The following is a 263,820-nucleotide window of genomic DNA, read 5'->3' as shown; positions in this document are numbered from 1 at the left end:
CCAGAATGTATGATAAACAGAGTAGCAGCAGCGTATATGATGATTGTATGTGAGTTTGTGTGTGCGTGTGTCTAGAGTCAGTATGAATGTGTGTGCGTGGTATGTGTGTGTGAGCAAATGGTGTGTGTGTGTTTGTGTGTGTTGGAGTGTCAGTGTGTAGAATGTGCATAGAGTCAGTGCAAAAATATCAATAAAATAGAAGGGTCAATGCAGATAGTCCGTGTAACCATTTCGTTAGCTATTTAGCACTTATGGCTTGGGGGTAGAAGCTGTTCAGGAGCGTGTTGGTGTCAGACTTGACGCTCCGGCACTGCTTGCCGTGCGGAAGCAGAGAGAACAGTATATTGCTTGGGTGGGTGGAGTCTTTAACGATTTTCCGGGCCTTCCTTTCACACTGCCTGATATAGAAGTCCTGGATGGCAGGGAGCTCAGGCCCAGTGATGTACTGAGCTATTCGCACCACCCTCTGTAGCGCCCTCCGATCAAGAGCGGTGCAGTTTCCATACCAAGCATTGATGCAGCCAGTCAAGGTGCTCTCAATGGTGTAGCTGTAGAACTTTTGAGGATTTGAGGGTCCATGCCAAATCTTTTCAACCTCCGTAGGGGGAAGAGGTACTGTCGCGATAAAGATGAACGCCAGAAGAATCACATAATAGCCAAGTTGGTTCGGAACTCCTTATAATCAACTGAAACTATTTGAAAATATTAGACTACCGTGGCATAACTTTATATAAATATTTGGACACCCCCAAAATGTTCAAGACAACATTGGTCCTCAAATGGCTCTCAAACAAATGACAATGAGGGAGTTTGATAAAGTGAACCGGGCTATGGCCGGTTATGTGAATGGGCAAAAGTGGTGAGGGAGGATCACCCTTCTCAAATCGAACGATAATCTGCGCCGCTCGGTCATGTTGTCAACAATGCAGCATGATGCATCGTTTAGATACACACATCTCTTTTTCATAAAATATACACTACTGTTCAAAAGTTTGGGATCACTTGGAAATGTCCTTGTTTTTGAAAATCTCAACGTCAACAGTGAAGAGGCGACTCCCGGATGCTGGTCTTCTAGGCAGCGTTGCAAAGAAAAAGCCATATCTCAGACTGGCCAATAAAAATAAAAGATGGGCAAAAGAACACAGACACTGGACAGAGATAACGCTTTGTCTTTGCAACTCTGCCTAGAAGGCCAGCATCCCGGAGTCGCCTCTTCACTGTTGACGTTGAGACTGGTGTTTTGCGGGTACTATTTAATGAAGATGTCAGTTGAGGACATGTGAAGCGTCTGTTTCTCAAACTAGACACTCTAATGTACTTGTCCTCTTGTTCAGTGCACCGGGGCCTCCCACTCCTCATCCTATTCTGGTTAGAGCCAGTTTGCGCTGTTCTGTGAAGGGAGTAGTACACAGCGTTGTATGAGATCCTCAATTTCTTGGCAATTTCTCACATTGAATAGCCTTCATTTCTCAGAACAAGAATAGACTGACAAATTTCAGAAGAAATGTATTTGTTTCTGGCCATGTTGAGCCTGTAATTGAACCCACAAATGCTGATGCTCCAGATACTCAACTAGTCTAAAGAAGGCCAGTTTTATTGCTTCTTTAATCAGAACAACAGTTTTCAGCTGTGCTAACATAATTGCAAAAGGGTTTTCTAATGATCAGTTAGCCTTTTAAAATGATAAACTTGGATTAGCTAACACAACATGCCATTGGAACACAGGAGTGATGGTTGCTGATAATGGGCCTCTGTACATCTACGTAGATATTCCATTAAAAATCAGCCGTTTCCAGCTACTTCTGATCAATTTGATGTTATTTTAATGGACAAAAAATAATTTTCTTTCAAAAACAAGGACATTTCTAAGTGACCTCAAACTTTTGAATGGTAGTGTATGTTTGAATTTTCAAAATAGTTATTTTGGGAAGGCAGATAAAGCCTTTTAATCAAAAACAATTACTTTTGCATGTGAAGCAGAGAATCCGACTCATTACCCCACGTGCTTAACCTACATCACTTCGGACAAAACAGGGCGCCAAGCTCATGCCCGGGAGGCAGCCCGGTTCCAAAACGAATGCAATCAACACAGGCCCGGGGCATTACTTGAATCCCCTCACTGGACAGTCTATATGACCACACAGGACCTTCCATTACAACACTCTCATCTGCATACTGGATTTAGGGGTGGTTTTATACCATTACATGTTCCCCACTAATTATGATTCTCTGTGAAGCACTGACCAAAACTATGGTTCCTACCTTGTTACAGTAATATAAAAGCAACTCTGCCCTATTGTATCACAGCAAACAGTGTAGAAATGTACTTATCAGTACACTTGTATAAATGCATAATATAAATGCCACAATTAATCGAAAAATAAACCTAGATATTTGATTTTTTTAAATCACAGAAACAACTTCTACATAACAGTCAGAATATTTAGCTTTCTTTGATAGTCTTTGTTGCCCTCTACCGGTTTTGAAGGATATTCCCTCTAAAGGCACTGAAGAACGCACAGCTGATGACGCATGACGCAAAATGAGGAAGTGAACTTTGTAGTAGGTGTTAGCAAATGTTGTTAGCGTATAAGTTTTGTATGTATTTATTTTTTTACCGTGGAGGCACCTCGTGTAATAATACAGGTAATAATACGGGTTTCGAGTACACTTTTATCAATGGCCTTTTCAAGTATCTAACGTTACATGCAACAACAATGTATGTGAAATATTTAGTCAATGTAGGTTAGATACCATCCTCTGTAGGAACTAAAGATAGCTTAAAGATAGCTTAAAAAACTAACGTTAAACTGTTGTTGCACAATGCCTGTTACGTAGTTGGCTTATCTTGTTTTGCGTTACTGGGAGGGGTGTATGAGTAAATCCAAGACTGGGCGCTTAGCTAGGTAATTCATGTTTAGCTGTCAGCATTCTGTCAACTGAAAGTGAAACAACTTCTCCATGTTAGACTTAGAAAGTGGAACCAAAGATACTGAACCAAAGATGACTGAACCTTCACGTGCGAGCTCAAGTTTCACGACCTGGTATGAAAAGCCTGCACGCTGTCTTTGATTGATTGACTGACTTAGTTGTCTAGACAAGATCACTATAGTAGCTTTATATTATTCTTGTTGTAGCTGTGCACAGACTAATAACTTGTGGCAGCCTTCAGTTGTGGATGTTTTCGGAGTGAGGTGAGGCAGGCGAGAAGTTTCCATGCCTTTCTTGGTCAATCCTCTTATAATGTTGTAAGGTCAGTCAGTCCCTGCTGATGTCTCAGCTAAGCTTCTTCTTCCTGACTAATAGGAGTTTACCTTGACAGCAGCATGCCTAGCTGGAACAGAACGTTTTAGTAATGTTTTACAACGTAGTTTTTTTTGCCAGCTGAATGATCTCACATCCAGACTCTTCTATTTACAAATAGAAGGCTCTGCTCAGATGTTGTTTTCAACTACATGCAGCTGATTCTATTCTAATCAACTGTCCTAACATCCACAACGTGCAATATTACTATTTACTACACTAAAACAACATTTTTGTAAAAGCGGTAGAATATTTGTAAGGTTATGTATTAGATTAGACTTCAACTCTTCAGTGAAAGGTATCAACAGTGCATTCTGAAAGTATTCAGACCCCTTCGCTTTTCCACATTTTGTTACGTTATAGCCTTGTTCTAAAATTGATTAAATAAAACAATCTCATCAATCTACACACAGTACCCCATAATGACAAAGCAAAAACAGTTGTTTTTTAAATAAATGTCTGCAAATCTATTTAGTTTTATAACAGGAATAACTTATTTATGTAAGTGTTCAGACCCTTTGCTTTGAGAATTGTAATTGAGCTCAGGTGCATCCTGTTTCAGTTTGATCATCCTTGAGATGTTTCTACAACTTGATTGGTGTCCATCTGTGGTAAATTCAATTGATTGGACATGATTTGGAAAGGCACACACCTGTCTGTATAAGGTCACACAGTTGTCAGAGCAAAAACCAAGCCATGATGACGAAGGAATTGTCTGTAGAGCTCCGAGACAGAAGGAATTGTCCGTAGAGCTCCGAGACAAGATTGTGTCGAGGCACAGTTCTAGGGAAGGGTACCAAAACATTTCTGCAGCATTGAAAGTCCCCAAGAACACAGTGGCCTCCATCATTCTGAAATAGAATAAGTTTGGAACCACCAAGACTCTTCCTAGAGCTGGCTGCCCGGCCAAACTGAGCAATCGGGGGAGAAGGGCCTTGGTCAGGGAGGTGACCAAGAACCCAATGGTCACTCTGACAGAGCTCCAGAGTTCCTCGGTGGAGATGGGAGAACCTTCCAGAAGGACAACTATCTCTGCAGCACTCTACCAATCAGGTCTTCATAGTAGAGTGGCCAGACGGAAGCCACTCTTTAGTAAAAGGCACACAACAGCCCGCTTGGAGTTTACCAAAAGGCACCTAAAGAACTCTCAGACCATGAGAAACAAGATTCTCTGGTCTGATGAAACCAAGATTGAACTCTGGCCTGAATGCCAAGCGGCAATTCTGGAGGAAACCTGGCACCATCCCTATGTTGAAGCATGGTGGTGGCAGCATCATTCTGCGGGGATGTTTTTCAGCGGCATGGACTGAGAGACTAGTCAGAATCGAGGGAAAGATGATCGGAGTAAAGTACAAAGAGATCCTTGATGAAAACCTGCTCAGGACCTCAGACTGGGTTGAAGGTCTCTGAATGTCCTTGAGTGGCCCAGCCAGAGCCCAGACTTGAACCCGATCAAACCTGAGCCTGGACTTGAACCCGATCGAACTGAAAATAGCTGTGCAGCGACGCTCCCCATCCAACTTGACAGAGCTTGAGAGGATCTGCAGAGAAGAATGGGAGAAACTCCCCAAATACAGGTGTGCCAAGCTTGTAGCGTCATACCCAAGAAGATTTGAGGCTGTAATCGCTGCCAATGGTGCTTCAATAAAGTACTGAGTGAAGGGTCTGAATACCTATGTAAATTTGATATTTCCTTTTTTTTTTTTTTTACGTATATATATATATATATATATATATATATGCAAAAATGTATAAAAACCTGGTTTTGATTTGTCATTATGGGGTATTGTGTGTAAATTGATTAGGGGGAAAAACGATTTAATGCATTTTAGAATAAGGCTATAACATAACAAAATGTGGAAAAAGTCAAGGGGTCTGAATACTTTACGAATGCACTGTAAGCTTGATTATTATTTAATTAATCCATCCTCTGTCCAACATTGTGCATGCCAATCCTTTAAAAACAAATGGTTTATTCTTCCTCTTCTTCCCAGGATGGCACAGTTGGGTGCCATTGCCTCAATAATCTGTGCGATTGGAGGCGCAGCTCTCTTCGCCTCTGTTCACAAGATTGAGGAGGGACACACTGGAGTTTACTACAGGTCAGATTTATGTTATGTCTTCATTTAAATGTATATTTTTATTTAGCACAGACATGTCGCTTCGACATGCATGCAGAGTAAGGAATCATATCATCTCTATTTGTGGCAGATCTATCTGTTATGTTGCTCCCTCCTCAACGTGTCCTTGACTTGTGTGTTCCACAGGGGAGGAGCTCTCCTGACCACCACCAGTAACCCTGGGTTCCACCTCATGATGCCTTTCATCACTAACTTCAAGTCTGTGCAGGTAAGACTGGTGTCTTAGGCCCTGGGCATGACTGGTCTGACTGGGGTTTAGGCTGAAATAGAGTTGAACAAAGAGAGGAACTGAAACCTGACTGGTTTCTGAGGTGAAATGTACTAGGGCAAAGGCTGAGGCTGGACTTCATTCAAACAGGAAAGTTTAGGCAGTTTCTTTGTTTACAAAAGTCACCCTGTGCTTGCACACTTCTTATTCTGAAAAGTGACAGCAAATCTATGATGGGAGTCTACCAGGAGTGTATTCACTAGGAACCAAACGGAACGAAGCGGGGAGGAACCTGCCTATATTTGTCTAATAGGAAATCTAGGTTACGGTTTCTGTTACAGAACATTTAGCTACGAGTGTGCTACTAATGAATACACCCCTGGTAGGTTTGCAGGTTTTCATACAGTGGTATTGTCACATACACCGGATAAGTGCAGTGAAATGTGTTGTTTTACAGGGTCAGCCATAGTAGTACGGCACCCCTGGGGCAGATTAGGGTTATGTGCCTTGCTCCGATTTTTCACCTCGTCGGCTCGTGTATTCGAACCAGCTATCTTTCGGTTACTGGCCCAACGCTCTAACCGCTAGGCTACCTGCCGCCCAAAGACCTGTCAGAAGAGTTTTTGGACCATGGGGAAAAGAACTACTGTGTAAATACTACAATGTAGGTTTTATTGAATTGAGCCCTGCAGAAATGATGGATTTGTGGAGTGTTTAACACCTTCTCTTTCTGTTCTTTGTAGACCACTCTACAAACAGATGAAGTGAAGAATGTACCATGTGGCACAAGGTAGGATTGTCTGTCGCCACTGCCCGAAATAAACTTCATGGATGGAAAGATTACCAGCTACTTTTATCTCCATTCTTGAAAATGTATTGCATGTATGTCTAGTTACTTTCTGTTTTATTTGTTCAGTGGGGGAGTGATGATTTACTTTGACCGGATAGAAGTGGTGAACTACCTGGTACCCTCAGCAGGTAAAGTCATAAGCCAAAGCATCAAACATTGGAGCAATTTTGACAAGGGGCTCAAGTTTTGTCTCTCTCAAGACAAAACTAAAACTGATCTTACTCGTGACATAAAATGTCTGATGTTCAAATCCCTCTTTAGTATATACGCTATATTGTTTCAAAACCAGTGAAACCCATGTATTGTAACAGTGTGTTGTCTGCTGCATCATCATTCCAAAGGGAGGCTACTCCATGTTCTCTCAAAGTGTGCTCCGAGTCTCTTTTGTTATGACAAATGTAAGGGGTGGGTGGAACGAGGGGATGGTTGTGTACTTAGCAGTGTTGTAGTAATTGAGACCTGTCTCTTTTTTTTCACCATTCTGAATTTCTAAAGAATCGGTATGTTGTTGTAAAATACGAACACAGATATACTGGACATTTTGAACTCTTATGCTGGCAATTTGACACAATTTACTATCCCCCTCCAGTCTTGATCTTGACTCTGACTCTATTTGCTCCGGTCTTGAATCAGTCTCGCTTCAGGTGGTCTCGAACACAACACTAGTACTTGGCAACCATTTTGAACACGGCTTACTGTAACCCTGCGATAGACTAGCTTCCGGTCCAAGGGGTGTTACTTGTACATCAAGCTGCCTGATGCTAAGAAACAGGAGACAGGAGGCTTCTGCCCTATGGACCGTTCTGGCTCGGACCAAGCTCCGTATTTACTGTAGCAGCTACTACTTACTTACTTTATACTGCTTTCACATAGGATTTACGGTACTGTATCAAAAAATAAATAAAACAAATGGAATATTGAATACCTTTCAGATATAAAGAAAAGGCGGGAAAAAAGTTGGCGGTATGGTAAAGTTGGTGTAAAAACTTCTTGGTGTGAAAGGGATATTACTGTAGCGGGGAGAACGGCTCATAATAATGGCCGGAACGGAGCAAATGGAATGGCATCAAACACCTGGAAACTGTGTTTGATACCATTCCACCAATTCCGTTCCAGTCATTGCCACGAGCCCGTTCTCTCCAATTAAGGTGCCACCAACCTCCTGTGCTGTAGTCATTCTTCTTTGTCCTTTCTCTGTAGTGTATGATATAGTGAGGAACTTCACAGCGGATTACGACAAGGCCCTGATATTCAACAAGGTTCACCATGAGCTCAACCAGTTCTGCAGCGTCCACTCTCTACAGGAGGTCTACATCGGCTTGTTCGGTAACTAATCAATATTCAAAGGGTTTCAAAGGCCTAGTGTTGTCTCTGGGTGGTCCCAAATGGCATCCAATTCCCTACATAGTGCACTACATACTGCAAAACGACTATACTGTATAGTGAATAGGGTGGTGTGTGGGATGCAGCCTCTGTCTCCATTGTGTGCGTTTGTGCGTGTGTGTGTTGGTTTCCCTCAGACCAGATAGATGAAAACCTGAAGCTGACCCTACAGGAGGATCTGACCTGCATGGCTCCTGGACTCATTATACAGGTACTGAGACTGGGAAGGAGACATGGAAGGAGGAAGAGACAGCAAACCATCTTAGAGAATCCTTGCATACCAGTATAAATATGTTTTTATTGAAGGTTTATATGCAAGGAATCCCGATGATTGATTTGATTTACTCGATACTCCACTTATCCTTGTGTGATCCAGGTAGAGCCACACGCACACAGGGGGTTGAATGGCAGACAGGAAACAGGGTTAAGTTGAAAGTATTGTGTAAGGTTAAAGTAGAATACTGTACTTCAACTTTATGAGGCTCCATATTGTGATAATGAATGCCAGGTGATGAGTGGGCTGCTAAGCGGCCTGGATGGACTTCAGTTACCAGCTAGAACTTAATGAAAGACGATAAACAGAACAGATCCCATGTTGCAATATCTGGACTGGAAAACGATGAGAGATTCTGTCAGACTCAAAAATGAGAGAGCGAGATGGAGGGAGAGAAATAATCATTTCCTCCCCGACCCCACCTCTGCTCATTCCTTTCCAGTTTTAAGGCCCCTCTGGGTTTAAACACTTAGCTTTTTGTCCTCATTAATCCTCTAGAAGAAACTACAATAACAGCTGTAGGTTCTGCCAGGAACGAATAACACTACAGCACAGTTCACTTCAGAGAGAGTTTGGGGAGGAGTAAGATTGCATTTGTTCTTTTGTGCTCCCAAATTGAACTAGGTCTGTGCCCCAAAAGGCACCCTTCCCATGACCAGAGCACTATGGGGCTGGGTCAGAGGTAGTGCACTACAAAGGGAATAGTTTGTCGTTTGGCATTTGGCCTAGATGATTCCCTGGTGATGGAATGCCTCTTATTGCCATGTAATGACTTGCAGTTCCACAGTAAAACAAATGTTCAATATGATCTCAATCATCTCTCCGTCACCCCTCTTTTTCACGGTTGTGGTTCGGCAATCTTGACCACAGGCGGTCCGAGTCACGAAGCCCAACATCCCTGAGAGCATTCGGAGGAACTACGAGATGATGTGAGTAGAACAGTTGGCTGTGTAACACTGAAACATTCTAGAACACTGCAACACTCCATATTCCCAACTCCCTTACGTCCTGTATTCGTATTCTCCTCAAACTCGGATGTATCCCAAATGGCACCCTATTCCCTCTATAGTGCATGATCTTTGACAAGTGCACTACATAGGGAATAGTATGCTATTTGGGACACTCACTGCATGCTGTGGGACTAGAGAAAGATATTAACCAACTTTTAGCATGCACCTTTAATCTCTCTGTGTGTGTGTTTAGGGAGGCTGAGAAGACAAAGCTTCTGATTTCTGCTCAGACTCAGAAGGTGGTGGAGAAGGAGGCGGAGACAGAGCGGAAGAGGGCTGTGATCGGTCAGTCATGTGATTGGTCAGACACTAACGCACTATGACCTTTACATTTTCACAGAAAAAAAAATATTAAACTGACATTTTATAATAATACATTACATTTATAAACAAATGACTGTAAGTCTGTTTTGTTGAACTCATTTTTAAGAGGAATTCTGCCCGTTTTCTCATTTAATCCCAGAATGTAAGGCTCATTTCCTGTCTCCTCCATGTGCTGCTCTACAGAGGCAGAGAAGTTGGCTCAAGTGGCTGAAATCAAGTTTAGCCAGAAAGTCATGGAGAAAGAAACAGAGAAAAGGATCTCTGAAATTGAAGGTGTGTATGTGTGTTTGGCAAAACAATAAGACTGTATATTTAAGCAATAAGGCCAGAGGGGGTGCGGTATATGGCCGATATACCACGGCTAAGGGCTGTTCTTTGCAACACGGAGTGCCTGGATACAGAGCCGTGGTATATTGGCAATATACCGCAAACCCCATGGGTGCCTTATTGCTATTATAAACTGGTTACCAACGTAATTAGAGCAGTAAAAATACATGCTTTTGTCATACCCGTGGTATACGGTCTGATATATCACGGCTTTCAGCCAATCAGCATTCAGGGCTCCAGCCACCCAGTTTATAATTGTCATTAGGCCACTGGTCAGTGAAATGGCATGCTAGCATAACAGGGCTTTTAAGATGCTCTACATTTTTGTCCTTTTCCCTGTGGGTCATGATGATAGACAGAGGAGTCTCCTGAAGATTGACTATGGGAGCTCAAAGCTTAGTGCAATACATTTAGACATACCCCGTCACTGCTCCCTCCTGTCTTCAGAAACGCAGCACCTGTTTCCACGATGGTGTCGTAGCCTATTCCCTTATCATAACCTTTCTTTTTGTTTCTCCGGCTAGGCCTACGTTACACATTTTCGCATGTGCTAGGCTATCCATGGAAAGTAAACTTGTCGTATTCTCACGTGGGGAGAGGGAACATAAGCTCTGGCATAGACAAATTGGAACGTTTTAGCACAACACAAATAAGGGACAGTTCCCGGCTCGACACACTCAGTGCGTGGCTGGTAGCCTTATGTCTGCCTCGCCACTCACAGAATGGAATTCGTAACACAACAAGCTCCTGGGTTTTTAAAAGTATTATCTTGATTTTTAAATGTTTCCGACCCACAATGTAATTCTGAACCGCGAGCCAACCCACCGGTTGAAATAATGTTTTCATTCCACCCGCCAGCTGATTATTTTTGCGAATCACCCGCCGGGAACCGTGGATATCTGACCCGATGCAGAACTATACTAACGATTGGCCCAATAGGGTAAATGCAGATGGGCAACCCTATGCTTCAGCCTATTTATGTATAGCCACTATGCTGCATCAGTTGGGCTACAGGTATTAATGCTAATAGCATACCTGATAATATGGACCATACATAGGTTATAGGCATGGTCCAATATGTTAAAATGATTTTACTAGGAGGTGGAAATAATATTATAGATGGCGTCAACACAATTTGACGTCTAACCCCTGGGTTGCAGACGGAGCATTCTTGGCTAAGATGAAGGCCAGGGCCGATGCAGAGTTCTACACAGCAGAGAGAGCGGCCGAGGCCAATAAGGTGAGAGGAACATACTGTGAGGAACAGCTGGTCCTCCTTGGCCCTAACCCTTCCACATTTGCAGATCTGAAGGATCTGTAAAATCAGGGTGGTGAAAGATCTCTCAGCTCCCTCCATGTTGCTTCCTCCATGCAGATCTACAAATATCCAAGGCTTAGAGCCAAGGGGAGGTGGTAGGGAGTGAATTCAGACTGGCTGGAACAGTGAGAGAGAGAACACACTGCCCCTCAGGCTACAATCTAACAGCATCACAGGACAACCATCACTGGCTTCTGCCTTCTCTCTCTCTCCTCTCTCCCTCCATCTCCACCCTCACTTTCTTTCTCTCCCCCCTCTCTCTCTCCACTCCCAGTTGAAGCTGACGCCAGAGTATCTGCAGCTTATGAAGTTCCAGGCCATAGCAGCTAACAGTAAGATCTACTTTGGGAGTAAGATCCCCCAGATGTTTGTTGACTCTGGCCCCTCCACTAAGGCCTCTGATGCCATGGACGTCCTAACTGAACAGATCCTGGACCTAGACTGATGGAGGGATGGAAAGGAGAAGAGACCCATCCCAGGACTGGAGCTGTGGAGCTAGGCCCATGCCAGCCACAAGGTGGGGTGAAAGATGAGCCTTGGGTACGTGTCCCAAATGGAACCCTATTCCCTATATAGTGCACTACTATTTTTTGAAGTATCTGGCCAGTGAAAATCTTAGTTTAAAAATTGATATTCTGTTAACTCATACCAAAATGTTTTTGACTTGTCTTATTCATATTTGTGGCCAAAGACCTTTACATTTTTAGGGAAAAAACACTTCAAAAACCCCACCTCAAACAGTCCGTTAAAAAAAAAAATGTTATGCTTGCTATTTCCTCATAAAACATGTCACGTTGTCTGAGCTGGCCAATGAGCGGTCTACTAGCATGAATATTTTTAATGACCAGTATACGGCCACACCATTCTGTTGTTGGGTTACGCCCATAACATTCAAACACAGGAAAGCTGCTTTTTAACATACTTAATTGCCAGTTTTTTTGGAAGGAAAACTATTTCACTCATATGTTATTAATTATAGGTCATATTTCATAGAAGTCTGGTACACAGATACTTTAAAGAGGCAATCAGCAATTGCTACGTTCACGCTTGTTTTACTCCAGTGTTTGTTCACAAAGTAAATGTAAACAAACACTATATAGCCTCAACATGACCCATAGCTGTTTATTAATTTTAGTGGTTACATTCTTCCAGCCCCATCCCTCATCTTTTTACCAAACATTTAAAAATATATATACGGTACTGCTGATTGCCTTTTGAAAGCGCAACTGAAGGCAAACAACTTCTCTGATAGAAAATGGCATGTGTGGCATCTATATTAGTCAAACATTTATTCTAGTGTCAAAATTTACTACAAAGTGTAAATAGGATAATTTTGTACATAAAGTCAGTCTTGTCCAAAACTGAGTTTTGTAAGTGAGTTCTTCATGACTTACTTGAGGGTTGGGTTTTGATTTCAACAATGCTCACTTGCCCACTAACACAGGGTTACACAGCTGTGGTGATTGCCTCTATCCAATCCTACTGCAGAACACACAGACAGTGAGACATACCTGCCCATTAGCAGGTAACCCGGGACCGGTTTAAAAAATGAATGGAAGTATGGAGGTGGTTTTGTGCCTACAAAAAAAGGGGTTAAATATGTGTCCAAAAAAACTAAATATTTCCTGAACTTTCTTATATCTCCTAGATATAGGACAGACACTTCAAAACCTTATTCCTTATGATTTCCTGTCTTTTTTCCCATTTATGAATGTGTTATTCAGTGCATTTCTAAAGCCCAAATTAAATTTTTAATCACATTTTTGTATAGATTTTTTTGATACCTGCATGGGCCTAAAATTCCAAATCAAATAGCTAACTGATCCATGGTTTGACCAATTCCATGTCAGCTTAGTAGAACCCCTACCCATAAGTGCACTACTACCCATAAGGCTCTGGTCAAAAATAGTACACTATATAGGGAATAGGGTGCCTTTTGGGATGCTACCCTGGACCGGAGGTTTTACTAGCCCTACAACAGACTATTCTAAGACTGTAGGCGAAACAATGATATATTGAATGTAACAGTGTGGTTTGGGATATTTTAAACATGAATTGAACTTTTGCAAGTGTATGATGTATGTTTTGTAACTTGATTTAATTGGTAGTGCTTTCATGTATTTTCTATGTGTTGCATAGCTCATAATACTGTAAGTGTATGAGATATATGTGCAGAGATATAGTTGTGTATGATTAACTACATTATTAATGATTCATTTACTTAATCATACACAATACATTGTTTGGAATACCTAGTTTCTTCATACAGATCCCTCTCCCATATGAATTGGCTGACTGTCTATCTTATCTCACCAGGATCTTATCATAATAGCAGATGTAACAGATCTTGACTAGCCCACTGAATGAACATTACTTGACCTCTGTTTCAGAGAGTGAGCATTGATATTCAATTGTTTTTTGACTCAAGAAAAGTCCAGGTTGACTTGTTTTTCTCTCAATTATCTAGAGTTATGCTGGACAAAAGGCCATTGTTATATTCATGTCTGCTCTTGAGAGAGTGTCCTAGACACAACAGAGAGTATCTGTTAGACTTGAGATATTGAGAAACAAGCTTCTCCTTGAGTGTGAACATTGTCCCATGCTGGAACAGAGAGAACAATGGCTTCTCTGTCAGTAGTAGTCATAGTATGAGGGATACAGATGAACACATTGACAAACCACCCTCCACTCAAAGCACTTTCTACTGGTGGTGTTTGACGGTTGGTCTCATGCTTTGCCACTCATTTTAAACCATCCCATTTTATTTTCTGGTATTGACTACAAATGTTGTAGGAATGGCACTGAACTACACAGATGGAAACCTTTTCTGAAACTGAGGCAGACTTTGGGCTGAAACTCTCCTGGTTTTGCTTGGGAAGGGAAGGGGGGTGACATTAAAAAAAGGGTTTGGGACTCAATATAAAAGTATAAATTATCTTCCGCATCAAATCTTCCTGGGAATTTTGGATCTGTGACATTATCTAATTGTACATTATACAAAAAGTTCTACATACAATACAAGCCTCACACTCATTGATGAACCATCTTAACTCTGCTATTGCCTATCCCCATGATTTGGTGAAGGGGTGATACCAACCAAATCCAATTTGATTGGTAACACACACATATTTAGCAGATGTTATTGCGGGTGTAGTGAAATGCTTGTGTTCCTAGCTCCAACAGTGCAGTAGTATCTTAACAATTCACAACAATACACACAAATCTAAAAGTAAAAGAATGGAATTAAGAAATAAATAAATATTAGGATGACCAGTGTCGGAGTGGCATTGACTAAAATACAGTATGAAATTAGTAAAGCAGTATGTAAACATTATTAAAGTGACTAGTGTTCCATTATTAAAGTGACCAGTGACTCCATGTCTATGTACATAGGGCAGCAGCCTCGTACGGTGCAGGGTTGAGTAACCGGGTGACAGCCGGCTAGAGAGCGCTATTTAACAGTCTGATGGCCTGTCCAACCACTCCCAGTTCAGTATTCGAGAAAAAAATTAAAATAGCAACTTTTGTCGTTATCTGCTAGGCATTTCATACAGGCTCTACATGAAGAAGAAAAAAAATTCTCCTGACATTGGATATTAAGAGCATTACAGGTGCGTGCTTTAACAGTACATTTTATTCTGATTAGTCCTTTCTCGTCTGCGGTTCATGACAGACCATGTCCATAGATGTTAATCTCGTCAGTGTGACGCATGTTTGTTGAAGATTGGACCAGACCTCGTTATTTTCGAAATAAATCTAGTCATCTTACATGGAAAGGAATGGTGGAAAGAAAAAAACAATAGTGTGTTTTTTTTCTTGTTATTAGCTGACCATATGTTAGTCATTCATATTGGAAGGATGAGTCAATGGTATAAACATCTAATGGGGTTTTCATGAAAGATGCAACAGCAGCTTTTTGACTCTTTCACACACTGGTGCCCTCAGTGTAGTGTTTGACTGAGTTCATTTGGGGTGAATCATTTGTATGTTTTTCACCAACGCTTTGACTAAAGCAATGACAACTTGTTTGAGAGGCACTTGTGTTGTATCCATTAAACTGTTCTCTCAATGTAACACTGGTTTGTTCTGGCTGAGTTAGCTTCGTTAGCCGTGTGAGTGACAACCTGTATAAACTGTTTGTTAAACTCTCTCAGGTTGACTTGACTGATTATGACTTGAAGGAGACTCTTTTTGCACTCGCTCACTGATGTTAAATTGTGAATCAGAAATCCATAATTTTGTAATGTACACAATAAAATGTGTTTTTCTTTGACGACGAGGTACTTAGTCTTGAAATGTAGTCTGTTTTTATTGCCTTTTTCTTACATTGCCCTTTCACATCTGTCAAACAAGAAAGACTGATGAATCTTGATTTTGCAATTTAGGAGGGGTAGACAGTTACATACCACAGCCTATTAGAAAAATTATATTTATCTGCTTATGTTATTTAAACTATGATATCTTCACTGACATTCAGACTATTGCACACCATATGGACTGGATTTCAGAAGTTATGGAGAAGAGAAGTTACCCAATTTCAGGTGCAGGTGAAATGTTTAATAAAACAACAAAACCAGTAATGAGACAATTCCATAAGGCTACACGCCAGTAAACAAGAACAATACCACCTGGTGAGAAAACGTAAGGGAGTGACATATAAAGGGGAGGAAATGATGAAGTCCAGGAGAAGATGTCAGTAACATTCCAAATGTAAGTATAGTATTTCATAATGTAGCACGATTTTTTTTAACTAGGCAAGTCAGTAAGAACACATTCCTATTTACAATGACGGCCTAGGAACAGTGGGTTAACTGCCTTGTTCAGAGGCAGAGCGACAGATTTTTACCTTGTCAGCTCGGAGATTCGATCTAGCAACACTTTTGGTTACTGGCCCAATGCGCTAACCACTAGTCTACCTGCCGCCTCAAGATGACTTGATAACCTGATGTACATTGTCAAGTGCTGACAGTTCAATCACCTGTTATCTCCTGTGAGAAACCCCCTAGATTCCCAATCCGGTATGCCGGATGTGTAATCAGAAGACTGCGTAGGCAGGACCCAAGGTGCCAATATCCCTGCTTCAGATTCAGGCTTGTAGAGGTAATTTCAAGCATGAGACATGTCTAGGATTGCAAAGGGAGGGTATATTACTGGTAACTTCCGAAGCTACCGGTAAACTACCAGAACTTGGTAACTTTCAAGTTTAAAAAAAATTCGATCACATGACATCTAGTGGCCTTATTGGGTACATCAGATTATCACAGGTGTCTGTAATTATCTCTGGCCCTCCATGTGGTCATATAAAATAAGATGATTTTAAAATAAACAATATAATGACAAAGCTAATATCTTTATCTGAAGTCGGGTCTATGACATGAATTGCTTTAATCCCATAAAATTATCACAGGCTTTTAGTTTGAATGGAACACATTGAGAACACATTGATTAAGACTCAGATATCCCTGTTCCAGAGAGGGGCCCCACGCAAGATGTTTATGTGAAACCATCTGACTCCAGCATGGTATCATACACTAGACGTAACATAGTAAATGAAAATACAGGACACTGAAATTAGTATATGTTACGTTTGGTAGGGTTACATAAGACAGAAGGTTTACTTAAGGCAAACACTAAAGGAGGGTAGTTGGTCAGGGTGGATGAGTGGGCGGGTAACGTGAACGTCTAGCAACCCAACAGTTGCATGTTTGAATCTCGTCACGGACCACATTAGCATTTTTATTCATTAGCAACTACTTACTACTGTTTAGCTACTTTGCAACTACTTAGCATGTTAGCTAACCTTAACCCCTAGCCTAGCTAATGTTAGCCACCTAGCTAACGTTAGCCATAAAAAAATGGAATTTGTAACATATCATAAAAAATGGAGGGAGGCAGATTTACTATGTTACCTACCCCTAACTATCATACAAAATGGATGATGGACATCCACAAATTAATGCATGCCATACGAAATGTAACATACTGTATCATACTAAATTGAGGGAGACAGATTTACTATGTTACCTATAGTCTATGAGACCAGGCTGTGCTGCTGACTTGTATAAATTGGAATGTGATTTTTTTAAAACATTTATTGCTTCTTTGGATCTATTACCCTCCCACCAAACGACAGACAAGCGTGTTCTGTCAACCATTGTGGAAGAGAAAATAAGTATTCACTCGAGCAACTAAATGCGTACCTTCAGCTGGAGACAGTGAATTGAAGAAACTACATCATGGACTACGTTATTACAAAGTAGTAGCCAACACACTTGGATAAATGCTGAGAACACTTCATGATGGTCATTTTTGGTTTGATTAAAAAATAACCCTTCGTTTGCTGTTATTATGAATATTAGTACTTTTCTAAAACATGGGAACCCAGATGGACTGCTGCTCCAGGCGCTGTGGGATGATCTGCGAGCACAACGGGAGTTCCTCACGTCACCTTTCCTGCCCGCATGCCTCGCTTTCCTCATCCACCTTCTCCTCTGCGCACCTTTTCTAGCCTTTGAAGTGCTGGGATGTTTCTGGCCACGGATAAATCTCTACAGGATCTCGAGGACCGCTGAACCGTTGCTGTTGTGTTTGCAGCGATGGGTTGACTGCTGTTGGAGGATTTTTCTGAAATACCTGACAACTGTTCTCCCAGGCACAGCGCTTTATCAAAGAGTAAGGATTCCAAGATTTCCCGAACTCGCGCCATCATGCAGCCTGCTCATTGGGGAGGTTATCGCGTGCCTACTTTTATTTGATGCGCTGTTCTTTTTATGGCATTATTCCATGCATCGGTAAGCTTTAACCAGAATCTGGGTTTACAGCACAGGAGGTTGGTGGCACATTCATTTGGGAGGACTGGCTCCTGGTAATGGCTGGAGTGGAATAAATGGAATGGTATTAAACACATGGTTTCCAGCTTTCTGAAACGTTTATGTCAAGTAACTTGGATGCAGTGAGCAGTGTTGCATTAAAATCATCTCAAGCAAATTTGGTAATACACAAATCAAGTAAAACATTAAAATTGCATTACTAACCACGTTTCCATCAACAGTTTTATGCAAGTAAAGTTATACCGTATATAAAAAATAAAAATCACGACAGCTGTGATAGAAACGGGTAGTTTCAGTACAATTTTGTAAATGCCGACAGATCATTTGTTCGTTCGACATGGTGGGATCTTTTTGTGTCTGTAAAATTAATAATGCGAGAAATGGTGGTGGCAACACCTTTATGCACAAATATTGATATAATAACCATCATATCGAAGTAAACTTGGAGTCGCATGATTATATAATGTGTGGTCCTCCCACTATGATTTCGGGATAACATGCAGTTTATTAGGCTACAGATGAAATAAGTTATGATGAACTTCACAGGGTGGTGAAAGTGCATGGGGATCTTGATGCTCCTTTCCAATAAAAATCGAATTTTATTAGTCACATGTGCCGAATACAACAGGTAGACCTTACAGTGAAATGCTTACTTATGAGCCCCTAACCAACAGTGCAGTTTAAAAAAATATGGATAAGAATAAGAGATAAAAGTAACAAGTAATTAAAGAGCAGCAGTAAAAAATAACAATATATACAGGGGGGTGCCGGTACAGAGTCAATGTGCGGGGGCACCGGTTAGTTGAGGTAGTATGTACAGTTGAAGTCAGAAGTTTACATAAACCTTAGCCAAATACATTTAAACTCAGTTTTTCAATTTTCCTGACATTTAATCCTAGTAAAAGGTCCCTGTCTTAGGTCAGTTAGGATCAACACTTTACTTTAAGAATGTGAAATGTCAGAATAATAGTTGAGAGAATAATTTATTTCAGCTTTTATATCTTTCGTCACATTCCCAGTGGGTCAGAAGTTTAGATAAACTCAATTAGTATTTGGTAGCATTGCCTTTAAATTGTTTAACTTGGGTCAAACGTTTTGGGTAGCCTTCCACAAGCTTCCCACAATAAGTTGGGTGAATTTTGGCCCATTCCTCCTGACAGAGCTGGTGTAACTGAGTTAGGTTTGTAGGCCTCCTTGCTCGCACATGCGTTTTCAGTTCTGCCCACACATTTCCTATAAGATTGAGGTCAGGGCTTTGTGATGGCCACTCCAATACCTTGACTTTGTTGTCCTTAAGCCATTTTGCCACAACTTTGGAAGTATGCTTGGGGTCATTGTCCATTTGGAAGACCCATTTGCGACCAAGCTTTAACTTCCTGACTGATGTCTTGAGATGTTGCTTCAATATATGAACATAATTTTCTTTCCTCATGATGCCATCTATTATGTGAAGTGCACCAGTCCCTCCTGCAGCAAAGCACCCCCACAACATAATGCTGCCACCCCCGTGCTTCACGGTTTGGATGGTGTTCTTCGGCTTGCAAGCCTCCCCCTTTTTCCTCCAAACATAACGATGGTCATTATGGCCAAACAGTTCTATTTTTGTTTCATCAGACCAGAGGACACTTCTCAAAAAAGTACGATCTTTGTCCCCAGTTGCAAACCGTAGTCTGGTTTTTTTATGGCGGTTTTGGAGCAGTGGCTTCTTCCTTGCTGAGCGGCCTTTAAGGTTATGTCGATATAGGACTCGTTTTACTGTGGATATAGATACTTTTGTACCCGTTTCCTCCAGCATCTTCACAAGGTCCTTTGCTGTTGTTCTGGGATTGATTGCACTTTCGCACCAAAGTATGTTCATCTCTAGGAGACAGAACGCGTCTCCTTCCTGAGCGGTATGACGGCTGCGTGGTCCCATGGTGTTTATACTTGCGTACTATTGTTTGTACAGATGAACGTGGTACCTTCAGGCGTTTGGAATGTGTGTAGACTTGCGTACTATTGTTTGTACAGATGAACATGGTACCTTCAGGCGTTTGGAATTTGTGTAGAAGCTAGACTTGGCGCTCCGGTACCGCTTGCCGTGCAGTAGCAGAGAGAACAGTCTATGACTAGGGTGGCGGTCTTTGACAAATTTTAGGGCCTTCCTCTGACACCGTCTGGTATCGAGGGTCCTTTTCTGGTGACATGATGACCGATGCTTGACTGCAGTTTGACAAATAAAAATATTCTCTTATCTATAATAATCTCATCATGTAGACTAGTCTACCAGCATAGCGTACCCGCACTGTATCGGTGACCAGAATAGGCAAATTCAATAGGCTATTCAACGAAACAGTTTTTGTGACACAACTATCGGTGGAGTTGAAAATGCAATGGAAACACACTGAACTTTTAGATTTTTATTAAGTACAATGAAAACTTAAGCGAAAATAAAATGTTGTGTGCACTACCTCATCACGCACTGATTTTTATCTGCAGTCAGTTGGGTGGAAACACACCAAGTTTCTCAAAAACAAATTAAATCGTACTGTTCTATAACATGCTATTTACATGAAAAATATAGATTTAATTGTAAAAAAGCTAAATTCTCCTTTAACTCGGACGACCCTCATGTAGAGTCTAGAAGGAGCACATAAGGTTTGTCCCTGGCTGCCTACCAAACACAAAAGTTCTGTCTGTATGGTCCCCAGGGTTCCCTGGCTGTATCGGAGGGTCCACCAGAATCATCACCAGAACCGGATCACCTTCGCCCTGGCTGCCCAGGACGCCAGCCCGGCTGAGCTACTCTCCCTGCAGATGCTGGCCCTGAGCAGTGCCTGGGTGGTGGGCTGCCACCCTCTGAGTGAGGCCCTGTTCCACCTGCTCAACACCTGGCTGGCCATAGAGGACCACTGTGGCTACGACCTGCCCTGGGCCATCCATAGACTACTGCCCTGCTTCGGAGGGGCCCCCTTCCACCAGGCACACCACCACATCTACAGGGGGAACTATGCCCCCTACTTCAGGCACTGGGACTGGCTCTGTGGGACCTACCTGGGCGTAAGGGAGGAGGCTGGGAGTAAACATGGAGGGAGGACAATGAAGAGACATTAATTTGGCGTCATGGAACCGCCCCTTCTTCCACAGAGTATAAAACCCACTTCCTACAAAATCTACATTAAGTCAGAGAACGCCGGGACAGAGTCCTCACGTTGGAATGGCTACAATTCTATAGATCATTAGACCATACAGCTGTAGTTTTGGCTACACGATTAGAAATGGTTAAAATCTGAGACTATCAATCACTACAGAATAAGAGCAAATCTTAGACATAAGATAAATATATATATTGCAATTATTCTCAAATGAGCGGCCGTTCATGTGCAAAGGATTAGAATTTCAATGATTATAATTATCCACTGTGTATAGTGAATCCATTTTGTCTTTCCTGCTCTTTCTCAGTCCCCACACCTTTCCTTTGTCATTTAGCCCACTACGGACTTTTCTATCATTGTTAGTAACCAATATCTACTGTTTGTTTGTTATTTATTTCTTTGATTATTTAGTTAGTTAGTAAATAAATAATGAACACAATTTGTATATTGTTGATTCATTATGGAAACTAGGGTTCATGCAGATATCCAAGGGTTTGCGACGTTCAGTAATGAGAAATGATGAGGTAATAATAATAGATTAATGAGAATGACTGTAATTGATCAGATATTAAAATATCTGAAGAGTTATATTCAGAAAATTATAACTCTAAATCGGAACCTTTTCCGCTGTGCCCCGACGTCTTAGTTAATTCATGTTTAAATGATTAGTTTAAATCACATAATAATGAAACCTAGAGAACTGATTTGATATAAATAAGTCTTCACATTTAATGATAGTCCAGACACGACACAGGTGTGCGTAATGAAGGGCACCCTGGCGCCCTTGAGCTCCAGAGAGAGAGAGCGGGAGCAGGCGTGACAGTAATCTACAAGTATGAAAATTATATTGGGGAACTAATATCAGCCTGCTCATGAGGGCCTCTCATTCATGAGGGCCTCTCAGCTTGAATTCCAGCCGTTGCCAACTCACACTTCATGAAGGGTAAACAATATTGAGGTTTTAAGTTAATCAAGCTTCCTCAAATTACTAAAATGTAAGTATAATGTAAATAAGAGGATGGTTGGACTCGAGTCTAACTCCAGTCACAAATTCGATGACTTGAGACTCAACTTGATTGAAAATAAAATAACTTGAGACTTGACTTGGAGCCTCAAGACTCGGAACTCGACTTTGACTTTTAGGAATGTTTTGTCATTTATTCTGTGGTTCAGAGTCTCTGTGGATTACTCTCCACACAGCCAGAGAGAGTATTGCACTTGCAAAAAAAAACTGATTGGCTAGTAAAAAGCCCATTCAGCACTCTGATTAGACCAGCAAACTGTCAATCAACACAGGTCAGTCGGCAAGAGCTAGAGCAGTGAGAATGTTTTGTGGGGTTGACAGTAGGCCTATATTATTTTCATACATATTTTTCTAGACTACATAGAGTACATATACCAGTACGCTAGCCTAACATTTGTATTTTACATTTATACCTTTACTTATTTTTTTTATTATTTTATTTTATTTTTTGAACTCTTTTTTCTCCCCAATTTCATGGTATCCAATTGGTAGTTACAGTCTTGTCTCATCGCTGCAACTCCCGTACGGACTCCGAAACACAACCAAACCAAGCTGCACTGCTTCTTGACACAATGCCCACTTAACCTGGAAGCCAGCCGTACCAATGTGTCGGAGGAAACACCGTACACCTGGCAACCGTTTCAGTGTGCACTGCGCCCAGCCCGCCACAGGAGTCGCTAGTGCGCGATGGGACAAGGACATCCCTGTCGGCAAAACCCTCCAAAAACCCGGACGACGCTTGGCCAATTGTGCGCCCCCCCATGGGTCTCCCGGTTGCGGCTGGCTGCGACAGAGCCTGGACTCAAACCCAGAATCTCTAGAGGCACAGCTAGCACTGCGATGCAGTGCCTTAGACCACTGTGCCACTCGGGAGGCCATACCTTTCCTTATTCAATCTGGTTACCATAGGCCTACGGCATTACAAAACCTTTTTTTTGCCAGAAACATCTAATCTGTGCTTCAGAAACAAAAAGTTGGGCATCTTGACTGTTGACCAATGACCAGTCATCAGCAATGCAATGCGGATGCACATATTGTAACGGCTGTCGGTGGAAGAAGGTGAGGACCAAAGCGCAGCGTGGTACGTGTTCATGTTTGTTTATTTACACTGAACACTAAATACAAAAATAACAAAAGGGAAAAACCGAAACAGTCCTGAAAGGTGAAAAACACTAAACAGAAAACAACTACCCACAAACACAGGTGGGAACAGGCTACCTAAGTATGGTTCTCAATCAGAGACAACGATTGACAGCTGCCTCTGATTGGGAACCATACCAGGCCAAACACATAGAAGTACAAAACATAGAACAAAACATAGAATGAACATAGAATGCCCACCCCAACTCACGCCCTGACCAAACCAAAATAGAGACATCAAAAAGGAACAAAGGTCAGGACGTGACACATATTCAGATTATTGACCAGAAAGCGCCTAGCAGAAACAGAGTAACCTACCTACCAGTGGCGGTCGGTGCCGTTTAAGATGAAAACGATTTTTTTTTTTATGAGCATGACAGTCTGGGCATCTTTCTTTAGGTGTTTTTCAGAGTCAGTAGAAAGGCCTCTTTAGTGTCCTAATTTTTCAGAACTGTGACCTTAATTGCCTACCGTCTGTAAGCTGTTAGTGTCTTAATGACCGTTCCACAGGTGCATGTTCATTAATTGTTTATGGCATGGGAAACAGGGTTTAAACCCTTTACAATGAAGATCTGTGAAGTTATTTGGATTTTAACGAATTATCTTTGAAAGACAGGGTCCTGAAAAGGGACATTTCTTTTTTTGCTGAGTTTAATTGTCACCATATTAGCTAATGTCATAGTCAACATAAACCCTCTACAATCATGCAGTACAGTGTACAGTCAGCAAGCAGTTTAGCAGTTACAGTTACCCAGTGGCAATAAATTAATAAAACCAAAAGCTTACCTTGACTTGGCAAACATGGCATCCCTCTCTGTTTGAGTCGGATGTTTGAGTAGGCTAAACTATCTAGATGCATTTGCTAGCTAAGTAATTGAAAGTGAAAAAAAAGTACAATGAAATATAGCTAGCTTTCTCTCTCTCGCTTCTCCTTTATTTTTGAAGAAATGAATTTGTTCAACTATTGTCTTTCTCTCTTTTTGTGTCAACTACTCACCACATTGTATGCAGTGATAGCTAACTGTAGCTTATGCTTTCAGTACTACATTAATTCTCTCATCCTTTGATTTGGTGGACAACATGTCAGTTCATGCTGCAAAAGCTCTGATAGGTTGGAGGACATCCTCTGGAAGTTGTCATGATTACTGTGTAAGTCTATGGAAGGGGTGAGAACCATGAGCCTCACCAACACCATGGTGCTACCCTACAGAGTGCTGTTGAGGCTACTGTAGACCTTCATAACAAAACAGTGTGTTTTAATAAATTATTTGGTGACGTGAATATATTTTGTATAGTTTTATCTATAAAGGCTACGTTTTTTAATGTTTCACTATTTTAAAAAAAATGAAATTTACTGAGGATGGTCCTCCACTTCCTCCTCTGAGGATCCTCCACTGCTACATTAATATTATCCATATTAAGTAGGCTACCATTTTAGCAATCTGCTATGGACTCATCTTTGCAACAACAATAGGCTATCTAACTGGTGATTTCATTGATAATTTTCATGTTTCAGATAGGCCTAGTTTGGGTGGGTTATAATGAATAAACCTCAGTGGTGGTACTGGCTATATGTCTAAAGATAGCTGTGACATCTCACTATCTTCTATACTTATGGGATGAAGTTGTAACATATTCCAGAGAAATCACAATGTGACAAATCCCTATTTGATATTGACTTTCAGCTCAAAATGTAGGTATAAAACGCAGTTTATTTCTGTATCTTACATTTTGAAAATGCATCATCATTTACGGCTGTAATGACAGGCTACATTTGCGCAGCAATTGTGCACACGTGTTTGCATGCGCACACATGGTCGCATAAATGAATATGCAGCTCCAAAACAACGTTGGTGATCAATAATAGGAACCGTTTACTTTTCAAGCTCACCAGCAATTGGGCATCAACTAGCATAGGCCTACTGGTCTTTTGGTATGTTAAAATTAGTTAAGGTCACCAACGCTCCGGAAAACATGAAAACAGCAAGTTCTCTCATTTGTGTCGAAGTAGCTAGCCAACTAGTTAGCTTGGGTGCCGCTGTGAGGTCCTATTCCTCGGTCAGAGCGTCCAGTGTGCGTTCTGAACGCTCTGAGAACGAAACTGTCTGAATTTACTAATGGACAATCTGACAATGCTCTGAATTTCTGAACATTTACAAAGCACTCCAGAGTGACTTTACGAACGAACACACCATATGAAAGTATTTTGCGATAGATTTGAGATGTAGGTACATCTCCTAAAAATTTAAACCAACACTTTTTCAAACAAATCACATATTTTTGGTCACGTACACATAGAGTTGAAGTCGGAAGTTTACATACACCTTAGCCAAATACATTTAAATTCAGTTTTTCACAATTCCTGACATTTAATCCCAGTAAAAATTCCCTGTCTTAGGTCAGTTAAGATCACCACTTTATTTTAAGAATGTGAAATGTCAAAATAATAGAGAGAATTATTTATTTGCAACTTTTATTTATTTTGTCACATTCCCAGTGGGTCAGAAGTTTACATACACTCAATTAGTATTTGGTATCATTGCCTAAATTGTTTAACTTGCGTTTTGGGTAGCCTTCCACAAGCTTCCCACAAGTCGGGTGAATTTTGGCCCATTGCTCCTGACAGAGCTGGTGTAACTGAGTCAGGTTTCTAGGCCTCCTTGCTCGAACTGCTTTTTCAGTTCTGCCCACAAATTTTCTATAGGATTGAGGTCAGGGCTTTGTGATGGCCACTCCAATACCTTGACTTTGTTGTCCTTATTAAGCCATTTTGCCACAACTTTGGAAGTATGCTTGCGGTCATTGTCCATTTGGAAGACCCATTTGTGACCAAGCTTTAACTTCCTGACTGATGTCTTGAGATGTTGCTTCAGATGTTGCTTTTCCTGCAGAAAAGCACCCCCACAACATCATGCTGCCACCCCTGTGCTTCACGGTTGGGATGGTGTTCTTCGGCTTGCAAGCCTCCCCCTTTTTCCTCCAAACATAACAATGGTCATTATGGCCAAACAGTTCTATTTTTGTTTCATCAGACCAGAGGACATTTCTCCAAAAAGTATGATCTTTGTTCCCATGTGCAGTTGCAAACCGTAGTCTGGCTTTTTTACGGAGATTTTGGAGCAGTGGCTTCTTCCTTGCTGAGTGGCCTTTCAGGTTATGTCGATATAGGACTCGTTTTACTGTGGATATAGATACTTTTGTACCTGTTTCCTCCAGCATCTTCACAAGGTCCTTTGCTGTTGTTCTGGTATTGATTTGCACTTTTCGCACCAAAGTATGTTCATCTCTAGGAGACAGAATGCGTCTCCTTCCTGAGCGGTATGACGGCTGCGTGGTCCCATGGTGTTTATACTTGCGTACTATTGTTTGTACAGATGAACGTGGTACCTTCAGGCGTTTGGAAATGTCTCCCAAGGATGAACCAGACTTGTGGAGGTCTACAATGTTTTTTGTGAGGTCTTGGCTGATTTCTTTTGATTTTCCCATGATGTCAAGCAAAAAGGCACTGAGTTTGAAGGTAGGCCTTGAAATACATCCACAGGTACACCTCCAATTGACTCAAATTAAGTCAATTAGACTATCAGAAGCTTCTAAAGCCATGACATCATTTTCTGGAATTTTCCAAGCTGTTTAAAGGCACAGTCAACTTAGTGTATGTAAACTTCCGACCCACTGGAATTGTGATACAGTGAATTATATGTGAAATAATCTGTAAACAATTGTTGGAATAATTACTTGTGTCATGCACAAAGTAGATGTCCTAACCGACTTGCCAAAACTATAGTTTGTTAACAAGAAATTTGTGGAGTGGTTGAAAAACTAGTTTTAATGATTCCAACCTAAGTGTATGTAAATTTCCGAATTCAACTGTATTTAGCAGATGTTATTGGGGGGTGTAACGAAATGCTTGTGCTCCTAGCTCCAACAGCGCAACACTTTTTAAAACAAGAATTACTCAGGAGGAAGAACTGTTGACTTAATGAATGTGGGTTTGGTTTTCTGTAGGTCCCAGGTGAATACCACCAATATATTAATCTTGACAAATAATGGCTGTGGAGGTTTTAGTTGAGGTCAAGGTCATGTTTCTTTTTTCTCTCAGGGATTGGAGGTGGTTTAGCGACTACATTTCACGCTATTCCAACTCAATCACAGATCATTTTCACTGGCATACTACTCGGCTTTCATAACAATGTCATAATGGCAACTCCGTTTGTAAAGTAACTCCCCGATAATAACAAAATGACCAGTTCCAAACAAGCGTCTACTGTATTTAACTTGTATGTCCTCATTTGCTATTATATACTACATCTGTACAAAGCTAAACCAAATATACCTATGTTTTCCTAGTACATTAGGTTTACAGTACATAATCGAACTATCACTGTTTTCAAACTGAAGCGAGACTCAAAATGTCGGACTGCATAATGTTGTAAGAAAGGTAAGGCAAACTGGGGAAACTTCGTCTAGTCAATCATAGGCAAACACCACCCCATTGTAGAAACACACAGATCTGCAGTTAACTACTGTAACTGTAGCTACATTATATAAGTAAACAAGACAGACAGTTATGTAATACTATGACAGTGGATACAATGCATTGTGGTCCTGGAAAGGACATGTTTATAAATCCATAAATCCGTGTGTAAGTCCATAAATACCCTGGAAGGCCACAAGATGTCTTCATTGAGTCAATATTATAAGTTTGACTGGTTGTGGCAAAAGGGCCTCAAGTCAATGAATTGCAACATGTAGGCTACTCAGTCGTCTCAGTGGTTGGGGAAAACAGATAGTACACTGAGATATAAACCATGAATCATAGACACAGGAAATACGTTTCCCAGCACAATAGTCTAGTGTGTGAGTGTTGAGGCTACCAATGACAACAATTTGGTACATTGTCCCCCCAAAAAAGGTCGTCAAACCCCCTACAGCCCACCCCCATTTCTCCCATATCATTGATAGTCAGTTTAACACTGATGGAGGAGATGAACGTTAATAATAGTCCAAGAGCAAAGCCCTGGCCAGCATAGAACACAGCTGGAATACCATGTCTCTGTGCAGAAAGTTCCAGACTTCATTACACTCGACAGAAGTGCATCCACCAGAGCTCCTGATTGAGCTCCTGATCAAGCAGCTGCTTGCAGTACAGTACAGAACAGTAGTGTTTATTTCTGCTGAGGTGTGGCTCACCCCAGCTGTAATGAACACGGGTGGGAGTAGAAGGGGGAAGAAAAGGTCGGGGGCCATCCCTGGGGGATGCAGACACACACGTAGCTCCTTGCCACACAGCTAGTCCACATGGTAGTGTGACTTCAGCACAGCTTCCTCAGGACAATTGGACTCTGGGGCTCTACCCAAAAGCGTGCCAGCTATCTCCATGATCAGCACGGGCTGTGGGGCAGAGATCTGGCTGGATGGAGGGCAGCGTCCTTGACCCTACGCCACACCTTCCCCTGTCCCCATTACAGGCAATTAGTACATTTCCTCCCATGTAAATACCCACGTTTGATGGTTCCTTACATCTCACAGCTCCCTCCCTCTTTCTCTTCTGCTCTGTCTCTCTCTCTAACCATCTCTCTCCATTTTGCTCTCTTTCGCGCGTTCTGCCACGCTCTCTTGTATGAAACATATCTGTTCTTCTTTATCTGTGAATCTAGCATTTCTTCTCTTGTGCTTTGCCTATGAACATGGATAGATAATTACACAAAATGACAGCTGGAAAGAACACCCACAAACCCACACATGGCCTGATATGGGCCTGAGGGATTCAGAGGGAAGGATATGATGGGAGCTATCCCACGTCAGAGCAAAGGCAGGGCAGGATGACACATCGAAGCACCCTTTCCAGCATGATCTCAAACTCATCTGTAATGTCTAACCTATGCATAACAATTTCTCAGTTATGACTAAGTATGTACCACATCCAGAAAAAAAAGTGTTGCCACAAACTCTGGCATGAGCATACACAATGGGTAAAATACGTATTTTTATAATAGTCTTGACAAGGCAATCGATGCGTAATTACAATGCATGTTTTGAGAACCGTGTCATTTTGTAATGTGAGAAGTAGCCAGAGAAAGCACAGATTTTTCCACATTCATGTCCTATCATCAGCACAAACACTAAAGACTTCCTATTTCAACATGCTTCTTAGAGTTTGGCATTAGTTGACAGTGGCCAGACTCATATTTTCAGCGGTTTCTGTAAATATTCAATTAGTGAGCTCCCACACTGAGGCTTGAATGCCAGCCTGTTGATGTCCAGTCGTCTAGTAATTGGTTAGGGTCCTTGCCTTCTGGTCTGAGACTATTTATAGATGACCTCTGATCTCATCTAACACGAGATGACAGAGGTCACTGATCTCATAGTTTACTTCCCAAAACATTGCGGTGCATTTGCCATTAGTATGGTAATGCCAAATAGCTGTGTATATGGTCGTGAATAACTTAAGACACATGCACTTAGTTATATGGTATAGGACTCTTCAAGAAAAGTGGGTCGATGTGATTTAACTTTTCATATTTTGCAATTAATGAGTTTTTGACATCAAGGTCAAACTGGTGGTGCTTATATTTGTCCTCTATCACACATGTACAAGTGTGCGGTGAGAAAACTAAATGTGTTTTTTGCATATCTCACTCCCCCTTGCCCTCAGAGACTGGGGTCATGGCCAGGGATCCACCATTATTGACAGCAACCTTGGAGCGATTAGGATTAAGTGGCTTTTTCAAGGGCAGATCGACAGATTTTTCAACTAGTAAACTCGGGGATTGAAACTAGAAACCTTTCAGTTACTGGTTCAACACGCTAACCACTAGGTTACTTGTCTTTGATTAATGGTTTTGTCAAATCCAAGTTTTATGTGTATTGGTGAACTAATCCTTGTGTAAATATTTCATTTTGTGTAATTATCTATCTCATAGGAAAAGCACAAGTTAGCAGCAGAGAGAGAATAAATATTAGATGCATAGATAAAGAAAAACAGAGAGGTTTTGTAAAAGAGAGAGAGAGAGAGCGAGGTGGAGCAAGAGAGAGAGTAGGGCCATGTCCTTTTATACAGTGGTGTAAAGTACTTAAATAAAAATGCTTTAAAGTTTTTTGGATAACTGTACTTTACTATTTACTGTATATTTTTGACAACTTTTACTTTCTACTCCATAGGTTTTCTCTGATACCCAAAAGTACTCGTAACATTTTAAATGCTTAACAGGACAGGAAAATCGTCCAATTCACAAACTTATCAAGAGAACATCCCTGGTCATCCCTACTGCCTCTGATCTGGCGGACACATTAAACAAAAGTGCTTCGTTTGTAAATTATGTCGGAGTGTTGTAGTGTGCCCCAGGCTATTCGGAAAGGAATTTAAAAAAAGAAAATTGTGCTGTCTGGTTTGCTTAATATAAGTAATGTGAAATTATTTATACTTTTACGTTTGATACTTAAGTTTAGTTTAGCAATTACCTTTACTTTTGATACTTAAGTATATTTAAAACCAAATACTTTTATTATTTTACTTAAGTAGTATTTTACTGGGTGACTTAAATTTTTACGTGAGACATTTTCTGTTAAGGTATCTTTACTTTTACTCAAGTATGACAATTGGGTACTTTTCCACCACTGCTTTTATACTCTGTGTTATGAATTTCTTTTATCACAGGGTTTAAACTGGTAGTATGCTTGTCTCCTGGCAGTTTAAGGCATGTGGCATGCTGCTTGGGAAAGCCAACAGCTCCTCCATGTTTCTACTTATCTGTGTGTGTCCCTCCTCAGTGTGTTGACATGGGTGACACTAGCCCTCTCAGAGAGTGAGACACCATGCCAACACAGCCTGGCATACAGTCAACTGGCCCTTGCACTGTGTCAGTGTTCTGGGTACTTTTTAGCTGGGTACGGTAGGCCTACTACTACAGCCTACTACAGTACATAGCTACTGGATCCTCAAAAATGTCTACAGCTGCACCATCGAGAGCATCCTGACTGGTTGCATCACCGCCTGGTATTGCAACTGCTCAGCATCTGACCGTAAGGCGCTACAGCACATCAATGGGGCCAAGCTTCCTGACATCCAGGACCTCTATACACGGCTGTGTAAGAGGAAGGCCCAAAAAATTGTCAAAGACTCCAGTCACCCAAGTCATAGACTGTTCTCTCTGCTACCGCACAGCAAGCGGTACCGGAGCACCAAGTCTAGGATCAAAAGCCCCCCCCCCTTTGTTTTTACACTGCTGCTACTCTCTGTTTATTATCTATGCATAGTCACTTTACAAATGACTTCATCGAACCTGTACCCCCGCACATTGACTCGGTACCGGCAAGAAGAAGTATGTGAACCCTTTGGAATTACCTGGATTTATGCATATATTTGTCATAAAATTTGATCTTTGTCTAAGTCACAACCATAGCTAAACACATTGTGCTTAAACTAATACACAAATTATTGTATTTTTCTTGTCTATGTTGAATACATAATTTACAGGTACAGGACGGCAGGCAGGCTCAGAGTCAGGTCAGGCAAAGGTACCGGACGGCCGGCAGGCTCAGAGTCAGGTCAGGCAAAGGTACCGGACGGCCGGCAGGCTCAGAGTCAGGTCAGGCAAAGGTACAGGACGGCCGGCAGGCTCAAGGTCAGGGCGGGCAGAAAATGTCAAAACAGGGAGAAACAGGAACAATCAAGAGACAGGAACAGAGGGAAAACCGCTGGTAGGCTTGACGAAACGAAACGAACTGGACACAGACAGCACAGGTATAAATACACAGGGGATAATGGGGAAGATGGGTGACACCTGGAAGGGGGTGGAAACAGGAAACAAAGGGCTGTGAGACATGGGTTTACATAAAATAGGAAGTATATGGAGGGTACGGGGCAACAGAGGACGAAGAGCAGAGGTGCTAATGATCTTGGAGCAGAGAGAATGGTCTTGGCTTCCGGAGGTGTAGCCGCGGGGCTATAGCGGCGTGCCATTCAGGCTTGACATTCTTGGGTACCGGTCGGTGTTGCAGAAGCGAAGTGGCCTGGGCCTTACTGAACCCCTCCCGGAGGTCCTGGTACTCCGCTGGAATGGCGGAGAGGTCCGGGGCAATTTCCAAGCCCCCAGGAAGACGTCCTGGGGCAGGCAGAGCTGACTTCAGGCAATGAGTGTGGCAGAACGGGCTCCAGCCCACAATGGCACCAGTAGACCAGTCAATTCAGGGATTGTGTCGCTGGAGCCAAGAGAATCCCAATACCACGGGAACCTGCAGAGACTCAATTAGCAGGAATTGGATCATCTGCTGTGGTTCCCGTCACTCGTAGGTTGATGGGGGTGGTATGGTTGGTGACCCGGCCTATAGAGCGCCCGTCCAGCGCTCTAACATCCATGGGAATGGAGAGGGGTTGAGTGGGGATGCCCAGCTCGGACGCCAGGGTAATGTCCATAAGACTCATATTGGTCCACGAGTCGATGAGTATCTGGAGAGACTTGGACTGGTCGCCCCACAGCAGGGTGGCATGCAGAGGGGGGTGAGGAAGGGGAGAAGCAAAATTATCCTTAAGACCCACCAGAGTACTCATTCCCACAAATGAGCTAGGTCTCTTGAAGGGACAGGTAGACACATAATGACCGGCAGTACCGCAATACAGACAACTCTGGGTGTTAAGTCTGAGTACGTGTTCGGCTGGAGACAGCCTAGCCCTGCCGAGCTGCATCGGCTCGGGAAGAGGCAAATCGGCAGTCTTCGGAAGCTCTTGGAGGAACTCGGGTAAGCTCGGATCCTCTCGGGGACGTAGACGCCGGGGACTTCCGGAGTTCATCAGATCCAAGGTGGGATCCTTGAGTGAGTGATTGGGACCGCAATCAGACCTCTTCTCCCTCTTACGTTCCCGTAGCCATCCATTGATCCGGATGGTTAAGACGAGGAGTGAGTCGAGATTCGTCGGTAGTTCCCGGACTGCAATCTCGTCCTTTACTTCCTCAGATAATCCGCGCAGGAACGTGTCGAACAGTGCTTCCGGGTTCCAGGCACCCTCCTCTGCTAGCGTGTGGAAATCCACCGCACTGAGGGAGTCCTGCCGAAGCTGGAGTAGCGTCCGGCAGCCTCTCTCCCGGATACCGGTGCCTCAAACTTTTTTCATTTCTGCCACCAATCCCTCCAGACTGAAGCATACGGCCGACTGTTGTTCCCAAACGGCCGTAGCCCAGGCGAGGGCCCTCCCGGACATCAGCGTGATGAGGTACGCTATCTTAGAGCGGTCCGAGGGGAAGGAGGAAGGCTGCAGTTCCATGACAAGGGAACACTGAGCGAGAAAGCCCGACAGGTGCGGGGTTCCCGGGAAACCAGGGTGACGGCGCTGCTACCAGCCGGGTTACTGAGGGGCTGGGAGGTTACCGTCGTGGTATGCTGACTAGGAGACAACCCACGGAATTGCTCCCGCAATGTTTCCAATGCTAGGTCGTGCCATTCGGCCACGACCTGGAACCCTTCCATCAGACCGCAAAGCAACTCCTCGTGCCTACCAATGGTGGCTCCTTGGGAGATGGCGTTGCGGAGCTGGTCCAAGTCTGCTGGGTCAGGGACGACCAGCAGAAGCCTTACTAAAGCTTCCACCTGACTGAAGAGACCTCACCTCTGGCACCATTTCCCAAATAATGCTAGCAACATCTGAGCTTGTTTGATATGTGTAATTAGCCCCAAACATGGCCAGCTGCACCTGCAGTAGTCTTGAATTCAATTCAGGATACAAGTCTACCACCTTGTCCAGGTCTCCGCGTAGCAGCACATTTTCAAGCTGCTACAGCTTGTGGAATTTGATAGGGTTTGACTAAGTAAGACATTCACATTTGGATGATTCGGGCGAGGTCCAAGCTCCTCACCTCCCTCTCCTGCACCTTCATCTTCGCCTGCCTGTCTGCTCTCTCTCTCTGTCTGTCATTGTCTCAAACTCACTCTCCCTGCTTGATTGTATTATCTGAAATACACACGAGAAGGCATACTTAAAGGAATATCTCAGCTTATATGAACATTAGGACTAGACTGTTGTGATGTCATTATTCGGTCTAAACCATCAATATGTGCTCCTTCTCTCACTCACCTCCATGTCACCTGCTCTCCCTGTCCTGTCGGCATCCTCGTGCTCTCTCTCCCTCTCTCTCTTTACTCTGAACGCACCAGAGTGAACATGAAAGAAATATTATCAGTAAACAAGTGGTGTTTCTTGCCATGATGTTCCGGAATGGATTACTAACCATTTCTGATCTGAATGGCAATGATTATTATATCAAGAAACATTGACTCATCTCTTGTACTACTGTATACTTCAACCATCTGACTGGTACTCATTTTCTCACTGCTCTCAATTTACTTTTCTTCTTTTCTGAGGTTGCCCAAAAAACTGACGACTGTCACTGCCCCCCTTCCTCTAGCTCATGATGACACTCACTGTGAATGAAAGCGGACTGTAATAAAACTGCTTGCACTTTAATCAAACAAACACTAATAATGCTATTTATCATAATCAAGTACAGCTATAGAGTATACTATACGAATATGCAATAAATGAAAGCTACTACTGTCTACATAAATTACACATGCAGCGCAACATAAATGATTGACACTTTACTCAGACTTCACCTGGGCTTTCTGACAAATATAACGTGATTAAGACATTAACGTTAGTTGAATACGCCGGTGAGCACCATTGATGGTCGCTGGGTGAATGTGTGGCTAATGAACTTTCCAGGTAACTTAACTATGATAGCTAACGTTAATGATTGATTAGCACTCGCAAATCGGCCCGTTTTCACCAAAAACTTTGTTTCCACTACATGCATTTACTGACACTTTTTAGCAAAATATTATTTATTTCCACAATTACAGTTCCGGCGCAAAATGGCGTGTTGACGTGAAAAGTATCACAATCGACAGTGATATAGCCTACGTAACACTCATATTACATTCGAGTTTTCCTCTTTTTAATACATTTGAAATTAATGCAATAGAGAGACAGTACAGTGTTTGACACTGATTGTACCTACCCACAGCAGTCGAGCAACGGCTTCTGCTGGGGTATGGCAACTTCACTTGGACAAACCACACGCAGAACTGCAGTACACCGTAATACTAGAACCGGTAGTAATAATAATGGCAATTTTTTAAGTTTAGTTATGATTATGAACATTTGATCATGATTATTTCAGGCGGCGGTGAGTGGTTGCCTGTCGTAGCATAGGAAAAAATATATAGATTTCTATTTTTTATATGAATATATTGTGTGGGACATTTATAGCATATTTTAATATTGGGCTGTAGTAATATATATTATAATTACGTCCCTGTTTCACAGTAAGGCTGTTGTATTCAGTGCATGTGACAAATAACATTTGATTTGATTTGATTGACTCTTATAGCATACTACTACAGCCTACTACTACATCCTACTACTACATCCTACTACTGCATCCTACTACTACAGCCTACTACCACGTCCTACTACTACATCCTACTACTACAGCCTACTACTACAGCCTACTACCACGTCCTACTACTACATCCTACTACTGCATCCTACTACTACATCCTATTACTATGTCCTACTACTACAGCCTACTACCACGTCCTACTACTACATCCTACTACTGCATCCTACTACTACATCCTATTACTATGTCCTACTACTACAGCCTACTACCACGTCCTACTACTACATCCTACTACTGCATCCTACTACTACATCCTACTACTACAGCCTACTACTACAGCCTACTACTATGTCCTACTACTACATCCTACTACTGTATCCTACTACTACATCCTATTACTATGTCCTACTACTACAGCCTACTACCACATCCTACTACTACATCCTACTACTGCATCCTACTACTACATCCTACTACTACAGCCTACTACTACAGCCTACTACTATGTCCTACTACTACATCCTACTACTGCATCCTACTACTACATCCTACTACTGCATCCTACTACTACATCCTATTACTACATCCTACTACTACAGCCTACTACCACGTCCTACTACTGCATCCTACTACTACATCCTACTACTACATCCTACTACTACATCCTACTACTACATCCTACTACTATGTCCTACTACTACAGCCTACTACCACGTCCTACTACTACATCCTACTACTGCATCCTACTACTACATCCTATTACTATGTCCTACTACTACAGCCTACTACCACGTCCTACTACTACATCCTACTACTACATCCTACTACTACATCCTACTACTACATCCTACTACTACATCCTATTACTATGTCCTACTACTACAGCCTACTACCACGTCCTACTACTACATCCTACTACTGCATCCTACTACTACATCCTACTACTACAGCCTACTACTACAGCCTACTACTATGTCCTACTACTACATCCTACTACTGCATCCTACTACTACATCCTACTACTGCATCCTACTACTACATCCTATTACTACATCCTACTACTACAGCCTACTACCACGTCCTACTACTGCATCCTACTACTACATCCTACTACTACATCCTACTACTACATCCTACTACTACAGCCTACTACTATGTCCTACTACTACAGCCTACTACCACGTCATACTACTACATCCTACTACTGCATCCTACTACTACATCCTATTACTATGTCCTACTACTACAGCCTACTACCACGTCCTACTACTACATCCTACTACTACATCCTACTACTACATCCTACTACTACATCCTACTACTGCATCCTACTACTACATCCTACTACTACAGCCTACTACTACAGCCTACTACCACGTCCTACTACTACATCCTACTACTGCATCCTACTACTACATCCTATTACTATGTCCTACTACTACAGCCTACTACTACAGCCTACTACTACATCATACTACTACATCCCACTACTGTATCCCACTGCTGCATCCTACTACTACAGCCTACTACTACAGCCTACTACCACATCCTACTACTACATCCTATTACTATGTCCTACTACTACAGGCTACTACTAAATCCCACTACTGCATCCTACTACTACATCCTACTACTACATCCTATTACTATGTCCTACTACTACAGCCTACTACTACAGACTACTACTACATCCTACTGCTGCATCCTACTACTACATCCTATTACTATGTCCTACTACTACAGCCTACTACTACAGCCTACTACTACAGCCTACTACTACATCCTACTACTGCATCCTACTACTACATCCTATTACTATGTCCTACTACTACAGCCTACTACCACGTCCTACTACTACATCCTACTACTACATCCTACTACTACATCCTACTACTGCATCCTACTACTACATCCTATTACTATGTCCTACTACTACAGCCTACTACCACGTCCTACTACTACATCCTACTACTGCATCCTACTACTACAACCTACTACTACAGCCTACTACTACAGCCTACTACTATGTCCTACTACTACATCCTACTACTGCATCCTACTACTACATCCTACTACTGCATCCTACTACTACATCCTATTACTACATCCTACTACTACAGCCTACTACCACGTCCTACTACTGCATCCTACTACTACATCCTACTACTACATCCTACTACTACAGCCTACTACTATGTCCTACTACTACAGCCTACTACCACGTCATACTACTACATCCTACTACTGCATCCTACTACTACATCCTATTACTATGTCCTACTACTACAGCCTACTACCACGTCCTACTACTACATTCTACTACTACATCCTACTACTACATCCTACTACTACATCCTACTACTGCATCCTACTACTACATCCTACTACTACAGCCTACTACTACAGCCTACTACCACGTCCTACTACTACATCCTACTACTGCATCCTACTACTACATCCTATTACTATGTCCTACTACTACAGCCTACTACTACAGCCTACTACTACATCATACTACTACATCCCACTACTGTATCCCACTGCTGCATCCTACTACTACAGCCTACTACTACAGCCTACTACCACGTCCTACTACTACATCCTATTACTATGTCCTACTACTACAGGCTACTACTACATCCTACTACTGCATCCTACTACTACATCCTACTACTACATCCTACTACTACATCCTACTACTACATCCTATTACTATGTCCTACTACTACAGCCTACTACTACAGACTACTACTACATCCTACTGCTGCATCCTACTACTACATCCTATTACTATGTCCTACTACTACAGCCTACTACTACAGCCTACTACTACAGCCTACTACTACAGCCTACTACTACATCCTACTGCTGCATCCTACTACTACATCCTATTACTATGTCATACTACTACAGCCTACTACTACAGCCTACTACTACATCATACTACTACATCCCACTACTGTATCCCACTGCTGCATCCTACTTCTACATCCTGCTACTACTACAGCCTACTACTACAGTCTACCAAGTAAAAGTCATGCATCTTTACACAGTGTTTTGGATCACATACTTTTTATTTACATTCACTATGTGTAGTGTCAACATTCCTTGGCACTGCTGCTGTTGTTGATATAAGTCCATCAGGCATGTTTTTGGAAGAGCATTGGAAGCGAAGGAAACATGTTTATAGTTCATTTTTCTCTCTTTTTTTAAGCGCTCAAAAAAAGGTAAAGAACAGGTTTTCCATCCAAGGCAGCTGTCTGCATCTGCAGTTTGTTATAGCGAGCGGCAGGCAGATCATCAGGAAGACCATCCATTGTGTTCATTAGCTGGGCTTCCAGTCAGTTTCCCACTGTGTTTGTGTGACGTGTGTAAACTATGGCCTGTGAGCTGATACTATGGTACACAACAGTCCCAACCTGAGAGTTATGCATCCTAGTCATACCCCCAGCCCTGAAAGCCCCCCAGATAGCACATAACGTTCTGAGAACCATATGTTTCTTAAAGCCTGGTGAGAGCGTGGTTGTCCTATGGTTATTTTGCATACAACCTTCCCACAACTTTCTGAGAATGGTGCAGGATAATTAATTGGCTTTAGCACATTCTCAGCACATATAAGGAACTTAACATTAAAAAAAACGTTTTTTTTCTTGGTATTTCAATAGAACGTTTCCTAAAAGTTCAAACATGGAATGCTAGCTCCAGCCTGGTGCCGCAGCGGACTTCATAATTCCATGGATAGAGATCAGAAGATTATAGGTTTGAATCGCACTGATGACGTGTCACAATTAAAATATAAATGTGTTTGTATGATTAATACCTCAGGAAATTAATTTCCATGTGTCCTATCTGTGCTTGGAGTTCTAAAAAGTTAACCCAAAATAAGTTACCAGTGTTATTAAAAGTGAGAAACGTTAAGGAAATTATTCAAAAGTCTCCGAATAACCTATAATTTCCGTTCTCAGAACGCTAATAAAATCTCCCAGGAAAACGTTCAAATAACCAGAGTAAAATATTATCAGAACCTCCCTGCAACATAAAAATAAAAGTTCCCAGAACAGGCAAAATGTTCACTTCTGTTCTCAGAACGTTTAAAAATCTTTCAGTTTTACTGGTCAGGAAACCAAAAACATACATTCCCCCAACTTACAAGGAACCAAATGTGCTAACTGGGCTCTTTTCTAAAGATAATTAGGCTTAGTAGGGAGGTTCAGTTTTGCAACCTGTTTATAGTTGTCGGGCCAGGAGAGAAATGGATTATGGTTTCTGATACAGATGTTATTATGATAATATATATATGTACAATAGTCCTTTTTTTAAAGTATTCATTGTTTGAAAATAATGATTTGTGTAGCCTTTTATGCACACTATGTTTAAGTTTCGCTGCTTCAGTATTTTACAAAAGGATTCACAAAGGAACCACAACAACAGGTAACAAAATATAATATTCATAAAATATTTATAAATTAAAGACATATTCTACAATATGGTCAGGGTATGTACTGTATGTTCACCCTCTGTATGCATATCCATGTTGTACAATTTTACATAATCACCTACTTGTCATAGTAAAATCAATAAATTAATCAATAAATAGGCTTTCACGTTACCCAAGCAGCAGAGAACTGTATTACATTTGTATTACAAGAACACAGAACAACAAGAAAGGACTCCACACAGGACTCTCAGAGGAGGGGAGGAGAGACATGAAGTGCCATACTCTCCCCTCATCTTCTCAGCCTGTCCATGATAACAGGCCAAATATATGGAAATCTTTTCCTTAAACGTGACGGATTTCAGGGCCAGGGGGAGAGGGATGTATGGAAGGTAAAGAAACAAAGGGAGGGAGAGGAGGTTGGAGGGGGCACATGATGGGGGTCGGTCAGTGAGTTGAGCCAGTAGAATCTGTTTCTATTAGTACTGGAATCTTGACAGGCCACCCCCCTCTCCTCCCCCCTCCGCTCCCCCAGCACCTCCAGCCCTGAGTGGTGGAGCACATGTTTCTCACCGCCAACACCTCCTTATCGGCGCGGTGCGGAGGAGTGGGAGAAAGCGGCTCGCACGGCATGTGACTGACTCTGAGGCCGATGTGGGAAGGTGGGTGAGGGCTCGAGGGAGATAACCCAGCCCACCCTAACTGCTGCCCTGACCTCAGCCCACTGTCCTAAATGCCAGGGGGAGGTGGTGGGGATGAGGATGAGGGCAGGCCCCTACCAGAAGTCCAGTCCAGTCAGGTTTGTGTTTCCCTTGGGAGGCCTGTTGCTGTTAGGGAGACATGCTAAATGAGGTGTGGATTAGTGTTAGCGTCCAGGGAGGGGGAAAACAGAGATAAGTGGAGAGGAAGACATGAGATCAATGTCAGTGGAGAGCTAACTGTGGAGAACCCTATGTGGTCCCACCAGCTAGGCCTATTGGACATCACTGTATGGCTGGTTGCTGTATTGCCGGAACCCTTTGAGAGACCTAAGGATAGTTTATTTTTAAAGGTCCAAACTTTTTTCCTCATTTTTTTTTGCAAATTCCAAATGTGTTATTTAGCTTCAAATGGCATCCAACTGCTTCTATTACAGAATTATGAATTGGTATCATAGATATTTTACTGTACAAAATAAAATATAAATTTTCCTGAAATACAAAATATACATACACAATGTACAAACTGTTTAGTTTAGATCCATCTTATATACACATACATGTCATAGCTGTTTTTCTTGTCAACTGTTCTCAACTGTGATTCTAGATTCATTTCAGAGTCCATCTACTCTAAAACCAATCCTGCTTGAAAAAAAAAATGTAGTCTTTGCTTTGTTCCATCCGCACCCTGTCATTTCTCTTCACGAATGTCTCTCTCCATGTCTATATGACCAGCAGGGTGGACTAGCTATCTGCAGCCACACTCTGCCACCACCATGCCCTCAAACTTATACTTGTACGTGACTACTCCGGTGTCATCCATGTAAAGCAGGGAGATGGGATCCAGCTTGGTGGGCACGCAGCAGGCCCGCGTCACCTTCTGTGGGCTCTTCATGCTCACCAGTGTCTGGACGATTGCGTGCTTGGTGGGCGTCACGTGTTTGGTCAGCGGGTATGTGCAGATGCCACTGCACTCAAAGGCCTCGTACCCGGCAGGCGCTAGGATCCAGCTGTCCCAGCCGATGTCTTTAAACTCCACGTACAGCGACTGCTTCTTACACTGGTTGACCTTGGCGTTGCGGCGGATTCGGGAGGCCGTGTCATAGATCAGATTGGAGCGCATCTGGAGCAGGGCCTCTTCGTCCTGCTCCTCCTCCTCTTCCTCATCTTCCTCACCCCCCACCCGGCCCAGCTCCCCCCACAGCCTATTCAGCTCCAAGTCACCCTGAAGCACCGCTTCCGAGGTCTCGTGTCCAATCATCTCGTTCAGCTCCCGCTTGTCATCGCGGTGATCACCACTCTGATCGTCGGAGAAGATAATCATCAGGGGTTTGTGTTTGTCATCTGCGCTGCTGTCTATCTCCATGTCTCCCCTGAATATCCTCCTCCCCTCTCCTTCTCTCTCACCGTCTGCTAGTGTCTGCCCTCTTTCCCCCTCGGAGGCCAGGCTTGCTATGTGGACCTCCAGCCTGTGGGTGGTGCTGTACTCTGACTTGCGCCAGTGTTGGACGGCAGCAGTTAGGTCAAAGGCCTCCCAGGCGTTATCAGTACCATAGACCTGCCGTGATGCCAGCTCTACTAACTCCTCCCGTCCTCCACCTCTTCCTCCTGCTCCTCCTCTATCGGTGTCCTTCGCTGTTCTGTTATCCTCTCCTGTTCCGTCCTGCTGCTCCAGCTCGTAGATGGTCACCTTGCGGTCGACCCCAGCGTAGAGGTTGCGATCAGTCTGGACCAAAGTATAGAGACGCAGCTCTGCGGTTGTGATACGCTCATTGTGGGGTATGGATACGTTGAAGAGCAGAGGGTGTTGTCTCACCCCTCTACTGCCCAAACTGCAGGGAGACGAGTCTGGGGGAGAGGAATACACAGAGATAAAGGCTGTTAATTAATCAGTAGTTCTCCATGTTGATGTTTTGAATAGATTGCCAGTGTACTACACTGCAGAATTGATAGTACAGCAAAAGCCAAGATTTTGTCCAAAACACTTCCGAGGCAATTGTAGCATCACAATTAACATTAAACTAGATCAAGTTGAATGAATATATCATTGTAAAAAATCTAAATGAATAATGAGAAATTCACAGTTTCATATTCTCGTCCAAATAAATAAATAAAACTTTTTTTTTATTTGCACAGTGCAGACTCAAAAATGTAAGGTGCTACAGTATTTGTAAGATGAAAAACAAACGTAAATGAAAATGCATAAATTATACTTCATTGTTTTTACACTATGCATGTTGACCTTCTACAGGTACATTTTGATACGTAATACATTTCTGATGAACAGTTCTGATATTAATACTCTCATTACACAGGGATAAAGGGCTTACGGTACATTAATTAAAAAAATTCCAAAGCAAAGAACACCACAGCATAATGTGAAGCTAGTACGGCATAAGGACACAGAGTACAGTATAGTGGCTCTCTACCTTCGTTCTTGAAGCTGCGGATGATGTTGGCGGTGGGCATGGCGGTGTGGTCGTTGGCAAAGCGGTTGTACAGCTCCATCATGTACTCGGGCGGCTCCACACGGACACTGCCAGGTGCCTGGGCAGGTGGGCCCAGGCCAGACAAGTTGAAGGTCCGGAGGCTCTCCAGCAGGCTCTGCATGTCCACATCCCTGTCCTGCTCCAACAGAGATGGGTCTATGACGCCCCCGTGGCCGTCCCCCAGACCTGGAGCAGGGCGATGTCTCTCTGGGGCCAGGGAGATGGGGCTGCCCTGCCCAGACAGGGGCCACATCAGGAGCAGCAAGGGGAGCAGGGGGAAGGGAGTCCTGGTGATAGAGGTAGCCTCTAACCTGGAGAGCCCATTGTCCGCCATGGAGAGGAGTGCTACTGTTCTTGTGTTGTATGGTATATCCACAGGGACTATCCAATGTTGAGATTGAACAGAATTATATCTATCAAATGTGTTAATCCAACGGTCCACTGGAGGTTGGATTCAGCTTGATGAAGGGTGAGAAACAACAACCGTGTTTTTCTCTCGCTGATCCGGTTGGTTGTCGGTTCTCTGGTGACTCAAAAGGTTCTGTTGACCCTTGGAGTTGACCAGTGAGGAGGTCTGTGTTCTGTAGCTCTCCCTGTGTGTTCCTCTTGCTGTGTGTGGAACCCTGATAAACGACTCTCATTCCAGATCTCATGCCATTTATCCTAATGCACACCTTTTGATGTTGTTTTCTAAAGAGTTGGAGTTCCGGCTAGAGGGTGGCTTTGCTGTGTCCAAAGGAGGCATCCCTTGTGTTTTTTCTCTCAGTTTCTCCCTCTGTTCTCTCTCTTCTCTCTCTCTCTCTCTCTCTCTCTCTCTCTCTCTCTCTCTCTCTCTCTCTCTCTCTCTCTCTCTCTAGCTCTCTTTCTTTCTGTCTGTTATCTATGATATGGTAAGCTCTGCATTTCTCAGTGTTTGTGTCCCTGTGTTTGTGTGTCCCTGTGTGCGTGTGAGTGTGTGTGTGTGTGTGTGTCTGTCTGTGTGTGTTATCTCACCACTTCCTTAATGAGGACTTTGTAAACATTGTCCTGTAGCCTGTTCCTTGTAAAAGGGATATTTTGTTTTGTGTCGGAGCACCAGGCAAGGATGAGATTGTTCATGTGTTTATTTGTTTGGTAAATGGGGGAGCTGCAGAAACAGGAATTTGCTCCATTGACCATTTATTTTTGACAAATCCATAAAGGGTCTATTGATGTTGCATGCTACATGATATGTCTGTTGGACAGTGCCTTCCCAAATGAAATTGAAATGTAATGAGGTGTGAGATGTAATGGGCAGCGATGAGAAATGATGGACTTCTGCAAGTCTGAAGAACACATAACAAACCGATTGAGATCAGCTGATGAGAACAGCACTGCGCAGATGACCGTGCATTTCATTAGTATTTTATGACATAAGTTGTAATGTTTAAAAATAAAAACTTGAAAAGCATATATTTCAGTTGGAGAAAGAAAGTTGTTTCTTCTTCTGTTGTGGAAACAAAGTCGACAACACGACACAACTTTTCCATAATCTACTTATTACCCACTTGTGTTTCAAAGTTTGCAGCACTTAAGTGCACTTCCTCTTTAAGTTGGCGAACACGTTGTAGATGTCACTGGAGTGTTGGAAATCGGTTATCTCTGTCTGAATGTCTGACTAAGAGGCCCAACTGCCTATTGAATGCACAGGAGTCAAGACGTACAGTTTCCAGTGTGCTCTGCGCTGTGCCCTCACATGTCCGTCAGACATCAGTACAGTGGTTCTGAGGTCAGCTTTAGTCCAGATTCCACAGCCCAGAATGGAGTGCAGGAGGGAGAGGGCTTTGCAAGGGCAGACTCCATGCTTTGTAAGGGCAGACTAGTCTCCTTGCATTCCACTGTGATTAGGGAGACAGCATGGAGTCAAAGGTGACAATGGAACTAGAACCTGGATGGCTCAAGCTAGAACACATCTCCACTGACCAATGACCAGAGGAGTAATCTACACTAACCTCCCCTTTAAAGTCACGTGCCCACTCTCTTTTTTTCTCTCTTTTTAAGATGAACGCAGGAAACGGTATTTTAATGAGTGATTCCAAAACCTGAGCATCCCCTCAATACCTCATCATAACACCTCGTCATCTCAGATTTGCCTTTAAAGACGGACTCCGCTAGATTAATTAATGTTACCGGTTCCAGATTCTCAATTTGGACGTATAATTTAACTGCACTTTTAGAATCTGTATGGCTGCTAGTGTTTGTTTCCACATTCATTCAGGGGTCCTCATTCCTGAGTCTCTGACAGTGACCTGCAAAGAGGCATTCTTGACCGTGAGGAGGAGATGACATGGGAAGGAACAGGATCTTCCTCCCCCCCGTTACTCATCCTCCAGGGTGACAGTTGACAGACGTGCTGTTATCTCCCCTGCGGTCCCTTTTACGCAATGCCTCCTTTGTGCACTGCCAGTCCCCATCTCTCTTCAATCTTCCTGCAATGCTGAAGAATGCTTGATAACACCAGTGTCCCACTTTCACTCGCTCCCTGTTTTTCTCACAAGCACAGACATGCCCGAACAAACGTGCTCCCACACACACACGAATGCACAAACAGACTTGCACACACACGCACGCACATACGCACACATTCCAGCCATTTCCCCCCTGGCCTTACACTATCTTTCTTCTGACCACTTCAGTGTGTGACGACATTCTCTTTGGCCCTGATCTCATTCATTCTTTCTGTCTCTCTCACTCTCTCTCACGTGCATATTACACATATCACATGCAATCCCTCTTAAAAGGTTGTAGTTCAACCCTAATAATGACAAACTGTGCAGATTGTTGGTCAGTCAACTTAATCTATTCTTCTTTATTCATTTGCTGATCAAACAAATATAAACATGATTTGAACCTTAACAATTGAGCCGACATGCGCAGCGTTTTACCATGAATGTGATCTCCGCGAACGTTGGCAAAATGCCTTTAAAAGCCATATTGTTGGCTGTCCAGCGCGCTGCGCTATGAATTGAATCACAGCCAAAATACTAATACAGTCCATTATAGTCCAAGTGTCCTGGACATGATCTTAACCTGGACACTATGCACCAATAGCTATTGCATTTACATGCTGTAAGTTATCCAACAATAGAAATGTAACAGCCCCTGCATGGTCAGCAACCATCAGCATTTTATAGGATAATACACACATCACATCCATGATCAGCTACACCAAGCAAAGGCCATTCACATACAGTTGCAGCATTCCTCATTTTATGCCTATGCATGTGAATTGTAGTCAACATCTGCTTTAGATAAAGAGTTTATACATGGGTTTTCCCACCAAACAAACTGACAAGCTAGCAACATTTTTCAGGTCCCAGCCAGGGTTACAGCTCTGGCCAAGACACTGACTCTCTACCTCTCTCTCCCTTGTTCGGGGATCTCTATGTTAAATATCCATCTACTGCATTGAGGGATCTCTTTGGGATCTCTTTGGGATCTCTTAGGGATCTCTTTGGGATCTCTTTAAAGCTAAAGGCAGTTCTAGGTTCTAGGTTGGCCCTCGTGGTTCTCTGGTGGGGAACTACTGGATCTAGGTTGGCCCCCTTGTGGTTCTAAGTTGGCCTTTGTGGTTTTCTGGTGAGGAACTGCTTTATCTCCTGGTCCAGCTCCTGGTTGCGTCTCTGGGCCTCGTCGCGGCTGCGTTCTGCGTTCCTCAGCCGGATCTCCAGAGCAGACACACAGCGCTTCTCTGTATCCAGGGCTGACTGCAGCTCCGCTACTGTGGCACTCAGCTCTCTGTTCCTCTGCTGCAGGCTGCATGGGAGGGGAGAGGGAGAGAGATTGCATTTATGAATGCAGAGTACAGTACACTAGTGTTGACGTCGTGTCCTTTCCAATAAAATAGTATTCCGCATCCTAAATGACACCCTATTCCCTATAGCCCTAGTCAAGGTAGTGCACTATTAGGGAATAGGGTGTCATTTGGGACAGAGACAGTATTCCATAATATAGACCTGGTAACGAGGTGCTCTGTGTCTCCCCGTCTGTCCTCCTGCTGTTCAACCTTACTGTCTGGTTGCTGGGCTGAAGATGAAACCCCAGCTCTACTGGCCTCTGTCTTCTTCTCAGGGGTCGCTGGCTGAGACTTCTGCTGGGGGTCCCTGCTGGGTTTGGAAGAGGTGGCTGTGATGTCATCATAGGTGACTGTGATGTCACTTTCTCTCCTGGCCGTCCCTCTGTCCTCCCAGTCCTTCTTCTGGACCTCTCCGAACAGAGAGGTACTCTGTAGGTCCAGGATCTTAAAGATGTCCTCTGAGAGAGTCTTCTCCCCCTTCTCCCCTTTCTCCTCGCTGCACTCATTGATGCGGCTCCAGCACTTTATGGCCTTCAGCTTGCCGGCCATCCCGGGGACTGGGCAGTTCAGGGTGGGCAGGGTCTGGGTGCGTTTGCGGGGGCTCCCGGACCAGGGGTCCATGGCTGAGGATGAGGAGGGGGCGTGGGGCTGCTGGGGCCCTGCCTGGGGGATGGAGATGGTCACTGGATCTGGCCCCAGAGTGTCTGTGTCCTCTTCCTCCTCTGGAGACTCGGACAGAGACCCCTCACACTGCAGGGACAGACAGAATGTGGATTTAGACCACAGAACTAAAATGAGAGAGAGATATCAATTTCTTCTCCAAAACATTCTGAAATCGAATCAAGCTTTGCTTAAAGTGTTCTTACAAACTGCAACACACATGAACATTTACAGAAGTGTAGCTATGCAATGCTTACTGATATAATAATGTATCATAATATACACTGAGTATACAAAACATGACTAACAAGTTGAATCCAGGTGAAAGCTATGATCTCTTATTGGTGTCACTTGTTAAATCCACTTCAATCAGTGTAGATGAAGGGGAGGAGACGGGTTAAAGAAGGATTTTTAAGCCGTGAGACAATTGAGACATGGATTGTGTATGTGGGCCATTCAGAGTGTGAATGGGCAAGACACAAGATCTAAGTGCCTTTGAGCACAGCATGGTAGTAGGATCTCAGATGCACCAGTTTGTGTCAAGAACTGCAACGCTGATGGGTTTCTCACGCTCAAATTTCCCCGTGTGCATCAAGAAGGTGTTCCTAATGTTCGGTGTACTCAATGTATTACTCCTTTAATTGTGCATGTGTTATACCACGTTCACGGTATGAAATAAGAGAAGAACCTCTTTAAGGTTGTGTCCCAAATACTACCCTATTCCCTTTATAGTGCACTGCTTTTGACCAGAGCCCTATGGGCTGCGTTGAAAATAACTGTGTGATGTTGTTACCTCAGCAGACTCCCAGCCCACAAAGCTGCGTGGAGCGCTGCTCTTCTTGTTGTCACTCTTCTCGGTGGGGGGTGAAGGAGCCACGTCTTTAGCCGGAGGAAACAGAGCCTTATGCTGTCTGATCATCACTGTCATCAGCTTCTGGATCTGAGGAGTATCTGTGAGGAGAGACACAGCCAAGCGCACAGTCTGTTCATACAAAAGACAGATCTGGAAGGGAATGAGGATACAGAAACAATTTGTCGACATAAATGGTACTGCATCTATGCATCTTAATTTCATAAATAATCTAACTGTACAGTAAGGTCAGTTTGTCATTGCATCAAGCAGCAGCAGTATGTCAAAATAAAGGTATGACTTTCAAAGTAAAAGCATAGGCCTACTGCTGATAATGACAATTACACCCCGTTACAGCATGCACTAAAGGCCTTTTCGCACCAGGGTTGGGGTCAAAACCATTTGAATTCCAGTCAATTCAGGAAGTCCACTGAAATTCAAATTCTTTCCAATGTTTTTCAACGAGGAAATGCTGGAATTGGAATTTGGTTTACTTTCTGAATTGACTGGAATTGAAATGGACTTAACGTCAACCCGGTTTCACACTGCAATTTCTTAGCCCAGGGCTATCCTTAACATGGCTTAAGATGATCCTGACAGGCAGTGGTCTGGTCTCACCCTTCATCATAGTGATGGGGTCCTCAATCTGGGACTTGAGCAGGTTGATCCCAATGACCGTGGCCAGGTTTTCAACACTCATCTTGTTCACCTTGGAGTTCTGCTGCACTTCAAATAAGAACCTTCACAGAGAGAACGTTTAGACAGCAAAGTCACACAGGGCGAGTACCAAATTATACCTTATAATGTGCCCTATTTATAGGACTTAGAATCACTCACCATGCAGATTATTATTATTTTTTTAATTATCAAACACAAAATGCTGTATGGGCAAGCTGTAGACTAATCATCACAGGGTTAGTAATCAAATTGCTTGTCAAATGTTTCAATAGAAGCTCGTTCGTCAATGGGTTCTATGATATGTCATTCAATTGAATATTCCCTACCCTGATCTGTGCTTGTGTAAGTGTCAGCTCACCTGCATATGTAGCTGAGGAGGTTGTAGTTGGTTCTAGGAAGGATGCTGATCTGCTTCTCCAGACTCTCACGACCCTGGGTGGAAAGTGAGTTGGAATATACAAAGTTCAACTAACGCACTCTTACTCAGCAGGCCTGCATCTAGTCATTTTGGCACAGGTGATAGAAATAAAGCTAAATTACAAATGATTGTGAAGAAGAAAAAAAAAAAATGCCCATGAACATTTGGCTATGGTCATCATTAAAGGAAGTGACAACACTTTGATTCAGTACATACTCATTTTGGCACAGTTGACCGATGTAGAGCTAAATCACAAATTGTAGCCTAGACGACATGTTTATTTATAAGAATATTTGGCTAACTTCTTCACTGAAGTAAATATTAGTTCCTACTGCAGCACTGTTGGGGTCCAGCATGGGGCTGCAGTCCAGGAAGTCTTGGTACTGTGTCCAAGGAACCACCGGCTCAGGCAGCTCCCGCAGGTACAGCTTGAGCAACGACGCCACTGTGTGGACATCTGTGTCACTGCAGGGCACAAAGCAGTCAGAAACAGTGCACGAGCACACCCACGCACAGTTGCACGCGCACACACATGCATGCACACATGCATACACATACACACACACACAAACAAAAACATACAGTTGTGCTGAGTGTATTTCGATTTTGTGTTGAATCCAGCTACAAATCAGTTTGTCCCCCTTTTCAACAAATTTGTCACATTAGAGAGTTCAGCGTGGGCAGAAGGTTCTTATAAAACTGTCTTTCTCTGTCTACTAGGACAGGATGTGGTGTAAGCCACAGAGCACTAACAGCAGAAAAGTGTATCAGGCATCTCTGTACTATCATCCTCACTGCATCTCTCTCATCTTACTATGCAACCTTTAGAAAAGAAGCCAACGGGATTTCAGTTTGTATAAAAAGGGCGTAATAATTGTCTGTTTGTACGTTGGCGCCCTTGAACGTTCCTTCAAACGCTCTTATGTAAGTTAGCTTAGCTTAGTTTAGCGCTGAGGCGTCTCACATTGGGAAGGAAGGTCTCTCTCCGGCGTTGAACGCGTCCCTAAACTGTTTGACTGTGTTGTCTTGTCCCGGCAGTCTGAAGATGCCTTCCTCGCTTAGTCCGTGTTCTCTGATGAACTCTGCACACTTCTGCACCAGGATGGGCACCATGTGGGAGCCGAACCGCTGCTCGTGGGTTACCGTGTCACCCAGGCTCTTGCCAAATATCGCTGAGAGGGAAGGAGAGCGGTTAGAGTAAGTCACAGCCCATACTGGAGAATCAGAGACAGGGTTTTTCAAGTTTGTGGCTAGTTCCTCATGGGTTGCGGCTTTATGTCATGGGCCCGAAGACAATTCCAAAAAGAGTCCTTGAACCAAAGTCAAGAAAATAAGTTCAGATGACTAGAGACCCGCTTTTTCCTGACCATGTGACCTGACCAGGAAAAACATATTCTGGGTCCTAGTTATATGTTTTTTTCCTGGTCAGGTCCCTTGGTCAGGGAAAACTCTTGTCCTTTAATGTCAGCAGACTATCTGTACCTCCACTAGAGGGTGATCCAACCACCCTGCGCAGCGTGCGGACCCACTCCTCCATCTCACTGTGGGAGTTGGCCATGAGGACGTACGGGTACCGCTCCCGATCACCACTGCTGCCTGGAGTACAGAGAGGGTATGACTCTCCAACATACTGGGATACATCATACATAGATTGAAAGGTATATCTTTAATTCCTCTCTCAACAGAGAGACAAGAGAGAGACATGGTGAGATGGAGGGCAAGAGAGAGACATGGTGAGATGGAGGCTGAGAGAGACATGATGAGATGGAGGCTGAGAGAGACATGATGAGATGGAGGGCAAGAGAGAGACATGGTGAGATTGAGGGCGAGAGAGAGACATGGTGAGATGGAGGGCGAGATAGAGACATGGTGAGATGGAGGACAAGAGAGAGACATGGTGAGATGGAGGGCAAGAGAGAGACATGGTGAGATGGAGGACAAGAGAGAGACATGGTGAGATTGAGGGCGAGAGAGAGACATGGTGAGATGGAGGACAAGAGAGAGACATGGTGAGATGGAGGGCAAGAGAGAGACATGGTGAGATGGAGGGCAAGAGAGAGACATGGTGAGATGGAGGACAAGAGAGAGACATGGTGAGATTGAGGGCGAGAGAGAGACATGGTGAGATGGAGGACAAGAGAGAGACATGGTGAGATGGAGGGCAAGAGAGAGACATGGTGAGATGGAGAGCAAGAGAGAGACATGGTGAGATGGAGGGCAAGAGAGAGACATGGTGAGATGGAGGACGAGAGAGAGACATGGTGAGATGGAGGACGAGAGAGAGACATGGTGAGATGGAGGGCAAGAGAGAGACATGGTGAGATGGAGGACGAGAGAGAGACATGGTGAGATGAAGGACAAGAGAGAGACATGGTGAGATGGAGGGCAAGAGAGAGACATGGTGAGATGGAGGACGAGAGAGAGACATGGTGAGATGGAGGACGAGAGAGAGACATGGTGAGATGGAGGACGAGAGAGAGACATGGTGAGATGGAGGGCAAGAGAGAGACATGGTGAGATGGAGGGCGAGAGAGAGACATGGTGAGATGGAGGACGAGAGAGAGACATGGTGAGATGGAGGACAAGAGAGAGACATGGTGAGATGGAGGGCGAGAGAGAGACATGGTGAGATGGAGGACTAGAGAGAGACATGGTGAGATGGAGGACAAGAGAGAGACATGGTGAGATGGAGGGCAAGAGAGAGACATGGTGAGATGGAGGACGAGAGAGAGACATGGTGAGATGGAGGACGAGAGAGAGACATGGTGAGATGGAGGGCAAGAGAGAGACATGGTGAGATGGAGGACAAGAGAGAGACATGGTGAGATGGAGGGCAAGAGAGAGACATGGTGAGATGGAGGCTGAGAGAGACATGATGAGATGGAGGCTGAGAGAGACATGATGAGATGGAGGGCAAGAGAGAGACATGGTGAGATTGAGGGCGAGAGAGAGACATGGTGAGATGGAGGGCGAGATAGAGACATGGTGAGATGGAGGACAAGAGAGAGACATGGTGAGATGGAGGGCAAGAGAGAGACATGGTGAGATGGAGGACAAGAGAGAGACATGGTGAGATGGAGGACAAGAGAGAGACATGGTGAGATGGAGGGCAAGAGAGAGACATGGTGAGATGGAGGACAAGAGAGAGACATGGTGAGATGGAGGGCGAGAGAGAGACATGGTGAGATGGAGGACAAGAGAGAGACAAGGTGAGATGGAGGGCAAGAGAGAGACATGGTGAGATGGAGGACAAGAGAGAGACATGGTGAGATGGAGGGCAAGAGAGAGACATGGTGAGATGGAGGACGAGAGAGAGACATGGTGAGATGGAGGACGAGAGAGAGACATGGTGAGATGGAGGGCAAGAGAGAGACATGGTGAGATGGAGGACGAGAGAGAGACATGGTGAGATGGAGGACAAGAGAGAGACATGGTGAGATGGAGGGCAAGAGAGAGACATGGTGAGATGGAGGACGAGAGAGAGACATGGTGAGATGGAGGACGAGAGAGAGACATGGTGAGATGGAGGACAAGAGAGAGACCTGGTGAGATGCAGGGCGAGAGAGAGACATGGTGAGATGGAGGACTAGAGAGAGACATGGTGAGATGGAGGACAAGAGAGAGACATGGTGAGATGGAGGGCAAGAGAGAGACATGGTGAGATGGAGGGCAAGAGAGAGACATGGTGAGATGGAGGCTGAGAGAGACATGGTGAGATGGAGGACAAGAGAGAGACATGGTGAGATGGAGGGCAAGAGAGAGACATGGTGAGATGGAGGACGAGAGAGAGACATGGTGAGATGGAGGACAAGAGAGAGACCTGGTGAGATGCAGGGCGAGAGAGAGACATGGTGAGATGGAGGACTAGAGAGAGACATGGTGAGATGGAGGACAAGAGAGAGACATGGTGAGATGGAGGGCAAGAGAGAGACATGGTGAGATGGAGGGCAAGAGAGAGACATGGTGAGATGGAGGCTGAGAGAGACATGGTGAGATGGAGGACAAGAGAGAGACATGGTGAGATGGAGGGCAAGAGAGAGACATGGTGAGATGGAGGACGAGAGAGAGACATGGTGAGATGGAGGACGAGAGAGAGACATGGTGAGATGGAGGGCAAGAGAGAGACATGGTGAGATGGAGGACGAGAGAGAGACATGGTGAGATGGAGGACAAGAGAGAGACATGGTGAGATGGAGGGCAAGAGAGAGACATGGTGAGATGGAGGACAAGAGAGAGACATGGTGAGATGGAGGGCAAGAGAGAGACATGGTGAGATGAAGGACGAGAGAGAGACATGGTGAGATGGAGGACGAGAGAGAGACATGGTGAGATGGAGGGCAAGAGAGAGACATGGTGAGATGGAGGGCAAGAGAGAGACATGGTGAGATGGAGAGCAAGAGAGAGACATGGTGAGATGGAGGACAAGAGAGAGACATGGTGAGATGGAGGACAAGAGAGAGACATGGTGAGATGGAGGGCGAGAGAGAGACATGGTGAGATGGAGGACAAGAGAGAGACATGGTGAGATGGAGGGCTAGAGAGAGACATGGTGAGATGGAGGACAAGAGAGAGACATGGTGAGATGGAGGGCAAGAGAGAGACATGGTGAGATGGAGGACAAGAGAGAGACATGGTGAGATGGAGGACAAGAGAGAGACATGGTGAGATGGAGGACAAGAGAGAGACATGGTGAGATGGAGGGCAAGAGAGAGACATGGTGAGATGGAGGCTGAGAGAGACATGGTGAGATGGAGGACAAGAGAGAGACATGGTGAGATGGAGGGCAAGAGAGAGACATGGTGAGATGGAGGACGAGAGAGAGACATGGTGAGATGGAGGACGAGAGAGAGACATGGTGAGATGGAGGGCAAGAGAGAGACATGGTGAGATGGAGGACGAGAGAGAGACATGGTGAGATGGAGGACAAGAGAGAGACATGGTGAGATGGAGGGCAAGAGAGAGACATGGTGAGATGGAGGACAAGAGAGAGACATGGTGAGATGGAGGGCAAGAGAGAGACATGGTGAGATGGAGGACGAGAGAGAGACATGGTGAGATGGAGGACGAGAGAGAGACATGGTGAGATGGAGGGCAAGAGAGAGACATGGTGAGATGGAGGGCAAGAGAGAGACATGGTGAGATGGAGAGCAAGAGAGAGACATGGTGAGATGGAGGACAAGAGAGAGACATGGTGAGATGGAGGACAAGAGAGAGACATGGTGAGATGGAGGGCGAGAGAGAGACATGGTGAGATGGAGGACAAGAGAGAGACATGGTGAGATGGAGGGCTAGAGAGAGACATGGTGAGATGGAGGACAAGAGAGAGACATGGTGAGATGGAGGGCAAGAGAGAGACATGGTGAGATGGAGGACAAGAGAGAGACATGGTGAGATGGAGGACAAGAGAGAGACATGGTGAGATGGAGGACAAGAGAGAGACATGGTGAGATGGAGGGCAAGAGAGAGACATGGTGAGATGAGGCCAAGAGAGAGACATGGTGTGATGGAGGGAACGAGAGAGAGAGAGGGGGAGAGAACACAGAGAGAGAGAGAGATACAGAGAGAGAGAGAATGAGAGAGAGAGAGAGAGAGAGAGCAAGCGAGACAGAGACAGAGACAGAGACAGAGACAGAGACAGAGACAGAGTCAGAGACAAACTGAGACTGTCTTCTGCTTACGTGGTATAATCTCAAAGAGGAATTTTCCTGGATCATCTTGATTCTGTGGGAGTTCGTTGACTTTACTGAACCTCAGCTGAATTACACCCTGGGGACAGAGAGACAAGCTGTCACTGACATCTTAGTAAACAACACATACATGTCTAGGCTACAGGAAACACAGGGAAGGACTTCAATAAAGACGGAAACATGAATAACTGAATATTGACAGCAGTAGTGTTGTTTGGATGCTTATTAAAGGTTTTCCTAACCACATGACCAGATCAGGAAAAAGCCAAAGTTAAAGGCTATAACTAGAGCCCAGACCTATCTGCCTTCTTCTCTACCCCATCTCTCACCTGGACAGTCCCTTCCTTTTCGTCTTTATGGTAGGTCAGTGTGCTTCCTCTCAGCACAAAGTAGCGCAGCTGCCAGTTCTTTACGATGGACCTCTGCTTCTTCAGCCAGCCAGCCTTCAGAGGCCTCTCCATGGACCTCCTGGTGGAGCCGGGCGAGCCTAACCCAGGGCTGCCCTCTCCAGGCATCACACTCTTAGACCGTGCTGCCGCAGAGCGGAAACAAACAGAACAGCCGTACTGTTAAAAAGAGCCTTGTTAAGAGACACTTCACTAAACACAGCCAGGATGTCAACAAGGCTCTCAACATCCGTCAAGTCAGGTCTTCCTCTTTTATTCATCTGAACATGCATCAATCTGACTTGCAGCAGATAGAAGTGGCGGCCTGGCAGGAAACAGGCCGCCTCTGTCTGACCTGCCACGCTTCCTGTTTAAGGTGCATGCTTCTCGATTCTAGTCGTGATTGTTCAATGGCAGGAACATAGTGACCTACAAATACACTGTGCCTTCAACAATCATGCACAATAGACTACAGGGAAGGGCAACACAGGAACAATAATACAGTACATGGTCTCAACTAGGCCTAAATGTAGATAAGGTTGAGTCATTTGTCCTTTACTAACAGGCCAGCCATTGCTCAACAACATGATGACTTACTGTCTAAGTTGTCTGTGGAGGATCTCAGAAGAGAGCATGAGAGAGATAAACGGAAGAGTATGAAGAAAGGATGGAGATGGGGGTAGAGTTGTAGGCTACGTGGCACACGACAGAGAGAGAAAATCACGCATGGATTGGCACGCAGGGTGGTACTGTAGCTTGCCGGACAGATGGTGTGATTGTGATTGAGAGCGTTCGCTCACTTGTTGTGTAATTCACCGTGACCTCCCAGGCCAGATGAAAGAAGAGAAGAAGATGAGCCTGGCTATATAAACAGGAAGTGACTGCATCGACGGGAGAAACACTTTGAAGGCCCCCCCCCCCCCCCCCCACCTAAAACGCAGACCCTTTGGTCTGTTTCAATAGCGTCATCCCTTGAAGAGGGCCATGTCAAAGGACTCTGGACGAACGTCTGGCCCACACACAGTGAAGTATGAGACGCCACGGAAAGAAGGAAAGACGGACACAGACCCTTGAGGAACTTTTCAACTGGACGCAGGACCTCCTAGACCCAGGAGTCCCAATGGAAGCATGAATACAATGTTCAACTTCTCAACCAAACGGAGCTTGTTGCTAGAACGGCAGCTCTTCCACGTCAGTGGGAATAGTGAGGGGTTGAAAGTGCGCGGCCGTGGCACAATCCTATTGAGTGTACAAAGAGCTGGCAGAAATAGATGTTGTTCCAAATAAGGATCTCAGTTACGTGAATATTTAACCCCTAGAGACCAGTCTTATTAAATGGCACCCTATTCCCTATGTAGTACACTACTTTTGACCAGAGCTTTATGGAGCCTGGTCAAAAGTAGGGTACTAAATAGGGAATAGTATTCTAACTTCAGCAGTTGAACTGACAGAACACGCTGGCCCCATTCAGTTGCGTGACTATACATATTCATTCTGTGTACATATTTCTTATCCCTATATAATGCCATTGACATGTATGGCTTTTGATCCTCTGATGAATCGAGGGTAGCCGTAGATAAAAATGTGTGTACAGTGTACTGGTGTAAGGGAAATTATAGGAGTCATCAGGCCTTCTCGCACAGTCGCTCTCACACACAAACACACGAGTCTGCAGAGTCACAGCTACTGTTCTGACATTTCATCAACTTCCTGCTGAAAGTACCCAAAGGGCACAGAGAAAATGAGAAACGCCTTGCTGCCTGAAACTATAGCACTACATTTTCTTGAGATGAGGACTGGGGTTAAGTTCTCAGGGTTGTGAGTAACTGACTGGTAAAGTATACTGTGTGATAAATGAAACAATCATGGAAGTCAATCAATCAATCAAATGTATTTATAAAGCCCCTCTTACATCAGCTGATATATCATAGTGCTGTACAGAAACCCAGCCAAAAACCCCAAACAGCAAGTAATGCAGGTGTAGAAGCACGGTGGCTCGGAAAAACTCCCTAGAAAGGCCGGAAAGCTAGGAAGAAACCTAGAGAGGAACCAGGCTGTCGTAGCATAAGAAGTCACTTCTTTTCATAGAAATAATAAGAAACTTGTTTCCCAGCAATGCTGATGTGTACCCACTAAACTACATAAACCTGTTCATCATAAATAGGAGCAGTATCCACACTGTTTTACCTGACAGGTTGATGACAGCTGCAACATTCCACTAATAGTTGTGTGAAGTCATGACATTGCCATATAAGGCTATGTCGGCTATATATGTATTCACCTGCACTCATGCACTGTTTTGTTAAGTTATAGGTGCACCACACCTGCTGTAATCAGGTGCATGATCCTTCTGTAAGCCATGGCCCTGGACAACAAACACAGCTTAACACAGAAATATAACCAAGTATAAGAACAACAGTCTAAATAAAACACTCTCAGTATGCCGCTGGCACACACAGTGCCACAGTCAACCTCATGTCTAGGGATGGCTGGGTTACTTTGTAAATGTAATCCGTTATAGTTACTAGTTAGTTAGCTGTCCAAAATTGTAATCAGTGACGTAACTTTTGGATTACCCAAACTCAGTAACGTAATCGGATTACTTTCAGTTATTTTGGGTTACTTTCCTTTTAAGAAGCATTGGAAGAAAACAGAAAGGATCCACCAAATGCATTTGGTGTGTCCTCATAGTAGTCTCTGACTTGTGGTCATACCCACTCAGATGGAACAAGTTTAAAGTACCAATGCAGCCGTTTTTATCTCAATATCAAATCATTTCTGGCTAACAATTAAGTACCTTAATGTGATTGTTTTAAATTAAACTTGTCAAAAAGAAACAAAAGTAGCTTCTTAGGAAAGAGCAATTTCTCAAGCAAGAATTTTGCACGGACTCTGGGAGTGGTCTGAGTGGGGAGGGGAAAACTGAACATTTGCTGTTATTGGCAGAGAGGTTTAGAACTCTGGTCTAGTAGCTAATGTACTGCCTGGTGATGTCACCAGGCAAGCCAAAACTCCATCCCACCAAAACAGGCTGAAATTTTAAGCATTTTTTTCTACATTCTCACAATTTCACAGCAGTTGTTATTATTCCAACCACAAAGTGTGGAAATATAACTTTAGAAAATCCTATTTTTGACTGCACTGGGCCGTTAAACCCACAGGTCCAGTCTCTATACCTCTTCAGAGACGCATGTAACACACATGCACTAGTGTACAATGCAACTGATGATACAACAACACATTTTCCTATTTACGCAAATGCAATGACTCCCAAGAATAGCTTCATGTTTAGGATAACATCCAGTAACTTACCTATTCTAGATGTTTCAGCTTTAAGGGTACTGAAGTCCCAGTTCCGAGGTAGCTTGAGCGACATGATTCCTCCTTCATAGAAAAGATCAGTATCTCACTTCACAACACACTCACACACTCACGCGCACACACACACTCACATATATACACACAGCACACACACATGTATGAGGGGTTTTGCTGTAGATCTCCAGTCTGTCTGTCACACTAAAACCTTTCTGTATCTGACTTCCTACTTCCTGTATAGCTACTAATCTATCTTTTCATTTTTTTTTCAACATGTCAAAACACGTTCTTTCATGTTCCCTCTACTTCCCTCTAGATACATGTTCTGCTATTCTAATACTTCACCGCACTGTAAATACTTCCCTCTCCAGGTAGGTATATCATAGCAAGTGCTCTACGATAGAAGGTTTCAAATGACGAACCATTCACTAGTGTCACTTAACCACTGGTCTCCCTTTATTCTCTCTCAGGAGGAAGTGGGTTTTGTTTCTGGGTTGCAGTCTCTTCAAGCTGTGGCAATGTCGCTTACCGGCAACATGCAGCCTACGGTATGTGTTCACAGTCATACATTTCAACTAGATTTTTTAAGTCTAAAATTGTAACATTGTGGCTTGCTGGTACAGCATTGGTGATTTATTTTAAAATTTGTGCACTGATTAATATGTTACAAAACTGCCCTAATGAGAACCACAGCACAACACACTCTGAGGAAAACTATAGTCAGGGGTGAAAGTAGGCTATAGTGTTCCTGCCTCATTCAAAGGTACAGTATTCATTCTTAAAAGTCTAAGCTGTTGCGGGGGGTTCCTAGCTGACATATAGAATTGTTTTATGATGGTCATACTATAAATCATTTAGCTATTTGATTTGACATTTTAGGACCCATTTATGTATAAAAAAATATATATAAAAGGATTTGATAAAATATTGATTTGGCCTTTACTACTGTAGCCCAGAGAAACTCATTGAATAACATATTCATTAATGGCAAAAGACAGTCAAAAAATACATAATAAGAAACACGTTTTTTAAGTTTTTGTCCTATATCTAGGAGATATAAGAAAGCTCAGAAAAAAAAAAATATATATCCACAGTACCAGTCAAAAGTTTGGACGCACCTACTCATTCAAGGGTTTTTCTTTATTTTTACTATTTTCTACATTGTAGAATAATAGTGAAGACATCAAAACTGTGAAATAACACATATGGAATCATGTAGTAATCAAAGAAGTGTTAAGCAAATCAAAATATATTTTAGATTTTAGATTCTTCAAAGTAGCCAACCTTTGCCTTGATGACAGCTTTGCACACTCTTGGCATTCTCTCAACCAGCTTCACCTGGAATGCTATTCCAACAGTCTTGAAGGAGTTCCCACATATGCTAAGTACTTGTTCGCATACCGCCCCAACAGATCCACAGATGACGCAATCTCAATCACACCACACCACACCGCCCTTTCTCACCTGGACAAAAGGAACACCTATGTGTGAATGCTGTTCATCGACTACAGCTCAGTGTTCAACACCATAGTGCCCAAGAAGCTCATCACTAAGCTAAGGACTCTGGGACTAAACACCTCCCTCTACAACTGGATCCTGGACTTCCTGACGTGCCGACCCCCAGGTGGTAAGAGTAGGCAAAGATACGTCTGCCACGCTGATCCTTAACACTGGGGCCCCTCAGGGGTGTGTACTTAGTCCCCTCCTGTATTCTCTGTTCACCCACGACTGCGTGGTCAAACACGACTCTAACACCATCATTAAGTTTGGGGCCAAGCTTCCTGCCATCCAGGACCTATATATTAGGCAGTGTCATAAGAAAGCCCATAAAATTGTCAGAGACTCTAGTCACTGACTGTTTTCTCTGCTACCCCACGGCAAGCGGTACCGGAGCGCCAAGTCTTGGACCAAAAGGCTCCTCAACAGCTTCTACCCCCAAGCCATTAGACTACTGAACAACTCATAAAAACCGCCACTGGACAATTTACATTGACCCCCCGTACACTGCTGCTACTCGCTGTTTGTTTGTTACCTATGCATAGTCACTTCGCCCCCACCTACATGTACAGATTACCTCAACTAGCCTGTACCCTTGCACACTGACTCGGTACCGGTGCCCCCTGTATATAGCCTCGTTATTGTTATTCTTATTGTGTTAATTTTTATTATTACTTTTTATTTTAGCCTACTTGGTAAATATTTTCTTCTTCTTGAACTGCACTGTTGGTTAAGGGCTTGTAAGTAAGCATTTCACAGTAAAGTCTACACTTGTTGTATTCGGCGCATGTGGCAAATCAAGTTTGATTTGATTTGATGGCTGCTCTTCCATCCCTCTGCGGTCCAACTCATCCAAAACCATCTCAATTGGGTTGAGGTTGGGTGATTGTAGATGCCAGGTCATCTGATACAGCACTCCATCACTCTCCTTCTTGGTCAAATAGCCCTTACACAGCCTGGAGGTGTGCTGGGTCATTGTTCTGTTGAAAAACAAATGATAGTCCCACTAAGCGCAAACCAGATAGGATGGCGTATTGCTCCAGAATGCTGTGGTAGACATGCTGGTTAAGTGTGCCTTGAATTCTGAATAAATCACAGACAATCTCACCAGCAGAGCACCCCCACACTATCACACCTCCTCCTACATGCTTCACAGTGGGAACCACACATGCGGAGATCATCCGTTCACATACTCTGCATCTCACAAAGACAGGGCGGTTGGAACCAAAAATCTCTAATTTGGACTCATCAGACCAAAGGACAGATTTCCACTAGTCTAATGTCCATTGCTCGTGTTTCTTGGCCCAAGCAAGTCTCTTCTTCTTATTGGTGTCCTTTAGTAGTGGTTTCTTTGCAACAATTCGACCATGAAAGCCTGATTCACGCAGTCTCCTCTGAACAGTTGATGTTGAGATGTGTCTGGTACTTGAACTCTGTGAAGCATTTATTTGCACTGCAATTTTTAAGCCTGGTAACTCTAATGAACTTATCCTCTGCAGCAGAGGTAACTCTGGGTCTTTGTTTCTTGTGGTGGTCCTCATGAGAGCCAGTTTCATAGCGCTTGATGATTTTTGCGACTGCACTTGAAGAACATTTTTCGCATTGACTGATCTTCATGTCTTAAAGTAATGTTGACCTATCGTTTCTCTTTGCTTATTTGAGCTGTTCTTGCCATAATATAGACTTGGTCTTGTACCAAAGAGGGCTATCTTCTGTATACCACCCCTACCTTGTCACATCACAACTGATTGGCTCAAACGCATTAAGGAAAGAAATTCCACAAATTACATTTTAACAAGGCACACCTGTTAATTGAAATGCATTCCAGGTCACTATCTCATGAAGCTGGTTGAGAAAATGTCAAGAGTGTGCAAAGCTGTCATCAAGGCAAAGGGTGGCTACTTTGAAGAATCTCAAATCTCAAATATATTTTGATTTGTTTAACACTTTTTTGGTTACTACATGATTCAATATGTTTTATTTCATAGTTTTGATGTCTTCACTATGTAGAAACAATTTCTACAATGTAGAAAATAGTAAAACATTAAGAAAAACCCTTGAATGAGTATGTTGGTCCAAACTTTTTACTGGTACTGTATATATATCATTTTTTAACAAATATTTAACCCCTTTTTTGGGTAGGCACAAAACTACCTTCATACTTCCATCATGTTTTTAACTGGTACCAGTTACCTTCAGAAGAGTCCCGTGACACCTGTCACCGTGTTCGTGAGAGTTTCCCCTTTCCATAGAGTGGTCATAATAGTAGTAGATAATAATATATTTTTCGGGATGTCTCATGGTCTGACAAACACTGCTCTAGCTCTGCCTCCTTTCATCACTGATGCGGAAGTGCGACATCGGTGGATGCAGTGGATTGAGACGCATCCAACGGGAAAACCCCCCCAGATATCTCTAGCATAAACTGACGGATTTTGATGGGGAGATTATTTTATTATGTTACTTAGATTGATGCACCGATGCGTCAATCGACTCTAGAGGGCTAATAATAACTGGAACTGTTAGCAGATAAGAAAACAGGGAAGTTCAGAGGTACAGGGAAGAACACACGCACACAGATCATGCCATCTAACATGAACAGGGTATTTACTGAAAGGCAAAGCACATTTTCTGGCATTATCAAGAATGTACAACTTCAAACGATTTCCTAAATCAAATACAATTTAACACAAATCATTGCACAATATACAATAATAACAAAATCATAAAATATCAATATCTAAAAGCGAAACAATACCCACAGGAGGGGTATATGCGACGTGTGAACAGCAAAACATAGCAGGTACAGTTGAAGTCGGAAGTTTACATACACTTAGGTTGGAGTCATTAAAACTCGTTCTTCAACCACTCCACAAATTTCTTGTTAACAAACTATAGTTTTGGCAAGTCGGTTAGGACATCTACTTTGTGCATGACACAAGTCATTTTTCCAATAATTGTTTACAGACAGATTATTTCACTTATAATTCACTGTATCACAATTCCAGTGGGTCAGAAGTTTACATACACTAAGTTGACTGTGCCTTTAAACAGCTTGGAAAATTCCAGAAAATTATGTCATGGCTTTAGAAGCTTCTGATAGGCTAATTGACATAATTTGAGTCAATTGGAGGTGTACCTGTGGATGTATTTCAAGGCCTACCTTCAAACTCAGTGCCTTTTTGCTTGACATCATGGGAAAATCAAAAGAAATCAGTCAGGACCTCAGAAAAAACAAAGTCTGGTTCATTCTTGGGAGCAATTTCCAAATGCCTGAAGGTGCCACCTTCATCTGTACAAACAATAGTACGCAAGTATAAACACCACGAGACCACGCAACCGTCATACCGCTCAGGAAGGAGACGCGTTCTGTCTCCTAGAGATGAACGTACTTTGGTGCAAAAAGTGCAAATAAATCCCAGAACAACAGCAAATGACCTTGTGAAGATGCTGGAGGAAACAGGTACAAAAGTATTATATCCACAGTAAAAGTCCTATATCGACATAACCTGAAAGGCCGCTCAGCAAGGAAGAAGCCACTGCTCCAAAACCACCATAAAAAAGCCAGACTACGATTTGCAACTGCACATGGGGACAAAGATCATGCTTTTTGGAGAAATGTCCTCTGGTCTGATGAAACAAAAATAGAACTGTTTGGCCATAATGACCATCGTTATGTTTTGGAGGAAAAAGGGGGAAGCTTGCAAGCCGAAGAACACCATCCAAAACGTGAAGCACGGGGGTGGCAGCATCATGTTGTGGGGGTGCTTTGCTGCAGGAGGCACTTCACAAAATAGATGGCCTCATGAGGGAGGAAAATTATGTGGATATATTGAAGCAACATCTCAAGACATCAGTCAGGAAGTTAAAGCTTGGTTGCAAATGGGTCTTCCAAATGGGCAATGAACCCAAGCATACTTCCAAAGTTGTGGCAAAATGGCTTAAGGACAGCAAAGTCAAGGTATTGGAGTGGCCATCACAAAGCCCTGACCTCAATCTTATAGGAAATGTGTGGGCAGAACTGTGCGTGTGCGAGCAAGGAGGCCTACAAACCTGACTCAGTTACACCAGCTCTGTCAGGAGGAATGGGCCAAAATTCACCCAACTTATTGTGGGAAGCTTGTGGAAGGCTACCTGAAATGTTTGACTCAAATTAAACAATTTAAAGGCAATGCTACCAAATACTAATTGAGTGTATGTAAACTTCTGACCAACTGGGAATGTGATGAAATAAATAAATAATTCACTCTACTATTATTCTGACACTTCACATTCTTAAAATAAAGTGGTGATCCTAACTGACCTAAGATAGGGAATTTTTACTAGGATTACATGTCAGGAATTGTGAAAAACTGAGTTTAAATGTATTTGGCTGAGGTGTATGTAAACTTCCGACTTCAACTGTATCCATACATTTCATAATGTCCTGGCTAGCTTGGTAAGAGTCATACACTACTAAAATAGAACTGTGTGATAGGGAATTGCACAATGATAGCCAATTACATGAGCTGCAGAAAATAGGTATGCTCAATATTATGATTAACCTATTGCTGAGGGAAATTCTCATTTATGTAAGAGCAAGTCGCTAAGGAGGAATAATGATGCCCATTTCCCCCTATAAGTAGTTTCCTTTCAACCTTCAGGAGATGGAATGCATCGAACAGCAGTGATGCAGATGGAATAATAACCTTGCTGCTTTTAAGTGCAATACTGGCAGAGGCTCAAAAAATAGATCAAGGAGGACTCTCAATTAGGAAAAGCTAGTTTAGCCTTTAGCTCACTCTAGTGGCAGCTATCTGTAATACAGACATGGTACTGGCCCAGTACTGTTTGTACCACCAATGAAGTCCAAGGGAAATGTACCCCCTTCTCACTGGTTGGCTTCCGACTTTACTTCTATTAATACCTCCCTTAACTACACATCATGAGACATCGCAATAGGTTCCCTCTCTTGAGCGCATCACACAGATAACACATGCTCAGTAAGAGCTTCTATAGACAGACAACAGACAATATCAGAAAATACAAGACTAGCTAATGCACCAGATACCACAGCAATAAGAGAGAAAATAGCGACATGCGTATTTGAACAAAGTCTCTCCTCTAGTCCTATATTACCTGAATATTTCTCTGAACATTAGCTAAATGTGTGAGTTATGTAAATGTACAAAACAGAAGAATATAGATAATATAATTTATAAACAGCTGGATTTGGATGATATAATAATAATATAGAAAAACAAAGGTAAGTTTAATACCAGTACACTACAGTATACAATTCACAGAATAACAATAACAGGAAAGGTAGAGAAGACTGACATAACATCAAATAATTATCACAAAAATGTATAGGAAAAAAATCATATAACATATAACATGTTTAAAGTAGGCATTTCTAGGAGTAGAGCTGCATGGTTTTTGGAGTGTATAGAGGCCCCCCATGTCGAGCGGCGTTCCATATCAGTGGAGACAGATGGGATGGAAGGTGAGGATGTGAAGCACAGAGACATAATGGCAGCGGAGGTGTAGAGTAATGCAGACGATTGCCCAATCCGAAACATACCTCTATGGCTTTTTAGTCACCGGATTCCCTGTTATCCCTCCTTCCTGTAAGTATAGGATCCTACACGGACATTTCACAGCCTACATTTATACTTGATATTGCTTTCCTGTTACATTCACGGAATAAAATGTGCTACTTATGACTCAATCCTACATAAAACATTTTACTGACAGAAACGGAGGTACCTTTTCAATATCTTTGTAGCTAGTGATTGTTCAAGTTCAAGATGCATGAGGCGTGGCTTGATAAAATTCGACCTAGGCTACCCAAAAAATAATGTGTCAGTCTACAACATGGGCCCCATCCCGAGTTACTGTACACATATGGAATCAATTAATGATCGACCAATTATACAGTAAGTCAGCATTGGGCCCTATGTGATCAGTCAGAGTCAAAGGTAATCTGTATGTGGGTCAATCACAGCCTGCAACACACCCATCTATTTAATTAAACACATCAACCCCTAATATTCTTATAGATGAGCCTCGGGCCGTATTCGTAAAGCATCTCAGAGTCGGAGTGGGATCTGTCCTCGCTGTTCATATAATGTTATCCACTATGATCTTAAAGGCTAGAAATAGCTTAGATAGAACATATCTACCGCTTCTTAGACTTACTTTCAATGAGAATTACAGACCTATAACTCACATTTCGATGTGAATATGGTTAGGTCACCCAAAAAGTTACATATTGTAGCTTTAAAGAATACAGGCCCTGGTTTCCCCACTAACACCATTCATGTCATGTCACACTCAGATTGGTCTATAGACTGGTCCTTGTAAATGAACACTTGACACCGGGTACAACCAAGGAGAAGAGTTTAACCATTTATGTTGATGTGACCACAAAAGTCCCTCGGTGATGATCTCACAATGGCATCAAGGAGGACATACATCAACAGCATCTGTAGCTTTACTGTAGCTTTACAAAATCTATTCTTAGTTCACCTGGTGAGATTGATTATGAAATAGGTGTTATTACTGTTCTCGACCCACAGGAGGGGTGTGTAACCATGAGCACTATCTGTGAGCCTGTGTGTGTGTGTGTGTGTGTGCACCCCATTCCCTTTATAGTGCACTACTTTTGACCAGGGCCCATAGTGCTCTGGTCAAAAGCAGTACAGTATAAAGGGAATAGGCTGCCATTTGGGACACACTGCCAGTGTTTGTACTATCAGGCTGTGGTAGTGTGGTCTGAGAGGGAGCAGACTTGGCAGTGCAAAAATCATTAGCATGAAATGCTAGCAGAGTGATTATGTGACTCCATTACTGTCCCATAGCTTTGGAAACTGTACACAGCATGATCCATTCACTCCACCATCCTGGCACTTCCTATACAACACTCTATAACAGCTGAAAACAAGTGTGTGTCTGCCTCTTAGAAGATTAAAACAATTTCTTTTTTAAGTATGGTGGTCATTTGTAACTATTCTTCAATTACAAAAGCTAATGTAAAACATGGACGGTGTCCCATCTCACTCATTCCTATGAGAACCTCAACAGTGGCCATCGGAGCCAGAAATACATGGAGCACATAGAGAGAAAGAGACACAGTATATATACACTGAACAAAAACGCAACGTGTAAAGTGTTGGTCCCATTTTTCATGAGCTGAAATAAAAGATATCAGACATGTTCCATACGCACAAAAAGCTTATTTCTCTCAAACTTTGTGCACAAATGTGTTCACATCCCTGTTAGTGATCATTTATCCACCTGACAGGTGTGGGATATCAAGAAGCTGATTAAACAGCCTGATCATTACACAGGAGCACCTTATACTGGGGACAATAAAAGGCCACTAAAATGTGGTTTTGTCAAACAACACAATGCCACAGATGTCTCAAGTTTTGAAGGAGTGTGCAATTGGCATGCTGACTGCAGGAATGTCCAACAGAGCAGTTGGCAGAGAATTGACGGTTCATTTCTGTACCATAAGCCACCTCCAACATCGTTTTAGATCATTTGGCAGTACATCCAACCGGCCTCACAACCACGTGTAACCTCGCCAGCCCAGGACCTCCACCTGTGGGATCGTCTTTGTGTGGAAAAACACATTCTGATTGGCTAGGCCTGGCTCTGGCTCCCCAGTGGGTGGGTCCTACAGTATGCCCTCCCATGGCTGCGACCCAGCCCCAGTCATGCGGAACCCATAGACTATGGCCTAATGAATTTATTTAAATTGACTGATTTCCTTCTATGAACTGTAACTCAGTAAAATCTTTGAAATTGTTGCACTTATATTTTAGTTCAAAACACCTCTGGTGGCTGTCATCCACCATGAACTGATCTCTGATAACGGAACTTGATTGGCAAATAAATAACCATCGCTAAAACCCCAACATATCAGTCCCGCACCAAAAGGAGAACCGTTTTACATAAAACTTCTTACATTAAGGCAGACAACTGTGTAGTAAACTATCAGAAATGGCAAACAACTATATTGTGAAATACCAACTAGTCTTCCTATACTATTCCCTTGTCATTTTACAACGTGTATTCCATCCATTGCTGTGCAGGAAACAGTTTGACGCTTGACCTCCATTCCGTAACACTAATGACATACTCAATAATCCGGTCAAATCCCTAGTGGTGTTTTGTTCCTAATTTAGACAGTCCACTTCCTCTAATGGTTCTACCCCCACATGACACCACATACACCATTTGGCTGGGTGTGAACAAAACTGCAGGTGAAGCATGAGTGGCTACAATGACACCCTTTATAGTGCACTACTTTTGACCAGGGGGGCCAATAGGGCTCTGCTCAAAAGTAGTGTAGTGTATAGGGAATAGAGTGCCATTTGGGAACCAGAGAGAAACACACATATGCAGCATGACATGTGCCAATAGCAGAGTGAATCTCTGCGGGGTAAAATGCACATAGACAAAACACAGATTTAATGGAAGATGCCAATGTAAAAACTCAACCACCAATACTATAAATACAAACAATTATTACAATGAATGAAGCAAATAAAACAGGCATGGTGACAGGATGAGGACAATACAGTGTGAGTATGTTGAGCAGTGCATTAAAACACAAAAAATATATATGTATCAAGAAATATTCACACACACTAAAGGTATAGAATATCCTGTATACATGTGGAAATGTACATTTGACCTCATTGTGGTACACAAAGTGGCATCACTCTGTTGTAGATAATATGGCTGACATGACTAAATAAACAGGTACAGTAACTCACAGACAACCTGAAACACTGGAGGAAAACAGCTGAGGACACACTGTCATAATGTACACACACACACAAAATGGAATGACCCAAAGGCTGGAGTTATTTTCTCCCACAAGCACCACACCTCCAGGGCTTTCTGGTGCCAGGGGGCTGCCCCCCTGGCCCCAGTAGGGTGACCCAGCCCTGGGCCTGACCGTGGGGGCACTAGGCTTCCTCCTCCAGCAGACCCCTCTCTGTCAGGTGGGTCTTAAGGGAGTTGAAGATGTGGAGCTGCTGGTCCAGGCGCAGGGCTAGGAGTTGCTGGACCACCTTGGCAGGGTTAGGGCCCCTGGAGACAGAAGATTACACAACGGATCACATACAGGGCGATATTTTGACAGCACAAAGATGTCTCCAAGAAAGGCCTGGTTAGTCAAACTGGTTGAGGCTGCAGCTCATGTCTCTATACAATAGAGCAGATCCACTGGAAGAGAATTACAAATTATAAACTGGGTGGCTGGAGCCCTGAATGCTGATTGGTTGACAGCTGTGGTATATCAGACCATATACCACAGGTATAACAACTTTTATTTTTACTGTTGTATTTGTATTTATTAAGACAGCAGCTACTCTTTCTGGGGTCCAGCAAAATTAAGGCAGTTTATACAATTTTAAAAACATTACAATACATTCACAGACTGTGCAATCAGGCCCCCAGTTCACCACTACCACATATATACAGTACAAAATCCATGTGTACGTGTCTGTGCCTATGTTTGTGTTACTTCACAGTCCCCGCTGTTCCAGAATTATTATTATTATTATTTTTTATCTGTTTTTTCTTTTTAAATCTAATTTTACTGCTTCATGAGTTACTTGATGTGGAATAGAGTTCCATGTAGTCATGGCTCTATTTAGTACTGTGCACCTTCCATAGTCTGTTCTGGACTTGGGGACTGTGAAGAGACCTCGTGGCATGTCTTGTGGGGTATGCATGGGTGTCCGAGCTGTGCGCCAGTAGTTCAAATGATGGTAACCAGTTTATAATAGCAATAAGGCACCTCTGGGGTTTTTGATAAACATGGCATTCGGAAAGTATTCAGACTCCTTGACTTTTTCCACATTTTGTTACATTAACGCCAAATTCAAAAATAAAAAAATTCTACCCCCATAATGACAAAGCAAAAACAGGTTATACATTTTTGCAAAAGTATTAAACATAAACTGAAATTTCACATTTACATAAGTATTCAGCCCCCTTACTCAGTACTTTGTTGAAGCACCTTTGGCAGAGATTATAGCCTCGAGTCTTGGGTATGATGCTACAATTCCGGGCCCTGACTGGGCCTCAAGGACATTGAGACTTGTCCCAAAGCTACACCTGCATTGTCTTGGCTGTGTGCCTAAGCACACAGTCGTTGTCCTGTTAGAAGGTGAACCGTCCAGTCTCAGGTCCTGAGCAGGTTTTCATCAAGGATCTCCCTGTACTTTGCTCTGTTCATCTTTCTCTCAATCCTGACTAGTTTCCCAATCCCTGCCGCTGAAAAACATTCCCACAGCATGCTGCCACCACCACGCTTCATTGTAGGGATGGTGTCATGTTTCCTCCAGACGTGACGCTTGGCATTCAGGTCAAAGAGTTCAATCTTGGTTTCAACAGACCAGAGAATCTTGCTTCGCATGCCTTCTGGCAAACTCCAAGTGGGCTGTCAGGTGCCTTTTACTGAGGAGTGGCTTCTGCCTGGCCACTCTACCAGAAAGGCCTGATTGGTGGAGTGCAGCAGGGATGGTTGTCCTTCTGGAAGGTTCTCCCATCTCCACAGAGGAACTCTGGAGCTCTGTCAGTGACCATCGGGTTCTTGGTCACCTCCCTGACCAATGTCCTTCTCCCCCGATTGCTCAGTTTGGCCGGGCAGCCAGCTCTAAGAAGAGTCTTGGTGGTTCCAAACTTCTTCCATTTAAGAATGGAGGCCATTGTGTTCTTGGGGAGCATATACCACATCCCCTCGCACCGTATTACTTAAATATAATTATATATTTTTACACCTGTTAACACATCAGCATTGTCAGCCAAAGCAGTTAATACGCCTGTGGTGTTCTAGCTAGTTACCTGATGAAGCTGGCGATGTAGACGTTGACGAACGTAGCCATGAGGTACTGGCAGTCGAAGCGGTCCATGATGCCACCGTGACCGGGAATTGTGTTGGCAAAGTCCTGGAATAACAACAACAGGCCAGACGAACATGGTGACATCAGAGCAATAGGGCATCAGAGCAAAGGACAACATGACACACAGCTGGTGCACTGCAGAGACCCTTTGCTCACACAAAGTCAAAAGTAAGTCAATGCAGAGCCTGCGTGAAACTGCAGTGGATCACAAACTAAGGTGAAACAACCAAGTGGTTCCGGAAGCATAGATCATGAGCACGGCCAACTAAGGCTACTCAATTCTAGTAAGTCAACTGTGGCGAGGTGTTCTGACAGTCACCTTGATCTTGAAGGCCCTCTTAAAGCCGCTGGCAAAGAAGCCTCCGAAAGGTCCCATGAGGGAAGCAAAGGCAGACAGAGAGATGCTGTGGAGCTGGAATGGGTAGAGGCGCAGTGTGGGCTGGAGAGAGAGGAGAGACGTTAAACTGGTCTCACATATGGTCAAACAGTTTCTACAAAAATAGGAAAAATAAGGAGACATGATTTAGGACAGGGAACTGTTTTGAAGGCCTTCGAATCAATGTATTTCTTTTTTTGAACTCAGTCTGGGTCTCAACTTAGAATAGTAGAATACATCAGGTGCGATTTCAAAATTTGGATGTGTATCAAAACAGTTTCTCTCTTGTTATGTCGGTCACTGATAGTCACTCAGCCCATGTCGGCTAACATTTTTTAGATTGGTAAATTAGTCTAGCGGCCAGCTAGACTCGTAGTAATCAAGGTCAAATTAAAGCCTGTGGGGCCCCCATTGATTTTGTTAGTCAGTCTCACTCAGATATCATATTAAAAACTGCAAATCTTCTCTCCGCCCAATAGCAAAATGTGTATAATTGGAGCAAACTAGCTTTAAAACAGCAACATTTTCTCTACACCCCATGTCAAACATTTGTAGAATTGCACAAAATTAACAAAAAAAAAATGTAAAAATGTTCTCTCTGGGGCCACTTAGACCAGACAGAGATCATAAGCAGAGACCAGCCAACCAGACAGAGAGAGGACAGATCACTCACCCATCCAGTGAGGGACTCGAGGGCGGCAGGCAGGGCATAGTCCTGCAGCTGGAACAGGTCAGAGGGTTCACAGTCCACCTCGAAACTATTATGGTCGCTGTTAAACTCCACCGGACACACAAAGAAGCTGTAGCCCGCCATCACATAGGACAACTGGATAGAGGAGGAGAAAGGGAGTAAGATAATAGGACTAATAGGGGAATTTAAATACAAACTTCTGCACATAGTTATGGCAATTTCTTACCAGGATCCCAAACACAACAGTCGAAAAGAATCCACCAATGAAGCCCTCCCAGGTTTTCTTAGGAGACAGCTGCACGGAACACAGTCACGTTAACGTATTAAAGAGCATTCAAATGGTATCCCTTTTGCAAAATGCCACAAGCCTTGGAAGATGCAACATACACATTACATATTCATAGGATCGCTATGTTGCCTGTTGATGTTGACCATAGCTGTGTGGCTGACAGTGCCAGTCTTGCTAACCTTAATGAGTGGAGTACGTCCAAAGAAGAAGCCAAACATGTAGGCCATGATGTCATTGCAGATCACACAGGAGATGGGCACGATGAACCTAGACAGAGAAGGAGAGGAACTGGTATCAACAACTGGGGCATATTCAATGGAGTGTCGTGCATAGATACGTTGTGCATAGAGCAGACAAGTATTTACAAGAGACAGAGCAAGTCTCTTCTACACAGTCACTTTCCCTGAATGTTCTGTAACAAGCCCCTAGCGTGGACCAACCTAACTCCCTAATGCACTTATTTCCATCACATGGTTATAGCGCCAGTCACAATTACATCAGCTAATAGTATTTATCACTCCGCAGTCGGTTCTCCCACTAGAGGTCTTCACGGATCCACCTGTACCCGAATAACCGAGAACTGACGTGGGACCCGAGCGGGTCCGGATCCAGAATTCGAAATAAATGTCATGGATCTGGATCAGATTGTCACTGGTCTTGGGTATGTGTAAACTGGACTGACCGTATGACCGTACAGATCTGAACGCGACTGCTGCAGTAGAGAAATGTTATAACTGCTTTTCACGAGAGTGGAGCGTGTTGCCGTCCAATCACAAAGCGTTTAACTTCTTATGGATAGGCGTTCAGTCAACGGGACAGTTGTAAATCATGTAGCGCCGTGTGTCATGATCGCACATTTTAGAGAAACAACAGATATCGGTACATACAAGTGTGTACCGGCTGAAAGCTTCAATTCTTGTTAATATAACTGCACTGTCCAATTTACAGTAGCTATTACTGTGAAAAAATGCCATGCTATTGTTTGAGGAGAGCTCCTAACAACAAAACACTTTTCACCACGATAGGTTTGATAAATTCACCTCTGAAGGTGAAATGTGTACTTACATTCTGAAATCTTGCTCTGATTTATCATCAAGGGTCCCAGAGATAACATGAAGTGTCATTTTGTTAGATAAAATCCTTTTTCATATCCTAAAAAGGTCCATATAGCATGCACGATCGTTCAATTTGCAAAGAAAGGAATCTGTGAAAATCTAACCCTAAATGTTGTTTCAACCAGTCAAATTACGTTTGTATTTATTACTCATAGATCCTAGAAAGTAACCAGACTTCACTATATCATTAGGAGTGTAGTATATCCTATAGGACACCAAATTTGGTCAGAGAGCAACGCCTTCATGGCACGCCGATGACACGGGCGGTCTTCACTTGATTGACTATAACTTTGTCAAATAAGCACCAATCGGGGTCAAACAAAGCTAGCTAGATAGCCAATGAGCTGGGCTTTACAGGAGTATGCAACAGAAACCTTGTGCGACAGCAAGCCTTTTCCTTTTGGACAAAAACTGCAAGAATATGGAGAGTTATGAAAACTGGGTGTTTTGCAAATGCTGAACTTAGTCCAAGTTATAAATGTAAAATGTGTCCTTCACGATTTGCCAAAATGTACCTGGGTGACTTCACACTAAATCTCATGTAGCTTGCTCATACTTCAAGTTCTCAGTCTGAAACTTGGCACATACACCGATGCTCTCTTGTGAACACCATCAGAATTACAACCAGAGTGATGGATCCCTAGATTTGGGACCTTTCTGTTGCATTTCAAAGATGGTGGTAGAAAAAAAAGGTTGTTTTCTTTGTATTTTCATCTACCAGATCTATTGTGTTATATTCTCCTACAATCAATTCACATTTCCACAAACTTCAATGTGTTTCCTTTCAAATGGTTCCAAGAATATGCAAATTCTTGCTTCAGGGCCTGAGCTACAGGCAGTTAGATTTAGGTATGTCATTTTAGGCAAAAATTGAGAAGAAGAAAAAACGGGGGGGGGGGGGGCAATCCCTGTAAAATTGCTTAAAACGTTTATTTTCTGCTGTTCCATCACTCAGATCCGATGGGACCGGGTCTGGATCCGACCAGGTCTGTTCGGGAACGAGCCCGTGAAGACCTCTACCTCCCACTGTACAGAACGGAAAGAGTGGGCTGAATGAAGACACTCCCATGTATGTCCCAAATGGGTATGTCCCAAATGACACCCTAGTCCCTATATAGCCAATTTAGGACACAATCACTGACTGAATTTGCCCTCGCATACAGTGGAAACCAACTAGCGGTCAGAGATCTGACTAGCATTGCTGTTTACAATAGTCATGTGCTATGTGTTGTGGGCTGTGTGTGCGCATGTGAGAGAGAAAGAGACAGGGACATTCCTTACCAGATCATTCCCTCAAACAGGTTGTGGATGATGAGGTGGGACTGGGTCACAACGATCAGCAGAGTTACGTGAGTCCAGCCAAACTGGCAGGGAGAAAAACAGAATTACATACATATATATTGTCTTAAGATCGTGTAGTATAGGATCTCTATAGAAAAGTGATATCAAGGAACCAAAAAGTTGGAAGAAAATTACACAGACATGTGGCCAAAGTGTTAATGACGTGAATGGCATTTGGCAGAGCAATCCTTACTGATAGGTGTGTCATCATTGCTCTGGGGTCTTTGCAACAACACAAACATATCCTAGAACCCCTCGCATTCAAATCTGGACCTCGAAGTCAGTTCCACTGCTTAAACCCCACCCCTGTCCGTTAATGAGGGTCTGATTTAGACCTGGGACACCAGGTGGGTGCAATTAATTATTAGGTAGAATAGAAAACCAGCAGTACTCCGGACCTCATCTGACCCTGCTGGTCATCTATGAATGTTTGAACATCTTGGCCATGTTCTGTTATAAACTCCACCCCGCACAGCCAGAAGAGGACTTGCCACCCCTCAGAGCCTGGTTCCTCTATAGGTTTCGGCCTTTCTAGGGAGTTTTTCCTAGCCACCGTGCTTCTACAGCTGCATTGCTTGCCGGTTGAGGTTTTAGGCTGGGTTTCTGTACAGCACTTTGTGACATTGGCTGATGTAAAAAGGGCTTTATAAATACATTTGATTAAATGGGTCAAATTTAAATACCGCTGTAAAAGAAGTCCTCAGGCCAGTCAGTGTGTGGCAGTTTAGCTTTGATGCAGTGTTTAGAGCTCACTCCCTCTCACTAATTGATGTGTTACTGCAGTGTACAGTGCATTCGGAAAGTATTCAGACCCCTTAACCTTTTCCACATTTTGTAACGTTTCAGCCTGATTCTAAAATTGATTAAATAAATAGTTTCTCATCAATCTACACACGAGGACAAAGCGAAAACAGGTTTAGAAGTGTTTGCAAATGTATAAAAAATACCTTATTTACATAGGTATTCAGACCCTTTGCTATGAAACTCATATTTGAGCTCTACAACTTGATTGGAGTCCACCTGTGGTAAATTAAATTGATTGGACATGAATTGGAAAGGCACACACACACACCGGTCTATAGAAGGTCCCACAGTTGACAGTGCAAGTCAGACCAAAAACCAAGCCATCAGGTCGAAGGAATTGTCTGTAGAGCTCAGAGAGGATTGTGTCGAGGCACAGATTTGGGGAAGGGTAGCAAAACAAATCTGCAGTATTGAAGGTCCAAGAACACAGTGGCCTCCATCATTCTTAAATGGAAGAGGTTTGGAACCACCAAGACTCTTTCTAGAGCTGGCCGTCCGGCCAAACTGAGCAATCGAGGGAGAAGGGCCTTGGTCAGGGAGGTGACAAAGAACCCAATTGTCACTGACAGAGCTCCAGAGTTCCTCTGTGGAGATGGGAAAACCTTCTAGAAGGACAACAATCTCAGCAGCACTCCACCAAATCAGGCCTTTATGGTAAAGTGGCCAGACGGAAGCCACTCCAAAAAGGCACCTAAAGGACTGACCATGAGAAACAAGATTCTCTGGTTTGATGAAACCAAGATTGAACGCTTTGTCCTAAATGCTAAAGGTCCCACCTGGAGGAAAACTTGCACCATCCCTACGGTGAAGCATGGTGGTGGCAACATCATGATGTTGGGATATTTTTCAGTGGCAGGGCCTGGGAAAATAGTCAGGATCAAGGGAAAGATGAACGGAGCAAAGTATAGAGAGATCCTTGATGAAAACCTGCTCCAGAGCACTCAGGGCCTCAGATTTGGGCAAAGGTTTACCTTCCAACAGGACAACGACACTAAGCACACAGCATGACAACACAGTAGTGGCTTCGGGACAAGTCTCCGAATGACCTGAAAAAAAGCTATGCAGTGACGCTCCCCATTCAACATTTGTATTTATTATGGATCCCCATTACTCTTTCTGGGGTTCAGCAAAATTTAGGCAGTTTATACAATTTTAAAAGCATTACAATACATGAACAGATTTCCCAACACACCATGTCCCCCGCAGGCACCTACTCCACCACTAATCTACAGTACAAAATCCATGTGTGTATAGCACATATGTTATCGTGTGAGGGTATGCATGTGTCTGTTCCTATGTTTGTGTGGAATCACAGTCCCCGCTGTTCCATAAGGTGTATTTTTTTATCTTTCATCTAAATTTTACTGCTTGCATCAGTTACTTGAAGAGACCTCGTGGCATGTCTTGTGGGGTATGTATGGGTAGCCGAGCTGAGCGCCAGTAGTTCAAACAGACAGCTCGGTGCACTCAACATGTCAATACCGCTCATAAATACAAGTAGTGATGAAGTCAAGCTCTCCACTTTGAGCCAGGAGAGATTGACATGCATATTATTAGATCTCTGTGTACGTCCAAGGGCCAGCCGTGCTGCCTTGGTCTGAACTAATTGCACATTTTCCTAAGTCCCTTTTTGTGGAACCTGACCACACAACTGAACAGTTGTTCAGGTGTGACAAAACTAGGCCTGTAGGACCTGCCTTGTTGATAGTGCTGTTAAGGAGTTAGAGCAGCGCTTTATTACGGACAGACTTCTCCCCATCTTTTTGGTACTGTTGTATCAATATGTTTTGACCATGACAGTTCACAATCCAGGGTTACTTCTAAGCAGTTTAGTCACCTCAACTTGCTTAATTTCCACATTATTTATTATAAGATTTAGTTGAGGTTTAGGGTTTAGTGAATGATTTGTCCCAAATTGTATTTATTATTTACAATGCTTTTAGTTTTAGAAATAAATTAAATTGCTTTTGCTTCCCTCCAAGTCTGGGGGCACACACTTTCTAGTAAGTAGGCTTAAATTGAAAATATGGCAAATGGGAGTTGCAATATCGTCCGCTATTATCCTCTGTAATTTTCCATCCAAGTTGTCAGACCCCGGTGGTTTGTCATTGTTGATAGACAATAACTTTACGAAATTAAAAATTACAATGCTTGCCTTTCATAATTTGTTCAGATATACTTGGATGTGTAGTGTCAGTGTTTGTTGCTGGCATGTCACCCCTAAGTTTGCTAATCTTGGCTATGGAAAAAAAATCATTGAAGTAGTTGGCAATATCAGTTGGTTTTGTGATGAATGAGGTGAGTCAATGAATGATAGAGCTGAGTTTGCATTTTTTCTCCAAAATGTAATTTAAGGTGCTCCAAAGCTTTTCACTATCATTCTTTGTTATTTATCTTTGTTTCATCGTGTAGTTTCTTCTTTTTATTCAGTTTACTCACATGATTTTGCAATTTGCTTGCCATTTGTTTTGTGCAGCCAAACTTATTTGCCATTCCTTTTGCCTCTTACCTCTCAACCATACAAATGTTCAATACTTCATCAATCCAAAGGGATCTAACAGTTTTCACAGTCATTTTCTTTATGGGTGCATGCTTATTAGTTACTGGAATAAACAATTTCATAAATGGGTCAAGTGCAGCGTCTGTTTGCTCATTACACACCATGGACCAACAAATATTTAAAATCAACATAGGAGTCACTACAAAACTTATTGTACGACGTCTTACAAACTTTGGTTTTCCTAGATATTGCTACTATATTATGATCACTACAGCCAATGGATCTGGATACCGCTTTCAAGCACATTTCTGGTTCATACGCACATGATTACAGCATACAATAGCTGTAGGATCAGCAGAGACTTTCAGGGCAGTTAGAGGGACATAAATTAGGTTAGTTACATTGTATCTACCAACGCCCCTGGTGTAATGTACATTTGCTGAAGCATTATGGCAATTCTGCGTCACAATGGTAGGGATTTGCTGAGCTGGGGTCATTGATAAGTCATTGTCTCAATGCAGCCTTATAATGCGGTGAAAGGATTAAGGAACCTAAATGATTTGGGTGGATCCCATCCTCCTTATAAAAACGTGTTTTGTTTCCAAAAGGTATCGAAATTGTCAGAGGTTACACCCACTGAGCTGCAATAATCACGTAGCCAGTTGTGAGGAGAAAGAATCCTGCTAAAGCATTCAATGCCACGATTCAGAAGGGGCACAGGGCCAGATATGATGGGTCTTTTGTTAGTGTCTAGCAGAGAGTCAATCAGCTCTTTAAAATCCAGTTTCAACTGTTCAGAGCTGCCGTTTCATTAGAAACCCACATGGACTACGATGGAAATCGATTCTATGTCCTGACGTAGTACATTCGGGAGCAGCTTAGTAATGTGATTTACTCGAGCTCCGGGATAGGACATTGTTTTTGCACCAGGAGCGGTCACATTTCTTACCATGGAGCTCCCCAAAAATAACAGCTGGCGAGAAGGACGAGGAAATCTGCCCACTCCCACGCTTCACAGGATTCGGAGAACCCTTTATGGATGGGCGAGAGGCAGGATAACGTGAGCCCGTTGCAGGCATCTGACAGATGGAGAAGCCCCGCTCGATCCAGAGCAGGGCTGAAGGTTGCCGACGTCGACTTCGAAATCGTAGTAGGCGGCACTGTGGCCGCAGACACCCGAAGCGACGAAAGTGCAGGAAGCTCAGGCTCCAGGACGGCGAAACTATTCCTTGTTTGAATCCACTCTGGGCCTCCCGTTGGGAGTTTAGACTGCTTTGCGGGGGGCCGCTGTCTTCGACTTCCACGGCTTGTGACATGTGACCATCGTTAATTGCCTTGCTCCTCTTGCTGTGCTCCTTCAACTGAATGGGGAGCTCCGGGCAACACCCGCAAGTCAGATAACGACAAACAAGGCATCCAACAAGCGTGAACGCCATCCAGCCACCGGCTTAGAAAATGTACACATTCCACTCTGCGTTTTCTCCAGTTTCTTACGAAGGCTGGCGAACTGCGTGATCAAGGAAGCAACATCAAGCCTATAATCCTCAGTAAGGAAACAATTGCCGCATTGGAACTATGAGTGATCCAGATTGTCCCGAAACAAAGCGTAGTAGATACAGATCCTACAGCTCTAGAAACCGGTAATTTATTTCTCCAGACAAAAAGGGCTCCACTGAAAAACTAATTTGGTACCTTAGCATCTGTCAAGCAGGCTTCAACCTTCGTTAAGCGGAATACTGGGACAAGAAATAGCCTCGAGTCTCGGAATACACGCAGAGCTTGAGAGGATTTGCAGAGAAGAATGTGAGAAACTCTCCAAATACAGGTGTGCCAAGCTTGTGGCGTCATACCCAAGAAGACTCGAGGCTGTAATCGCTGCCAAAGGTGCTTCAACAAAGTACCCAGTAAAGGGTCTGAATACTTGTGTAAATGTGATAGTTATTTTTTAATATACATTTGCAAACATTTCTAAAAAATAACTGGTTTTGCTTTGTCATTATAGGGTAGTGTGTGTAGATTAATGAGGGGAAAAAAACAATTTAATCAATTTAGAATAAGGCTGTAATGTAACAAAATGTGGAAAAAGTCAAGGGGTCTGAATACTTTCCGAATGCACGGGTTTTCCTTGCAGCACTCAGCTCTGTCACTGCCTTACATGGTCAAGCCAGAGCCCAGAATACAAAGCTTCTAGCTATGCGTGTGTGTGAGAAAGGCAGCAGATAAAGTGCCTTCAGAAAGTATTCACACACCTTTTTTTCCTAATTTTGTTGTGTTACGAAGTGGGATTCAAATTGATTTAATGGTCATTCTTTGCCATCGATTTACACAAAAAACAATTGTCTAAGTGGAAGAAAAATACTAACATTGAAAAATAAAACACTAATATAATCTTGTATTCAACCCCCTGAGTCAATACATGTTATAATCACTTTTGGCAGCGATTACAGCTGTGAGTCTTTCTGGGTAAGTCTAAGAGATTTCAACACCTGGATTGTGAAACATTTGCTGATCAAAATTCTTCAAGCTCTGTCAAATTGGTTGTTGATCATTGCTAGATAGCAAAAGTCTTGCCATAGTTTTGACTGAACTCTGCTTGAAAATCTAACTCGGTCTGTGATTAGCACCATTCAGTTTCCCATTTCCCAGTCCTTAATGATTGCAAGCATACCCTTAACATGATGCAGCCACCACTATGCTTGAAAATATGAAGATATGATGGTACTCAGTAATGTGTTGTATTGGATTTCCACCGAACATAACACTTTGTATTCAGGACAAAAAGTGAATTGCTTTGCCACATTTTTTGCAGTATTACTTTAGTGCCTTGTTGCAAACAGGAAGCATGTTTTGGAATATTTGTATTCTGTACAGGCTTCCTTCTTTTCACTCTGTCAATTAGGTTAGTATTGTGGCGTAACTACAATGTTGTTGATCCATCCTCTGCTCTCCTATCACAGCCATTTAACTCTAACTGTTTAAGAGTCTCCATTTGCCGCCTCCCGAGTAGCGCAGAAGTCTAAGGCACCCGGGTTCAATCCCATGCTGTGTCACAGCCGGCCGTGACCGGGAGACCCATGAGGCGGCGCACAATTGGCCCAGCGACGTCTGGGTTAGGGGAGGATTTGGCCGGCCAGGATTTCCTTGTCCCATCGCGCTCTAGCAACTCGTGGCGGACCAGGCGCATGCAAGCTGACTTTGGTCGCCAGCTGGACGGTATTTCCTCTGACACGTTGGTGTGGCTGGCTTCCGGGTTAAGCGAGCAGTGTGTCAAGAAGCAGTGCGGCTTGGCAGGGTCGTGTTTCGGAGGACGCATGGCTCTCTACCGAGTACGTAGTGGAGTTGCAGCGAAGGGACAAGACTGACTACCAATTGGATATCAATTGTCACCATTGGCCTCATGGTGAAATTCATGAGTGGCTTCCTTCCTCTCCGGCAACTGAGTTAGGAAGTACGCCGGTATCTTTGCAGTAACTGGATGTATTGATACCCTATCCAAAGTATAATGAATAACTTTACCATGCTCAAAGGGATATTCAATGTCTGTTTTCAACCTTTCTGCATATATCATCAGAGTCCATCCAACTTGTGTGACTTGTTTTATTCTACCTTTATTTAGCCAGGAAGGGCACATTGAGATTTGAAATCTCTTTTTCAAGAGTGTCCTGGCCAAGATAGGCAGCACCAAGTCATTGCACAATTAGACAGACAACATGAAAAACTACATGTAATCTAACAAAAACTATAGAAATCACAGGAGTATAACAAAGTCATAAAACAATTAAAAATATTGACAGGTCAAGGAATCAGCCTCAAAAACCTTCAACTATTTAAAAACACCAATCAGGACAAGTTCTTCCAGTTTGAAAGTATTTTGTAAGGTGCTCCAAACCGGTGGCGCTGAGTACATAAAAGCCCTTTTACCAAACTCAGTTCGGACATTTGGAACAGTTAGCAGAATAAAGTCCTGAGAACAAAGAGAGTACCATCACATTTCTGGAGAATAAAAAGGCCCAAATAAAATGGTAGTAAACCCAAAATGGCTTTGTAAATAAAAGTACACCATTGACTGAGCCTACGAGTGACTAGAGAAGGCCAGCCAACCCTGGTATATAAAGTGCAGTGGTGCGTAATGGTTTTACAGTTTAAAATAAATCTCAATGCTCCATGGTAAAGGGTGCCAATTGATCTCAAACACTGAGCAGAAGCAATTATATATAAAATATCACCATAGTCTAGTATAGGAATAAATGTAGCTGATACTAGCCTCCTTCTGGCTTCCAACAAAAAAACAGGCCTTATCCTAAAATAAATTGGTAAGAATATTTTTTGTCCTGGACTTATTTAGGCCTGACATAACAAAAGGGTTGAACACTTATTAACTCAAGATATTTCAGATTTTCAATTTAAATTAGTAAAAATGTCAAAAAACATAATTCCACTTTGACATTATAGGGTAATGTGTGTAAGCCAGTGAAAAAAATAGTAATACATTGAATCCATTTTAAATTCAGGTTGTAACAATAAAATGTGGAGAAAGTCAAGGGGTATGAATACTTTCTGAAGTTACTGTAGATCTGGGGTTCCCAAACCTTTTCCCCTCAGGCCCCCATTACAGCATTGGGGAACCTTGTGCATTCTGCTATTACAACTTTCAAGAGTAAGTTGAAAGCAGGAATGTGGTGGAGAGAAGAACCACTGCTGTGGATGAGGCCCTGGCCTTATGTCCTGGAATGGACCCAGAACACTGTTGGAGGGCTTACACGTTTTTAGGCCGGGACACATCAATAACTTAATAGTAGCCAAGAGGAAGAAGGCTCATATAATACAGAACACACAAACACTATGCCCAATACACTACGCAACACATGCACACAAACACTCACCATGTAGAACTGCAGGCGATAGTGTTTCTTCACCAGGCTCAGCACAAACATGCAGAAACCTGCAAAAAACACAAAGAAGAGAGGAAACAAGTCAACAAAGCATTATGGGGTCAGCCTTTTTTTAGTGGTTATTGTCATTCTTTGCTTTCAAACTGAGGACCGGTAACTGCATCCTTGTAAATCATCCTAGCCATGTTCAATCACAAACTCAATCTTCAGTGACGCATAAATGACAATTTGGTTCTGGGTTCTGAGGTTAAACGCCTGCCAAAGTCAGTAACAGATAAAAAATACAATCACGTGAATGTGCAGCATCGAACTCTTCATTTCTTACAGTTCCAAGAATTCTATTCTTCCCCAAAGCAGAGTAAGAAGACAGCCTTCTGAGTAAGAGGCTTTTACTGAATCAAACAAATTAGATCAAGCCAATGTGACCATAATCCAGTTAGGACAACTTGGACATCTGAATATTGGATGGCAAGACATCCATTCAATTCACATTATTTTGTTAGATGTGCTTCATCAGAGAAGGACAAAGCTAGCCTGGTCCCAGATCCGTTTGTGCCATCTTGCCAACTTCCATGGTCATTGTGGCAGCCACGTCACAAACAGATCTGGGGCCAGGCTAGAACAAAGCACACAGTGTTCTGCGAGTGTCTTTATAGAACTAGTTGACCCTGTGAGCTCATTCTATATTATCTGGCACTGGGGAGATGGCCCGATTACCTTAAAGCCTTTTCCTGCCAGCATTTCTACAGTAAACGACCTGGCCTGGTTTTTAAATGTACCCAAAGGGAGAAGTGAACGAAGGAGGGGTGGGTATTTACTTTCCTCTCACCTTGAGGCACGGAGTCGAGGTGTGATCATGCAGTCAGAAACAGCCGTTAGCGAGTCAAGTGCTGCCTGCCTTTACCACATCCTCCTGCCATTAACTGCCATAGTGCTGCACTGACTGAGTGAAAGCGGGAGGAGCAAGTGAAGCACAGTGGATCTGCCGTCTGAAACTAACCATTTAAAAAAAAACTTGTACCAAACCCTTAGTCAGGTAAAAACTGATAGAAATTGCAGAAGCTTCAACAGTGACTAAAGCAACACTAAAAGTTGACACTAAAAGCAACACCCTCCCGTCTCACTCAAAACTCCCTGAAAGCACTAGATCGATTTCCATATATCCTGCCTGGCCAGATCAGTGATCAGGAAGGAAAACACAAGGAAAGGAAGCTAGTTAGAACTTGAGCCACAGCCTCACCAGTGAGGTACATGGCAAAGGAGATGAGGCGGTGGTATTTGCTAAGGATGCGCAACGGCTCCTCCCTCTGCACCAGATTAGAGAAGTAGTCCGTCACCGTCTCTCCGTAGAAGAAATAGTTCACACACAGTAGGAAGTACCTGGGGGGGGGATGATGAGGGGAAGGAGGAAGGTGAGGTCAGAACTGTTGCAACACAGATCAACTGCACTATGCACTCCAGTCTAGAAAAGTCTGGTGTAATGGTGAACTCTGCATGTATCTGAAGCCATTAAGGGACTTTGTGGGTTCAATATTTACATCAATAATGTTAAGAGCTTTTCACCAGGTTTTTCCAACATAGTGCAATGTGAATGGCAGGAGACCACTGAGCGATCATACTACAAATACCATCACCACTACATTGGTTAAAGACTACACCTCTATATACTCAATTTGATCAGCTAACTAACATGATATAGTCCATCTGCTGATTGGTTTAATAAGCTAGATAAACACTGTAAAGTGGGTAAACATTACCAAGACCAAAAAATCTCAGGAAGTCTGCAATGAAATAAAACATGCAATTCATTATTTTGGGTGGCCAAATGGTTAGTTGCAGTGTAACCTTAAACACAGACATAGAACTGTGTGTGTGTGTGTGTGTCTCACCAGCTCAACGTTCTGAACCAGGGCAGGTGGTAGGAGTGGTACACACTGTAACCGATGTGGATAATTTCTTGGAAGCATTTGATCTGCACACACAGCACCTGGGCAGAGACAGATAATCCAATATTACTGCAACGATACAACAGGTCTGTAATAAATTACTGAGGTGTGCCGATGACTGTCTGAGTGTTGGTATCAACTACATGGACTTCCCCTACCACACATTTGATATCGCTCTGACAACAGCATCTGGTCTGTGTATGATTCCTCATCGCCCAAAAACATTTAATTTAATCATACACATTTGGACATGTCTTGTACTATGACCATTTAGAGTTTTTGTGTTGTCGATTTAGTTCCTGCAGTGTCTGGATGTGGCCGCATGCTTTCTCCTTCCCAGCAAGTCCAACAGAGCATTAAAGGAGAGCATGTTATTTCCACTGACCTACACTCTGAACCTGAAACTATTAAAGGACAGACAGAAACAGACAGACCCAATTAAATCCCTTACCCTCTCCTAACGCTTTGTTTCTGCAGCTCTGTAAGGTGCGTTAGCAACATGGTAGAAGCGCCACCGATGCACTGCTTTTACCTGTCCTGAACCTACTGATCTGGAAACGGCGAGGGGTTAGGGCCAAGGGAGCGATTTGGGACCGGCTAACAAACCGGACTGACAGGAGGCTTAGGGGAGGGAGGAGGAGTACTCACAATCAACATGAGCACCATGGGGCCCAGGTAGATGATGAAGAAGAAGAAGGAGATCATGGCCAGAGTCAGGATCCCTCGCACCCACCAGTTCTTCCATCTGAGAACACACACAGTTAATACCCGCATGCGGTGTTTAATAGATTGTGAAATGAACACAGTGAAATGAAGAGGGGAACAATAAGCATCCATATCAGTTGCACAAAATATTTGCTGGCCAACAGATTCCTAAAGAATGTCAATATAGGCCGACACAGATCAATAGTTCTATTGAGTATATCAGGTGCTGTTTCATAAGCATTCAATTATCCATGACTGAACAGCAGGATGTTGTTAGGAAGGAGGACCAAACAGAAGACAGTACAACAACAAAAAATGCAATAGGCTTCTTTTGTCCCAAATGGCACCCTATTCCCTATATAGTGGCACTACTTTTAACCCAAACCCTGTGGGACGCAGATATCGTGTGTTGTGAAACTATGATCTTTCCCTTGTTCTAAACAATTCCCAAACTGGATGTTGGGATTACCATGAGAAGATAGTAAATAGAAATCTGTTATTTTGTTAGTATTTACCGGGAGGACAGTCCAGACAGGGCTTTGTTGAGGACCTCGGGGGTGTCATCAGCAGTGACAGGCACCCCCGGGTGCCCTGTATCAGGCTTGCTCTCACTGTCAGACGCCCCATCCTTCTCCGCTTTCCCCTCATTCTCAGATCCCTAGAGACAGAGACAGACAGAGATGGGGAGAGAGTGAGTCAGACAATTTAAATAAGCACAGCTAGCTACCTATGAGGAATGCTCTCCCACTTCCTTTCTAGGTCTATTTTTTTTGTCAATGAATAAAAACATTGCAAGCAAGCTTGTAGAGCTTTCCTGATTTGGTGTTAGGATATTCTGCATGATAAATGTAGGTCTGATAGCGACAGAGTAATCAATATATTACACAATGTCTGTCTGCCCCTTGATGCTCTGAGAGCTTTTGTCGTGAAACTGCATTAATCCGGATGACCCTCTACTTTTCCATGGCAACAGCCACCAAATGTGTTATCAGGAGACAGCAGACACTAGACTGCTGTAAAGTCCTCGTTGTCGCTCTCCTCTGCCCCCCCGGGCGCTACCAAAGTTACACTGTTGTCTAACCTCCAAATAACACAACGGATAGCTATTAGCCTACACTATTTCTATATTGGTTGCAAACACACACACACAGCAGTAGCCATCAAGCTGATGGATCCTCCAGGCTCGCTGGTTTCCATGGTGACCATATCATGTCAGTCAGGATGACTTGGTTAAAAATAGCCCCTCCTTTCACATAAACAACACGCCTGCTACTGAAGAGGCCATTTTCATGGTTCCTGTGTAGAGTACCACTACACTCTTTCCCGTTTCACATCAGAAGCAAAAGATTTATTCAACCATGTTAAGTAATGTAGGCCTATGCTATTTATTTTCTACCTTGTCTTTTGACTCCTGCCAATCATGCAAGCCTAGGCCTACTCTTCTAAATTTGGCTCACCATCGCTCATACGGTTTCAACAACAAAAAAATTGAGGGTGCAGATGACAGACAACTTGTTTTCCATGGAAAGTTGCATCTGCTGTCAGGGAACTCCTACAGTGACATATGACTCTAAACCGAACCATAGACAGCACAGCACCACAGCTCTATACCACTAGCACAACACAGCTGCACGGGGCCTGCCTGACAGTTGTTAACACTATCCTTCTCTTCATCAGTCAAACCCAAATTGGGGGTAATGTCAATTACTGATCAAAAGCCACAATGCAAGGCCCTATGCCTAGCAACCCAGGACTACATTCTACTGAAGCAGGAATGCAAGGCTAAGTGGAGTGAAACTGAAAATCTAATAAAGCCCCACAGTGGAACTGTGTCGAATTAGAGAACAGGCAATACAGACCAAAGCAGCTGGGCACTGTCTATTTTTATTAGAACTTATGAAGACCCTTGACTTTAACATATAACTGTGTTTCTTTCTTCAAAAGAGCCCACAACTGGCATCAAATCAGATTTTATTTGTCACGTGCGCCAAATACAACAGGTGTAGACCTTACAGTGAAATGCTTACTTACAAGCCCTTAACCAACAATGGCATTAAAAAATATATATATAAAAAAATATATATATATTAAAGAGCAGCAGTAAAATAACAATGAAGAGGCTATATACAGGGGGTACTGGTACAGAGTCAATGTGCGGGGGCACCGGTTAGTAGAGGTAAATGAGGTAATATGTACACATATGGGTAGAGTTATTAAAGTGACATATGCATAGATAATAACAGAGAGTAGCAGCAGCATAAAAGAGGGGGCAATGCAAATAGTCTGGGTAGCCATTTGATTAGATGTTCAGGAGTCTTATGGCTTTGGGGTAGAAGCTGCCTCTTGGACCTAGACTTGGCACTCCGGTACCGCTTGCCATACGGTAGCAGAGAGAACAGTCTATAACTTGGGTGGCTGGAGTCTGACCATTTTAGGGCCTTCCTCTGACACCGCCTGGTATAGAGGTCCTGGATGGCAGGAAGCTTGGCCCCAGTGATGTACTGGGCCGTACGCACAACCCTCTAGTGCCTTGCGGTCGGAGGCCAAGCAGTTTCCATACCAGGTAGTGATGCAACCAGTCAGGATACTCTCAATGGTGCAGCTGTAGAACATTTTGAGGATCTGAGGACCCACGGCAAATCTTTTCGCTCCTGGGGGTGAATAGGTTTTGTTGTGCCCTGTTCACGACTGTCTTGGTGTGCTTGGACCATGTTAGTTTGTTGGTGCACACTAGCTAAGTTGTGGAAGTCTATTTGTATGTGGCTACAAATGTGTATGTGGGTTGTCCTTCCTGCAGAGTTGTTTGGCCTTTTCATTTCAGCCTAGCTAACTTATGAGTTGAAATCCAACCCATACATTGGAAAAACTAGGCAGTTTGACTAAATTGAAGGTTGTTCCACCTCAAAACGCACAAAAAAGAGGATGGCACCCACCATCTCAGATTGTTCTGAAATTGTTTCTGTTGATAGAGACAGATAAGATTATCATATCTTCAACATTATTTTGTTCAAATATAATTTGATCAAGTGCATTGTTTTCTCAGAGATCAAATTATATTTAAACAAAATAATATTGCGTGAATACTAATCATACTGGTTTCTAACTACAGAAACGATTTCAGAACAATCTGAGATGGTGGGTGTTATGGCCTGCTGAAATGACATGGAACGATCCTCGATTTAATCAATTGAATACATAGCTAGCTACCCAACTTTAGCTGCCCTCTTTGACCTGGCAACACAGGCAAACGTTAACGTTAGATAAGATAGCTAAACAGCTAACCACTGAAGTAAACGAGTGCCTTCCATGCCAGAACTAATGTTAACAGCAAATCAGCATCCATAGCATGTTGTTAGCTACCTAGTTAGCATTTTATCCATGTTTTGATAGCAAGCTAGCGCAAATGTTTATTAATTGCAGACGTGGCTGGTCAACTAGCTAACTTCCCTTTTACACTAGATATAGTTAACTAGCTAAAACATTTACTATAATTACTTATAGCCTCTATCATAATGTGTGGAAAGGTCTCCCTGCATCATGTGCATGTAGCGCATGTTTCTCTTCCCTTGGCTAGCTAGCTAGCGGGTCTGTCCAAACGGTAGTCCATAAACACTCCGTACCTTGTCTTCGGATTGTTGATGTTGTAGGTCGTTTTCCGTCTTTCCGCGGTGCCGTAGCTCTGTCATTTGTGCAACTCTTGTCCAAGCTACTACAGAGGAGTGTATGTTACAGCTTGCTAGCTATTTTACAACCTTTGCTAGCTTGCTAAATAACAAATATAACCGTTTGGTTCGACAGAAATTATCCTTTGCCCCAGATGATGCACGTTCCTCTCACTGCGTTGCCCCTCCCACAAAGTCGTTTCCCGAAGTTGCTAAATGGTCTGAGCTGCATTCTGCATTCTGACGTTTTGTAACGTTGCTTTGCATTTGGTGCGAAACACTCTTTAAAATCCACTTTCTCTTGTCTGGTCTAGTCTAGAGTTGAATGAATTCCAGAGTTGGTCTGCTGGTTATGGTTTTTGGGTTGCGGATTTCATATACATTAATGTATATATCACGCTGCTGGTAGTGGGTTACAATGAATTTATATCTAATCTATCCCGGCTGACCTTGGAGGCATTTTGAAAATGATATATTTTTGTTTTGCAATTGGAATTTTGCACGCTATGTGGCAGCAAAGGCCCACAAATGTATTGAATGAGAACTGTGTGGCGTGCATGTGTGTGCTTGCTTGTGTGGGTGTGTGTGTGTGTGTACATGCTTGCTTGCTTGTGCGTGCGTGCATGGGTGCCTCTCCCTCCCCAGCAGCACAGGGATGTGTTCAGCCCTGTGGCGTGACAGGGGCACAGAGCAGTATAAATACTTAATGGCTTCCTGCAGAGTCAGAGTGAAGGGAGAGCAGCACTGCAGACAAAACACAAAAGCTATGTTTTTTCAGGGCGTTTCCCCTCTTTTCTCCTCTTAATATTCAATGTTTATTATAGTAAAGTGTCATCCATAGAGCTTCAAAGTCTGAAAGTAGGCTAAGAATGAACTACCATTTCTACAAAAACATCAGTGCTCATGTGAAATAGGCCTACTGTGAAGTAATGTTTTTTTTGTTACTTCATTTGATTCTTGCGTAAGTCCATTGAGAACCCTCTCACCACTGTAGCCCATGCTGGAGCACAGCACTGAGATGTATGACTCATCAAATACCCCTGTAGTGCTGAAAGAGATAAACCAATCTATAGCGATGCAGGTATGCAACATGTTACATTTCATGCTTGCATTATGACTGCAGTGTTGTGTTTGTGATCTGTGATCTGTGGTATGTGGCGTTGCTTCCCCTGCAATATGTGGCACCCGACTTTGCCCAGTCATGCTATATTACGTATTGGGTGCACGGTGGTGTGATGTCTTGCTGTACTGTCTGTCAGTGGCAGAATTTGGCTGGGATTCCTCAGGAGCTCCAACACGACTGCAGGGCTCTGGGACATCTGCAATGCAGAAGTCTATATAAATAGCGGTGGAGAAAGGGTGCCAGAGAAACTGAAAGAGAGGGGGGGGAGAACGAGAGAGAGAAAGAAAGAAAGAAATAGAGAGAGAGAGAGAAAGAGAAAGAAAGAAAGATAGAGCGAGAGATAGAGAGAGAGAGAAAGAAAGAGAGAGAGAGGCTGAGAAGAGGGTGTGCAAGAGGAGCCGCTGAATTGTGGATACATGAAAACTATTATTGTGCAGAAAAAGCAAGAAGACTCTTGGAGGAATACGTTTTTGCTGTAATTTTACCCTCAATTTGCCCATTTTCTTTTTTGACCTGCTGTTTTCTCCATCATCAATATGTTGCTAAAGAAAAGTTAAGAAATCCCTTGGACCATTTGAGAAGCCAAAAAACAGGACTCACCAGTGGATAAAACTGCCCTAAGTGGCAGACTGAAAGACTGTTAAGTCGGTAACTTCGCTTAGATATAATCAGCTTCCCCTGCGACATGTGCTAATGAATTATGTAGTACAGGAGTATGCAAAAACCACAACTAAGCCCAATAAGAGATTGTATTTGAAAATAACAATAATTGAATACCTTGATTACATTGAGACACGGTCACATATGTCTATTTTTTTTATTTGTGCGACTACTTGGTAACAGATTTCCTAAATGTAAGTAATTATTATTTTAGCTGAATTCCTGGTGATTTTACAGTCTTTTTTACTTTGGGGGGGCCATAAAAAATCACCCGCAGGGCCGCCTGTGCCGGCCCATGATGTAACACTTTTCCTGGATACAGAGGAATCTTTTGTCTGATTAGCAGGATGTCTTGGTAAGCTCATTACCTTATTGTAATGTAGTGCCTTCGGAAAGTATCCAGACCACTTCACTTTTTCCACATTTTGTTACGTTACAGTCTTATTCTAAAATGTATTAAATCTGTTTTTTTCTCAGCAATATGCATAATGACAAAGTGAAAACAAGTTTTTAGAAATATTTTATTAAAAATATTTATTTATTAAAAATGAATAAAAAATGTATATTTATTAAAAATTAAAAACAGAAATACCTTATTTGCATAGGTATTCAGACCCTTTGCTCTGAGACTCGAAATTGAGCTCAGGTGCATCCTGTTTCCATTGATCATCCTTGAGATGCTTCAACAACTTGATTGGAGTCAACCTGTGGTAATTTCAATTGATTAGACATGATTTGGAAAGGCACACACCTGTCTATGTAAGATCCCACAGTTGAGTAATGTCAGGGGGGGGGGGGGGGGGGAAACAAGCCATGAGATCGAAGGAATTGTCCGTAGAGCTCAGAGATAGGATTGTGTCGAGGCACAGATCTGGGGAAGGGTACCAAAACATTTCTGCAGCATTGAAGATCCCCCAAGAACACAGTGGCCTCCATCATTCTTAAATGGAAAAAGTTTGGAACCAACAAGACTCTTCCTAGAGCTGGCTGCCCGGCCAAACTGAGCAATTGAGGGAGAAGGGCCTTGGTCAGGGAGGTGACCAAGAACCCAATGGTTCTTGGTCACCTCTGTGGAGATGGGAGAACCTTATAGAAGGACAACCATCTCTGCAGCACTCCACCAATCAGGCCTTCATGGTAGAGTGGCCAGACAGAACTCTTCAGTAAAAAGCACATGACTGCCCGCTTGGAGTTTGCCAAAAGGCACCTAAAGACTCTCAGACCATGAGAAACAGGTTCTCATATCCCAGGCCACCATACATATAGGGCTATAACGGTTTAAATGTGTTTATCTCAAATTATTCACAGCAAACCATAGGAAATAATTCAAAAGTATCAAATGAGGCACATACTATCTTAAATAAGGGATCTCTCTGTCTCTGCTTCTTGTTATTTTCTGTTGTCACTCGGTTTGTCTGTGCTTCTCCTTGTTCTCTGTTGTCACTCGGTTTGTCTGTGCTTCTCCTTGTTCTCCTCTATTGTCACTCGGTTTGTCTGTGCTTCTCCTTGTTCTCCTCTATTGTCACTCGGTTTGTCTGTGCTTCTCCTTGTTCTCCTCTATTGTCACTCGGTTTGTCTGTGCTTCTCCTTGTTCTCCTCTATTGTCACTCGGTTTGTCTGTGCTTCTCCTTGTTCTCCTCTATTGTCACTCGGTTTGTCTGTGCTTCTCCTTGTTCTCCTCTATTGTCACTCGGTTTGTCTGTGCTTCTCCTTGTTCTCCTCTATTGTCACTCGGTTTGTCTGTGCTTCTCCTTGTTCTCCTCTATTGTCACTCGGTTTGTCTGTGCTTCTCCTTGTTCTCCTCTATTGTCACTCGGTTTGTCTGTGCTTCTCCTTGTTCTCCTCTTCTGTCTGTCTGTCACTCAGTGTGTTTGCGCTTCTTGTTCTCCTCTGCTTTCACTCTTGTCTGTCTGTGCTGAGCCCAGCCACATCCTCGTTGTGAATTAATAAACACATATATACTGTATGTTTTATTGTAATACATGATGACTTGTGTTTAATAAAAGCACTGTATTAATGTCTAGTAGATGTTTATTGGCTTCTGTCTTATAAAACTACTTTTTAGGCTATATTGCATGTTAGTGCCTGTCATATGTGTTCCTCTGAATCCCCCCTTCCTTAATTAAGTGTTAATTAGCCTCCTATTTCATACAATATACAGCCAAAATATGAACTGGCAGCAGTAGGCTACATCTGTGTCAGTTTGTGTGACAGTGTGCCTCCCTCTGTTTTCTTCCTACAGCGACTGCACTGTATTCTGCTGCCACAGCAGCTGATGATCATTCTGTGCTAAAGCCTGGCATCATTTCTCACAGTCACAGCACTCAGACCAGCAGAATAACCAGAACTTTTAGAAAATAAGTTGTTTAATTTTACACACAGCAGCGTTGGCCTTAATAGATATTTTGGGGTCTCTAACTTTTTTCGACACCACCTTTTGCAAACCATGATCTTGGCTGACCAACTGTTGACAGAGAGTCAGAGTGGGTCTCTTTTCTGATTAACTGTTTGACTGAATGTGAATTTGTGCAACCTCAGTTCAGCCAATCAGAAAACCGGTGACCAGTCGTTGCACACTGATCAGCCAAATGCTCATTATAGATTATTATGACAACAGAGAAAATGCGCAAAAATCATTGGGCCATAGGCAATGTTACTTTTTTTTGCCAGACCAACTAAAAGATGGTGCGGCCCATCTGGCATTTGCCAGAACTGCCAGATGGCTAATCCGCCCCTGTGTATGTGTGTGTGTCTTCTATTTCAATCCCACTGCAGAGTGATGTGTCGCTGGACTCTCCTCATTCACCCCACCGGCCCTGCCAACCCATAACTCTCTCCATGGCACATGGACAACAGGGAATCAGTCATTCTGTGCCTTGGCTTGCATACAGATGCAAAGGTTGACGTTTGCATGGCCACACATGCACTGTATACACACACGTGGGGAAGCTACTCTGAAATTCTAGTTTACCAAGCTACCAATTACTTCACACTGGAAGAAGTTAAGCTACACTAAAGCTACCCTTAAGAAAACTATAGTTTACTTCACTAAAGTTACTTTGAAAAAGTAGTTCATTACATCCAAACTACTTTGTAAATATTTGTCATTTGTAAATCTGAAATGTTATCGATGACCAATTGCAAGAACAGTTCACTTTGGGGTCATAATGTTAACATAATGTGTAATTTAGCCAATTAAAAGTGAGAGAAAAGAAGGTCTGATGCTAGAAAAGAAAGGAAATGATTGCCTACTTCACCCATATTTGATTTGATTTTTGCGAGAAAAAACAGTAGTGTGTAGTTTCAGTAGTTAGATACACCACTACATGGCAAAGAAAACTACTAAAAACACTACCTAGATTAGAATTTAGTTCAACTACCACCAAGCTACTGCAAAATGTAGTTAAATTATCAGTTGAACTACATATAGTTCACTAATCCCCAACACTGACACACGCATACACAGAGCGAGCGAGAGACAGATGCATAGAGGAGTTACATTCAGACTGTCGCTATAATTTCACCATAATCTCACAAGCGTTCTCACAGTAAAGTTGACCATAATCTAGTTCATATGATACCAAGGTCTTACGTTTCCTCTTGCAGGTGTAGTCATGTTTTCAGTTTCATTGATCTGGCCTTTCTGCTGATGACGGCCTTTTGTCAATGCGCTGATGCCTATTTGCCCACACAGTATTACTGAGTGGCTGTGCAAAGAGTAAAGATTTCCGTTCTGAGATCAAGTATTTGCTTCTGACAGCAGCGCTGGTGGACACTCTGCTACTGTCAGCCATCTTGCATTCTCCTCCCATCGTATACCTTTGAGTCAGACAGGCAGCAGAGAAAGAGAGTGCTGAGATGGGGAGATATCGTTTGCGTCCCAAATGGCACCTTATTCCCTATAGGCCCTGGTCAAAAGTAGTGCACTAAATAGGGAATAGGGTGACATTTGGGACAAAGACATCCAACTCATCTAGAGACCCAACTGACTTCATACAATAAATAAATCACTTTAAGTCTGGTGGGGCAGTTTGTAGAACTTTCCCCCAACTAACTACACTACAGTAATACATCATGTCTACTTCACATTATCATAGCAACCTGTCAGTGAGTGATATAATGTAACTGTGATGTGTTATTGTATGGTATAGTCATTACTGGTTGGACAACCCAAATTGCTATATCATATTAGCTATTATAGTTTATAGTTTATTATAGGTTTGCCTATTGCTCTCAGGTCAGTGAGTTGGTGAAAATAGTTGTCAGCGGCATGACTGCCAATAATATATGCTATGTCATGCTAATGGTTCAGCAAGGCAGGATGGGCAGGCAATTCAAGTAAAGTCCATGTAATTGATTTGTTCTTTTTGTGGACTATTATTTATCTCTTTTGCCATGTCCATTAGTGAAGTAATGAGTTGATATCACGGGATGTTTCACTTTACAGCTAGAATCCTGAGTTGCTACATCCATTTTTCGACTTTTAAATTAATAATATAGTACATACCCATCTATTCTTGAAGAATATAACTTAGAAATGCCTCATGAGTTGAGAACCTACTCATTCAAGGGTTTTTTCTTTATTTGTACTATTTTCTACATTGTAGAATAATAGTGAAGACATCAAAACTATGAAATAACACATATGGAATCATGTAGTAACCAAAAAAGTGTTAAAGAAATCAAAATATATTTTATATTTGAGATTCTTCAAAGTAGCCACCCATTGTCATGATGACAGCTTTACACACTCTTGGCATTCTCTTAACCAGCTTCACCTGGAATGCTTTTCCAAGTCTTAAAAGAGTTCCCACATATGCTGAGCAATTGTTGGCTGCTTTTTCATCACTCATCCCAAACTATCTCAATTGGGTTGAGGTTGGATGATTGTGGAGGCCAGGTCATCTGATGCAGCATCACTCTCATTCTTGATCAAATTTCCCTTACGCAGCCTGGAGGTGTGTTGTGTCTGTGTTCTGTTGAAAACAAATGATAGTCCCACTAAGCGCAAACCAGATGGGATGGCGTATCGCTGCAGAATGCTGTGGTAGCCATGCTGTTTAAGTGCGCCTTGAATTCTAAATAAATCACTGACAGTGTCACCAGCAAAGCACCCCCACACCATCACACCTCCTCCTCCATGCTTCACGGTGGGAACTACACATGCGGAGATCATCCATTCACCTACTCCGCGTCTCACAAAGACACTGCGGTTGGAACCAAAAATCTAAAATTTTGACTCATCTGACCAAAGGACAGATTTCCACTGGTCTAATGTCCATTGCTTGTGTTTCTTGGCCCAAGCAAGTCTCTTCTTCTTATTGGCTAAAACTTCTTGGCTAAAACTTTTTTTTTCAGCTTTTTACCAAACTGAGGTGGGATTACCGCTTTATTATTGTTTCAACAAAGGATTCTAGCTTTAACATTTGTCATGTCTACTGCAAGCATTTTCAATACAAAATGCTACAAATATTATACTATTGTTTTTCGATTTTCCCTTCTTGTTCTAACCTGGCTGTGCCCAGTCAGAAAATGTTTCAAGTTTTAATGTCACATATACTCTTAGAAAAACAGTTGCTATCCATAACCTTAAAGGGTTCTTCGGCTGTCTCCATAGGAGAACCCTTTGAAGAACCCTTTTTGGTTGCAGGTAGAACCCGTTTGGGTCCATGTAGAACCCTTTCTACAGAGGGTTCTACCTGGAAACAAAAACAGGTCTACCTTGAACCAAAATGGATTCTACCTAGAACAAAAAAGTGTTCTCCAATGGGGACAGCCAAAGAACCCTTTTGGAACCCTTTTTTCTAGGAGTCTACACAAGTACAGTGTAATGTCTTTCTTGCAAGCTTTAACCCCAACAATGCAGTAATCAATAACAATGTAATACAAAAAATAACAAGGTAGAACAAAAACACACAAGATCTAAAAATAAGAAGAACACGATGAAGTAAGTAAGAATACTATATACAGGGTCAGTACCAGTACCACATGTACAGAGATACTGTAGCTTATGTAGTATGGTTTAGATGTTACCATAATAATTGAAGACACTGACGATGGTTGTGAGTGTTTGGTTAATAAATTGCTTTATTTGGCTTTGGGAGGAATATCACTGCATGAGACAGCAGCACATACAGTCACAGTAGTATAGCAGAATTAATGGTCTGTGTCAACGCTCCTGAACCACCTCGGTAACATGTGAAATGCAAGTGAAAGGTTGTTTTATTGTTTTGATCATGGTTAAGGCAATTATCTTTTTTTACACTCAACAAGCAAAATCTATCCCATCCCCAGTTTTCAAGCTCCCAAGAATCAGGCCATGCAGTCAATGCTTGTCAATTGATTCATTTCTCAAGGAAAGGAAAAAGGAGTGATATCTACAACAGTTAAAGATAAGGCCTTCCACAGTGTGTGCCAGTCTCAAAAAAAGAACATTTAACATTCTGTGAAGCTATACATTTGCCCACGGTAAGTTTACAAACATTTTGGAGGACAGGTCATTTTACTACAGTATAGGATTCTAGAGTCCATTCCATTTTACTACAGTATAGGATTCTAGAGTACATTCCATTTGGGGTTTTCCATGTATTTTTCTTTCCCTAAACATACTTCCTGCAACACTTTTCCTTTTATCACTGTAAATCATAAATGTCTCCTTCTTTAACATTTTCACTCATTCTTTATAACCTTACATATCTGTGCAGTCACTCACTGTATCCTGACCCACAGATAGTTCTGATATCGATAGCTCAGCACCATGATAGAAGCTAGCCGGCCATATAACTTACAGTATGCTATTAAGGTCCCTCTCGTGCAGCTACGATATGTCTGCCTAGGGTATCCTGTGTACATACTGTTGCTGTCCATCTCAGACTGTGGTAGTGGTAGTGGTGGTGGTGGTGGGGGGGGGGGGTATATGGTGATAATAGCCCTTATCTGTGGCGCAGCATCATGTGACCACCCATGACCCCAGTGGCGTCTGCACCGTCTGCCACTTGGTCCTGCAGTCCACATGAGGCTGCTGAGGGGAGGACGGCTCATAATGACTTGAATGGAGTGAATGGAATGTTATCAACCACATGGAAACCATGTGTTTGGTGTGTTTGATACCATTCCATTCCAGCGATTACTATGAGACCGTACTCCCCAATTATGGTGCCACCGGCCGGCCGCCTGTGATGCAGTCAGAGTGGAGGGCTGTCTCTCACTCATTGTCACCTCCAGCTGTCCTTCACAGCAGCCACAGGCCTCTTAACTGTCTGGAGCAGAGCACACTGCTAGAAGCAAACACAGGCAGCATCCCGATGGGCTCTGATCAAAAGTAGTGCAGAAAATACAGAATAGGGTACCATTTGGGACTTAACAACACACACTCTACCACTCAAACCACCAGCCAGAAGAGCACTAAACGACCGTAGATAGTAAACAAACAAGACTTAGACTGCTCTGAGGAAAGGAAGGGACTAGGAGAGACATTTACCTCAGGTTTAGAGAGTTATCTTACTTTGAGGGCATATCCATTCAGTGACAAATGAATCAATCAAGAGAGGGTATTTCAACATCAAATATAAGGGTATAGTGTGATAAATAGCAGCATTTTAAAACTCTACATTTTTCATTCCTGAAAGGTGTCCTTCTGAACACAGAAGAGGTACTGCACAATGCACTTATCTCCTATCTTTGAAATTAGAACCCTCCCAAATAAACGCTATGATTTCATGTACTGTTTTCTAGAATCCATGTTGTCATTTTGCCGTGCTATGACATTCGCAGTGACAGAGAGAGGGGGGAAGGTGAGTGGTGAAATATTTACTTTTCTGGTGATGAAAAGTGATGGAAAAGAAAGTGGGTCAATGGACAGAACATTCTATATCTTTCTCCTGTGAATGAAAAAGAGAGGAGGGAGGAGCATTCAGTGTGCCAGTTTGTATCTTCAGCTCAGAATACGGTATTGCACCCATGGGCAGGTTCTGGATTTCTGTGTGCCCAATATTATACGCTAACATTCATGAAAAGGTTTAAAGAGCATTTTCTACAATCAAATTACCTTAGATGTTTCCAACTTTTTAAAATGTATTTCTTCAAAAAGCACCTTAAATGTTGGACTGGTAAACGTTGGTAAAGCTCTATTCTCTAGACCTCTGTGCATATAGTAGGCATAGTCTGTGTGCTACTACCAGTATCCTACTATTACTTTCAAGATTACAATTGAATTGCTCTTAATAACCACATCTCATATCATTAATGGCACATAAAGACGGGACCTTACTGGGCGACATCATCCCTGACTTCTTAATCTGACATCATACTTGCTTTAAGGCATTCTCTTTTGCTGACTGACTGGCTTAATACTGTAATGTTGACCACCTTCTCTCTGCTCCCTGTGGTAACCATCATCTATGGAGTAAAACCGTGACATAGAATCCTGAGAAAATGTAGCTACAGGTTTATCTTCTGGCAGGGTAATACACCTCTCTGCGTTGTCTGTCTTTCTGTTTACCACCACACAGCTGATTATTGATACCCAGAGAACGAGAGGAGAAGGTACGTGTGTGTGAGGCATCTGGCGTGAGTACGTTAAGTGTGTGTGCATGTGTGTCCTTGTGATCAGAAATGAGGTGACAGGGAAGGGATCCATATGAGTGAATGAGTGGAGTGTAGTAGGGCGAAAGGCATTGAAGATCGATGACACAAGCAGTTTAGCTCTTGGTGCTCTTGCTGGGAGCACCCCCCTTCTCTTCCTTCTTCTTCTGAACGTCATCCTCCTCTTCCTCATCTTGCTCCTCATCTCCCTCTCCATTCTCCACCGCATTCTCATCTCCATTCTCCTCTCCATCCCCTCCCTCCTCTCCTTCCTCCTCGTTCTCCTCTTCCTCCTTCTCTTCCTCATCCTCCTCCTTCTCTGGTTCCTCAGGCTTGGCTCCCCTCATCCTGTAAGGGGCGGAGGAACCCAGGGCGTAGGAGCGGCTGGACGAATAGGAGAAGCCAGAGTAACCTGACTGCAAGATATTTCCACCAACTGTACTCAGACGGCACTCTTCACCTTCCAGCAGCTTCCTAAAGAGGGGGATGAAGATGGAGAGATGTAGAGGAAGAGAAAGTCAGTTTACAAACATTTATTAAATTCTATTGCTGTGCTGACGAGGTATTCAAATGTTTAGAAAAGGGGGGGGGGGGGTGCTCATAAATCTTTTAAAGAGACACTGTGGTGCATCAACAGTGGCCTGATTGCTGAGCTGACTAAAATACTGACTAAATCAGAGGAAGAGAGTCAGTTAACAAATGTATCAAATTCCAACCATTCATACTTTTCAAAGCACTCTGCTGACTTGGAATTCAAATGTTAAAAAGGTGTTCAGAGTACAGGAAAGGCACTGTGGTTTGGATCAACGATATGCTGAATGCGGACTTAACATTATCAGACATATTGACGCAGACTAGGTGATGACTAACCTGTAAGCAGCGATCTCAATGTCCAGGGCCATCTTGACATTCAACAGGTCCTGGTAGTCACGCAAGTGACGGGACATCTCCCCCTTGGTGCTGCGGAGGGCAGACTCAAGCTCCTGGATGGTCTCCTTCAGGCAGATTAACATCAGGATGTGTTACTAATGATAAATACCTCACTATGATCATTTCCTAATACCTCACAACGTACATTTCCTAATACCTTTTTACATGTGTTGTGCTACAGTGCAATTGAAATGACATCACACATACCATCTGTGATGTACACCTGTTACTTAGGAGGGGATAATTCTATAGAATCCACAGGTTAAACCCTGTACTGTAGCAATTACTGTGGTATACAGTAATAGCCAGCCTGTCCTACTCCACGTACCTGCATCTCTCCCATCTCGTTGCTATGGCGGTCCTCCATCTCAGCCATCTGCCTCTCCAGGGCCTCGTTGTGGCCCCTGAGAGCCTCGATCTCCAGGCTGCGGGCCTGCACCTGCCTGCGATACTCATTTAGCTCCTCCCTGCTATGCTTCACCTGGTCCTGGTTGCGGGAGGACGCCTCGTTCACACTGGCAAACTTAGAGCGGTACCACTCCTCGGCCTGGTTCTGATTCTTGGCTGACAGGACCTCGTACTGGGCACGGATGTCCTTCAGGGCCACGGCCAGGTCGGGTTTACCATCCCTCATGTCCATCTCCACTGAAACCTGGGACCAGGTAGGGACAGAGGGGTTAGTTAGGGTTGGGTATGGTTACCAGGTGTGAAGAGAATGCTTCAATGGCTAAATATCTACATATTTGTAGTGTAGCGGGGATTCAAATATGATAATATTTTGCTTTAGTATTCGTTATTATATTATTCTTTTTATGTTCGTATTAATTCTAATTTACTGTAAATGTGAAGTAGGCTATTATAATAAATCCAAACCAAAATTGTTGCCACATCCATTTTTTTGTTGTTGTTCTTTAACTAAATATAGTAAAAGGTTTGATAATCACTATTGAAATCTATGTCAAACCACACAGACCATCATGGGCTTATAGTAGACACATGGGAGCTATGAGCCTTGGGCTAATGTGATCTATCCAGTGAGGTAAAATACTGAGGGCTGATGTATTGATCCCTGAGTCAGGGCTCTGTGCACCACCATGGGTGTTGCTTTCAATCGCTTCCATGGCAATTATATCTCCAGCAGGGCAATAGAAAAGCCCCTGGAGAAAACAAACACTTAATTATCTATCCAATAATGAAAATTCTCTGTTGCGTCAATTGATATTAAATTGTATAATCAGACTTATTTTTTATTTAAAGAAAAGCATTTAGAGTACTATCACCTTATCCAATGATCTATCCAAAATGTAATTATCAGTAATTAACCTATAGAAATCGTCCTGTAAAATGTGTTTACAAAGTGTGATTGTGGTAGTTGATCATCATGAGATTGACTACGTAAAATTCAACAAGGGCATTGATTAATCTTAATTTGTGTATACGTTCTGAGTTGACCCTATCCTATTTCTCCCCCTACATGCTAGGTCGACCACACCTAGATATTGCGCTACTATTTCTCTGCATCATCAGTGGGAGCGCTAGCATCCCTATCAACCCAAATGCTCCCCCTCTCTCTCCCTCCCTCTCGATCTCCCTCCCATTCCCTCTTTTTAGCACACTGGCTCTTGCGTTAGACTGTATAACACTTTCAGACTATGCACATAATCGATTTTCAGTAACCGTTTACACCATTTCAATTATATTTTATAGTTATACAACTTCCCTCATAGTGTATATATAGTTAGTGTCCTATGTCAATGCTGGGTTTGAATTGACAGAGGAGAGGGAGTACTGCATGGTGCTGTTTTACGCAGAACCGCAGTGCCGTAAAATTTACTGCCACTTATCGCAGTGCGCAGTGTTCACTGGCTTCAGCACCAAGGACAGCGCATGTGCTGTGAATTAACTTTGACTCAGTGAATGTGGATCCACAGTGAATGTGAATGATAAGATAGCCATATGATAACACGCTATGAACAGTGTTAGTTATTTAGAACTGGTTATCACCATAAATTATAAAAGTTATCATCAAAACATACATTGCCTAACTTTTCCCTTGGTGTATATTTGGTAGGATATTTGGAGGCGGCGAGATGGGGAGATGAGGGTGACAAGTGACAACTGATGGGGGTCATGAAGGGTGATGTGATGTTGGCACCTGTGTGGCTTGCAGGGAAGCCTGCAGCTCTTGCTGCTCCTCCTCGTGCACTTTCCTGAGGAAGGCGATCTCATCCAGCAGTGACTCGACTTTCTTCTCCAGCTCGAGTCGGGACATCGTGGCGTCATCCACGTCCTTGCGGTAGCTCTTCAGGGTGCCCTCCGCCTCCTCGCGGAGCCTCGTCTCCTCGTCCAGCTTCTCCTTCACGCGGTCCAGCATCTCGTTCATCTGCACGCAGTCCAGGTGCATCTGGCTCTTTTCGTGCGTCAGCTCCTCGACCCGCGCCCTCAGCTCCCGGATCTCCTGCTCGTACAAGTCGTGCAGACGGGAGGGCTCTGTGTGGCGCTGGCGCAGTAGAGTCACCTCGGCTTCCAGAACCTTGTTCTGCTGCTCCAGGTTGTGGACCTTTTCAATGAAGGAGACGAAGCGGTCGTTCAAGCCCTGGAGCTGCTCCTTCTCGTTGGTGCGGATGATTTTCATCTCGTTGGTGACGGCCGTGGACTGGGTCAAGTCCATGGAGTCGGGCATGGAGGAGTGAAAGTTGCGCCCGGCACCCGCCTTGCGGTAGCCGGAGGATGTGACCATGGATGGGGAGCCATAGTTGCGGTGTGAGCCGCTGGAGCGGTATCCACCGGACAGGCGAGAGGGGCTGCTGCCCACCGACATGCGGCCGGAGCTCCGGGGCGCATCCCCGAAGATCTTCCGATAGGAACTGCTGGAGTAGACGTCGCCGGAGTAACTCATGTTTGCAGGTGGAGAAGTGGAATGCTAGTCTGACCCTTGCTGCTTGCGGAGTCCCTTCTCACTGCCCCGTGTGAGAGTGTGTGTGGGAGTGTGGGAGAGAGAAAGAGAAAGGAAGTGAGATACAAGTGATGTCTGGCAAAGACAGGTACTTTTATAGTGATGAAACTCGAGCATCATTTGACGCAGGGGCAGGAGCAGGGTAAGGGAAACCTGCAAGCTCATGCAAAAAGAGCTATTCTCAGGGGAATACGAATTAAACTTGTAAGTATTTTAGGCTAATCCATGCTGTACAGACAAGCCAAGATAGACCTTTGGTCAATGCGAGAGCATAAAATGATGACTTACAGGGGACATGTAAATAGTTATTTATAATAAGACCAAAAGGCCAGGCCTACTAATATCCTGATGATAATGCTTATACTAATTAAAGCGAAAAATTACTTTACTATTAAATGTTGATACCGAGGCCAACGTAGGACATAATAGGCCAAATTGACATTGCCTAGACTATTTCTGATTAAGTTTTGTGAAACTTCCCATGCAGGTTATCCGATCCCAGTAAACACGGTCATTACCGTTTTACCTGCCCAGCAGTCCAGGTACCGGATCGATGCATGTGAACTGTGTGCCAGGTCTGAGTATGTATAAACGGTACTGCTGTATTGCAGTCTGCAGCCATGCACCTTTCGTGCCCAACCACCGCAGTGTCTGAATACAGGAAGAGACACAGACACAAAGGTCTGTTTGCATGACTCCCCAATGCCCACACATCACATTAAATAAATGCAAGTCACTTAATATCCTAACACCTATTATCAAGTTTAGCCTATACACTACATTGTAAACATAAGCCTGTGAAATGGGTCAGTCCTGCAGACATTTTCCAGAATCACAAAGCACTTTTGTGCGATGATTCAGCACATGAGAGAGGATTATTCATGGTGCAGCGCTGTCTTCTTCTCGCGCGATGACTCGACCTGCTGGATCTGGCCTTGGCCCTGTTCCAGGTTGGCCCTGTTCCAGGTTACCCCATTTAGAGGGTAAAGCACACGCGCCCAGAGCTGTCGGGACTGCAGAACGCATAGCCCAATAGCTATCTTATCCCATATAGTAAACATTCAACACATTCTGAATTTGCATTTCCAATCACTTTGACATTTTTTAGGTATTCATGAAGATAATAACACATTCTAAACTAGTTGTTTAGTCACTTTTAATGCTGATGAGGTAGCCTTGCCCTTGAAGATTTATGAGATATTGATCGCTTGAACTATATGCTATTATGATATTGCAGCAGATTGTAACTTGGGCAAGGGCATATCATGATGGTCAAGTTATTCCTAATCAAATTTAATCATGTCACTGAGGCTTTACATATGGAACCACAAATGCACCAACAAGGAGTAATCATGGTTATTATCTGAACAGAAAATAAAATACTGTTGAAAAAAGTCAAAAATATTTACACTGTAGATGCCTTGTTTACCATGATCTAATACAAATGTTAAAGTCGATGCGACGCATTTGCAAACGTCCCATTTTAACCACTAGAGGGCAGAATATTCTTAGTAATGTGCAACATCTCCACTTGGCTGAGAGATGCCAGGCCAAGTAAACAATGGGATAACCTCCTCTCTACTTCTACACTGACCAATCACCATCGGCAGCTAGACAGGCTGTCTATCCTGAGATCTTCCTTCATAAGAAAAAATGACTGTCCTTATTTCTTTCTTTCATACCATTCATTCATTCACTCACAACGGTCTCTTCATAGACATCGCATTGTTTGCTTATGGCATGTATTTGAATCCGCTCTCTGTTTTATAGCAGGCAACTCTCAGCTCATATGCTCCCAGACATAATCACCAGACTTCAACCAAAGTCACCTTGACATCCAGAACACAGTGTCACCCACATGTACAGACATGTACCTTCAGCACTCCCACATAGTTCCAGCCTACACCTCCTCTATCAAAGACACCTCATCATTAGCGTGTGAGACATACACACATCCCACACCCCTACCTATACCAGTGGAGGCTGCTGAGGGGAGGACGGCTCATAATAATGGCTGGAACGGAGTAAATGAAATGGCATCAAACACATGGAAACCATGTGTTTGATGTATTTGATACCATTCCACTAATTCCTCTCCAGTCATTACCACGAGCCCGTCCTCCCCAATTAAGGTGCCACCAACGTCCTGTGCTACACACACCCTGCCGCACCTCACCAGCAAGCTCAGGCCAGCCATTCCCAGCAGCTCCAACAGCAGGCAGCAACAAAAGGCCCATTGAGACAGGAGACGACCGGGAGTGACTCAGCAGGTAGAGGTATCACCTCTTTCTAGGCCAACGTTTGTGTCTTCCAGTCTTCCTTTCTCCTGCTCCAGTTCAGCAAGTTAGTGAACCTCGAAATGGGAACATTTGTTTCTACTGAAAAAGAGAACCTGAAAACAACTCACTGCTGTCAAGGTGTAAAGAGAATGCTTTTTTTTAAATCTATGAGATTAAGTAAATTAAATGTGTGATTCACATGCATTCACTTTGCAGTCTGCAGTTCCTTTCCTGTTGGGACAAATGCCATTTTTGAAAAGCAGTACCACTTTGAGAGCAATTTCCTTTGAATGCTGCGGTATTGATCTACAATGTCTGTAGTATCTCCATGCTTAGGCTCTCACTCAAAAGGCTCATTTAAAACGTTCCTATCCCAGGTGCTCATGAAGTAGCTGTGCCAAGACCAACTGTATGTTACTGACCAGTAACCATTCTGTTCATCTTTTTTTCTTCCTTAAAAACAACTGATCCTGTCTGATGTGCACTACCTCGTCCCTCTGGTCCCAAGAGACCATCCTCCTAATGCAGACTATCAGCTCCATTTGTCAACAAGCCCCCTCATTCACAGCACGGCCCCTACCTTCCCTACGTTTTTTCTCAGTGTAGGGATGGGATTGTCAGTCACGTCCTCTGTCTCGCTTAACAAATCTTTTATATTCTACGATACGTAATCACTATGAGACAGAAGGGTCCTTCTACCAATTCGGCAACATTTGTATTTCAGTTTCTTTTTTAACGTAATTTTAACATTCTGTCATAAAGAACATGTTCAACTACATAAAAACACGTTTTCCCATCTCAAGAGGTGAAATAAAAAAATTACTATATTAAGTAATTAAGTGTCAAAGTAACACGGTTGACCGTAACAGGGTTGCCAATTTCATCTTAATAAATTATAAGGAATAAAGTTTTGAAGTGTCTGTCCGATATCTAGGACATAAAAGAAAACACAGGAAATATATATTTTTTTTTATACATACAGTGCATTCGGAAAGTATTCAGACCCCTAAAATGGATTATATAAATACAAATCCTCATCTACACACAATACCCCATAATGTAAATTGTCCGATGGCAATTTTTATGAATTGTTCGGCAGTCTAATGGCTTGGGGGTAGAAATTGTTGAGGAGCCTTTTTGTCCTAGACTTGGCACTCCGGTACCGCTTGCCGTGCAGTAGCAGAGAAAACAGTCTATAACTTGGGTGACTGGAGTCTCTGACAATATTATGGGCTTTCCTCTGACACCGCCTATTATATAGGTCCTGGATGGCAGGAAGCTTGGCCCCAGTGATTTACTGGGCCGTTCGCACTACCCTCTGTAGCGCCTTACGGTCAGATGCCGAGCAGTTGCCATACCAGGCGGTGATGCAACCGGTCAGGATGATCTCGATGGTGCAGCTGTAGAACCTTTTGCCAAATCTTTTCAGTCTCCTGAGGGGGAAAAGGTTTTGTCGTGCCCTCTTCAAGACTGTCTTGGTATGTTTGGATCATGATAGTTCGTTGGTGATGTGGACACAAAGGAACTTGAAACTCTCGACCCGCTCCACTACAGCCCCGTCGATGTTATCAGAGGCCTGTTCGGCCCACCTTTCCTATAGTCCGCGATCAGCTCCTTTGTCTTGCTCACATTGAGGGAGAGGTTGTTGTCCTGGCACCACACTGCCAGTTCTCTGACCTCCTCCCTATAGGCCGTCTCATCGTTGTCGGTGATCAGGCCAACCACTGTTGTGTCATCAGCAAACTTAATGATGGTGTTGGAGTCGTGTTTGGCCATGCAGTCATGGGTGAACAGGTACTACAGGGGACTAAGTACACACCCCTGAGGGGCCCCAGTGCTAAGGATCAGCGTGGCAGATGTATTGTTGCCTACTCTTACCACCTGGGGCCGGCCCGTCAGGAAGTCCATGATTCAGTTGCAGAGGGAGGTGTTTAGTCCCAGAGTCCTTAGCTTAGTGATGAGCTTCGTGGGCACTATGGTGTTGAACGCTGAGCTGTAGTCGATGAACAGCATTTTTTATTTATTTTACTTTTATTTAACTAGGCAAGTCAGTTAAGAACACATTTTTATTTTCAATGATGGCCTAGGAACAGTGGGTTAACTGCTTGTTTAGGGGCAGAAATACAGATTTGTACCTTGTCAGCTCGGGGATTTGAACTTGCAACCTTTCGGTTACTAGTCCAACGATAGGTGTTCCTTTTGTCCAGGTGAGAAAGGGCAGTGTGGACTGCGATTGAGATTACATCATCTGTGGATCTGTTGGGGCGGTATGCGAATTGGAGTGGGTCTAGGGTGTCCGGGAGGATGCTGTTGATGTGAGCCATGACCAGCCTTTCAAAGCACTTCATGGCTACCGACGCGAGTGCCACGGGGCGGTAATCATTTAGCCAGGTTACCTTAGGGTTCTTTGGCACAGGGACTATGATGGTCTGCTTGAAACATGTTGGTATTACAGACTCAGACAAGGAGAGGTTGAAAATGTCAGTGAAGACACTTGCCAGTTGGTCAGCGCATGCTTGGAGTACGTGTCCTGGTAATCCGTCTGGCCCTGCGGCCTTGTGAATGTTGACCTGTTTAAAAGGTCTGACTCACATCGGCTGCGGAGAGTGTGATCACACAGTCGTCCGGAACAGCTGATTCTCTCATGCATGTTTCAGTGTTACTTGCCTCGAAGCGAGCATAGAAGTTATTTAGCTCGTCTGGTAGGCTCGTGTCACTGGGCAGCTCTCAGCTGTGCTTCCCTTTGTAGTCTGTAATAGTTTACAAGCCCTCCCACATTCGATGAGCATCGGAGCCGGTATAGTACGATTCAATCTTAGTCCTGTATTGACGCTTTCCCTGTTTGATGGTTCGTCGGAGGGCATACCGGGATTTCTTTGAAGCTTCCGGGTTAGAGTCCCGCTCCTTGAAAGCGGTAGCTCTACCCTTTAGCTCATTGCGAATATTGCCTGTAATCCATAGCTTCTTGTTGGGGTATGTACATACAGTCACTGTGGGGACGATGTCGTCGATGCACTTATTGATAAAGCCAGTGACTGATGTGGTGTATTCCTCAATGCCATCGGAAGAGTCCCGGAACATATTCCATTCTGTGCTAGCAACACAATCCTGCAGTTTAGCATCTCCTTCATCTGATCACTTTTTTTGAGACCGAGTCACTGGTGCTTCCTGCTTTAATTTTTGCTTGTAAGCAGAATTATGGTCAGATTTGCCAAATGGAGGGCGAGGGAGAGCTTTGTACACGTCTCTGTGTGTGGAGTAAAGGTGATCTAGAATTTTTTCCCCTCTGGTTGCACATTTAACATGCTGATAGAAATTAGGTAAAACAGATTTAAGTTTCCCTGCATTAAAGTCCCCGGCCACTAGGAGCGCCGCCTCTGGATGAGCGTTTTCCTGTTTGCTTATGGCGGTATACAGCACATTGAGTGTGGTTTTAGTGTCAGCATCGGTCTGTGGTGGTATGTAGACAGCTATGAAAAATACAGATGAAAACTCTCTAGGTAGATAATGTGGTCTACAGATTATCATGACATACTCTACCTCTGGCGAGCAAAACCTTGAGACGTCCTTAGATATCGTGCACCAGCTGTTGTTTACATATATGCATAGGCCCCTGCAACGTCTTACCAGAGGCAGCTGTTCTATCCTGCCGATAGAGTCTTTAACCCGCCAGCTGTATGTTCTTAATGTTGTCGTTCAGCCACGACTCGGTAAAACATAAGATATTACAGTTTTTAATGTCCCGTTCATAGGATATACGTGCTTTCAGTTCGTCCCATTTATTTTTATTTTCCAGCGATTGAACGTTAGCTAGCAGGATGGAAGGCAAAGGCAGATTTGCCACTCGTCGCCTGATCCTCACAAGGCACCCTGATCTTGTTCCGTAAAATTTCCTTTTCCAGCGAATGACGGGGATCTGGGCCTGGTCGGGTGTCTGTAGTATATCCCTCCCGTCCGACTCATTGAAGAAAAACTCTTCGTATAATCTGAGGTGAATAATCGCAGTTCTGATGTCCAGAAGCTCTTTTCGGTCATAAGAGACGGTAGCAGCAACATTATGTACAAAACAAGTTACGAACAACGTGACGTCATACCCAAGAATACTCGAGGCTGTAATCGCTGCCAAAGGTGCTTCAAGAAAGTGCTGAGTAAATGGTCTGAATACTTATGTAAATGTGTTATTTCAGTTTTTTTTTTTTTATAAATTTGCAATAAAAAATGTAAAAACTGTTTTTGATTTGTTATTATGTGGTATTGTGTGTAGTTTGATGAGGGTTTGGATGCTACAAACAGAAGTTGGCACATTGACGGTAACGACTTCAGATGTGTCCCGTTTTTGTGAGAATACCAATTTTTGGGATGTCTCATGGTCTGACAAACACAACTGTAGCTCGTCCACCTCCCACCGCAGATGTGGAAGGCCGCCATAAGCGGATGCGTTGGATTGAGTTGCAGCCCATGCAGATATCTCTAGCTTAAACTGAACAATTTTGATAGGGCTTTTTCACATCAATTAGATTGACGCACCGATGCATCAATAGACTCTAGGGAGTTACATCAGCCATAAATCCCCTAGTGACAGGAGGAATGGAAGTTTGTGTGCAAAAGTTTTCCACCACAAAACACCAGAAAATGTCCAAAAAGAGTAGAACCAGCTCACCTGCTTTTACACTATGTTTTGACTATCAGATGTTCAACGTTTCTTTTGAAGTAAATATTTCAAATGGAATAGTTTCAACATATTTAAAGAGTTCAGTTCACATATGTGTCCCTCATTTTAAGGCCAACAGACGTACACTGAGTGTACAAAAGATTAAGAACACCTGCTCTTTCCATGACATAGGTGAAATCTATGATCCCTTATTGATATCGCTTGTTAAATCCACTTCAATCAGTGTAGATGAAGGGTAGGAGATTTTTAAGCCTTGGATCGGGTATGTGTGCAACTCTGAGGGGTGAATGGGCAAGTCAAAAGATGTAAGTGCCTTTGAACGGGGTATGGTAGTAAGTGCAATGTGCACAGGTTTGTGTCAATAACTGCAACACTGCTGGGGTTTTTACACTCAATAGTTTCTCGTGTGTTTCAAGAATGGTCCACCACCCAAAGGACATCCAGCCAACTTGACACAACTGTGGGAATCATTGGCGTCAACATGGGCCAGCATCCCTGTGGAGCGCTTTCGACACCTTGTCGAGTCCATGCGACGAATTGAGGCTGTTCTGAGGGCAAATCATCTTCCAAAATTACTTTGAGAAAGTGGGTTAAAATCTTCCTAGAAGTCACAGAGGGAGCACAGACGGACAGGTCAAAATGCTGAATTTTGGCATGATAGCAAGTCTTTATTCATATTAAAAATCAGATTGATTGAATTCTACATGTTGTCTATAGGGCACTTCATTTAATATAACAGGCTTTTAAAATTCAATATTGGTGGACAATTTTTACTTAAAATATTAAAGTGCATTCCATTTGTAGAACGACCCAGAATTCTGTCTGTTTGTATTTTTTTGCTGTAAATTAGGCCATTTGATCTCACAGAGAGAATACTTCCTAACTGCAGCTACCTGTTTTGTTTCATATGCCAGTGTTTACATTTGAATAAGAGGGTGCCATCTGGCATGACTGTTGTGTGAGTCTCTAAACATATTAGGGATCATGCCCAAAGCAAGCATCTGCAGTGGGGATTCAAAGCACATAAATGATAGAGTCGTGTACTCAATGTTTATTTCCCAAGGGCATGTTGCAATTGTATTGCAAAGTGTTATTCGGGCCTAGGTGTGTGTGTGCAAACGTTGTGGTTCGTTGGGTCTGCAGGGTTGGGATAAACTGATGGATTTGCCCTATTTGACAGCCAGGGGGATGGAGGGGTCACAGGGACTCGGATCCCACTGACAGAATGTAGACAACCGACACACACACATTTGTCACGGCATGCACACACGTCAATGATAAAGCCATCTTTGTACACTCGCCATCAATACACTGACACGATAGTGGACCTGCAAACCAGTAACAGATGCAAGTAGAGAGTAGGCTATTCCAGCTATTGCAGCAATGACAAAGACAATACTATATCAGGTAGCGTAGTGTTGTGGGAAAGCATTTAGGGTCAGAACTGCAATGCAAAACATGTACGCCCCATGAGACAATGGCACTGATGGCATTCAAAGACTGTCCATTCATGTCTTTTGTTTGGAGTCTATATTATATTCAAGGTTTCCTTGACAGTTGTTTTTACCCCCCCTGGACCTACCACCTCCTGGGAGGGTAGACTCACTCCCCTTTAAGAATATCCCATGTAAACTCAACCCCCTTTAAGAATATGGCCTGAGGAAAGTGCTGGGGGGGGGGTGTCAAACAGGTCAGGTCAAAATACTGTAAAGCACTAATGCTTCTTCTGCTATTTTAGTTCAGAACAGAATAAACCTGTAGTGAAAAAGTCTTCAATAATATAACAATTTAACATGTACTTTTATCCAAAGCAATTTAGTCATGCGGGCATACATTTTATGTATAGCTGATCCCGGGAATCGAAACCACTACCTTGGCATTACAAGCACCTTGCTCTACCAACGAGCTACAAAGGACCTCCACTTCAGATTTCCTTTGGCCAGTAGGTTATAAGCAGTGAGCATATCATACAGACTGACCTGGACACATATTATTCCAGTCTGAATTAGATACTGGAAGAATAACTAATCTCAGTCACCAGGGAGGAGAAGGGTCAGAGGCGTGCTGGAATCATATCAGAGGGTGTAAGAACAGTAATCCATAGTAGAATATCCACACTGCACTCTCCATCTTCCTCCCGTTGAGTTGGCAGCCAGACAAGGACAGACTGCATCACAAAGGTGCCAAGATAAAGAAATTGCTTTGCGATGTGTCATTTGTGACTATGTGCAAGTGTGTGTGCATACCAGTGTGCGTGTGTCCCAGTGTGTGTGTTTTAGCAGTTTGCAAAAGGACGACAGACTTTTGAGAGGAAGGATGCCGATCAAGGTTCCATCACTCCCTCCTCTCCTCCCTCCATCTCCTGGTTATTAAACAGCCGCAGACTTATCTGGTCAAACCAGGGATTTAAGCAGGAGATTACTGTCAGAAACGAGCTATTCTGCCTGCCTGAGCTAGCTTTGATTACCTCCCAAGATGATGGCTTTGTTTTCCTGTCTGGCATCATTCCACATTGAAAAGGTCTCATCAAACCCAAGCTGATTATTGCTACTATAGAATATAGGCACTAGAGGCATGTCCTCTGCATTAGATTTACATTACGGTCCTTTAGCAGACACCCTTTTCCAGAGTAACTTACAGCCTGAGTATTCAATTAAGGTAAGACATATCTGCTATCAGAATAATCATAGATAAATACATATTTCAAATCATCAGACCAAGTCATAAACACAAAGACAAGTAGCTAGGTAAACAAGGTTGGGTGATGTTTTATTCCTTTCATATCACTGGCAAATATAAATTACTGTTCCACATTTCCCCGTTTTTTTTTTTCTCCCTCCGAAATGTTTAAGTGCTTTCTTTTAAAGTCGATATTCAAATTCCCCAATTCTAAAATGTAAGTGCACAAAACGTCCACCTTTTTAATAGTTTAACAAACCCTTAAGCCATCGTTTTTCGGACGTGCGCGAATGACAACGTGTGTGCGCGTATGAGGGAGAGCAACACACCCGAGACAGTTACAATGAAAATAATGACATTTGTAATAACACGTCTATACTTACATTATATACATTCATATATAATATACTTTACTATGGTTCTCTTACAGTTGTCTGTTTTAAGGCTTACGCCACTTCGTACGAACCTAACCCAAATATACAAAAAAAAAAAATGTGTTGAATTCCCAGGGTGATATCCCATATAGCTTACACAGGACTACACAGAAGCCAACTGCAGTGATCTGCTTGTTCTTTAAGAATCCACACCTGCTCTTAAGGCAGATGCTGAAGCACCAGGGGTGTTAACAGAGTGTAATACGGGGAGGTAGGAGAGCTGCAGCTATACTGTACAAACAGCCCAGTCTGCTCCCTCAGGCTCCCTCTGCACCATGGTGGCTGGCCCACAGCATGTGGAGGAGGGGGGGGGGCACCATAAAAATGAATCAGGATCTCTTCTCTATGGGAGCCACATTCACACACGAGGAGTGGAAGACACAGAAAACAGGCCATGGACGGAGGGAAAGAGAAGAGTGTGTGGCCCCCGAATAACAGACAATGCTTAGGTTAAAGTGATGCTACAGAGGTTTAGTATATTTTCAACCAGTAGTTTTGAAAGTAGCACTCAAGACAAAACAGGTCCCAGAAAATTGTGCAGGTCATCTTTTTCCCCCTCAATTCGTATGATACAGTATGTTACAAATTCCAATTCGTTATGAATTTGTAAGTGCTTAAGATCCCATTCGATCTTTTAATAATACATGAGGTCTTTTTTGAAGAGTTGGGCTTTTTTGTTGTTGTGTGCACCTTTTTACTTATAAACAACTAAAAAACATCCATATAAGTGCTAATTTCTCCCTCCATTTCAAAACAACCCTCCCTCTCCCAAACCCCTGAACCCTTATAGTTTCTCTCTGAAGACAGTGACGGGACATACACACCGACTCAAACCGACAGCATTCCAGCACACACACACCTGCCCCATAACACCAGTCTCAGCCAGGGGCTCAATTCACAACAATCCCCTTCTAGCATGGTTACATCGTTCCTCTCCTTTTGGATAAGTTTTTTTTAAGTGACACAGAAGTGCAGCATTCCACACACACACGACACTAAACAACCCTAATCCTATATTTCATATATTTTTTTGTCTGTGTATCGACCATCTTCCCATTCTACCGAGATTCTGCATGTGACAAGTTTGAGGTTCGCCATTGTGCTGCAACAGTGCAGGAGATAGATTATAGGCTAGTCAACTACATTCAACCGCTACTGCAATCCTCTCCAGTTTATCCCCAGGTTATTGAACCCACCATTTCCTCCTCACTACACCATGTTATAATCTCTTGGGTCAAGGAGCCATTTTGTTTCAGGCTCTCAGGCACAAAGAAGGGTGAAACCCCACTGTAGCTTCCCACCGTCACAGCAATGCCAAAGCACCAACACCAGCTCCTCTTAAATTATATACATTTTTATATTCCATTTTTTATTTTTATTATATTCATTTAAATTATTTTCCTATTGACAGAGGATGTTTATTATTATTATTATTATTTTTTAAATATAATCAACCACAAAACAATTTCATTCATTTCTAGGAGCACCGTGCCAATTTCTGAAAGGACACAAAAGTCTATAGGCACAAAAGACAGTTCTAAAAAACTATGGATTGACTATGCTGTGCAAACCAACCACACATAGAAAACCTCACAAGAATAACATAACTAAAGCCATAACTAATTAAATAGATATATCTATATATTTAGATCTAATATAAATACTTTTTATTCAATATACATAGAGCTCTTTCTGTGTAAACTATTTACATAAACATGACTACATTTTGCTACAATAATAAATAGCTCTATAGGCCAGGCAGATATTTAGTGTACAGTAACCTTTCTGCTCTTTTCTTTTCAGAGGTGAACTAATTCAATAGACGTTGACCTTCCTTGGTCTGTGTTTTGACTGAAAGGCAAAGCAAGTCAGCAAATCTGTTGTGTTCTGCTTGTGGGTAACCTGAAGCAGATAGCTAGATCCTTCCTGGCATTAAAACGGCAAAACGCTCTCCCTCATAAATATGGGCGAAGGTAATCCTCTACTAACATATGTTACTTTCGATCTAACATGGAATGTGCTTTAATCTCTTTACTGGTTTATTTCAACAGTTAATGTACTGTCTGTCTGTATGACTTCCCTTCAGATACATTTAAGTGATTACCACTGGCTACAGTGCGTGACCAGCAGCAACACAGACACGTACATTAAAACACAAGCTAGACGCCACCGTCATCAGAGAGAGGAAGATACAAGTTGCCTTAACCCCAATCCCCCCCACCCCTTAATCTCATGCTGCACATTGTTTATCAAAGTTTTTTTTTTCTACTCCCCCCAATCCTAAAAATTCTGAAATGGCAGGTGTGGACAAAAACAAAATGACAGCTTAATAACACCCCCACCCCATAAGAGCCATAAACATGGAGGTATGTATCCGGCCGCTAAACCTGGTAGAGAAGAGAGGGATGGATGTATTGCTGCCGACCACAACAACGAAGAGTTTGTGGAACATGGATGACGTCACAGCCGTGCTTAGCGTCGTAGAACTCCCAGTGAGGCTTCACGTGGACAGTGCAGGTAGACGATTATTTACCATAAAGACTTACTGAAAGACTACACCTGATAACATTACTACAATAGCTGCAGTGTAGATTGTTTAAAATGACCACGCCACAGCTCTTTGACCAAGACCATCCATTCCTATACTCCGTTCCAAAATACCATGCTGTGATTGGTCAGCTGGTTAGTCAGGTGGCACAGCTCTGCTGTCTGTACCACCACCACCTATGGAGAGGCCAGTCTCATGGGAGAAATGGGCGAAATGGGATTTAGAGCTGGGGGTCGAGCAGGGTTCTCATCATGACTGGATTGCTTCAGATGGCTTCTGAACAAGAGAGAGAGGCAGTGGGGTGTAGGTGTGGTGTTGTAATCACATTCTCTAGCTGTCTTAAGTTTTCGGACGCTGGAAGGGGAACACTGCATGGATATGTGAAAAGTCAGTCACCTCTACTTGGCTTACACTGAAACAGACAGCAGAGCAGGAAGGACAGAAGGAAGGGGGAGGGCTGGTGGACACAAAGGGACGGACGGAGTGTCTTGTCCTCCTAATCCCACTCATCAAAAAGCTCTGATTTGGGCAGTGCCACAGACTGATCCTCCATTCTGGTTGGCCGATGGACGATTGAGATAGGACGGTGGGTGTGTCTGTCTAAGAGGTGTTGCATTGGGGGTTTCAGGGGGGAAAGAGGTGGAATACAGCTGGAAAGGAGGAGGGGGCTTGGTCAGAACAGGCCAGTCCTGCTGGGAGTGAGGTCTGATTGGCAGAGACTGGTTGGAGGACGGGAGTTAACTGGACGATAGAGGGACGGGATTGGATGGGGGCTGGGGTCTGAGGTTGAGGGCTGTGCTCTTATAGGCTGCAGCCCAGCTGCTCGGCCTTCTCCTGAGTGTTTTGGTTCTGCATGCGCAGGCGCAGGCTGGCGCTGGAGTAGCCCTCGTCACTGCAGCTGCTGCGCAGGCTGCCCCGCTCATCAGAGTCACTGACACTGCTGGTGCTCCACTCCAGATCCCCCAGCAGGTAGTCAGTCCCCTCCACATCCACATCCAGCTCCTCCTCTGCAACACACAACACAGGTCAATATTATGCAGGTACCACAATCAGCACCAATGCGGTCTCTACTGAGCTCATATTCAAATTCAATAACTTTGGTTAACATAAAGCCCCATCACTAAGAGTGGGCGGAAGGATTGGTGGAAGAGAATGGAGACCTTTATATTGTATTATAGTGTGGTTTGATGGAAAAACGTGAAACGTTGACAACAAAAAAACGTTATACTGTAAACCTCCACAAAGCATTAATCACCCCAGTTCAGTTTGTAATGTAGGAGAGGGATTCCCTTGAGTGCTCACCCTGGTCTGAGTCAGGATTGTCGGAGGAGACAATGGATCCTGTGCTGTCCATGCGTGTTCTCTCCACCCCCAGCTGCTCCAGACGCCGTTGCAGGTGCCTCTGCTCTCTCTGCAGCTGGTCTAAGGTATGCTGGGCTCTCCGCTCGCTCTCCTCCAACCTCTACAGTAGACACACATACAGCAATAGACACTGGTCCTCACTTTGTGTGTGTGCACTCTTGTGACAGCTGCTCTAAGACATGCTGATATCGCCTTTTGCCCTCCTGCAACCTCTGACCTCAGTATGTACAGTGCCTTCAGAAAGTATTCGTACCCTTTGACTTATTCCACATTCTGTTGTGTCAGAGACAGATTTTTTTCTCTCTCACCCATCTACACAATGCCTCATAATGACAAAGTGAAAACATGTTAAGACATTTTTGCTAATGTATTGAAAATTAAACAAATCTCATTTACATAAGTATTCACATCAATGAGTCATGTTGTAGAAGCACCTTTTGCAGTGATTACAGCTGTGAGTCTTTCTGGGTGTCTCTAAAAGCTTTCCACACCTGGATTATGCAATATTTGCACATGACTATTAACAAAAATCTTCAAGCTCTGTCAAATTGGTTGTTGATTATTGCTAGACCCCAATTTTCAGGTCTTGCCCTAGATTTATCTCCCAGTGTCTGGTGGAAAGCAGACAACCAGGGTTTCCTCTAGGATTTTGCCTGTGCTTAGCTCCATTCAGTTTCTTTTTTATCCTGAAAAACTCCCCAGTCCTTAACAATTTCAAGCATACCAATAACATGATGCAGCCACCACTTTGCTTGAAAATATGGAGAGTAGTACTCAGTAATGTGTTGTATTTGCCCCAAACATAACAATTTTTTTTCAGTATTACTTTAGTTCCTTGTTGCAAACAGAATGCATGTTTTGGAAAATTCCTTCTCACTTTGTCAATTAAGTTAGAATTGAGTAGTAACTACAATGTTGATCCATCCACAGTTCTCCCCCATCACAGCCATTAAACTCTGTTTTAAAAAGTCACCATTGGTCTCATGGTGAAATCCCAGAGCAGTTTCCTTCCTCTCCAGCAACGGAGCTAGGAAGGACGCCATTATCTGTGTAGTGATATACCATTCAAAGTGTAATTAATAACTTCACCATGCTCAAATGGATATTCAGTGTCTGCTTTATATAAATCTACCAATATGTGCCCTTTTTTGCTAGGCTTTGGAAAACGTCCCTGGACTTTGTGGTTGAATCTGTGTTTTAAATTCACTGCTTGACTGAGGGACGTTACAGATAATTGCATGGGTTGGGTGCAGGGATGAAGTATTCATTCAAAAATCATGTTAAAACACTATTAGAGAGTGAATACATACAATTTGTGGCTTAAGCAACTTTTCACTCCTGAACTCATTTCGGCTTGCCATAACAAGGTTGAATACTTATTGACTAAATACTTTTCAGCTTTTCATTGTTAATTTGTAAACATTGACATTATGGGGTATTGTGTAGGCCAGTGACAAATCTTAATTGAATCCATTTTAAATTCATGCTGCAACAACAAAATGTGGGGAAAGTCGAGGGGTGTGGATACTTTCTGAAGGCACTAACAGTGATTCATTAATATACTGGCCTCCTCCTACCACCACACATAGTTAACCATAGACAGGTTCCTCAACAGTCTAGTCCACAAGGTAGGTAAAACCCTGGTCCTGGAGTGATGCAGGTTTTAGTTTTTACCAGGCACCGCTTTACTCGACCTCATCAAACCCTGATGTACACTAGTCGCTCACCCGAGTTAGCACTACACTAATTACCCTCTAGACCACGAGGGTAACAGACATAGAATTAGAATACTAGAATTAACTTGAACCTTCTTATGATGGTATAAAAGGTCAGTCATTTTGGTCAGGAAGTTGGTCAACCATGGTTTGCCAGTGAGTCGATAAGATAATGTAAAACAATGCATTTGAAGAATTTATCTGCAATCCGTTTGTTAGCTAGCCAGCCAGACAGTTTTAGAGTAATGATCCCATGAATTTTTCAAATTAACTGCCAATATGATAAGATATCTATACTTGTCTGAGTCCTAACACAATAGCACTCACAGCTTTCCAAGAAAGCAAAAATGGAGACATTTATGGTCTATTCACCTATTTTAGAGGCTATTTATACAGAAACTTTGTATAAAACCTGTATGAACTGTATGATTATTTGACAATATTTTTTAGGTTGACAATTCTATTACACAATTTCTGATATATCATATGCCTTTTATTTTCCTACATTAGTAAAATCAGGATTATGCCTCTACTGCCATTCATTCCAATTAGATTGGTTTGGATTTCTCCCGGACCAACATGGCTGCCATTTTCACCCCTTTCTGGAACTATAGCCCCCTCTAGTAATTTAATAGGGTCTCCATGGTAACAGATTTCTTTCTATTTTAGTCAACTCTGTTGCTGTAACCACGCCAAACGTTGCCATGACAGTAAAATGGGAGTTGGCTGAGGCAGAAACAAAGTGGCACCGTCTATTACCCTCTTCCAACGGTAGAATAAATTGCCCTCTTGAAACTGTAAACACTTTAAACTGATTTCTCATTACTTCTCCGCCCACCATCACCCACCACAATGTGTTTCTTGGCCCTCATCAGCAGGCTGAGGGTGGTATGCCTGTTGGAGTCTGGTCCCAATGGAACGAGGGATTTCAGTCGCTCTAAACACAGCCGTAGGTGTGCGCGTCTGGAGAGAAAGAGAAAGATGCATAATTTCATCAGCTCCCTATAAAAGGCCCAGTGCAGCCTAAAAATTCTGTTTTTCCCTGTGCTTTGTATCATACTCTTCAACAGCTGATGAAACTAACACTGTAAAAGTGAGAGAGAGAAAAAAAATAAAAAAATCCTGATTGTATTTTTCAACCAGGCAATCCTGGTGATGTCTCCAGCCCACAAATTGGTTAATATACCCCTCTGCCAATAACAGCTAGCTTTCAGTTTTCACCTCCCCACTCAAACCACTCCCAGCTAAATTCTTGAATGAGAAATAGTTAGAACATTTTTATGGAAAACTAAGATAATTGTTACGCAGAAATATGATATTGATATGAAAATGACCGCATTGGGCCTTTAAACCCCCTCAGACGTCCTTGTTCACCTCATATGGTGTCAGATCTCTAGCTCCCTGTAGCTCTCCTGCAGTCATTTCACCCCTGAAAGAGATCACTTTCATCCACAAACACTTGTCTGCCTAGGGCCTGCACCTGCCCGGTGTAGTCATCACAACATTTACATTAAGCTGCTCGAGATCTCTTTATTATCCCCCCTTATCTCCTCACTCGGCTTGGCAGCTGAAGGGGAGTAGTGGGTGTCGATGGGTGACCACATGACCCCTGTTACACAACACATCACACCTCCAACTGGAGGCTGCTACATGCACGCAGGCAGGCAAGGGGCACGACCTCACCATTTACTGCAGGTGTGTGTAGCTATCTTAAGATGAATGCTCTGGATAAGACCGTATGCTAAATGACTAAAATGTGCGTACCAAAGGCCAACGCATGAGTGGGGCGAACTTCAATTGAAAACGACTGCACAAAGCGTGGGATAGTTGAGAACATCTGAAATGTTATTTGTAGCTCAAGGCTAGGAGTATGAAGAATATTTAGTACTGGGAGTACTCCAGAGAGATATGATATAGTGCACGTTTATCCCTTCCAACTGCAGTGTGAATGACTAAAGAATATTCTAATGTTCATTGGAGAGACACACACACAGCCAACATGTAGATAAAGTACATAAGAGTGGGACATATCCAGGTGTGTTCCTCTGCTAGCCTAGAGCTTAGCTTAATATGAACTATTCCAAAGGGAAACTGGCATGACATAATGTGACAGAGTCCGAGCAGGAGCAGCAACACTGTTGTGATAGAATCAGGATGTACAGGGAGGCTAATGTTTGTTAAACAATGTCAACTGACGGCAGGGCAGAGTCATGCATGTTACAGTAAGCAGGCCTACAGTACTAAGCCGGTGTTATATGGTCTGACTAGGGTTGCAAAGCGACTGGTAATTTCCTAAAGTTACTAAAGTTTTAATGTTAAGTTTACTAAAGTTATTTTTTTTAATTCATATATAGTATTTTTATATTTTATATCCGTGTCCATATTGTCCATGAGTTTCTAGTAGATAGACCATATGGTTCAAGAGGAACTTGCCTAATTAATGAAAAAAAAAGCATCTAATCAAGAATGGCATTATTTTAAATTTACCTCTGCAACTCTTTACCACAACTGCCATCAGTTTGACACCAAAACATTAACAGTGCGTAAAAAATAAAAAGGACATTTCATGTTGAAACTCAAAACACCAATGATATTCAGTAAGTTGATTTATATTTAGTTAAATGTTTTACAGCTTTGTCATATATTTTTATATCATCGCATTTCATTATTTCATATATTTTAAAATGTGATAAGGTCAGAGATAAATTGCAGACACCTGTGATAATCAGATGTACCCAAAGGGGCCACTAGATGTCTTGTGATAGATTACAAAATCCTTGAAAGATACCAAAATGCTGGTAGTTTACTGGCAAACTGGTAGTTTACTGGCAAAAAAAAGTTTATATAACCCCCCTTTGCAACACTAGGTGTGACTGAATGGCAGGACTGTAAGGGTGTGGTAGGAAGGACACAAAAACAAGGCTATTTCTGCAACAGGATATTCCAGGGATGTATACACTTACAACGTATCAATGGGGTGGCTGTTTATGGGTCTGTGTTCATGTAGCCGATATTTCTGTGAGCCTGTACCTTACCCGTTGACAAATCCCACCAACAACGTCCAATGTTTAACTCCAGACCAGACCAGGGTTCCCGTTTGGAAAATGTGGCGCCGGACAACGTGATCGGGAAGATTTTAATTTAACGGCCATTTGAGAAATTTACCAGACCCATATTCATTGGGTGTGTAACCCATTAGGGCATCCACCCACTGTGCTCAGAATGACAGGAATCACATTGTAGATTATGGTAATTCATCTGAACAGAGCATGCAACGCCTGTAATAAACCAGCCAATAAAACATTTAAAACATTTGCCAAAATAAAATTTGCGGGAAATATGAGAGATTCAATTCTCTGTTAGGAACTTAGAGGGTGAATCTAAAGATGCAACCACTAGGATGGGTCGCTAATATGACTAGGGTTGTGCCTTTGGCTTCTGGACAAGGAAAGAAAGTTGATATGAAAACCAATAGAACAGGAGAGAAATGGCATATGAGGAAGTCTTTCACAGTCTGCTCGCGTGGCAAAAGTCCTAGCTGATTATTGAGTTGCGACTGACAGTGAAAAGCATATCAAATACATGTTGTGTGAATTGATTGCCCTTTATTTTCATCAATTCCACACGTCACCAATAGTAAATGCACCTTTAATCCCCCGTCATTTGGTTATATTCACTTCTGTATTACTAATTCGACCTAGTTATTTACCGTTCTCATTCTTGGAGTGGAAACGTTGTTTGCCTGCAACACTTGAGAGAAACAAGTTTGTTTATTTCATAACCATCATTGACGACTTTTTTCACTGTCTTTTGCTTGGAGTGCTCCATGTGAGCAATGACCAAGGGTCTGGTTTCTCGGTCTTGTTAATGTTGAGGGAGCGTGCGCGCCTGAGCACGCATAGAACCAGCCTACCTGGCCTGCTGCGCATAAAATGTAAGAAAATGCCCATTTGGGGTTGTTTGACTTCTGACTTAACTCACCACGTCCACCTCTGATAAGCTGAACTTGTGTTATGTTTTTCCTTCACCTCACACAATAAGTCAGCAAAGTCTGGATGATAGCCTACTAGTTCCTCACAGTAGGCTATTTGAAAAGTCTTTCCAACAAATCACCAAGTCTTGGTGTGAAAGAGCAAAATATCATCATCATCTGATAATCCCATATATCCTGTGGAAACGTCATTAAAAAACCTTTCCGTTAAGCAATAACAGCCGCCTTTCCCAAACTCACTGGCACAGAAAACTGGGGGCAGGAATAGGCTAGTTGATACAATGTTGCAAGTTCGCTAGAGACAGCTTCAGCTGATCCAGTTGATTGATTTGATACAATGTTGCACTTCACTAGTATAGCTCAAGTGAAGACAGAGAAAAAGGCAGGCAGACAGGCTGTAAAGAGATGAATGTGATTGAAAGAACCAGAATTGTCACCAGTATAATTTCTATTGTTTTTAATTTGTCAGCTTTAAAGTATTTTTACTTATTTGACAATGGAAGCTCATTTAGGCTATTTAGCCGCCAGTGAATCACGGTGTATCAATGTGTCCATATGGCAGAAGCTGGTGCGCTCGCATTAGTAGAATTTTGACTTTTATATTTGAAGATTGTTATGATTAACCACATGACGATTATTGGGAAACAAAAACGTTATTGAAATTAAACCACGAAAATGCGCATATGAAAATCATAACAGGCACGCAGATAGTAGAATATATTGTATCCTTCCCCAAACTTGAAACTCACGCGCCCCTTATGAAGTCTTTATAAAATAATTGCCATGTTTCTACGGTCGGATGTTCAAGTTAGTTAAGACATGCCTCATAATATGGAAGTAAAACATTCAGATTTCAAACAATTAAGCATGTTTTCAAATGCATACTGCCTCCAGCTCACATTGTAAAGTGATGGGTGACGTGCTGATAGCCTGCCTACCTTTTTCTCAGTCAATTTAGCCGGCAACAGTTGTATTATTATTATTATTATTTATTTTTTTACAAAAGCCGGCCATTACCGGCTAACGGAAACCCTGGTCCAGACATTTCAGTGTTGCATAATATATAGACAAGAGACAAGACCATGCACGGGCAACTCCCTCCGCTCCAACCAACATGGTCTTTTACACGGGCAACCGGGCCTCCTGAACGCAGGCCTTCCACTTGCCCAGTGGCCTGTAAATCATCCTCCTGTACCGACTCTGACCTCAGGCTAATTGCCCCGAGCAGAGGGATGAGGACAGTAATGCAATCCATACATTCCATTTCTATGGGGATGAGTTCGCACGCAAAAGGTGTGGTAGAAAGAGGAGTGAGGTTACACAGATGGCCAGCTCCAGCAGGCAGACTCAGCTACGGGACTCACTGCAACAGAGGACTTGGGATTCATTTGAGCAAACATAGGAGTAGAAAACATTGAGCCCCCATTGCTTGAGTCTATCTAGAAACACACAACGACTGACGGATCAAGTCTCACCGTCCTCTGGCTGGCAGTGTGTTTGTGTTTCATTATTGGCCAAACAAAAATGTCGCCTTGCAATAACTGCCATCTTGTGTGTCAGAATAAGAGGCCATGCTGGTTATAATTTGTAGAATATTTGTCATACCCGTTGTCAGTGGTGTGAGGTACGAATTCGGTACGAATGTCTGGGTACGGGGACCTTGGTTCGGTTCGCACTGTAAACCCGAATGAATACATAAAACGCATATTTACAGCAAAAACACTAGGCCTACGCTTCGAGTAAATCTGAGCTGAAAAAATCTCAGGTCATTTCGTTAAAACAATTAGAGCCCATGCGCACGTTGGAAATCAACATTTCAATCTTAAATTGCCGCATTTCAAAACTGTACTTTTGTGAGGCACAGCTGAGAACTAGTTCTATACAATGGTGAGGTCAAGAAGCCAGAATTGGAGGATCCTCCATCATCGTTTAAATCTCGCTTGGGAACGGCTTCCCAGTAGATTACAACGACGATGGACAGAGAGTTGTGGATAAAACGTTAACAGTATGTCGCCACGCTCTACAACAGCAGCCTACGCAGCTGCCAACACCTCAAATATGTTGTCACATTTACCCAGACATCACCACAGTAGACCGAAACGCAAAGAAACAACATCGTCTCCCCTCTGCACTCAAGCAGCCCTTGGCAAATGATTCTGACTGGGCCAAAGAAATTACAAGAGCGATCGATTTCTTTTATTTTTAATACAGTCTTTGGTTTATTGACACAGATATGCGCTTATTCTCAGAGGTTGAGAATCGGGAGTTTCAGTGAGCACCTCGTAAAAGTACTCGAGCATCCATCTTGCACTCATTTCAGCAAACATGTAGTAGCCACTCTATATAAGAAAGCCAAAGCTTCAATGAACTGACCAATGCACCCTGTGTTGCACTTTCTTAACAGTGACCGCCCATCACATTACCCACAGAGGGGGAGATGTACTGTGCTAAAGACACGCCCCCACTGACAGAGGCAGTGTCATGGTGCGTTCGTAACCAAGATGGAAGCGGGAATTTACCACATACGGCTGGGGGGGAAAAAATCCACTTGAACGGCCCTCCAACTGGTAATTACTAGTGGGAAACTCGTCTAGCATCATGAGCACCCACACGGTGACCTCGGGCTTCACCTACTAAGTAAATGGCCTCTAGAACAGCATTTGCACCAGTTAAAATGTAACAAAACAGTTATAAAAAGGAATCTATTAATGTAGTTTTTGAACTCTATACATTTGTTTACAGGCATGATAGCTGTACCTTTAGTTTATGGTTGACGCAGTTTGTTGGCCATTAGCCAAATCGGCATTTCTCAACGAGTTCAAATCACATGAACGCGTCAAACTGGTATTTACGACTTCACAACTGGTAAATTCCTACCTCCCACATGTTTACAAACACAGAATCAAAAGTGGAAACTTGAGGCCCAACATAACAATAGTCACAACAGACAATGCCAGGAACATTGTGTATGCTGAACATTGTGTATGCTGAACATTGTGTATGGCATTTCATTTTCCTGCTGTACCGAAACCGAACCAAACATTGACCCCAAAACCACAATACGAACCGAACCATGGGTTTTGGTGAACTGTTACACACCTAGGAGGGATGCATTGATAGAGGCAATAGGCAGCAGGAGTGAGATGGCTGCCTTTCTTCCAGTTAAGGGAATGTGTATGGGCTTAAAAAGCCTGAGAATCACACACACACACACTCTCATGCTGTGCTGCTGTTCCTAGGCCTAAGCTTCAGAGCCATGCATTATTCAGTCAGTCTGCCTGCCCACTGAGTCATTAGCCCTGGTTGAACCAGAACACCACTCAGACCCTGCCTAGAACACCAGAGGGACAGGGACACCTCCAGGGAGAGACTATGGAAACAGGGAGACTCCAGGGACAGCCAGGTAAAGGTCAAAGTGAGACCAGGGATGAGGCCTGTAGTCCCTTTTTGGATAAGCTGCATTCTGCACTGTTCATTTCACTCTCATTACTCCTTTCTAGCCATGTGGGACTGAGGAGAGATTCAATGTCTAATAGGGTGATCTGACAGAGCTAAGAGAGAGACAGTGATGTGGGATTCAACGTACCGGTTTTTCTCCATCTCGTTGTGTGTAGATCTGTGAACAGACAGACAGAGGTTAGAAAGTGTCCTTACACATCATCACACAGTAGATTCAGCGTGCTTCAGTAAAGTGCTTTAATAATAGACGATCCCTCTCAGTTTTCCATCACTGCAGTCAACCAGGGAGTTATTGCGGAGAGGGAGAGGCTTGTGTTGTGTGGGAGTTTAAGAAGTGCCAAAAAGCACAGAGAAGTTAAACTCTACGAAATGAGAAAAGGCAGGAATATATATATATATATATATATATATATATATATATATATATATATATATATATATATATATATATATATATTCAGGAGGCACACACGTGTACACACACAGAGGCCCGGGGGGTAGACTTAGCAACAGTAACTAGAAACAGCCTGCTGCCTGATACCAGCCAGGCTATAGAGAGAGTAAAGGGTGAAAAGATAGTAGCGGTTGGAAGAGGGACAGAGAGAGAGAAAGAAAGGGACAGAGACGATTTAAAGGTATTGTAGTGATTGGGTATTGGTGGCCACCTTGCCTCCTACATTGCAGTGTAAACTGCATTGTTCACCAACAGCCTATGGTCCTACCAGCTCTACCGGGATGAGACCTGTAGTCCCTTGTAGGATCAGGGCACACAGATACGCACCCCTCTCTCCAAGCTCCACAAAGGGCCAGGAAGCTGGCCAGGTCTCTTTTTCATAAAGAATCTGCAATGGGGTGAGAGGGAAAGGGCACTAGGCAGAGGGAGAGGGACAGGAGCAAAGTCCTCTTCTCTCCACTACACCGGAACTCCCCAACCTCCAGTCCCAAAATAGACCAACCTGCACTCTGCAGGCTGACTGCTGTCAGCACCCCGACAGCCTTGGACCCCCTCCGAAAGATCAACCACGCACTACAGACAACACAAATACGAGTGCTTGCTTGCCCCAGCCAGAGAGTACAGTTCATATGACAGCACAGTAGAGCTGACTGGTAGAGAAGACTAGGATATGAATAGGGCTACCAGTGTAACCCATTTCCCATGTGACGGGGGATGGAAAGGGGGGCAGGCATGCCACTGCCAGAGACCTTTCCTCTCCTCTGCCAGGTCATATTACTGTACAGGACGAGGCCACCTCCCCCTTCTACTCTAGGTGCCGTCTACCTGGCATGCTGTACATGAGCCCATGCATTACCGTACAATTATAAAATAGAACAAATCATTACAGACCTATTGACTTGAATGGGGATTAACGGTCTAGTGATTCTATGTGTACAGAACAGCAGTCATATGATCAATGTAATAAGCAGTGAATTAGGCTACACTGTATTCCAGCTATGTAGTACTACACACGACAGAAGAGCTTTAGAATAAGGATAAACATAGCTGCATTGTTGTCGTTAGCTATATATAGTCTAATCAGTCAGTGTTTCCCCTGGGTTTTCCTTCTAAGGCGGAGAGCTAAGGACATCCTGGGCAAAATGTTCAACTGAGTCCAAGAGGCTATAAAACCAATATGATGATAAGATGGTTAGATAGATATATTCAACATCTTCCTCTCCATGACTTCATAATAGAGTGGAACAAACAGGTCTACAGAGTCTAGTCCACCAACACAATAGCATGTCAGGCCTGTTTCTGTGTGCACAGGGAGCAGGGGAGAGAAAGTAGTGAGAGAGGAGAGGACCATTTCTGTAATGGAGGAGCTGAAGCAGCAATGACTGCCAAGAGTGAAGAGAAGAACAAAAGGGGAAAGAGGGGAGCGAGAGAAAAGAGGAGAGAGGAGACGAGTACATTCATAAAAAGTGCCAGCATTTACATTGTTACCTAGCAACGCACTACTACTTTTACAGATCCACTGCCCAGCCATGCAATTTATAGAACTTGATCGCCACTGTAAGAAGCATTTAGACCAGGGATGAGCAACTAGCGGAACTCAGTCAGGCCCTCATTGATTGTTAGTCAATCTCACTCAAATATATTAAAACCTGCAAACATCAGGGCCTCCCGAGTGGCGCAGCGGTCTAAGGCACTGCAGTGTTTGAGGCGTCACTACAGAGCCGGTTTTTTATCCCGGGCTGTGTCGCAGCTGGCCGTGACCGGGAGACCGATGAGGCAATGCACAACTGGCCCAGCGTCGTCCGGGATAGGGGAAGGTTTGGCCGGCCGGGATGTTCTTTTCCCATCGCTCTCTAGTGACTCCTGTGGCAGGCGCATGCACACTGACACCGTCACCAGTTGTACGGTGTTTCCTCCGACACATTGGTGCGGCTGGTTTCCAGGTTAAGGCGAGCAGTGTGTCAAAAAGCAGTGCAGCTTGGCAGGGTCGTGTACATGAGGACGTATGGCTCTCGACCTTTGCCTCTCCCGAGTACGTACGGGAGTTGCAGCGATGGGACAAGACTAATTACCAATTGGATTTCACAAAAATTGGGGAGAAGGGGTAAAAATTATAATTAATTAATAAAATAATAAAACTGCTAACATTTCTCTCCATCCTATGGAAAAATGTGTAGAATTGCAGGAAATTAGTTAGAGCAAAATGTTCCTCTCCGGAAAAATGTGTAGAATTGCAGCATTGCTCGTAATGTGGTGTGGTGGTGGGGTGGGCATACACATCAAATAACATTTTATTTGTCACATGCACCGAATACTACAAGTGTAGACCTTACAGTGAAGTGCTTACTTACAAGTCCTAACCAACAACGCAGTTAAAAAAAACTAAATAAATCAAAAAGTAACAAATAATTAAAAAGCAGCAGTAAAATAACAATAGCGAGGCTATATACAGGGGTGCAGAGTCAATGCACAGGGACACCGGTTAGACGAGGTAATATGTACATTTAGGTGGAATTATTAAAGTGGCTATGCATAGATAATAACAGAGTAGCAGCAGTGTGAAGGGGAAGGGGGGGGGGAGGGGGGGGGGGGCAATGCAAATAGTCTGGGTAGCCATTTGATTAGATGTTCAGGAGGCTTATGGCTTGGGGTAGAAGCTGTTAAGAAGCCTCTTGGACCTAGACATGGCGCTCTGGTACCGCTTGCCATGCGGTAGCAGAGAAAACAGTCTATGACTAGGCTGGCTGGAGTCTGACAATTTTTAAGGCCTTCCTCTGACACCGCATGGTATAGAGGTCCTGGATGGCAGGAAGCTGGGCCGCACACACAACCCTCTGTAGTAGCTTGCGGTCGGAGGCCGAGCAGTTGCCATACCAGGCAGTGATGCAACCAGTCAGGATGCTCTCGATGGTGCAGCTGTAGAACCTTTTGGGATCTATGCCAAATCTTTTCAGTATCATGACGTGGAATAGGTTTTGTCGTGCCCTCTTCACGACTGTCTTGGTGTACTTGGACCATTTTAGTTTGTTGGTGATGTGGACACCAAGGAACTTGAAGCTCTCAATCTGCTCCACTACAGCCCTGTTGATGAGAATGGGGGCGTGCTCGGTCCTCCTTTCCCTGTAGTCCACAATCATCTCTTTTGACCTTTGATCACGTTGAGGGAGAGGTTGTCATGGCACCACACAGACAGGTCTCTGACCTCCTCCTTATAGGCTGGCTTGTCGTCGTCAGTGATCAGGCCAACCACTGCTGTGTCATCGGCAAACTTAATGAAGGTGTTGGAGTCATGCCTGGCCGTAAGGTCATGAGTGAACAGGGAGTACAGGAGAGGACTGAGCACGCACACCTGAGGGGCCTCCGTCTTGTGGATCAGTGTGGCGGATGTGCTGTTACCTACCCTTACCACCTGGGGGCAGCCCATCAGGAAGTCCAGGATCCAGTTGCAGAAGGAGGTGTTGAGTCCCAGGGTCATTAGCTTAGTGATGAGCTTTGAGGGCACTATGGTGTTGAACACTGAGCTGTAGTCAATGAATAGCATTCTTACATGTGTTAATTTTGTCCAGGTGTGAAAGGGCAGTGTGGAGTGCAATAGAGATTGCATCATCTGTGGATCTGTTAGGGTAGTACGCAAATTGGAGTGGGTCTAGAGTTTCTGTGATAGTGGTGTTGATGTGAGCCATGACCAGCCTTTCAAAGCACTTCATGGCTACAGATGAGTGCTACAGGTCGGTAGTCATTTAGGCAGGTTACCTTGGTTTTCTTGGGCACAGGGACCATTGTGGTCTGCTTGAAACGTGTTGGTATTACAAACTCAGACAGGGAGAGGTTGAAAATGTCAGTGAAGAAACTTGCCAGTTGGTCAAAGCGTGCTTGGAGTACACATCCTGGTAATCTGTTAGGCCCTGCGGCCTTGTGAATGTTGACCTGTTTAAAAGGTCTTACATCGGCTGCGGAGATTGTGATCCCACAGTCGTCCGGAACAGCTGATGCTCTCATGCATGTTTCAGTGTTTATGCTCGCTTCAAGGCATAGAAGTAATTTAGTTCGTCTGGTAGGCTTGTGTCACTGGGAAGCTCTCGGCTGGGCTTCTCTTTGTATTCTGTAATAGTTTGCAAGCCCTGTCAAATCCGACGAGCGTTCGGAGACGGTGTAATACGATTGGATCTTAGTCCTGTATTGAAGCTTTGCCAGTTTGATGGTTCGTCGGAGGGCATACCGGGATTTCTTATAAACTTCCGGGTTAGAGTCCCGCTCCTTGAAAGCGGCAGCTCTACCCTTTAGCTCAGTGCGAACGTTGCCTGTAAACCATGGCTTCTTGTTGGGGTATGTACGTACAGTCACTGTGGGGACGACGTCGTCGATGCACTTATTGATAAAGCCAGTGACTGATGTGGTGTACTCCTCAATGCCATCGGAAGAGTCCCGGAACACATTCCAATCTGTATTAGCAAAACAGTCCTGGAGCTTAGCATCTGCTTCATCTGACCACTTTTTTTTATTTTTTATTGACCGAGTCACTGGTGCTTCCTGCTTTAATTTTTGCTCGTAAGCAGGAATCAGGAGGATAGAATTATGGTCAGATTTGCCAAATGGAGGGCTAGGGGGAGTTTTGTACGTGTCTCTGTTTGTGGAGTAAAGGTGATCTAGAGTTTAACATGCTGGTGGAAATTTGGTATAAATGGATTTGTGTTTCTCTGCATAGTCCCCTGCCACTAGGAGCGCCGCCACTGGATGAGCGTTTTCCTGTTTGCTTATGGCGGTATACAGCTCATTGAGTGTGGTCTTAGTGCCAGCATCGGTCTGTGGTGGTATGTAGACAGCTACAAAAAATACAGAAACTCTAGGTAGATAGTGTGGTCTACAGCTCATCATGAGATACCCAGGCAAGCAAAACCTCAAGACTTCCTTAGATATCGTGTACCAGCTGTTGTTTACAAATATACATAGACCACCACCCCTTGTCTTACCAGAGGCGGCTGTTCTATCCTGCCGATACAGCTGGTGGGTTTTACTGTATGTTGTTCATGTCGTCGTTCATCCATGACTCGGTGAAACATAAGAAATTACAGTTTTTAATGCCCCATTGGTAATTTAATCTTGCTTGTAGGTCATCGATTTTATTTTCCAATAGAACGTTTGCCAATAGAACGGATGGCAGTGGGGGTTTACTTGCTCGCCTACGAATTCTCAGAAGGGAGCCCGATCTCCGCCCCCCTTTTTGTCAGTCTTCTCTTCACGCAAATGAGGATTTGGGCCTGTTCCCAGGAAAGCAGTATATCCTTTACGTCAGACTCGTTAAAGGAAAAAGCTTCTACCAGTTTGTGGTGAGTAATTGCTGTTCTGATGTTCAGAAGTTATTTTTGGTCATAAGAGACTGTAGCAGCAACATTATGTACAAAATAAGTAAAAAAATAAGTTAAACGCAAAAAAAACCTAACTGAACAAAATAACACGGTTGGTTAGGAGCACGTAAAATGTCAGCCATCCTCTCCGGCGCCATTCTACTTTGCTAGTCATTAGAATTTAACATGAACATTTGACTAGTGGGTTGGCGCCCCCCCTTGGGTTGTGCCGTGGCGGAGATCTTTGTGGGCTATACTCGGCCTTGTCTCAGGATGGTAAGTTGGTGGTTGAAGGTATCCCTCTAGTGGTGTGGGGGCTGTGCTTTGGCAAAGTGGGTGGGGTTATATCCTTCCTGTTTGGCCCTGTCCGGGGGTATCATCGGATGGGGCCACAGTGTCTCCTGACCCCTTCCGTCTCAGCCTCCAGTATTTATGCTGCAGTAGTTTGTGTCGGGGGGCTAGGGTCCGTTTGTTATATCTGGAGTACTTCTCCTGTCTTATCCGGTGTCCTGTGTGAATTTAAGTATGCTCTCTCTAATTCGCTCTTTCTTTCTCGGAGGACCTGAGCCCTAGGACCATGCCTCAGGACTACCTGGCATGATGACTCCTTGCTGTCCCCAGTCCACCTGGTCGTGCTGCTGCTCCAGTTTCAACTGTTCTGCCTGCGGCTATGGAACCCTGACCTGTTCACCAGATGTGCTACCTGTCCCAGACCTGCTGTTTTCAACTCTCTAGAGACAGCAGGAGCGGTAAAGACACTCTGAATGATCGGCTATGAAAAGCCAACTGACATTTACTCCTGAGGTGCTGACTTGCTGCACCCTCGACAACTACTGTGATTATTATTTGACCATGCTGGTCATTTATGAACATTTGAACATCTTGGCCATGTTCTGTTATAATCTCCACCCGGCACAGCCAGAAGAGGACTGGCCACCCCTCATAGCCTGGTTCCTCTCTAGGTTTCTTCCTAGGTTTTGGCCTTTCTAGGGAGTTTTTCCTAGCCGCCGTGCTTCTACACCTGCATTGCTAGCTGTTTGGGGTTTTAGGCTGGGTTTCTGTATAGCACTTTGAGATATCAGCTGATGTAAGAAGGGCTATATAAATAAATTTGATTTGACTAGTGCTAAAACTACCTATGTAGCCTAATATCTAATATGAATCAGGTTCCTATTACAACAGACTGAGGCATAAATAGACCCATGCGACCCCTCCTTACCGGTTTAGATTTAATATCCAGTTATCTCGAGTTACTGCCTCTCTCGACCACCCAGCCATACTGCTTAATCTCTGTCAGGGTTAGGTAGGAGGACTACCGTAGGAGGCTGTTTCTTCATAGCTAGGTGTCTTGGTAAGCTGGATAACAACAGACAGCTGGCCAGGCGAGGGTGTCCTGTCCTTCCAGGAGGAGAGCTGTCTATCAGGGTGAACTGCTTGACTGCTGCAGTCTGTCCTTAGACACCCTGATCAACCTCAATCTGCTTGGATTCCCCACTACTGCAAGTTGCTACTTGCTTAACTCTGCCTAATTCTGATTGCAGTATCCCAGACAGGAAAAACATCAAGGGCAAAATGCTATTAAAAATGCTCAAAGCAAACTTACAGGCACAAACACACTGACAGACACAAACTCAAAGCATCAGTTTTATAGAGTTTCAGAAGGACTGGGTTGTTATAGATTATGATAATACAGTTAAAGATTATCATTGGCTGTAAACAGACTAGCCTGTCCAGCATTGAGAGCATAACATTAAAGATCAGAACACAAATCCAATAGACAGCAAAGCAACAACCCAACAGAGCCCCTGCAAGTTGGTAAAGTCGAGTTGTTTTTGTCAGTGCTGCATGCCTACACCGTGCCACCACGCCTATGACATTCACTACATGAGTGAATGTAGGACGAGGGGGGCTCTGCCTGCACATGGATGAATAACACAGCATGATGAGGGGGTGCTTCAAAACTGGACCACACAAACTGCATGTTTTCTGAAAAACTGATCTTGCCATTACAGCTGAATCGTTGAGGGGGTCTACAGTACACAGGGGATTATACACTACTGTTAGTCAAATGACTACCTGCTATTGGAGTTCTTCTTGCTTTTGTTTTTCCGTTTCAAGCTGTCCTTCTCTTTGCTGCTGGTGAACGGTAACACGGAGGCATAGCCATGTTCTGCTTCTGCAAATAAATGAGCAGGATACAAGTCAATCACATCATTATAATTCTCTACAGTGCAAGGAATGCATTCAATGCAGCCATACACATTCCAATGAAAATTGATGAGGGCCAGAAATGATAGATGAGGGAATACTGTATTTTTGCCTAGGTAAGATGAGACAATTTGTACAAAATATCGATTTATTTAAATGTTTTCCCCTTCAGGCAATGATGTCATCTGAACTAGAGTAAACCCTACCAGCTACCCGACAAACCACAACAGAGAAGTGAAGGGGTCGCTTGGAGAGAACATCAAGATCAAATCCAATGAAGCAAGCATGAACCCTTACCGTGTGAATGTGACAAATATATATATTTTAAATAAAATACGGTAATTTTTGCATTTCAGTAAGATTGCGAACACTATACTTAAACAAGTGTCTAGATAAATACCCTGGTAGTGTCGACTGTAATTATTGCTGTACATTTGTTGTTGCTGTGAACATATTGCTGCCAGCTACCCCTATTTGTCGATGTAGCCTAGTTACAATGCAATTACTTAGCTATGCATTCATGTTTAATATGTGGTCTGCAATAATAATCAATACATTATTTATAGCTAATCAACCTGACAAATTGATTATAACAGGTGCGTCCACCAGCAATGCAATTGAGGCACGGTAGTACTAACTCAATTATTCATTTAAAAAAAAATAATGCAAAATATGTTATCACTACTGTACCTCTTTCTCTGCGATCAAGGTATTCTGCTGCTTCGATCAACATCTGCACCATTTCGATCGCCGCCATTTTCAACAATAGCACCGAAAAAAAGATGCTAATTCGTGTCTGAATTTGGATACACAACTACTTCTGGGGGTTAACGTTAACTATTTCACGTTCAATTACGTTTTTTTGGTAATGATTAAAATAAGAGATTATATATCTCCCACAAGGCAATTTATCGATAACAGAAGTCAGTTATCGCTGTGATACTGCTCTGATCAGCTTGATAGCTTATTTATTGGCTAAATAGTTTTTGTCAAATTCGCTTGACTGATTCTGGCTCGCAGTTACAATCGCTGTCAGTGATTGCAAGCTAACGTAAATGCTAGCCAACGTTTGTGGAAGTCACCAACAAAAATAATGCCGGCGGAATTAGTGTTGAACCAAACGTCACGCCTTGTTGACAAAATAAAAATGACAACCGGTAGCTAGTTAGTTATTAGTAGATGGCTTTCAAAAACAAAGTACGTTTAAACTTAGCCGCACAGAAAAAAAGTATAGCTTTCTTGCTACCGTGTGAAGCTAACGACACAGCAAAGAAATTAACCCGTTTTAAAATGCGATGTCTGGTCTATTCGAAATTTCGAACCAGCGAATGTAGCCAACTATCCAACGTCAAAACAGCCTTGTCGAATTCAAATACTGTAGTAACAAGCTGGCTAGTTATGCTGCTCGGTCTCGAGCTGCAAAGGCTGACAAAAAGAAGTTACACAAAATGTTTGAAAAGAGCGGCTAGCCACTGCTACCTTGCAACAGTGTTGATCAGACCGCAATTATATTGGTAAACTAACTCCTGTATTTTTGCTAAAAAAGCTTCTGTGAGCGGCGATGCGATTGGGTACCCTAAATAGTAAATGCATTTCTTATTGGACCTAGCCACTGTCGCTTCAACCAATAGGGCTGTCACATACCCCGAGTCATATGCGACTGGTCAACATGTTTCGCCATTTTGGCTCAATCATATCCTAGGGGGAAATGGCAATTGCATTCTCCTCCTTCTCAAAAGAGAAGGTAAGAGCGACCTCTGACTTGCTCATGCAATGGGACGCGAGGGGTATTTTAATTGAGATTCTCCCCCACTAGTCTAGCGTTGTTACAATACATGATCCACAATGGAGTCTTGTTTAGAGTTTAGCGTTCCACCATTGGTTGTTCTCACCGAGACTGGTCACGATTTATCAACAACTCGCACGAGCTGCGGTGGCAACACCCCTTTTTGTGCGAAAGACCACGCCCCGTGGACATGCTGCTTTCGCTGTGTACATCGGTGATTGGTTTCTCAGTGTTGTTTGCCGTATTTTAAGATCAGTGGTTGGCCGAATTCACATGCTGTTCCACTATTGGTCTGTCTCGTTTAGTGACAGTTACCTTTGTTTTCCTGATGAGATAATATGGACCGCAGAAGTAATTAAGCATTTTTAACCATAAACATTTGTGATAAAGTATTGATATATTGATAAAAACATAATTGAATTATAGAAATCATGACAGTGGAGAGCCGACCTTAATTCAATTTGCATTTAGGTTTCTTTACTTGAGAACACCTTTTAACACTTGGAAATCTCCAAATATGCTTGAAAACTAGATTGGTAGATTGATTCATAGCAGGTTATGCAATTGGCATACTAGCTATGAGGGGAAAATCCAGCGTTGAATTGCATATGTTGCGGCAATACTACACAAAATATATTTTGTGCATGCTTGACAGGACCATAGTTGATGATCCTCTGGGAAGATTAAGTTGAGATATTCCATCAGTCGGACCAAAATGCCCATAATCAAATCTATTTAATTGGAACGCAATTGTTATTGTATGCGAGAAAGATTAAGATAGACCAACAAGAACTTTGGCCATGCAAGGTAGATCACATGGGAGGCATTCACTAGGAACCAAACGGAATGAAACCATTATTATAGCAGTGAACGAAAAAAAAAAACATTTTGAACCTTCAAAAATATTATTCTCAGACCTTCCAGCACTGAAAACTATCCCACTTAGAACACACATCTCAATCTAACATTTATATATTTCTTAATTCCATTACTTTTAGATTTGTGTGTATTGTTTTTAGATACTACTGTACTGTTGGAGCTAGGAACACAAGCATTTCGCTACACCCACAATAACGTCTGCTAAATATTTGTATGTGACCAATAACATTCCATTTTGGTTTGATTAGAGCACTACATTTCAACAATTTGTTTGCTTACATGAATCAAAAAACGAGAAGGGGCCATGATCTGAATTTAAGTTCTTAATCTGAATCAAAAACACCTTAAAATGTATGCTGAAAAGCATATTAACCCAGGCATGTTGTTAACAAGGCTCATTCTTAAAATAAATAAACAAAACTGATATTACAGAAACATTTACTTATTCAGTCGCATGAGTATTTGCAGAACTTATATGCAGTGTGTGCATGGAGTCACACACGCACACAGTGTCACAGAGAGAGACCACAAGGCTAGTGTAACATCAATGAGTCTGTTGTTTATCCTACTTCAAGCAATGAAGTCCAGAGGTCTGTTGAATCCACCTTTTCTGTTCATGTACTGCCTGAAAAGAGAGGGGGAAACGTTACATCACTGCTACCCTTGCAGCACTTGTACATTACATCATCATCCACCAATAGGAGAGACGATCTGTCTGTATAGAAACACCTGCAGAAGTGATTGGCTCCAGTGAGAATGAGCACTGTTCAGACTGCTCAATATCAGCCAGGACCTTGTGTCTTGCAGTTGCAACTGTTGATTTATAAACAAACCATGCTATTTGGCGCATACATCAACAAGATATGCTACCTAATTACAGGCCAGAATGTGATGGAAAATAAAGAATAGCCAAACATGAAGGACTAGATACTGAATATGCAGTCCCACTCATATGCAATATTATGAATACTAGATGCAGTCTATATTACAGCATTTACACGACTACATGTGGGCAGTTTTGAATGATATTTGTGAAATGATAAACCACATAACACCTCTTGTAGTTTCTAAAGACAATGAATCAGCATACCTGTATTTCCTCTTCTGAGACAGATTGATAGCATGTGCATTGACTACGCCATCGGTCTTCCTTCCCTGTTGGCAAAGACAGCCACATTAACACATCACACTTGAAGTAGGTCAAGGTATCATCCAAAAACAAGAGATTGTTCACTATTCATTCAATGGTGGCAATCAAGACTTAAATTGTTTCAAATGAAAACATGTTCTCCCAATAAAAACTGCTACACACAAATGGAGACCTACCCTTTTGATAAGAATCACAGCCCTAACAGATTCCCTTAGTCTTATAAACTGTGAAGTGTCACACGTTCTTTATAATCACTATTATTACCATATGGTTCTTAGATCTGTGATTGTTGTTAGTGAAGAGCACTGTACAATCAGTTTGGTTTATGAGCCTGTGCAAACTGTGCCACCCTGTGGCGAGTTGGACAATTTGGGCACTTACCTGCCTACAGCAGTGGTTGTTAAACTTCTCCTCTGGGACCGTCACACATTTAATAATTGTGTGGTAGGGTGTAATGATGACGCTGATCGTGTTGCAAAACGTTTCGTCTGTTGCGAAAACCGTTAACTCCAAATGGAAAACGTGCAAACAAGTGTTTCTATTGGAAAAATTCAGTTCGGTCCCTCCCCGTTTTGTTTGCTCCGTTTGCTTCTTAAAACGGTAAAAGGTTACCGTAATGAATACACCCCTGAACAAGCATACTTGATTCACTAATCAAGGGTTTGGTGTTAGTTGATAACTCAAATACGTGGAACGGCTAGGGGTCACCTAGGAGAGGTTTGAGAACCAGAGGCCTACGGTATAATACAAATAATATAATATCTATAGATATCTTTGACAAGCCTAACCAGGAACCTCTAGGTTTGAGACAAGTCGACAGAATCCTTACTTTTGTGGTGTCAAAGTTGCCGAAGCCCATAATCTTCATCATCTCAATCTCCTCTCAATCTCCTCTTTGGTCTTGCCCTGCACATCTTCCTCTGTAAACAATACACACATTTGACACTAAGCAGGTTTCCATCCAACCTTTTTATGCGAGTAAAGTACGTTGGATAAAAAAATGTACTGATGGAAACAGCAAATTTGCCCATAAACATTACAAATTGACAAACCATGCCAGACAAGGTTGGATCTTTATGTGTGTGTAAAATTAATTCTGCAAGAAATGGCAGTGGAAATGCTTTTATGTGCAAATATTGAAATAAGCATCCTTTCTAGAAGTCCCACGATGATAGTCTATGTTATGTGATCCTCCCACTATGAACTTTCAAGGGTAGTGAAAGCATAGTGGTGAGCTTGATGCTTCGTTCCAATAAAACATCGAGGGTTTTATTTTGGTGACATGGATGCTTGCCTGCTGTTTGACAAATAAAAAAAATATTTTGTCCATAATAATCTCATCGTGTAGTAGGCTATACCCATACTGTATCTGTAAATTGTTGGCTAGAGTGCACGTGCAAATATTATATTTAGTTACAATTTTAGCACTACTGATTATTTTGTAACGGAAACCCTGAGAATGGTTTACCAAGAAAAAACATGACTAATTCGAGGTAAAAGGGAGTTGGAGCACTCAACAAAAAAAGAGCAGTGATTTATTTTTGCTCACTTTCATCTACTGTACAGGATGCGAACTGGTGACCCATTTATCTTTTTTAAATTTGATTCGGTACATGGGAATTTAACCGCAAAAGTTATCACGCACAAGTACATATGTTTTAATATTCACATTGAAATATGTCGCCAATTGATTGGAAACCTAGCTAGTGACACGCAACAATAGTATTTATCCATATCCTCACATAAGGGGTGCGTCCCAAATGGCAGACTTTTCACCATTTGAAACACATCCAAATTCATAACAGATAAACCACCCGAGATCTGATGCTCCTTAATCCGCTTATCCTTGGAATCCTTTTGATCATCATCACGCCTGTCCTTCTGCCTGGAGGGGGAGCCAGAGGAGGAGCGTAGCCTGCGAAGAGACCTACAGAAAAGAGACAGCGATAGCTAGAGGACGGGTTATCTAGGCAGAGATCCTATTCTATATCATCTTCTTGATGTGTGCAGTAATCATTTCCCCTAATGGACTGGTTTAAGAAATATTATGGAAACACCCTCCAGCCCATTCTAACACCAACGCAATGCTTTTAAATTCTTGAGGATTAGATGAACAAGTGCACATTTTGGAGAGAAGCATAGGGAATCAGAACGCTAGTGATACTTTTGAAGTAAGCACAAGATATCAGTGTCTTTAGCCAGATATACTTCTGTCAATGGGTGTGTAGCCTGTGAGGTTACACCACATACAGTAGTAACCAATGACCCTGTGTGAGTCCACTGTCTCCTTTCAGTTGAGTTGGCTCACTGGTCTTTTCTCTCCTTTCCCTGTCTCGAGAACGGGAGCGTTCCCTTTCCCTGCGCTTTCGTTCGCGGTCCCTAGAACCCGAGCGCAGTCTCTGCAGAATATGCGGAACAAAGAACAAGACAATACTTAGTAGGGCAGGGTACGAAGCATCCATGTTATGAATTGTTCCACGAATCCCCCATAGGGGAATTTTGTTTAGTAACTGGTTTGGGTTTAATATACTTTCGTACTAACTCAACAAAATAATGATGCTGCTAAAGTGTTGGGAGAACTTATCTGTATGTGCAGGGTGTCATGTCTCCAAAATACTAAAGTATATAACTTATTTTGAGCACATTGTTTACTGCCAGACTAGTTCTGGTACATGTGCATACGTCGGAGGGGCATGCAAGTAGTAGCACATATCCGACGCATGTCCGCGGACTAGAGTTAATCTGGTCGTTAAATTCGTATTTGATAAACGACACCCTACGCGTACAGACAAAAGTTATCCAACACTAGCAACATCTACACTTTGCTGAGTAACAACATTATTTTGAAACAACTCAAATTCGTGGGGAAAACTGAAAAAAAATCAATTGAACGTTCCAGAGCATAGAGGAAACTCGTTATTGTCGGGCGATGGACCAGAGAAATACGCACTAGCTAGAATGTACACAAACTAAAGTTAACCCAATTAGCATAGTTTATCTCCAATGTTTAGAGTTAAACATCTCAATGTTAATGGCGAGACCAAGATGGTGTAGTTATTATTATCGCCAATTTGCTAGCTAGAACAAATATGGACTGTTTGTAACTAGAATGCTGAACGTTAGCGAATTGCTATTATTATTGCTTATTCGTTGCTGAAGCAAACCTCGTTTTGGTGGGGATCGGCTTCTACTTCTGCCCATTTTAGTGCCTTCTTGTGAAGGTCTTCAAGCAATAAGCAAAGTCAAAACCTCGACAATTTAACAGATCTCTTCCGTTTGATTTCAGTAACCCCGAGCCCGCAGATGAAAAATACAGAACAGAAAAACGGAAGCCCTCAACACATAAACCTATCTTGACTGCCCCCTAGTGGGTGAAATCAATATGAATGAACGTTGCCTGTGGATTTCGGTAATTCATTTCTATTTCTATTTCTTCTTTGGGATTGGGTTGGCTGATTGCGTCCAACTTTTATGGTGTATACACACTGCCACCTACTGTACTGGTGTGGGAGGCCAGTCACGGCCTAACTAAATTAAATTCTATTCATTAGTCCTGTTCCTCTAAGAAAGTGAAATAGAGCCCTAGACATCACTTCCCTCCCCCACTACACCACCCAAACCCCATCCAGCTTCTCTAAGCCTTTCACACAATCTCTCATTATCTACGTCATACAGTTCACAAAATATCAACACATGCTCCTCCACTAAACACTCATCACACAGGCCTGTTTCTTGTCTCCCTATCATCCACAGTGTGGCATTCAAACCTGTGTGCCCAAACCATAGTCTACTCCACATAACTTCCTCTGTCCTACATCCCACCTCTTCCTTTACTGATCGGTGCACGCAATAAAATTGCCTCCCCTTACTACTAGCATCGCACTCCCTTTGCCAAAGATCTAACCCATTTCCCAGATCAAGGACTGACCGGCGGCCCAGTGGGACCTGAATATCTATCCCCTCTCTCCGCACAGCACTCTTAGCCACCACATCAGCCTTCTCATTACCCTCCACACCCACATGGGCGGGAACCCAGCAAAACCTTACCATCACTCCCGTCCTCTCCAATCCCACTAACCTCACCATCATCTACACAAACAAGTCTCCCCCAATCCGACCTGATCACCACTCTGAGTGGTTTCACCTCCTCCACCCATCCCAAACCTATCTGGGATGTACACCCAACTTACCACTGACTGGATTCTTTGAACCATCTATATCCTTAAAAACAAATAAAAACTACTATCTATAACTCTCCACACACAGTCTGACATCCTCAGCCCATTCTCTCCTGCCGTACATCATGTCCACATCTACACTTGGTTTCGGAAACAGCCGCAGAGGAATGGTCCCCAATGCAATTGCGGGCCCTATCTCTCTCTCACCCAGTCCATATTCTACCACCTTCTGCCTGATTGTCCACCCGTACCTCCTCTGCTTACCCACTCCTCACTCCCAGCATTCCCCAGTTGCCGTGACCGCAGGATGTCCTTCTGAACCCCCTTTCAACCTCCCCCAGTATGCTAATGCCAGTTTGTCCCGCCTTTTCCTCAGTGGGAGTTCCCCACTATCCACCTGCAATGCCTCAACAGGTGTCGTCCTGAAGGCACCCACACACAATCTCAGGGCCCTTGACTGTATCCTATCCAGGCGCTGTAGTACCGTTTTAGCTGCCAATCCATATACAAAGCACCCATAATCCAAAGATGACCTGATCAATGCCTGGTACATACAGTACACAACAGTGTTTGTCTATTCGACCTCCAATCATATCCTGCCACTGCCCTCATGAGGTCCAGCGCCTTTCCTACACTTTATTTCAATATACTCAACATGTCTCTTCCACGTAAGCCTCTCATCAAACCCCATACCTAAATACTTAAACATCCTACCTATATCCTGACTGTATATTTGCAGCTTAACATCTTTAACATTTCAATGTATTCTTCTTCTTTGGTATTATGGTGGTCCGCAAACAAATGTTTTAGTTGCATGCCGCCACCTACTGTATTGGCTGCATATCAGCATACTATTCTGTAGTATGAATTCATTACACTGTGAAAAAATTGCCCTACCAACTAACCCTACACCCATTAAAACATCCTCCCTTTTCCACTACTTTGGCCCTATCTGATCCTGCACCAGGCCAGCAGCCTGGGAGGACGGGACAGTATCATTTAAAACACCTTGTAACTCTTCTGCAGTAAAATATCGTACACCCAAGTACTTCTCTGTAGCTGCCACCACAATACCTATCATCTGTGAATTACGTTCTATTCATATGGTACATTTGACAACCATGGCCATGGAGGCAACAAAAAAAAGTATTGAAGCACATGTTATTCCTATCACACGTGAGATCATGTCTTGATAAGGCATATCTAACCAAGATGAATTATTAAAAAGTTAGGCAAGGTATATCAGAATGGCGACTTTACAGTACCTGAATCTCACATGATTAAGTGCAGTTGCTAGTGTAACGAACAACAGATCAAACCAAACTGGATTGAAATCAACTTTGATCTTTAATGACTGGTACATTTCAACCTTGCAACTTTTCACTTTACATTCTAATATGAAATAATACATTAAAAACCAACAAATATCACACATCAGCATTTTGATAACAGCTACTGATCATAAAAATAATTACAGCTGTAGAGGTATTTTGTACACATATTTCAAAGAATAATTTGGGGAAGAGTGGAATGTTTAGTACCTTTTAGTTCGGCTTCAGTTTGCAACATCAAGCAACAGGTTTCTCCCACAATGCTTAGATCATATCCTTGCTTGGTATTAGTGGCATTTATAGCTGTCAGCTTAATGTTGGGGACTTTCTTTTTTTTAGCATTTATTTTCTTATTTGTCCCTGCTCTCTATGATTTGAATAGTTAGTTGAATTGGAACAAGACTTCTGCTAAAAAAAAAGAGCACATTATTATACCTGCATAATTCTACATGTAGTGCACCTGTGCTCGTATGTACATACCCGTCACCTTCGTCTGACTATTAAAAACGAATAAACATGACCAGGCCAGAGGGTGCCTATGAGGATACTTCAATGCAACATTGGTTTATATACATACGTGTCAAGTGCGTTACTTCTTATAATAAATAGGGAGTGCATAATTCAGGTGGTGTTGTTGATTCTATTTCATTTAGAATGATTGTGGATTGTTTCAAGATCATTTGAGAGTTGTACAGAAACAATATCGCCCCCCCCCCCCAAAAAAACAAACAGAATTAGAATTACTTCTAGACGTGATGAGTGACTGAGCTATACATACAGGAGACTTGAGTGCGAGTTAGTGTGTTTGCCTCCGTGTATATGGCTAGAAGTGGAGGGTGCGTGTCAGAATCATTTTACATGTCCCCTCAAGTTTCAGCTTTCTCTTTCTGCTCTTTCTTCTTGCTCTTCTTTAGGAACGAGGGGGCCTTGAACTTCTTTTTCTTCTTAGAGGGGGACTTGGAGGGGGATCCCTCAGGGGTGTTGCTGGGCGGTTTAGCGGGTGGGGCAGCAGGGGTGGTGGAGGGGGGTGTAGAAGTGTCGTTGGTAGACAAAGCCTTCATCCCTTTCTCCAGCTCCTCCGTGGTCTGCTTCTCCTCCTCTCCTTTCCCGTTCTGAACTGCTGTGGAGTCTTTCTTTGTCTCATCTTGTTCATTTATTATTGGAGTAAAACAAAGCAAAGGAAAAAAAACAATCAGAGTAAATAGATTGTTTTTGTGTTTTTGTGTTAGCTGCATGGAACAGTAGGGGAGAGTGGAGTAAGTCCATAGTATGCGGGAAGTACACAAAAATATACAACCCCCACCATCGATATAGCCGTCTGTAGCACATGCAAAAAAACATCCTTCCTACATATATTTCAGGATGTTGTGTATCCCTGGAAATAAGCAGAATTCATGTAAAAACATAGCTTGCCCCAAAAAAAGTGATACGGGTATGGGGTAAGTTGAGCCGCGGGACAGGGTAAGTTAAGCCACCTTCTGCCCTGAATTAAATATTACCGCTACCTTTTTAAAACTATCTTTATTTACCCCATGGCCACTGGCTCAACTAAACCCAAGGGAAACATTTGGAATATATTAGCCCACACAGCTACAAGGATGCACTTTCATGCTCGGACATGTTTAGGACCTCATATTGAAGCTTATAGAGACCCCAACTGATGTATAACAATCTTAAAATGATCTACTTTGGTTTAGATGCAAGCATCATGGAACTTCTGACACAATAAATGAAATATACTTTTTTGGACCTAACTTGCTTACCACTTTTTCCATGTGGTTTCTTCCTTCACAGACTCCATGAAATGATGACCTCTTTCTAAATATTTGGTCAAATTATTTTTTGGGGTATGGTTTCCGAGAAAAAAGGGTGGCTCGACTTACCCTTTTGGCTCAACTTACCCCACTCTACCCTTCACTGCAGACATGTCATGTCATTGCAGTTGTGCCCAACTAAACATGCTTGGTTAATGAGAGTGCAACCATGTCTTACAGTTTGTTTCTCAGTACTTACTATTGAGACAAGATCTCAGTACCAGAGGGGTGCCCTATGAGTCAGTATAGAGGAGCATAGACAAAGACGAACACAGAGACAGAAGGAGAGAGGTACATACAGTAGTTGTGAAGACAGATGGGCGTCACAAGACGGCGCTGAAATGTGACACATTTACAACAACAAACACCACCACACACACACACACACACATCACTCAGCCACTGAGCTTATTGTACAATATTCTCAGAATTGAGATCCATGCACGTAACTCCATACATTGATATCAATGCATGTTTAATGCGAACGTCCATGTTACATATCTCAAGTTAGGATTGAAATATTTTGGGAAATATTCAATGATGGTGAGCGCAATAGGGGTTGTGGAGACAACAGTACAGGGCCCCACATATTGTCATGTAGGAATTTGAGCGGTCCTTCTCCCCTGTATGCAAGGCAAGCAAAGACAGCTGTGTGTGTTCAGCACTGCAGGCTGAGTCTCACCTGAGGGTGGGGGATTGCAGGGGGTAGGGTTGTTGGTGGAGGGGGTAGCTGGGAGAGACTCCTTCTCGTTCTCCACCTCCTCCCCTACTGACGCACAGAACGACAGACAGACACAGGAGAACAGTGCATAGAGCTAATTCTAGTAAGCCGCGTGCAAGAGTTGTGAGGCAGAGTGAGAAGTGAATTAGGAATTGGTGAAAGAAAGGCACATTAACTGTACAGTCTGAGGTTTCATTGCTGTGAGTATAGTGAGCCTTGCCTGGCTACCCAAACTCCTTGCTCTGGCCAAATGCTACACCACGCCCACGGACGTTAGTCTCTTCTCCGCAATGAGTCTGGATCTGAGAACCTCCCCAAAGATTTATAGAAGGCAACACATTCTAACCGTTCTGATTGTTGTCAGAAAACGATGGGTTGGGCCAGAGCCATAACACACATGGGTAAATACTCTGATTGGTTAGAGATGAACCAATCGCTGATGATTTTGTACAACACCCCTCATTTGGACGTCACCACAAACAACTTTAACGACGGCAGTCTCAGACTGAAGTATGTAGCGAACATAGAGCAGCGGAAGAATTTGTTTGAGTCATAAGGCAATAGCGAGCCAGTAGTGAGACACATTTAGAGTGAGGGATAGTGTAAGGCAACATTTAGAGCGCTTGGGACTATAAGGTTCTATCTGCAAAAATATTATTCTGAGATAATTGGCTTTAAAGTTCCGAACCCTCATTGGTTTGAATGGTGTCAGCAATTTTTGTTATCTTTTATTCTTTTGAACTTAACAACATTAATTGGGATATTTAGTGAACTATACACACTGTAGGTAGAGAACATTTTACAGAACAAAGCTATGTCAATAACAACATTTTGACAAAAATGCAGATAGAACCTAATAGTCCAAGCTCTGGATTTAGTGTGAGGGATAGCTTTTGGTAGCAGTGCACTTACCATCTGTTTGACCTCCTGCCTTCCTCTGCACCTCCTTGCGGTACTCCTCCAGCTCCTTGTCTGTCAGCTGGTTAAACGGGTTGGGGGTCTCCGGCTCAAGTATCGCAAGTTCTGCCGGGTCTGGAGACTAGGATGAAAAGGAGAAGGAAAGGATATTACAATTGTTTTGGTTTTGATAATCATTGTCGACCCAAGATGCTTCCCATCTCATTTCAATTTCACACTCAAATGATTCATTCCCAGGAAAGTTGAACATTGCAATAACTTCCAAGTCTTCTTTGTGTTTGCTCTAAGAAGAGCTCCTTGGTTTAATCGTCTTCATGGTTCATGATTTCCTCTCTCTCTCAGACTATCTTACTTATTTGTTTACCTTTACTTTGATGCTTTTGTTGACTGAGAGCACACTCTTTTTTACAGCAACATGCAGTTTTTTCTGGACCTGGGGAAGATTAGCAGGATGGAGGATGAGGGGTTGAATGAATGAATGAATGAATGGACTTTACAATGAGAAACAGGGGAGAAAGGATGATTAATGGGGATGGTTAGGTGGCCAAAGTAGCTTCTGCAGCTGGGTTAGGAATCGTATTTAACCAAGACAACAGGGTAAACAACCCATCTCTTGCGACAAGACCATAGGGCCTCAGTTTAACACCTAAGACAGAAATACCGTACATCAAATGAAAATGTAAAAAACAAGCATTCATACATACTCCAGCACTAGTAGCCACATCACTGTAGACCTAGTACTTGAGCCTTACCAGTGGACTACCATCCGTTATGACACCGGCTAGTACTTGGGACTGGGGTCCTGCTGTCTTCATGTCCTGACGGTTCTGCTGCCGGATCTGGAGATACACAACAAGACCCTGAAAGGCTGAAAACCCAACACCAAACCATGTGATCCCTGTAATACATCCATACTGTGACATCATCGCTCACTGGGAGCAGTAAGGCAGACGTACCTTATTTCGTGTTTCCAGCACCTCTTGAGGGTTGGTAAAAAGAGGAACAAACTGATTTGAGTTCTCAATCTTGATGGCTCCTTGTTGCATCTCCTCTGTCTTCAGCCACTGAAGAAAGAGAGATGAGTGTTGAGGGTCAGGAGTTCGGCTGCATGACCCATCCCATAAACATTGCTTCAAATGCTTTTGCCCCATCAACACGTTTGTGCTTTCAATGACATTTTTGGGGGACAAAGTTGATCTTATATATGACAGGGCGTGAGCGCGAGAGAGAGAAAGGTATGTGCCTTTCTCGAATGACATCCTCCTAATATTCTATTGAATCCAGTAAAGAATATTTGCACCATGGTCATTTGACTCTGAATGCATGTTTAACTGGAATCAAGATACAACAATAACCATTATTTTAAACCAGTGTGTTATACAGTGTTGTTGTCATTCTGAGTGCAGTGTTATTATTATCACGTGTTCTCAGACAGAGAAACACCCCTGCAGTGACTTTCTTTTCCACCACCAGAGGGCAGATAGCACTGCAGTAATCAAAACCAGTACTGGGCTTTCCGCTGCAATGCAGAGGACAGGAGAAAGAGAGGTTGGGAGGTACAGGAGAGAGAGACAGGGAGAGTGAGAGCTAGTCTCCTCCCCCTGCCTGATGTAAGAGGGTCTCTGCCTGCCTGGTATTGTTCTGTCTGAAAGGACTCCAACAATCTCTCTCCCTGAGGTACTATAGCAAACACCCTGTTTTAAACACCTTTTCACGCACACAAATAAAGGTTGCATCTGCATCCATTAATTAGCCACACACACACATAGCCTTTAATGGCTGTTCAATTCAATTGCATTAGTGGAAATTCTAATATAATAGATATTTAAAATAAAAGCAACAATGTTGAGGGAACATTGCCCTCAGATACTTACTGTGGTGCGCTGGTGTCCGAGGCTGGCCCTCAGATACTTACTGTGGTGCGCTGGTGTCCGAGGCTGGCCCTCAGATACTTACTGTGGTGCGCTGGTGTCCGAGGCTGGCCCTCAGATAATTACTGTGGTGCGCTGGTGTCCGAGGCTGGCCTTCAGATACTTACTGTGGTGCGCTGGTGTCCGAGGCTGGCCCTCAGGTACTTTTACTATTGTGCGCTGGTGTCCGAGGCTGGCCCTCAGGTACTTACTGTGGTGCGCTGGTGTCCGAGGCTGGCCTTCAGATACTTACTGTGGTGCGCTGGTGTCCGAGGCTGGCCTTCAGATACTTACTGTGGTGCGCTGGTGTCCGGGGCTGGCCCTCAGGTACTTACTATTGTGCGCTGGTGTCCGAGGCTGGCCCTCAGGTACTTACTGTGGTGCGCTGGTGTCCGAGGCTGGCCCTCAGGTACTTACTGTGGTGCGCTGGTGTCCGAGGCTGGCCTTCAGATACTTACTGTGGTGCGCTGGTGTCCGGGGCTGGCTTGGTCTTGGTTCACCCTCAGGTAGGAGTTTGGGGTGTTGAGCCAGCGGGTCTTCTCCTGTTGCTGCCGCTGGGCGTAGGGGTGCTGGCGGGGTAACGGGTGCACTCCCTCCTCCTCAAACTGGAAGGAGTGGACTGTGGCGGGTACCTCCACCTCCCTCCGTGTCCGAGAGCGCTCCAGCAGCACGGGGAAGCGGTAGGCGTAGCCGGTACGGTAACCCTGGAGGGTGGGGAGAGGGAGGTTTATAGGAAGGTTTTTGTCTGATTGATGTATTGTAAATGTCCAATGTCCAGGGGTAAAAGTGATCCATATGATCCACATCCTGGAGGGTTAAAGTAGGTAAGACCTGTGTCTGGAGCCCTCTTAGTGTCTGCATATTCTATGTACTGTTTATCCAGTATTGTGTGTGGTGGATGTTAATGGATCGTGCAGGGGGACACACGTGACCTGTTTGATAAGATCCAGTGCAGTGCATGTCATAAACAGCATTTTAACCCGCCCTATTCATAATGACTTTCCCTATTCCACAAAATTGACAATGCTTTTAGCATTGTAAAGCAGTACTCTACATTGACTCGTTCCACTAAATTGAAAATACTTCTAGCATTGTAAATGTGCTTCTGTCTTTTGATCTCACCAGGTTGTCCAGAGTCCTCATGAGAGCCTCAAACTCGTGCTCCCCGAGTCGACTCTTGGTCAGGGGGCCGAAGGTGGATCCGGCCCAGCCCACGGTGCCTGCAGCGTTGGGTTTGTGGGTGGAGCGGTCCAGCATGATCAGGTTCTGCTCTCCTCCAGCACTGCACAATGCTGACACCTGTCAGCACAACACAGGATTGCAGCAGTGTGTTCTGCTTAGTGTTTGGCAAGCGTACAGTTACAGTACTGCACATACAACAGTCACAGTACAAGGGTACTAAGGCAAGGACAAGCATTCAGGAGTGAAACTGTCAAAGCTGTGCATGTGTGTGCTGTTACTCTCTCTCATACACACACATACATTGAGCTATGAGTCTGGCAGTTCTCTCCCTCTCCCTCACCCTCTCCCTCTGTCTTTCTCTCTCACGCACACACAGTCACTGAGCTATGAGTCTGGGAGTCCTCCTTCTCTCTCTCAGTGTGGTTGTCAGAGTTGTGCCTCAAGCCTTTGGCAGGAGGGAGCAGCAGAAGCGATGTCAGTACGTGTGTCTCTGTACCTGGATCTGACAGGCAGCCTGTATGTGATAGATGGTGTAGAAAGCCTCCTCCACTGACTCCCCCAGGGCCACGATGCCATGGTTTCGAAGCAACAGCACCTAGGAATAAAGATAGACTTCAGCAAGAGAAAAAACATAGTAAAACCCTCTTTTGCCTCAGAGTACACTCTTATTTTTGTTCATTATCTCTCATTTCCTCTTCTTTCTTCGGCCCTGTCATTGCAATTGTTATTGTTTTACAAATATATTGAGTAAAAGTAACTAATGTTTTCCCTATTTATGGTGCCATTCTTTTCTCAAGCAGCAAATTAGCAGTATCAGGACAATCACAAGCCTGTTCCGTTAACCCTTGCTCTGCCATAATGTTTTCACCTTGCAGGTGGGCCCGAGACTCTTCTGAAGCTCCACCCGGTCCTCCTCGTTCTCCATCAGCCCATTGTAGTCGTAGGACGCCACCTCACCCACCAGCAGAGCCTCATGGGACAGTGGCAGCAGGCCACACTTCATGGCGGACACCTGCACACACAGACAACTATAAGTCACATTCTGGAATGAAGGATTTTACATGTTTTTTCAGCACTGGTCATCATTAAATGTGAATAATGTCTATATCTTATACTAAAAAGTATAATCTCTAGTTCTACCTAGTCCTAAAACTCCATTATTTTAGAAAAAACATTTGAGACTATGTGAAAATATGTTAATGATAGTTCTGAGTGTGCCCTGTCCCCTAGGCAGGGCCTAAGTGTATGTGTGACTCACGGCGGCGGTGGCGGGGGTGTGGAGGTGCACCAGACAGCGTACGTCTGGCCGGGTAGAGTAGATGGCTGAGTGGAGGCTGAAGGAATCCAGGTCTACCCCCAGGGTGGTGCTGCCCCTCTCCACCACCTCCCCAAGGATATTCACCTTCGCCTGGGAGGACAACAACACAGAGCAACACTAGCATTAGAGCTCAGTGTCACATTCATTTATATTTGTGTAATGCTTATTGCAATGCGTATTGTTTATTACAATGTTTAACTGTTAAGCCCTTGTTGAAGGAGTTCTGTGATAACAGGGGCAAGTTAAACTAAGCATCAGTGAGATGACTGAATAGTTAGTGCTTACGTGTATCGGCCAGTATAAAAGTACCGTTTACGTTAGCAGCTAAACTCAAATGGGGATCAGGCTATTTACATAATAACCCACAGCAAGTAGAGAGGTTCGCTTTATGACTGTGGAGCAGAATTAGTAGTGAACTCACCAGGCTAGAGGCAGTGACCTCACCATAGGCCAGGCCATTGGGCAGAACCAGGAAGTGCTCCTGTTCCTTACTGACACGCAGCTGACAGGAGACAACACACACACACACACACACAGCTCTGTCAGATACCAAACTTTACGAACAGGGATAGAGAAAAGGAAGGGATGGATAGAATACAAACAAAGATAGAGTGAGAGAAAGTAAAGGTACGTCACACCCTGACCTTAGAGAGACTTTTTATTTCTCTATTTGGTTAGGTCAGGGTGTGATTAGGGTGGGCATTCTAGTTTTTCGATTTCCATGTTGGCCTGGTATGGTTCCCAATCAGAGGCAGCTGTCTATCGTTGTCTCTGATTGGGGATCATATTTAGGCAGCCTTTTCCCACCTGTTGTTTGTGGGATCTTGTTTTTGTGTGAGCAGCACAGAACGTCACGTTTCTGTTTTGTTTGGTGAGTTTATTAAACATGTGGAATCCTACGCACGCTGCGCCTTGGTCCAATCATTGAAACGAACGTGACAAGGTAAAAACTGAGATGTTCTCTTAAAATGAGTTACACAATGACATAGTCAAGTATCTGCTCCAAACTTTCAAAACCTGCATACAATTTTACACTCATTGATAGGGCTGTGGGGGTCAGCCGGTGATTGTCAAGCAAATGACTGTCGGTCTCACGGTAATTGACAGTTAATTAACAAACACATTTACCATCTCCTGGCTTCCACGCATAGGTCTGGTGATGCAGACCTTTGGAACATCTACATTTTAGAAAGTCTAATAAATCAATGTAATATAGCCTACACCACATACAGCCTTCACAATAAATCCATGATTTATTTTAGACAGATCTAAAGAAGCATGATATGAAGAAAATGTAGTCTATTTGAGAAGAATAGCATAGTCTGAGTTGTCCTTATGTTAGGTCCTGATCTGGCTGTGGGCTACACTAGTTCATTTAGCAGACAAGATTTGGTTAGAATTCCATACCATTATTTTATAGCATGAAGAATACAATTGAACAAACTGAATAAAATAGAAAGGATATTTTCTCTAAGATTTGAGGGAGTGCGCACATGCGGCTATTCTGTGTTGAGCGGTTAACAAAGAAAATAGGTAGTCCTATATGCTTAATTTAGAGTTATAAATGTAATGTTAGTAGTTCTACAAACATTGGGCTATATTTTTTGATTTTTAATACATTGTAAGGCTACATGATGCAATTCTAATGATATGAAAAAAGTTGCTTGAAAAGGCATGAGCTCTGCTTTGTGTTTTGTGCAGGCTGTACACACTGCATCAGTCTCTCATTCACAATTTGACAAGCACTTGATAATGCCTAGAATTTCACAGCGGCATCCCCTTTGCGTGGCCGGTCTTTCGCACAGGCTACAAGTGAAGACAGACACATCAGGGATGCAACTGCACACGTCCTTATCCAATTCCCGAGGTGCATATTGAAGATATTGGAAGAACTGTCCACATTTACTTTTGTCAGCCAAAAAGATGAGTAGGCCTAACGAACCACAAAAGCACTAGCCTATGTCAATCTACCACCCCCCATAGTACAAAAGTCGACCTAATCTATTCTGTGCAAGAAATAAATATTCCAAACAGTCTGGGACAGTTGTGGGATGCGATAGATCCCAAATTAATACAACCACTAGCATAAAAAAAACAAAGTTTTTATGCAATGTGGCTGACGTAACAGATCAGAACATTTATCTTAAAATGTTGATAAACTATTAGGCTATTTCTTCACATTATAAGAGCAGCAATGAGCTCATGGTAGAAGGCTATAAGCGCATATGTTCCATTAGCAGGAAAACACCATTATCAAAAGTAACCGCAAATGCAATTATGCATGTAATGCTTTTATTTAAAAAAGTAGCATTTTTATGGTGAAAATGATCTTCCCCAAACATGAAACTCACGCGCTGCTTATGTATGCCAGTTAGGCTCTAAATCCCTTGTAAAGTGGATTAATTTTCTTAATTTTAAGAAGTTATTTGGCCAATTTAGTTGTGATACAAACCTTATTAAAACATATAGGCCTATGGACTAGGCTACATGAGGTGTGTGACTATGATTAGAAAAAGTCACAAAAAAAGGGCATTGTTTCTTATGCTGGGCATCATTCACAAGTGATAATATATACTACAGGTGATAGGCTAATATTGTCACCCATCAGACTATTCTTGATTTAATCTTGTCTTTACATATACCAAATAATATATGTGTGAAATTTGTTTTGATTTAGAATGGACCATTATGATGCACCTGTATCGAAACGGGGGCAGCGGGAAAAAATACATGTAATCTATGCACTTAAATAGCGAATGGAGGATGCTTTTCCCCGTGGTTTATTTTCATGCCAGCCAGGTAAGCTATACTCCTGTTGTAAAGATAAGCAATGTGCTTAATATTAGGAAAGTTGAGAAATACATATAGTAGGCCTAGCCTATAGAAAGCTGATAGGATCCTCCTATTTTTATTAGCGGCCATCACTCTGTTTTCTCCCGCAATTACGTAGGCTATAGAAATTTTCCGCAACATGAGCTCATGGGCTCTCATGAAGTGTTTGATTAGATCTTCGATTACATTTGCGTTGATGTCAGAGTGATTAGAGGTACAATAGAGTGCTGAGTACCAGGCAGTTAGCAAGTTTGGTAGGCTACTAATGACCAGCAGCAGCAACAGAGCTTGGAGAAGCCTAATTACCGGCATTAAATGGTCATGTGGAATTTGACTGCCTTCATGACTCGTGACCGCCGGTGTGGCGGTAATACGGTCACCGCAACAGCCCTACTCATGGACATTGTAATGGTAATGATGGTACTAAAACCATCTCTTTGAACAGTAGTGCTTTTTGCATTGTCAAAATAGGGCTCTAAAAGAACAAAGCAAAAGAATGATAGAGAGAAACACAGAAAGAGTGTCAGCCAGGCAAGTCTACTCACGGTGAGGCAGGTGTGGCTGAGCTGGGCCCAGCCGTAAAGGTCCAGAAGGCGGTGGACACTGGCCAGTTTACAACGCATCAGCCTCTCTCCCTTCACCATGCCGCTGGGCTCCAAGCCATGCAGGTCGTTGATGGGTGTCACCATCATCATGCCTACACAGAGAGAGAAGTCAATAGCAGATCACAGAACATTATCTTGTGTGTGTTTTATCTGTTGGTGAGGTGATTTGGGGAGTTATTTGTCTGTGTCTTGATGTTAGGGAAATTTTGCAATCGATTTCTATTTGGCTCAATGTCTGGGTGACGTCTATTTTAACAGGAGTATATTTGTTTGTGTGTGTACCTGTACTGGAGGCGGACAGGGCGGCAGGTGAGCCGTGAGAGGCCATGTAATCAGCTAGCTGCCTCAGAGCCCAGAGGTTGGAGCTGCTGCCTCCCTTCTTCATCTGTTCCTGGATCAGAACATCCAGCTCCTCACGGAACGACTGCACGCACGCACACACACACACACACACACACATTAGTCTGCATGCTGCTAAAATGCACACACAATTAGCCTGAGGGCTAAAACACTCACCCAAACACACTCACAAATACTGCATAGAGCAGCATAGTTCCTAAAGCAGACAGACACATCAAATGTTCACAATAAAAGGCTTTTAAACCGAATCATCTAATGCATTTCCCTCTCGCCATTCATTAGCACTGTCCGCTGCTACTTCTATCTTCACAACTCCAGGCCTCCTTTTTGTGTCGCTTGCACACAAGCACGGCACATGCGCACACACACACACACACACTATGGCAAAGGCTCCCGTCTGCAGCTGTCAAGTGGTGATTCAGAGCAGATTAAATCTGAGCTGTGGAGATAATCATATCTTTGGAGATCTAATGAGGGGGAAGGGAGAGTGGAGGGCAGAGGGATTGGACACAGCGTGGAACGATGGGATGAGGGGGAGGTCAGGGTAGAGTGAGTAAGGGATGTCCATAATGCAAAACTGAAGTGGGACTTTTTAAAACCGCTCCTTGAAAAGTTATGTGCATATGCACAAACAGACACGTGTGTGCGCTCACAGACCCAAACAGACAGGACGCACGCACACACACACAGTGTTTTACTCACCGGGCTCTGCAGGAGGCTGGAGACGCGTTTCTTGTGTTGGGGCCCGGAGGAGCCAGGTGTAGAGTGCTGTGGAGACACAAGAGCCTCGAGGACCCCATCACTAGGGCCCCCATCGCTGGAGCTCTGCTGCACAGGCGTGCCCTTAGGGGTGGGCGAGGTGCTCATCTTCTACTGCTCACAAGGGGGTGCCACAGGACGAGGGGTGGGGAGAGCTGGGAAGAGGAGAAGAAGATCCATTAATTTCTGTTTCAAATAGAAAGATATACATTTAGAAAAACGCATTTTTAAGTCCTGCTAGTGACGCACACACTCTTAATTTATGCAACAAATACAGTGCATGAATGGACTGTATTTTTATTTTTATTTTATTGTAATCTACTGTAGGTACCAAGCCTCAACTTTCAACATAGACACAGGAGCTTATCTCCCACCCCAAAACCAGGGATGAGATATTCCACAGAGTAAAGCCTGTGTGGGCTGTTGGCTAGCGGAACCAATGGGAAGTGGAGAAATGCAGCATTAGCAGTAAGAGGTCAGACAGCAACATTACAACGCCCGCCAGCAGGAAGTCAACTCAATCATAGAGGGCCAGTAATGGGAGAACCAGTAAGACTTACCGTAAAGGTTTTCAAAAAGAGCCAACCAACCCTCCGCCAGTGAACATACACATTTCTGCTAACAGCAGATAAGACCACAAACACGCCCTCTCTCCTGTGCTATCTGAAACTACTCCGATTAGCCACATGCACAGTGCCTTCAGAAAGCATTCAGACCACTTAACTTTTCCCACATTTTGTTACATTACAGCCTTATTCTAAAATTGCTTAAATAAAATAATTTATGAGGTATTTAGAAATTTCTTACAAATAAACAGAAATAGCTTATTTGCATAAGTATTCAGACCATTTGCTATGAGACTCGAAATTGATCTCAGGTGCATCTTGTTTCCATTGACTATCCTTGAGATATTTCTACAACTTGGACTACACCTGTGGTAAATTCAATTGATTGGACATGATTTGGAAAGGCACACACCTGTCTATATAAGGTCTCACAGTTGACAGTGCACATCAGAGCAAAAACCAAGCCATGTTGTCGAAGGAATTGTCCGTACAGCTCCGAGACAGGATTGTGTCGAGGCACAGATGTGGGGAAGGGTACCAAAAAAAATGTCTGCAGCATTGAAGATCCCCAAGAACACAGTGGCCTCCATCATTCTTAATGTAAGAAGTTTGGAAACACCAAGACTCTTCCTGGAGCTGGCTGCCCGGCCAAATTGAGCAATCGGGGGAGAAGGGCCTTGGTCAGAGAGTAGACCTAGAACCCGATGGTCACTCTGACATAGCTCTAGAGTTCCTCTGTGGAGATGGGAGAACCTTCCAGAAGGACAACCATCCCTGCTGCACTCCACCAATCAGGCCTTTCTGGTAGAGTGGCCAGACTGAAGCCACTCCTCAGTAAAAGGCACATGACAGCCCGCTTGGAGTTACCAAAGGGCATCTAATTGACTCTCAGACCATGAGAAACAAGATTCTCTGGTCTGATGAAAACATGAGTGAACTCTTTGGCCTGAATGCCAAGCATCTCGTCTGGAGGAAACCTGGCATCATCTCTATGGTGAAGCATGGTGGTGGCAGCACCATGCTGTGGAAATGTTTTTCAGCAGCAGGGATTGCGAAACTAGTCAGGATCGAGGGAAAGATTAACAGAGCAAAGTACAGAGAGATCCTTGGTGAAAATCTGCGCCAGAGCGCTCAGGACCTCGGACTGGGGCGAAGGTTCATCTTCCAACAGAACAATGACCCTAAGCACACAGCCAAGACAACGCAGGAGTGGCTTCGGGACAAGTGTCTGAATGTTCTCGAGTGGCCCAGCCATAGCCCGGACTCAACCCAATCGAATATCTCTGGAGAGACGTGAAAATAGTTGTGCAGCGACGCACCCCATCCAACCTGACAGAGCTTGAGAGGAACTGCAGAGAAGAATACAGGTGTGCCAAGCTTGTAGCGTCATACCCAAGAAGACTCAATGCTGTAATCGCTGCCAAAGGTGATTCAACAAATTACTGAGTAAAAGGTCTGAATACTTATGTAAATGTGATATTTCAGTAGTTAAAAAAAAAAAGCAAATATTTCTAAGAACCTGTTTTTGCTTTGTCATTGTGAGTAATGATGAAAAATATATTTCACATGAAAATCACATGAAAATAACATGCCTGGTATTGTAAACATCTCAACAATAGGCAAACATGGTGATGAACTCAGATGCTAAATGTATATTTAACCAAAAATACAAATCTATGTGCATTTCTCTGAATTATAAAAATGTATATTTTGGTTGAACTATCCCTTTAAATAGTCAATGGTGAATTTCAGGATATGCACTTTGTGTTGGTAAGGTTTCCCAAGCTCCCAAACAGTTTTTACCCATAATCTGTAAACATTCTACTACTATCTAAATCAGTGGCGGCTCCTCAGAGGAGGAATGGAATCACCATCCTCAGTGAATTTCATAAAAATAAAATAGTGAAACATTTAAAATGTTCCTTTTTAGCTAAAACTATACTAAATATATTCACGTCACCAGACGTTCACGTCACTAATTAAAACACACTGTTTTACAATGAAGGTCTACAGTAGCCTCAACAATACTCTGTAGGGTAGCACCATGGTGTAGCTGGAGGACAGCTAGCTTCCGTCTATGGAAGCCATATCCGTCTTCCTCTGGGTACATTGACCTAGAAGGCTCATGGTTCTCACCCCTTCTATAGACTTACACAGTAATTACGACAACTTCCGGAGGACATCCTCCAACCGATCAGAGCTCTTGCAGCATGAACTGGCATGTTGTCCACCCAATCAAAGGATCCGAGAATTAATCTAGTACTGAAAGCATAAGCTACAGCTAGCTAGCACTGCAGAGCATAAAATGTGGTGAGTAGTTGACTCAAAGAGAGAGAAAGACAATAGTTTAACAGTTTTAAACAAATTAATTTATTCAAAAGTGTAGAAGCAAGAGAGAGAGAGGAATTAGGAGTACTTACTTAGGTAGTTAATGCAGCTAGCTAGTTTAACCTACTCACACCCAGCTCAAACAGCGAGGGATTCTATGTTAGCTAGCAAGCTATGGCTATCCAACACTTGAACTTTTCCAAGTCAAGGTAAGCTTTGGTTTTACTAATTTATTGCCACCGGGGGCTCGCCAGTGTAACTGCTAAACTGACTGTACGCTGTACTGCATGATTGTAGCGGGTTTACTAACGTGTTAGTTCTATTAGCTGACTATGACATTACTTTAGCTAATATGGTGACAAAAATGTAGGCTGTTTTTAGCGGTTAGTGGTTATGATATGGTTTGGCTTAGAAATTATTTTTTGCCTGGTCACAGACATCTGATGTGTCGTGCATTGAAATCCGCAAGCAAAGGGAAAAGGTGAGAGGAAGTGAGCATGTAGATGCAAGAAGGAATACAATGTGGCTGCTATGAAAGTGAACTGTGTTTATGTGTGATCAAGGTTGTATTCTGTTGAAAAAACGTTTCTTAAATGGAAGCAAACGGGGATAAACATACCTGCATGAGAAAGTCTTGTTTGCAACTTTAGGACTAATGATTACACCCTAGATCAGCTAGATGCAGGCAAGAGTGTGAAAGTATTGAATGTCACTGTCTGTCCTTGTGTCACTGTCTTTCACCTCAAAATTTTCTCTCGACAACTTTCATTCATAGGCTAGGTTGTAGCAACCTCATGATGGGTAGAGAGAAAATTGAAGCATCATGTAGTAGCCTAAACCTATCAATGTTACATTGAACTGGGTGAATGGAATATGAATGACAGCCATCCAATTTGCTGTAATAGAAATAAGGCCATGCTCATAAAAAAATAATCGCCCTCCCTCATCTTAAACTGCACCGACCGCCACTGATCTAAATGCACTCTTAATTCCTCCTCCCTAATGCATTAAATCTACTCCCAAATACCAAGTCACTCCCACCACCAGGCCTAATAGTATGGATGAACTGCTGCCCACAACCTTTCATTTGAAGGATTTTATTCTGTGGTGGTACAAACTTGAATTAGCCTTGGTACACAGAAAGCATTGTGCACTATCACAGAAAAACCTTAATTATGTGTACTGTATCACCACATTCAGGTTGATTTTTCATCAGTTTTAATACAGGTTACTTATTTATTTGCCTAAGCTTTCCATCCATTCTCTCTTTCACTTCAGCAGTGATAAATTCATGGAATTATTTGACGAAAAGCTCATGATCATTAGAAAGCAAATTACGGACGACTCTTTAAATCTGCGTATTCCTCCAAAGCTCTGTTGTCTTGAGTCTGCACAACACTGCCAGGACCTAGGATCAAGGGAGACACTCAAGTTTTTTAATACTATATCTCTTGACACAATGATGAAAATAATCATGGCCTCTAAACCTTCAAGCTGCATAGACTATTCCAACTAAACTACTGAAAAGGCTGCTTCCTTTGCTTGGCCTTCCTATGTTGAACATATTAAACGGCTCTCTATCCACCGGATGTGTACCAAACTCACTAAAAGTGGCAGTAATAAAGCCTCTCTTGAAAAAGCCAAACCTTGACCCAGAAAATATAAAAAACTATCGGCCTACATCGAATCTCCCATTCCTCTCAAAATGTTTTGAAAAAGCTGTTGCGCAGCAACTCACTGCCTTCCTGAAGACAAACAATGTATACGAAATGCTTCAGTCTGGTTTTAGACCCCGTCATAGCACTGAGACTGCACTTGTGAAGGTGGTAAATTACCTTTTAATAGCGTCAGACCGAGGCTCTGCATCTGTCCTCGTGCTCCTAGACCTTAGTGCTGCTTTTGATACCATCGATCACCACATTCATTTGGAAAGATTGGAAACCCAAATTGGTCTACATGGTTTAGATCTTATCTGTCGGAAAGATATCAGTTTGTCTGTAGATGATTTGTCCTCTGACAAATCAACTGTAAATGTCGGTGTTCCTCAAGGCTCCGTTTTAGGACCACTATTGTTTTCACTATATATTTTACCTCTAGGTGATGTCCTTCGGAAACATAATGTTAACTTTCACTGCTATGTGGACGACACACAGCTGTACATTTCGATGAAACATGGTGAAGCCCCAAAATTGCCCTCCTTGGAAGCCTGTGTTCCAGGAAGTGGATGGCGACAAATGTTCTACTTTTAAACTCGGACAAAACAAAGATGCTAGTTCTAGGTCCCAAGAAACAAAGAGATCTTCTGTTGAATCTGACAATTAATCTTGATGGTTTTACAGTCGTCTCAAATAAAACTGTGAAGGACCTCTGCGTTACTCTGGACCCTGATCTCTCTTTTGACGAACATATCAATACTGTTTCAAGGATAGCTTTTTTCCATCTACGTAACATTTTAAAAATCATAAACTTTCTGCCCAAAAATTATGCAGAAAAATGTATCCATGCTTTTGTCACTTCTAGGTTAGACTACTGCAATGCTCTACTTTCCGGCTACCCGGATAAAGCACTAAATAAACTTCAGTTAGTGCTAAACACGGCTGCTAGAATCTTGACTAGAACCAAAAAATGTGATCATATTACTCCAGTGCTAGCCTCTCTATACTGTCTCTCTGTTAAGGCAAGAGCTGATTTCCAGGTTTTACTGCTAACCTACAAAGCATAACACGGGCTTGCTCCTACCTATCTTTCCAATTTGGTCCTGCCGTACATACCTACACGTACGCTATGGTCACAAGACGCAGGCCTCCTTACTGTCCCAAGAATTTCTAAGCAAACTGCTGGAGGCAGGGCCTTCTCCTATAGAGCTCCATTTTTATGGAATGGTCTGCCTATCCATGTGAGAGACACAGACTCGGTCTGAACCTTTAAGTCTTTATTGAAGACTCATCTCTTCAGTAGGTCCTATGATTGAGTGTAGTCTGGCCCAGAAGTGTGAAGGTGAACGGAAAGGCACTGGAGCAACAAACCGCCCTTGCTGTCTCTGCCTGGCCGGTTCCCTTCTCTCCACTGGGATTCTCTGCCTCAAACCCTATTACAGGGGCTGAGTCACTGGCTTACTGGTGCTCTTCCATGCTGTCCCTAGGAGGGGTGCGTCACTTGAGTGGGTTGAGTCACCGACGTGGTCTTCCTATCCGGGTTGGCACTCCCCCTTGTGTTTGTGCCGTGGGGGAGATCTTCGTGGGCTATACTCGGCCTTGTCTCAGGATGGTAAGTTGGTGGTTGAAGATATCCCTCTAGTGGTGTAGGGGCTGTGCTTTGGCAAAGTGGGTGGGGTTATAGCCTGCCTGTTTGGCCCTGTCCGGGGGTATTGTCGGACGGGGCCACAGTGTCTCCCGACCCCTCCTGTTTCAGCCTCCAGTATTTATGCTGCAATAGTTTATGTGTTGGGGGGCTAGAGTCAGTCTGTTATATCTGGAGTATTTATCCTGTCTTATCCAGTGTCCTGTGTGAATTTAAGTATGCTCTCTCTATTTCTCTCTCTATTTCTCTCTCTCTTTTCTCTCTCTCTCTTTCTCACTTTCATTCTTTCTTTCTTTCTTTCTTTCTCTCTCTCGGAGGACCTGAGCACTAGGACCATGCCTCAGGACCACCTGGCCTGATGACTCCTTGCTGTCCCCAGTCCACCTGGTCATGCTGCTGCTCCAGTTTCAACTGTTCTGCCTGCGGCTATGGAACCCTGACCTGTTCACCGGACGTGCTACCTCTCCCAGACCTGCTGTTTTCAACTCTCTAGAGACAGCAGGAGCGGTAGAGATACTCTGAATGATCGGCTGTGATTATTATTATTTGACCCTGCTGGTCATCTATGAACATTGGAACATCTTGGCCATGTTCTGTTGTAATCTCCACCCGGCACAGCCAGAAGAGGACTGGCCACCCCTCATAGCCTGGTTCCTCTCTAGGTTTCTTCCTAGGTTCCGGCCTTTCTAGGCAGTTTTTCCTAGCCCCCGCGCTTCTACACCTGCATTGCTTGCTGTTTGGGGTTTTAGGCTGGGTTTCTGTACAGCACTTTGTGACATCAGCTGATGTAAGTAGGGCTTTATAAATACATTTGATTGATTGATATAAACAGACACATTTCTGTGGCCTCTGCCCTGGCAGGTCCTAGTTCATGCTGTACTGTGGTGTGGTTGTGAGTGTGAGTGTGACTGCATCCCAAATGGCACCCTATTCCCTATATAGTGCACCACACTTGACCAGGGCCCATACAGCTCTGGTCAAAGGAATTACTATTTAGGGCAGGGCCATAGAGAATGATAGCGAATGATAAAATCCTCTATTGGCCAAAAGGCTGTATTAGCATGGGCTGCGCCATTGAGGGCTTCCACCATTTTAATCTAGTCAACTGGGTGGGACTTCCATCTTCATTGGCTGGTCCCTCCTGGTGACCCTGTTGGTGTAGACCAGGGTTTCCCAAACTGGAATCATGTCCAACCGGGTCCTCAGGACAAATATACTACTCCTCCACCACTACTTCCTCCTCCTCCTGCTCCCCAGCCTCATCACCTGAGCTCCAGGAAAAACCGGAGGAAAGAGAAGAAGAGGGGAGCTCTGACAAGGGAGCTCTGACTGCTGGTTATATGATGAGCCTCTGCCAGTCCAATTTAGGAGCTGGTCATGTGGAAACCACATTTAATGTGCATGTGTGCAAATATTTATTGATCTGTGTAAATGCACCGGCCTCTTTCACTGGATTGATATGGCAGCCAGGCCTTTCTCCTGACTCTGAGAGCTGGAGATGCAGTTAGAGGAAAGAGGGGGTGAATAGGAGTATTACATAAGTAGTCCCAGATTGATTTCTCTGGCCAGGCTTTCATTAGGTTAATGAGAGAAAGTGCAGTTAGTGGATACAAACTAATTATGGAACTACTTTGGAAAAAGTCAGCATTGATTCTGTCTTGTTTATCCATGCTAACCCGCTTTCATCTCAGCCAGTTGTCACTACCTAGCTAACTTAAAAAAAAATATCTGGGTGAAGATACAGTGTCTTTGTCATTGGCACTTTAGATCTATACCCCCTTTTCATCTCAAGTTCTAAAAATAACAGAAAACTCAGCGTTGATATCTTCCTGAATATTCAAGCATAATTATATGCATAATAATGAGATCATCTTTCATAAATGAACAGGCCAAATTGCGTTGGATTGCTTTAATCAAAGTTCCTCTTGAGCATTATTGGTAGGGATGTTAACGTTTTAAATTAACCCTTGTATAATATTTGTCGTCTCTTCTGTGCTCCGGTCCTCATTATTTAGTCAGATGATTTAACCTTTTACTGCAGTGGGCTAAATCAGGGTCATACAGAATGTTTCTTAGTAGTATTAAACAAAGATACTTTGAAAGAAAAGTACAGACCTCACACACATGGTTATGGGCTTTAAAAAAAAGATAAGAGTTTAAATGTATATTTTGAGTTTGCATCCCAATATTACACTTTCTATATCACAGAAGACTGAAATATAACAAAACCGTTTTAAATAGAAACACCTGATTGTCAGCGGAGTTTTTGAAATAATGTTTATTAATAAAAACATTAATAACATTCCACCAATGAGGCCACTAGAGGGGGATTTAGTCACTTGACTGCAGGAAAGGGTTTTAATAGCCTGGGTGTGTTCTAAACGAACAAACAGGGACAGGAGGAACTGATCGGTCTGATAATACATTATGTAAAATGATCGTGACCAGGGGTAAATGGTTACATGTTCTGCTGTATCAGCTTGGTAGATTTCTAAACTGGACAGGATGCTGGAAAATCGTTGCAGAAAATCTGTCAAACCATCAGCATCTAAACACACGGAACATGCCCTGAGATTAGAGCAAGGCTTCTGAAAGGATGTAATTATGGTTTTCATTTATAGTTATCAACAATTATGCGCAAACTTGTGAACTATACACAATCAATGATGAGTGGGCATTCTTCTGAACCAATGGCTGTCATGCACTACCTAGGTTGGAACAACACATTGAGGAGGATGAAGGATGTTAACTGGAAAGAAATATCAAAATGCACACTCAGCAATAGAAAATCTATGAAAAATAGACAAACAGGCAGCTTTAAAGTTCAGCAGAAGAACTGGGATCTTGAGAATGCATTTTCATGACATGTTTTAAACGGAACATGGAGCCTAGATAAAACGTAGTCTAAAAAGATACAAAGACAGCTCTAGTTGAACCAAGGAAAGGGCCAGGATATAGAATAACTATCTTCAAAGTAATGACTCGGGACGTCGGGTTTGATATGAAAGCTTCTTTTAGTAATAATTCTTGATCACGTTACATTTAACAACTTTAGATTCTACAGAGCAATGCCAGCAAGCTGCTAGCGCAAAGGAGCCATCAATCACCTGTTAATTGCACTTAACTAGCGCGTTCACTCTCTACTTCCTGTCGCAAGGCATTCTGGAACTTGCAGTCAAAAGCGTAATTCAATACTAACCAATACAATTACATATGTAAATAACTGTAAAGAAATATCTTTAGATACAGCTCAATGAATTAACTTAAACATTAACTCTGTAACACATTAAAGTTACAACACAGGAAGGGTCTGTCTACCTTAAGCACTTTCCTGGATTCGGTAAATGGAGACAGTGCATCTCCCCAGACAGCAATGTCGCCACTGTCTCCTCTCTCCTGCATCTGTCTCCCTTCCTCTTCCGGCATTAGGTCTCCATACATTATTGATTTTCTGACTTACTTCATACCGATAATGTTTATGATAAGTATTAGTATCTGGAACATAAAAGATATTCCACATAAGCTTGTGTGTAGTTTATCTGTACACTTAGGCTACAATTGAACCGATTCCATTGCTAATAGCTGCATGAAACTATGTAGGCTAATGCTACGGAGTTAAGAACATGCCATAAGCTCACTCCACAGCTAGCTTGAAATGTCGCCAATGGAGCTATCGAATTAGATATTTTTCTGTAGCTCAATCGGTTAGTAGTTTGTCAAGGAAGGGGGTCACGTGTGTTTGTGAGCAGAGGACCACTAGTCCACTAGGGGCAGTGGAGCTATATTGTTAGAAGCACACGGACGTCGGTTTCACCTACAAATGAATGATAATGCAGTGAAATAGACTCCATTTAGTCATGTAACCTTTGGCGTCCCCCTAAGGACAGATACACTGGCATATTATACATTGAGACTATCAGAGTTCCTAGAAACTAATCTTCAACACAGTCTCCATGATGTGGCTGGTTCACCAGAGACAAGATTTCTCTCAGAGTATAAAGGGCTTGTGCCATGAACAAATGCTGAGTGCTTGTCTTATCTACATACACCCACCCATTACTCCACAGATAAAAGTCTACCCCTCCACTGTGAGGGAGAAATACACAGTAATGATAATGTGCTGCTGACAATAACCTACTTCAAGCAATAGCTAATTATAGGCTATTGATGAACATACAGTGCATTCAGAAAGTATTCAGACCGGTTGACCTTTTCCATATTTTGTTACGTTACAGCCTTGTTTTAAAATGTATTAAATCATTTTTTTCCTTCATCAATTTTTTTTCACACAGTTTTGACATTTTAGCAAATGCATTAAAAATCGAAAACTGAAATATCACATTTATATGAGTATTCAGACCCTTTACTCAGTACTTTGTTGAAGCACCTTTGGCAGCGATTGATTACAGCCTCAAGTCTTCTTGGATATGACACTACAAGCTTGCCACACATGTATTTGGGGAGTTTCTCCCATTCTTCTCTGCAGACGCTCTCAAGCTATGTCAGGTTGGATGGGGAGCGTCGCTGCACAGCTATTTTCAGGTCTCTCCAGAGATGTTTGATCGGGTTCAAGTGAGGGCCCTGACTGAGCCACTCAAGGACATTCAGAGACTTGTCTCGAAGCCACTCCTGCGTTGTCTTGGCTGTGTGCTTAGGGTCGTTGTCCTGTTGGAAGGTGAACCTTCGCCCCAGTCTGAGGTCCTGAGCGCTCTGGAGCAGGTTTTCATCAAAGATCTCTCTGTACTTTGCACCATTCATCTTTCCCTCGATCCTGACTAGTCTCGCAATCGCTGCTGCTGAAAAACACCCCCATAGCATGATGCTGCCACCACCATGCTTCACCATAGAGATGATGCCAGGTTTCCTCCAGACGTGATGCTTGGCATTCAGGCCAAAGAGTTCAATCATGTTTTCATCAGACCAGAGAATCTTGTTTCTCATGGTCTGAGAGTCAATTAGATGCCATTTGGTAACTCCAAGCGGGCTGTCATGTGCCTTTTACTGAGGAGTGGCTTCAGTCTGGCCACTCTACCATAAAGGCCTGATTGGTGGAGTGATGCAGAGATTGTCCTTCTGGAAGGTTCTCCCATCTCCACGGAGGAACTCTGGAGCTCTGTCAGAGTGACCATCGGGTTCTTGGTCCCCTCCTTGACCAAGGCCCTTCTCCCCCAATGATGTAGTTTGGCCATGCGGCCACCTCTAGGAAGAGTCTTGCTGGTTCCAAACTTCTTCCATTTAAGAATGATGGAGGCTACTGTGTTCTTGGGGACCATCAATACTGTTGAAATGTTTTGGTACCATTCCCCAGATCTGTGCCTCGACACAATCCTGTCTCGGAGCTCCACGGACAATTCCTTTGACCTCATTGCTTGGTTTTTGCTCGGACATGCACTGTCAACTGTGCGACATGATATAGACAGGTGTGTGCCTTTCCAAATCATGTCCAATGAATTAAATTGACCACAGGTGGACACCAATCAAGTTGTAGAAAAATAACAAGGAAGATCAATGGAAACAGGATGCACCTGAGCTTAATTTTGAGTTTAATAGCAAAGGTTCTGAATACTTAAGGTATTTCTGTTTTTTATTTTTAATAAATTTGCAAAGATTTCTAAAAACCTGTTTTTGCTTTGTCCTTATGGGGTATTGTGTGTCGATTGATGTGGTAAAATATTTATGTCATCCATTTTAGAATAAGGCTGTAACGTAACAAAATGTGGAAAAAGTGAAGGGGTCTGAATACTTTCTGAATGCACTGTACATGAAAGAAGCCATTTGATTGTTTACTTAAGCTTAGGAAAGGGAAAGGGGGATACCTAGTCAGTTGTACAACTGAATGCCTTCAACTGAAATGTGTCTTCCGCATTTAACCCAACCCCTTTGAATCAGAGAGGTACGGGGCTGCCTTAATCGACATCCAAGTCTTCGGGGCCCGGGGAACAGTGGGTTAACTGCCTTGCTCAGGGGCAGAATGACAGATGTTTATCTTGTCAGCGTGGGGATTTGATCCAGCAACCTTTCGGTTACTGGCCCAACGCTCTAACCACTAGGTCTGTTCAAAACAAATGATCATCTGACCAGAGCAAGGAAGTGGATTCAAGTGACTCCTTAAAAAATAGGCCTAGCCTCTCCATTTTGTTCAGTTCCTCCATAGCAGCATCCCTCATATGATACCCCATGCCCCCTGCACGGCTGCCTAGCAACCAGGCGAGCAGCGCTGCAACATCAGCTCCCACTGCGCGACTGATGTTTCAGCCCTGCCTGGCAGGAAGATCTAAACTGATGGCCACCCGCAATATGCCGAGCTATGTTGTGGTGTTACCAAGAGGTGAGCGGAGACGCCACTTTTTGTCCTCACGAATCCATTATAGCCTGGTTACACAGGCCCCAATCTGCATAATAAAAAGCGAAATGACCAATCCCATAAAATTACAAATAAAGGGCGCATCCATGCAAGACGGTCCCTCCTCGTGACATAATCCAATTCCCTTTATGCGGTTTGACGTTGGAAAATAAGAGCATCTGCCCTGCATGGGCTATGTAAACTCAAATATAACAGAACCACCATGTAATACGTTAAAAGCCAAGAGAAACGCATTTCTAACATCGAAAAGAATAGATAGGCTATACTATTCTGATGAAGAATGTCCATAAATCATAGGCATCCATGTCTGCTGCGGCAGAACAGATTGCTGGTGATGATTAGCAGACCAATAAAAATGTAGGCCATAGTTGGCAGCACAGTTGGGAGAAAAAGGTGGATCTACTAGGCTTTTGAAATTATATTATAGGGAATTAGAAATGTTATTCATTTCAGGTTGGAGATGGTTTTATTTTCTACATCACTGGTCATTCTCCCATCAGTGTTATGGCAGGCATGCATCACACATTATAGTATAGGCTTACATTTAATTGCGGAGCAATGTCACCAAATGAAAGGTGTGTATCGGCAAATGGATTGTCACGAATATGTTGATAGGTTAAATTACTCAAAACGAATTTACATCAATGAAAAAAACATTCAGGTATGTTAAGTTATGTTGAGTGCTTACCTCAGTGCATTGTCCGCGCCTTGTCCTTTGTGGGGGCGCGTCACACCCTCTGTCGTAGGAATTAAAACCCAAATAACACTATCTGCAGGAATTAAAATGCAACGCTAATGTTTACAATGCTTGGTGATTCCGCGATGTCTGCCTCTACCGCGGCCGTTGGTATATATCCCCGTTGTTTTTCATCGTTGAGCGCGCCTGGACCAGCCCATCGCTAAGCCTGCCCACACTCCAACACCCTGACCTCCGTAAGGATCTTCTGCACGATTCGACACCGCTAGCACTCCACAAAATTCTACAGCAATTTATTTGATTTGATATAACTTTTTGTGAGAAAACATCACGTTGGAATTCAATGTAAATATGGTGCACACCCCAAGGGTGTTAGTTTGATTTTTGTCCTATGGCAGCCTGGAATTGTAATATTGTAAAAACATTGAAGCTGTGAACACGAATTACATCAAACTGGCGCCACCTTGTGCTCGAGGTTGAAAATAAGGACTCAAAGGAAAAACAAACAAAGACCATTAGGGCCTACCCTTCATAGGCATGGCATTTAGAGGCAGAAGCTATAGGCCTATGTAGGGGTGGCGGTCAATAATCAAATATGACTATGTTAGTCAGTCAAATTACATTTAGAAGTGCATGTGTATTGTTTACTTTGTTAGGTGATAATTTAATTAATTCATGTCATGCAATTCTACACATTTTGCCATGGGGTGTAGAGAAAATGTTGCTGTTTTAAACAAGTTTGTTGCAATTCTACACATTTTGCCATGGGGTGTAGAGAAAATGTTGCTGTTTTAAACAAGTTTGTTGCAATTCTACACATTTTGCCATGGGGTGTAGAGAAAATGTTGCTGTTTTAAACAAGTTTGTTGCAATTCTACACATTTGGCCATGGGGTGTAGAGAAAATGTTGCTGTTTTAAACAAGTTTGTTGCAATTCTACACATTTGGCCATGGGGTGTAGAGAAAATGTTGCTGTTCTAAACAAGTTTGTTGCAATTCTACACATTTTGCCATGGGGTGTAGAGAAAATGTTGCTGTTTTAAACAAGTTTGTTGCAATTCTACACATTTGGCCATGGGGTGTAGAGAAAATGTTGCTGTTCTAAACAAGTTTGTTGCAATTCTACACATTTGGCCATGGGGTGTAGAGAAAATGTTGCTGTTCTAAACAAGTTTGTTGCAATTCTACACATTTGGCCATGGGGTGTAGAGAAAATGTTGCTGTTTTAAACAAGTTTGTTGCAATTCTACACATTTGGCCATGGGGTGTAGAGAAAATGTTGCTGTTTTAAACAAGTTTGTTGCAATTCTACACATTTGGCCATGGGGTGGAGAGAAAATGTTGCTGTTCTAAACAAGTTTGTTGCAATTCTACACATTTGGTGGAGAGAAGATTTAGCAATTTTACAGGTCATTTCGTGCAATTCTACACATTTTGCGATAGGGTGGAAAGAATGTTTTCAGTTTTTAATATGATATCGAAGTCAGACTGACTAACAAAATCAATGGCCGGGCGGTTATTTGACCGTGATTACTATAAGTTTAGATAGCTGGCTGCTAGACTAATATACCAATCTACATTTTTTTTTGCTGACATGGCCAATTGAGTGACTATCACTGACTGACATAAGAGAAAAACTGCTAATGCATAACCAAATTTTGAAATTGCTCCTTGGGTATTCTACTATTCTAACTCTCAACTCTAAGTTGAGACCCCCCTTTTGTTTGTGGGAAATTGATCAAACGCAACATGCAACAGTTTTTGCATGTTGTGGTTCAAATAAGGAAATCAGTCAATTTAAATAAATTAACTTGGCCCTAATCTATGAATTTCACATGACTGGGAATACAGATATGCATATGTTGGTCACAGATACCTTAAAAAAAGTTAGGGTGTGGATCAGAAAACCAGTCAGTTTCTGGTGTGACCACCATTTGCCTCATGCAGCGTGACACATCTCCTTCGCATAGAGTTGTTCAGACTGTTGATTGTGGCCTGTGGAATGTTGTTCCACTCCTCTTCAATGGCTGTGCGAAGTTATTGGCGGGAAATGGAACACGCTGTCGTACACGTCGATCCAAAGCATCCCAAACATGCTCAATGGGTGACATGTCTGGTGAGTATGCAGACCATGGAAGAACTGGGACATTTTCAGCTTCCAGGAATTGTGTGCAGATGCTTGCGACATGGGGCCGTGCATTATCATGCTGAAACATGCAGTTTTGGAGGCGGATGAATGGCACGACAATGGTCCTCAGGATCCCGTCACGTTATCTCTGTGCATTCAAATTGCCACGAACACAAAATGCAATTGTGTTCGTTGTCCGTAGCTTATGCCTGCCCATATCATAACCCTACCACCACCATGGGGCACTCTGTTCACAAGGTTGACATCAGCAAACCGCTCGCCCACATGACACCATGCACGTGGTCTGCGGTTGTGAGGCTGGTTGGACGTACTGCCAAATTCTGGAAGAGAAATGAACATTCAATTCTCTGGCAACAGCTCTGGTGGACATTCCTGCAGTCAGCATGCCAATTGTGTAACTCTGTGTTGTTGTTTTTGTCGCACTGCTTTGCTTTATCTCGGCCAGGTCGCAGTTGTAAATGAGAACTTGTTCTCAATTGGCCTACCTGGTTAAATAAAGGTGAAATAAAAATAAAATAAAAAATTGCATGCTCCATCAAAACTTGAGACATCTATGGCATTGTGTTGTGTAACAACATTTTTGTGACCTTAATTGTTCCAAGCACAAGGTGCACCCGTGTGATTATCATGCTGTTTAATCAGCTTCTTGGTATGCCACACCTGTCAGGTGGATGGATTATTTTGGCAAAGGAGCAATGCTCACTAACAGGAATGTAAACAAATGAGTGCACAAAATCTAAGAGAAATAAGCTTTTTGTGCATATGGAACATTTCTGGGATCTTTTATTTCAGCTCATGAAACATCTTGTTCAGTAATGATAATTAGTGTACAGCAAGCAAACTTCATGTCTGAGTCCCAAATGGCAGTGTAATCCCTTTATAGTACACAGGAATAGGGTGCCATTTAAATTGCTAATAGTGCGCAATTTAAACACTTGCCCGCTATTCACCCCTTTCTATGATACATGTGTAAATATTGGACTATAAATTGTGCCTTGTATTATACTAAAATGTTTATTTTATTCTACTGAGCCATTTACTTTATGTTCATATTGTTATCTTTTATTATTTCTTATTGTTGCATTGTCGAGAAGGAACCTGCAAGTAAGCATTTCTATGGACGGTGTATACCATGTGTATGCTGTACATACGACCAATTAAACTTGAAACATTTGGTATGCACACATAACAGCTGTGTTACCTACCTGTAAGGTGTTTGTTTACAAACAGGCTTATTCTCTCAGCCATTCCACTCAGTTGGGCTGGAACATCTGTAGCCTTCAAACACAACTCTGGACCTTGATGCCTGACCCACTGCATTTTTTCATTGTTCCCCTTTAATCAGGGACTGGTTTAGACCTGAGACACCAGGCGTGTGAAATTAATTATAAGGTAAAACAGAAAACCAGCTTCGGACCTCATAGAGTAAGAGTTGAACACCCCTGATCTATAGAGAGAAAACAGGTTGTGTGGTGCTGCCTGCTAGTACAGTTTAGGCCTGAGAGAATATCATAAGCTATAGACTGAGTATATAAAACATTATGAAAACTTCTATTTCAATGAAATAGACTGACAAGGTGAATACAGGTGAAAGCTATAATCCTTTATTAATGTCACTTGTTAAATCCACTTCAATCAGTGTAGATGAAGGGGAGGAGACAGGTTAAAGAATGATTCTTAAGCCTTGAGACATGGATTGTGTATATCTGCCATTCAGAGGGTGAATGGGCAAGACAAAAAATGTAAGTGACTTTGAACAGGGTATAGTAGTAGGTGCCGGGCGCACTGGGTTGTGTCAAGAACTGCAACGCTGCTGTTTTAAAATAAACACTCAACAGTTTCCTGTGTGCGTCAAGAATGGTCCACCACCACGTAGTGGTCTAAGGCACTGCATCGCAGTGCTAGCTGTGCCACCAGAGAATCTGGGTTCGAGCCCAGGCTCTGTCGCAACCGGCCGCGACCGGGAGGTCCATAGGGCAACGCACAATTGGCCTAGCGTCGTCCGGGTTAGGGAGGGTTTGGCCGGTAGGGATATCCTTGTCTCATCGCGCACCAGCGACTCCTGTGGCGGGCCGGGCGCAGTGCACACTGACCAGGTCACTTGGTGTACGGTGTTTCCTCCGACACATTGGTGTGGCTGGCTTCCAGGTTGGATGCGCGCTGTGTTAAGAAGCAGTGCGGCTTGGTTGGGTTGTGTTTCGGAGGACGCATGGCTCTCGACCTTCGTGTCTCCCGAGCCCGTACGGGAGTTGTAGAGATGAGACAAGATAGTAACTACTAATAATTGGATACCACGAAATTGGGGAGAAAAAGGGGGTAAAAAAAAAGAAGAAAAAAGAAAGAATGGTCCACCACCCAAAGGATATCCAGCCATTTTGACACAACTTTGGGAAGCATTGGGATCAACATGGGTCAGCATCCATGTGGAACGCTTTCGACACCTTGTAGAGTCCATGCCCTGACAAATTGTGGCTGTTCTGGGGTGCAACTCAATATTAGGAAGGTGTTCCTAATGTTTAGTATAGTCAAGTGTATACAGGGTTGTCTGCTAGCAGTCTAGACCTGAGAGAATATCACATGCTATATACAGGACTGTCTGCTAGCAGTCTAGCCCTGAGAGAATATCACATGCTATCTACAGGATTGTCTGCTAGCCTAGACCTGAGAGAATATCACATGCTATCTACAGGACTGTCTGCTAGTCTAGACCTGAGAGAATATCACATGCTATATACAGGACTGTCTGCTAGCAGTCTAGACCTGAGAAAATATCACATGCTATATACAGGACTGTCTGCTAGCAGTCTAGACCTGAGAGAATATCACATGCTATATACAGGACTGTCTGCTAGCAGTCTAGACCTGAGAGAATATCACAGGTTATATACAGGACTGTCTGCTAGCAGTCTAGACCTGAGAGAATATCACATGCTATATACAGGACTGTCTGCTAGTCTAGACCTGAGAGAATATCACATGTTATATATAAGACTGTCTGCTAGCAGTCTAGACCTGAGAAAATATCACAGGTTATATACAGGTCTGTCTGCTAGCAGTCTAGACCTGAGAAAATATCACAGGTTATATACAGGTCTGTCTGCTAGCAGTCTAGACCTGAGAGAATATCACAGGCAGTGGTGGAAAAAGTACCCAACTGTCATACTTGAGTAAAAGTAAAGATACCTTAATAGAAAATGACTCAAGTAAAAGTCAAAGTCCCCCAGTAAAATGCTACTTGAGTAAAAGTCTAAAAGCATTTGGTTTAAAATATACTTAAGTATCAAAAGTAAATGTAATTGCTAAAATGTACTTAAGTATCAAAAGTAAAAGTATAAGTAAATATAATATAAATATAAGTAAATTCCTTATATTAAGCAAACCAGAAACCACCAGTTTCTTGTTTTTTAAATGTACTGATAGCCAGGGGCACACTCATTCAGACATCATTTACAAACGAGCATGTGTGTTTCATGAGTCCGCCAGATCAGAAGCAGTAGGGGTGACCAGGGATGTTCGGTTGATAAGTGCGTGAATTGGATTATTGTCCTGTCCTGCTAAGCATTCAAAATGTAACGAGTACTTTTGGGAAAATGTATGGAGTAAAAAGTACAATATTTTCTTAAGGAATGTATTGAAGTAAAAGTTGTCAAAAATATAATTAGTAAAGTAAAGTACAGATACCCTAAAAAACGACATAAGTAGTACTTTAAAGTATTTTTACTTAAGTACTTTACACCACTGACCACACGGTATATATAGGGCTGTCTGCTAGAACATTCAGACCTGCCAACATTGAAGAATTTGTATGAGTACCAATTTAGCGAGGTGGCACCCACAACAGCACGTGTGATAACCATACTAGTCATATCACAGGCAAATGCACTTTTTGTAGCCTGTTAACAGAATTTATAACGGTTGAAGAAAAATGATTAAATAATTCTATTCGGAAACTTAACCATTAGGCATTAGAGGTTATGTAGCATAGACAAGGAGTAATTAAAGCTGATCAACATAAGTCCAAATAGGTTGGACAGGGGAAGAGAGGAATGTATGTGTGTGCCGAAAGAAAGCAAAGAGACTCCTTAATATGTTTGAACCGACCCGGCTATAACTCTGGGGAGATAACCAAAGGGGGGGCGCCAACTCTGGGTTGGCGCCCCCCCTTGGGTTGTGCCGTGGCGGAGATCTTTGTGGGCTATTCTCGGCCTTGTCTCAGGATGGTAAGTTGGTGGTTGAAGATATCCCTCTAGTGGTGTGGGGGCTGTGCTTTGGCAAAGTGGTTGGGGTTATATCCTTCCTGTTTGGCCCTGTCCGGGGGTATCGTCGGATGGGGCCACAGTGTCTCCTGACCCCTCCTGTCTCAGCCTCCAGTATTTATGCTGCAGTAGTTTATGTGTCGGGTGGCTAGGGTCAGTTTGTTATATCTGGAGTACTTCTCCTGTCTTATCCGGTGTCCTGTGTGAATTTAAGTATGCTCTCTCTAATTCTCTCTTTCTCTCTTTCTTTCTCTCTCTCGGAGGACCTGAGCCGTAGGACCATGCCTCAGGACTGCCTGGCATGATGACTCCTTGCTGTCCCCAGTCCACCTGGCCGTGCTGCTGCTCCAGTTTCAACTGTTCTGCCTGCGGCTATGGAACCCTGACCTGTTCACCGGACGTGCTACCTGTCCCAGACCTGCTGTTTCCAACTCTCTAGAGACCGCAGGAGCGGTAGAGATACTCTGAATGATCGGCTATGAAAAGCCAACTGACATTTACTCCTGAGGTGCTGACTTGCTGCACCCTCAACAACTACTGTGATTATTATTATTTGACCATGCTGGTCATTTATGAACATTTGAACATCTTGGCCATGTTCTGTTATAATCTCCACCCGGCACAGCCAGAAGAGGACTGGCCACCCCTCATAGCCGGGTTTCCTCTCTAGGTTTCTTCCTAGGTTTTGGCCTTTCTAGGGAGTTTTTCCTAGCCGCCGTGCTTCTACACCTGCATTGCTTGCTGTTTGGGGTTTTAGGCTGGGTTTCTGTACAGCACTTTGAGATATCAGCTGATGTAAGAAGGGCTATATAAATACATTCGATTTGATTTGATAAGCTGGGACATGGAGAACCCCTCCAGGTTTCCCTTATCTTGGGGGGAATGGAACTGTCAGTTGGGTAGTGATCAACTGTGGTGAGAATGGTAGAAAAGTAGATATGATAGCTCTCCTCCTGTTAGTGTGTATGTATGTGCGTAGGTTAAGAGAATGTTATAAGAGGAACATCTTTGGATATGCACAGGAGAGCTCTCGCAAATAAACTTGGATTTGATCAATTGTGAGCTGGGAATTCTGTCTGTTTCATTTAAAACCGGAACTTTACAACCTCTGGGTTGCAGACCGATTAAGATAATTTAAATTTATGAACATTGATTTTCAAAATTCTATAACATAGCCTAATAACGATGTCAGAAGACTGCCTCAGTAAGAATGGTAGGCTATAGAGTTATGGGTTCTTGTTAATTGGCTGCTCTTCAGTAGCTAACAAGAAATACGTTTAAATGCACAATCAGGGCTCTCCCTAGGATTTTCTGACAAGGTGGTGCTGATGTAGGCCTAAGGTTGGGTATGGGCAGAGAGGCAAAGCGAGAGGATTTACTCCACCCAAAATCTGTCTGCGTGAGATAAGCCCTTTTGTGTATGGAGGTCTATGAGAGAGTATCAAATAACATGAGTCTTATTTTATCGAATAGAATTTTGGCAATGTTTAGGCTGTTACAAATGTACTGATATAAGTGGATGCACGTGACATTCTGGAAATTTTGAGAAAAACAACTTAGTTGTGCCTGTTGTTCACATGCGTACAGTGCATTCAGAATGTATTCAGACCACTTGACCATTTCCACATTTTGTTACATTACAGCCTTTCTAAAATGGATGAAATATTTTTTTCCCCTCATCAATCTACACACAATACCCCATAATGACAAAGCGAAAACAGGTTTTTAGACATTTTTGCAAATGTATTACAAAATAAAAGACAGAAGTACCTTATTTACATAATTATTCAAACCATTTCCTATGAGTCTCGAAATTAAGTTCAGGTGCATCCTGTTTCCATTGATCATCCTTGAGATGTTTCTACAACTTGATTGGAGTCCACCTGTGCTAAATCCAATTGACTGGACATGATTTGGAAAGGCACACACCTGTCTATATAAGGTCCCACAATTGACAGTGCACGTCAGAGCAAAAACCAAGCCACGAGGTCGAAGGAATTGTCCGTAGAGCTCCGAGACAGGATTGTGTCGAGGCACAGATCTGGGGAAGGGTACCAAAACATTTCAACAGCATTGAAGGTCCCCATTGAAATAATGGCGCCGGAAGAGATGGCTGCCGTTTTACAATCCCCTAACCAATTGTGCTATTGTGTGTGGTTTTTTTCGCATTATTTGTAACTTATTTTGTACATAATGTTTCTGCCACCGTGCCTTATGACTGAAAAGAGCTTCTAAATATCAGGACAGCATTTACTCACCCCGTAGTGGAGGAATAGTTTTTCTTTAAAGAGTCGGACAGGAAGGATTTACTTCAGATGAGCCGTCATTCGCAGGAGAAAGAGACGGAAATATCGGGACCACACTATTTACCAAGAGAGTTTTCATCTATATTCTTCGTAGCTGTCTATTTACCACCACAAACCGATGCTGGCACTAAGACCGCACTCAATGAACTGTATACGGCCTTTAGCAAACAGGAAAACGTTCATCCAGAGGAGGCGCTCCTAGTGGCCCGGGGACTTTAATGCAGGGAAACTTAAATCCGGTTTACCTCATTTCTACGAGCATGTTAAATGTGCAACCAGAGGAGAAAAAAAAACTCTAGACCACCTTTACTACACACACAGTGTAACGGCTGTCTTCCTCCTCCTCATCTGACGAGGAGAAACGAGAAGGATCGGAGGACCAATGCGCAGCGTGGTACGTATCCATATTTATTTGACAAAACAAAACAATAAACAGACGAAAACCAACGAAGCTACAGTCCCGAACTAGTGAACACAGACAAAACAGGAACACACGAACAGGAACAATCACCCACCAAACACACTACAAAACAGGCTACCTAAATATGGTTCCCAATCAGAGACAATGACTAACACCTGCCTCTGATTGAGAACCATATCAGGCCAAACAAGAAACCCCACATAGAAACAGAAAACATAGACTGCCCACCCAAACTCACGCCCTGACCATACTAAAACAAAGAAAAAACAAAAGAACTATGGTCAGAACGTGACACACAGAGAGTGTCACGCCCCCCATTTGGCAAATCTGACCATAATTCTATCCTCCTGATTCCTGCTTATAAGCAAAAACTAAAGCAGGAAGCACCAGTGACTCGGTCAATAAGAACCCACCTCTCTGATTCAGAGGGGTTGGGTTAAATGCGTAAGACACATTTCAGTTGAAGGCATTCAGTTGTACAACTGACTAGGTATCCCCTTTTCCCTTTCCCTAAGAAAGTGGTCAGATGAAGCAGATGCTAAGCTACAGGACTGTTTTGCTTGCACAGACCGGAATATGTTCCAGGATTCTTCTGATGGCATTGAGGAGTACACCACATCAGTCACTGGCTTCATCAATAATTGCATCGATGACATCGTCCCCACAGTAACCATACATACATACCCCAACCAGAAGCCATGGATTACAGGCTACATCCGCACTGAGCTAAAGGGTAGAGCTGTCGTTTTCAAGGAAGCTTATAAGAAATCGCACCTGCCCTCCGACGAACCATGAAATAGGCAAAGCGTCAATACAGGACTAAAATTGAATCATACTACACCGGCTCTGAAGCTCGTCGTATTTGGCAGGGCTTGCATACTATTACAGACTACAAAGGGAAGCACGAGCTGCCCAGTGACACGAGCCTACCAGATGAGCTAAATTACTTCTATGCTCACTTCGAGGCAAGTAACACTGAAACATGCATATGAGAGCATCAGATGTTCCGGATGACTGTGTGATCACACTCTCCGTAGCCGATGTGAGTAAGACCTTTAAACAGGTCAACATTCACAATGCCGCAGGGCCAGACGGATTACCAGGACGCGTACTCCGAGCATGCGCTGACCAGCTTGCAAGAATCTGTAATATCAGCATGTTTCAAGCAGACCACCATAGTCCCTGTGCCCAAGAACCCTAAGGTAACCTGCCTAAATGACCACCGACCCGTAGCACTCACGTCTGTAGCCATGAAGTGCTTTGAAAGGCTGGTCATGGCTCACATCAACACCATTATCCCAGAAACCCTAGACCCACTCCAATTCGCATACCGCCCCAACAGATCCACAGATGATGCAATCTATATGACACTCGACACTGCCCTATTCCCACTTGGACAAAAGGAACACCAATGTGAGAATGCTATTCATTGACTACAGCTCAACATTCAACACCATAGTGCCCTCAAAGCTCATCACTAAGGTAAGGACCCTGGGACTAAACACCTGCATCTGCAACTGGATCCTGGACTTCCTGACGGGCCGCCCCCAGGTGGTAACAACACATCCACCACGGTGATCCTCAACACAGAGGCCCCTCAGGGGTGCGTGCTCAGTTCCCTCCTGTACTCCCTGTTTACTCATGTCTGCATGGCCAGGCACGACTCCAACACCATCATCAAGTTAGCCGATGACACAACAGTGGTAGGCCTGATCACCGACAATGATAAGACAGCCTATAGGGAGGAGGTCAGAGACCTGGCCGTGTGGTGCCAGGACAACAACCTTTCCCTCAACGTGATCAAGACAAAGAAGATGATTGTGGACTACAGGATAATAGAGGACCGAGTACGCCCCCATTCTCATCGAAGGGGCTGTAGTGGAGCAGGTTGAGAGCTTCAAGTTCCTTGGTGTCCACATCACCAAAAAACTATCATGGCTTCTAAACAGCTTCTACTGCCAAGCTCCTGAACAGCTAATCAAAGGGCTACCCAGACCCCTATTTTACGCTGCTGCTACACTCTGTTAATTATCTATGCATAGTCACTTTAACTTTACCGACATGTACATATTACCTCAATTACCTCAACTAACCGCACATTTCTCTGTATTGGTATCCCCTGTATATAGCCTGCTATTGTTATTTTACTGCTGCTGTTTAATTATTTGTTACTTTTATTTTCAATTTTTTACTTAACTATTTTTTACTTAACACTTTTTTTCTTAAAACTTCTTAAAGCATTGTTGGTTAAGGGCTTGTAAGTAAGCATTTCACTGTAAGGTCTAATAAACTTGAAGTATTCGGCGCATGTGACAAATAAAATTTGATTTGAGAACACAGTGGCCTCCATCATTCTCAAATGGAAGAAGTTTGGAACAACCAAGACTCTTCCTAGAGCTGGCTGCCCGGCCAAAATGAGGAATCGGGGGGGAAGGGCCTCAGTCGGGGAGGTGACCAAGAACTCAATGGTTATTCTGACAGAGCTCCAGAGCTCCTCTGTGGAGTTGTGGAGATGGGAGAACCTTCCAGAAGGACAACGACCCTAAGCACACAGCCAAGACAATGCAGGAGTGGCTTTGGGACAAGTCTCTGAATGTCCTTGAGTGGCCCAGCCAGAGCCCGGACTTGAACCCAATCAAACAACTGGAGAGACCTAAAAATAGTTGTGTAGCGATGCTCCCCATCCAACCTGACAGAACTTGAGAGGATCTTCAGAGAAGAATGGGAGAAACTCCGCAAATACAAGTGCCAAGCTTGTAGCGTTGAGGCTGTAATTGCTGCCAAAGGTGCTTCAACAAAGTACTGAGTAAAGGTTCTGAATGCTTATGTAAATGTGCTATATTTTTAATTAAAAAAAAAAAAAAAAATAGCAAAAATGTCTACAAACCCGTTTTTGCTTTGTCATTATGGGGTATTGTGTATAGATTGAGGGGGAAAAAACATTTTAATCAATTTTAAAATAATGCTGTAACTGTAACAGTATAACTTTAAACCGTCCCCTCGCCCCGACACGGGCGCGAACCAGGGACCCTCTGCACACATCAACAACTGTCGCCCACGAAGCATCGTTACCCATCGCTCCACAAAGGCCGTGGCCCCTGCAGAGCAAGGGGTAACATTACTTCTAGGTTTCAGAGCAAGTGACGTAACTGATTGAAACGCTAGTAGCGCGTACCCGCTAACTAGCTAGCCATTTCACATCCGTTACATAACATAACAACATTTGGAAAAAGTCAAGGGGTCTGAATACTTTCTAAATGCACTGTATATGAGCTTGTTTCAGATCTCCATCCCTGACCTAATTCATCAAGTTAGGTCTGACTACTAGGCTACTATTCATTCAACATGCTTTGTTGTCATTGGTGAACTGACTATTATCACATAATTAGCAGCCTACTGTTGACATACAGCTATGTCAAGAGGACAGATGAAGAACTGATTAAGACTGTTAAAGATCAGTAGGCATAACATAACTTTCTGTGAAGGACGGAATTAGCGGAACAGCTCTCTCTGCCATGTCCATTTCCATCCACATAGTAAAGCAAACTCAACTGCCGTAAGACTGCACGTTTCAACAACAAAAAAATACTGCACATTTCCTTGCTCATCAATGCGCTTGCGCCTACTACCTTTGTGGAGACCAAAGCCTGTGAGAGCAAGAAAGTTCTCGCTTAGTTGACTAATAATAAATAGTGGTTGTGCTTGACTAACACATGCAATTTTGGAAAATGTATTTGGCAAACAGTTAATTCTCCTTTGTTCCTTTTTCTAAACACACCAGGGGCATAAAATAACACTCACATGCCCCCACCCATCATTCCATTGATTGTTAGCTTGTGGTGCCTAAAGTTAGCTTAACTTTGTAGTGGCAAGTTATGAAATAGTGAACCACTTATTTCATTTAAATACACACCCTCCAACTGGTTGCTCATTGCTGTTTCTCTAAGATGGCAACTCAGCGCAAATGCCCATTAAATCTAAAAGGAAACAGTCGGTGGTGGTATTTCATTTATTTAAAAAGCATGGAATTCCGCAAACAAAGAAAGGCATGCAACTACAGAGGACAAACATATGTACAAGGTGGGCGTTTAATAATTGTACTTTTAAATATTGATGTAGGGCGAATCGATATAGTCGGAGCTAGATTACACAAAGCCTGGTCTCGGCTCTACGCCGTTGGTTAAATTCGTCAGAAACGTCCATCACCATGGAGTGGAGTTTAGTCCGCTAGCCGACAGGTAGAGTTTGTGTGTTGATATTGCGCCTACAGCTACGCTCACTCTCATTTGTTCCTTGGTGTTTACCATTCGTCTTCTCTTCACAATAACCTTCCAGTGTGAACATAAAGTCCCTTGTTTCCTCGTCTGAATTTAGCTACGTTAGAGATAATTGGGAGCAAGGACCCACATTTTTCATGTCACCCATCGACTCACGTTCGGGGACCCTTATACTATCTTCCAAGCTTTTCATGGTGATGTATTTTACGTGTGGTCATATCTGATATGCTACAATGTTACAGTAGACTACTCGAGTAGTATTTTTCTGGGTGACTCACTTTTACTTGAGTCATATTCTATTAAGTTATCTTTACTTTTACTCAAGTATGATAATTGGGTACTTTTTCCATCACTGAAAATAAATGACAATGTGTATCGGTAATTAATTGAATCCCACATACGCAATTTTTCATTTAGCAGACACTCTTATCCAGAGCGATTTAGTGCATTCATCTTAAGAAAGTTCACCTATGTACCTAACCAAATCGTCGCTAGATAGATTTACTTGAGGCTTATGGTCTCAAGTAATGGTCGCACAATGCCATCGGGGGTACGCCAAATAAAAATGTGATTCACATTTTTTTTTTTAACTGTCCAATTATATTTTCCAACATTTGGGTGAGGTTTTTTTCTCGCCTGAGTAGTCTCGTGTCACTGCCAAAAATAAAATTAAACCATCGAGTGGTCAGCGAAATAACAACACAATGTCAAATACAGGTAACCTAATCAAATAATTAACATCCAATCACATTAACCATTACTCTCTCGCGGGAATTCCACTAACGGTCCGTATGTAGCCAAACGTAGCTGCTGCTCATTCCGTTTACTCGGAAATTGATAAATGGTTAAAAACATGTAAGGCCCGCATCCATAGAGACACATACCAGCTCTACTGGTAGAACTGCTACTACCAGCAGTACTACACCTGTCGACAACACAAGTTGATCTGCTTCCACGAGTACATCCAATTCTAGCATCAGTAATTCTACATTTGTTGTTAGCCCAGCTAGCATGGACACTGACAGTTGGGAATCTGATGCAGCCGAAGAGCTACTGCCCCCTTACCCGGGACAGCACCGAACAACAGACAGGGATGTTGGACCATCGAAGAGGTGCAAATATGATGAAAACTACATTTATTTGGTGTTAACTTATATTAGGAGAGTGCCTTTCCTCAGCCACAGTGTGTTATTGGTGAAAAGGTACTATCTCACAACTCGATGAAACCTTCACTCTTGCGCAGACATTTAGAAACAAAACATGACAATTTGAAAAATAAGGGAATTAAGAATTAAGACGACTTTCGTGTAGTAAGACTTGTAAAAGCAACAGATACCATGAATAAGAAGGGGCTAGAAGCGTCTAATATGGTGAGTTACCAAGTGGCTAGGACAGGCAAGCCCCATACTATTGTGTAGGACTTAATTCTTCCTGCTGCCACAGATATGGCTGGGACAATGCTGGGGGAAAAGGCCAAAAAAACTATACAGATAATGCCTTCATCAAACAACACTGTTTCACAATGCATCAGTGACATGGCAGGAGATGTTTTGAAACAATTACTGCTTAGCATACAAGCCAGTGAATTCTAGGCGCTACAGCTGGATGAGTCATACCTGGCACAGCTCCAGGTATATGTCCATTATGTTTATGGGGGTGAATTAAGGAAGACATCCTCTTCTGCAAACCACTGGAAACCAGGACAACATGAGAGGATATCTTTAAAGTACTGGACAGCTTCGTGATACCAAATGGACTTTGGTGGTCAAGATGTATTGGTATCTGTACTGATGGTGCAAAAGCCATGACAGGGAGACATAGTGGAGTGGTAACATGCGTGCAAGCAGTTGCTCCTGACGCCACTTGGGTACACTGCAGCATCCACCGAGAGGCTCTTGCTGCCAAGGGAATGCCTGACAGCTTGAAAGACGTTTTGGATACTACAGTGAAAATGGTTAACTTTGTTAAAGCAAGGCCCCTGAACTCTCCTGTATTTTCTGCACTATGCAATGATATGGGCAGCGACCATGTAACGCTTTTACAACATACAGAAGTGCGCTGGTTATCAAGGGGCAAAGTATTGACACTTTTTTGTTAATTGAGAGACGAGCTTAAAGTTTTCTTTACTGACCATAATTTTCACTTGTCTGACAGCTTGCATGATGACGAGTTTCTCACACGACTGTCCTATCTGGGTGATGTTTTTTCTCGCCTGAATGATCTGAATCTAGGATTACAGGGACTCTCCGCAACTATATTCAATGTGCGGGATAAAATTGAGGCTATGATTAAGAAGTTGGAGCTCTTCTCTGTCTGCATTAACAAGGACAACACACAGGTCTTTCCATCATTGTATGATTTTGTGTGCGCAAATGAACTCAAGCTTACGGACAATGTCAAATGTGATATAGCGAAGCACCTGAGTGAGTTGGGTGCACAATTACGCAGGTACTTTCCCGAAACGGATGACACAAACAACTGGATTCATTATCCCTTTCATGCCCTGCCTCCAGTCTACTTACCGATATCTGAACAAGACAGCCTCATTGAAATTGCAACATTGAAATTGCAATTGAATTTAATCAGAAGCCACTGTCAGATTTCTGGATTGGGCTGTGCTCAGAGTATCCTGCCTTGGTAAATCACACTGTTAAGACACTGATGCCCTTTGCAACCACGTACCTATGTGAGAGTGAATTCTCAGCCCTCACTAGAATGAAAACTAAATACAGGCACAGACTGTGTGGGAAATGATTTAAGACTGAGACTCTCTCCAATACAACCCAACATTTCAGAGTTATGTGCATCCTTTCAAGCATACCGTTCTCATTAACCTGTGGTGAGTTATTCACAATTTTCAATGAACAAATAAGGATTTATATGTAAGATGGTGAAATAAAGAGCAGAATTATTGATAATTATTATATTATTGTTTGTGCCCTGGTCCTATAAGAGCTCTTTGTCGCTTCCCACGAGTCGGGTTGTGACAAAAACTCACACTCATTCTTATGTTTAATAAATGTATCGTATAGTGTGTGTGTGGCAGGCTTACAATGATGGCAAAAAACAACATTTGAGAGTGCGCTGACCCTGGTGCTAGAGGGGGTACGCAGCTGGAGGTTGAATGTACGGGACTATAAAAAGTTTGGGAACCACTGAGCTAGAGCAATTGAGCTTGGCTGAAAACTGTACTAATAATGTTAGCCACTAGAGGTCATGAGTGCTGTAATATATTTTTGGGAAAATAGAAGCTACAGTTATCACATCAGAAACAGAGTGCATACTTCAAATATGACCTGGACTAGAGTATACAGAATGTCATGTTTTTTCTCTGGCAGCATTTATATATCCTTTATCTACATCTTCACTCAGGTCCACAAAAAAACAAGTTTGTGTTAAAACAGAGCATGAAATATGTGTGTTTCGCAATGAAGCACATACATTACATTTCATTTGTTTCTTGGACATTTAGGCTCTATCATCAGTCGTAGTCTCTCTCGTAGGCTAAAATACAACTGGGAGATACGTGAGTGGATCGCTGAACATTAAATTAATGACATAACCCATTTTTGGGGGCTTTGCCAGGAGGAGCCGGTCTGAACCTGATGTGAGTTTATCACCGTAAAAGTCACATCATGACTGAGGAATAGGAGACAGTTTATGTATAACACTATAAATATATGGTATAAAAATGTTATTCAACATTATCTCTACATGATAGCTTAGTATCCTAAACATTTCACACTCTGGCCAACTGTACTTGGCATTAAACTTTGAGTTATAAATAGCTAATCCTTTAATACCTGCATCGTGGATTACCTAGTTTATCTTGCCGCTCCTTTTATTCTGTCCTGTCCAAGCAGAAGACAGGGAATACAACCAGAATACAGAGGAGAGGGTTAGGCTATATCCAAAAGCTGAACCTGGGCCGGTATTAATATAGCTTCTCAGAGTAAGAGTGCTGATCTTAAATCAGTTTTGCCTTTTAGGTCATAATGAATAAGATTGCTTTGACAGAGGGGACCTCATCCTAGATCAGCACTCCTACTCTGAGACCCTTTATAAATACGGGCCCTAAAACTCCCAGTCACCCCTCAGTCTGATCAGAGCTAGATCAGATATTTCCCTCTGCCACATGAGCATCTGTTTAGAATATGATCATATCGTACAGCATTAGTCGAATGCATGACCTAAGGCAGCATGACAATGTGATGTCTATTTGCATTCATGTTTACGTGTACATCTGTGTGCTCAAAACATGCCAAACTGGTTGCTGGTATTTCTGAGTTGCATGAGCAATGCTTTATTAGTAGAAGGAAAAGAGCAATAGAGTCAATTGATATACAAACCTTGAAATATTTAGAAACATCATAATATTTACTGACCTTTTCTACACTCATATAAAAGGCACATTTTATTGAGTGTTTGTTTGAATTGTGTCCAATATGAACAGTGTGAGGGCTGTAATCAGTACTGATGGCCTTTTGCAATGGCTTTGTTTATGTTAATTTAATCGTGATTTAATGTGGTACTGTGTGTGTTTGGAAGGAACACAGTATTGACAAGGGCTGCTTCTGACATGGCACTCTATTCCCTAGTGCACTCCCATAGGGTTTCGACAAGGAGTCATAGGAGGGAAAGTTTCAGATGGATGGAGAGGAATACAATGGATGGATGGAGAGATACAATGAGGATGAGAATTGGCAGAATGACCAGTACATGGCCTGACCACTGCGTAGGTACTGACAAAGAGATAGGCATACTTCAGCCAGTAGGTTTGCGTTGCTCTGGTGTGACAATAGTGGCTGTTGGTGTGGCATTTCTTCTGGACAATAGCTGCTATGCAGCAGCAGTTTGGAGTTAGATCCCAATGTTCTGACCTTGTGATCTGTTTTATTGTATCCAACTCAGAGATTCTATGAGCAGCACTGTCTGAGTCACACCATTATCTGAAGGTTATATCTATAGTCCATGCTGAAATATCAAGATCACAAAAAACTTTCTGAATTGAAATATAACTGACCCCAACCCTCATCCTCTGAGACAGTAGCCTACTATTGTTCTAATAGAGAAGAATACTCAGATCCCTATAATGCCTAGTCATTCAGCTTCATGGGAAGTGCAGATGTGAACCAAAGTACTGTGATCTTGTCAGTATGATTTCAGTTGTTACTTGTTGCATAAAATGACTGACCTTGATTTGGTGCATATAATACATCAAACACTCACACCTGAATGGGCTACAGGATAGGCTACATAATTGAATGTGGCACCTGAATAGGCTACAGCATGTGCTAAATTGGATGTATTGCTACATTGTTGTTGAAATAATTCTCTCCTCCCTGTCAATTTCCTGCCTTAAATTGTATTCTTCCCCCATACAGTCTTTTTCTTCCTATGATGAGAGTTTTTCTTCTTCTGGCAGTTCATGAATGTAAGAAATGTGAATTGTCATTCTAAGTCCTGTAATCAGGAACATCATGTCAATAGATGGAACTGCACTCTGAAATCAGTTTAATCCGTATTACAAACCAAACTCACTCCTGTTTTATATATATTCGATTATAGTTGTATCTCTATGAATAAGATATATTAATATTATATAAAAATGTTAAAAGTTGCTCTGAGAGATCAAATAATAATATTTAAGGACATCTTGTGTTTAATTATAATATTCATCATTATGATAATTTGCTTATCGTTAGACAAGAAGAGAAGCCACACCTTCCTCGTGGCCAATCGCCAGCAATGACGCGAAGAATATTAAGAATTACTTGTTCGAAGTAGGTGGAAGTTATCGATGTGACTTCTGTAGCCTTCATCTCTAAAGTTGTCATTACGAAGTCCAGAGAAGATTTTGTTCGACGTTATGATTAGTTGCCGACAACTTTAACGAACAAGCCCTATAGGAAATAATTACATTGACATAGCTAACTAACTAAGAGGTAGAGAAGGACATTTACAACGACGATGATAGCCTCTCATCTTCTGGCTTACTACTTCACGGAGCTCCACCATGACAAAGTTCAACAAGTAAGTGCCTAGAAAACATAGCTACATGTCTTTGCTCTTTTTATGTTATAAAGGGACATATTTTACAAGTGATATTGGCCGTTGACCGGTTAGCTAGCACTCGAAAGAAGAGGCTAGGTTACTTGAATTACGCCACACGTGTCGTGTGATGACTCGGATCATATTGGCATTGCGTCAGTGGAGCGTCTAGCTAGTTTCCATTGTGTCGAATTTCCTCTAAGGAGTGGTAGTTAATAGGTTTTATTTTCCGTCAAATGCCCCACAATGTCTATCCAAACGAACTAAATTAAAGTTGAAGACACTGACGAGATATGCCCAAGTATTATTCACTTTTACTGACTTGTTTAATATGCAATAATTGCGCATCTTCTTGTTTCCGCATTTCAATGCAATGCCAGAGAGAGAGCCGTCGGCCCCGTCTATGGATGGGCAGGGATTCCAAGAAATGGCAGCACTGACCTAGCAATGTTTTGAGAAATAGACGGTTGGCATGTCAGTTTAGCTTGGCTGAACCTGAAACGTAAGACTGTCTACATCACTGACCTAAACAGGACTATCCACATAATTAGACAGGATGCATGCACACTTATCTTTACATCAGTAGTAGGATAAATGGTTGTGAAAATGAGCCTATCATGAAGTGCTTCTACGTAAGTCCAGCGTGGTCTCATAGACTAGACGTAACATGGTAAACGTAAATCCATTAGTATATGTTACATTTGGTATGGTTAAATAAGGCAGATGGTTACTTATTAAGTAGGTTGGTTGGGTGCGAGTAAGAAGCTCATCACGGACAACTTTTGCATTTGAGCTAATTAACAACTTTTCAACTACCTACTTTTTAGATACTTTGCAACTACTTAGCATGTTAGCTAACCCTAACCGTAACCCTTTTAGTGAACCCTTCTTCTAGCCCTAACCTTAACCCTTTTAGCTAGTCCTAACCCTTTAACCTAACAACTCAACTTAACCCTAAACCCTAGCTAGCTAACGTTAGTCAGTTAGCTAGAATTCCAAACATATATGGTCTCCAAATTCATAACATTTTGTAAGTTTTGTTAATTTGTAACATATATGAATTGTAATGAATAAAATATCATACAAAATGGGTGATGGCCATCCACAAATTAATTCATACCATATGAAACGTAACATATACTAATTGCTGGATCGAATCCCTGAACTGACAAGCTAAAAATCTGTTGATTTGTCCCTGAGCAAGGCAGTTAACCCATTGTTCCCCGGGCGCCGACGACGTGGATGTCTATTAAGGCAGCCCCCCGCACTTCTCTAATTCAGAGTGGTTGGGTTAAATGCGGGAGACACATTTCAGATGAAGGCATTCAGTTGTACAACTGACTAGGTATCCCCCTTTGCCTAAAAGTAATGTTTTGGATTTACGTACAGAATATTACGAAATGCTTTGAGACCAGGTTGGTAACTTATCTTCTGTTCACCCTTCTCCATCTCACTCACCTTAGGTTTAGGTTCACTACCCCAAACACACACACTCTCCCTCTCAGCTGTGCTGCATAAGTGGCAAGGGCAGCATCTATGAGAGCTTTGTGTTGCTTGTAGCAGGACAGGGCTATTTTGTGTGAAATCTAATATTATGGGTTGCATACACGTATTTAGCAGATGTTGTTGCGGGTGTAGCAAAATGCTTATGTTCCTAGCTCCAACAGTGCAGTAATATCTAACAATACATTTTAAAAGTAAAGAGGGGAATTCAAAAATATAGGAATATTAGGATGAGCAATGTTGTAGTCCGGGGTATAAATAGAGTTGAAGTCAGAAGTTTACATACACCTTAGCCAAATACATCTAAACTCAGTTTTTCACAATTCCTGATGTTTAATCCTAGTAAAAATAACCTGTTTTAGGTCAGTTAGGATCACCACTTTTATTTTAAGAATGTCAAATGTCAGAATAATAGAGTGATTTCTTTCTTTCATCACATTCCCAGTGGGTCAGTTTACATATACTCAAATAGTATTTGGTAGCACTGCCTTTTAAATTGTTTAACTTGGGTCAAACGTTTCAGGTAACCTTCCCACAATAAGTTGGGTACATTTTGGCCCGTTCCTCCTGACAGAGCTTGTGTAACTGAGTCAGGTTTGTAGGCCCCCTTGCTCGCACACACTTTTTCAGTTCTGCCCACAAATGTTCTATGGGATTGAGGTCAGGGCTTTGTGATGGCCACTCCAATACCTTGACTTTGTTGTCCTTCAGCCATTTTGCCACAACTTTGGAAGTATGCTTGGGGGTCAGTGTCCATTTGGAAGACCCATTTGCGACCAAGCTTTAACTTCCTGACTGATGTCTTGAGATGATGCTTCAATATATCCACATCATTTTTCTTCTTCATGATGCCATCTATTTTGTGAAGTGCACCAGTCCCTCCTGCAGCAAAGTGGGATGAACAGGCAGTGGCTCGGGTGGTTGTTGTCCTTGATGATCTTTTTGGCCTTCCTGTGACATCGGGTGGTGTAGGTGAGCCTTACGGTTGTGGGCAGCGCAGTTGCCGTACCAGGCGGTGATACAGCCCGACAGGATGCTCTCGATTGTGCATCTGTAAAAGTTTGAGTGTTTTTGGCGATAAGCCAAATTTCTTCAGCCTCATGAGGTTTAAGAGACGCTGTTGCGCCTTCTTCACCACGCTGTCTGTGTGGGTGGACCATTTCAGTATTCTGTGATGTGTACACCGAGGAACTTAAAACTTTCCACCTTCTCCACTACTGTCCCGTCGATGTGGATAGGGGTGCTCCCTCTGCTGTTTCCTGAAGTCCACGATCATCTCCTTTTGTTTTGTTGACATTGAGTGTGGGGTTATTTTCCTGACACACTCCGAGGGCCCTCACCTCCTCCCTGTAGGCCGTCTCGTCATTGTTGGTAATCAAGCCTACCACTGTAATGTCGTCTGCAAACTTGATGATTGAGTTGGGGGTGTGCATGGCCACGCAGTCATGGGTTAACAAGGAGTACAGGAGAGGGCTGAGAACACACCCTTGTGGGGCCCCAGTGTTGAGGATCAGCGGGGTGGAGAAGTTGTTTCCTACCCTCAAAGTCCAGGACCCAGTTGCACAGGGCGGGGTCGAGACCCAGGGTCCGGAGCTTAATGACGAGTTTGGAAAGTACTATGGTGTTAAATGCTGAGCTGTAATCGATTAACAGCATTCTTACATAGGTATTCCTCTTTTACAGATGGGTTAGGGCGGTGTGCAGTGTGGTTGCAATTCTGTCGTCTGTGGACCTATTGGGGCGGTAAGCAAATTGGAGTGGGGTCTAGGGTGTCGGGTAGGGTGCAGGTGATATGATCCTTGACTAGTCTCTCAAAGCACGTCATGATGACGGAAGTGAGTGCTACGGGGCGGTAGTCGTTTAGCTCAGTTATCTTAGCTTTTTGGGAACAGGAACAATGGTGGCCCTCTTGAAGCATGTGGGAATAGCAGACTGGGATAGGGATTGATTGAATATGTCCTCCGTAAAGGCACCTTTTACGGACATATTCACAAGATCCTTTGCTGTTATTCTGGGATTGATTTGCACTTTTTGCACCAAAGTACATTAATCTCTAAGAGACAGAATGCGTCTCCTTCCTGAGCGGTATGACGGCTGCGTGGTCCCATGGTGTTTATACTTGCGTACTATTGTTTGTACAGATGAACGTGGTACCTTCAGGCGTTTGGAAATTGCTCCCAAGGATGAACCAGACTTGTGGAGGTCTACAATTATTTTTCTTAGGTCTTGGCTGATTTCTTTACATTTTCCCATGATGTCAAGCAAAGAGGCCCTGAGTTTGAAGGTAGGCCTTCAAATACATCCACAGGTACACCTCCAATTGACTCAAATTAAGTCAATTAGCCTATCAGAAGCTTCTAAAGCCATGACATCATTTTCTGGAATTTTCCAAGCTTTTTAAAGGCACAGTGAATTATAAGTGAAATAATCTGTCTGTAAACAATTGTTGGAAAAATGACTTGTCATGCACAAAGTAGATGTCTTAACCGACTTGCCAAAACTATAGTTTGTTAACAAGAAATTTGTGGAGTGGTTGATAAACGAGTTTTAATGACTCCAACCTAAGTGTATGTAAACTTTTGACTTCAACTATGTGTGTGTATGTGATGTATAGACATGCACAGAATGTGGATAGAATATATAGTATATCTGAAGAATAAGTGGATAGGATCGTATATTTACAGCAATAGCTTAATAAATGGCCTTGACTAGAATACAGTATACTATTAGATTGTCTGTAGATTTTCATGTCTGTCTGTAATTGAGTATCGACTTGAGATGTACTTGAAAAATAGATTTCAAATCTCAATTAGCCCTTCCTGGTTAAATAAAGGTTAATAAGAAATGTATAAAACGGTATGTAAACGTTATTAAAGTGACCAGTGTTCCATGTCAATGTACAATAGCCAGCTAGTGGCAGTGACTAAGTTCAGGGCTGGGTACTGGGTGGAGGTTGGCTAGTGATGGATATTTTAGTCTGATGGCCTTGAGATCCCAGCATTAATGCACCTGTACTGACCTCACTGTTGAATCTTCTTCACCACACTGTCTGTGTGGGTTGACCATTTCAGATTGTCAGTGATGTGTACGCAGAGGAACTTGAAGCTTTTCACCTTCTCCACTGTGGCCCCATCAATGTGGATGGGGTGTGCTCTCTCTGCTGTCTCCTGAAGTCCATGATCAGCACCTTCGTTTTGTTAACGTTGAGGGAGAGGTTATTTCCCTGCCACCACTCTGCCAGGGCTCTCATCTCCTCCCTGTAGGCTGTCTCGTTGTTGGTATTGCACCAGTCCAGACAAACTCACCAGCTGTGAGTTTGCAAGTCAAAGTCTGTAAGGTGTGGCCACAGACTGTACTACTAGCATCACACTTAAAACATTTTACATTAGGTAAATAAATGTCACATACTTATCCTTTTTGATCTGCCTGCTCTGTCAATGGCTGTTACATTTGGGCTTTTCACCCTTCTGGTCCTTTCTCTCTAGGCTAGTCTGCTTTACCCTACTTATGCCCTGACAAAATTGATTCCTGTCCATAGCAGCGGGAAGTAGGGGTGCTGAAGGTGCTGCAGCGCCCACTGATAAATTGAAATAATTTTGCCCAAATTATACAATTACTCCTGTCTGAACACTGACTGAATTTGGGCAGCACCCACACCAAATAGCAAACAACTTGTGTTGTAGTCATAAGAATATAATCCATAGAAGGATTTTGGAACCTCTCACCTTGGAAATTTGACTGGTAAACTCATGGGTTTGCTCAAAATAGCTGCCAGTCCTGAATTTAATTTATCTTTGTGGTGTCTGTGAATAGCAACATTTTAGCCCCTACAGGATTTGCTGATCACATTTTGTTTTTGCAAAATCAACAATTCCCTGCATATTATGCGAGTGCTTGCAAATTTGACAATCACTGCATTATTTCTGCATAAAACAGTAAAATCATTTCACAATATCTCATGATACTGACCCATCACCGCAGTACAAAAAGAGGACTTGCAATTTCAACCAATCAGTGCACATTTTCCCCATTTTATATGGTTCAATTAAGCCACACATCAACAAAATGTTTCCCTCGTCAACGCATTTCCGCTACCAATTGCACAAAATTCATGCATATTGCCATGCAATATGTGAGGATTGGTGCAGCAAATCAAAACTTTTGCCCACCAATATCACAAAAAATCCTGGAGGGACTAAAGTGCCTTTAACAAATGTAAAAATACCGTCTTGGGAAATGTGTTTGCAAAGCAAATGCCTACTGCTGAAAAGAGAAATCTAATCTCAGTCAATAGAAGCAACTATTTTTTTCTTCTTCTCGCAACAGATGAACAGCACTGTTTTAGTAGCTCAGGCCTGTCTTGGAGACGATCACCTGTATGGTGAGAAGCTTAGGCTATGCATATTCATGCTATCTTCATCGGTTTAGTCAGTGCCACTGGAAAGTTGATTTAGTAGCTTATTATTTATATACACAGTACCAGTCAAAAGTTTGGACACCTACTCATTCAAGGGTTTTACTATTTTATACATTGTAGAATAATAGTAAAGACAACAAAACTATGAAATAGCACATGGAATCATGTAGTAACCAAAAATGTGTTAAACAAATCAAAATATATTTTAGATTCTTTGAAGTAGCCACCCTTTGCCTTAAACTTTGCACACTCTTGCATTCTCTCAACCAGCTTCACCTGGAATGCTTTTCCAACAGTCTTGAAGGAGTTCCCACATATGCTGAGCGCTTATTGGCTGCTTTTCCTTCACTCTGCGGTCCAACTCATCCCAAACCATCTCAATTGGGTTGAGGTCGGGTGATTGTGGAGGCCAGGTCATCTGATGCAGCACTCCATTACTCTCCTTCTTGGTCAAATAGCCTTTACACAGCCTGGAGGTGTGTTGTGTCATTGTCCTGTTGATAAACAAATGAGCGCAAAACCCAATAAGCGCAAACCAGATGGGATGGCGTATCACTGCAGAATGCTGTTGTAGCCATGCTGGTTAACTTCTTATGGCTGCAATCCCGTTAACGGGATGATATGACAACAGCCAGTGAAAGTGCAGGGCGCCAAATTCAAACAACAGAAATCTCATAATTAAAATTCCTCAAACATACATGTATCTTATACCAATTTAAAGGTAATCTTGTTGTTAATCCCACCAAAGTGTCCGATTTCAAATAGGCTTAACAGCGAAAGCACCACAAACGATTGTTAGGTCACCGCAAAATCACAGAAAACACAGCTATTTTTCCAGCCAAAGACAGGAGTCACAAAAAGCAGAAAGAGATAAAATGAATCACTAACCTTTGATCTTCATCAGATGACACTCATAGGACTTCATGTTACACAATACATGTATGTTTTGTTCGATTAAGTTAATATTTATATCCAAAAACCTCAGTTTACATTGGCGCCATGTTCAGAAATGCCTCCAAAATATCCAGAGAAATTGCAGAGAGCCACGTCAAATAACATAAATACTCATCATAAACTTTGATGAAAGATACATGTTTTACATAGAATTAAGATACACTTGTTCTTAATGCAAGCGCTGTGTCAGATTTCAAAAAGCTTTACGGCAAAACACAATATTCAATAATCTGAAAACGGCGTTCAGCCACAAAAGCAAGCCATAGAGTTACCCGCCAAATTGTGCAGTCAACAAAACTCATAAAAAGCATTATAAATCTTCACTTACCTTTGCTGATCTTTGTCGGAATGCACTCCCAGGACTCCCACTTCCACAATACATTTTTGTTTTGTTCGGTAATGTCCATCCTTTATGTCCAAATAGCTATTTTTGTTTGGTAAAGCGCGTTTGGTAAACAAATCCAAACGCTCGTGCAGGTCCAGCCTAACGTCGGACGAAAACTTCAAAAAGTTATATTACAGGTCGAAGAAACTTGTCAAACTAAGTATAGAATCAATCTTTAGGATGTTATCATAAATATTCAATAACGTCCCAACCGGAGAATTCCTTTGTGTCTATAGAAGTAATGGAACGCAAGTCCCTATCATGTGAAATGCGTGTGACCTGGCTGTCTGCCAGACCACTGACTCAAACAGCTCCCATCCGGCTCCACATCACAGTAGAAGCTTCATTCAAGGGTCTACAGACTGTTGACATCTAGTGGAAGCCGTAGGACGTGCAAACAGATCCATATCCTACTGTGTATTCAATAGGCGATGAGTTGAAAATCGACCAACCTCAGATTTCTCACTTCCTGGTTGGATTTTTCTCAGGTTTTTGCCTGCCATATGAGTTCCGTTATACTCAGACATCATTCAAACAGACATCATTCAAACTTCTGAGTTTTCTATCCAATATGAATAATAATATGCATATATTAGCGACTGAGGAGCAGGCAGTTTACTATGGGCACCTCTGTGAACCTTTCATCCAAGCTACTCAATACTGCCCATGCAGCCATAAGAAGTTCCCTACATGATCAGAAATAGTGTAGACATTGTTAATGTTGTAAATGACTATTGGAAATGGCTGATTTTCAATGGAATATCTACGTAGGCGCCTCAAGTCCTCAACTGGCAGCTTCATTAAATAGTACCCACAAAACACCAGTCTCAACGTAAACAGTGAAGAGGCAACTGGGATGCAGGCCTTCTAGGCAGAGTTGCAAAGAAAAAGCAATATCTCAGACTGGCCAATAAAAAGAAAAGATTGAGATGTGCAAAAGAACACACACTGGACAGAGGAACTCTGCCTAGAAGGCTAGCATTCCGGAGTCGCCTCTTCACGGTTGACATTGAGACTGGTGTTTTGCGGGTACTATTTAATGAAGTTGCCAGTTGATGACTTGTGAGGCGTCTGTTTCTCAAACTAGACACTAATGTACTTGTCCTCTTGCTCAGTTGTGCACCGGGGCCTCCCACTCCTCTTTCTGTTCTGTTTAGAGCCAGTTTGTGCTGTTCTGCGAATGGAGTAGTACACAGCGTTGCACGACATCTTCAGTTTCTTTCCAATTTCTCACATGGAATAGCCTTCATTTCTTAGAACAAGAATAGACTCAAGTTTCAGAAGAATGTTCTTTGTTTCTGGCCATTTGAACCTGCAATCGAACCCACAAATGCTCCAGATACTCAACTAGTCTAAAGAAGGCCAGTTCAAGGACATTTCTAAGTGACCCTAATCTTTTGAACTGTAGTGTATATTAATGTGGAGTGGACACCATTTCAAATGAGTGGATTCAGCTATTTCAGCCACACCTGTTGCTGACAGGTGTATAAAATCAAGCACACAGCCACGCAATCTCCATATACAAACATTGACAGTAGAATGGCCTTACTGAAGAGCTCAGTGACTTTCAATCAAGTAAGTTTGTCAAATGTCTACCCTGCTAGAGCTGCCCCGGTTAATGGTAAGTGCTGTTATTGTGAAAACGAAATGTCTACGAGCAACAACGGCTCAGCCGCGAAGTGGTAGGCCACAGGAGCGCACAGAACGGGACCGAAGAGTGCTGTTGCAAATCTGTCTTTGCAACATTCATTACTGAGTTCCAAACTGCCTCTGGAAGCAATGTCAGCACAATAACTGTTCGTTGGGAGCTTCATGAAATGGCTTTTCATGGCCGAGCAGTCGCACACAAGCCTAAGATCACCATGCGCAATGCCAAGCGTCGGCTCGAGTGGCGTAAAGCTTGCCGCCATTGGCCTCTGGAGCAGTGGAAACGTGTTCTTTGGAGTGATGAATCACTCTTCAGTTGAACGGACGAATCTCGGTTTGGCGGATGCCAGGAGAACGCAACCTGCCCGACTGCGTAGTGCCAACTGTAAAGTTTGGTGTAGGAGGAATAATGGTCTGGGGCTATTTTTCATGGTTCTGGCTAGGCCCCTTAGTCCCAGTGAAGGGAAATCTTAACGCTACAGTATACAATACCATTCTCGACAATAATGTGCTTTCCTGTTTCAGCATGACAATGCCCCTGTACACAAAGCGACGTCCATACAGAAATGGTTTGTCGAGATCTGTGTGGAAGAACTTGACTGGCCTGCACAGAGCCCTGACCTCAACCCCATCGAACACCTTTGGGATGAATTGGAACGCCTAACATCAGTGCCCAACCTCACTAATGTGCTTGTATTTGAATGGAAGCAAGACCCCGCAGTAATGTTCCAATATCTAGTGGAAAGCCTTCCCAGAAGAGTAGAGGCTGTTATAGCAGAAAGGGGGGGACCAACTCAATAGTAATGCCCATGATTTTGGAATGAGATGTTCAACGAGCAGGCGTCCACTAGAGGTCGACCGATTATGATTTTTCAACGCCGATACCCATTATTGGAGGACCAAAAAAGCCGATACTGATTAAATGGACGATTATTTTTAAAATGTATTTATTTATTTGTAATAATGACAATTACAACAATACTGAATGAACACTTATTTTAACTTAATATAATACATCAATAAAATCAATTTAGCTTCAAATAAATAATGAAACATGTTCAATTTGGTTTAAATAATGCAAAAACAAAGTGTTGGAGGAGAAAGTAAAAGTGCAATATGTGCCATGTAAGAAAGCTAACGTTTAAGTTCCTTGCTCAGAACATGAGAACATATGAAAGCTGGTGGTTCCTTTTAACATGAGTCTTCTATAATCCCAGGTAAGAAGTTTTAGGTTGTAGTTATTATAGGACTATTTCCCTCTATACAATTTGTATTTCATTAACCTTTGACTATTGGATGTTCTTATAGGCACTTTAGTATTGCCAGTTTAACAGTATAGCTTCCGTCCCTCTCCTCGCTCGAACCAGGAACACAACGACAACAGCCACCCTCGAAGCAGCATTACCCATGCAGAGCAAGGGAAACAACCACAGGCTCAGAGCGAGTGACGTTTGAAACGCTATTAGCACGCGCCAACTAGCCAGCCATTTGACTTCGGTTACAACAGCCTCATCTCGAGAGTTGATAGGCTTGAAGTCATAAACAGTGCAATGATTGACGCACAACGAAGAGCTGCTGGCAAAATGCACGAAAGTGCTGTTTGAATGAATGTTTACGCGCCTGCTTCTGCCTACCACCGCTCAGTCAGATACTTAGATACTTGTATGCTCAGTCAGATTATATGCAACGCAGGACACGCTAGATAATATCTAGTAATATCATCAACCATGTGTAGTTAACTAGTGATTATGATTGATTGTTTTTATAAGATAAGTTTAATGCTAGCTAGCAACTTACCTTGGCTTACTGCATTCGCGTAACAGGCAGTCTCCTTGTGGAGTGCAACGAGAGAGAGGCAGGTCGTTATTGCGTTGGACTAGTTAACTGTAAGGTTGCAAGATTGGATCCCCCGAGCTGACAAGGTGAAAATCTGTCGTTCTGCCCCTGAACGAGGCAGTTAACCCACCGTTCCTAGGCCGTCATTGAAAATAAGAATGTGTTCTTAACTGACTTGCCTAGTTAAATAAAGATTAAATAAAGGTGTAAAAATAAAAAAATAAAAATGCAAAATCGGTGTCCAAAAATACCGATTTCCGATTGTTATGAAAACTTGAAATCGGCCCTAATTAATCGTCCATTCCGATTAATCGGTCAACCTCTAGTGTCCACGTACTTTTGGTCTTGTATGTATGTATGTATGCATGTGTTATCTCTAATATTGTGTTATCTCCTAATATTCTACAATTGGTCTTTTATTATCATTTTTATTTATCTGTTTGACAGTGTCAGAGTAGATTTCCGTCATTTGTGTAGTATTAAAAAATATACTGAGTGTCTAATGTCATGTAGACCTTAATGACGTAAAATTTAAGGCCTTCCATTAACTCACAACATCTTCTTGTGGCTATGGTAGTGTCATGTCTCGACCATTCTTCCCTCGCTACTCCCCATTTTCCCTCTACCCCTCCCTTTCTGGTGAGGTTCTGCTTTCTAAGTCCATCTCCAGTTTCAGATTGAATGTTGTACGGTCAGTCTGTTCCAGGTTGCTGCTGGAACGTTGTGTTCTGTCTGTATCAGATATTTATTAATCAGTCTTTTTGCTAGCCAGGACCTTCAGGCCAAGGTGACTTAAGGGGATGTGTCCCAAATGCCACCCTATTCCCTATGTCGTGCACTACTTTTGACTAGAGCCTTCTGGTCAAAAGTTGTGTAACTACATGCATACAGTGCCATTCGGGATTCAGCCACTGTACCAGGGTCTTACCTTACTTAGTGGCGCTGGGCCACGTGATTGTGCAAGGCAGCAGTCTACCACTTTTAGCCTATACATGCTGATATCATTGATATGTTGCAGTTTGCCGGCTTTTACTGTAGACAGCTAGGTCTAGCCATTTGAGACAAATACAATAAAGCCATAATATTTGGTTTGTGGTTTCCTAGACCTTTTCACTCGTCTCGTGTTCCCCCTTCCTCCAGTCACATGCTCCTTGCTGCCGGACACGTTTTGCAAGTCAGTGAGGTTCCTGGTATTTAGAGTAATGTGGTTGGGCCATGTGTGAAATCAGCTGCTTGTACAGTTCTTATGGCTGCTGCCTAGCAGAGCCATTCAGTTCCTGGAGTTGGAGCCAACCAGTAATGCAGGGGGTGGGGTTAGTTAGCCCTGGGGAAATGTGACTTCCAGTACAATAACATTTTATCGGAGGTTTGAGTTGAGGCCTACAGAGGTAGTCAGATTTGGCTTTGACAGTGAAATGGGTCTAGGACTATTGTAGACGACGTGCCTAACAAATAAGATAGATAATTATGATTTTCCATTGTGTAGTCTCTCTGTTGACTGCTTGTCTGTAATGTCACCCAGACTGTGGAAACAGTCACACTGTTCAGATTCTGAACCATTACTATTATCATGACAAAGCGGGCATTACCACATGACTGTTGGCATTTCAGCCAGGGGAGATTGTAGTATGATAAGATGTAATGCCACTGTCCCTACTGGCTCCGGACCATAGCTACACACACACACACACACACACACACACCAGGGTTTCCGTTTGGAAAATGTGGCGCCGAACAACGTGACCGGGAAGATTTTAATTTACCGACCATTTGAGAAATTTACCAGACTCATATGCATTGGGTGTGTAACCCATTAGGGCATCCACCCACTGTGCTCAGAATGACAGGAATCACATTTTAGATTATGGTAATTAATCTGAACAGAACATGCAACTCCTGTAATAAAGCAGCCAATAAGACATCATTTTTGAAACATTTGCCAGGTAGGATATTTAACGATGGATGGCCTACCTTGTTAAATAAAGGTGAATTAAAAAAATAAAAGCATGACGGTCAAATGTATTTCCTGCAATGAATGAAAAGCATTATTTTGCAATGGAATTTTTTGTCTCCTGGTTATTTTGTCCAGAAACAGTTTAATCAGCTAACGGAAACCCTGACACACACTCACACTAATTGAACACAACATTATGTAGGCTAACTTCAGTGGTAAAGCGACAAAATATAGACACAAGCTTATAACCACGTAAGCAAATATCTAGGCCTAAACAAACAGATGATGGTTCCTTTGCATAGCTACTGATGTCACTGCATGGCAACCCTCATGAGCATTGGATACTCATGTCAGACGTAGTTCGTAATCAATAGGGAATATTGGTTCATATTTATCCTAGCTTGCTGTCCAGGGTGTGCACTGGTACATCAATCTGCCTCATGCTACAGAATCAGGAGATCAGCTCCTACCCTATGAGCCTTTCTGGATCAAACAAGGCTTACTCATCCAACTTCCTATCTCGCTCGCTCCCTTTCCTAAGGTCAGTTGGATAAATACTTGTAGCACCTCCAGTTGCTAGCTTACTCTAGCTTACTCTCTTTTTCTCAAGGTGGATAAATACCTGTACCACCTGCGGTTATCGGACGAGAACCTGATGGACGTGTCGGTGAGATTCCGACGGGAGATGGACAAGGGTCTGGGCCGGGACTCCAACCCCACGGCCGCTGTCAAGATGCTGCCCACGTTTGTGCGTTCCACCCCTGATGGGACAGGTGAGAGCATTGGGGGAGGGGGCTTGACTGACAGCTGTTGAGTAATTTTTATTTATTTAGATTGAGTTGTAAATATAGATTCCAAACCCACAACTGGTTTGTGGGTTTCCTAGGAGCTCTATTTTCATGTCATCTGACCAAAGCACTGCCTGGAGTTTGAAAAACTGCATTGGCACTTGGATTGGATCTGACACTATGGTCAGATGACGTGAAATAGAGCTCTTCGGTCACGCGCACCAATGGTGAGTTTGGTGTTGAAAAACAGAAACATATGCAAAAAATTACTTCGTACCTACGGTAAAATATGGTGGTGGATCTTTGATATGGGTCAAGGGCATCATGAACTTTACCAAATACCAGGAACCTGTTTGCCTCTCCCAGGAGGCTGACACATGGCTGCAAGTTGATCTCCCAGCAAGACAACCCCAAGCACAAAGAAATGGTTAATTGACCACAAAATCAACCTTTTGCAATGGGCTTCTCAGTATTCATATTTGAAAACCTGTGGTTTGAATTGAAGAGGGGAGTCCATAAGTGCAGATCAAGGATCTGGAAAGATTCTGTATGGCGATCCCTCCCAACGTGTTCTCCAATCTCATAAAATATTTTAGAAAAAGTCTGTCGTTATCCTCGCAAGGGAAGGTGCTACATTTTTGAAAACGGGGTTAACAATAATTTTGACTAGAGGTCGACCGATTAATCGCAATGGCCGATTAATTAGGGCCGATTTCAAGTTTTCATAACAATCGGAAATCGGTATTTTTGGACACCTTTATTTAATCTTTATTTAACTTCTCTAGGATATGTGGGACGCTAACATCCCACTTGGCCAAAAGCCAGTAAAAATGCAGAGCGCCAAATTCAAATATATTACTATAAAAATCTAACTTTCATGAAATCACACATGAAAGACACCAAATTTAAAGCTACACTTGTTGTGAATCCAGCCAACATGTCTGATTTCAAAAAGGATTTACGGCGAAAGCACCACAAACGATTATGTTAGGTCAGTAGATAGCCACAGAAAAACACAGCCATTTTTCCAGCCAAAGAGAGGAGTAACAAAAAGCAGAAATAGATAAAATGAATCACTAACCTTTGATGATCTTCATCAGATGACACTCATAGGACTTCATGTTACACAATACATATATGTTTTGTTCGATTAAGTTCATATTTATATCCAAAAATCTGAGTTTAGGCGGGACGCTACTGTCTCACTTGGCAAAAAGCCAGAGAAAATGCAGAGCGCCAAATTCAAATATATTACTATAAAAATCTAACTTTCATTAAATCACACATGAAAGATACCAAATTAAAGCTACACTGGTTGTGAATCCAGCCAACATGTCAGAATTCAAATAGGCTTTTTGGCGAAAGCAAACGATGCTATTATCTGAGTTAGCACCATTGTAAACAAAGAGAGAAGCATATAGCGTGTCGTGGTAATTTTCTGTATTACTCAATAAAGAGAGAGAGAGAGCCAACCACACACAAGTCAGAGTTAAATTATATATTCCATCTTTAATATATATATACAAGCTTCACCAAAGCCCTTTAATGACTCTCAGATCAATTCAGTGTCTATAAATGAATTCTCTGAGTGCCTACAAAACAATTCTTAGTTTCATTTATAGCCAAGATACACCCCTCTCAACTTACAAAGAATCCTTTACCCGAAAGAAGAGTATCCTATCGCTAGACAGCATCAGCTATAAATCATCGTTCAGTTTGATCTCCCAAGACAAGGTTTAAATCTCATGCTTGATACTTCACTGTCTACCAAAACATTACCTCATCCAATGGCATATATCAATTGTCATTTCTAGATACTCCCAAACCTGGACAAACTCAAAATCAGACAGTGAGCCCCTTAGGTCAAATACTAGGTCAAGATAAGGGCAACCTCAGAGGGGACATACAATGGTTCCAAACACGGCCAAACTCCTTCCCCCTATGAGAAAAGTAGGGAGTGACTGGCGTACAGACATTGTATGAGATAATTAACTGGTTTCCCAATTAATAACTCCATCCCATGGTTTAGGAATAGTTACAAACAACGTTCCCATAAGAAACCAACATTCCACTCTGTCCTCCTCCCCTTCTAATATTCTACTTAGCACCACATGGTTTAACAGATACATTGACATATGAAGACAAGCCTGACCTCTCCCCTCTCTGGCCCCAAGTTACCGATCCCTAGCTCAGAAGATTCTAATGACAAGTATCTCACAAGCATATGATGAAAATAACATCTTATCTATGTTACTTAGCTAAATCTGATTCTGCCACGACAAGCGTTTCAAACGTCACTGGCTCTGAGACTTGGAGTAGTTTTCCCCTTGCTCTGCATGGGTAACGCTGCTTCGAGGGTGGCTGTTGTCGATGTGTTCCTGGTTCGAGCCCAGGTAGCGGCGAGGAGAGGGATGGAAGCTATACTGTTACACTGGCAATACTAAAGTGCCTATAAGAACATCCAATAGTCAAAGGTATATGAAATACAAATGGTATAGAGAGAAATAGTCCTATAATTCCTATAATAACTACAACCTAAAACTTCTTACCTGGGAATATTGAAGACTCATGTTAAAAGGAACCACAGGCTTTCATATGTTCTCATGTTCTGAGCAAGGAACTTAAACGTTAGCTTTCTTACATGGCACATATTGCACTTTTACTTTCTTCTCCAACACTTTGTTTTTGCATTATTTAAACCAAATTGAACATGTTTCTTTATTTAAGGCTAAATTGATTTTATTGATGTATTATATTAAGTTAAAATAAGTGTTCATTCAGTATTGTTGTAATTGTCATTATTACAAATACATTTAAAAAAATCGACCTATTAATCGGTATCGGCTTTTTTTGGTCCTCCAATAATCGGTATCGGCGTTGAAAAATCATAATCGGTCGACCTCTAATTCAGACCCCCTTGACTTTTTCCACATTTTGTTATGTTACAGCCTTATTCCAAAATATATTACTTTTTTTCTTCATCCGTCTCCACACCATACCCCATAATGATGAAGAAAAAAGGTTTAGATTTTTTTTTTGCTGATTTGTTAAAAAATAAGGAATAATCACATTTACGTAAGTATTCAGACCCTTAACTCAGTACTTTGTTGAAGCACCTTTGGCAGCAATTACAGCATCGTGTCTTCTTGGGTATGACGCTACAAGCTTGGCACACCGGTGTTTTGGGGAGATTCTCCAAAAGTATAGTATTAAGCTCTCAAGTCTCTTCAGAGATGTTCGATCGGGTTCAAGTCCGGGTTCAGACGTTGTCTTGGCTGTGTGCTTAGGGTCGGTGTCTTGTTGGAAGGTGAACTTTCACCCCAGTCTGGCATCCTGAGTGCTCTGGAGCAGGGTTTCGTCAAGGATCTCTCTGTTCATCTTTCCCTCGATCTTGACTATTCTCCCAGTCCCTGACAGTCCCTGCCTCTGAAAAACATCCCCAAAGCATCATGCCGACACCACCATGCTTCACCGTAGGGATGGTGTCATGTTTCCTCCAGATGTGATGCTTGCCATTGTACGCTTGGGCCTAAATCTTGGTTTCTTCAGACCAGAGAATCTTGTTTCTCATGGTCTGTGAGTCTTTGGGTGACTCTCGGCAAATTCCAAGCAGGCTGTCGTACTGAGGACTGGCTTCCGTCTGGCCAGTCTACCATAAGGCGTGATTGGAGTGCTGCAGAAATGGTTGTCCTTCTGGAAGGTTCTCCCATCTCCACAGAGGAGCTCTGTCAGTGACCATCGGGTTCTTGGTCACCTCCCTGACCGAGGCCCTTCTCCCCGGATTGCTCAGTTTGGCCAGGTGGCCAGCTCTAGGAAGAGTATTGGTGGTTCCAAACTTCTTCCATTTAAGAATGATGGAGGCCACTGTGTTCTTGGGGACCTTCAATGCTGCAGAAATGTTTTGGTGCTCTTCCCCAAATCTGTGCCTCAACACAATCCTGTCTCGGAGCTGTACGGACTATTTCTTTGACTTCATGGCTTGGGTTTTGGTCTGACATGCACTGTAAACTACGGGACCTTATATAGACAGGTGGTGCCTTTCCAAATCATATCCAATCAATTGAATTTACCACAGGTGGACTCCTGAGCCTGAGCTCAATTTCGAGTTTCATGGCATTTACTTATGTAAATATGTTATTTCTGTTTTCTTTTTAATACATTTGCTTAAGTGTCTCTTCTGTTTTCACTTTGTCATTGTGGGGTATTGTGTATAGATTGCTGAGGATCTTTAAAAACTTTTTTGGTCATTGCAGGCAATCTATTTTAGATAAAAGCTGTAAAGTGGGAAAAGTTGGATCTGAATACTTTCCGAAGGCTCTTTATCTAGCTAGCTCTGGCCCAATCCGAAGTGTTTTTATTTAGCCTGTATTTAACTAGGAAGTCCCATTGGTGTCAAAAGACCTCTTTCTCCAGAGAGACCTGGCCTTCAAGCCTTGGACTTGTAATGCACTGTAATTTGATTATTCAAGGAAATGGCACAACCCATACTCTGAGTTGCTATTTACAATTACCATACCATGGGGGAAACACAGGGGAGTTCTCATAGACTGGTTAGCTGACAACGTCATGAAAACAATGCACACACTTCAATGGGGCAGAAGGCAATGTGTTATTGGGATTCTGGATGGCCAGATGGCGGCAACTTGTTTTTGTTGCTAGCCATGTGGGAAATTTGTAGGTGGCTCGTTTCAGCTAGATTTTTCAGCTAGAATTATCTTTTTCTTGATACCATGTCTTGTTTTGACTGATGTCACGTTTATGCTAATATGGCAAAAATTTACTAGCTAGCTAACCAATAACTAACGATTTGAGAGACAAGTGCTCATTGTGCAAATGTATTTGTTTTCAATAAATATTAGATACGAAATATAGTTTACATGTGTCAACAATCTAAGCCAACCCCGTCTGTTGCGCACACTCCGGTTTTGTTGTTAAACGACCAACCCGTCTACAGACCAGCAGCAAAAAAAATCTTACATTTACATGTTGCTTATGAGTGTATTTCACACACATTTTGGATTATAATTGGATTGAAAGTCTCACGAATGTCCTGCTTAATATGTTTGTTATCGTTGCAAATCAACTGCATTACACCAAAACAAATAAACACTTAATCCAATAAAATGGCACTTTGGCTAGCTTTGCTACCAGCCTATATCAATGAGCGTTAGCATTTCAGCAAACTGCTGCATCCAAAATAGGAATTTTGCAACTAGCACGACCAAATATAATTTTTGTGACTGTTCAAGCAATAATCAAAACAACGTAAGCCTATGAGAACCCCGGAAAGTGTTTTTGTTTGGAAGTAATGACTTTGTAAATCTAGGATAGGTTGAATGGGTGCGGATTGTGAATGGAAGTTAAATTTTTTCACAGTGGCCGTTGTACTTGTTTAGGACACGATTAGCGGCTTGAAGTGTGCTTAAACATTTCAACTATGGACAGTTCTGTAATTTGCCGAGATGAATAGGATGTTGGAGTTTTCTGATTGATTAACCCCTTTTAGATGTTTTATTAGGATGCCGATTTAGCTGATGCCATTATGACATCTACTCTTGGGGTCCGACTCATAACTAAAAAGACATTACAGACAAAAATATAATTTACATTCAAATGACCAATTTTAGCTAATGAGAGTATGCTGGTGAAGAAGGGCACATATAACATCTGAGCTCTGTTACAATATCCATCCACACTAGTGTACCACTAAGAAGGAAACAGTGAATTGGGCATGCACTCTACCGGTAGGGCTATGCTGCATGAACATTGTAATGTGAAGCCTTGAGTCCCAGCTGCGTTTTCCCAGAGTTAGACCGGTGTTAGTGATTTGTGACCGGGGCAGGTGGCATATCCAAAAACACTCTAAGAGACTGGGGAAGGTGATTTATCATTAGAGACTGAAGAGGTGACCAGGCCAAACCTATTTGCCCAGCCTGTTGACTCGGGTCATTATTGGCACATTAAACCCCAACCTAGCAGATACGTGTCTATCCAACTGAACCACTTCTCTGTCTCTCTCTCTGTCTCTCTCTCTGTCTCTCTCTCTGTCTCTCTCTCTGTCTCTCTCTCTGTCTCTCTCTCTGTCTCTCTCTCTGTCTCTCTCTCTGTCTCTCTCTCTCTCTCTCTCTCTGTCTCTCTCTCTGTCTCTCTCTCTGTCTCTCTCTCTGTCTCTCTCTCTGTCTCTCTCTCTGTCTCTCTCTCTCTCTGTCTCTCTTTCTTTCTCTCTCTCTTTCTTTCTCTCTCTCTTTCTCTCTCTCTTTCTCCTTCTCTCTCTCTCTTTCTCTCTGCCCCACTGTCTTTGTTCTCAAGTCATGGTTTTATTTTCTATCTAAAGAAATGTTCCTTAAGTTGAGACTGACCTTTTGATCAAGTATTCCTCAGTTTGAAAATGACATTCAAATTAAAAGGGCATTGAAATGTTAGGCTAGTCACTTAACGAATGTGACAGGATTCAAAACATATAGATTTTATACTTTTTTGAGTTGAATAAAACCTCTGAGTGTGATAATTGACATTTTGTTTGTCTGGTTGTTATGCATTAAAGAGGAATGTCAGTCCATTGAAAGATTCACCGCTTTATCTCATGAAACTGTTATAGATGATACACAGGATTAAACATGATTTTTTTTGCATTGTTATTTCAGAATGTATAATGTAGCTGCAGTACATTTGAGTAATTTAGCAGACGCTCTTATCCTAAGCAACGTACAGTTAGTGCATTCATCTTAAGATAGCTACACGTCATAGTAAGTACATTTCTCCTCAAAGTAGTTATCAGCAAAGTCAGAGCTAGTAAGGGGGGGGAAAAACAGCAAGTGTGAGTGTTGGTTCACGAAAGGCATTTTATTTATTTTCTAGAAATGTTTTGTGGAGAGGCAAGGGGAATAATGGTGGAATGAGTGTTTTCACAGTAATACTTATCCGCCAGTGTTGTGATTGGCTACGATATTTGCCTATTGATTTCTCCCGCCGGCTTCTGTTGTCAAAATGGGAAAGCTGTTCTGTTTTGACTGACTGTGTTGTCTAGTGGAAACCCGGGGTATGTCAATGTAGAAATCGCCTTGTCACTTCCTGGTTGCTAAAACTCTACACTGTTCGCTCAATGGCAGTTTGTTGAAGAATACAAGCACTGAATAGTGCAGGGAGTCATTGTACCATCTAAACTGGTGGACCAAAACTGAAAGTAAAAGGCTCAAAATGCAAGTCTCCACTATGTTATGGGGAAGTGGGATGAGGAGATTTTGTTATGATTGCAGACTTGTGCTGTTGCAATTCGCCCTCCCACATGGGAGAAATTCTGAGAAATCTGTAGCACATTTAAAGGCCATGGGTATGTTATTGGCAATAGGTGAAAAGACCAAACACTTTTCAAAGAGGAATGTGGTGGCAAGGAGTCTACTGCTTCATGGTCAGTCCTCTCAGTGGCTGTAATGAAATTCATTTTAGTCTCACCCATGATTCCCCCCCCCCCCCCCCCCCCCCCCCACTGCTCCAATTAGTCTAGAGGAGCCAGACCTTGGGTAACGCCACAAGATCTGGGTAGGATGTTAACTACTCTCGGACTTTTAGAAATGGGGAGAGGGGGATCTCAGACAATTTCCCCCAACAAATCATGAGTTTGGGTAGGTGGGGCTTAAAATGCGGGCAGGAATTGTGCTCATGGAAAAGATTCCCCTCGTAAACAGGTGGACCAAATGCGGACGCAGATGGCTAGCTAGGCTTAGCAGGGAAGAAAGACTGGCAGTCTGCTCTGGATGAGGTGAGGAACTTCTCCTCGTTATAATTATGGCACATAAATCATCATACCATTTCAAAATGTTAACAAACCTTCTATACTAAAGGGGTCATATTAGATGACTTCAACGTTTTACAGGTTGCATTCTGGTAGCTAGCAACTTATGCTAGCTAGCTACCTAGCATTGTTAAGCACATATTCCTCCAGCAAGCTAATAATAGCTTTAGCTTGCTTACTAGCCCTTGGTAATGTATGTTTTTGTTATAAATTAGCCAGTTAGCTAGCTCTACTACAGGCTAAACATTTCCCTTCACTGTAGTTATTCATGTTTCTGCTTGAATGCCCTGTTTACATAAACCAATCACCCATGCATTCTACTGTAGCATGCTAGCAGATACCCATAGACTTCCAGTTAGCATTGGCTCAAGAAACTACTTCTAACTTCCATCTTCCCAGACAAACACAAAAATTGTATCCAAAATCCCGAATTATGCCTTTAATTGGACGCAAATTGAAAGGAACTAACCAAAACCAGCAGACACATGACCCTCCATGTAGTAACACCCCTGATCAAATTCAATTCAAAATTTAGTAATGTTAAGAGTAATGTAATGTAAAGAGAACCGAGCGCATGTACAAAAATCCATACATTTTTGGGTGAAATTGAGTGAAGGTGTTTCTGTTTCCATCCTTTGTCGCCTGGTGCGGTGGAACAATTATTCAGCTTCAGTAGCATAACTCTGGATAGCTGGCGTTCTGTGAAAGGACATTTTCAGACTGGATCTGACATTTTGAAACATATCTAGCGTCCCACCTGGCCAACATCCGGTAAATTTGCAGAGCGCCAAATTCAAAATACGGGAATACACATAATAAGCATTCATAAAATATGCAAGTGTTATACATTGGCTTAAAGATGAACTTCTTGTTAATCCAGCCGCTGTGTCAGATTTCAAAAAGGCTTCACGGCGAAGGATACCATGCGATGATCTGAGGACAGCGGCCCGTGTAAAAAAAAAATAAAATAAAAAAAAAACATACAAACATTTACCAGCCAAGTAGAGGAGTCACTAAAGTCAGAAATAGCAATAAAATGTATCACTTACCGTCGATGTTCTTCATATGGTTGCACTCACAAGACTCCCAGTTACACAGTAAATGTTCGTTTTGTTCGATAAAGTTCCTCTATGTCCCAAAAACTCTGTTTTGTTGGCACGTTTTGTTCAGTAATCCAATGGCTCCAAGGCTGTCACAACAGGCAGACGAATACATACTAAAAGTACCGGTGAAGTTCGTCGAAACAACATGTCAAACGATGTGTATAATTAATCCTCAGGTTGTTTGTCTTTATAATCAATAATATTTCAACCGGACAATACCGTTTTCAATAGAAAGGAAAAATAACAAACGAGCACGCAAAATCAGGTCTGCAAAGTTCCTCTGTCCTCTGACCAAAATGGCTGTTTACTCGTCGTTTTTCAAAATAAAAGCCTGAAACCATGTCTAAAGACTGTTGACATCTAGTGGAAGCCATAGGAACGGCAATCTGATTCCTAACCCATTGGATTCTCTATAGGCATTGAGTTGAAAACAGCCACATGAAAATAATTCCACTTCCTGGATGAATTTTTCTCAGGTTTTCGCCTGCCATATCAGTTCTGTTATACTCACATACATTATTTTAACAGTTTTGGAGACTTTAGTGTTTTCTATCCAAATCTACCAATTATATGCATATCCTAGCTTCTGGGCCTAAGTAACAGGCAGTTTACTTTGGGCACGCTTTTCATCCAGAGGTGAAAATACTGCCCCCTACCCTAGAGGTTAAAAACTTTCTTTGCACAATATAGCAGGCCCACAATCGCCATCTTCATATTCAACATCACACTCTGGTTTGGTTCCTAACCTTCACCAACCAGGCCAGAAAGTAGTGCAGCCTCAACCCAGTAGGCGCGCACATTTTCTGACTTATGAAATTGAGTTAGGAATATGTACTGTAGAGATTGTTTGCACATGGGCAAGATGTCACCTGGATTTAAGAATAGCATTTTGATCCCTAGTCAACGTATGCCATTGGAGATCTGTAGCATCTCACCCTTGTTGACTTTGTAGAACCATTCAGTTGAGTGCATTTGTGGCACAGCTTGGGTGTGAGTGGGGGCCAGCTGACTTGGGTCTGTTGTCATCCACATTATCATGAATGTAGAGGAGTTGTCACAGCGGTGTAGTACTACTGATATTGATTACTGCATTGTTGGGAAAGAGTTGGCAAGAAAGGCATTTCACTGTACTTGTGCACGTGACAATAACTTAACTTCTTGAATGCTGCCTTCATCTTCTCTGCATCCTACAGCAGTAAAGAGAGGGGAAGAGATTACAATTTGCATGCTGTGCTGGGTGCCATGGTGATGGTAGGCATCGCCATTGCTCCTCCAGGGGCTTCTGCTTCCACTGTATAGTGAGTGGTCTGTTTTCATTCTCCTCTGTCCCCTGGTGCAGTGGATTAATTATTGTTCAGCCTCAGTAGCATGATTCTGGATAACTGGTGTTCTGTAAAACATAAAAGGATATGTAGACGGGACACTTTTCAGACTGGATCTGTCATTTTCAAATAAATCTTTCTGATTTAAACACTGCATTTGCATACTATAACACCCCCACAACCTCCATTCTCATACTCCAGTGTTTTCCTCATCCTCCAGTGTTTCCCATTAGCGCTGGCTGCCGGCTAATCAGCAGGTTACTTTTTCCACTTCATATTAACTAGGCTACAGTGCATTCGGAAAGTATTCAGAACTCTTGAGTTTTTCCACATTTGTGTTACGTTACAGCTTTGTTAAAATTGATGAGAAAAAAACAACTATTTAATCAATCCACACACTACGCCATAATGACAAACAAAAACAGTTTTTGAGACATAAAAAAAAAAAAAAAGATAATCAAATTTTATTGGTCACATACACATGGTTAGCAGATGTTATTGCGAGTGTAGCGAAATGCTTGTGCTTCTAAACTCAGCAAAAAAAGGAACGTCCTCACTGTTAACTGCGTTTATTTTCAGCAAACTTAACATGTGTAAATATTTGTTTGAACATAACAAGATTAAACAACTGAGACATAAACTGAATAAGTTCGACAGACATGTGACTAACAAATTGAATAATGTGTTGCTGAACAAAGGGGGGGGGGGGGGGGGGGGTGGGGTAAAAAGTAACAGTCAGTATCTGGTGTGGTCACCAGCTGCATTAAGTACTGCAGTGCATCTCATCCTCATGGACTGCACCAGATTTTTCAGTTCTTGCTGTGAGATGTTACCCCACTCTTCCACCAAGGCACCTGCAAGTTCCCGGTCATTTCTGGGGGGAATGGCCCTCGCCCTCACCCTCCGATCCAACAGGTCCCAGACGTGCTCAATGGGATTGAGATCCGGGCTCTTCGCTGGCCATGGCAGAACATTGACATTCCTGTCTTGCAGGAAATCCTGCACAGAACGATCAGTATGGCTGGTGGCATTGTCATGCTGGGGGGTCATGTCAGGATGATCCTGAAGGAAGGGTGCCACTTGAGGGAGGAGGATGTCTTCCCTGTACCGGACAGCGTTGAGATTGCCTGCAATGACAACAAGCTCAGTCCGATGATGCTATGACACACCGCCCCAGACCATGATGGACCCTCCACCTCCAAATCGATCCCACTCCAGAGTACAGGCCTCGGTGTAACGCTCATTCATTCGACGATAAACGCGAATCCGACCATCACCCCTGGTGAGACAAAACTGCGACTCCTCAGTGAAGAGCACTTTTTGCCAGTCCTGTCTGGTCTAGCGATGGTGAGTTTGTGCCCATAGGCAACATTGTTGCCGGTCATGTCTGATGAGGACCTGCCTTACACAAGGCCTACAAGCCCCCAGTCCAGCCTCTCAGCCTGTTGCGGACAGTCTGAGCACTGTCCGTGTAACTTGGGCAGTTGTTGCCATCCTGTACCTGTCCCACAGGTGTGATATTCGGATGTACCGATCCTGTGCAGGTGTTGTTACACGTGGTCTGCAACTGCGAGGACATCTGCAGTCCTCATGCCTCCTTGCAGCATGCCTAAGCACGTTCACGCAGATGAGCAGGGACCCTGGGTATCTTTCATTTGGTGTATTTCAAAGTCCGTAGAAAGGCCTCTTTAGTGTCCTCTAAGTTTTCATAACTGTGGCCTTAATTGCCTACCGTCTGTAGTAGAGGTCGACCGATTAATCGGAATGGCTGATTATATTCCAATCCACGAGGAGACTGCGTGGCAGCTTGACCACCTGTTACGCGAGTGCAGACAGCAAGGAGCCATGGTTAGTTGCTAGCTAGCATTAAACCTATCTTATGAAAAACAATCAATCTTAACATAATCACTAGTTATCTACACATGGTTGACGATATTACCAGTTTAACTAGCTTGTCCTGCATTGCATATAATCAATGCGGTGCCTGAAATTGTCACTTTTCTTGCGTTCAGTGTAAGCAGAGTCAGGGTATATGCAGTAGTTTGGGTCGCCTGGCTCGTTGCAAACTGTGTGAGAACCATTTCTTCCTAACAAAGACTGCTTTTTTTACATGGCACATATTGCACTTTTACTTTCTTCTCCAACACTGTGTTTTTGCATTATTTAAACCAAATTGAACATGTTTCATTATTTGAGACTAAATTGATTTTATTTATGTATTATATTAAGTTAAAATAAGTGTTCATTGTTCATTCAGTATTGTTGAAATTGTCATTATATAGATAGCTAGATCTATCTAAATCGGCCGATTTAATCGGTACCGGCTTTTTTTGGGTCCTCCAATAATCGGTATCGTCGTTGAAAAATCATAATCCGTCAGCCTCTAGTCTATAAGCTGTTAGTGTCTTAATGACCGGTACACGGGTGCATGTTCATGAATGGTTCATTGAACAAGCATGGGAAACAGTGTTTAAACCCTTTAAAATGAAGATCTGTGAAGCTATTTGGATTTTTACAAATTATCTTTGAAAGGTCGGGTCCTGAAAAAGGGACCTTTTCTTTTTTTGCTGATTTTATCTATCTCACTCACTACCGGTCAAGATTTTTTAGAACACATACTCATTCAAGGGTTTTTCTTAGTAAAAATGTATTTTTCTACATTGTAGAATAATAGTGTAGACATCAAAACAATGTAATAGCACATGGAATCATGTAGTTACCAAAGTGTTAAACAAATCAAAATATATTTGAGATTCTTAATGCTGGTGAGTTATTGCCTCTGATATCCAAAACTTATTTCTGGCTGTATGTAAATAAACAAACGTTCTGTGCTAATAATGTAAGAAATGACACACACACAAGCAAAATACTGTATGGTTGCTTAGGAGCTAGAAGCAGAGCTGCCATGTCTGTCTGCGCCATCTTACTTCATTATTCAATAATTTCGCTGTGAATTTCAGATGTAATCAAGGCATTCGAATGTACCAGAGGCCGGCTACTCTATGCAATTGTGGAAAACACTGATATTCAGTATAACACTCTGGTCCACAGCCAGTCTGGGGAGCAGAGGTTATAGCATGACATAACCAGGTAACTAGAACAGCATGTACAGGCCCATACTGTTCCTAAACTCTCATCCAGTCTGAGGAGCATACACAACTTACAACAGCCAGTTATTACCCAGAGGTTATAACATGACACAGCGAATTATTACTGAAACGCTCACCTCTAGGGCCTCCAGGGTGTTGGTGTCGAGCTGACACGCCTACTGCACCGCATCATGAAACGTCCCCTCTGTGGGTTCCTGCAGTGTTGGGCATTATGCCTTCACCCCCTAGAAAACGCCAGCAGAGCGAACCTGGGAAACAGTCAGGGGTCTGGGGTTAGATATGACCACACCAAATGGGTGTAGTAGTATGTACATATTGAACCTGTTTGCAACATCACTGGTCTGCTTTGCCATTTGATTCATTGCTCCTTTTTGGTCAGATTGTTGTAGAAGAGAAAGTGATCTCAATGACTTACCCATTTTAAATAAAGGCAAAAAAAATGATCACCTTCCGTGAAACGTGAAGTAACTGTCACCCTGTCTGTAATTTTCCACTTTGAAACACTTGACTAACATAATTAGAAATAATTTATTTTATGACCTCCTATATCCGTGCCCCAACATTTTATCTGCCTAATCATATAGTTACATATAGAATCCCTATTAATTGAATAGGCTCTCTGGGCCTGGTCGTAAAGATTTGTCATTTAACTTTTTAAAATATATTACCTTTTTATTGTGGCATAAACACAACTAGTCATGATGTTTTTCATCTGATTTGTCAATCACTTCAAAGGGCTCCTTTACTAGGCTACCCGTGCACGTTCATCCACTCGCAGTGCCCAGTGCTTGACTTGGACAGGAGCTCACCTGACCTGAGAACCGACACTTAAAATGTTTCTGCTGCTTGAGCGCTTGTTCTTCTTATAGAATATTAGCTGAAAAGTACCAGCACCTATTTCAGTCCAAGTCCAGCACTGCTCCAAACAGTGTTGAATAGAAAGATACGTTTGTTACACACAATTCTCCCATCTCCAAATTTGAAAGCTCTGTTGCTTGGTGTGTCAATCATATTTTCAGTATCAGAAGCAGATTCATTGAAAACAGTGTAATGTTACTCTGCTCTATCTCTGTGTTTACATTTTCCTCTGTTAGTTTAACTTGTTCATTTTTATGAGGACAGTCTTTAACCCAATGGTAAGTGCTTTGACATATTGCACATTTCAATCTCCTTCCATATTTGTCCAGTGGATTTGTGCCGGGAAATGGGGCCCTCTTCTGGTTGTCTTGAGAACGTGACTTGTTGGCGCCTTTTCTGTGCTGCTCGGTGTAATATGCTGCGTCACTCACTTGCATTCCATCTGTTATTGGCGCGACAGACGTCTTTTCACCAAATATTATTTTTAGTGCCGACTTCATAGATGCAAAAGTCAGCACAGTACAAGCAGTCAAAGCCAACTGTTTCTCCCTACCATCTAGACAGGCAGTGTCTAGTAACTTGAACGCTAGCACTGCATCTGGGAGAACCATGTCGTACTTGCGCATCCTATTGTACCTCTGTTCGAAATCAATGATGTAGTCCGTCATTGCAACCGAAATATCTCTCGTAACACTGTCAAACTTTGAATATGCCTCGTAGGCACGGTCTTTCTCTTCTTTAAGAAATACAGAATCCAGTGCTGTGATCAAAGTTCCTATACCGTCATCCTTGTTCAAATCCTCAACGGATATTTCCAGTGCTGTATCTCTCGCTCTTCCCTCGAGCGATAATACCACCGCAAGGGCTTGCTTTTTCGCGTCCAGATTAGTAACGCGTGTCCAGATTCCCAGTTCATTTTCCCAACTTTCGTACGACCTCTTCTCGTCGAAGCGAGGTGGCACATTGTAGTTAGAAACCATCCTCTGCTACCAATGTTAACTCGAAATGACACAACGACAAGGTTCCAGTTTAACAAAGTTTACTATACTATATGAACACACTACAAGGTAGCCATTACACTCTCGGCTAGGTCCATCAACGACAAGACTTCCTGCGCATGCGCACTCTTGACTGAGTGATAGCCCCGTAATAACAGAAATATAGGGATACTTAAAACATGAACTTAACAAGCCTACAGTTTTCTTGACATTTTGTTTTAATTATTGTGACGTGCTTATGTTTTACTGGTACGGTGTACTCCACTATTTATTTTGCCGGGACGCCGTACCGCTTTACTTTCACCCCATGGAGGGAGGGATTAGTTTACCTGACTGTGTTGTGATGCAGCTGGTCCCAGATGAGAGGCCAGCTTAGTCTTCAGCTCCGCCAGACACGGAGCCATAGTGCCAGACACATCCAACTGTGCCCCAAACACATGCTTGCTACCTTGGGGGAGAGGGAAGAGCCAGAGACTAGGGTTACTTAAACCTTCAATGGGGCATTCAAAGATATTTAGCTATTTTGGTACCATAGAATTAGAATGAATAGAACAGACATTACATTTCAAAGCCGATGTCTGGTGAGGGCTCTTGGGACTCGTATTTGGCTAGTATTGTTGAGAGGGAGGGAGAGAGAGAGAAACACCAGCAGCCATTGCAGCCTCGTTTGTTTGTTTTTACCACTGCAGGGGTCTCTGAGTCAGGTACTGTTTTAACACCTACTGTACCTAGAACTGAGAGGGGGTCACTTTTTTTTATTTATTTATAGGTGTTAAGTGTTGCATAGGTGTTTTTTGCTAAACCACCTGTGCAACTACTTGTTGAACACGGATTGTTTTCATAAGCCTTTCTGCAGACATTCCTTATCATTTCACTGTATTCCCTTCCCTGCTGTGTGTAAACCTTTCTGGTGATGGCATGTTGTTAGACAGGGGACATGCAGGGGAACTTTGATCGGCTCCAGACAGTGTCATCTCAAGCAGCCTCTCTGGCTTGTCAGGCTGGTGGGCAACCAGGGGCTGGAGCGGAGGCAAGAGAGCAGGGTTAGCCTCATCTTCACCCCACCTACTTTGTTCTAAATGTCTGTATCTGATATCACAAATTGAAAATTATACAAAACTGTAAATGCTAGATAACCGTGGCACTGGTTGGTTTCAAATACTACTAGTGTTAAAACGACTCTTCACAAAATAGTAATTAAATGCAGTCATTAAGAACAACCTGTTATGTCCATCTTGCTAGCTACTAGTTCCTCTGTTGATGTTTACGGTAAGGCAATAAGCAGAAAAAGCAGCGATGTCAGAAAGCCGGTATTTCTAAAATTGTAAGTCATCTGGCTCGAGAGACTTGGCTTCAATCACATTCTTGCTGCTTGCAGTCATATCTGTTTGCAGCTATGTAGCTTTGATAGGCTGTGTTAGTAACACACACGCTTTTTATAAAAGAGCCCTATTTCATTAAAAATACCATTAGGGCTAGTTGTGGTACAGGCTATTTGGAAGACTTGTAGTATATTTAACTAGACAAACACCACATTCCCACTTAAATCTTTAGTAGCATATATTTGTATTCTTTACCATCTCTATTGCAATTACCACTGTGGTGTGAGTTAATTTTTTTTTTTTGCTTTACAGCAAGTTGTGAAAAAGACATGTTTCAGGGGCCAACCTTCTTCAGTGTTTTTTTTTTTTTAATTCATTTTTTTATCCACCAGAAAAGGGAGACTTCCTGGCTCTAGATCTGGGTGGGACCAACTTCCGGGTCCTGCTGGTGAAAGTGTCTGACAATGGGAAGCAGAAGGTGGAGATGGAGAACCAGATCTATGCCATTCCTGAGGAGCTGATGAGGGGCAGCGGCTCAGAGGTGAGTGGGGGGAGTGGAGTGGGCCATGTCCCTGACAAAAAAAGTTCTCGATTGGTCAACATTTTAAACTGATTTTTCCATTCAATTCTTTAAAATAAAATCAACTACGGTACCAGTCAAAAGTTTGGACACCTCTACTCATTCATTTTTATACAAAAGATAGCCCTATTTGGTAAAAGACTAAGTCTATATTATGGCAAGAACAGTTCAAAGATGTGAAAATAAATGCAAGTCTATCATTACTTTAAGACATGACCCAATTGAGATGGTTTGGGATGAGTTGGACTGCAGAGTGAAGGAAAAGCAGCAATAAGCGCTCAGTATATGTGCAAACTCCTTCAAGACTGTTGGAAAATAATTCCAGGTGAAGCTGGTTGAGAGAATGCAAGGGTCCTCATTCAACATTGACTGGAGTGTTTCAAACAGAAGACAATTAATACATTGACAAAACTGATAAATGGAATGAAATAAACTTGTTTACCAGAAATGTTCTCTACCAGAAAATACATGATCTAAGACAATTGATAGTTTGTATTCAGCATTGATAAAAGTAGGCCTTTATTTACTTTTGAAGAACTACTAAAATAGTGATTTTTGTCAGAGCATAGACAGCAGCTCTATAGAGATGAGTTGACTTGGAATTAAATGTCATCAAATAAAACAAATGTAATAAACACAACAGAATAATATTGGGGTTGGAAAAATAACCAATCAATGAGCTGAAGGGTTTTCTAGCACATTGACCAGTTTGCTGCTGTATGTTAACACAGAACACCCCTCTGTTTCTCCCTAAGCTCTTCGACCACATTGCTGAGTGTCTAGCTAACTTCCTGGAAAAGCTGGGAATAAAGAATCAGAAGCTTCCTCTGGGCTTTACCTTCTCCTTCCCCTGCCAGCAGACCAAACTGGATGAGGTGAGGAATAAGAAGGGTGACCATTTGAAGACCGCATTGGAAAGTTAGAGGGAAAAAAGTCACTGATTTCAGAATGCTCCAGAAGTTTTCATTGCCTGTGTGTGTGGCCATTTGTGTGCGTCTTCATGCAGAGTATTCTGGTGTCATGGACCAAGGGCTTCAAGTCACACGGGGTGGAAGGGAGAGACGTGGTCAGCCTTCTGAGGAAAGCCATCAAAAAGAGAGGGGTGAGTCAATAGAAAGTTAATAGGCCATGGTTATGCACTGAGTAGCCATTGCAGTAGCAGCACTCTGTGCCTACTAACTTGCCACATGTTTCTTCTAGGAGCTTTCCAGATGGTGTGTGCTACACAAATCATTTGACCCACCCACTAAGGTTAAGCGGAAAGTATAGCATGAAGGCGTCAGACCAGCACTATTATGGCTAACTGAAACCGTGTTTATTCAAGTTTAGAAAGATACCATCGCACTCAACCCACTTGGGGATTTAGAAGTTATTCATTGGTGACTAAAACCGGTCCCAATAAGAGATGCACGCACACAAATGTATAATAAATCCAATAAATGATATAGATTTTTATAACACAATAGGCAAATAACCCACTGTTCTTCTGTGTGATTTAAAAAATTATATATTTAATAACAACAGGCAGGGGAACCACATTACACTCGGAATGTGAGTTTGTCTGTTCCCATGCTTGCTGTTTTCACAAAGAAAATCCATAAATGTTTTTACCCATTTCTGTATGCGACCATTAAGTTTAACTTTTCATATTGAGCTTTACAGTAGTTCTCCTGAGGGTGTATTCAAAACAAGTAGTTGTAGCCCACTTTTTTGCTTTATTGATGTAATCTGTTTTGTGTGCCTCACAATAAACCACAGTGGGAGCATACAATACAACACTCATTCTTTATAATGTTTATTTGGATGTGCATAACTTTTCTATTTTTCCTTGTATACAAAAGTCTGGATGTGTGACAAAAGCTGTTGTTCAGAGCCAGTCTGCTTAGTCATACATGAAGGAGCATTAAATGGGCTGGTCTCAAGTATCCTTGGTAAACACTCAATACTGTAAGGAAATTGTGGGAATTGTGTGTGTGTGGGGGGGGGGGGTGATGGGAATGTACATTTACAGTAACATTTTGGAGAATATTATGGAAATGTACATGAAAAATTATGGGAATGCACCTGGAGTGTATAGAGGGCTGTTTGAGGCCCTAGAGATGCAGAGAGTGCTATTTGTCAGCAAAGCTATTCAGTATACATTTCTGTTTATTTGTTGTTTCTCTGATGAACTAGTCGCTTGCTGAATGCAGGGCATGCACCGTTCACATGTCTTGCTTAGTCTACACTATGCTTGGCGGGAAAAATAGGATTGGAGTGTTTTCTTGTGCTTTGCTCTTGTCCTGACCGCTGCCCTGATCTTTAATGGAATTACTGTGTTTTCGTCCTTCCAAGACAAGCACCAAATTATATTTGAATAGGTCATCATTATATTGTGTACTGTCAGCCATGGATTCTGAAACTAACACAAGTTGTTGCATTATTAAGCGATATTTGCTGAAACACAGCTGCTTTCCCAGCATGTAGCAGAAGGACCAGCTCTGTTAGAGACCTCTGGGCTGAACTAGCTAGCTGCTCACTCTCAAATGCAACCCAGAGGTTCACATTTTGTTGCTTTGACAACATGTTGTGCCACCGATTTCATTTAGATTTCAGTGTCAATTCAGGGCAGAGGCTTGTTTTCTCCTGCTCTGCAAGGGCTATGGAACGTTAATGCTGCTTTGTGACGGTGTTGTTGGTATTAGAGAGTCGCTGGTTCGCGCCCAGTGCTGGACAGGGTCCGGACCTATTCTGTTGCACTTGTAACTTTTCTTCATTAATGTATGAAGCGAAACTCTTGAGATACCTTTTTGTTAAGTAAATCAAGTGTTTAAATGAGGTGAAAGGGAGACTAGGAAGCCCCCCCCAAAATATAAAACAGATTTATATTGGCTGCTTATAACATCGGAGTAGGACTGCTGATTTTTAGGATCAGTTTAGCCTTTTAGATCATAATGAATAAGATGACATGGACAGAAGGGACCTGATCCTAGAACAGCACTACTACTCTGAGACGCTTTCTGAATACGGGCCCTGATCACACCCTGCATCTTGACTTGTTTCTCATAGGAGTTGCATCATGCGTAATGGTTTGTCACCGCACGCTGGCCAAGGAAGTCACTTGTGAATTACGGCATGTTTCTATCTTTCCTAAGGACTTTGACATTGACATTGTGGCCGTAATCAACGACACTGTGGGCACAATGATGACTTGTGGATACGACGACCATCACTGTGAAATAGGCCTCATTGTCGGTGAGTCCCTCCATCCAAACACCTATGGGGATTAGTTGGATTTTCTACGGATTGCATTTCATCATGAATGCATTCCGTACACAATCAATAGGACTGACTTCCAATGTTCTGGCTCCCGATTTCCTCACCATAGAATTACATATAGAACACTGAATTATTATAGGATCTCTTGGTGCTCACTTTCACAATGTTTTGATGTTTATGAAAATGTATTTGCTGAGAGGCCTCCATTGTGTGAATACAGTTCATACATGCACTCTCCTCCATATGTATTTGGACAGTGAAGCACATTTTATTTATTTTTCTTCAGAATTTTGGGTTTCAGATCAAATATTTCATGAGGCAACAGTACATAATGTGGATGGATTATCTTGGCAAAGGAGAAATGCTCACTAACAGGGATGTAAACCCTTTCATTTGATCATGTGATCATGGTAGCATCATGTGAATGTAGAAGTGTTCAGAAACATCTTCTATTCTTACAATAAAAGTTACTCCAAAATGACACAATTCATTATTGACTTCCTATTGGGCAAAACACCCGAAACAACCAAAACAAACTACAAACTCATTGGATGCTTTTGCTGTCTCATAAGCTTGATGTTGTCATTGCATGCTAGGAATATGGGACCAAATATGAAACTTTTGACTACATTAATACACTAAAGTGACTTCTTCACATGGGGGATTAGATAAAGTGCTTTCATTTCTAAACAGTAAAGCATACACTGAACAGAAATATAAATACAACATGCAACAATTTCACATTTTACTGAGTTACAGTTCATAGAAGGAAATCAGTCAAATTTTTTAAATGCATTCATTAAACCCTAATCTATGGATTTTGCATGACTGGGATTACAGATATGCATCTGTTGATTACAGATGCCTTAAAAAAAAAGTAGAGGTGTGGATCAGAGTGACCATTTGCCTCATGCAGTGCAGGATCTCTTTCACATAGAGTTGATCAGGCTGTTGATTGTGGAATGTTGTCCCACTCCTCTTCAATGGCTGTGCGAAGTAGCTGGATATTGGCGGGAACGTCGATCTAGAGCATCCAAACGTTCAATGGGTGACATCTAGTGAGTGTGCAGGCCATGGATGACCTGGGCCATTTTCAGCTTCCATGAATTGTGTGCAGATCCTTGCAACATGGGGCCATGCATTATCATGCTGAAACATGAGGTAAATGCAGCGGTTGAATGACATGACAATGGGCCTCAGGATCTTGTCACGGTATCTCTGTGCATTAAAATTGTCATAGATAAAATGCAATTGTGTTCATTGTCCATAGCTTAACCCTGCCCATACCATGACCCCACCACCAACACAACGATGACATCCGCAAACCGCTCGCCCACGACATACATGTGGTCTGTGGTTGAGGCCGGTTGTATATAACGCCAAATTCTCAAAAATGTTTTACACAGCTTCTGGTAGAAACATTAACATTAAAATCTCTGGTAACAGCTCTGATGGAAATTCCTGCAGTCAGCATGCCAATTGCACGGTCCCTCAAAACATCTGTGTCATTGTGTTGCTTGGCAAAACTACACATTTTAGAGTGGCCTTTCATTGTCCCAAGCACAAGGTGCGGCTTTAATGATTATGCTGTTTAATCAGCTTCTTGATATGCCACACCTGTCAGGTGGATGGATTATCTTGGCAAAGGAGAAATGCTCTCTGACAAGGATGTAACCAAATTTGTCCACACAATTTGAGAGAGATACGTTTTTTGTGTGTATGGAACATTTCTGAGATCTTTTATTTAATCTCATGAAACCAACACTTAACATGTTGCATTTATATTGTTGCATATGTATGAAAGTACCCTCACATAAAAGCTGACATTCTGTACTTTCGCCTCATATGAAACAAAATGTCCACTGTTCAAATACATATGGAGGGGAGTATAATCAGTATGTAAATAATACACCTACTGTGGGTTTATTGCGACATGTTCAATTGTGCTTTTGGTGTAAGAAAGGCTTAGCATTGAAACCTCTGTACAAATCTGAACCTTAATTAGATTTTGAAGCGTGATTGTTGATGAGTCAATATCCACATATGCGCTCCAGAGGTTAATTTTCTTTGTCATCAGATTAGTCAGTCCTTATGTCCCTGTTGCCAACAGTATGTTGTCTGTCGCTGCCCCCCTAGGTACCGGCACTAACGCCTGCTACATGGAGGAGATGCGTCACCTGGAGCTGGTGGAGGGGGACGAGGGGAGGATGTGTGTCAACATGGAGTGGGGGGCGTTCGGTGACGACGGCGCTATGGATGACCTCCGTACAGACTTCGACCGGGAGATCGACGCCGGCTCCCTCAACCCCGGCAAACAGCTGTGAGTGAGAGGGCAGATGCATGGCCCGCCCTCTACTTCTACTATACTGTCTATTACGCTAGTCCTCTTTGTCTATTGCCCAATGCCACCTGGCAAAGATATCAACCTCCAGCTGCCGTGTAGGTCCGGCTTGTTGTTGAAACTGGCATTTTGACCTTGTTAACTCTTTGGACCCCGGTAGAATTCTAGAATAATGCTGTAGATTACTGAGGATTTTCAACAAATTTTCTCACATTTCAAACAGACATAGCTCAAAAACAAAGAAGAAATTACAATTACAAGTTACCTCATCTTTAGTATGATACCACATTCATTTCAATAGGAATAACACAAATTTTGTCTCCCATTGTGTACAGACACTCACTATAAAAAAACTAACATTCAACACAACAAGGAACTTGAGTATTTAAATTGTAGTAAATTTGACCAAATGTACAAACTATAATATATTATACTTAAAAATATTATTTACGTATACATATTCAAAAATGTATCAAAAAGTTGACCGGCAGACAGTATTCAGAAATGATTTCAAAACCCACTCTCCCACTCTTTGCCCTGCGTCCACTCCGGATGCACACCACGCGCCCTCTCATAATTTTGTCCTGCTTTCAAATTATGAGTTACAACTCGGTCCACACCCCCTGGTGCCACACTCTTGGCTCTTCGCTTCTTGCCGCTGTATCCATCACAAAGCCAATGTGCAATTTGCATTTTGAATGCCTTCAGGGACAGGTGCCTGCGGTTTCTGCGAAGGGGTCTTTGCAGGGTCCCCACACAATGTAAGCATTAATAATAGCAATTTTGAGCATCCCTCAACACATACTTCCACCATTTTCCTGCCTGTCCGTCCAACATTCTAGTAGCTCCTGAGCTGGTTGATGTTTTATTTTTTTATTTCACCTTTTATTTAACCAGGTAGGCCAGTTGAGAACAAGTTCTCATTTACAACTGTGACCTGGCCAAGATAAAGCAAAGCAGTGCGAAACAAACATCAGTTACACATGGGAAAAACAAATGTACAGTCAATACAATAGAAAATCTATATACAGTGTGTGCAAATGTAGTAAGATTAGGGAGGTAAGGCAATAAATAGGCCATAGTGGTGAAATAATTACAATTTAGCAATTAAACACTGGAGTGATAGATGTGCAGTAGAGATACTGGGGTGCAAAGGAGCAAAAAAACAAAAAACAATATGGGGATGAGGTAGTAGGGGTGGGCTGTGTACAGGTGCAATGATCGGTAAGCTGCTCTGACAGCTGATGCTTAACGTTAGAGAGGGAGATATGACTCCAGCGATTTATTTATTTAAAAAAATATATATTTTTTTTGCAATTCGTTCCAGTCATTGGCAGCAGAGAACTGGAAGGAAAGGTGGCCAATGGAGGAGTTGGCTTTGGGGATGACCAGTGAAATAGACCTGCTGGAGCGTGTGCTACGGGTGGGAGCTGCTATGGTGACCAGTGAGCTAAGGCGGGGCTTTACCTAGCAAAGACTTATAGATGACCTGGAGCCAGTGGGTTTGGCGATGAATATGAAGCGAGGGCCAGCCATCAAGAGCATACAGGTCGCAGTGGTGGGTAGTATATGGGGCTTTGGTGACAAAACGGATGGCACTGTGATAGACTACATGCAATATCCTGAGTAGAGTGTTGGAGGCTATTTTGTAAATGACATTGCCGAAGTCAAGGATCGGTAGGATAGTCCGTTTTACGAGGGTATGTTTGGCAGCATGAGTGGAGAATGTTTTGTTGCGAAATAAGAAGCCGATTTTGGATTGGGAATGCTTAATGTGAGTCTGGAAAGAGTTTTTACAGTCAAACCAGACACCTAGGTATTTGTAGATGTCCACATATTCTAAGTCAGAACCGTCCAGAGTAGTGATTCTAGACAGGCGGGCGGGTGCGGGCAGCGATTAGTTGAAGAGCATGCATTTAGTTTTGCATGCATTGAAGAGAAGTTGGAGGCCACGGAAGGAGTGTTGTATATGGCATTGAAGCGCATCTGGAGGTTTGTTAACACTGTCCACAGAAGGACCAGAAGTGGAGGTCCACCGATTAATCGGCAGGGCCTTTAAAAAAAGAATTAGGGCCAATTTCAAGTTTTCATAACAATCGGCATTTTTGGACGCCGATTATGGCCGATTGCATTCCACGAGGAAACTGCGTAGCAGGCTGACCACCTGTTACGCGAGTGCAGCAAGGAGCCACGGTAAGTTGCTAGCTAGCATTAAACTTATAAAAAAATAATCAATCGTCACATAATCACTAGTTAACTACACATGGTTGATGATATTACTAGTTTAACTAGCTTGTCCTGCGTTGCATATAATCAATGCGGTGCCTGTTAGTTTATCATCGAATCACAACCTACTTCACCAAACGGGGGATGATTTAACAACAGCGCATTCGCGAAAAAAGCACAATCGTTGCACGAATGTACCCAACCATCAACATCAATTCCTTTCTTAAAATCAATACACAGAAGTATATTTTTGAACCTGCATATTTTGTTAAAAGAAATTCATGTTAGCAGGCAATATTAACTAGGGAAATTGTCACTTCTCTTGCGTTCATTGCATGCAGAGTCAGGGTATGTGCAACAGTTTGGGCCGCCTGGCTCGTTGCGAACTAATTTGCCAGAATTTTACATAATTATGACATAACATTGAAGGTTGTGCAATGTAACAGCAATATTTAGACTTGGTTGCCACCTGTTCGATAAAATACAGAACGGTTCCGTATTTCACTGAAAGAATAAACGTTTTGTTTTTGAAATAATAGTTTCCGGATTTGACCATATTAATGACCTAAGGCTCGTATTTCTGTGTTTATTATATTATAATTAAGTCTGATTTGATATTTCATAGAGCAGTCTGACTGAGCGGTGGTATGCAGCAGCAGGCTCGTAAGCATTCATTCAAACTTTAGTGCGTTTGCCAGCAGCTCTTAGCAATGCTTGATTTATAGAGCTGTTTATGACTTCAACGCCTATCAACTCCTGAGATTAAGCTGGCAATACTATAGTGCCTATTAGAACATCAAATAGTCAAAGGTATATGAAATACAAATGGTATAGAGAGAAATAGTCGACGTGTCATAATTCCTATAATAACTACAACTTAAAACTTCTTAACTGGGAATATTGAACCACCAGCTTTCATATGTTCTGAGCAAGGAACTTAAACGTTGCTTTTTTACATGGCACATATTGCTCTTTTACTTCTCCAACACTGTGTTTTTGCGTTATTTAAACCAAATTGAGCATGTTTCATATTATATTATACATGTATTATATTAAGTTAAAATAAGTGTTCATTCAGTATTGTTGTAATTGTCATTATTACAAATATACACTGCTCAAAAAAATAAAGGGAACACTTAAACAACACAATGTAACTCCAAGTCAATCACACTTCTGTGAAATCAAACTGTCCACTTAGGAAGCAACACTGATTGACAATAAATGTCACATGCTGTTGTGCAAATGGAATAGACAAAAGGTGGAAATTATAGGCAATTAGCAAGACACCCCCAAAAAAGGAGTGATTCTGCAGGTGGTGACCACAGACAACTTCTCAGTTCCTATGCTTCCTGGCTGATGTTTTGGTCACTTTTGAATGCTGGCGGTGCTTTCACTCTAGTGGTAGCATGAGACGGAGTCTACAACCCACACAAGTGGCTCAGGTAGTGCAGTTCATCCAGGATGGCACATCAATGCGAGCTGTGGCAAAAAGGTTTGCTGTGTCTGTCAGCGTAGTGTCCAGAGCATGGAGGCGCTACCAGGAGACAGGCCAGTACATCAGGAGACGTGGAGGAGGCCGTAGGAGGGCAACAACCCAGCAGCAGGACCGTTACCTCCGCCTTTGAGCAGGAGGAGCACTGCAAAATGACCTCCAGCAGGCCACAAATGTGCATGTGTCTGCTCAAACGGTCAGAAACAGACTCCATGAGGGTGGTATGAGGGCCCGACGTCCACAGGTGGGGGTTGTGCTTACAGCCCAGCACCGTGCATGACGTTTGGCATTTGCCAGAGAACACCAAGATTGGCAAATTTGCCACTGGCGCCCTGTGCTCTTCACAGATGAAAGCAGGTTCACACTGAGCACATGAGCACATGTGACAGACGTGACAGAGTCTGGAGACACCGTGGAGAACGTTCTGCTGCCTGCAACATCCTCCAGCATGACCGGTTTGGCGGTGGGTCAGTCATGGTGTGGGGTGGCATTTCTTTGTGGGGCCGCACAGCCCTCCATGTGCTCGCCAGAGGTAGCCTGACTGCCATTAGGTACCGAGATGAGATCCTCAGACCCCTTGTGAGACCACATGCTGACACATGCACATTTGTGGCCTGCTGGAGGTCATTTTGCAGGGCTCTGGCAGTGCACCTCCTTGCACAAAGGCGGAGGTAGCGGTCCTGCTGCTGGGTTGTTGCCCTCCTACGGCCTCCTCCACGTCTCCTGATGTACTGGCCTGTCTCCTGGTAGCGCCTCCATGCTCTGGACACTACGCTGACAGACACAGCAAACCTTTTTGCCACAGCTCGCATTGATGTGCCATCCTGGATGAACTGCACTACCTGAGCCACTTGTGTGGGTTGTAGACTCCGTCTCATGCTACCACTAGAGTGAGAGCACCGCCAGCATTCAAAAGTGACCAAAACATCAGCCAGGAAGCATAGGAACTGAGAAGTTGTCTGTGGTCACCACCTGCAGAATCACTCCTTTTTTGGGGGTGTCTTGCTAATTGCCTATAATTTCCACCTTTTGTCTATTCCATTTGCACAACAGCATGTGACATTTATTGTCAATCAGTGTTGCTTCCTAAGTGGACAGTTTGATTTCACAGAAGTGTGATTGACTTGGAGTTACATTGTGTTGTTTAAGTGTTCCCTTTATTTTTTTGAGCAGTGTATATAAAAATCGGCCAGGTAATCGGTATCGGCTTTTTTTGGGCCTCAAATTATCGGTATCGGCATTGAAAAATCATAATTGGTCGCCCTCTAGCCAGAAGTATACAGAATGGTGTCGTCTGCGTAGAGGTGGATCAGAGAATCACCAGCAGCAAGAGCGACATCATTGATGTATACAGAGAAAAGAGTCCGCCCGAGAATTTAACCATGTGCCCTCCGATTTGACACACTGAACTAGAGGTCGACCGATTATCATTTTTCAACACCGATACCGATTATTGGAGGACCAAAAAAGCCGATACCGATTACCTGGCCGATTTTTTTATTTTTTTTATTTTATTTATTATATATATATATATATATATATATATATATATATATATATATATATATATATGTAATGACAATTACAACAATACTGAATGAACACTTATTTTAACTTAATATAATACATCAATAAAATCAATTTAGCCTCAAATAATGAAACATGTTCAATTTGGTTTAAATAATGCAAAAACAAAGTGTTGGAGAAGAAAGTAAAAGTGCAATGTGCCATGTAAGAAAGCTAACGTTTAACCTGTTTGGCGTGCAAGCCCGACGTCGGTACACTTATGACAACAGCCAGCTCAAAGTGCAGGGCGCGAAATTCAAAAGATATTTTTTTTAAATATTTAACTTTCACACATTAACAAGTCCAAGACACCAGATGAAAGGTACACATCTTGTGAATCAAGCCAACATGTCCGATTTTTAAAATGTTTTACAGGGAAGACACAATATGTAAATCTATTAGCTAACCACGTTAGCAAAAGACACCATTTTTCATTACTCCACCAGTTATTTACTCCATCAGTAGCTATCACAAATTCGACCAAATAAAGATATAAATAGCCACTAACCAAGAAACAAATTCATCAGATGACAGTCTGATAACATATTTATTGTATAGCATATGTTTTGTTAGAAAAATGTGCATATTTCAGGTATAAATCATAGTTTACATTGCAGCTACAGTCAGAAATTGCACCGAAAGCAGACAGAAAAATTACAGACACCAACGCCAAATAACTAAATACTCATCATAAAACATTTCTGAAAAATACATAGTGTACAGCAATTGAAAGACAGGCATCTTGTGATTCCAGACAATATTTCCGATTTATCAAGTGTTTTACAGCGAAAACAAAATGTAGCGTTATATTAGCTTAGCACAATAGCCAGAAACACTTGGGCGCCGGCGACTACGGCAGATATATGAAATAACATCATAAAATGAGTCTTACTTTTGCTGATCTTTCATCAGAATGTTGGACAAGGTGTCCTTTGTCCAGAACAGTCGTTGTTTGGATTCAGAACGGACACTTTCCCTCTTCATTTAGCAAGCGCGCTAGCCGGGTGCCACGACACTCCATGTCAACAAACGGAAGAGAACGGAACACAGCAAAACTCCCGAAAAAATTTAAATAATCTGATGAAACCATATTGAAAAAACATACTTTACGATGATATGGTGACATGTATCAAATAAAATCAAAGCCGGAGATTGTAGTCGCCTATAACGGAAGCTAAACAAAAGGCAATCACACTGTCCAGCTCGCGCTATTCAGAGTACCGAAAATGATGGACACGAGATTCCAAGATGATGTGTTCCAACTCAGATCGAGATAATCACCTCATTTCTTCTCTCACAGCCTCTTGACAACCAGAGGAAGGTGTATGACGTGTATGTATACTAATAGGTCTTGTGCCCATTTATAGGCATGAAGAAGAACAGAGCATCGATTTCAGACGTTCCACTTCCTGGTCAGGAAAAGTGCTGCAGAATGAGTTCTGTTTCACTCAGAGAAATAATTCAAACGGTTTTAGAAACTAGAGTGTTTTCTATCCAATAGTAATAATAATATGCATATTGTACGAGCAAGAATTGAGTACGAGGCCGTTTGAAATGGGCACGATTTAACTGGCTACTCAATACTGCCCCTTGCAGCCATAAGAAGTTAACTTCTTATGGCTGCAATCCCGGTAACGGGATCGATATGACAAAAACAAAAAAAAGCGCAGGGCGCCAAATTCAAAAAACAGAAATCTCATAATTAAAATTCCTCAGACATTCATGCATCTTATATCATTTTAAAGGTAATCTTGTTATTAATCCCACCAAAGTGTCCGATTTCAAATAGGCGTTTCAGCGAAAGCACTACAAACGATTCTGTTAGGTCACCACAAAAACCACAATAATAATTTTTTCAGCGAAAGATAGCTTTCACAAAAAACAGAAATAGAGATAAAATGAATCACTAACCTGTGATTATCTTCATCAGATGCCACTCATAGGACTTCATGTTACACAATACATGCATGTTGTTTGATAAAGTTCATATTTATATAAAAAAATCTGAGTTTACATATGCGCGTTAGATTCACTAGTTGCAAAAACATCAAGTGATTTTGCATAGCCACATCGTTTCAACAGAAATACTCATCATAAATGTAGATGATAATACAAGTTATACACATGGAATTATAGATACACCTCTCCTTAACGCAACCGCTGTCAGATTTCAAAAAAACTTTACGGAAAAATAAACCATGCAATAATCTGAGACGGAGCTCAGAACAATAGCCAAATTAGCCGCCATGTTGGACTCAACAGAAACCAGAAAATACATGATAAATGTTTCCTTACCTTTGATGAACTTCATCAGAATGCAGTCCTAGGAATCCCAGGTCCACAATAAATGCTTGATTTGTTCGATAATGTCCGTTATTTATGTCCAATTTAGCTACTTTCGAATTGTTTACCAAACTCCCTAACCAAAGTCTCAAAGCGCATCCACTATAACGTGACGAAATGTCCAAAAGTTCCGTTACAGTCAGTAGAAACATGTCAAACGATGTACTGAATCAATCTTTAGAATGTTGTTAACATACATCTTGAATAACGTTCCAACCGGAGAATTACATCGACGTCAATTGACCGATGGAATGGAGCTCACTCTCACGTGAACGCGCCAGTTCAATGCGTGGGCACCTCATGGAAGTGATTACTCATTCCTGTCTCCTTCGGCCTCCCTTCACATTAGAGTCATCAGACTAAGTTCTATTGACATCTAGTGGAAGCCGTAGGAAGTAAAAACCCATCAATATCTCTGTATTTTCAATGAGAGCTTGGTTGAAAATCTGGCACCCCCGGAATATATTCAAACAGGAAGTGGAACTTCTCAGGTTTTTGCCTGCCATATGAGTTCTGTTATACTCAGACATAACTCAAACAGTTTTAGAAACTTCAGAGTGTTTTCTATCCAATACTAATAATAATATGCATATGTTAGCAACTATGACATAGGAGCAGGCCGTTTACTCTGGGCACCTCTGTGCACCTTTCATCCAAGCTACTCAATACGGCCCCTTCAGCCATAAGAAGTTAACTAGTCCAACGCTCTAACCACCTGCCTCACGAGGAGCCCGCCTGTTACGCGAATGCAGTAAGAAGCCAAGGTAAGTTGCTAGCTAGCATTAAACTTATCTTATAAAAAACAATCAATCATAATCACTAGTTATAACTACACATGGTTGATGATATTACTAGTTTATCTAGCGTGTCCTGCGTTGCATATAATCGATGCAGTGCGCATTCGCGAAAAAGGACTGCCGTTGCTCCAACGTGTACCTAACCATAAACATCAATGCCTTTCTTAAAATCAATACACAGAAGTATATATTTTTAAACCTGCATATTTAGCTAAAAGAAATCCAGGTTAGCAGGCAATATTAACCAGGTGAAATTGTGTCACTTCTTGCGTTCATTGCACGCAGAGTCAGTGTATATTCAACAGTTTGGGCCGCCTAATTTGCCAGAATTTTACGTAATTATGACATAACATTGAAGGTTGTGCAATGTAACAGGAATATTTAGACTGATGATGCCACCCGTTAGATAAGATACGGAACGGTTCCGTATTTCACTGAAAGAATAAATGTTTTGTTTTCGAGATGATAGTTTCCGGATTCGACCATATTAATGACCTAAGGCTCGTATTTCTGTGTGTTATTATGTTATAATTAAGTCTATGATTTGATAGAGCAGTCTGACTGAGCGATGGTAGGCACCAGCAGGCTCGTAAGCATTCATTCAAACAGCACTTTCGTGCGTTTTGCCAGCAGCTCTTCGCAATGCTTCAAGCATTGCGCTGTTTATGACTTCAAGCCTATCAACTCCCGAGATTAGGCTGGTGTAACCGATGTGAAATGGCTAGCTAGTTAGCGGGGTGCGCGCTAATAGCGTTTCAAACGTCACTCGCTCTGAGACTTGGAGTAGTTATTCCCCTTGCTCTGCATGGGTAACGCTGCTTCGAGGGTGGCTGTTGTCGTTGTGTTCCTGGTTCGAGCCCAGGTAGGAGCGAGGAGAGGGATGGAAACTATACTGTTACACTGGCAATACTAAAGTGCCTATAAGAACATCCATTAGTCAAAGGTATATGAAATACAAATGGTATAGAGAGAAATAGTCCTATAATTCCTACAACCTAAAACTTCTTACCTGGGAATATTGAAGACTCATGTTAAAAGGAACCACCAGCTTTCATATGTTCTCATGTTCTGAGCAAGGAACTTATTAACCGTAAGTTTGCAAGATTGAATCCCTGAGCTGACGAGGTAAAAATCTGTCGTTTTGCCCCTGAACAAGGCAGTTAACCCACCATTCCTAGGCCGTCATTGAAAATAAGGTGTTCTTAACTGACTTGCCTAGTTAAATAAAGGTGTAAAAAAAAAAGAACGGCAAAATCGGCATCCAAAATTACCGATTTCCGATTGTTATGAAAACTTGAAATTGGCCCTAATTAATCGGCCTCTACACTGAACTCTATCAGAGAAGTAGTTGGTCAACCAGGCGAGGCAGTCGTTTGAGAAACCAAGGCTGTTGAGTCTGCCGATAAGAATGCGGTGATTGACAGTCGAAAGCCTTGGCCAGATCGATGAAGACGGCTGCACAGTATTGTTTTTTATCGATGGCGGTTATATCGTTTAGGACCTTGAGCGTGGCTGAGGTGCACCCATGACCAGCTCGGAAACCAGATTGCATAGCGGAGATGGTACGGTGGGATTCGAAATGGTCGGTGTTCTGTTTGTTAACTTGGCTTTCGAATACTTTAGAAAGGTAGGGTAGGATAGATATAGGTCTGTAACTGTTTGGGTCTAGAGTGTCTCCCCCTTTGAAGAAGGGGATGACCGCAGCAGCTTTCCAATCTTTAGGGATCTCAGACGATACGAAAGAGGTTGAACGGGCTAGTAATAGGGGTTGCAGCAATTGTGGCGGCAAATTTTAGAAAGAGAGAGTCCAGATTGTCTAGCCCAGCTGATTTGTAGGCGTCCAGATTTTGCAGCTCTTTCAGAACATCAGCTATCTGGATTTGGGTGAAGGAGAAATGGGGGAGGCTTGGGCAAGTTGCTGTGGGGGGTGCAGGGCTGCTGACCGGGGTAGGCGTAGCCAGGTGGAAAGCGTAGCCAGCTGTAGAAAAATGCTTATTGAAATTCTCGATTATTGTAGATTTATCAATGGTGACAGTGTTTCCTAGCCTCAGTGCAGTGGGCAGCTGGGAGGAGGTGTTCTTATTCTACATGGAATTCCTGGTCAACCCGGCCCATTTTTTAAAATTTTAATCCATGACCAGCTCTGGATCGCATGAGTACGTTCTGCCCATGTTTTGATACTGGTTTTATGGTGTCATTCCCTGAGCTGTTAGGACATAGAAAGTACACATCTCGTTTGTCCCTTGCAGTAGCACACCTTAAGATTATCTGCAGACCTTTTTAGACTCTAACCTGTATGGAGTGTCAGGATTCACCTAGCGGTCATGATTTGGGGCTGTACAAATGTTTGATGTATTAGAATAATTGATTATGCTAAGGTGAATGCACCAATTTGTAAGTCGCTCTGGATAAGAGCGTCTGCTAAATTACTTAAATGTAATGTAATGTTATATTAATAGAAGGGGAGGGGTTATAAGACCCATCCCTCCTTACATTTATAGGGTCCTAGGCTTCAGATGAACAATATATATATTCATTATATGGTTTTAGAATTGTTCCACAGTTTTCTCATTCACTCACTCAATGTGTGACTAAGACAGAACTCTGCAGGGGAGTGTGGGAGATAAGAGACTACTCAGACATTCCACAATAAATCAACTTTGGGGAGGGGACATATATTGCCTAGCTTTTAGATAAACACTGAAACTCTGTTTGTATAGCCATGGATGCAGGGTTTTGGTCTCAGGAGTAAAAGGGTAAGGACTTTGGTTTAATAAAACAACTTGAGACCTTTTGTTTGGGGCAGAATTTACTCAGAAACATGCGTGCTATGTTCCTGTTTGTCAACTTCTGTCTGCAATTGCATTAATAAAGGTTTTTGAATTATTTAATAAAAAATATTGTCATAATGCTAATTTTACCATTGATTGACAAAGAAGGACGTAAGGAACGAACCCTAACAGGAGCTTGCCTTCATTATGGCCTTGGGTAAATTCTTTCTATTGGGCCTCACTGTGCCACAAAAGTATGTCGACATCAAGAAGATATCTCACCAGAGGTATGGCTGAAAAGTTATCAGCATAGACATGGTGTTGTGACGAGAGAGCTCATGCGCTCCATGACAACTCTGCAGGCTAAGCCAAGTTAAATTGCTTGATCCCCCCCGACCTATGTACACACTGAAAGCTAGGCAGTAGCCAGTCAAGGAGTCAAGAGACACAATATTTTACCCCCCACTTTACTGTTTTTTGGGGGGCCTATGCTGCTTCCACAGTAGTCTACTGTCAAGTTGTATCATAGCTTCATCCACTGAGAGGGCTTGCCATGGGTGAAGTAGTTTGGGGAAATTCTCTTGTCTGCCACTCCTCCCTCTTCACTCTACTTTCTCCTCCCTATTCCTTTTCACACTCCTCCTCTTGCCCTCTCCCTCCATTCCCCTCTCCCTCCATTCCCCTCTCCCTCCATTCCCCTCTCCCTCCATTCCCCTCTCCCTCCATTCCCCTCTCCCTCCATTCCCCTCTCCCTCCATTCCCCTCTTTATCCTCGCTCTATCCCTCCAATCATCTCCAACTCCTCCCTGCCTTCTGGTGCTGAGCCATGACTCTCCCAATTACTTCCCTCACTCCTGTCATGGACCTAGAGTAACGGGGGGCAGAGCGAGAGGGGCAGCAACAAATAGGATACTATTGTGGTAAGGAATATCTCTCTCTGTCCCTCTCACACTTGTATTGCTCTCCCTTCCTCTCTTTTTTTCCTCAACTATACACATACTTTCTTCCTAATAATCAACTGTTAGGGGTTTCCATAATATTTTATGTGGTACAGTTACACGCCTCCCATTCCCATCTCACAGTAAACCGTATCATCATGATGTCATACAGCACTTTCAGTCAATCAATCAAAATTATTTCATGAAGACCTTACTTAGTGTCCAGATTTTCTCAGTTCATGGTGTGCATACAGTACCAGTCAAAAGTTTGGACACACCTACTCATTCAAGGGTTTGTCTTTATTTTGACAATTCTCTACATCGTAGAATAATAGTGAAGACATCAAAAATATGAAATAACACATTATGGAATCATGTAGTAACCAAAAAAGTGTTAAACAAATCAAAATATATTTGAGATTCTTCAAAGTAGCCACCCTTTGCCTTGATGACAGCTTTGCAAACTCTTGGTATTCTCTCAACCAGCTTCACCTGGAATGCTTTTTCAACAATCTTGAAGGAGTTCCCACATATGCTGAGCACTTGTTGGCTGCATTTCCTTCACTCTGCGGTCCAACTCATCCCAAACCCTCTCAATTGGGTTGAGATCGGGTGATTGTGGAGGCCAGGTCATCTGATGCAGCACTCCATCACCTCCTTGGTCAAATAGCCCTTACACAGCCTGGAGGTGTGTTGGGTCATTGTCCTGTTGAAAAACAAATGATGGTCCCACTAAGCATACACACTTAATATGGTCATGGATGACCAGCGGGGTTAGATTATAACCATAAAGGCTATATAGGGTACTCACACTTCAAGACCCATGGTCAGATGACTTTTCATAGATGGTAAGAAGTATGTGGCAGAACTGTTTACAGATTCAATTAGTTACAAAGCTGGGACAGTTTCCAAATGAATAGCATCGGTAGAAACAGGACAAAACAAGCAACTTGTTAGCTGGCTATGCAAACAAATATCACTGCAAATCGATATCATATGAACTCCACTGTGCGGACTTCTACCCTAACACGACAGCTAAGGTGTCAAATTTTAGGATAACAGTGAATATCTGTACCTAGCGAACATGACAAACCATACCCTAAGCCTAACAGATAAACACAACATTACTCTGATCTCCATTTTGGCAGCTAGTTAGCTGGTTGTCTGCATGGCTAGCTAGTGAAAGTGACAGCTGAAGTTGACACTACGCAAGTCAGGCCAAATATACCACCAAACAACTGTTCTGGCCAGACAGACTAGCTATCTAGCAAGCTATAGCAGCAGCTTGGGCTGTTTTCCATATGAATTACATCGGTAGAAACAAGATTGAACAACCAACTAGTACAGCTAAACACAAACTATTTCCATGAGACCGAGAGCAATCATTCGAGCTCCACCGCTGATGTGCTCGCCTGTACCAACCAAGTAATCATGACAGGATTTGCGTGCCTGTGTGTAGGTTTGAGAAGATGATCAGTGGGATGTACATGGGGGAGCTGGTGCGTCTGATCCTGGTAAAGATGGCCAAGGAAGACCTGGTGTTCAAGGGTCACACCACTCCTGACCTCCTCACCACAGGACACTTCCAGACCAGCTTCGTCTCCGCCATCGAAAACGACAAGTCAGTAGTATGAGTGTACAGTATATGTGTTTGACTGTGGGCCTATTTAATCAAAGTATAAAATAATAGATGACATGGCTCTTTCTTTGACTCCGTCTTGTATCTTGATATAACTTGGTTGATGATCATGAATATGATGCTGCTGCTAATGATGATGATCATGAATATGATGCTGCTGCTGATGATGAATATGATGATAATGAGTGTGATGATGCTGCTGATGATGATAATGAAGAGCAAGTACCAAACCTAATGTTATACTTTTTTAAGCCAATATGTAACTGAGGTGGTGCTCTCTTTCTGGCAGAGACCAGGAGGGTCTGGTGAGTGCGGAGAAGGTGCTGAGGGGGCTGGGCCTGGACCCCTCTGGGGAGGACTGTGTGGCCACTCAGAGGGTGTGTCAGGTGGTGTCGACGCGGGCCGCCCACCTGTGTGCTGCCACGCTAGTCTCTGTTTTGAGACAGATCAGAGACAACAAGGCTGCGGAGAGGCTGAGGACAACCATAGGAGTGGACGGCTCTGTCTACAAGAACCACCCACAGTGAGTGGAGCTGTCCTTGTGCGTCGCATGTGTTTTAGCCCAAGTGTGTGTGTGAGCTTTGAGATGCTGTACTCTGGGGTTATCTCTAACAGAGTGGGGATCAATGATATTGTCATTGTGGCTCCCGCCAATTCAGGATAGAACAGATGAAGTGTTGTACTTGATACTCAGGTAATCTACATCTTCTCTGTGACACACCACTCCTGGTTACTACTCACTGAAGTATAGAATAATTGCTCTTCTATGGCATTAGAATGAACTAAACTAGATTGCACAGTGTAATTACAGTGGAACTGACCCTCATCTCAAATGCCAGTCAAGAATGTGGTTGGCTTTCAGTTCATCCTGTTCTACAGATGTTGGATTTTAATTTGATCACCCTGTTGTTTCAGGAAATTTCCTGCAGCAAACTTTTAGTGTATTCGTTTAGAAAGGCTTTGTAATTTCCACTTGACTTGATTTCCCCTTACAAAAATGTATCCATCCCAACAAAAATGTTTATTAATTATAATTCACACTAATTCAGATTTCCTGTTTCTGCAGGATTATTTTCCTGTTGTGAGAAACTGGTCAAATTTAAGATTCTACACCATGTAAAATAAGACCTTCAAATCAAGTGCTACCATTTCCCTCATATCCTCTATCCCTTGTGGACACTATAGATCTTAAGCAGCGCAAGGCTCAAATACACTACTACTCCAGTCCTTTCACCACATCAAAAATGAAATGCAATTGCACAATATCACATTTCATTCAAATGTATTCACTCAATTTGACACTCCATCTACAACTCTTGAGTTTCACACCAGAGCCATGACTCACTGTGAAGTATAGGAATTTTCCTAGAATAAACTATTGTTGTGACTTTACTTTACTTTACTTTACTCATTAATCTGACTGTTATTTATCTAATCAACTAACGATGTTTAATTGTTACCAATTTTATTTTTAAATTAATCATGCAACAATTAACTCATTCGGAATTGGGGCACCACGAGAGCGGTTTATTTTTATTTTTTTATTTAACTTTAATCATCTCCCAAATTAAACTCTAAAGGTCTTTACCTATTATATCCATAAAGGGTCAACTCATTAATCATAAAAACATATCATCATTCTGAACAGTCGTAACCTCCTGCATCTGCAAAACCCCATCCTTATGATTCAGTACTACACAAATTGGTTTAATTATTTGTTTACTAGCTAACTAAATGATAACACAGGATAAACATACACACTTAATTCATTAGAAACAGGTCCCTAGCAGACTGACACAATATTGCAGCTTGTTATGAGAGAGAGAGAGAGAGAGAATACTTTGGTACATTTAGAAACTACTCACACAGTAATCATATATTTTGTACACGAACCGCCGCCCGTTTGGAGTAAGACCTCATGAATGTATTTCTCTACCATAAGCCACCTCCAACATCATTTTAGGAAAATGTGGCACTATGTCCAACCGGCTTCACAATCACAGACCATGTGTATGGCGTCGTGTGGGCAAGCGGTTTGCTGATGTCAACATTGTGAACGGAGTGCCCCATGGTAGTGAGGGGTTGTGGTATGTGCAGGCATAAGCTACAGACAGCAAACACAATTGCATTTTATCAATGGCAATTTGAATGCACAGAAATACAGTGATGAAATCCTGAGGCCTATTTTTTTTTTTTTTTTTTTGTCTGTGGCCAACAGCTGCATATCTGTATTACCAGTCATGTGAAATCCATAGATTAGAACCTAATGGATTGATTTCAATTGACTGACTGATTTCCTCATATGAACTGTAACTCCAGTAAAGTCTTTGAAATTGTTGCATGTTGCGTTTTTATATTTTTATTCTGTATAAATTACACTGGATGAGGGGAATTGCAATGGAAATTACCCTTAAATCTCAAGTGCCAATTGAATTTACAAGACCAAGTAAGGAATGGTTTATACACATGTATTCACTAATAAGAAACATGAACAAATTGTATTTAGTTTACTAATAGCTAATTAAACCTTTTAACATTTTTATAAGCTTAAAAGTAAAGTTGTGCCTCTCCTCGCCCAGGTTTGCGCGGCGGCTCCACAAGATGGTGCGGCGGCTGGTGCCGGACTGCGACGTGCGTTTTCTGCGCTCAGAGGACGGCAGCGGGAAGGGGGCGGCCATGGTGACGGCAGTGGCGTACCGGCTGGCTACCCAACATGCTGAGCGGCAGCGTATCCTGGACACCCTGCGTCTGAGCCGGGAGCAGCTGCTGGAGGTGAAGAGGAGGATGGGAGAGGAGATTAACAGGGGCCTGGCCAAGGAGAGTCATGACCAGGCCACCGTCAAGATGCTGCCCACCTACGTCCGCTCTACCCCTGACGGCACAGGTATATAGGTTCAGCATAGGAAGGGGTGGTATCTGCGGAATAATCTCAATTGCAGTTCCTCGTGTCCTCTCGGCTCATTCTCAAAAAACATTGGATTAGAAGGTCAGAGGGGAGGGAGATGGGAGGAATGTGTGTGTCTGTGAGGAGATTGAAGGGTACCCACCATGGGCCTTGAAAATTCTTAAGTTTTAGAATTTCAGAAAGCCCTTGATTGAACATCCTGGAAAATAGACAGATGTCCTTGGAAGGACTTTAGCAGGAGATTGAGGAGTAGGAAACCGTAAGCTGTTGCATGTAGTTAAGAATTTACCAAATCAATACACCAATTTCACTTAGGAACAGTCCACCTGTACCTGGGATGTGTGGGTGGGTGGTCAGCCAGCAATCAGAGGGTTACCGGTTGGAAATTCAGGGCTGACAACCTACTTCACCTACTTCCGTTCTTAAACAAGGCACCATAACGCTCAAGCTGCTAAATGTTTAAAAAAAGATATATATATATGTGTTAAGTTAAATGTAGGAGTGTTATCGCGCTTGCTTAGCTACCTTCCCGATTGTCTGACTCATTGAACTTATCAGAGCACGGTGACTTCTTGGCCCTTGACCTGGGTGGGACCAACTTCCGAGTTCTGCTGGTTCGCGTGCGGGGCGGGAAGAGACGCAGCGTGGAGATGCACAACAAGATCTACGCCATCCCCCAGGAGGCTATGCAGGGCACTGGAGAGGAGGTAAACCAGAAATGTCTGTCTCAATATCTGTTATGTCACAGTCCCAGTCCACTGTATTGGTCATTTGACACATCTCTCTCGGTCTGTTCTCTGTCAGCTGTTTGACCACATAGTGCACTGCATCGCTGACTTCCTGGAGTACATGGGTATGAAAGGAGCTTCCTTGCCCCTTGGCTTCACCTTCTCCTTCCCCTGCCATCAGAATAAACTGGACCAGGTAACAAAGCAAACACGCACACGCAAAAGTCGTTTTAAACATCGTTTTTGGATGGCTTGAACCACTGCTGAACCTCTCACAGACAGAACGTTGAAAACACTTGAGAACAGTCAATGTGCTCTGTCTGCACCTGTTCATTCAAATGGCAAAGCTTGGAAGGACAAGCGCCGACAGGAGTGGACGAAGTGCATCACATGGTCTATTCACACATTCTATAGGCGTCTGTAGTAGAGTTCAACCGATTATGATTTTTCAACTCCGATACTGATTTATTGGAAGACCAAAAAAAGCCGATGCCGACTAATCAGCCTTTTTTTTTTTTTTGTAATACTTACAATTACAACAATACTGAATGAACAATGAACACTTATTTTAACTTAATATAATACATTAATAAAATCTATTTAGTCTCAAATAAATAATGAAACCTGCTCAATTTGGTTTAAATAATGCAGAAAACACAGTGTTGGAGAAGAAAGTAAAATTGCAATATGTGCCATGTAAAAAAACAAAAGTTTAAGTTCCTTGCCCAGAACACATGAAAGCTGGTGGTTCAATATTCCCAGTTCTTCAATATTCCCAGTTAAGAAGTTTTAGGTTGTAGTTATTATAGGAATTATGACACGTCCTGACATAGTATAGACTAACCAGCACTCTGCTCAGGGCCAGGTAAAGATGCCCATCCCCTGCCCTCCTAATGTGATGTCCATTCCTCCTCAGGGTATCTTGCTAAAGTGGACCAAGGGTTTCAAAGCTACCGGCTGCGAGGGAGAGGATGTTGTGTGTCTACTGAAGGATGCTATCCAGCGCAGAGAGGTTAGAGGTCACACCCACCCACTGGGCTTAGTCACAATCCTACACTGCCCAGAATCAAAACGCTGTTACACATTACAGTACCTGTAGGATCTCAAATCCATTTAAAATTGAATATGATACCATGAAAGTACACCAACCGTAACTTTTTGGAATTTGATATTATAGTATACCCATCTGAAATCCTTTGGTTATGAAAAAGGGTTCCATGTTAGTGATCCGTAAGTCCTTGTGTTGATGTTTTTGTAGGAGTTTGATCTGGACGTGGTTGCCGTGGTGAATGACACTGTGGGCACCATGATGACCTGTGGCTACGAAGACCCACTGTGTGAGGTGGGCCTCATCGTAGGTGAGTCTCCAATAGCCTACTGTTTGTTCTTTCTGAATCACAAGCACAGTCTGTAAGAAATCAATAACTGCCTTTTTCTTTGAGTGTCTGTCACTCTTGTTCTCTCACACACACACACACACACACACATTTCCCCTCTCTCCAGGTACTGGCACTAATGCCTGCTACATGGAGGAAATGCAGAATGTGGAGCTGGTGGAGGGGGACGAGGGGAGGATGTGTGTTAACATGGAGTGGGGGGCCTTTGGGGACCACGGGGAGCTGGACGACTTCAGCACAGAATTCGACAGAGCCGTGGACGACTGTGCCACCAACCCTGGCAAACAGAGGTAGCCTATTACTGTTTGTTTATAACGGTGTTTATAGCGGTGTTGAAAGAAAAAGAAAGAAAGAGACCTTTAGTCGGGGTGCTGATTTACGGAGGCTGAATTGAACAAATTAAATCTCCTTCCTGTTGATTTATTGGACTGTTTGTTAAAGTTGATGTATGTGTCTTTGGAGGCTGGGATTAGGTTTGCAAAGGGAAGGTATATTAAAGGAAACTTTCCAAATTTACCAGTAAACTACCAGAATTTGTGTAATCTATCACAAAACATCTAGTGGCCATTTTGGGTACTTCAGATTATCACAGGTGTCTGTAATTATCTCTGGCCCTCTGTGTGGCTTTATCAATGTGAAATATATTAAATTAGATTATTTTTAAATTTTAAAGAATGACAGCTGTAAAAAAATATATATATATATTCTAAATATGAACCAACTTAGTCAATACCATTGGTGTTAATATGACGATTTTAGCATGACATCCATTTTATTTACTTATTTTGCTATGTCAATGTATTTGTTAATGTTTTGGAGTTGAACTGGTGGCAATTGTGAAAAAAGTAAATAGTTGGAAGAGTTGCGGTGTTAATAGAAAATAAGGACATTGTTTTTAGAATATTTTTTTTCATTTATTATACTATTTTCTCGAACATATGGGCTATCGACTAGACGGAGATAATAAATGAATAATACACTAAAAAAATATTAATGCAACATGTAAAGTGTTTCATGAGTTGAAATTAAAGATCCCAGAAATATTCCAAACACACACAAAGCTTATTTCTCTCAAATCTTGTGCACAAATTTGTTTACATCTCTTTTAGTGAGCATTTCTCCTTTGCCAAGATAATCCATCCACCTGACAGGTGTCATATCAAGAAGCTGATTAAACAGCATGATCATTACTCAGGTGTACCTTGTATTGGGAACAGTACAAGGACTCTCTAAAATGTGCAGTTTTTTTTCACAACACAACAGTTTTGAAGGAGCGTGCAATTGGCATGCTGACTGCAGAAATGTCCACCAGAGCTCTTGCCAGAGAATTTTATGTTAATTTCTCTACCATAAGGAGACTTCAAAGTCGTTTTAGTGAATTTGGCAGTACGTCCAACTGGCCTCAGAACCGCAGACCACTTGTATGGCGTCGTGTGGGCGAGCGGTTTGCTGATATCAACGTTGTGAACAGAGTGCCCCATAGTGGCAAGGGGTTATGGTATGGGCAGGCGTAAGCTACGGACAGCATTGCATTTAATCTTTGGCAATTTGAATGCACAGAGACTGTGACAAGATCCTGAAGCCCATTGTTGTGCCATTCATCCGTCGCCATCACCTCATGTTTCAGCATGATAATTCATGGATCTGTACACAATTCCTGGAAGCTGAAAATGTCTGTTCGATTGCCTGCATACTCACCAAACATGTCACCCATTGAGCTTGTTTGAGATGCTCTGGATCAAAGTGTAGTACAGCGTGTTCGAGTTCCTGCCAATATCCAGCAACTTCACACAGCTATTGAAGAGTGAGACAACATTCCACAGACCACAATCAACAGCTTGATGAACTATGTGAAGGATATGTGTCGTGCTGCATGAGGCAATGGAGATCACACCAGATACAGACTGGTTTTCTGATCCACGCCACTACCTTTTTTAAAGGTATCTGTTTTCCCAGTCATGTGAAATCCATAGATTAGGGCCTACTGAATTTATTTAATTTGACTGATTTCCTTATATGAACTGTAACTCAGTAAAATCTTTGAAATTGTTGCGTTATACATTTTTGTTCAGTGTATGTGCAGTGCATCCGGAAAGTATTCAGATTTTTGCAAATCTATTAAAAATAAAAAATGGAAATATCACATTTACATAAGTATTCAGACCCTTTACTCAGTACTTTGTTGAAGCACCTTCGGCAGCGATTACAGCCTTAAGTCTTCTTGGGTATGAAGCCAAAAGCTTGGCACATCTGTATTTGTGGAGTGTCTCCCATTCTCTGCAGATCCTATCAAGCTCTGTCAGGTTGGATGGGGAGTGTCGCTGCACAGCTATTTTCAGGTCTCTCCAGAGATGTTCGATCGGGTTCAAGTCTGGGCTCTGGCTGGGCCACTCAAGGACATTCAGAGACTTGTCCCGAAGCCACACCTGAATTGTCTTGGCTGTTTGCTTACGGTCGTTGTCCTGTTGGAAGGTGAACCTTCACCCCAGTCTGAGCACTCTGGAGCAGGTTTTCATCAAGGATCTCTCTGTACTTTGCACCATTCAGCTTTCCCTCGATCCTGACTAGTCTCGCAATCCCTGCTGCTGAAAAACATCCCCATAGCATGGTGCTGCCACCACCATGCTTCACCGTAGGGATGGTGCCAGGTTTCCTCCAGACATAACGCTTGGCATTCAGGCCAAAGAGTTCAATCATGTTTTCATCAGATCAGAGAATCTTGTTTCTCATGGTCGGAGTCCTTTTAGGTGCCTTTTGGCAAACTCCAAGCGGTCTGTCATGTGCCTTTCACTGAGGAGTTGCTTCCGTCTGGCCACTCTACCATAAAGGCCTGATTGGTGGAGTGCTGCAGAGATGGTTGTCCTTCTGGAAGGTTCTCCCATCTCCACAGAGGAGATTCTTTCAAAGATAATTCGTAAAAATCCAAATAACTTCACAGATCTTCATTGTAAAGAGTTTAAACATTGTTTCCCATGCTTGTTCAATGAACCATAAACAATTAATGAACATGCACCTGTGGAACGGTCATTAAGACACTAATAGCTTACAGACGGTAGGCAACTAAGGTCACAGTTATGAGAACTTAGGACACTAAAGAGGCCTTTCTACTGACTCTGGAAAAACACCAAAAGAAACATGCCCTGCTCATCTGTGTGAACGTGCCTTCGGCATGCTGCAAGGAGGCATGAGGACTGCAGATGTGGCCAGGGCAATAAATTGCAATGTCCGTACTGTGAGACGCCTAAGACCGCGCTACAGGGAGACAGGACGGACAGCTGATCGTCCTCGCAGTGGCAGACTACGTGTAACAACACCTGCACAGGATCGGTACATCCGAACATCACACCTGCGGGACAGGTACTGGATGGCAACAACTGCCCGAGATACACCAGGAACGTACAATCCCTCCATCGGTGCTCAGACTGTCTGCATTAGACTGAGAGAGGCTGGACTGAGGGCTTGTAGGCCTGTTGTAAGGCAGGTCCTCACCAGACATCACCGGCAACAATGTTGCCTATGGGCACAAACCCACCGTCGCTGGACCAGACAGGACTGGCAAAAAGTGCTCTTCACTGAGGAGTCGCGGTTTTGTCTGAAAATAAACGCAGTTGACAGTGAGAACGTTTCTTTTTTTGCTGAGTTTAGAAGCACAAGCATTTTTTTTTTTAGATTCTTCAAAGTAGCCTTGATGACAGCTTTGTATGTCTTTTGATTTCACACTTTTTTGGGTTACTACATGATTCCACATGTTATTTCATCGTTTTGATGTCTTCATACAATGTAGAAAATAGTCAAAAATAAAGAAAACGCTTGAATGAGTAGGTCTGTCCAAACTTTTGACTGGTTATGTGTGTGTATATATAACAAAATAGTTAAAGTATAAAATACCAACATATATTGTCTGTTAATTACCAAAATAGCAGAAAATTGCTGTCATTTTTTTGTAAACCTAGCTGGGACTACTACACGCACCAGTGCAATAACGCTTTCATCAATAAAACCTGAAGTGTGGTGAGCCTCAGGATTCAGCAGTAAGCCTCGGGATTCAAGTCTCTCTCTCTCTCTCTCTCTCTCAGGTATGAGAAGATGATCAGTGGGATGTACCTTGGGGAGATAGTGAGGAACGTACTGCTGGAGTTCACTGCAAAGGGACTTTTGTTCCGAGGCAAACTCTCTGAGAGGCTCAAGACCAGAGGCATCTTTGAAACCAAGTTCCTCTCCCAGATCGAGAGGTGAGTCTGTCAGTTTGCTTGTCTGGGAATGTTTGTGGCAATTATGCCTTCAGTCACTATCTAGTGTTGATGTCTGATGAGCAAAAGGAAGATTTGGAGAAGTGTCACTAAAAAGGTTAACAGCCATGGTGGGAGCGACGTCTGCGTCCCTTTTTCAGGGATTCAAAGCTATTGGATTTCAATATTATGTCCCTCCTAGACACCAAAATGTCTAGCATAGGATGGAGAACAATGTTGTGTGCACTTCATGATCACAAAAATGATTTGACTGTTGTCTGTAACAGTCAGTGCCTGCCTGTCTCTTCCCCCCCCCCCCCCTGTCAGTGACCGTCTGGCCCTGAGGCAGGTGCGCTCCATCCTGCAGCACCTGGGTCTGACCAGTTCTACGTGTGACGACAGTATCCTGGTGAAGGAGGTGTGCAGCGTGGTGGCTCGCCGCGCTGCCCAACTCTGTGGTGCCGGCCTGGCCGCTGTGGTCGATAAGATCCGGCAGAACCGCAACCTCTCCGAGCTCAAAATCACAGTGGGTGTCGATGGAACGCTCTACAAACTACATCCACAGTGAGTGGTTATTAGATAGTATTATCACAAAAAGAGAGTCCGGTTAAAGCTATACTCCAGGGGCTGTATTCATGAATCGTCTCAGAGTATGAGTGCTGATTTTAGGATTTTACCTTTTCGATTACAATGAAAAACATATGAACTGGGTGTACTCTACTCCTAGATCAGCACGGTTTTTCGTACACTTTTTTTTTAAATACGGGCGCAGACGTTAATTGCACATTTAACTGTAGGCCGCTGGTAGTTTTTAGTTTATAGCCTTTACTTTGCTCTTACTTTTCCCTTTTATCTTAATGAATCTATGAATAAAATTAGTGGGTGCCAAAAGGATAAACATTGAGAAACTCGAACATAAGTTTTTCTTTGAGGCGCTGTTTCCATGGTTTCCATTTCGTGGTTACGTAGGTAAAATGCAAACATCAATGTAGTTAATTAAAATGTTACACATGGTTTCTTTATGCATTTACAAACCTAATCTCCTTTCAATAATGATAAGAATTTGAGTTTAATTGGTGTGAGATATAAATAGATAGATTGTGTTATATATATATATATATATATATATATATATACACACACACAGTGCATTCGGAAAATATTCAGACCCTGTGACTTTTTCCACATTTTGTTACTTTACAGCCTTATTTTAAAATTGATGAGGTTATTTTGTATTTAATCAATCTACACACAATACCCCATAATGACAAAGCGAAAACAGGTATTTGACCAAGAACTCGATGGTCACTCTGACTCAGCTCTGTAGTTCCTCTGTGGAGATTGTTGTCCTTCTGGAAGGTTCTCCCATCTCTGCAGCACTCCACCAATCAGGCCTTTATGGTAGAGTGGCCAGATGGAAGCCACTCCTCAGTAAAAAGGCACATGACAGCCCCCTTGGAGTTTGCCAAAAGGCACCTAAAGGAATCTGATCATGAGAAACAAGATTCTCTGGTCTGATGAAACCATGATTGAACTCTTTGGCCTGAATGCCAAGTGTCACGTCTGGAGGAAACCTGGCACCATCCCTACGGTGAAACGTGGGGGTGGCAGCATCATGCTGTGGGCATGTTTTTCAGCGTCAGGGACTGGGAGACTAGTCAGGATCGAGGGAAAGATGAATGGAGCAAAGTACAGAGATCCGCTCAGGACCTCCAGACTTTTTAGCAAAGGTTCACCTTCCAACAGGACAACGACCCTAAGCACACAGCCAAGACAACGTAGGAGTGGCTTCGGGACAAGTCTCTGAATGTCCTTGAGTGGCCCAGCCAGAGCCCGGACTTGAACCCGATCAAACATCTCTGTAGAGACCTGAAAATAGCTGTGCAGCGACGCTCCACATCCAACCTGACAGAGCTTTAGAGGATCTTCAGAGAAGAATGGGAGAAACTCCCCAAATACAGGTGTGCCAAGCTTGTAGCGTCATACCCAAGAAGAATCAAGGCTGTAATCGCTGTCAAAGGTGATTCAACAAAGTACTGAGTAAAAGGGTCTGAATACTTATGTAAATGTGATATGTCAGTTTAACATTTTGCTAAAATGTATAACCTGTTTTTGCTTTGTCATTGTGTGTATATGTTGATATATACAATTGAATCCATTTAAGAATAAGGATGTAACATGATATAAATATATAAGTCTAGCCTCATACCTTTTAACAGCACCTTTTTACAGTGCCTGCATGTACATCTGCCTATGGGTTTGCCTCATTCTCTTGTCCCTGGCCATATGAACTCACTTCCCCTTCATTCCCTGCAGCTTCTGGTCCATTGTCTGTTCTCAGTAAGAACATTCTAACCTGCCTCTGATCTCTCTCCTTATCTCTCCTCTTCACAGCTTCTCCAGCATCATGCATGAGACGGTCAGGGACCTGGCGCCTCAGTGCGAGGTCACTTTCCTCCAATCAGAGGACGGAAGTGGAAAGGGGGCGGCTCTCATCACGGCGGTGGCCTGTCGCATCCGAGACGCCGGACAGCGCTGAGCGAGGGGCTCTGGGGATGCAGAGAACAAGGGTTACGTCCCAATTGGCACCCTATTTCCTAAATAGTGCACTACCTTTGACCAGTGTCCTATGCTCAAAAGTAGTGTACTGAATAGGGGGCCATTTGGGACACAGACATGGGCGGGGTCACAACAGGGACAGCACAGGATGACAAAGGGATACTGGAAAAGGAGCACAACGGACTTCTTACTTAGAGATTTGCTGTGCCAACGTTTTTCAGATTTTAAGAAAATGGTGGAAAATATGCAGCCGAAGTCCAACGAGAGCAGATACAAATTCATTGCTTTAACTAATGATGACAAATGTGAAAATGTTGATCAATGTAATAAAGTCATGGCTTTTCAAATAAGTTATATGTTGGCTGACAATTTGTTAGCCACGCTATCCTTACAAACCGCATAGCATTACAGCAGTACCGTTATGTTCGCTAGTTACCTAACATTAGTTGGTTACTAATACATCGAAGTTGCCAGGCAGTATATTACCTATATGCTATCTATCTACCCAACATTATGGACTTTATTATTCACATCATTCTTAGCTATCTACTCTGATTTCAACGCACTCTCGTCTGCGTGTGCCAGAGCACAGAATAATAGATTAATTTTATGAATGCTCAACACCCGTTGAATATGACCGGTGTCAGTAAACGTCGGCAAAAAAAAGCGGAATTAAATTATTGCCAGCAGCTGGATAACATGGATAACATGAAATAACATGAAAACAGCCTAATCAACTCAGCTAGGATGAGTAAAATGGTCAGTGAGGTGGTCTCTCATTTGTGTTCGCCAGTAGTTAGCCAGTTAGCTTGGGTGCTTGACTGCCGTTGTGGGGTCCGAACGCTCGGATCATCCCTACTCCTTGAAAGCTCTGAGATAGAAAAGCTCAGAATTTACAAACGGACAACGGATTGAATTTACGAACACACCCAAAATCGTAAAATGTCTAGCTAGTCATTTGTTATGCTAACAAGCTAGCAAGAGGTTGCATAGCAACAGTATCAACTTCAGGTAGACAGGCGAAGCACTAGTACGCTCAACTGAAAGGATTACCGTTTGTTTACACTATATTAAAATGAACTAATAGTGTGCGGTGTGTGTGTATATACTCATTAAATATAGTATGTTCGTATGGGTATTCGAACACAGCTCCTCTTCAGAATGGTGACTGCTGTACTAGGAATGAAACCACACCTGGGTTCAGAATCTGATATATTTGAAATCTTTCAAATACTTTTGAGCATTTGTTCTACTCTACCTGGAGTGCCAGGTGGGTTAAGTTGGAACTTTTGGGACTTTTCTATTGGGTCCATTGCAACAGGCAAGCTCAATCAAGCACAGCTAAAGTATTTTAACAGATTCCAATAGTACTTCCCTCCATTAACATAACAGAATATGCCTCAATACCGTACTTATTATGTACCAAGTCCATTAATGCCTAGAACACTGTTAGAACTAGAACGGTACATTAATTTATTTAAGAAATGTATTGTTTCAATAAATCTCTAACTAATGAAAAGTGGGAGTCTAGAAGTGAGGCTAAATTGTGAATTCAAACAGACAAATATCGATTGGAATACACCTTATTTTAGAGTATGTCCTGGTTTGTCTGCAGGTGAAATAGAAAATTAAATAATGATTGTCCATGGCTCTAATCTACATTTCTTTCTGCTTTTCCTAGCATTATACAGTATCTTCTTTCCATATTATCAACTGTATTGGAGGAGAAGGTGGACCTGAGGGGGGACCTTTGACCTTTTGAGAAGGAGTCGAGAGAGGATGCGAGGAATGGAGGAAAGGGGAATAGAGAAAGTGCACATGGTAGATTTACAATTGGTTTAACGACTGCTCGCATCCTCCTCGCCTCCTTTTGAAAAAGAGTACAGTTATATTTTCCAACGGGGCTATACATTTGGGTGAGGTTTTTTTTCTCGCCTGATTAGCCTCAGCCAAAAATAAAATGAAACCATCTAGTGTTGTGCAAAATAACACAATGACAAATACAGGTAGCCTAGTCAAATAATTAACATCCAGTCACATTAACCGTTACTCTCTCGCGGGAAACCATTCTTGTTTTAGACATTTAGAAACTAAACATGACAATTTCAAAAATAAGCCATGGGAGTTTTGAGCGAGAATAAAGATGACTTTCGAGTAGTAAAAGCAACAGATACCATTAATAAGAAGGGGCTAGAAGCGTCTTATATGGTGAGCCACCGAGTGGCTTAGGACAGGCAAGCCCCATACTATTGTGGTAGACTTAGTTCTTCCTGCTGCCGCAGATATGGCTGGGACAATGCTGGGGGAAAAGGCCCCAAAAAACTATACAGATAATGACTTCATCAAACAACACTGTTTCACGACGCATCAGTGACATGGCAGGAGATGTTTTGAAACAAAACAATTACTGCTTTGCATACTAGCCAGTGAATTATATGTGTTACAGCTGGATGAATCAACAGACTTGGCAGGCCTCTTCTGGAAACCAGCACAACATGAGTGGTTATTTTTCAAGTATTGGACAGCTTTGTGACATCAAATGGACTTTGGTGGTCAAGATCTGTACTGATGGTGCAAAAGCCATGACAGGGACACATAGTTGAGTGGTAACGCGCGTGCAAGAAGTTGCTCCTGACGCCACTTGGGTACACTGCAGCATCCACCGAGAGGCTTTTGCTGCCAAGGGAATGCCTGACAGCTTGGAAGACGTTTTGGACACTACAAGTGAAAATGGGTAACTTTGTTAAAGCAAGGCCCCTGAACTCTCCTGTATTTTCTGCATTATGCAATGATATGGGCAGCGACCATATACAACATACAGAAGTGTGCTGGTTATCAAGGGGCAAAGTGTTACCTTTTATTTTATTGAGAGACGAGCTTAAAGTTTTCTTTTACTGACCATAATTTTCACGTCTGACCGCTTGCATGATGTTGAGTTTCTCACACGACTGGCCTGTCTGGGTGATGTTTTTTCTCGCCTGAATGAACTGAGTCTAGGGTTACAGGGACTCTGCAACTATATTCAATGTGCGGGACAAAATTGAGGCTATGGTTAAGAAGTTGGAGCTCTTTCCTGTCCTCATTAATAAGGACAACCCACAGGTCTTTCCATCATTGTATGATTTTTTGTGTGCAAATTAACTCAAGCTTACATTGTAAAATGTGATATAGCGAAGCACCTGAGTGAGCTGGGTGCGCAATTACGCAAGTACTTTCCCAAAACAGACGACACGCACAACTGGATTCGTTATCCCTTTCATGCCCTGCCTCCAGTCCACTTACTGATATCTGAACAAGAGAGCCTCATCAAAATTGCAGCAAGCGGTTCTGTGAAAATGTAATTTAATCAGAAGCCACTGCCAGATTTCTGGATTGGTCTGCGCTCAGAGTATCTTGCCTTCCCACGAGCCGGGTTGTGATACACTCATTCTTATGTTTAATAAAATGTAAGTTTATTGTGTGTGTGTGTGTGTGTGTGTGTGTGGCAGGCTTACAATGATGGCAAAAGACAACGTTTGAGAGTGCGCTGACCCTGGTGCTGGAGGGGGTACGCAGCTGGAGGTTGAATGTTTGAAGGGGTACGGGACTATAAAAAGTTTGGGAACCACTGGTTTAGAGGCTTTACACCACTCTTGGCATTGCGCATGGTGATCTTAGGCTTGTGTGCGGCTGCTCGGCCATGAACTAATTTCATGAAGCTCCCGATGAACAGTTCTTGTGCTGATGTTGCTTCCAGAGGCAGGTTGGAACTCTGTAGTGAATGTTGCAACTCTGTAGTGAATGTTGCAACTGAGGACAGATTATTTACGCGCTTCAGCACTTGGTGGTCACGTTCTTTGAGCTTGTGTGGCCTACCAGTTCACAGTTGTGGTTGTTACTCCTAGACGTTTCCACTTCACAATAACAGCACTTACAGTTGACTGGGACAGCTCTAGCAGGACAGAAATTTGAAGAACTGACTTGTTGGAAAGGTGGCATCCTATGACGGTGCAATCTCCATTTAAAGTTACTGAGCTCTTCAGTAAGGCCATTCTACTGCCAATGTTTGTAAATGGAGATTGCATGGCTGTGTGCTCGATTTTATACACCTGTCAGCAACTGGTGTGGCTGAAATAGCTGAATCCACTAATTTGAAGGTGTGTTCACATACTTTTGTGTATATATAATGTAGGTAGGCTATCGTCTAAAAGTGGTAGGCCTACTTAATTTTTAAGATAGCTTGCACCATCTGGCATGTAGAGTATCTTTTAAAATTTGGGCATAAAAATGTAATGCTATTGTGGGAGATGCCATTTGGAGCAGTAATATACTCTGACATTGTCCTTAACTGTTAAGACATTACATTCTTGAAAGAACATTACAAATTCCCCTTTTAACAAACTTTAAGAGACAACAGTCAGAATGAATGGTCGACACTTTCTATTCTGTTGCAGAATGGAATCTATGGTATTGGTATCCTGAAAAGTAAATATTTTATGATGGTCCGGGGTAAACGAGACACCATCATAACAAAAGATTTACCATTCAGTATACCAATACCATAGATTCCATTCTGCAACAGAATGGAAAAAGGACTAAAAGGACTGAAGGGTATAAAATCCCCAAGTTCACTATGATGCGTTGGGAAACAGTGTAGACCATGGATAGTGCTGTATGAGTCCCAAACTCAGTAATAACCGTGAAAGGAATCGATACAAAGCAGTATCGTGGTATAACCTGACATTGTTAAATGACCAACTTTTTATACTGTGTGCCATATTGAGAGTGGACTTAATCATGTTTTCCTCTTACAAATGAGCTACTTGCAGTATACCTAATTTAACAGGAACTACCCTACCAGGCATTTTGGGGGTTGTATGATATGTTTTCTAATCAACTGTGATATCTGGCATTAATTGTTACATCTTTAGAAGATTTGTGTGGAGTAAATTGTTACCCTGGAGTCCGGGAATGTTTTAATGATCACTTCCTCAATGAAGACCAATGGCCACACTCAATATGCACAGAAGCTCAGGGCCGAGATCAAATATAATGAGGGCCGCAGTGTAATGAATGTATTGTGTGTGAGTTGCAAGAGAGAGCATGTTTTATAATGATATGACATTGGTAGGTTTGAGCAGGTTAGCCTTGGCTAGGTTTGTGTTTTGAGCCTCTCTTACAAACTGTGTTCTTGTACAATATGGTTTGATCAAACTCTTGACGAGAATGAATTCCCATCTGCTCACGATTTGACTACGTATGTCCTTGTCTAAATGTTTCTATAAAATCTTTTGTGACATGCACCCAGTTTGAAACACCATTGTTACAGGATGAATTGTACAAAGATTCCCATTGAACCTTTGGCAGGAAAACCTATTTAGATGAAAAAGCTATCACATCTGTGCTCTTCTTTCAGCCAAACATATTCAGCTATTGCTGGCTGCATCTGGCTCCTTGTAAGAATGTGAAGACACGGATGCACAGAACTTGCATCTTGGCTAGTTTTTTTGGGCATGGCTTACAACTACTGTGCCCCCTCACACCTACGCTGCTGCTAAAATGATCATTTATTTGATTTATTACGACTACTACTCTACTGTTCATTGTTTGCTGTTACCATTAGTACCTAACAATATATCCTGCTACTGGTCAATATTACTCCTGTTTACATGTATACATTACCACTAGAATATTACCATTCGTATTTATATATTCCTGCTACCAGTCACTTTTCATCACTGTTTAAAATATCAGCATATCACATCTACACTGACACTCTTGCACTCACATGAACACTTACACGCACACTCACCACTGCACACACACCCACCCACCACTTATGTTGCTGCCGTACTGCTTACTATTATTATTTATCCTGCAACCAGTCACTTTCTCCTAATCACCGCCTACAGATACATATTATTCAGACCCCTTGACTTTTTCCACATTTTATTACGTTACAGCCTTATAAAATGAATTTAAATCGTTTTTTCCCCCTCAATCTACACACAGTACCCCATAATGACAAAGCAAAAACAGGTTGTTTTTTAAAATTATTCTTATCACATTTACGTAAGTATTCAGACCCTTTACTCAGTACTTTGTTGAAGCACCTTTGGCAGCGATTACAGCCTTGAGTCTTCTTGGGTATGACGGTACAAGCTTGGCACACCATTATTTGGGAAGTTTCTCCCATCCCCTCAAGCTCTGTCAAGTTGGATGGGGAGTGTCGTTGCACAGCTATTTTCAGGTCTCTTCAAAAAAAGCGGAATTAAATTATTGCCAGCAGCTGGATAACATGGATAACATGAAATAACATGAAAACAGCCTAATCAACTCAGCTAGGATGAGTAAAATGGTCAGTGAGGTGGTCTCTCATTTGTGTTCGCCAGTAGTTAGCCAGTTAGCTTGGGTGCTTGACTGCCGTTGTGGGGTCCGAACGCTCGGATCATCCCTACTCCTTGAAAGCTCTGAGATAGAAAAGCTCAGAATTTACAAACGGACAACGGATTGAATTTACGAACACACCCAAAATCGTAAAATGTCTAGCTAGTCATTTGTTATGCTAACAAGCTAGCAAGAGGTTGCATAGCAACAGTATCAACTTCAGGTAGACAGGCGAAGCACTAGTACGCTCAACTGAAAGGATTACCGTTTGTTTACACTATATTAAAATGAACTAATAGTGTGCGGTGTGTGTGTATATACTCATTAAATATAGTATGTTCGTATGGGTATTCGAACACAGCTCCTCTTCAGAATGGTGACTGCTGTACTAGGAATGAAACCACACCTGGGTTCAGAATCTGATATATTTGAAATCTTTCAAATACTTTTGAGCATTTGTTCTACTCTACCTGGAGTGCCAGGTGGGTTAAGTTGGAACTTTTGGGACTTTTCTATTGGGTCCATTGCAACAGGCAAGCTCAATCAAGCACAGCTAAAGTATTTTAACAGATTCCAATAGTACTTCCCTCCATTAACATAACAGAATATGCCTCAATACCGTACTTATTATGTACCAAGTCCATTAATGCCTAGAACACTGTTAGAACTAGAACGGTACATTAATTTATTTAAGAAATGTATTGTTTCAATAAATCTCTAACTAATGAAAAGTGGGAGTCTAGAAGTGAGGCTAAATTGTGAATTCAAACAGACAAATATCGATTGGAATACACCTTATTTTAGAGTATGTCCTGGTTTGTCTGCAGGTGAAATAGAAAATTAAATAATGATTGTCCATGGCTCTAATCTACATTTCTTTCTGCTTTTCCTAGCATTATACAGTATCTTCTTTCCATATTATCAACTGTATTGGAGGAGAAGGTGGACCTGAGGGGGGACCTTTGACCTTTTGAGAAGGAGTCGAGAGAGGATGCGAGGAATGGAGGAAAGGGGAATAGAGAAAGTGCACATGGTAGATTTACAATTGGTTTAACGACTGCTCGCATCCTCCTCGCCTCCTTTTGAAAAAGAGTACAGTTATATTTTCCAACGGGGCTATACATTTGGGTGAGGTTTTTTTTCTCGCCTGATTAGCCTCAGCCAAAAATAAAATGAAACCATCTAGTGTTGTGCAAAATAACACAATGACAAATACAGGTAGCCTAGTCAAATAATTAACATCCAGTCACATTAACCGTTACTCTCTCGCGGGAAACCATTCTTGTTTTAGACATTTAGAAACTAAACATGACAATTTCAAAAATAAGCCATGGGAGTTTTGAGCGAGAATAAAGATGACTTTCGAGTAGTAAAAGCAACAGATACCATTAATAAGAAGGGGCTAGAAGCGTCTTATATGGTGAGCCACCGAGTGGCTTAGGACAGGCAAGCCCCATACTATTGTGGTAGACTTAGTTCTTCCTGCTGCCGCAGATATGGCTGGGACAATGCTGGGGGAAAAGGCCCCAAAAAACTATACAGATAATGACTTCATCAAACAACACTGTTTCACGACGCATCAGTGACATGGCAGGAGATGTTTTGAAACAAAACAATTACTGCTTTGCATACTAGCCAGTGAATTATATGTGTTACAGCTGGATGAATCAACAGACTTGGCAGGCCTCTTCTGGAAACCAGCACAACATGAGTGGTTATTTTTCAAGTATTGGACAGCTTTGTGACATCAAATGGACTTTGGTGGTCAAGATCTGTACTGATGGTGCAAAAGCCATGACAGGGACACATAGTTGAGTGGTAACGCGCGTGCAAGAAGTTGCTCCTGACGCCACTTGGGTACACTGCAGCATCCACCGAGAGGCTTTTGCTGCCAAGGGAATGCCTGACAGCTTGGAAGACGTTTTGGACACTACAAGTGAAAATGGGTAACTTTGTTAAAGCAAGGCCCCTGAACTCTCCTGTATTTTCTGCATTATGCAATGATATGGGCAGCGACCATATACAACATACAGAAGTGTGCTGGTTATCAAGGGGCAAAGTGTTACCTTTTATTTTATTGAGAGACGAGCTTAAAGTTTTCTTTTACTGACCATAATTTTCACGTCTGACCGCTTGCATGATGTTGAGTTTCTCACACGACTGGCCTGTCTGGGTGATGTTTTTTCTCGCCTGAATGAACTGAGTCTAGGGTTACAGGGACTCTGCAACTATATTCAATGTGCGGGACAAAATTGAGGCTATGGTTAAGAAGTTGGAGCTCTTTCCTGTCCTCATTAATAAGGACAACCCACAGGTCTTTCCATCATTGTATGATTTTTTGTGTGCAAATTAACTCAAGCTTACATTGTAAAATGTGATATAGCGAAGCACCTGAGTGAGCTGGGTGCGCAATTACGCAAGTACTTTCCCAAAACAGACGACACGCACAACTGGATTCGTTATCCCTTTCATGCCCTGCCTCCAGTCCACTTACTGATATCTGAACAAGAGAGCCTCATCAAAATTGCAGCAAGCGGTTCTGTGAAAATGTAATTTAATCAGAAGCCACTGCCAGATTTCTGGATTGGTCTGCGCTCAGAGTATCTTGCCTTCCCACGAGCCGGGTTGTGATACACTACATTCTTATGTTAAATAAGAATGTAAGTTTATTGTGTGTGTGTGTGTGTGTGTGTGTGTGGCAGGCTTACAATGATGGCAAAAGACAACGTTTGAGAGTGCGCTGACCCTGGTGCTGGAGGGGGTACGCAGCTGGAGGTTGAATGTTTGAAGGGGTACGGGACTATAAAAAGTTTGGGAACCACTGGTTTAGAGGCTTTACACCACTCTTGGCATTGCGCATGGTGATCTTAGGCTTGTGTGCGGCTGCTCGGCCATGAACTAATTTCATGAAGCTCCCGATGAACAGTTCTTGTGCTGATGTTGCTTCCAGAGGCAGGTTGGAACTCTGTAGTGAATGTTGCAACTCTGTAGTGAATGTTGCAACTGAGGACAGATTATTTACGCGCTTCAGCACTTGGTGGTCACGTTCTTTGAGCTTGTGTGGCCTACCAGTTCACAGTTGTGGTTGTTACTCCTAGACGTTTCCACTTCACAATAACAGCACTTACAGTTGACTGGGACAGCTCTAGCAGGACAGAAATTTGAAGAACTGACTTGTTGGAAAGGTGGCATCCTATGACGGTGCAATCTCCATTTAAAGTTACTGAGCTCTTCAGTAAGGCCATTCTACTGCCAATGTTTGTAAATGGAGATTGCATGGCTGTGTGCTCGATTTTATACACCTGTCAGCAACTGGTGTGGCTGAAATAGCTGAATCCACTAATTTGAAGGTGTGTTCACATACTTTTGTGTATATATAATGTAGGTAGGCTATCGTCTAAAAGTGGTAGGCCTACTTAATTTTTAAGATAGCTTGCACCATCTGGCATGTAGAGTATCTTTTAAAATTTGGGCATAAAAATGTAATGCTATTGTGGGAGATGCCATTTGGAGCAGTAATATACTCTGACATTGTCCTTAACTGTTAAGACATTACATTCTTGAAAGAACATTACAAATTCCCCTTTTAACAAACTTTAAGAGACAACAGTCAGAATGAATGGTCGACACTTTCTATTCTGTTGCAGAATGGAATCTATGGTATTGGTATCCTGAAAAGTAAATATTTTATGATGGTCCGGGGTAAACGAGACACCATCATAACAAAAGATTTACCATTCAGTATACCAATACCATAGATTCCATTCTGCAACAGAATGGAAAAAGGACTAAAAGGACTGAAGGGTATAAAATCCCCAAGTTCACTATGATGCGTTGGGAAACAGTGTAGACCATGGATAGTGCTGTATGAGTCCCAAACTCAGTAATAACCGTGAAAGGAATCGATACAAAGCAGTATCGTGGTATAACCTGACATTGTTAAATGACCAACTTTTTATACTGTGTGCCATATTGAGAGTGGACTTAATCATGTTTTCCTCTTACAAATGAGCTACTTGCAGTATACCTAATTTAACAGGAACTACCCTACCAGGCATTTTGGGGGTTGTATGATATGTTTTCTAATCAACTGTGATATCTGGCATTAATTGTTACATCTTTAGAAGATTTGTGTGGAGTAAATTGTTACCCTGGAGTCCGGGAATGTTTTAATGATCACTTCCTCAATGAAGACCAATGGCCACACTCAATATGCACAGAAGCTCAGGGCCGAGATCAAATATAATGAGGGCCGCAGTGTAATGAATGTATTGTGTGTGAGTTGCAAGAGAGAGCATGTTTTATAATGATATGACATTGGTAGGTTTGAGCAGGTTAGCCTTGGCTAGGTTTGTGTTTTGAGCCTCTCTTACAAACTGTGTTCTTGTACAATATGGTTTGATCAAACTCTTGACGAGAATGAATTCCCATCTGCTCACGATTTGACTACGTATGTCCTTGTCTAAATGTTTCTATAAAATCTTTTGTGACATGCACCCAGTTTGAAACACCATTGTTACAGGATGAATTGTACAAAGATTCCCATTGAACCTTTGGCAGGAAAACCTATTTAGATGAAAAAGCTATCACATCTGTGCTCTTCTTTCAGCCAAACATATTCAGCTATTGCTGGCTGCATCTGGCTCCTTGTAAGAATGTGAAGACACGGATGCACAGAACTTGCATCTTGGCTAGTTTTTTTGGGCATGGCTTACAACTACTGTGCCCCCTCACACCTACGCTGCTGCTAAAATGATCATTTATTTGATTTATTACGACTACTACTCTACTGTTCATTGTTTGCTGTTACCATTAGTACCTAACAATATATCCTGCTACTGGTCAATATTACTCCTGTTTACATGTATACATTACCACTAGAATATTACCATTCGTATTTATATATTCCTGCTACCAGTCACTTTTCATCACTGTTTAAAATATCAGCATATCACATCTACACTGACACTCTTGCACTCACATGAACACTTACACGCACACTCACCACTGCACACACACCCACCCACCACTTATGTTGCTGCCGTACTGCTTACTATTATTATTTATCCTGCAACCAGTCACTTTCTCCTAATCACCGCCTACAGATACATATTATTCAGACCCCTTGACTTTTTCCACATTTTATTACGTTACAGCCTTATAAAATGAATTTAAATCGTTTTTTCCCCCTCAATCTACACACAGTACCCCATAATGACAAAGCAAAAACAGGTTGTTTTTTAAAATTATTCTTATCACATTTACGTAAGTATTCAGACCCTTTACTCAGTACTTTGTTGAAGCACCTTTGGCAGCGATTACAGCCTTGAGTCTTCTTGGGTATGACGGTACAAGCTTGGCACACCATTATTTGGGAAGTTTCTCCCATCCCCTCAAGCTCTGTCAAGTTGGATGGGGAGTGTCGTTGCACAGCTATTTTCAGGTCTCTTCAAAAAAAGCGGAATTAAATTATTGCCAGCAGCTGGATAACATGGATAACATGAAATAACATGAAAACAGCCTAATCAACTCAGCTAGGATGAGTAAAATGGTCAGTGAGGTGGTCTCTCATTTGTGTTCGCCAGTAGTTAGCCAGTTAGCTTGGGTGCTTGACTGCCGTTGTGGGGTCCGAACGCTCGGATCATCCCTACTCCTTGAAAGCTCTGAGATAGAAAAGCTCAGAATTTACAAACGGACAACGGATTGAATTTACGAACACACCCAAAATCGTAAAATGTCTAGCTAGTCATTTGTTATGCTAACAAGCTAGCAAGAGGTTGCATAGCAACAGTATCAACTTCAGGTAGACAGGCGAAGCACTAGTACGCTCAACTGAAAGGATTACCGTTTGTTTACACTATATTAAAATGAACTAATAGTGTGCGGTGTGTGTGTATATACTCATTAAATATAGTATGTTCGTATGGGTATTCGAACACAGCTCCTCTTCAGAATGGTGACTGCTGTACTAGGAATGAAACCACACCTGGGTTCAGAATCTGATATATTTGAAATCTTTCA

At 42.7% G+C, this 263,820-nt stretch overlaps 9 protein-coding genes across 19 annotated transcripts; 3 read left to right on the top strand and 6 right to left on the bottom strand.

Moving 5' to 3' along the window:
* The first annotated feature begins 2,542 nt into the window (after positions 1-2,542).
* Positions 2,543-14,354, top strand: LOC120039055 (erlin-2-like). Of its 4 annotated transcripts, none has more exons than XR_005475338.1 (13): positions 2,543-2,646; positions 2,969-3,044; positions 5,298-5,405; positions 5,571-5,652; positions 6,396-6,442; positions 6,569-6,630; positions 7,703-7,828; positions 8,023-8,096; positions 9,030-9,088; positions 9,363-9,454; positions 9,633-9,766; positions 10,981-11,060; positions 11,413-11,529. XR_005475338.1 is itself a non-coding variant. In XM_038984616.1 (13 exons), the coding sequence occupies exons 1-13, from the start codon at positions 2,577-2,579 to the stop codon at positions 11,581-11,583; spliced, it is 1,137 nt and encodes a 378-aa protein (XP_038840544.1). In that variant the 5' UTR covers positions 2,543-2,576; the 3' UTR covers positions 11,584-14,354. The 4 variants fall into 4 exon arrangements, 3 of the variants coding, with proteins under 3 accessions (XP_038840544.1, XP_038840601.1, XP_038840652.1); XM_038984616.1 differs by having other exon boundaries at positions 9,677-9,766; positions 11,413-14,354; XM_038984673.1 differs by lacking the exon at positions 2,969-3,044 and having other exon boundaries at positions 9,677-9,766; positions 11,413-11,583.
* A 6,261-nt stretch (positions 14,355-20,615) lies between these two features.
* On the top strand, positions 20,616-21,514 carry LOC120039462 (cholesterol 25-hydroxylase-like protein). Its single transcript, XM_038984894.1, has one exon. The coding sequence runs from the start codon at positions 20,648-20,650 to the stop codon at positions 21,059-21,061; it is 414 nt and encodes a 137-aa protein (XP_038840822.1). The 5' UTR covers positions 20,616-20,647; the 3' UTR covers positions 21,062-21,514.
* Positions 21,515-40,267: 18,753 nt separating this feature from the next.
* bmp10 (bone morphogenetic protein 10) lies at positions 40,268-44,090 on the bottom strand. The gene is made up of 2 exons (XM_038984398.1): positions 43,224-44,090; positions 40,268-42,642 (listed from the first exon to the last, which is right to left on the bottom strand). Exons 1-2 carry the CDS (start codon positions 43,615-43,617, stop codon positions 41,543-41,545), a joined length of 1,494 nt encoding a protein of 497 aa, XP_038840326.1. The 5' UTR covers positions 43,618-44,090; the 3' UTR covers positions 40,268-41,542.
* Positions 44,091-46,085: 1,995 nt separating this feature from the next.
* LOC120038490 (rho GTPase-activating protein 25-like) lies at positions 46,086-59,494 on the bottom strand. Its single transcript, XM_038984249.1, has 11 exons — positions 59,089-59,494; positions 55,720-55,922; positions 55,382-55,469; positions 51,186-51,299; positions 50,668-50,875; positions 50,036-50,168; positions 49,644-49,717; positions 49,226-49,347; positions 48,551-48,708; positions 47,258-47,847; positions 46,086-47,057 (listed from the first exon to the last, which is right to left on the bottom strand). Exons 1-11 carry the CDS (start codon positions 59,150-59,152, stop codon positions 46,856-46,858), a joined length of 1,956 nt encoding a protein of 651 aa, XP_038840177.1. The 5' UTR covers positions 59,153-59,494; the 3' UTR covers positions 46,086-46,855.
* Positions 59,495-68,980: 9,486 nt separating this feature from the next.
* Positions 68,981-90,019, bottom strand: LOC120038826 (phosphatidate cytidylyltransferase 2-like). Its single transcript, XM_038984452.1, has 13 exons — positions 89,778-90,019; positions 86,673-86,815; positions 86,101-86,197; positions 85,396-85,493; positions 84,747-84,886; positions 83,498-83,556; positions 75,251-75,333; positions 73,034-73,121; positions 72,792-72,860; positions 72,548-72,700; positions 71,818-71,937; positions 71,440-71,543; positions 68,981-69,678 (listed from the first exon to the last, which is right to left on the bottom strand). Exons 1-13 carry the CDS (start codon positions 89,841-89,843, stop codon positions 69,555-69,557), a joined length of 1,344 nt encoding a protein of 447 aa, XP_038840380.1. The 5' UTR covers positions 89,844-90,019; the 3' UTR covers positions 68,981-69,554.
* A 10,282-nt stretch (positions 90,020-100,301) lies between these two features.
* LOC120051449 (low molecular weight neuronal intermediate filament-like) lies at positions 100,302-104,014 on the bottom strand. Its single transcript, XM_038998314.1, has 4 exons — positions 103,271-104,014; positions 101,444-101,767; positions 101,056-101,180; positions 100,302-100,659 (listed from the first exon to the last, which is right to left on the bottom strand). Exons 1-4 carry the CDS (start codon positions 104,012-104,014, stop codon positions 100,302-100,304), a joined length of 1,551 nt encoding a protein of 516 aa, XP_038854242.1.
* Positions 104,015-113,766: 9,752 nt separating this feature from the next.
* Positions 113,767-136,743, bottom strand: LOC120039345 (max dimerization protein 1-like). The gene is made up of 6 exons (XM_038984811.1): positions 135,908-136,743; positions 135,086-135,185; positions 127,338-127,367; positions 120,609-120,723; positions 117,986-118,145; positions 113,767-117,690 (listed from the first exon to the last, which is right to left on the bottom strand). Exons 1-6 carry the CDS (start codon positions 135,972-135,974, stop codon positions 117,485-117,487), a joined length of 678 nt encoding a protein of 225 aa, XP_038840739.1. The 5' UTR covers positions 135,975-136,743; the 3' UTR covers positions 113,767-117,484.
* A 7,795-nt stretch (positions 136,744-144,538) lies between these two features.
* LOC120037908 (beta-adducin-like) lies at positions 144,539-170,622 on the bottom strand. Of its 7 annotated transcripts, XM_038984129.1 has the most exons (17): positions 170,207-170,622; positions 156,904-157,115; positions 156,124-156,265; positions 155,782-155,933; positions 152,826-152,906; positions 152,345-152,494; positions 151,955-152,098; positions 151,583-151,681; positions 151,027-151,203; positions 150,363-150,608; positions 148,951-149,058; positions 148,747-148,833; positions 148,359-148,427; positions 147,989-148,115; positions 147,038-147,124; positions 146,555-146,588; positions 145,598-145,685 (listed from the first exon to the last, which is right to left on the bottom strand). In XM_038984129.1, coding segments are annotated over exons 2-17 (1,869 nt in total). In that variant the 5' UTR covers positions 157,069-157,115; positions 170,207-170,622; the 3' UTR covers positions 145,598-145,684. The 7 variants fall into 7 exon arrangements, with proteins under 7 accessions (XP_038839824.1, XP_038839968.1, XP_038839946.1 ...); XM_038983896.1 differs by lacking the exon at positions 146,555-146,588 and having other exon boundaries at positions 144,539-145,685; XM_038984040.1 differs by lacking the exon at positions 146,555-146,588 and having other exon boundaries at positions 144,539-145,685; positions 147,038-147,121.
* Positions 170,623-189,382: 18,760 nt separating this feature from the next.
* LOC120037739 (hexokinase-2-like) lies at positions 189,383-251,800 on the top strand. Of its 2 annotated transcripts, XM_038983743.1 has the most exons (18): positions 189,383-189,657; positions 202,982-203,144; positions 220,057-220,205; positions 221,000-221,119; positions 221,251-221,346; positions 223,379-223,478; positions 225,639-225,822; positions 239,436-239,597; positions 239,905-240,138; positions 242,195-242,499; positions 243,079-243,227; positions 243,325-243,444; positions 244,165-244,260; positions 244,507-244,606; positions 244,752-244,935; positions 248,722-248,877; positions 249,202-249,438; positions 251,269-251,800. In XM_038983743.1, the coding sequence occupies exons 1-18, from the start codon at positions 189,595-189,597 to the stop codon at positions 251,411-251,413; spliced, it is 2,763 nt and encodes a 920-aa protein (XP_038839671.1). In that variant the 5' UTR covers positions 189,383-189,594; the 3' UTR covers positions 251,414-251,800. The 2 variants fall into 2 exon arrangements, with proteins under 2 accessions (XP_038839671.1, XP_038839735.1); XM_038983807.1 differs by lacking the exons at positions 239,436-239,597; positions 239,905-240,138.
* The last annotated feature ends 12,020 nt before the right edge of the window (positions 251,801-263,820 follow it).

Source organism: Salvelinus namaycush, chromosome 1 (assembly GCF_016432855.1).
Source record: "Salvelinus namaycush isolate Seneca chromosome 1, SaNama_1.0, whole genome shotgun sequence".
In the NCBI taxonomy this organism is placed as follows: domain Eukaryota; kingdom Metazoa; phylum Chordata; class Actinopteri; order Salmoniformes; family Salmonidae; genus Salvelinus; species Salvelinus namaycush.
This window is presented reverse-complemented; position numbering and strand designations above follow the sequence as displayed.

What these genes read in the sequence shown, in the direction of transcription:
- LOC120039055 (XM_038984616.1), top strand. Translation starts at nt 2,577, where the DNA reads ATGTTGTTAGCGTATAAGTTTTGTATGTATTTATTTTTTTACCGTGGA. An exon ending in CTCCTGGACTCATTATACAG is followed by an intron (nt 8,097 to 9,029) that starts GTACTGAGACTG and finishes TCTTGACCACAG; the next exon opens with GCGGTCCGAGTCACGAAGCC. An exon ending in GCGGAAGAGGGCTGTGATCG is followed by an intron (nt 9,455 to 9,676) that starts GTCAGTCATGTG and finishes GCTGCTCTACAG; the next exon opens with AGGCAGAGAAGTTGGCTCAA.
- LOC120039462 (XM_038984894.1), top strand. Translation starts at nt 20,648, where the DNA reads ATGGTCCCCAGGGTTCCCTGGCTGTATCGGAGGGTCCACCAGAATCAT.
- bmp10 (XM_038984398.1), bottom strand. Translation starts at nt 43,617, where the DNA reads ATGGCGGACAATGGGCTCTCCAGGTTAGAGGCTACCTCTATCACCAGG. An exon ending in CCGCAGCTTCAAGAACGAAG is followed by an intron (nt 42,643 to 43,223) that starts GTAGAGAGCCAC and finishes CCTCTCCCCCAG; the next exon opens with ACTCGTCTCCCTGCAGTTTG.
- LOC120038490 (XM_038984249.1), bottom strand. Translation starts at nt 59,152, where the DNA reads ATGTCGCTCAAGCTACCTCGGAACTGGGACTTCAGTACCCTTAAAGCT. An exon ending in TGGATCACCCTCTAGTGGAG is followed by an intron (nt 50,876 to 51,185) that starts GTACAGATAGTC and finishes CTTCCCTCTCAG; the next exon opens with CGATATTTGGCAAGAGCCTG. An exon ending in ACAGAGCACCTCGTTACCAG is followed by an intron (nt 47,058 to 47,257) that starts GTCTATATTATG and finishes CCTCCCATGCAG; the next exon opens with CCTGCAGCAGAGGAACAGAG.
- LOC120038826 (XM_038984452.1), bottom strand. Translation starts at nt 89,843, where the DNA reads ATGACAGAGCTACGGCACCGCGGAAAGACGGAAAACGACCTACAACAT. An exon ending in CTTTGCCATGTACCTCACTG is followed by an intron (nt 83,557 to 84,746) that starts GTGAGGCTGTGG and finishes TGTTTTTTGCAG; the next exon opens with GTTTCTGCATGTTTGTGCTG. An exon ending in AGAGGGCCTTCAAGATCAAG is followed by an intron (nt 71,544 to 71,817) that starts GTGACTGTCAGA and finishes TTGTTATTCCAG; the next exon opens with GACTTTGCCAACACAATTCC.
- LOC120051449 (XM_038998314.1), bottom strand. Translation starts at nt 104,014, where the DNA reads ATGAGTTACTCCGGCGACGTCTACTCCAGCAGTTCCTATCGGAAGATC. An exon ending in CTTCCCTGCAAGCCACACAG is followed by an intron (nt 101,768 to 103,270) that starts GTGCCAACATCA and finishes ACCTGGTCCCAG; the next exon opens with GTTTCAGTGGAGATGGACAT. An exon ending in ACGAGATGGGAGAGATGCAG is followed by an intron (nt 101,181 to 101,443) that starts GTACGTGGAGTA and finishes ATCTGCCTGAAG; the next exon opens with GAGACCATCCAGGAGCTTGA.
- LOC120039345 (XM_038984811.1), bottom strand. Translation starts at nt 135,974, where the DNA reads ATGGCGGCGATCGAAATGGTGCAGATGTTGATCGAAGCAGCAGAATAC. An exon ending in CCTTGATCGCAGAGAAAGAG is followed by an intron (nt 135,186 to 135,907) that starts GTACAGTAGTGA and finishes ATTTATTTGCAG; the next exon opens with AAGCAGAACATGGCTATGCC. An exon ending in AACGAGATGGAGAAAAACCG is followed by an intron (nt 120,724 to 127,337) that starts GTACGTTGAATC and finishes CTTTCTCTCCAG; the next exon opens with ACGCGCACACCTACGGCTGT.
- LOC120037908 (XM_038983896.1), bottom strand. Translation starts at nt 157,068, where the DNA reads ATGAGCACCTCGCCCACCCCTAAGGGCACGCCTGTGCAGCAGAGCTCC. An exon ending in TCAGCCACACCTGCCTCACC is followed by an intron (nt 152,907 to 155,781) that starts GTGAGTAGACTT and finishes GTCTCCTGTCAG; the next exon opens with CTGCGTGTCAGTAAGGAACA. An exon ending in ACACCCCCGCCACCGCCGCC is followed by an intron (nt 152,099 to 152,344) that starts GTGAGTCACACA and finishes CTGTGTGTGCAG; the next exon opens with GTGTCCGCCATGAAGTGTGG.
- LOC120037739 (XM_038983743.1), top strand. Translation starts at nt 189,595, where the DNA reads ATGATAGCCTCTCATCTTCTGGCTTACTACTTCACGGAGCTCCACCAT. An exon ending in AGCAGACCAAACTGGATGAG is followed by an intron (nt 221,120 to 221,250) that starts GTGAGGAATAAG and finishes GTCTTCATGCAG; the next exon opens with AGTATTCTGGTGTCATGGAC. An exon ending in GTCTACAAGAACCACCCACA is followed by an intron (nt 240,139 to 242,194) that starts GTGAGTGGAGCT and finishes CTCCTCGCCCAG; the next exon opens with GTTTGCGCGGCGGCTCCACA.